Source organism: Petaurus breviceps, unplaced genomic scaffold (genome assembly GCF_028583685.1).
Source record: "Petaurus breviceps papuanus isolate PSGF00001 unplaced genomic scaffold, PetGlider_PUasm1.0 90644, whole genome shotgun sequence".
Taxonomy (NCBI): Eukaryota; Metazoa; Chordata; class Mammalia; order Diprotodontia; family Petauridae; genus Petaurus; species Petaurus breviceps.
The window spans coordinates 9,257,339-9,533,874 of record NW_027187298.1 but is presented as its reverse complement, the minus strand read 5'-3'; the positions used below and the strand labels follow the sequence as shown (position 1 = coordinate 9,533,874).

Here is a 276,536-nt window from a genome sequence, read left to right as displayed (position 1 = left end):
CCCCCCCCTTCCATCCAGTCCCTCCTTCCTAGGTGCTCGGGCGGTGGGTGTGGCCGAGGTGGGCGGTGCTTCAGTTACCGGCCGGAGAAGGGGGCTGGGATAGCGTTGGGAGACAAAAGGCGGCGGGAGCAGCCCCAGGTTGGGTGCCCGAGGTGCTGGGCGGGGTGGAGGACGTATTGTGTGACGCGCCCGCCGTCTTCTCTTCCCTCACCTCCCGCTCCCCCTTTTCCTTGCCTCTCTTCTATCTCCCCCCTCCCCTCCGGCCCCCTCCACATTTTAGGCTTTCGAGGACTCTTCCTGATCTGGGTTGATTCTCTCCTGCCCCTACCCTCGGTGCTGCTTCTCCCTTTCCCCGGAGCCCTGTTGCTTCCGCCGCCGCCGAAGCCCCCACTCCCACCCGAAACCTGTCCACTATGGAGAAGACCGAGATGATCCAGAAGGCCAAGCTGGCCGAGCAGGCCGAGCGCTATGACGACATGGCCACCTGCATGAAGGCGGTGACCGAGCAGGGGGCTGAGCTCTCCAACGAAGAGCGCAACCTGCTCTCGGTGGCCTACAAGAATGTAGTCGGGGGACGAAGGTCAGCCTGGAGGGTCATTTCCAGCATTGAGCAGAAAACTGACACCACTGACAAGAAGATGCAGCTGGTCAAGGACTACCGGGAGAAAGTGGAGTGTGAACTAAGGTCCATTTGCACCACCGTCCTGGTGAGTCCTGGCTCCACTACTTAAAGGGGATTGTGGAAATACGGGAGAAAAGGGATGGTTAGAAGCCAGGGCTGACCCCTCGAGGGTCTCTACTACTTTGCTAGAAGCCGGGTCTGATCGTCTTGCTTGATTTCCCATTCCTGAAATGAGAGATACTGGTTCCACCTTCTGAAGGGAAGGTGGAAACCTGCATTATTTGACCCTGAACAAAGTTCTCTAGCTGGTAGATTTGGAATTTTTGCTAGGTGGCTCATTTCTGGTTCCCTAATATATTTCAGTACTTAAGACTCATTGTTTTTTGACGAGCAAATCTTTATTTTAAAACTGTCAAGAATTCTTTTTTACATGTCTAAATGAAACCCTCACTGGTTTGGTAGACTCTAAACCAAATACATACACATTTAAAAAGACAAGCAGGATTTGTTATTTTTGAAATAACAGAAATAAATATAAAAGCCCACCGCGAAGGCCTACTATTTACCAGTTTATTAATTTAAAAATCTCTTAAGTGGGGCTTGAAGAATTTGCTCTGAAATAGAGACCTTTCAGATATAGAAGTTTCACAGTTCTAGGCTGTTATATATCTGCTTTGAGGGGAAGGAATAACTTTGGCACAATTTGCAAATTCTGAAATACATTTCAGCATAATTTGCAAATGTAGAATACAAATGCTGGCTTTTTTCATAGGGGAGAAGTTGACTGTTTACAGCACAAAAAAATACAAATTGTGGTGTAGAATTTTCTAATTAATGCTAACAAAACTTGAATTTTCAAACTGGACACTATTAAAGGAATCTAAAGTTTTTCTACTGCATTTTAAGAATATATATTTAAAATATATAAAACTTAATTTTAAGGCTCAACAAACATGGAAAAAGCACATTCAGTGGCATGGAAGCAAAGCAACTAATCATTTTATTTTGGGCAGTATCAGTTCTAGGAGTTTACTAACATTTTCCTGCATTTGCCTTAGTTTAACTGTGATCTGCTAAAATGGAATCATTTCTGGCAAGCAGTAGGTAAGGGAAGTTTTCCAAGTTTTTAAACTGTTCTGCCTTAGTAAGGATGGATATGTTGGGTGGAGTGGGTGACTACTGTGATTCAGCCTTGTTACTGACAGATAACATTTTTAGCTTTGTCATTGCATGTACAGAATTTTACTCTTGACCAGTAACGTGTGTTTTTAAGTTAATATAATATTACAAATTATAAAGTTCTTAACCATTAGCCTAGGTCATCTGTTGTACTAGTGCTCTTAAAGATTTTGTGCATGGCAAATTTTTTTACATTTTGAAAAAGTGTTTTTCCCCTAAGATGTCTACTAATTTGTGAGGCTAAATCTATAAGCTATTTACTTTTATTTTTTACACATTTGATTTCATGTTTAATGCTTTTGTTTATGTTTTTCATTACCTTAACTAATATTTAATACATTTGCTTTTTTGAAGCGAAGATATGGGGGTGGACATCAAGTGCATCCACTAATGCTTGCTAAAAGTAGGTGTGGGCATCAGCAGAGTACTTTTAAGAACTTTGTGTGCTCTGATGTGTGACAGTAGCACTGGTTTTGGACTTAGAAGATTGGGGTTGTTTTGGGGCGTGGGTAGGGGAAAAACAGGGAGAAAGAATTTGTAACTCAAAATCTGGTGGAAATGAATGATGTAAATCAGAAGTTAATAAAGCATTTGAAAAAAAATCCACAGACAATATAAAAATATATTTTAACATGCATGAAAGAACAAAAAAGAAGATTGGGGTTCACATCTTAGCTTTTCCATTTGCTAAGCTATGTGAACTTCATCAAATCGCTTCATGGAGCTGGGCCTCCAGTTCCTAATCTATAAAATGAAAGTGTTGAACTAAATGATTAATCCCTACCATTTAGGCATTGAAAATAATTGTTGATTGAGGTTTCTTCTACCTCTAATAACCTACAGAGACTATTTTTGAGGTTATAGCACATTTCTACCACTTTTTTATAATGATCTTGCTTAATCAGAATGTTGAGACAATAGGTGTGCTCTTAAGGAAATTTTCTGAGATCGGCCTATGTCTCTTTGTGTAGCTCTTGAAATTTTGATACTTAAGAGTTGGGGAGAAGTGGCTGAACCAAAGAGAAAGTGGTACAGTGGATAGAACACTGGATTTGGAATCAGAAGCCTTGGGTTTGATTGGCACCTGAGAGAGTTAATAATGCTAACTTTAGATAAATTGTTTTGCCTTTGTAGGCCTCAGTTTCTTTATCTGTAAATTGAGGGTATTATTTGCATGACCTGTCTCACAGGGTTGTTTTAAGGAAAAACTCTGAATCTGATAAGGAGATATATATATTAATTTTTTTGAGGAGTGGCGATCAAGAGTAATTAATTAATTAGAATGGGGTTGTGCATATATTCCTCATTTGTTCTTGTTGATGGATTAGTATGATTTGAGGTGACCTTTGAAAGAGAGACAAGGGTCTTAAATTAATTAGCTTTGTAGTGTAATAGTTTTATGTGCCCAGTCCTAAGAGTTTTATGTGCCCAGTCCAAAGCAGAAGGCCTGAAGTTGAAAGAGAGAATTAGAGGAAGTCTAGAGAATTTGACACCAAGAGACCAAAAAAGTATATAATGAGTTATAGTAGCTGGGCTTGTTGGGATATTAGTGACTTAATTGTGAACTGGTTAAGATGTTTATGGGGGACGTGGATATGTTTCGTGCAGTAGTTTAGAAGTAACTTTATTAAATGTAGCATATATGAGCTGATTGATGAGAAGTAGCCCAGTAAAGTAATCAAGATGTTAGTTTGACTTAGGATTTACATCAAAGATGTGGGAGAAGTGACATTAAGCAGGGTCTGAGATTCTGTGCATGAGAAAGGTGAACTGGAGGATTCTTTCATATGATCTAGAAGTTGGTCATAGTATTTATTATAGTGTGAGGGAAGTCTTCAGTGTCTATAAAATGATAGAACTGAATTAGATCATAGGGTTTAGAACTGGAAGGACCTTAAAGAACAGTTTCCTCATCTGAAAAATGAGGGGCTGTACTAGTTAATCTAAATCTTTGGATCCTCTGCAAGGTTCTTTTTGGTTCTGATAGTAGTTCAAGTATTATGACTGCCCTCAAAAAATGTTCCTATTCAAGCAAACATAGGGCAGGTTAAGGAGGAATAGAAGTAAGCAGAATGAGGTTAGTGAAGTGTCTTCTAGAATTAGTGGGAGGTCATTGAAAGACTTGGTGAAATCAGCTGGTAAAATGGTATATATAATTTCAGGAATTAAAGAAGTCCATTTGGAGTGAAGTGATTAGAAGGCCTTGGGTTTGTTCATTTGCTGCTGGAATAAATCACAACCGACCTATGTTTAACTTCAATAGGTCTTGCACCTTAGCCCTTCCCTAATGTCATTTTATCCCACTTTCCCAAATCTGGCCATTCCAAAGCTTCTCTCAAACCTCCCATACTATCTTCTCCCTTCTCAACAGAAGGCTTCTGAAACTCATATTTTACTGAGAAAGTAAGTTATTTCCTTTCAGCTCTTTTATCTTGTTCTGCAACTCAAAACTCCTTGACATTACCCACATGCTCTCCTTTATTCCAGTCTTTGAAAAGATATCTTTTCTCAGCAAGGCCAACCCTCTACTCTTACCCCACTCCCAATCCTTCCCTTAGCAGATATACCCTTAAAAATTCTCTTTTATATGCAAAATTAGCTGAATTCTTACTTTGCACTGGCCATCCTGTACCTGGAATGTACTCCTTTCTCACTTTTACCCCTTAGAATACCTAGCTTCCTCAAGTTACATCTACTACCACATTCTTTATCCTCCCCCCCTTTCCAAGTCCCCAGTTTCTTAGTGCCTCTCACCCAAAAATTATTTTGTCTCTATTTTGTATATATCCTGTATGTACCTCTATGTGTACTTGTTTTCTTACCTAGCTATAAGCTCCTCTAAGGCAATGACTTAGACTTTTGTTTGTATCTTAGCACCTGGCATTAGTGCCATGATGCTTAATATAAATGCTCGTTGGTTACCTACCAGCATGTACAGGTCTCCCCCTTTCTTAAATCTTCATAACATCTTAAGCTGTAATCCTGTATCTTATTTCTCTTTGACAAGTCAAACTCCTAGAGAAAGCTTTCTATTCTCATTGCCCCTACTTCCTTTCTTCTCCCTTTTCAACTCCTTGCTTTATAGCTTCCAACTTCCACCACCTAAATGAAATTACTTCTTCAAGGCAATCAGTGATTCCTTAATTGACAAATCTAACCCTTCTTGACTTTTCTTGACCCTAGTAACTACCCTCTTTCCTCTTAGATACTCTATCTGGGACACTTCTCAGTCTTCTTTGTTGGATGAGCATTATCTTGGCCCCTGGCTGTGGGTAGACCTTGAGGCTCTGTCCTAGATCCCCCTATATCATCTCCTTAGTTCCCCTGGGTTAATTATCTCTATTGAGATGGCCCCCACATCAGTGCTTCTAACTCTTAGTCTCCTAAACTCCCTTCCTACATTTGTTCTTCTGTTGTTTCAGTGGTATTCGACTTCACATAACCCATTTTGTGGTTTTCTTGGCAAAGATACTGGTGTGGTTTGTCATTTCCAGCTCATTTTACAGATGAGGAACTGAGGCAAACAGGGTTAGGTAACCACAGAGTCGCTTAGTAAAGTGTCTGAAGCTGGATTTGAACTCATGAAGATGAATCTTACTGATTCCAAGCCCAGTGCTCCAGTGCCACTTAGCTGCCCTCTTTCCTACGTTACCCATTAGAGCTTTGCTATTTCCCTTCAAGGTGCCACCATTCTTTTACCAGTCACCCCAGGTTTACAACCTCAAAGTAAGCTTCAACTTTTCACTCTTCTTCACTTCACATATAAAATCAGTTACCAAGTCTCATTTGATTACCAAGTCCAGCATCTCTCATATCTGTTCACTTATCTCAAGTCCTGTGTCTGTCACCCTAGTTTGAACCCTTATCATCTCACTTAAAGTATTGCAGTAACCATCCAGTTTTTCTTTTTTCCATTACATCTTCCATGTGTGCCAAAGTTATATATTCTTAAAACACACCTCACCCTGTCACTCCCCTGGTCAGAAAGCTCTGGTGACTCTCCCACTGCCTCTAGAGTAAAATACAAATTCCTCTGGCATTTAAAACCCTTCATACTCTGATTGCTGCCTACCTTTCTAGGCTTATATCACTCTTCTCTAAATACTCTGTGGTCCAGCCATACTGACCTGTTTGCTATTATTCACAGATGATATTCCATCTTTTCACCTCTATTTTTTAGAAGGAAGCTTCTTTCAAAGCTCTGCTCAAGTGCCACCTCCTACCTGAGTCCTTTACTGATCCTCCTCCAATTACTCTGTATGTTTTTTGTGTTTTCTTATATGTGAACATGTTGTTTTTCCCATTGAATGTAGACTTTAAAGGGTATAGTTGACAGGTAATAGACAAGTACTTTTTAATTTAAGGTCTTAGTCTTGAGATGACCCATCCAGCATTTTTTTTTGTTTGATTGGATAAGCTATATTGGCAAAATGGCAAATAAAATGTCCAGAATTAAATTAAAAGGAGTCAGTTTGAGGGGTGTGGTAAAGCGATAGGAGGATCTTGAGTTTATTCAATAAGGACAAATGAGAAACATGAAAAGTTTTGGGGACAAGATTACTGCCCACATTTTGGAAATGCAGTATCCTGCATTTGGGTGCACCTTTTAAGTCAGTGACTTAGAACCAGAATACCTAGAATAGAGCCTTTGTCTTCTAAAATATGTTGCCTGTGCTGTTTTGAGAAGCCTTCTCGTTCTGAATAGATTTAATTCATTGTGATTGGAATTCATTCTGATATTAAGTACATTATGATGTAATGACAAATCAGTAAGTAGGATAAACTTTTAATATGGTTCGTGTTGCCCAAGTTTAACAAGCAATTCATATAGACAAACATTAAAATACAACCATATAAAACAGTTTAAAGGGTATGTTTAACTTGATAATTCACAAACCTCTGATTTTTAAAATCTGTTTTTGTTGATTTAAAATAACATCTGTTTAATATGATACTTGAAGAAGGTTAATTTGGTTCAATTAGAATCCCAAATCAATTTTAATCTTGAAATAGAACCATTCTGTCATTCTTGCAGATTGGTGGATTTCAGTATGATCTGTCAGTTTTGTATCTTAAAAGTATATTTTGTTAAGGTTAATGCACTGAAATCATTAATGAAGAACCTTACCTCCAGAATTTTGGAGGAAAAGGATATTGACTAGTGGGGTTGACTATAATATTCTAATGCTATAGTTCCCATTGTGTACAAAGCACAACAGTAGTAAATAAAAGCCATTTGAATATTTGTTTTTTAGAATCTTTTTAAGCTCTTTGGAGCTAGACTTCCTTCTTTGTCCTCCTAAGATAGTTTGGTATTACCCTTTACCAGTATGCAAAGTGTCATTTGGTTGGTATAATCAAAGTGGACAGCATTCAGTTATACTGAATTGTCTTTATTGTTGTGCACTAGATCTTTGCTCTCAGTTTAGCCTTTTGTATCATTTTTAATAGAACTTCTTTAATCACTATTGTTTGTGTTCTATCATTTATCACTGCCTTACAAAATTTTTAAAGTGTATGTAATTCCGCATAGGTGCAAACGTCCTTTGTCTTGTTTGTTTTGTTTGTTTTTTAAACAGAAAGTCACAGGTTGACCAAAAGCGCAACTGATGGACTAGGTGTCTGTAGGACCACATGTCTGTCTAAGAATTCATTTGGAGTTTAAATTTGTAGAGTATCTGGAAGGTCATGAAGATGCAAAAGAACACAAATAATCAGAGTAGTGAAAAATGTAGCTATGCTGAAACCAGTTCCATTGTCTAGAAATCTTTGTACATCTGTCTTGGACCCCTAAATAAAGAAGTTTAACTACAGTGAGAATTAGAAATACTTCACTGTAGTGTGATTTCATCTAGATGACACTAGAACTAGAGCATGGATCCCCTCCTGTGAAGGTATTATAGTGGATATACTGTGTGCTTGTGACTGACATGACTTACATTTCTGTTGAGAGAATTATTTAGTCAGGATGTGTACTTGGTCACATTAATTCTTTAAAATTACTATAAAAATCAATGGGACATAGTGAATTGGGGGCTGGATCTTAGGAGTCAGGAAAAACTGAATTCAGGTCCTGTCTCTGATACTGTTTCGGTCAATTTCATCCTGCCAAAATCTCTGAACCAGACAGTGGGTTATGGAGGAGTTGCAGACTTTTATCAGGTCCACTCCTTTTCCAACTGGTCCAATCCCATATCCCTCCACCCCTCCCCCCAAAAAATAGTATGATGGCAAACATCTGCACCCAAGGCTAATTTCTCAAAGAGCCAAATTCTTTAGGCAAAAAAAAAAGGTGGTAAAGTCTGAGTCTGTGGTTCTACAACATTCCTTTTTTGGCTGTGGATCTTAAGGGGGTTAGATTTGAGAACAAAATGAAGTTTCTCCAGTTGTTTTATTCATAATTTCTATTGTTAAGTTCAATACTGGCAATCTTTAGTGACATGGGATTTATTTAAGTCATTTATTAAAATCATTTAGGACATGGGATGTAATGTTTCTTGGCAAGCCTCCTTTACTATCTGAAAATGACCCTGGATTTTAAAAGGCTCTATCTTTAGGACTCAAGCTCTAGCAGGTCCTACCAGACATCTGTTAGAGGGTCATCCTAACTAAGTTTTAAAGGGCCTTATCACCAAAAAATTAGCAACCTATTGCCATGTCACCATTCTGCCTGTACTCTAGCATCTACTTTCACCTAGGAACTCAATTTCCACTCCTGGGACCATGGGCTTTGATTGATGAGCATTAAACTTATTTTGACCAGACCCAGACTTACCACTTCCCCTTCTGAAACGCTCCTCCCTTGCTCCCACTTTTTCTATTAGAATTTAGGGGGAGGACAATGTTCCTTGAGGACAAAGATTCTCTTGCTTATGTTTCCCCCTATCCCCAGCATTTGGTACAGTGTCTGTCATAGTGCCTGTGACTTTTTATTAATTCATTCTGGTGGTGGTGCTGGTGTGTGCTTTTTTTTTTGTTTGCTTATTTTGAATCACTATAAGGCCATCCTGATCTTTACTGTTAAGAGAGTACCACTGCTGAATGTCATGGATCTGTCAATATCTTTTGAAATCTATGTTGTAACATTCATCAGATTTGTAAATGGCTGTGAATTAAAACACCAGTTGGTATGGAGGTATCTTTTGAGAGGGTACACATTTTATACTGCTGCAATAGATGCCTTGAACTGCTGTAAATACTATGGAGAAAATGTAGTGAAACTAATGATTGTCTAAGCTTTAAGTCATTATATGAAAACTTGATGGTACCAAGAACTGAAGAATCACCACCTAATTGAAGGCATAGACAAAAGTCTACATCTTATAGCACTCATTCTCTTCCAGTGATGTCAGTGTGGATCCATTGTGTTAGGTCCCTTCTGTCAATAGTCACATGCTCTAGAGATTCCTGTCTTGTGGCACACATTGCTACTTTCCTAACAAGTTACTATGGTAATGGGTAAGCACAAAGCAGTTTCCTTCCTGTCCAGATGCTTTTCCATATTAAAGAAGATATTTCCTTTTGTTTCTTATTAATCTAGGAGTATAGGGTAGGGAGATTATGATGATATGATATGGCTAGGGAGGGGAAAAGGTTAATCAAAGGGGATGGGTGAATGAGAGTCCCCCTTAGTCCCTATTTTTTCAGAGAACTGGTAAGGAAAAAAATATTTTTGTTTTCTTATTTTGTATAGGATTTTCCCAGTTTCCTTCCTACACCTAAATCTTAAATACAGTGAAGTAGAATCATCACTTTAATTGATAATATGGATGAAAAGTATATGTGTATGATCTTTTGATGGCCAAATTATTGTGCAAGATAGTAGTGTTAAACTCAAACAGGAATAAATCCTCGTAGGATGATTAACTTAGAATACCACAAATCAACATAGTCTATGTTGTATTGTATTTTTATTTTGTTAAACATTTTCCAATTATATTTGTATCTGGGCCCCCCAGAATTTGACACCTGGTGTAAGGGGCTTTTTTTTTTCTGGTTATGTTTACAGATGACATACCTCTCTCAGTTTAGTTATATTCATTTCTAGGTTTTTTCCACATAAGTAGATTTCCATGTTCCCTTAGTCACTTTTGGACCTTTCCTATAGTTGGATTTATTCAGGATATGTGGTTCGATCCAGAAATATTTCTTAATTGACCACTATGTTCAAGGTAATTGTACTAAGAGTAGTACAAAAACAATAGCCCTTACCCTCAAGAAGCTTATATTTTCTTGGGGGAAGGGTGCTTATATTGGTTAATATATAATTTCTAGGATTTTACTTGTTAGTTGATTTTCACTTCAACAGCAATAGATGGTTTCTGTTTTTCTCGATAGCTTTCCAAATAACCTTCCATTAGCTTTTCTATAGATCTCAATTAGCACCTAAAAATAGGGAAATAATACTGTAAACAATAGAACCATGTCATTGAGGATTTTGTGTAGTTTGATGTAGTATTAAATATTTTATTCTATTCTAAAGTTTTAGCATACTTTTAAATAAGAGTCTAATTTCTTTAATCTGGAAAACTATTCCACCTCAATCCCTTACCTAGAAATGGTGACCTGATTCACTTTCTATTTCTACTATTCTCAAGTAGATTTGTAGGTGGAGGAGTTTTTTGTTTGTATGTTTTTTATTTTGCCCAAAGCAGCTTATGAAGATTATCTGCTTGGGCATGTATGTGCTTGGGCCTGCATCAATGAAGAAAATGCCCACAATGATGAAGTCACAGATCCTTAAAGAACTTGAAATATGTTACTCACCACAGTTGGTGGCCTGTGAAAACTCCTAAGTTTGTAGATATAGATAGAGCTAGAAGAAATTTCTAGAAGTTACCTGGTCAAGCCTCTGCTTTATAGAAAGGGAAACTGAGGACCAGCAAGGTTAAGTGATTTGTCCAAGGTCACACAGTTAACAAAACTCGGGTTTGGTCCCATGTTGCCTGACCATGAATCCAGTGTTCTTTCCACTGTATATCACAGCCTCCTGTCCTAGTCACTGCCAATTATAACTAGTTTACCAGATGTACTGAACTATTAGCATAGTACTACTTCCACATTCTTCTGTGGGAACAAACTTTCCAGATACTTTCTTATGTAGCGTCTCTCTTAATTTTGGCTGGCTAGTGTTGGAAAAGTTCTGCTAATTATCTCTAACCTGCATCTCTTGACTATTTGAAGTCAGGTTGCTTGGTGCTTAGTCATGATTAATAAATAACTTTAATATGGACCTGTCAATAATGCCAAGAAAATTTACTTTAGTGGTTGTTAGAAGAGTTCTGGAGATAGACCTTCACAGGGACAATTTTTAAATGGATTATAGAACAAATATAAAAGTCTCGAAGGATTAGAAAGAGAAAAATAGGGCTTTTAGTAGTTTTATAAAAATGTCTTCTAGAGTATGGTCTGACATTTGGGGGGAGGGGTAAGGAGGTGAACACAGTTAGCAGTGTCTAATTTTTTAATAACTGTTGACCATTGGAATGGCGGTGTGGCTATTTGAGGCCAAAGCAAAATATTTTTAGAGCTTCACTGCCCTGTGTACACAGAACAGATTCAAAGTGAGGGAACTGGTGTGAAAGGTAGATGATAAAGATGTTCAGTAGTGGTGGTGCCATAATAATTTATCAATGATGTATCTCTGAAAGGAAATTGATTGCAATAAGCCATTTTATTTTGCATCTGGTAGAATGCTTTCATTTTTGATTCTCTGATTAAGACTTAATTCTTGATGTTGACTTAACTATCACAATCTAATCCAGTTTCTGCATTATAAAAAATGGTGGTCTTTTGAAAGTTTGACATGGTAGTAAAGAGTAAATAAGGCCTTTACTTTTTACAGTACCTGAATTTCTCTGACTAAAAGTTGAAAGAAGTGGAATGAATATTCTTAATACAAATAAATACTTAAAGACATCCATTGCCTTATTCATTTTTCTGGGAAGTAGGTAGCTTATCAAAATGTGTGTAAGGACTTACCTGAAAGAAAAACTTTATTTCAGTTATCAGAGCTGCTTCCTCCTGCTCTATCAGTAGATCTTAAGCGTCTTATTTAAACCACAGGTTTAAGAATATTATGTAATATTTCAGCACCTATTAAGTTTTTTAAGTGTATGTGACCAATTGAATATTTGTCCATAGAGTAGTATTCTTTCCTGGTCTGTTACAAACCAAGAATTTCACCTCTCTATACTTCCCTACATGTACTCTGTTGCTTTAGCCAAACCAGACTATTTGGAATTCCTTGCCCTTCCCCAGTCTCTACCTATGAAATCCTGCTTGCCCTTTAAGGTTTGGATCAAATGACAACTTAGTTACAAAAACTTGTCCATTTTTTTCTCCTAACACCTGTATCCAACCACATAATTCCTGATAATCTGCCTTGTAATGTTTCATATTCTTCTTTGTATTAACTTTGTTTTATACCCCTACTAGATTCATTCATCAGGGATTTGATGCAAGGAACATCATTAATAATTAGGTGGTGGTGATGTTACATATTAGGAAGGCCTTCTCTAGCTTTTCTATCCGTAAGCAAGCCACTTCACCTATTCACTCCTATAAGTTACAAATATAAGCATACCGTACTGTTGATCATTGTTGGTATTACCCTGCAAGACACTTTTTTAGGTATTATTAGAGTCACTTCTAATAAGACCTGAGTTACAATAAATGTTGTGGCGTTTTTGATAAAGAACTTAAAGGATGTACACAATTAACATGAAATGTGAAATTGCAAAAAAGTCCAGGGTGCTGTGTGAGTTCAGAGGAAGGAGAGATTTTCTCCTTTGGTAGATTGTGAACTCCTTAAGTACAGAGACTGTCTTACTCACCTCTGCTTCCTTTCTAGTGCTTTGAACATGATGGACATACATGTTTGTTAAATCGTGAGATGGTATAGCACTTGTAAGAAGATACAAGAAGATCTATAGTTAATGGACCAGAACTATGTCCATGCATAAAAAACCTCTAAGCATAATGGAGAGTACTTTCCCACCCACTAATGAGTAGTAACTAAAGTTAAACTAGAAACTATTTGTGCCTTTGGTATATTTTAATAAAGCAGCCTTATTAACTTAAGTTTGCTTAGGCTTATTTTTTTGTCTTTTAGGATTAATGTATCAGACTCTTGCAGTGATTAAAGAAATAAACTGAAGAGCAATTTGAGAGAAACACTTTTTACAGAAAAATATAACAGAACTTAAAAATTTTTTAATTTTTTTTTCTTCAGTCTTATAGGGCTACCACTTTTGGAAGATATCTTTTTAAAGCATATTCTTTTAGTCAATTATACACAGTTAGTAATTCCTGTTTAGTTAATAAATACCTTAAGGATCTGTGATTTCATTGTTTAGGCATTCCTTCACTAATGCAGATTGAAATACTTTTGTAACTTAGTATAAGGTCTTCAGAAGTTTCAAGGACCTAAATATTCCATTGCCCTCCCAGTAATCTACTGATAAGACCTGTTGGGTTTGGGCAAGCTGATTCTATGACAGAAAACATGTAGCTTATCCCAGGGCCAGTATACAAAGCTTTTCAAACTTGGCAGCACCTGCCAGAACCTGTATTTGAATGGCATCATTTTTGTGAGCCATGGTCCCCTTCCACATCATGATGATGCATCAGTGAAGGATTTTATTTCATCCTTTAAACTCATTTTTATGAACCTGGTTATAGAATCCTGAATTGGAAGGAGTCTCAGGAGTTACTTAATACAGCCCATAAATTCCTTCCCTAATTATATGTGAATATTCCACTCTTGATTTACACACACATTTTTTTTTTTAAACTAGACCTGTGATTTCCACTGGTCATTTTGTAAATTAGGATCCTTCTGAATTTCCTTGAGTGCTCAGAGGTTAAGTGAGTTGCCCAGGCTCACAATCAGAATATATCAGAGGTAGAATTTGTACCAGTGCCTTGCTGACCTGGAGACCAGTCTCTGTCAGTGAGGCCACATTGCTTCTACTGTTGGGACTGCCATAGTTGAATAGAACTAGAGGAAATCCTGGTAGTCAGTTTCTGAAAAATATACTAGCTGTGTGACCCTGGCGAGTTACTTACACACCTCTGACACCCCAGGGAGCTCTCTTTAGACTACAGGTTGCAGAACAGCCTGGTTTCCTTGCTAGGGATTCCCTATATCAATCACATATGTAGACCAATAAAAGAAACAAAAACACCCAACTAAAACCTATGTCAGCTACTGACACACATATTTAGTTTGACTGTCAATACCACTGATAATACCATTTAATAGATGTCCTCAATGATTGAGGGAAATAGGGCCATGAATTTAATCTAAAAGAAGTTTGAACTCTAGAGGAAATAAGGGGGGGGAGGAATCTGTTAACCAGTCTTTCCATAAGGATTGACCTCTTTTCTGAGAACTACCAACAAATTGGGTGAGTCCTCAAATGCTCTATAGCTGTTTTTGATTCAGTCTTTATAATAATAGTATTTTTGTTTTTCTTATATTCTTAGTCATCTGGATGAAACAAATATAGGTTCTTAAACTCGTAGTTTTGTTGCAGATACAGTGGGAATTCTTTCTTAAATAATTATCTGGAAAATCAGCCCCCTGGTAATTAGATGTTAATGGTCTTTTCTATAATTGCATTGCTTTTTTAGACTTAAAAAAAGGTAATCTTGTTACACACTTTAGGAGACATTTCTTTCCATGTAGGCACAGGACCATTATCTTTCCACAGTTCACATCTTAGAGTCCTTAGCCTAAGTGCCACCTTCTCCTGAAAGGCTTTCCTCATTCTCTCTTCCCACAATTATTTTGTATTTGCCTTCATTAGATATATATTCACTTGTGTTCACATTATTTCCTCAACAGGCTATAAGCAACTTGAGGTCGAGAATGGTTTCATTTTTGTCTATTTTTCCAGTGTCAGGCATGTGATAGTTGCTCAGTAAGTACGTCTAGATTATTCTGTCGTTTTGGGGGGGTAGATCAAAACTTGATCCACATATACTAGGGCTAGCAAAGCAATGTGACCTATTTTTAATTCTTATAACATCCTTACTATGACTTCAGGATGTCTGTCCAATTTAAGATTACTCATGACTAAACCAAGATTGTGACTTCCTGTGCAGCTTTTTTTTTCCTTTTAAGGAAAATGAACATTTTTATTTCCTTGCCACTCTTTCTCTTTTGCTTTGCAGTAAGTAGGTACTCATTTCAGAATTCTTGAATGACTAAAATAGCTTTTGGATGCTAATGTATCAATGATAAACTACTTCATTATTTGGCCATCACATTTATTCTTTGGAACTAACTTATTTTTAATGCTGGCAGACAAAATTTTGGAGTTTCAAGATTGTTTTTGATGTGCACCAATAAATTTTGAAAGATAATATTAGAAACACCAATAGATGTTTATATTTAGCTGTCCTCTGGCTCCTGAATGCTGACTGCCATCTTATCTTCACAGAAATGCTGCAGAGATGATATGGATATAATAAGAGCTAGAACCTGTTTTCTAGGACCTCATTCATTATAAAGTAGAGAGGAGGCTCTTCCAAGAAAAGGATTGTGAGCTGGTAACCAGGTTAAGGGGCCAAGTGCCATAACTATCAATGGGAGCTTCACATTCATTCCCTAACAGCTTTGTGTAAGATGGGACAGCAGCTCTACCCCTTGGATAATATTGTAGACTGCCCCTTCTTTCTCCTTCCCAACCAACAACAGCAGCAGCAAGTACACACTTTGTGGTGGGAAGCCATCTTATGATATGACTTGTAGATGAAGTGGCAAGAAATGTGAAATACTTTGTCAGAAAATGTTTTCTGTTGAAAAATTGAGATAGAGGGAGCCCACCATGGCCTAGGTGAGGCCACCCCATTTTACACAAAGAAACCAGACACCATAGCAATTGCTCCTGCCCCAGGATGTAGTGTTTTCCAGGGAACTGTTGCTTAGTGATGATATTATTAGAATTATTGGAATAGTTAAGTTTTCTTCATATATATTTGCTTCATTTTAGCCATTTTTTATCAAAAGCTTTACAAAATGTATCACAGGTATTCTTGCCTTCTTAAGCAAAGAATGCTCCCTAGAAGTAAAACATTTCCTTAATGGCTTTGGGGTCCATGAAGGAGCCGAGCCATGGACCTTGCTAATTGTGGTTAGCTTCCTTCCTGAGAATTCCAGCTTTTCTCAGTGTGCTTTGTCTTTGGGCACAGGAATTTCTCTCACTACTGTTCTAAATTTAACTGATTGAAACACTATAATAAGCCTACTAACTTTTTTGCTCCCTGAACCTTTTTGGTTTGCTTCCAGAGACAACTCTGGTCTAATCCCTAAATTATATTTCTCCACTAATGTTAGTACTACTAGACAGTTGATTACTTCATTCTGACATCTACTCCACTTTTTTCTACCCACCTAAAAATGTATTTTCTAATACTTACTCACAAATTCATTCTGCAAATTCAGAAATGGTTATAGTAAGAGATCAATATGCCCACTGCCACACTGTGACTTTTAAGTTTTCTCATCTAATATTTAAAAGTCCCCCAATTTAGCTATGCCATATGATTCTCTCAAGGCTAAGAATCCACTCAGTGGTAGCTCCCTAAAAAAGGGGTTCTTCTGTACTTCAGTACTGACTTGGGATCCTCCCATCTATGTGTTCTGAACCTAATTTGCCTGTCCTGTGATCTCATGCACACATTCAAACATTCTCTAGATTAACAAACTGTGCTCCATCTACATTATTGCATCGCAAAATTTCACATGCAATCAGTTGTATCAGGGGTTCTTAATCTTTTTTGGTTTGTACTTAAATGACTAGGTGAAGCCCTATGGACCTCTTCTCATGATGTTTTTAATGCATAAAATACATAAGATTACAAAGAAATCTAATTATATTGAAATACACTTGTCAAAAAGGACTCTAGATCATCTTGCCCAGCCGTCCCATTTTACAGTTGAGGAACTTGAGGCCCAGAGAGAGGAAGTAACCTGCCTAGGGTTACATAGACAGGAAATTGTATCATCTCAAAAATATCAGACCATCACCATACTTAAAAAAAATAAGTCGAAAATGTTGTAGGATCATCACTGTTAATATAATTTCTACTGCTGTGCCCTTTGGAACAGAAATGCCTGAGGAGCATGGGGTGTATCAAAATTTAGAGCTGCAAGGGGGCAGCTAGGTGGCGCAGTGAATAGAGCACCAGCCCTGGATTCAGGAGGACCTGCGTTCAAATGTGACCTCAGACACTTAACACAAAAACTAGCTGTGTGACCTTGGGCAAGTCACTTAACCCCAGGTGCCCTCCAAAAAGCCAAAAAAAAAAAAAGAAGAAAAAATTTAGAGCTGCTGACTATAGCCCCTCAGTGCTATGCTTTTTTCATTACTTCATCTGCTTTTTGTAGTTCTCTTTCTTGTTATCAGTGATTGAAACTTCTTGTTCCTTACTATTAATATACCTATAAGTACCAAGACTTTTCTGATCTTATGATTTTGGAAGTAAGATCACCAAGTTTGTAAGAATTGGGTTTTATATCAATTTAATTTAATACCCAATTAAATATTCCTGAGGCAGGGCTCTTTTGAGCAAAATAGATAAGCTTTTATTAATACATGGATTTACTTGTATGGTATCTCTGCTGCTAAGACCTCTTTTCATTTAAATGAGATTTCTGGGATATCTGGATCCCATTCAAAATGTTACTAAGTTATATATAAGTTATACATAGTCAAGGTATCTTCCATAGTTTTGTTTTTTTATGACTTTTTTCTAGCATCTCTGGCATTTTTAAATCTTTTCTATTAGTGATTGTGATGAGGAAATACTTTTTTTTTTTACTTCCTATTCTACCAGGATTTTCCTCCTATCCTTAGAGCTCTGTTCCATGTAGGCTTATGGTCTCTTTGGCTGCAGAACTCTCACTTTCAGCCCACTTTCCCATTTCCTAAAGAGCATGATTTTTAACAGAACTTGATAGGTTCAGCTGATCTCTTTTAAGATCTTTTTACATGTGTACTTCTTTAATGCAAACATCATGACAGAATCCTAATAGTAAAAAGGAGTGTTCAAGTTTTACTTACTGACTCTAATCCTTGGCAGATTTCTTCGGAGCCAGTTTTCTCATCTACATTTTATTTTTTTTTGGCGGGGGGTGGGGTGAGAAGGCTGGGCAGTTGGGGTTAAGTGACTTGCCAAGGTCACATGGCTAGTCAGTGTTAAGTGTCTGAGGCCAGCTTTGAACTCAGGTCCTCCTGACTCCAGGGCTGGTGCTCCATTCACTGTGCCGTCTAGATGCACCTCATCTACATTTTCAATTTAAGTATTAAGGAAAAATTTTTTGTAAACCTTTAAATCATCAGAGTAGCTTTTAATAATATAAATATGTGACTGAATGACCTTTTGTTCTAAGTAGCTGTCATTCCTGTGTTAGCCAGTGCCAGTGATTAAGATGCCACATTCAGGGTTAGCTAACTGATAATCTGAGTTTTAAGTAAGATCTTATGGTTTAGGTTAGTTTTATTTGAGTTCTTCAAAACAAGTCTTATACGGATGAAGAAATTGAGGCTAGGAAGGGTAATTTGCCCAAGGTCATACAACAATAACAAGCTGGCTTTATTTAAGGCTTTGTAAGGTTTGCAAAAACAATTTCTGTATATTATCTCGTTTGTTCTCATAAGAACCTTTCTAGGTGTAGGTGCTTTTATTATTCCCATTTTAGAGATGAACAAACCGAAGCAGAGAGAAGTTAAGTGATTTGCTCAGGGTTGCAGAGCTAGTAAGTTTCAAAGGAAGAATTCAAACACCCAGATATTCATGATTACACATCCAGACAGCACTATCCAATAGTAATAATAATAATGATAGCTAGCATTTATAAAGTGCTTTAGAAATATTTCATCCTCAAGGGAGGGGTAGGTGCTTTTTATTCCCATTTTACATATAAGTAAACTGGCACAGATTGTTTAAATGACTTGTCCCAGGGTCACAGTAAATGTCTTGAGCTCAGGGCTTCCTGAGTCCAACGCTTTATTCACTAATGCCTTTACAACTTCTGTCTTTAATTATTGATTGTTTTGTACCCTCTGTGCTCTGTTCTCATTCCCCAGAGTCACCTTAAGTTTAAAGTTTTAACTTTCCCAAATTTCTTTTGCTGTCTAATCTTAAACTAAGAGGCTTATAAAACTACAGCATTTTTAAGCATCAATTCAATATAATTAGTTACGGTTATGTTTTGGTTGGGATGGCATGTTAATACTGCTGTGTTGTAGATATATTAAATATATTCTGTGAATAATAAATAGTTTACATTTCTTCTGAATACTATTAATGACCTTCTAAAGAAGTTTCCAAAATTCAGACTTGGAAAACTTTAGAGGTATTCATCTCATGGCTATTATATTGGCAAAGATGTTACAAGATGGGAAAATGTTAGTAAGACTAGGGAAGCAGCCATGCTAATTAAATTCACTGTTGGAGGATCTGTGAATTGGTCTAACCATTTTTGAAGACAGTTTAGGTAGAGTGAAACAAACAGAACCAGGACATCATTCCTAATGACTCTTAACAGTGTATTTGAAAAGGAAGGTAAAGTCTGAAAATATGAAAAACCAATGGTAGTCCCATAAAACAGATAATGAAACCTCATTCCCTCTTCACTCCTGAGTGGTAAAGTATCTATGAGATCATAATTTTGTGTACATCATCAAATGTGGTCACTGGTGTTCTTGCTTAATTGTTTTCCTTTGTTACAAGGAAGGATTCAATCTGGAGGAGAGAAATTTTGCCCCTGCAAGAACAGCTATGGTGTCATTACAAAAGGCCTCAATAAAACATCTTTTAAAGTTGGAATTTTGCAACAAAAATTATAAAAATCATTTATATTCTTTGATCTGGCAGTCCTACTACTGAGTCTGTACAACCCAAGGAAATTGTTGAAAAGAAGAAAAGACAACAATATTTTTATTTTTAAGAAAAAAAACATAGCATTTATAGCAAAAGGCTAAAGTAAGTTGTATCTAATGATTGGGGAATGACTGAACAAATCGGGAGATGTAAATGCAATGTTGTGCTATAAGGACAATAACAAATATAATAGGAAGAAGTCGACAAAATGTCTGAAAATGTATTAAAACAGTGATGCAGAGTTAAGAGAAGTGCTTTTCCCTCTGAGATTATTTTCCATCTGCTCTACCTAGTAGAGTGTAGTTAGTTATTTCTCTGTTGTCACCCCTATTAGAATATGAGCCCCTCCAGATTTGGGACAGCTTTTTGTCTATTTGTATTCCACCATATTTCTACCACTTAACATAGCGCTTAACACATCCTAAGCACATAATAAATTCCTGTTAACTGACAAGAGAACACAATATACACAGTGTACACAATATCTATCTTTAGATAAACAAAGACAAGCCCATATTTAATGTATTTTTAATAATTGAAGAAACTGATGGATGTTGAAAATAGTTTATCACTTGAAGACTCTTAAGAACAAAAATACAATGGCAAAGTGGCAAGATCACTTGTTTTGAAGTAAAAAGATTTGGGTTGAACTGTTAGGTGTTATTGACTTATTGACTCTAACTTTAGGCAAGTTACTTCATTGTGCTGGACCTGGGTTTCCTTATCTATAAAATCAGATAGTTTGATTAATCAAATTATTTTCATGGGCCCTTCCTGCCCCAGCTTTATGATTCTATAACTTAAAATGACAGATCATAATAAGCTCTAACTTACTCAAATTAAAACTCTCCCAAAAAATTGTTATAAATTATACCAGTTATCCAATTATGACAAAAAAAGTCAGTCCTATTACATTCCCCTCAAGACTTATATTTTCAGGTATTTCTCTTCTGTGGATGCCTAATTAACTAAACAGTTTAAATTCCTTCCTAATTTAAATATACAAAATACTGTGTTGATTTATTAGGCTCAGATGTTGAAATTGGACCTTTTTTTATTATTAGGTTGTAGGATAATCTTTAGTATCACCCACTGAGAAGGGGGGTGGGCTTCTGGGCTTAGAATCCATTTAAACCGTTTTGCCTCTTCACTGGTTCTTGAATAAGGGTGGGGTCATTGTAATGCAGTGGAGAACAGGTTTAGTCTGTGGAGTCAACCTGGGTTCTGCTCTTAGCTTTTGTCATTAACTGGCTTTTTAATTTCAAGGTCATATAAACTCTCTGAGTCTTAGGTTTCCCAGTTATAAAATAAGAGGTTTAAATTAAATTATCTCTAAGCTTCCAACTTTGATTTATGGTTTGGGGGTAGACGACTTTATAAATAATCTGGGGTGTTTTTGATGCTCCTACCCCAAAGTTTAACTGGGTATGCTGCCACAGATCTTCTAATTTTTTGTCAGTTATTTTGCAGGGAAAATAGAGAGTAGGACCACCAAGGGCATCACAAGATATTTGACTTGAAAGAAATATTTGTCTTCTTTAACTAGAGTGGTCCCACCTCTTGACTGCTTAACAATTTTTTCAGGAAATTCAGCCTGGGATTCCCTAGTTTTAGTCTCCTACGTCACCTGTATCTAAGAGGTTTGGAGCTTAGAAAATTCCTTATGCCATACAAGCTCTATGATCCACTAAAAATGGTCCAGAGACTTCAAGTAAAGTAAGCTTTAAGTGCCAAATGAAATACCATGAATTTGTATGAGCCCATAGCTGAGTACCAGGAATTAGAACGTTTATTCCATATAGACAATTTCATTTCTCAGTTCTCCAGAACTCTACTTTGAAAAAATGAAAATCTTTTATTGAGAACCTTTTTTTTTTTTAAGCAATTGGGGTTAAGTAACTTGCTCAAGGTTACACAGCCAGTTATTTCTGGGTGTGGTTCTAAGTATCTGAGCCCGGATTTGATCCTCCAGGTCTTCCCGACACTGGGGCTGGTGCTCTTACTCGCTGAAGCCACCTGGCCACCCCTATTGAGAACTTCTTAATGTTGCCTTCATGGAGTTAGTGTAGGAAAGGATATAATCAAAACAGTGTTCACTCTCTAGAATCACCATTACTCTGAAACAGATAAACAATTCCTCATAACAGATGACCTTCTGACCAGCCTCCAATCCCAGTTTAATGTTTTTACAAAATGTAGTGTACAGCAGACATTTGCTTTTTAAAAATATTTTACCAGTCAGTAAATAGCATATCCCTTCTGTATGTTGTAAAATAAGCTTTCACTTAATAAGATTTAGGTTAATAGAATAACAATTTTGGTATCCTTATGAATATTTTTTTTGCTTTTTTTGTTTTTGGAGGGCAGTTGGTGTTAAGTGACTTGCCCAAGGTCACACCTCTAGTTTTGTGTGTGTGTGTGTGCGCTGTGTCTGAATCTGGCTTTGAACTCAGGTTCTCCTGATTCCAGGGCTGGTGCCCTATTCACTGCGCCACCTAGCCACCCCCTCAATGAATATTTTTAATGGAAATCTATATACAAGAGTGAGAACAGATTTTTTTTTCCATATTTCAATAGAAGGGAAGAGAACTTTTTTTTTCAAAATTGAGTACCACTGACAACAGAAACAAATTAAGCATTTAAAATGAAAAGTAAGTTTTCATTTTAAAGAGCATTATACAAGATGTTGCATTTATTGTGATAACTAAAATAACTTTTGCATTGTTAACCTTGCAGGTTAACATGCAGGAACTAAAGCTGTTGATATTCAAGTGGTTTTCTAAAATCATATTTCTTCATATGGCATAGACATGAGTATTTGCAAGAGATAACTTCATTTTTATTGGCTCTTTGACCCCTATCTAGAGAGGTATATCCCTTATAACAAAGAATAATTTTTATAAGAGGGAGGGAAAAAGTTTTTTTTAGCAAATTAAATCAACACATAAATGTATCACTGCCATGTAGGCAAAAGAGGAAGGGAAAGTGTCCTTACATTTGGGACCCAGCCTGGTCTTTACAATTTTGCTACACTTAAGTTTCCATTATTTTGTGATAGCTGTTCTTTCTTTTACATTGTTATAGTTGTTTTGTATGTAGTTTCCATGACTCTCCTTATTTCACCAATAAGTATTTATTAAACACCACTGCCTTTGTGTAAATTGATGGATACGGTGGCAAAAGGCAGGATTGATATCTGGACTTAACTATTTTAAACTAAATGTTCTTTTCACTATACTGGACTCTGTTCCCTAGTCTCTTCCATAACCCATTCCCTGATCCCCATGGGAAAAATCTAAATGTAACTTTTATGAAATGGGGAATGGATTTTGCCCTCAGAACAGGGAGCCACATAGGAGATACAGCTTGTAAGCAAAAACTGGATGGTTGAGCCTTAATTGAAGACTTGGCAGGATGTTTCTCAGAAGCTAAAGTGTCCTTTTGACACTTAAATTAGTGTAAGGAATTTGTCAGTAAAAAAAAAACAATTAGTTCTTTAGATTGAATTAATATTGGGGGGGGGTTGCTCTCTGGTATGCAAAGATCATATTTATTATAGGTGTCCTAGGGGAGCTATTAAAATTACACTGCTGCCTTTGTTTTGAAAGGAAATTCTTGATTTAGAATAAAATGTGTATTATACATATATATAGTCTTAGCATTGTACATGTTTATGAATTTGAAAATTTGTCATTACATGTATTACCACTTCAGTATATTGAGAAATTTTGTGATTTAAAAAAAAATTAACCTAGTTCTTGTATTATCAATGTAATTTGCCTTTATTTCCTTTCTAAAAGAACTCTGAAAAGGTAAAATGTTCCTAGTAGAGTTTTAACAGTGACTTTGAAGCCTTATGAAGGAAAGTTCTCCCCCTTTGCCTTTCTCCTCACATATCTGTCCGAATCAGCACCTTATGTAACCTAAAGAAATTCCTCTTGAGGAAAAGGTTGGGGAACCCTTCATTAATCATCTGAGCCTTAAAACACTAGTGAAATGTATTAGGTAAGGAAGTTTTCAAGGAGGAACTACTGTATAATTTATAAGAATGTACTATATTTGACATTTGGAGAACATGGAACCACATACCAGATTTATAACTTAAGTCTAGGAAAGGCTTATGGCAAATAAAAATGCCAAATCAGATACTCTCTGTACAGACTTTCAATTAGTTTTTTTATCTGGAAGGTTTTTCTTAATCAAGGAGGCACTTGCCCGTTTTATATATGACATGTTTTTCATAATTTTTAAAAGCTTAATTCTGAGATTATAGATCTCTGCTACCAGACTTTGATCACATTGATGAGCCATTAAGTAGAACCCATAATTGTTTTTGTGGTTTTTTTAATTGGGCTAATATGTAAATCTCTGCTATTGATAGCATTTAGAGAGACAGAAGAATTATTCTGTACCTGTTGTTTCCTTCACAGAGAGCTAGTGGCATCTGACAAAGAACCATGATACCTGGCTGAAACTCCAGGATGGAAGTAATGCACAAGTCACTTTATAAAAGCCCAACACTGTAAATCGTACGTAACAGCTATATGCAAACTAGTAGTGAAAGTTAATATTTTTAGAAAGAAAATCTTTATCTGGCACTTTGTGGCCTAGTAGTTACTAATGAAGTAGCTATTTCACATATCATTAGAATCTACAGAAGGCAGAGGAATAAGCAGTAGCACAGATCCCACAGAAGTGTAAAATGATTGGTGGGGGAGGGGAGAAACAACATTTACAAATATTATATCTCCTTTTTCTATGCCAGTCTAAGATTATTTCTCATCTTTTAATCCCCATAGTCACCACTTCCCTCCTCCTAACAGTGGTACCCTAAAAGTAAAAAACCATAAAAAAATTCCTAATCAAAAGCTGTTTAAAAATATACATGTGTATGTGCGCGCGTGTGCATTTAGTGGTGAGCATTTTTCCAGGGAAGTCTACTTAATAAAATCTTCTGGCTGTCATTCATGTTGGCTAATAAGGATATGAAAGAAAAGTTCTGAAATATAAAACTGGAAAAAATTATATTGTTAATCTCTAACTCTGGGCTAATTGTCATCATTGATTAGTGAAAGTAAACTATAGGAGAGAGGAATTAAAAATTTAATTTGTGAAATTAATTTGGATTATGGGAAAGATTATTTTCCCAGTAACTAAGACTATGTTGATAATATACAGTGGTAGAAATTATTCCTTACTTTTGTCCAGCAGACATTGTTAATTTTATAATGAAACAAACTCATGCATCATAAGGTAACAGTTCTAGTGCTATATTTACTATATGATAACCACCAAATGAGAACTCTGAAGTTGCTGCCATTTCCCCCTTGTGGCTGGGTTTGGCTTTTCATGGTCCCTGATGTCATCTAACTGTGCCCACCCAGTTAACTTCTGGTAATTTCAGCTTAATCTTTTTATCTAGGTTTCAGCTGGGCAGAAACTTTTAGAGGGACATTCCTATTTCAGCATATATATCTGCTGATGCTTTATTGAGTTCTTTTATTTAAATATTCTAAAAACTAAGCGTTAAGTATGTATATTTCTTCTTTTGTTTTTTGTTTTTGTTTTTTGGAGGGCAATTGGGGTTAAGCAACTTGCCCAAAGTCACACGGCTAGTTTTTGTGTTAAGTGTCTGAGGCTGGATTTGAACTCAGGTCCTCCTAACTCCAGGGCCCGGTCTGTGCCACCTAGCCGCCCAAGTATGTATATTTCTAATAATTCTCTTCCAATTGATTTAAATTTTATCCTTTTTTGAAGAAACAAAGGACAATGGTATAAACTATATGATAAAAAGGGAAAAAAACACACTTTAAAAGTTTTTAACTTTTAACACCGAATTTCTTTGTTTTGATAATTTAACAATTTGACTAATAGTGAATCCGGAGTGCTTAATTTATATCATATCTGGCATAATTTTAATGGTATATTTTTCCAGATCACATGAAGAAACTCATGATCAGGCCATATACATTTTAAGCAGTATTTAAACATATTGCCTGCTAGCTATTAATATTTTTAAGGCAGTAATGCAAAAAACAATTTATAATTTTATTTTGATTTTTTAATTATTTACACAAAAATGGTACCTTGATAGTTGTCGAGTCTTGTAAGAACTGGTATTTAATTAAATTATTCTCAAGATGTAATGTAGATTAAGGCATACATCTCAAAACCCACCTTTAGATTTACATATTTGATGGTTGCTCTCACCTTTAATCTTCACTTAAATGAAAAGAATATACTTTTATGTTACCATCTGGATTGAAACATTGCTCAGAGTTTGGCCTTATAGCCAGGAATTTCAGGTGGTTATGCTATGTTGGTCTACTACTTCATGTGTGCTAGCTAATTTAGGTGTGTTTAAAACTTGTTTTGCTAGAAAATATCAGAATATACAGGTTTCTTTAGCTAAATGGTTTTGTAATAAATACATTTGACTTCAGATTATCACAAGACCTTAGCCTAAAAGGGCCAAGGTCTTCCATTGCATCCTGGGCCCTCTCCAGCTGTCCTGATGAATATCTGGCCACTGGACCCAGATGGTTCTGGAGGAAAAAGTGAGGCTGGTGACCTTGCACAGCCCTCCCTCACTCAAAGTCAACTGCAAGTCATGTCATCTTCCTGATGGCATGGTCCTCTTTGAGAACGAAGGACAAAATATAGCAATTGCATGCTTAGTGCCTATCAGGTTCTGCATTGTAATTCCTGGTTTTAAAAGGGCAACACAAGTTTCTGCTTTAGTGATAAATAAATAAATAAACAGATTACTAAAGTTACATTGTGAGAATACTCAAAGCTTTATCACTAATTGGTATGTTGGTGAAAGTATCTCTAGTGAACCAGGGTAACTTGAGATTTATAAAACCTTTGATAGGTGCCAAAGGTACTGATGGTATCACAGTAAATTTTTCATAGTTTTCAGTTAGTACTGCAATAATAAAGTGTCACTAATTCAGATTATGAATAGAAGTAATGTCAGTTTCTTAAATAATTACAGGTTTGTCATTTTGAAGTATTTTATCTTGTTAAAGATTACCAATTAGAACCTGGTCCTGGTTTTTCAGTGAGCTTGCTGCCAGACCTTTTGGTGAATCATTTAACCCCTTACTTAGCCTCAGTTTCCTCATAAAAGAAATTCATTGTATTGACTACCTTAGCACATTGGATGTTCAGAGATGGAATTTCCCTCTACCAATTTAAATTACTCTTGTTTTTGATTTAGTGAATTTGTTCTCAAGTTATATAGGACCTCTTTCAGGGCATGAATGAGATCAAAACAATTTTCATAATAATAGTAAGATGTTTTTTAAATTTCTAATATGGTAGATTTCAATAGACAATTCACATAAGCAAAGCTCATATGTAAAGAGATCCTGAGACCAAAAAGTATTACCACAGCAGACTTAGTAGGTAAATCTGAGTTGCCTGAGGCACAGAAAAGTGAAGTGATGTACCCAAACACAAAGCTAATAAGACTAAGGTACAATTTGAACCCAGGTCTTTTTGATTCAGAAGAAGGTATTCTATCTGCTTTTTTAAGTTGCCGCTTTTTTTAATTAGACTTAAATATCATTTATATAGCTTATTCTTTTAGCTATTACAAATTTATGGTGTTAACTTTATGACATAGAAGTTGTAAGAAGGATTACTTATAATTAGCATGTGATTTCTCTAATTCTTGAATGTCTGAGCTATTTTTAAGTAATTAAAGTACTTCCTTTTCTCTTCACAAACCTCTCCTACCTATATATCTTTATGTGTATAAGCCCTTTTATAAATGAATTCCAAATTAATGGAAGTGGAATAATGAGTTTTTACTGTGTTCTTAACCTGAGTTGTACTTCACAAATGCCTACTACATATGACTACTGTAGGTCAAATTCTGTCACAGTCCCAAGGAGCTAACTATTTTATTTTGTTTTTCTCCTAAAAGTTGATAATCATTTGGGCTTTGAAATTTTATGAAGAAACATTATTTTTATAAAGCTTTACTATTTCTAGAATTTGCAACTTGGTGGATGAGTTACAATAGCATATTTCTAGAACTCATTAAACAAGCTTTGTTTCTGCTTGATTGTATATTAGCTACTCTCTTTGTCTAAATATTGAAGAGATAGAAGAGGAGTAGAAATCTTCAAGTGTGTAGATCCACTTTTTAAAATTCTACTATTAGGGCAGAGAGTAGTAGTTAAATATGAAATTGCCATAATCTTAAACAATAATAGCCAGTAGTGCTTGAATTTGAATGCCATCTGTATTTTCATGTGAAACACCTACCCTGCCTAGAAATCTTGTCAGCCTGGATCAAGATAAAAACTAGAATCTTAATTTCTAGTTTAAGCCCAGAGGAGTAGCTTTGTCCCTCCAAAGTTTAATTCAGCTTTATTTTTCTCATCTGAATTCATGATAAGAGTATAAAACAACTCACTTGAATAGCAACTTTGCATCAGTTTTGGTCTGGTTATCCTGTGCAGACCCCAGCCCTGATAACATCATTTTTATTATCTCTTTTGCCTAGAACATTGCTCAACTTCAAGTGCTTTTGACTGTAAAGATGATTAATTTTTTTTTAAGGCTTTATCTGAAGACTTTGGAGTTGTATTTGTATGTGTTTTTTAATTAATCAACCCTGCCCCCCCCCCAAAAAAAAACAAACCCCCAAATCAGGCATCTCTTGCAACTTCCTAATTTGTTAAGATGTAGGAAGTGTTATTTTTCTGTTATTTTCTGCCTATTTTCCTCTGTTCTGGATCCATCAGCAGGGTGTTTTGAACTAAATTATAATTCTAACTTCGAAATAGTGTAATATGTTACGATGTTGGCTTTGGAACCAGAAGATGTTTGCCACAGGCAAATTAGTACAAAGATTGCCAGGAGAATAAAATAATAGCAAAAGCAAATTGATCCCTGCCTTCTAAAAATTTGCTATATAGTGATGGGCTTAGTATCACTGTTTAGTTATTAAGTAAAAATAAATATACGGCACACAGAAACATGTATTGTTATAAATTGTTGCATTCAGGTCAATAACTTGTAGTGACATCTAGCTGTATTGGTATGATATTTTTCTTTCAGGAATTGTTGGATAAATTTTTAATAGCCAATGCGACTAATCCAGAGAGCAAGGTCTTCTATCTGAAAATGAAGGGAGACTACTTCCGGTACCTTGCAGAAGTAGCGTGTGGCGATGACCGAAAACGTAAGCGTGCTTGGTTTGAGATGTTACTGATACTCTTAAAACAACTTGCAATTTAGCTAGAATTTGGGACTGTAAGGAATATTCAGGCAAAGATCTAGACTCTGCAGTGCCCCAAATAATAGGGAAGGATTGGGTGAAAAAGGCACAAAATTTATGGTGATAGATTATGGAGTCTGTGAGGAAAATATAATGACCTTTCTCTTCCTTCTCCATTCTCCTCCTTCTGAACATTGCAAGTCCAAGGATCATAGGTTGTGGGTATTCCTTGCACCATACAGATTACAAGGTTTGTTTCAGAGAATGACTGTATGTGGAAGAATTCGTTCCCTGTAGCCAGCCTTGTGATGAACCTTTTAATGGCCCTTTCTAAAACTGAAGAGCTATACGACCCAAGAGGATCCACTATAATTTAAATCTTAATTTTTTTCCCTACCTTTCATTAAACTAAACCAAACACAGGACCAAGATGATCTTTATATATAATAAATGCTAATTGGATTAATTTTAATTTCTACTGTATTATTGAATAAAGATTATATTTTAAAATTAAAACTAGAATAGTATTATCTCCTAAGAGAAAGGTTCCTCCCACCAAAATGTGAGCACGTGTGTCAGAAGATGCAACATAACCTGGGTAAGAATTTTCAATCTTTTATTTTTTTCTCTCCCTTTACAGAAACAATAGATAATTCCCAAGGAGCTTATCAAGAAGCATTTGACATCAGCAAGAAAGAGATGCAACCTACACATCCAATTCGCCTGGGGCTAGCTCTTAACTTTTCTGTATTTTACTATGAGATCCTTAATAACCCAGAGCTTGCCTGCACATTGGCTAAAACGGTAAGGTTGTTTGTTCAGAAATTGTAGACCTTTTGAAATGTTCATAAAGTTAATTTCAGATGTTTTGTAGAAATACTTCAAAGGCTTTCAGTTCCTTCCATTTTTTCTTCCCTGCATCTCCCCTAAACATACACACATTTCCCCCTAAAATCCCACATACACAAAACCATTGATTTTTTTTTTTAACTGTTTATTTTCTATTCCCATACCTTTTGATTATAAGCATCAGGATATTTCTGAAGGCTAATTAAAACAGTTAGTTCCTAATTAAGCCTTCAGAAGCTCTGAAGGAAATAGTTTTTCTATAGTTTGATTTTAAAATCTTGGAAGTAATTTCTCATATCTTCTGTAATGCCTGTATTTTATTAGTAAGATGCTTCCTGAGTAAGAGGAAGTAGACTGTTAGTGACTAAATTAGTTCACATTGGTCCAAAATGGGCTAATAAGGTGATATAATATGGTATAACCTCTAGAAGTAATAAGAAATACTTGTTTCCGAACTGTAGAAGAAACAGTATAGTTATATTAGAACTATAAGTCAAACTCAATTGGTTCAGTACTAACCATAGTCTCTGAATAATCTTAACTTTCATGTACATTGGCAGTTTTAAAATAAAAATATCTGAAATTTACAGCTTAAAGGATCTTTATAAGTACAAATATTTACTGTTTTCTTATTAGGCTTTTGATGAGGCTATTGCAGAACTTGATACACTGAATGAAGACTCCTACAAAGACAGTACTCTTATCATGCAGTTGCTTAGAGACAACCTAACAGTAAGTTTTTTTGTTGTTGTTGCTTACCATTCCCTATTCAGAATAAAAGTATTAAGGAAAACTTGATCCTTTTCCTAGTTTTTGGAGGCATTATACTGATTTAGGTAGGTGGGTTAGCTTTGGGAAAAAATGGTAGAACTCTAGTAAGCAACTACCTGGGGGGAAAAGTGAATTGAATATTGAGTATTGCATATTTTACTTTAATGTAAATAGCAGTAAAGTTGTCTTTTAACAGTATTAGGATAAAGTAGTCATTTATAGATTTTCATCTTCCATCCTACAAGAATTTATTCTGCAGTAAGATTATTAAAATTCTTTCCTCGGTCATATCTTTGGATTGGTGTTAAAACTACCTCTAAACTTGATAAATAATAGCTAGTTACTTATTTTAAGATCTTCTCTGTAACATTGCTATAGGGGTCTATATTTTCTCATGGTAGTGAGCACTTGCAGTGTGGTACATAGAGATTTCGGACCTTGTTTCATCAGTTCTGCCTTTGGGACATATTGATTGTGTGACTCGGGGCAAGTTGATCACTTTTCAGTACCCTGTACAACTCGAAAGACTATATCTAAGTTGCAGAGACGATGCTGGCTTGTATCAGGAGAGGGAGTTCCTTCATCTGAGAGTTATTTATACCAGTGAAATCATAGATCTGATCCTTATCCCCCATATAATTTTATCTATGTTCTTCTAGGCTGACTTTGAAACATAAAGAGAATGGGAACTTGTTAGTAAGACAGAAAATTATTCAGTTATTTGGGGGTTGTAAGAGGTAAAGTGTAAATTGAGAACTTAAGGGGATTTTACAGTTAAGAGTGCAGTTTTATACATCAGTGTTCTGGGTCAAAGCAGAAATAACAAAGGGTATTGATGTGATTTTGAGAGAGGACAATCTAATAAAATTAAGGTAGATCTTCCAGCCTTAATGAAATTGATTGTACAGTTATGTTTTGATTAAGTAAGAACATACAATTGGGGTGTAAACTAATGTTGCTATTAAACCAAAACCTCCTTTTGTCTCTCTGTGTGTCACTTTTTAAATCTGTCCTTTGCTTATTAGAGACAAAATATGAAGATGATAATTGGAGATGAAAGTTGTCTTGAGTCGTATAAATCCTGTTGTAAATGATATGCTTAAAAACATTTGACATACCACCTCAAGCTTTATTTAGCTTAATTAACTTCAGTAGAAGATTCTTTTACTGGCATCTTATAACTTTAAAGTTTGTTTTTTGTGTGTTAAAAACCTAGTTAAAAAAAAAAAAACCTAGTTAAAGTTTGTGTGTTAAAAACCTAGAGAATAACTTAGAAGTAAAGGATAGAATCAGTTTGTTTTGTATGACCCAAAGCCTAAGACTGGAGAAATTTTTTCAGGCTCTAAGTAATCATACATGATTTTCAATACATTAGGTAACGGTATTTGAGTAAAATGCCCTTTGTTATACTTCATCAGTAAGCCTGTTCATTTTGATAAAGTGGGGAGGATAAGCAGGGAAATTGGATATGTAGTTGACTGTTCTCCGTCAGATATGAGGTATCTATAATTATTTAGGAAGGGAGTGCCAGAGGATGCTGTTATAAGATAAAAATGAAGTTAATAACGATTATCATTCCTGCCAACATAACTGCTATGTCCTTAATGTGCCCTGGGTCTGAATATGAGTCTTTTTTTGTTTGTTTTGTCAAGTTAAAGCGCCAACAAACATTTTTATAAACGGAAAGTAAAGAGAATTGTATGAAAAACTGATTGTTAGTTTAAAGTATAAGTTTAATATGTTCACATCAAATTGCCCTGGTTGTCCCTTTTTAAATTTCTTTCTGCTTTCTTCTGATTCTTTAAAAACGCCTTTCATCAGTATTCTTTTCTTCTTTATGTTTGTTTCACTATCATTTATCTCACTAGTCCCATTCCCTATTCCCCCTAGCACCCCTTCCCACCAAATAAGCCCCCCCTTGTAACAAGTAAGTATTATCAAGCAGAACACATCCACACTTGACTGTGTCTGAAAATGCATGTCTCATTCTGTACCTCTAATCCATCACTTCTCTGCCAAGAGGTGGGATTTTTCAACATTGCCCTCCTTGAACTAAATGCTTCCGATCTCTTTGCCTACAAAAAAAAGAAAGTAACTTTCTTGTGGCTGTAGTGTGTGTTGTGTGCATGGACATTGCACGCATGCACACACAGTGCTTTATACATAGATCTTCATAAATATTAATTGAATGTTTATAGTCTTGTTTGATAACAGTTAATTAATAAACTGATTAACTCTTTAAGTGTTTGGCCTAATGCTAGGTGTTGTGGGGAATACAGAGGTAAGTATAAGGCTTGGTTGTTCCCTTCAGAGGGCTAATTAATTAGTCTGTTTGAGGAGACAATCGTATGAAACAGTGATGTTACATAAAAAATAAATAATTAAATGTTAAATTATACTGCAAGTTGTGAAGAGAAAACACCCCAGGACTGAGCTTTGGAAAATTTCTATGGTTACAGGAACAAGAGGAAGAAGGGAAACTGTTGCAGGAAATAGACCCTACTTGTGTATGTTTTGAAGGTAGAAGGGTAGAAGCCCTCAGAGTTGGGAAAAGTTTGCTTTACAGAAAATTACTTTGTAATTAATGCTTCTATTTCTGCCATACTGGTCTGGCGTAAACATGTGCCCAAGATACCTCCAAAGCTTACAAGAGATATTTAGGTAAATTGCACAGGAAAGTTAAATAAGTTCTCACTATTTCTCAACAATTAATAAAAGCTTAAGTTATTATTATTATTTTTAATATATTGAATGTTAGTTAGAAACGTCTTACAGATGATCTCATTCATTTTCCTGGCACTCCCATGTAAGGATCTGTTCTATATAATCATCTTTGATATAAATTATGATTAAGTTATTTTTCACTTGGTCATGTCAGGAGGCAGAGAGCTCACTGCTTATAAGATGGAGCAGTTCTTATATAAAAGAAACATTTTTTTTTGCTCTGTGCCCCCAACTTCTACTGCTGATTTTAGCTCTCTGACACTGCACGAAACAAGGCTATATCCTCTTCTGTATAACACAGGAGCCCTTCAACTATTTGAGCACAGTGGTAACACTAGTGGCTAGTTTTTAAAATGTTCTGTTTAGCCTAATTAAATTTTTTTCACATTTGTTTTTAAAGCAAAAGGATCAAGTTGGTTAACTGGATGAGAATATTAAGTTTCAGATGATACCATATTCAGTGATGGCATGCTTTATAGTTGAGCATAACTTTTAAGCCAAAAGATTGATACTTTTGAGATGTTCATGTATAGTACGGTACAAGTAGGTTTATAAAAATTAATTTAAGAACCTATTTAGTAAGATAACTTATCACCAGATCTATAATATTTACTATGTTAAGAGATTTGGCATGATAATTTAATGTATCTAGAAATAACCTAATGTGATTTTTTTCTTTCTAGTTATGGACATCAGACAGTGCAGGAGAAGAATGTGATGCTGCAGAAGGTGCAGAAAATTAAAAGTCATACAGGGTGTCATCTTCCTTTCTCTCAAGAAACCTTTTTACACGTCTCCATTCCTTATAGCTCCACTTGGATTTCCTATAGCAAAGAGAACCCATCCATGTGTATGGAAATCAATTGTTTATAGTCTTTTCACACTGCAGCTTTGGGAAAACTCCATTCCTTGATTTGTGTTTGTCCTGACCTTCCTGGTGTGCGGTTACTGCTGTAGAAAAGTATTAATAGCTTCATTTCATATAAACATAAGTAACTTCCAAACACTTATGTAGAGGACTAAAGTGTATCTGGTATTTAAAAATCTGAACCAGTTCTGCAAGTGACTGTGTTTTGTATTACAGTGAAGATATGAAAATGTAGTTAAATACAACTCAAGTGTTTTACATAACTTCCCCCCCATCCTCCCATATTCCCACCTTATTTTTCAGGGTTTTCCTTTAACCAAACAACTTTCACATGCTCTTATATGTTCCTTTTAAGGAGGAATCCAGAAGTATTAGGTCAAATGGAATCAAGTTTGGCATTTTAGAGTTAGGGATCACAACTGAAATATGCCTACTGTAAAATAAGTCCTGTAACAGCACGAAGTTTTCTTACTCTTCAGTTGCTGCTGTTTCATTTGACAATTTCCCTGTCTCAATAAAAGTTCACTCACACCTCCTGCCTTTGTAGTTCTGGTGTCCACTTTACTATGTAATAGAAGTAGCATGTAACTACCAGAATACAAATGTTGCTTTTTGGCAAATTAAAGTGCATGTCATTTCTTAATACACTAGAATGGGGGAAACCATTGGAAATACACGAGTCCAGGCCTAACATTTTTAGTACTTTTCCATGCAGATTTGTGCACATGTAAGAGGGTGTCACGTTTGTCCAGTGATCGTTACTTAGAAAGTTTGGACCACTATTGTGTGTTGCTAATCATTGATTGTAGTCCCAAAAAAGCCTTGTGAAAATGTTATGCCCTATGTAACAGCAAAGTAACATAAAATAAAATTACATTTTATAAACCATTTATTCTTGCCTTGTAAGAATTGCATACCATTCTTTCAAAGACCAAATGAATTATCTCACAGACTACTTTCATCTTTAAAGCTCTTTGACCCCAAAATAATGCTTTGTATACACAAACTGCCCCCACATACCTACATTTGATGACACTTGCCAAGTGGAGGACTATTTGTCTTTGTGAAATTGACAAAAATTACTGCTTTAGAATTCTATAACATGAAATGTTAAAGTATATGGGGTTTTCTTCCTCCTTACTGTTCCCAGTACCTGGAACATAAGTTGGTTCTTAATAAGTGCTTTTTTACTTTTTCTGGAAAACATGGTTAAATGCAAATTATATCTGTTTCAATTGATCTTCTTGGCATGATTCTGAGGCCTTACACCAACCTTGTTATGGTGCCCGGAACTGAAGAAAATACTCTAAATATGGTCTAAATTTTTTTTTCCTTTTTTCGAGGGGGGAAAGTAGGGCAATTGGGATTTTTATGTGTGTGTTAAGTGTCTGAGGCCAGATTTCAACTCAGGTCCTCCTGACTGCAGGGCGGTGCTCTATTCACTACACCACCTAGCTGCCCCTGAAATTTTTTTTTCTTTTTAGGAACCTCTGTTCTTAGTACCTAGTTATGGGGGGAAAATGTGGATATTCAGCATTAAGTCTAGCACAGAGAATTGTAGTTGATTCTAGGGGAGATAGGGTTAAGTTCTAATTTATTTCTTTTTTCCACTGATTTCAAATTAATTTTTCAAAACAGATTAGGTTAGTCCCACAGCTAGTTTGTCATCATTTGTTTTACCTTAGTTTTGGGTCTCAGAACTAATAGTTTGTAGTAAACAGCAATTTTGGGATCACTGGATACTGCCAGAAGTAGAAATGGGACTTTTAACATTTTATCAGTTATCTTTGTTGTAGCATCCATTTCATCATTCTAAATATTCTAGATTTTTATGTCATCAAATTATTGTTAAGGATCAGTTATAAACCTGTTGTCTGTCTCCTCTACAATTTGCTTAAGAGCAGGTTAGTACTTGGTTAAGGGAAAACCAGTACTGGACTTAATTCTCAGTGACATTAATTATGTTTCAAAAGTCTCATTTTTCTGAACTAAATGGCATCTATAAAGGCCCTTCCAGTTCTGAGATTCTGTCAGTCTACTACCTCCTAAAGCAGAACATTAAATTTTGGGGCAGTTGTTAGGAAGTTCTCCCTCCCACTACCTTACACCAAGCTGAAATCTGCCCTAAGACTTGAATTCACCATTCCCGGCATTCTTGAGTCCAAGCCAAATGAGTTTAATCCCTTTCCATTCCCTTGCCATTATTTATGTATGGTTTTGTCATAAAGATGATCTTTCTGGTAGCAAAGCATTCCCTGGTTAGATTTGAGATTTGGACCAGTATGGAACTTAATTTGATTATTTTTAAGTACCTGTAAGGGTTATGGGATTTAAAGATCTTCCATGCCCCATTGGACTTGCTGAAGTGGCAGGAAGGGGTGGGGCAAGAGGAAACAAAGGCCAAGCTAGAGTTCCTGCAGTGATGGGCAGTGGCGCCGTCAGCGGTAGCAGCAGCAACAGCCGTAGCGGCAGTGGCTGAGGTGGAGGTGGAGGTGGAGGCACAAACCCCTTTTTGAGCCAGCCAGAATTTCTGCTAAGGATTGCTGCTGAGGACTGCCAGGGGTCGGAGCGGCTAGGAGCACACTTCCTGGACGCTGAGTAGTTGCTGTGAGTGGGGAGAGGAGGACCTTTGCCTGGGGTAGCCTGTTCAGTTTTAAAGGCATGAGAATGTGAGTGCTTTCTACTTTATCTACCTGTGCCAATTTCATAACTACTCTGATGGCTTTGACTTTCTGGTTTTGGGACTCAGTCATTTGGTATTTTAATAAATGTTCTAGCTTTATCTCCCATATGGAGAACCTGGTATATTTTGTGATTAATAACCACATCAGTATATTTATAATTGCCATAGGTATTGTGAATATTGCATTGCTGATATAGTCCCTAATATATTTTCATTTTAAATTTGCAAAGCATTTTTAGGGTATTATAGAAGAGAGATTGCTTTGGGAGTATAGGTTGGATGAGGCCCTTAACTTTTTGTGTCGTGTGCACCTTCAGAAAAAATGTTAAGTGCATAAAATACATAAAATTAACAAAGAAAACCAAGTATCTTAACATAAGATGTGTTTTTTCCCCAACAAGTTTATGTACCTCTGAACCCCTGGACAAGATGGTCATAGAAGTTCTGTCCAATTCCGAAACACTGGGGTGTTTCAATACAGTTTTCTGTTAAGTACTGAATTTCAATGTAATCTATATTGAATAGCCTCAGATTTTATTTATGTGTGGAATATTATTTCCCACATACAGTATTTACAGTGAATTTCATTTAGCCAAACTGATTATGACATCAAATCTGGAGTTGAAGGGAACTTTAAATCTAGTTCATTACTCTAATTTTATAGATTTAGCGGGCATAAACAAATAGTCTTCAGTTCAGAATCTTGAAGACCTGCGTCTAATTATTATTATTATTTTAGTAAATTTGATCTATGAAGTTTGGATTCAGTTAAAAGGCTACACTTGAAGATTAAAGGGCCGTGTGTGGCCTTGATGCTGCAGGTTTCCCACCCCTGATAGTCCAAACTTCTCATTGTATAAATGAGGAAAGAGGTCTAGAGACCTTGTAATTTCACCTAGATAAAGATAGGTAGCAGTGCTAGAGTTGTAACCAAAATCTTTAAACTTTATAAACTATAAATAACTTTAAATCCAATGCCTTTCCCCCTGCACATTCACAGGAATGTGATGGTGTATGTATTTTGATGGATGTGTAATAGTGTAGGGTGGATTTTGTATCCAGTATGACTCCTTTCTATTTCCTGTAAAGTCCACCCAACATTTTCAAGGTCAGCCTTCATGGGTCTTGACACTACCAGGAAATGTGGGCCAGTCATGTCGTGAGAGTTCCAAATGTTCTGCACATTTGGAACTCTCATGACATGACTGGCCCACATTTACTGGTAGCACACCTCTATATCCTTTATGTTATTGGTAAAATGTGCCTACTTGTGTCTGCCATGTCCTCACTATTGTTTGCATAACAGCACTTTAGTTCTTAGGATACTGTGGCATGAAAAGATACGGACCTTAGATGTGGAGGGAAATTTGAGGTTATTAAAAGCACTATTAACTACCCAAAAACAATCTAGCCTACTCTAATCCAGGTTCCTTCCATTTCAGTTAGAGTTATGTAATGATGAATTTAAATGGCTTTTAAGTTGTCCAAAAGACTCCTTGTAGTCAGGACAATAGATAGATATTCTTCATCCACTTGGTTTTTTCTGTGTGCATAAACAGTATGAGCTCTTTAAGTGAATATAGATCTCACTGAAGAGATTGCCATGTTCAAAAGCCTTATGCAGTCAGCACAGTGTCATCTGCAGCAAATAACACCTGGAATATTTCACTGTAGGGCATCCCTTTTACATTTGGACTTGCCTGTTAACCTCTATGATAGTAGAAAATGGCCTTAGTCAACGTTTCTCCCAATTTTATGCCTTTCTTGGTAAGGCTTGTTAAAAGATGTAAAGTTTATTCCATCTGAAGACTGAATGTCTTTCAAGTTTGGTTGGATGCATAAATTTTGTTTAGCTGAAGTGGAGCATTGCTCTTCAGGAAATGAAGGAGTTTAGAATTTAATCAATCTATCAGGCTGAATTATAGCCAGCTGACTGGTTGCAAGGGTAGGGGATCTGCAGCCTCAAGACCACATGTGGCCATCTAGGTCCTTGGGAGCGGCCTTTTGACTGAGTCCAAGTTTTATAGAACAAATCCTTTTATTAAGGGCCATATTTGAGGATCTGCATTCCCCAGTTTGGTAGTGGTTTATAATACAGATTTGCTGATGTTCATTAATTAATAAGTTCATAATAAAAATATTAACTAAAACATAGTTTCTTTTCCTGTGGCAGCATGAACTCACAGGAAACACATGAATGTAACTGTCAAAAAACAAATTTTCAAAAAATTAAAAAGCTAGAAAAGGGCTAGTTGAAATTCAGCTCAGTTTACAGCAATAGACATACTGCTTCTCCCCCCCAAGAATCATAGGTGACCAAATCTAGCTACTTGAGATACTCAAAGCAAGCTTTATACTGCCCAAATCAGAGACGAGCAATCCCTGCCCTTCTCCACTTGGAGGTTGGCTCCCTGTCTCCCTGCTGGTTGGAGGCCATTACGGGTCTAGCAAGCTCTTAAACCTGCCAGTTAGAAGAAGACAGCTTTGGGGTTGTGGCTCTGGAATTGGAAATCTGGGTTCCCTTTCCCAGCTCTGCTTCTTGATACCATTGTAGCTTTTTGAACAAGTTACTTCCCATCTGCAAAATGGGGATAGCACCTTCATCATAGGGTTGAGGATTAAGTGAGATAATTGCAAAGTATTTAGCACACAGTATCTGTCATACAAATAAGTCTTAGCTATTATTAGTCTCTTCGTTCTCTTGAACCAGCTTGGAAATAAATAGAAAGGGAAAACTTAAGGCAAGATGACATTGATTATTGACCTAGCTCAGAGGAGCTTTTTCCCATGATTTGGCCAGGGATCTCATCCCTTCTAGCCCAGCCATTCTTTTTAATAACTAACTTGTATATAATATTTTAAGTTTTCAGTGCTTTACGTTTCTTGTCATCTTTGATCCACACTATAATCATGTGAGGTAAATTATTTGTTTCCATTTTACAGATCAGGAAACTGAAGTAGAATTAAGTAACCTTTTTTTTTTTTCACCAGGCCCACACAGTTAAGTATCAGAGGCAGGATTCAAATTCATATCCTCCTGTCTCTGAGGCTAGCATTCTGTCCATTACACCACCTTACTGCTGTGTTTTGTACCCAACCCCTAGATTTGGAAATATTTAGTAGATTAATGAGCCTATTTCTTTTAGATTCCACCAGACATACTGTTTTGGCTTTAGAACCACATATTCTGCATTCAGATTGAGCATTTCATCTAGAAACCCAACTCTTTTCTAGGAGAGAGATACAATGACATCCAAAGGATTACAGTACAAGGTGCCCTCTGATGCGAAAAACTTCGAATTAGGACTTGTATTTCTAGTATTTCATAATAGGCAGCTGCACTACAATTAGGTAGGGCCCATCCATGTCTGGAAGACATGACAATTTCAATGTTTAGAGAAGGTTTTGGGGACCTCTCATGTTGATGCAATCAATAACTGCTTCAAGGAAGGTAAGAAATAAAGAGTGGTATTGGGTTCAGTGGCCTTTATGGTAATGGCCATTCTGTACCTGTTCTGACCCTGCTCCTTCCAACACTTGACCATGGGAGGATCTGGAAAGGCAGAGTTTGCATAAGTGGTGATAAACATGATTGCCACCAATAGAAATGTCTTGGTAAAATGAGATAGGCCACAAAGTATCTCAGAATGGAATTCCAGGACATTAGCAAGTAGAATATCAGAATTACAGGAACTGGAGAAAAAGAGACTTGGGGGTGGGGTGTAGGAGTGGCATGATAGATCTATCGCCTTCAAATACTTGTGGAATCACATGGGAAAGGGATTAAATTCATTTGGCCTGGGCTCAGAGTGCCGGGAATGGTGAATTCACGTCTGAGGCAGATTTCATCTTGATGTAAGGGAGTGGGAGGGAGGGAACTTCCTAAGACTGCCCCAAAGTTTAATGGTCTGCTTTAGGAGGTAGTAAATTGACAGAATCTCAGAATTGGAAGGGGCTTTAGATGCCATTTAGTTCAAATTGTGCGTAAGAATCCCCTTTATGCTATACCCAGTGTGATCATCCAGCCTTTGCTTCCCAAGAGGGAATATAGTTTCCAAAGAAGTTCATCCCCCTTTTGAGTAGCTCTAGTTGTTTGGAAGTTTTTCTTTACTTCCTGTCAAGACTAAACTTAGTTCTCTTAATCATCTACCCACTCATTTGCTCCAAGGTCTGTCAAGTGACACTTAGCAAAATAATGTTAATTTTCTCCCATGACAGCCCTTTAAATCCTCTATATTCCCAGTCATTAAAATTCTTTTTTTCAATTTTCAAGCATTTATCTCATCCCATTAAAACAACTCTGATAACTTATGCATAGTAAAGCAAAAGAAATTCCCACAGTAGCCATGTCCAAAAAGTAAGCCTCATTTTGTAACTTCAGTCAGCCAGTGGATGGCATGCTTCCTCATTGGTCCATAAATCTTGGTTGATCATCAATCACATTGATCAGAGTTCTCAAGTCTTTCAAAATTGTTTTTCTTTTTAAAGTTATGTAAATTGTTTTGGTTCTGCTCACTTCATTCTGCCTCGGTTCATACAATAAGTAATTGTTGATAATAAAGGGAACTCAACTGAAAGATGCTAATGCAGACAAATATCAAGTCTTAGGAGTCAAACTAGTACATTTTGAAAAAGTTACCTCAGAGATGTCTTTTCCTTTCTAAGAATGACAAGAGCAGGGTCAGCTCTGTTCAAAGCCAGAAATGGGTGTTTTAAGAGCTTATGAAAAGCAACCAGAAATGTAGGGTTTCTACCCTGACCCTTTTCTGAGCAGCTGTTCCTATATTCTGCCAAGGAGGAAACATCTGAAGGGCTGTGCCTCCTTTCAGGGGGCTGGATTTCAGACAGCATTCAGGACATCAAAGCAAAATGTAGCCAGATTTCGAAAGGCTTGTCTGGCTTGCGGGACTGCCTCATTTGAGAGAAGTATTGCAAAATCCATTCATGCATTTTCAAGGAATAAACAAATAAATTAGTCCTTGTGAGGTTTATTATGACAGAGAATCTTCTTGATTGGGTGATGGATAGAGTTAGTTTTTGAAAAGTATTGAAATATTAAAAATAAATGCAAAACCTTTCTTCCTTCTTTCCAGAGCTGAAGAGACTATCAGTGTGAAATATTACATTTATTGTCACATTCTGTTGATTTGTTGGCTAATTTTGGTGAACTGCTTCGTTTTCTTTTTCATTGATGACTTCAAACTTTCAGAGATGACTTAATTGGGTAGGGAAGGGGAAGTGGTAACTTGGAACAAAAGTGATATAAAACCAAAAACTGCCAATAAAAACTTTTAAAATCAGAAACATATTTATCCCATATATCAGAAATACCCATGATATCAAAAACATCACTTCATGGGGTGCCACACTCCTGTTGGCTCGAGCTGCCAACCACCACTATACCTTGGACAACCCAATAGACCAACTAACTTCTTTTGAAAGCACAATTCCCACAAAGTATAAGAAAAAATTTTTTTCCATAATTCATGGATCTCTGATTCATTTGAAAGTTTGGTGTATAGGAGAAAGATTATTAGACATTACCTGCTGGATCACAGAGGGAAGAACTATGAGCAGTAGCAGGAAGGTACAAAGAGACAAATTTCTGCTACCCCGTGTTTCCCTGATAATAAGACACTGTCTTATTATTATTTTTTGGAAAGAAAAACACCAGAGGGCTTATTTTCAGGGGAGGACTTATGTTGTCCTGCCTCAGCTCTCCGCGGCACTGCTCTCAATGGCGCCAGCAAGCAAATCACTGGGAAGAACAGGATGACGCACTCACTGCTGTAGCTCTGATTGGATGCAGCTCGGAGCGCGGCGTGCGTTTCACCGGGGGGGAGGGCGGTGCATACAGAGGGTACCGTAATGTAGCGGGTAGTGCAGGGGATCACCTTCACTACAGTAGCAATCTCAATAGGGCCTATTTTTGGGGGAGGGCTTATTTTAGAGGAATCTTACACAGTAAGGGGAGGGCTTATTTTCGGGATAGGTCTTATTATCGGGGAAACACGGGTAGGTGTAATGAGCACCTTCCCAAGAATTAGTGCTATCCTATAGTAGAATGGATTGTCCTGGGAAGTAGCATGTACCCCCAAACTGGAGGCATGTAAGCAAAAATCAGATGATGACCTTTCAGATAGAGAGAGGATTTTTTTCAGGTATAAGTAAAGCTAGAAAGACTTTGAGGTCCTGTCCAATTCTTTGAATCTGTCATCTCCTCTCAGCCAATCAAGATACTCACTACTGCTCTTCCCCAACCTCTGGTACCCTCGAGGTCAGGATCTTACTCTGATGTATACAATGGCCAAGTCTTCCAGCAGAAGTTAAAGTTCCAGCTGTTCCAGATCAGGAATTCCTTGTCTCTATTTGAAGCTCAGTTACCTCTGTTTATAGAAGTGCCACCAGAAACAGGACCATTGTGTGTCTCTTCAAGTAGTCTTTTCTCCTTTGTTTGGAAATTTCTGCCCCAGCATCTGGTCTAGTCAGTAGCTTGGCCTACATTTGAAAATAGGATGAGGAATAAAACCCAAGCAGGTGCACTTCTTACATCTCAACGTCAGGAGTGGGTGGTCTTTTCCCCAAGGGATTAATCCCGCCTTGTTTAGGGGTTATCATTACTCCTCCACTGTCCCCCTATTTACTGTCAGCCATATGGTAGTATTTCAAATCACTTAGAGCACCCAATATAAGTGCCAGTCCTACCCCTATTCCAGGTGAAATTGTGTTAATAATTGTCACAGCTTATATTTACACAGCACTTTACATACATGCTGCTTTCTTTACAATTCTATGAGGTAGATAGAGATAATATTATTCTACAGATGAAAAAACTGAGACTCAAATGGTAGAAATAATAGAAAGAACATTGGTTTTGGAATCAGGAGACCTGTGCTTGAAATTTGGCTCTGTTACTTACTACCTATATGATCTTGGGATTCTTTTTTTTTTTTTTTACCTTTCTAGGCCTCAAGTTTGTTCATCTGTAAAATTAGAGACTTGGACTAAATAATCTCTAAAATCTCTTCCAGTTGCAAAATGTTATGCAAAATGATCCTATGTTGAAACAACGAGAAAATGGAAGGGATTTTAATTTTGTAAATTTACTTAAGTTCATAACTTAAAAAAAAATCCAACACAAGACATTGCCCAAAGTGCTCAGACTTCAGTAAAGATGAAAAACATTATAACTAGGGGTGAGTTATTCTGATTAGTAGGTTAGTGTGTCAGTGAGCTCAGCTAGCCCACTACATATGGGCCCTCAGAACCCAAATCAGACCTGTAATGGGAATGTAAATTTTAAAGATCTTCCCTGCCTCTAGGCCATTTGATGGGCTAAAGGGCACCTGGAGCCTGGGGCGGGAGGCTTGTTTTTCAGTAGATGCTTTTTGATTGGCCAGTGGGTCCAGAAGGTTGTTACATTCTCTGAGCCAGGAGAAGGCTATATAAACCCTGATTTGAGGCTTTGTTTTGGGGGCTCACTCTGAGAAGTGTTCTGTGATTTGATCAGATGAAACTCTGCAAAGCCGTTGTTGAGAGTCCCCCGGCTTTGAAAACCCAGATGTTGATTTGGTATGAATGTAATGGTTGGACAGTTTGGAAACTGTCTACTTGATCTGTTTCTCTGTCTTGATAATTCTGTCTGTATATTCTGAAGTTCGGGGTGCTAACCTTTTTCCCCTGAACTAGGTAAATGATACATATGTTTGACTGATTAAAGTAAGCTTGTTAACCCATTTTGAGTTGCTTTCCTTTATCAAAGCAGATCCAAGAACCTGTATTGGCAGCCACCCTGAGGACGCTTGGGGTGCTTGCTGCTACAAGACCATACTTCACATGTTGTCTAGCTGCACACCACTCTGGCTATCTTACCATCTAGGACATAATTGTATAATCTCTTTCTATTTCATTCTGGACTCCAATACTGGCAAATTACCATTGTCACTGGCAAGGGAGTATCATTTGATAGTCCTATGGATCAACTCACTTTCCCTCTGATTCATTAGACATGCCCATATATATTCTTCCTCTCCTTAGGAGAATGTAATTTCCTTGTATACAATGTCAGAATATTTCGATGTGTTGACTACATTATTACCCTTCCATTTCCCTTTTCAGATTCACCTTATATTTACTTTGTCAGCACTCTCTTCAGCAGTTTGCCAGTGCTGTGTAAACAAGTTATGCAGTTGTTCCAGAAATAGATAAAGCTCACTGTTTTTCACATCAAGAGGCATTGAAATACAAAGTGTATTCAGAGTACTGACTATGAAGTTGGAGGAGCAGGGTGTGGATCTCAGCTCTTACAGTTACTACCTTTGTAACCCTCTGGGTCCAAATTTCTTATGAGGAGTTGAACTAGTTAGCCTCAAAACACACCCCCCCACCCCCCAGCTCTAAATCTATCATTTTATCATATAATCCTAAGTGAGAAACATTCTTGCATGCTCCAAGGGCTCCCAGGAAGAAGCAGAAGCTTTTTATTTTCTCTAAAGTTGGCCCTTTAAAGGGGTGGCTAGGTGATGCAGTGAATAGAGCACGGGCCCTGGAGTCAGGAGGACCTGAGTTCAAATCTGGGTGCAGACACTTAACACTTACTAGCCATGTGACCTCGGACAGGTCGCTTACCCCCAATTGCCCTTCAAAAAGCAAAAAAAAAAAAAAGTTGGCCCTTTAAGGGGTGAAATTCCAGAGCAAGAGGTTCAAGACTGATTCAAATTAAGCATCCCTCTCTTTCACTTCTTAGGAAACAGTATATGTGTTCTTCAGCTCTCTGGTAGGCATGAGAGCACTTCATGTATTGACCTTTGCTAAAATACATATTTCAGTAATTTAGATACATGGTCTAGAATCAACTTAATTGTCCTATAACTGAGGCAACCTGGTACAGTGGAAAGAACACTGCCTTGAGAGCCAGAGGATGGGAAAAGGATAGGATATCAAAACTCACCCCCTCTATATCCCACCTGTCACCTGAGACCTTGGGCAAGTCATTTAATCTCCTCTGCCTCGGTTCTCTCTTCAGAAAATGAAGTAGTTGAACTAGATTGCCTCTGACATCCTTTGTAGCACTAAATCTATGACCCTATTAAATTAGTTGATGTTTGCATTTCAGCTGTTCTTTTCCATTTTCTCTCACTCAGTAAAAGCCCCTAGCAGGACCTTGAGAGAATTAGCTGGAAGCATCTGTTGCTGCTAAACACAGGGTCTTATTTGTGTCTATCAACTGACAGCCCCTCAGAAGTGGATCTTATACTGCCATCTTTTGTCTCCAAGTTTTAGGTATGTGAATCTCTGCCTCTAATGGGAATGCTCATGGTCTACAGGAGATAAACCAGGAGAGTTTATCTGTAATGACAACCAGACAACTTCAGCCTCTAATTCAATTCCACAGATATTTCTCAAGTACCTACCATGTCTAAAGCATTGTGTGGGGCACTGGGGTTACAAAGACAAGAAGTAACCAATCCCTCTCATCAAGAAAGCCTACATCTAGTCCAGTGCATGAAGAGGGGCAAGGTAGTACAATATGTGTTTCCTCATCTGCAAAACAAAGGGGTTGAACTCTGAGGTCTTTTTCAGTTCTATATTCATGCTCCTAGGTGTACTCATAGGTAGGGAATGAAGGGAGAGAGGAAAAATCAGAGAAAAGCGATCTAGGAAATTTTGAGGAATCAGAAAGCACTAGAATCTCAAAGGATGAAGAAAGACTTCAAGGAAGGTCCCTCAGCTTACAGAAGGATTCTGAAAGGCAGAAATGATGAGGGAGAATATTCCAGGCTTGGGAGACAGATTGTGCAAATGTAAAGAGGTGAGACATGGAATGTCAAATATGTAGAACAGCTGGTAGTAAGTAGTCTAGTTTGGCTGCAGTGTAGAGTGTATGAAGGGGAAGAATGTGAAACAAGGCTAGAAAGATAGCTTGAAGTCAGATTATTGAAGGCCTTGAGTGACAATCTGAAGGGTTTATATTTTATTCTAGAGGCAATACAAAATTGCTGGCAATTTTTGAGTAAAGGAAGGACATGAGTGAGACCCATATATTTGCAATATTATATTTGTATCATTATTCCTCCCCTCCCCCAAATTTCCCCTCCTCCAAATTTCCCAATTTCTATTAAGGCACCACTATTCTACCAGTCACACAAGTTCACAACCTAAGAGCCACCTTTGACTCTTTTTTCTCCTTCACACCTGTTGTGAGGAAGAGAGAAGAGTCAACTCCAAAATGCTGTGCCTGGGTAACTGGAAAGAGGGTAATAACCTTAACAGAAACAGAGAAGTTTGGAAGAATGGTAAGTGGGTGAAATATCGAGTTCAGTTTTGTACCTGTTGTTCTTAAGGTATCAAACATCCAACACTGGCAAAGCAAGGTTCTCTAGCTTGAACCAATTGATTATTTAGGGGCCTGGTTATCCAAATCTTTGCTCTTCCTTTTCAGTCTCCTGCTGTTTATCTATACATATACCCATCCCTAAATAGACTGAAAATAGGATATGAAAAAGAGTTCTCCTGTGCCCAAAGGGCTATAAAAATGTACATACCTTTTGACCCAGAAATACCATTTCTAGAGCTGTATCCCAAAGAAATCATACAAATGGGAAAAGGACCCACACGTACAAAAATAGCACCTCTTTTTGTGATGGCAAAGAATTGGAAACTGAAACGATGCCCATCAATTGGGGAATGGCTGAATAAGTTGTGGTATATGAACGTAATGGAAAACTATTGTGTTTTAAGAAATGATGAACAGGCAGACTTCAGAAAGACCTGGAAAGACTTATATCAACTGATGCTGAGTGAGAGGAGCAGAACCAGGAGAACACTGTACACAGTTACAGCCACATTGTGCAATGACTAACTTTAATAGACTTGGCTCTTCTCGGCAATGTAAGGTTCTAAGACAGCTCCAAAAGGCTGATGATGGAAAATGCTATCCACATCCAGAGAAAGAATTATGGAGTCTGAATGAAGATTGAAGCATACTATTTGCTCTTTCTCTTTTTTGTTTTGTTTTTTCTTCCTTATAGTTCATTACATCATTGGTTATAGTTCTTTCTTACAACATGACTAATGTGAAAATATGTTTAATATCAATGTATATGTAGAGGCTATATCAGATTGCATGTCATCTTGGGAAAGGAGTAAGGGAGGGAGGGGGAGAAAATTTAAAACTCAAAAGCTTGTGAAACTGAATGTTGTAAACTAAAAATAAATAATTATTTTTAAAAGAGTTCTCAAAAGAAGAATTTCAAAGTATTTACAATCATATGAAAAAAATGCCCCAGATCGCTAATAATAAGAGAAATGCAGATCAGAACAATCTCGAGGTTTTACCTCATATTTTATAAATTGGCAAGGATGACCAAAAATGGCACTAATCAATCTTGGATAGGTTATGGGATGATAGGTATACTGGTTGTTGTTCTTCATTCTCACTAATACAGCAATACATTGTTGGTGAAGCTGTGAAATGGTACAACCATTTTGGACAACAATTGGAATCAGGAATTATACAAATAAAGTGACTAATATATCCATACTAAAATGTCCATACCAGAGACTCCATTACTGGATTTATACTCCAAAGGAGCCATCAACAAGAAAAAAGTCTCCCTCAAAATATTTGTAGCAGCACTTTTTATGATAGCAAAGAACTGGAAATAAAGTAGATGCCTATCAATTAGTAAATGGCTAAAAAAATTTGTGGTACATGAATGTAATGGAATATAACTGTGCTACAAGGAATGTTGTATATAATGAATACAGACAAATATAGAAAGATCACATGAACTGATACAGAATGAAGCAGAGCCAAGAAAATAATATACACAATAACTACAACAATGTAAATGGAAAGAACAACCACACAAAAAAAATCAAAAGTGAATGCTGAAAGATTACAAAGCTCAAACATGACTCAAATGAAGAGAATGAAAGGATACCCCAACACACCCCTTCGTGGAGGTGGGAGGTCCACAGGTGTTACACATTGCACATGTTTTTGGATTTTTTCAATGTATCAATCAGTTGTGCTGATTTTTTTTCTTTTTTCCTTGTTTTTAAAAAATGGATGGTTCTTTGGAAAGAGGAGAGGAAGAGACACTAAGGATAACTATAATGATGTAAAAAACAAGATTTCAATAGAAACATTTTTTTAAAAACTTGAATTCTGATCCCACTTCTAATGCTTATCTTCTATGTGACTGTGGACAAGTCACTTACAAAATAGCTTATAAAGCTACAGGTTGAATTTATTATAAACTTGAAAAGCAAGTTGTACATAACAGAGACCTATAGTTTCATGAATAAAATTGTATATTCTTATCTCCTATGTATGTGGTTGCTGCAAGGTGATATAGTGGATAGAGTGCCAGACCTGGAGTTAGGAAGACTCATCTTTGTGAGTTCAAATCTGGTCTCGATACTTACTAGCTGTGTAACCCTAAGCAAGTCACTTAACCCTATTTACCTCAGTTTCCTTATCTGTAAAATGAGCAGAAGAAGGAAATAGAAAACCTAGTATCTTTGCCAAGAAAACCCTAAATGGGGTCATGAAGAGTCAGATACAACTGAAAAACAACAAAATCCTCACTCTGTATGTGGAAATGACCATTTTATTTAGAGTTTGTTCTGAATAAAAATACTTTTTTTTTCCAAAAGAAGCTAAGTCACTTAAACACTCTGAATCTTGTTTCCTTATCTGTAAATGGGGGTTAACACCTATCTTATAGGGCTATTGTGATGATCAAATGTGATAGTGTATCAAGAGTTCTATAAAAATATCAGCTACAGCTACTAGTGCCAAGTTAAGGTACTTTTGATTCATTCAGCACCTGGTCCGGGGCACTTTTTTTTTTGGACCATGTTCAATTATTAACTTGAATTATAACAACAATATATATGAAGTAGATGTAAGAATGAGGATAAGAGGGATACCAAAGGGAAAGCCTGAGATATGATCGCCAACAGATAGAATCAGCAGACCACTATATAGACCCTTTTTGAAAATTAAAATTTTTTTAACCAACAAAAATCCTCCTTTTTTCCATTCCTTCCCAAGCAAGCAAGAAAGAACAAAATCCCTGAAACAAACAAGCAAAACAAATTTTCACATTGGCCATATAAAAAAAATTTTTGTTTTACACCGAATTTCTCACCTCTCTATTTGGAGGAGATTAATATGTTTCATCATAAGCTCTCTGGAATCATGGTTACTCATTACTCTGATTAAAGTTCCTAAGTCTTTTAAATCTTTACATATTTTAAGTCTTAAGGCTTTACATATTGTTGGCTTTGTATACATTTTTCTCTTGTTTCTGCTCCCTTCACTTTGTATCAGTTCATATAAATCTTCTCAGGCTTCTTTGAAACCACCCCTTTCCTCAGTTCTTATAGCACAATAGTATTCCATCACATTTATATACCATAACATATTCAACCATTCTCCAGTTAATGGACACCCTCTCACTTCTTTGCCACTGCAAAAAGAGCTACAGAAATGTTTCTTACATCCTTAGAGTTTGTTTTGATTAGGATTAATGCATCCCTTAAGCTACTCTCCCTCAAATTCCCTCTTTTCCCTTCTTTCCTTTCCCTCCTATTTCTATGAGTGAAATATATATCTGTTGCCCAACTATGTGTGTATGTATTCTTTCAGTGTATATTCTCTTACTAGTAAGTTCCATTTGAATAATTCTGCACATTTTTGGATTTGCTGAATATTTGTTTTTGTCTTTTACTATAAATAAACTTTGTAAAAGTATTAAAATTGAGTTATCTAGGTGACACTGTGACTAGAGCACTGGGCCAATGTTCAGGAAGACTTGAGTTCAAATAAGGCCTGTGTGATCCTGGGCAAGTCACTTAATCTCTGCTTCAATATCTTCATCTATAAAATGGGAATAACAATAGTACCTACCGTGTTTCCCCGATAATAAGACCTATCCCAAAAATAAGCCCTCCCCCGAAAATAAGCCCTATTGAGATTTCTACTGTAGTGAAGGTGATTCCCTGCGCTACACCTACATTACGGTACCCTCTGTATTCACCGTCCCCCCTCCCCCGGGTGAAATGCACACCGCGCTCCGAGCTGCATCCAATCAGAGCTGCAGCAGTGAGCGTGTCATCCTGTTCTTCCCCAGTGATTTGCTTATTGAATAAAGGTACATTTTTTTGTTCACATTTACCTGTTTATTAAAATTGCTGTCAATGTTCATTAAAATAAGCCCTCCCCTGAAAATAAGCCCTCTGGTGTTTTTCTGTCCAAAAAATTAATAAGACAGTGTCTTATTAACGGGGAAACACGGTATCTCCCTTCAGTCCATACAACTTCTGTATGTGGACCCCTCTCCACACAGGGGGCTCATCATTACTACTACTCTCTTCACTAGACCTTAAAGCTCTACAAAAATGCTAGCTATTTTCTGGAAATCATGGTGTAAGGAAAGTGCATTGGAGAGATTGGGGCATGTATAGACATTCTGTAACTGGCTCCAGTTACGTGATTGGGAGGAGACTTTTTTAGCTGGCTAGGTAGTTGGAAAGGTTTCAACAAAGCCTGAGTCAGCTTCCCCCTTCTCTCTTTGATTCATTCAGTAACTGCTCCTGCTGTCTGGTGAGAGAACTTGCTACATAAGGGGAGAGATCTTGGGGCTTTTTCCCCATGGAAGCCATGCAGCCCTAAGAAATAGACTTAGGTTCTTGGTCTCTGCATTTGTCTTCTATTTTAGGTGAAGGAGATTTTAACCTTCAAATCTGCGAGTTCAAAAGGTTAGGAGGGCACTCTGGCCTACTGGTATTTCAGAGTCTAGGTTCTAGAATCAGTGTAGTATGTATGTCTAGGAGCAAAGAATGACCAAGAAAGGAAGGGGAGGGAGGAGGGAGAAAACAAGCATGTGTTAAATGCTTACTATGTGCTAGGCACCAAGAGCTTCTACAAATATGATTTTATTTGATCCTCACAACAACTCTGGGAAACATTGCCATCCCCATTTTTGTTGTTGTTCAGTCGTGTCTGACTCTTTGTGACCCTGTGGACCTTACTGTACATGGGGTTTTCTTAGTAAAGACACTGGAGTGGTTTGTCATTTCCTTCTCCAGCAGATTAAGGCAAACAGAGATTAAATTATTTGCCCAGGGTCACACAGCTAGTAATTGGGGTCAGATCTGAACTCAGGTCTGCCTGACTGCAGGCTCCACACTCTGTCCACTGAGCCACCTAGCTGCCTCAACTGAGGCAGGCAGGAGTTAGGTGACTTGCCTGATACTGAGGTACTGATCAAAACGTTTGTACATTTGTTCTTGCTATGTCTTTGAAGCAAATGTACTTTGTAAAAATTCCCTGATGTTAAGTAGTTAAATGGAATTGGGGTGCTAGTCCCTGGCACCTTGACAATGGGGAGGACATCAGAGTGTATTCACCACCTAATAAAAGGATTTGTTCTGTTAAACTTGGACTCAGTCAAAAGGCCACACTTGAGGACCTAGAAGGCCACATGTAGCCTCAAAGTCACAGGTTCCCCACCCCTGAAAGGGCTTTGTTTTCATCTGGGAGCTGAGGGGAGGAGGAAGAAAAAATAAATTTTTTGTTATACTGGAAATAAGATCTTTCAGGGTCAAGTACTTTTCTGTGGTTGTCTACATCTTGGCACTTAGCATGCTGATGGCACTTCATAGATTTCAAACAATCCAGTAACAACTCCACCATAACTATAACGTTCAACTTTTCTGAAAAGCACTGAGAAGGCAGGTTATTCAATCAAGACCTCTAATAATTATGTGACTTGAGGAGAATTGCTGATATTTTCTGCCATCACAAAAATATTGACTTGGGAAATTCAAACTTAAGTTCATTTTAGAACTTCATAAGCTTTCCTTTGAACCATTTGTTCAGTCAGTCTCAAGAAAGAAATGGGTCTAACAAGAAAACAACTCAGTTCCATGCTGCACATTAAATAGGATACCCTATGTATTAATCTGAAACTTAGGAGGATAAACAATACAGAACAGAAATAAATACCTCCCAGTACCATTCTCAGAGATGGGGTAAAAGAGAAGGAACATGCAAAGGAAAGCCCTTCCCCTTTCACCAATTCAATTCATGGTGTCCATCCTGTGGATGAATTGGGATCTTTACCCTCTGGATTCAATAGATAAAAGTGACTGAAAAAGATGCAGAAAAGAGAGAACAGTTTAGTCTTGTCAGTTTTAAAGACAAAGGCAGCCAATCAAGGAAGGCTGCCCATGTAGTAGGAGTTGAAGAGGTCTCCATGGTAGCAATCTGGACATACCTCAAAACCCCTCAAGAGTGCCTGCCTCCATGTCACCCTAACTGGACATGCCCAGTCAAGCCTTGGTTAAACTGAAATATGATATACCAAAAATTCATGGCAAAATTGGCTTTCCAGAAGAACTAAGCAAACTTTTTAAGGCAAAAGGTAGTCATTTAAAACTCCACATGAAACTGAGAAATTTGTGGCAGGAAGGGGCCAACTTCAAGGCAGCTTCAAAACAGTAAGAGCACAGAGCCAAAGTTATATCATCAAGCAAAATATTGAAATTAGTGGATTCTCTACAATTGATAGTCATTTCAAAGTAGGCAGTATATAGGAAAGTTTAAAATGACAGAAGTACCATTTTTGTTAACAACTGAATAACACAAAAGGGGCTCAAGGGGGAAAAGGAGAGTAAAGGACAGTAAAAAAGTTAAACTAGGGAGTCACAAATAAAGAACAAGGAGGCAGGGAAGAGGTTCTGACTAGACAGCCAGGAAGGGGGAAGGAGTAAAGCCAAGCCCCTCTCCCACCCCAGCCAGCTGTTCTAAGAAACATCTCAGCTGAGTGCCAGATGGAGTAATGATCAAAAATCCAAGAAAAACAACAGCAAATCATCTTTAAGGCATAAGAATATTGGTTCAATTCACTAGCAAGTAACCATTACAGGAACTGTGGAAGAGGGGTCGGCAGAATCAGACTCTAGGAGTCATAGAATACCACATCACTGTCACTCTAAACCAGGAGAAGAGGAGAATTGTAGAGTCAGACCTTGTTATCAAAAGAAAGCCACAGAGCCAATCATTAAAACAGAAATGGTCTTGGAGAACCAAACAGGGCAGTGATGCTGTGGCTCTAAGTCAGGAGAGAGGATCTCAGAGCTATACCCTGGGAAGAGACGAGAGCTAAATTCAATCAAATCAAATGTGTCAGGCACTGTGCTAAGTGCTAGGGATACAAAAAGAGGCAAAAGACAGCCCTTACCCTCCCTTGGTTTCCCCTTGGTTTACAATCTACAAGGTTAGCATTCTATACCAGGAGAAGGGATCTTGGACCTCGACCCCCGAGAACTGAAGAAAACAGGGCTGAGGCTGTAAACCAGGAAAGGGGATCTTGGAGTCAGACACTACAAAAAAAAAGGCCATGATCCCAGCAACATAACAGACCAATATTGTATGAGGCCACTACAATCCTGCCAGAAGTGTAAATCCTAGCCCTAATAAAAAGCCCCAATATAGGATATAATTCTGGAAAAAATGAATAAACAAAAAAAGATAAAGAGCTATTTTGATGTTAGAGATGTCCAATATAGGAACCTAGAAGAGAAAAATAACTCCAAAACACTAACCAGCAAAACTTCAAAGAAAAACACAGCTTGGCTACAAGATCAATTAGAATTCCTAGAAGAAATAAAGAGTTTAAAAACATTTTTAATGATTATAAGAGAAATGAGAATGCTAGAAGAGATACTTAGAAAAGAAATGAGAGCTGTGATGGAAAGGATTAGAAAGACAATTAACAGCTTAGTACAAGATACAGAAAACCTTATTCAAGTAACAGACTCTGAAAATTAGAATGACCCAAATAGATAAGTTTGTCACCATAAGACAACAGTTGATGTTAAAACAAAGTCAAAAGTTTGAAAAAATAGAAGAAAATGTAAGTCTCTCATATAAGAATAATTGACCTAAAAACAGATCAGGGAGAAATAATTTTAAGAAACATTAGGTTTCTGTGGGCACCTCAATGTAGGAAGTGTGAAATTTAGAATTCTAAAGAGGCCAGCTCGGGAGTGACCACGACAAAGTAGAGAGCTGAAAAGAAGACATGGGCCAGGTGGGAGACTCACAGCAGTGAAGTCCATTTATTCATCTCATGGTCAGATTTCATATACTTTTTGCAGAGTAAGCTAGTTCCTGTATCACAGGATAGACTATATACTCCCTTGTACTTAGTTACCTTTGCATCACTACTATCAGGTTGAGCAAGAATTTATAGTTCTCTGTTCTTTGCACATCATGAAGAGTGGTGAGCCAGCATCTGGTTGGCCTGGGAGCAGCTACAAGAAGCTGGCCACTTCTACCTTCTTAACTTAGAATTGGCCCTCAACATCTCCCCCTTTCTTTGCAAGTAACTTAACACCATAAATTTCAGCAACAAAGGTGCTAAAGTTTCTGGATACAAGACGCAAAATACATGGGAAGCAAGTACAAAGGATTAACAATATAATAAGAATAGGTACAAAGTGTAGTAACATGATATAATATTCTGGAAAGGACTGACCTTATCAAAAATATGGAGAATCTTATTAGCTAAATCAGAGGGATCAATTCCCACATTGTGGCTATATTTAATTTGTTCTATAATATTCCCCAGGGCATACATGTCCTAGGTGATATTGGAATCATGCCAAGCTCCCAATAAGCAGGCTTTAATTTTATCCCATGTGATGTTGGCCTGGGAAGAATTATATAAGCTGGGGGTGACACAAATATACATATATCTGTAATCACATATATGGGGTATCCATAATTACACTGAAGAAGGAGTCTGGTCTGAAGTGTTTCTAACCAGTCTGGAGATACATGACTGATTATTCCAACAAATTGATTTTATAAATTATGTCTTATCTATAGATTCTTGGGTTTTTTAAGACAAGCTAACATTCTTTGTCAATTCATTCACAAATTGAGCAGTTTGTATTTCACTTAGTAAAGAAATAGAAGACATGATTGTTTATATTAAGAGAGAGGGTATGGCAATTAGTCCTGTGATTAAAAGTCCAGAAATCACTTTTTTTCTAGCTAGAGAATCAGATATCATTTGAAGTACATGTTCTCCTGAACTCTGAAACCAATTATGAGAAAGATTAGTGGAAAAAAACAGCAAAAGAGGGTGGTTCTACAAGCAGTACAATGACATAATAACCACTAATACATTGTTCAAGGGTATAATTTAAACAAGTAATGTTCCATTAGAGGGTAATATTATCTTTTGAAATGGTGAGACATAAGCCACTTCTTCTTGGGTTGTCTTTGTGCAAGGGATCTCCTGATCCTTTTTCTCTGAATTCTCAGTTTCTGCATCTAGGCAGTGAGTTGTGGAATACTCTCAGACATTCTGGAACACTCACTGGTCATTCAGCAGCTTCCAGAAAAACATAAACATAGTCTCCCCCACATTAGTAAAGGGTCAGGCACTTCCCATTTCTTTCCTTGAGGGTCTCTCCACATTACTTCAATTTGGAGAGTGTGCACTTTTTCAAAATGCTTTTCTGCTGGTATATACTCATTATTAGTGGTGTTTAAAAAAATTAGGGTGCATGAAGCAGTAGCTAGGTGCCTTTGTGTCATATCAGTCCATGTTCACCCCTTTTATTTTTGTCAATAGGTTTTAATATCTTTATTCAATCTCTCAAGTATAGCTTGACCAGTGGGATTATAAGGGATGCCTGTAATTAATTTTATTTGAAAATGATAATAGGAAGATTGAAATAATTTGCTAGTGTAGGTGGGGGCATTATCAGTTTTCAATTGTTTTGGAACACCCATTCAAGCAAAAGATTGTAACATATGGTTAATTACATTTTTTTTTACTGCTTCCCGTATCTTAAAGGAAGCAAAAGTAAAAGAAGAAAAAGTATGCATTGTGACATGTATATATAATAACTTTAGTAAAGGGAGGATAATGAGTCACATTCATCTGCCAAATATAGTTAGATTTAATTCCCTGTGGGTTAATGGCAGTTACTGGGGAGTAGTATATATAATGCATTGAGGGTAGTTTTTAATGATCTGTTTAGTTTGTTCCCAAGTAACATGGAATTGTTTACATAGAGTATGTGCATTTTGATGAAAATAGAGTAAGATAATGTAACTCTATGAATATTTGGGGGAAAAAGAATTGGAAAAACTTGAACTTTTTTATCAATAGTCACGTTATTTTGGGAAAGTGGTCCAGGAAGTGAAGAATGAGCTCTAATATAGGTTGTGGCCTCTATCTTATGAGGGTTTGTAATTTCTGAAAAAGGTTAAAAAGATCTGCATTTTGTGTGTGTTTAAGTTTAGCAGTATCAATATGTTGGCACATGTACACTAAATATTTGCTATCTGACACAATATTAAGGGGAGAAGAAGAAAAATCATTTAACAATAATATGATAGCTGAAAGCTTTGAATTTTTAGCAGAAGCAAAGTGAGTATTAATAATGTTATATTTATTGTAATCAATGTAGTAGGCTATATTTTTAGTTTTAAGATTTAAATGATCACCAAACTTTTATGAAAAAAAATTAGTTGAAAACTTATAACATGATAGCTCTGTTTTTTACCTTAAAACAAAAACAAACTTTAAATTGAGATTTATTAAAAACTAAGTTGGTGTAAAATGTCCTTAAGTAACATAAACTCTCAAAGTATTATTAAAAAACTAAATTTCTAATTAATTGTAGAATTCTTATACATCACAAAGTTTTTTAGTCAAAAAAGGTATAGTAATTGAATCTGATCATACTACTTTTAAAAGCTATTAGTTTTAGAATCCCTCTAAACAATGGGAATATCTTAAGGTGAGCCTTAAGTAATTAGTATAAATTTCTGTACATGTTCTAATTCTTGGTGAAAAATAATATTAGATTTCACAGTAAGCTAACACAAAAGAGTTCATGTCCTTTACTGATTACTTGCTCTGATCATAGAAATTTGTTATAGGAAGGAAAAAAAGTAGGAATGTGTGAATTAAATATACTCTTAAGTGCTTTTTATCTTAAACAGCAATTTTTACCAATCACAGCTTGGAGCCAAATACAGTTAATTTTATTTTCATGGAGCTGTAATAAACAATAAAGATATACTAGGTCTCTTATGCATAAAGGATTTTTTCCTAAAATTTTTCTTTACTCAACATTTTTCTTTCTTAAATTTAAACTTGTCCTGGTATAAAAGCCAATTGTTAGAAATTACTTCTACTTATTGTACATAGACTTATGACTTCTCAGCAAGCTAAGTTCATTGTTTAAAAACTATATAACTAAAACAAGTTCCTTTCCCAGGTTGATGATCTTGCCTATAGAGATGGTTTCCAGGGGCCTTGGCAGTGTTACAAAATAAGGAGAATAGACCCTAGGGAGTGGCTGATGGTGATGCCCCTGCTTTGCCAAATCTCATACATGCAGGAGGAATGTTCTGAATGGGCAGAATTATCTGGATAAAGTTTTCACCCAGTCTCCTCCTTTCCACATACAGTAATCAATTAACAATTTTAGGTTTTAGCATTAAAACAGTAACTTAATTAATTTTACAAGTTTCATAAATGAGAGCCAATTTGTTTTAGCTGTAACCTCCTTTTTAACTATAGGTAAAGGTGTAAATATCTGTTTTTCTATATGGTAGATATAAACATTATAAGACAGGGATTAGTAGAACTGATAAACTGACAGAACCCATACAATGACACAGAGAAACTAACCTCCCACTGAGGACAGGCCGGTAGCAAGTGGCAGCATTCTGGGAGCCAACCCCAGCCCTGCTGGAGCAGGAGGTCTAAGCCCCAGGGTGGCCTGACCAGCCGCTGGCTGGAAGGACTTCAGATCACCAGCAGCTGTGGTGGTTTCCAGAATTGTCAACACATAGGTGCCAAGGACAAAGTGAGAGGTCAGTGCAGTGTGGATTTTGGGACCTGGGAATTCGGAATGCAATGCAACCTTTGCCCCCGGGGCGAGAAGCAGCTGAGGCACTGTGGTGCAGCCATGCAGTTGCCGCCACTTGGCTGCTTCAGCTTCTGGCCTGCAGAGAATAAGGGGACAAAACAACCAGTCTGAAGGGAAATCAGTTTTGCTTTAACCTGCTTGGATCTGGATTGCTGTCTAGGGTGGAGGTCCTGGGGTGCATGACCAGCTTGCCAGAGTGGGTGGAGGCTTCAGAGAGGGCACTCAACTAATACCTTTGGCAGCTGCAAAAACCCCAGCATTTGGGATAAAGCTCCCGTTTCTGGTAGCAGAGTTCTACTGAGGCAAAAAGCCCAAAAGTAAAGCAATCAAGAGGTAACATGAGCAGGCAAAGGAAGCAAAGCACACAGAGCAACTCAACTTTACACTCATATTTTGGGGACAAAAAGGATCAAAGCATGGAACAGAAGGAAGACAGCAAAGTCAGAACTCCTGCACCAAAAACTTCCAACAAAGAATAAGCTGCTTACAGGCCATAGAGGAGCTTAAGAAGGATTTTAAAAATCAAATAAGAGAAGTGGAGGAAAAGTTGGGAAGAGAAATGAGAATGATGCAAGAAAATTGTGAAATGAGAGTCAACAGTCTGACTGAAGAAAATAACACCTTAAAAAATAGACTAACTCAGATGGCAAAAGAGGCTCAAAAAAGCAATGAGGAGAAGAATGCCTTAAAAAGCCAAATTTGCCAGATGGAAAAAGAATCTCAAAAGCTCACTGAAGAGAATCATTCCTTCAGAATTAGATTGGAGCAAATGGAAGCTAGTGACTTTATGAGAAATCAAGATACTATTAAACAGGTCCAAACAAATGAAAAAATAGAAGGCAACATGAAATATCTCATTGGAAAAACCATTAACCTGGAAAATAGATACAGGAGAGAGAATTTCAAAATTGTTGGACTACCTGAAAGCCATGATCAAAAAAAAGAACCTAGAAATCATTCTTCAAGAAATTCTCAAGGAAAACTGCCCTGATATCTCAGAACCAGAGGGCAAAATAAAGGTTGAAAAAAATCCACCGATCACCTCTTTAAAAAGATCCCAAAATAAAAACTCCTAGGAATATTATAGCCAGGTTCCAGAGTTCCCAAATCAAGGAGAAAATATTACAAGCAGCCAGGAAGAAACAATTTCAATATTGTGGAAACACAATCAGGATAACTCAGGACCTGGCAGCTTCCACACTGAGGGATCAAAGGGCTTGGAATATGATATTCCGGAGGTCAAAGGAGCTGAGATTAAAACCAAGAATCACCTACCCAGCAAAACTGAGTATAATGTTCTGGGGAAAATATGGTCATTCAGTGGAGTAGAGGACTTTCAAGTATTCTTGATGAAGAAACCAGAGTTGAATAGAAAATTTGACATTCAGATACAAGAAACAAGAGAAGCTTGAGAAGCTAAACAGGGAAAAGAAATCATAAGGAACTTATCAAAGCTGAACTACTTATATTCCTACATGGAAAAATTATAATTGTAACTTATGAAACTTTCCTCAGTATGAGAATAGCTGAAGGGAATAGAAATGTATATACGTATGTATGTATGTGTGTGTATGTGTATACATATATATGTCTATATAGGAGGGTATGTGGGTGTATGAATACATATGTGAGTGTGTGTATACATGTGTACAGGTATACATAGACAGAGGGCACAAGACCAATTGAAAAAGAAGGGATGATACTTAAAAGGTGAAAATAAGAGGTGAGAGAGGAATATAATGAGAGGAGATGAGGAGACACAGAATGGGGTAAATTATCTCATATAGAAGAGGCAAGGGAAAATTGTTACAATGGAGGGGAAGAACAGGAAGGCAAAAGGGAATGAATCAACCTTATTGTCATTGAATTTGGCTTAGGGAGGGAATGACATACACACTAAATAGGGTATCTACAGTAGAATAGAGGGGAAGGGGAAGAGAGGTGGGATAATAGAAGGGAGGGCAGGCTGGGGGATAGGAAGTTGGAAGCACCCACTTTTGAAAAAGGAAAGGATCAAAGTAGAGAATAGAACAAGTGGGGGGTGGGATAGGATAGAGGGAAATATAGTCAGTCTTCCACAATATATCCACTATGGAAATGTTTTGCATAGCTACTCATGTACAACCTATATTGAATTGCTTATGTTTCCAGTGAAGGTGGGTGACAAGAGAGGAAGGGAAAGAATCTGGAATCCAAAGTTTTAAAATCAAATGTTTAAAAATATATATACATATCATTATTAATATGTTACATGTAACTGGGAAATGAGATATACAGGCATTGGGACATAGAGATCCACTGTGCCCTACAGGAAAGTTAAAGGGGGAATGGGAGAAGATATGGGAGAGAACAGATTGGGGGAGGGGATATTCAGTGGGAACACTGTTTTGGGGTGGTGGGTAGGAAAATTGGGGAGAAAATTTGTAACTCAAAATTTTGTAGAAATGAATGATGTAAACTAAAAAATAAAAAAAGAGAGAGAAAAAATAAGCTTAATAAAAAAATAAATTGGGGCAGCCAGGTGGCTCAGCGAGTAAGAGCACCGGCTCCAGTGTCAGGATGACCTGGGGATCAAATCCAGGCTCAGAAACTTAGCACCACACCCAGAAATAACTGGCCATGTAACCTTGAGCAAGTTACTTAATGATGATTGCTTTAAAAACATAAATAAATAAATAGATTGATAAATAAATAAATAGATAGATAGATAAATAAAAGTAAATGCATTGGTCAAGAAAAAAATAAAGTGACATAACTGTTTTTAAATAATTTTTTCCTCTATTTTTTAATTTCAACAAAATTCAGATTAAAAATTTGCTTTACTTAACACTATTTCTGGCCAACAATGATCACTCAATTTTTACAATATAATAGAATTTTACTATAGTTTAGGAAGACCATAATAACACAACGACCTTATGACATTAATTGTATTTCCAAATCATCACATACAAAAATTGATAAAAATTGGGCTTATCAAGTGCAGAGTTTTTTCTCCTCTCTCCACAGTTGCAGAGCCTGATTGTGGATTCTGGAGTTTGAAAGGAGAGGTTCATCTGCTTGCCTAAAGGCGTGGGCTTCAGGGTGCCCAGGGCTGTTACCAGTGGGGTCCTTGATATAATTAGTATGCTTCCTCCCTTTTGCCAAATTGGTCAGGGTAACTGAAATTCCCTATCATTTTTCAGCACTCTCTTTTTTAATCTGATCTGGGATGAGAGGCTTTAATAAATTTTTGTAAAATGTTTTCAGCTGTTTTAACTTTTACTTCAGTAAACTTCATTTCTATGTTTATTTCTTAAAAATTTCTTTGAAAGTGAGATCTTTTAACTTCCCAGTCACAGTGTGTGGGGACTCTGGAAAAAGATCCAGTGGCACCCTGTCCCCTCTCCTCTGTACTGGAGAGCCCAAAGCTTTACCTTTGAGGCGTTTTCCCCCCCCCCCCCCCAGATCTTTGTATTTTTTCAATTTGCCTTAGTGCCAAACAGTATAATAAATTCTGACTTATCTTCACAATCAAGTTAGGAGTGACTCTTTTCACTTTTCACTTTTCACAATTCCAAAAATTACCAGAATGAATTCAATTAACTTTCAGTTGCATCCTGATACACAAAAATTTTCTCTTTTAGGTGAGGCAAGAAATGGTTAAATGCTCATTGGTCTGTCTCTTTGATCTGAGGGGAAAATTTCCCTTTTTATTTCTTTATTTTTGTTTTCTCCACACTCACACTTGGCCAGAGTTGGAATGGAGAGGAAGAGATTTTCGAACTCTTTACTCTCAAAACCTTTGTTCGGACTGTGCACATAATTTATACCTTCTTAAGCTTCCTACCCATGCTCCTCTCTGCCACATGCTTACACTCCCTTGTGTTTCTTTCTATCTACTTATAGGTTGTACATACCTTATTTCTTTCTAATTCTGACCTGACACTTCTACACTTTTCAACTTGCCGTTGCCATCATATAACCTAACAAGAACATATTCTTCTTTCTCTTTCTCTCTTCTCTAAGGGAGAGGGAGAGAGAGAAAGAGATAACGGCATTCCAAGGAAAGCCAAGCAGTACAACTGCGTATTAAACTTTATGGAGTGTCAGATTACTCACACTCATTCATACAAAGACACATAAACAAAGCAGATAGATACAGAAAATGACAGAAAGAGTGCACTCACAGAAAATTTTTAGAGATCTTCTGCAGCAGTCAGATATTTGCTTGGCCCTACAAATGGTAACAGAGGCCAGGTAAGACTTACTTTGAAATTTTCTTCTTATTTTTTTCCTTAGTTTCAGACTGTAGAGACCACTGCATCACACTTAATTGTTTGAGCCACCCTTGGCACTTTAATTTCTAATGTTAAACATATATTTAATATATTCCATGGAAAAAAGGCAGAAATGGGGAAATGCTGGGGTTCCCTCCTCTATTAGTCTCTCACTCATCTGTCTCCCTACTGTCTCCCATTTTACTAAATCCACTGTACCACACTTTGAAAACCAGGGGCAACAATATTCCACACACACTAAAAACTCCTTTTACTGTTCCTTCATAATAGCAAGCCCCCTTTCTTTCACTACTTTCTTTAGTAGCTTCAAGTATCCCTCTTGGTCCCTGTATTCAGAGTGAACCTGTCCCATGGTTTACACCTAGTTCTTAATTCCTGCATGTGCCTGGTGCAGCGAACCTAAAGTGAAAGTAACTACTGAGATCCTCTGTCAACAAGCGGTGCTTGGCTTTTTTGCCTTTGCTCTTACCTTCTGTTTTGCAGAGCTCCTTCCTCATAAGAGCTGTTCTCTGGACCTTCTTTTCAGGTCCCTGTCTCAGGTGCCACTTGAGGCCAGCTCAATAGTGGCCACAACAAAGTGGAGAACATGGAAAGAAGACGTGGGCCCGGTGGGTGACTCACAGCAGTGAAGTCTGTTTATTCATCTGAGGGTCAGGGTTTATATACCTTTTACAGAGTAAGCTAGTCTCTGTATCACATGGGACAGGCTGTACACTCCTTTGTACTTAGTTCCCTTTGCATCACTCCTATCAGGTTGAGTAATAATTCAGGGTGCTCTGTTCTTTGCACATCATGGAGAGTGGTGAGCCAGCATCTGGTTGGCCTGGGAGCAGCTGCAAGGAGCTGGCCACTTCTACCTGCCTAACTTAGAGTTGGCCCTCAATATTCTAAGATAAAAGGGAGCATGTTAACAATGAAGTAGAAGTTCCATAAGGCAAAATAGAATGGGAGGGCAGAGTAAAATAGAGACTGTGGATGGATAAAGATAAGTGTGTGAGTGAGAGGTAGCAGGAAAAAAGATTTTCAACTTGGCAGATGACTAAATTATAGGGATATGTGGAGGATAGGTGGGAACTTTCCAGATGTAGGATGGGGAAGAACCTCCTTGATCAAGGATGATGAGAGAAAAGATTTAGAGCTGAAAAGAACATTTGAGGTCATCTAGGCCAACCCCTTCATTTTACATATGAGAAAATGGAGGCCCAGCAAGGTTAAATGATTTTGTCCAAGGTCACAGAAGTGATCTGGCAGAATCAGCACTCAAGTCCTCAGACACCAATGACAGTGTGCTTTCCATTGTACTATACTGCCTCTCTTGTCCCCTACTTTATATGAAACTGTAATGACTGAATTTCATTCACTGGCCACTGAGTTCTCTTTTCTCCTTGTCCTCTTTTTCCTTCTTTTCTTCTTTTTTATTCCTTCTCTTTCTCTTCCTCCTCCTCCTTCCCCTTCTTCTCTTTTCTCAATGCTTTTCTATCTCTATGCATCCTCGGCTCCCTATATTATTCTTGAGTTTAACCTGATCCAGTATTATTGCCACTAGTCTTTCTCTTTTTTAAGGACTATGAATTCACCATAACTCACATAGTTGGCTTCATCTTCTTAAAAACAACTGCTTTATTATAATTATGCAAAAGGTGCATATTATCTGTTTCCAATTAATTTCTCTATATGGATATTTGTTTGAGCATAAATTTTTGGTTTTTATCAAGGAGACCTAGAATTTGAAGATGGTTCTTTTAAATATTGATATACAAAGTCTAGGTGTTATAAGAAGTTATTCCTCTCCAGAAATGTCAAAGACTGGCCTCTTGATTCTTCATTTAATTCCCCACTCCTTATTTTCTTCCCAGAAATATCTTTTCCACTATAATCTCTATTGCACATACAACTTTTCATTATTCTTACCAACTCCTATGTAGCTTAATGAAGAGAATGGCATTAAAGCAAATAATTCCTTCCTCAAAATTTTGCTTTCTGGGCAGAGTTTAGACAATTTCTTTTGGAAAGGAAAAGTTAGAGTTGGGATCACAGAACTGCTTTTTACTTTCTGTCATCTTCCAGAAATAGCAACCATTAGCTCAACTGATACACCATATGTATTATAACACTGGATTTGGCTAAAAGAAAAAATGCTGAGCTTATTGGTTGAATTCAGTACTAAAGGGCACAAACAATTTATATTACTTTGTTTCTTATTAAAGTAGAATATCCCTACAATAAAATTTATTTCAAAGATGTTAACAGGGCACTATTCCAGTCAATTGCATCTGCTTTTGGGAATCAGAAGCTTTCACAGAAGAATCAGAGCAGTCAGTGATGCTTAAAGTAATAAGCATTTTTTACACATATATTTCACTTCATATGAGAGAAGGAAGAAAGGACAAAATGAGATAACTCAGGGAAACAGAAGAGGGGCAAGGGAAGAGAGTCCCAGGTAAAGGATCTTTATAACTAGAAAGAAAAGGGTAAAAGAACATTTCAGTTGGCAAAGGGACATTGACAGGCCTCAGATGCAATGATTGTCAGGACAAAGAAGGATAAGGAAGGTTGATGATTCTGTGATGATTCTGGTCCTGACACCCAGGTTATATACCAAGCTCTGGTTACTCTCCTTGTTCTGAATGTGAATATTCAGGTCTTTTGTTCTCTATATAATCAGAACATTTCAACAATAGTGTCATAGACCAAGGTTTTACAGGGAGGGCTGATGTTACTATAAATCACATCTTAATTGGTTTCCTGTCTCTAACATCAGAGGCAGGGAGATATCAAGGATTGGTTTGGAGACCTGATTGGGTAGAGCATGGGACTAGTAGTTGTCTGGACAGCCTCAAAGAATCCAGAACAAGGAAGTAATGTTGTATAAGAAGAAGGGACATATCTAGAGCAGAGGTGTGATAGTAATGGCAATTAAAGATTCCCCTGTATTGGCTTGGTTTTCAAATTGATTGTGTTAAAACCCAGAGTTTGTTAATCCCACCTGTGGGATGGGCTTGTTGATGTGAAAAGAAAGTCCTGAATTGGGAGGAGCTGGTGACGTAGATTTGGAGATACAAGAGAGAGGCGGAAGATCTTTTTTGGTAGCTGCACCTCATGGAGAGAGAGAGACTAAGAGAATTGCTGGTGGCCGCTTTGAATTGCTCTGGACTTTTGAGACCTGCCCCCTGAGCTGCCAAGGACTGAGGAGACATGGCTGTTTTGCTGGTACTTTGTCTGTCTGTTTTAATGTTATTTTGCCAGATTTGTCCGCTGGTGAAAGACTGTCCTTTTGTTGAAGAAGTCCTGGAACCTGGCTGTTCGCTAAGAAGGTCTGAGACTGTCCTGCAGACAGAGAGTGAATACTGTCCACTGGTGAGGGACAGTACTGTTGTTGCAGGGGTCTTGAGACTGTCCTGCAGACAGAATGAATACTGTCCACTGGTGAGGGACAGTACTGTTGTTGCAGGGGTCTGGGAGCCTTTCTGTTGGTTCAGAAGCCCTGAAGAAGGATTTTCTTGTTGTATGTTTACAGAAATCCTGGGAGAGGGCTTTGCTAATGTGTTCAGGGGTTCTAGGGCTGTTCTACAGACAGAGGATAAATTCATGAAGGGACTGGCAATGTATCTTATGGCCTTGCTAAGCCTTGTCTCTCCAGGAACTAAGATTGCTGAGAACTTGCCTCCTGTCAAGATGAAGAAAAGACCTCCATTTGGGTATTAAGTGCTGTGTTTAAACTTGATGTAACTCTGGGGTAGATTCAATTGTGATCCAGGAGGTGGGGAACTTTTGACCTTATTGTGCTCTGTGATTGACAAATGAAGGTACTTTACCTATGTTTGGAAACTAATCTCCATTTGAGAAGAGGGGTTTTGTGGTGGACTTAATTAAGGTATAGCCTAGGGGTGGAGAAGTATTTAGAACAGAGACTTTGTAATTGATTGAATGATTGGAAGATCCTGGGGTGGGGTAGTACTTGGAGATTATTTAATCACGCTTAGTAAATGCTGTATTTCGAATGATGTCATGTTTTGATCTTCTCTGTTCTTGGTTTGTCACTGAATAAAATAGAGAGCACCTATGCTGGTATTTTGAACCTGGGAAGTTGCCTTTGCTTGATATTACATTACAAGAGGTCACCTACTGCAAGAAAGTCTAGGATCAGAAAACCTCTCTGTACTATACTGGGAGTCAGAAGATATGGGTTCTGTTCCTAGTTCTACTGCTATATAGCTGTGTGGCCTAGGTAAATCATTTCACTTCTGTAAGACTGGCAAGGATGACTGGAGCTAAGCCTAATAAAATTAAAGTTTGAAAACTGATTTTGCTACCAAACCTTTACTTCAACCTTTTACCATTGTTAACATTTAGTCAGTGGAACTAAACTAAACTAATGAACATCTCTGGGCTTTTGTAAAAGTGGAAGAATGGATTAGATATAGAAGTCCACTTCCTGCTCCAGTATTCTATGATTTTATATAGTGTCTGGCACAATGTCTTGCACGTAGCTGATATTCAATCATACCTAAAAGCTAAAAATTCAGTGGATTCAAGTTAATGTTCTAGCTATTTGGACAAAGATGAAAACAGCAAGTGATAATGACATTCATTGATTAAGGTGTTTAGAGGTTCTATATTGTGATGAGAGACAACAAATTTGAATATAAATATATTAATAGGAATGATTTAAACATAAAAATGATACCATGTTGTACATCAGAATCTAATTTAAATTACCAAATGAGATATCCTAAGGCAAAAGTCACTTTGAGTTGAACTCAAGATCAGAGAATATCATTTGAACTGATGGAGAGGTGGACAGAAGAATGAGAGATAGAATAATACTGGACAGGTGATTTCCTTTCTCTGGACATAGTTTGCTTACCCTAAAGACAAGGAGATTAAATTTTAAATTCTATAATTATATAAAATTAATTTCAATTCCATTTAACAAACATTTATTAGGTGTCTACGTGTTAGATTTTAGGGATGCAAAAGATAACAAGACAATCCTTTTCCTCAAGGAGTTTATGTTCTATTGTGGGGATCCAATACTACACAAATAAGTAAAATACAAGGTAATTTAAGGAGAGAAAGAACATTAATACTTGGATGGTTCAAGACAGGCTCCAAGAAGGTTAGAGATGAGTCTGAAAGGAAGGTCAGGATTCTGAGAAGAGATGAAGAGGAAGTACATTCCAGGCATGAGGGAAGGCTTATACAAATGCATAGTGGAGGATGAAATGTCCAATTCTGGGAACAGCTCGTAGTTTGGTTTGGCTAGAACAAAGAGTGCATGAAAGGAAAGAATATGACATAAGGCCAGAAAGGTAGGTGGAGGGCTTTAAATGGCATTTGGGGATTTTGTGCTTTATCCAAAAGACAAAAGGAAGCCACTTAACATTTTTGATTAGGGGAGTGATATGGTCGACCTTCAATAAGATAATTTTTTAAGCTGAATTGAAAATGGTTTGGAGAGGGGAAAGACTAAAGGTCGACCAATTTTTTTGCAAGAGTTGGAGAGGAGGGGGAATGAAGGTAACAGAGTGGATGGATTGAAATGGAGATGGAGGCAAGAGATGTGTCATCAATAATAGGCAATTGTTTATATGTTGGGAGTGGGGAGAGGAAATAGTTAAGGATGACTTTGTAATTATGAGTCTGAGTGCCTAGGAGGTTGGCATCGACCTCCACAGAAATAAGGAAATTTGGAGAAGGGAAGTGTTTAAGAGGGAAGACAATGAGTTCCTCTTGGAACATGTTGATTTTAAGATGGTTATGGGACATCAAGGTGGAGCTAGCTAATAGGGAGACTGAAGTTTTGGAGAAAGATTAGCATTCTGGGAAGCAAAGAAATACCTCAAGGATAAATACAAGTATGGGGTATAAAACAAAGTAAGACAATTATTTTATAAACATTAAAGAGAATAGGGGACTAGAACTGTGATTTTGTTGGTACAGGAACCCCAGGATGGAACTTCTTCTGTCTATGCAGATGGGGACCTTCTCTGCAGTTTTAGGTGTTGGAGAGTTGCCTAGAGCAGTGGAGTCCAACTCAAATAGAAAGAGTGTGATTCAAAAAGAATGAGTTGCCACATGAAAACAGTAACTTTTTTAAAGTACCAAACATAAATGTCATTTATTATAATTGTGGAAAGCAAATGAGAAATAAGTGATTGATAGAAGATTCTTCACTTATACATCCATAAGATGAGCTAATTTTGAGCAGAAAACATGAGGGAAAGCTATTCTCTTCTTGTTTCCAACAACTCATTCATCCCTGTTAGGTTGAAATATAAAAGTAGTTTCTCTAACTTAAGGACAATACGGTATTTGATTAGCCTTTGGATCATGTTCCTCTGGCTCTGTCTCCCCCTTGTGGCACTTAAGAATCTCAAGATTCGGGCAATAAGTAAGGTAACCAGTTATGTTCTGGGGAAATGCTTTTTGGATTATTTGTCCATAAATTCATCAAATATGATGAGGCAACTATATGTAAGACTCTATATTATGCCATTAGTAATAAAATGAAGTATATTTCTCCTTCCTTCAGTATGATATAATATAGAAGGAAATGTTTCTCTTGGGAACTACATCCTCTACAAACCTGAGCAGAGTATGGCAGGAGATGGCATTACCCTGGTGCAGAACCACGAATCTGGTCCACAGTGTTATCTAAATGGGGCTAACATGACATGTCTTTTTTATGCCTTGGGAAGTAACAGTTGTGGTTTCTGTCCTGAGGAACCATAATTTCAACACTTCAATGTTTTGAAGATGCTGAGATGAGATGCTTTTCAGGCCCTGAGGATCCTGGGTTTAATCATTAGGACAAGTTATTAACATTGTTTACTCACCCTTCAGTTGGTCGCTGTGGTGTGCTGTTAGAGGAGCTCCAGAAGTGCTGAGATCATAAACCAGTTTGAAGTTTTGCTTGTTTATGGGCGCTGATAAACACAGCCAGTAAATGGAGCAAAGAGGGTTTACAACCTCCATTTCCTGAAAGTTTGGGAGGCTGTGCTCAGAAAGGAGTAATGAAAGTGTTCATTTCTTGATTCTTGTGTCTTTTTCCAAATCCTGAATTCTATTTCGTGAAAATGTTCTTTGACATTACAATGAGGGAACATGACTAAATCTGATTGGGGGAGGTTCAGAAGAAAAAATAGGGGGGTTTTGAGGAGCAGGTGAATAGATAATCAATGTATTTAAGGAAGGGAATAAGCTTTTAAATAATCCCTATTGTATGGGAGGCACTGTATTAAGTGCTTTGTTTGTTTTTATAAATACTGATTCTCACAACAACCCCAGGAGGGAGGCACTATTACTACCCCTGTTCTACAGTTGAAGAAACTGAAGCAAACAGAGGTTGACTTGCACACAGGGTCACACAGCTTTGTTGTTCAGTTCTTTTCCAGTTCATGTCCCCCTTTGGATTTTCTTGGCAAAGATAAAACTAGTAATAATCTGAAGATCTGAGCTCAGGGAGATGAGTCTTTCTGACCCCAGGCCCAGTACCCTATTCACTGTGCCACCCAGCTACCACATCCTACAGCTAGTATATGCTAACTAGATCCACTATACATTTATGTTACCTAATCTCAACTGGACCTTCACTTTGGCAAGGCAATACTTTTATACCTCCATAATTGAATCATTATTTCATTCACTATGGAGGTTTTTCTAAAGCTTTTCATCCCTCCTGAGACCTCCCACATGTCATTTCCCCCCACCTTCTCAGCTGAGAACCTTGACTCATAGTTCATTGAAAAAATTAAAGTCATTCACCAAGACTTCCCTCTTTTTTCCTATCTCACATTTCTCAGATGCCTTACTCTATTTCCTCCTTCACCCTTGTCTTACATGAAGATATAACCCTTCCCTATGCAAACTCCTCTCTTTGCAAAAATGGGCCCATCCTATGCTATCCTCTCCAGTTTGTTGATAGGACTACCATCGCTACTCCCTTATTGATCATTGGTCTCTCCTTGTACACTGGCTGCTTCCCTATCACTCACCAACATGCCCATGTCTCTCCTACCAAAATATTCTCATTTGATTCATATATTCTTGCTGGTTATCATTCTGTGGCTACGCTCCCTTAATACAAATACTCTACTTCTATTATCTCCAATTCGTCCAGCACGGAACTTGTTTGTTCATAGTTTGTTATTTATATGTTGTTTGTCTTCCATCATAGACCGAGCTCCTCGACTTCAAGGGCTGTCTTTCACTTTTCATTGTATCTTCTCTGCTTTGCATAGTGCCTACCACATAGTAGGTATCTTTGCATAGTGCCTACCACATAGTAGGTGTTTAATAAATGCTTCTTGACTGACTGATAAAAGGCTTCTTTAACAACCAACTTTCTCTTTTACTGAGAAAGTACAGAGTCTAAATGCCTTTCTAAGGTAATTCTAAGCAATTATCTTAGAGTAAGAGGTTTGCATTAAAATAACAAATCAAAGACAGAGCATCCAAAAGAAAGGGAAAATAAGGCAAGATGATATTTGTAAGGGTAAATCATGAAAAATCAGTAACATGTAGCTTCCAAGGACTACAGGATTTTTTAAAAGTGTTGTAAATCATGGATATCCCAAACAATAGTGTGTGAACTAGTCTAATAATTTCTAGTCATAAAAGATTGTTAGTATCCGCTCATATTTTATAGTATATATGCTTCCCTGCCCCTAGGCTAAAGTGCACCGGGAGCCTGGGGTGGGAGGCTTGTTTTTCAGTAGATACTTCTTGATAGGCCAGTGGGTCAATAAGGTTGTTACATTCTCTGAGCCAGGAGAAGGCTATTAAGCCCTGATGTGTAGCTTTGTTTTGGGGGCTCACTTTGAGAAGTGCTCTGTGATTTGATCAGATGAGACTCTGGGAAGCCGGTGCTGCTACAGAGCCACACCCCCTCCCCCCCCCCCCTTGGCTTTGAAAAACCCAGATGTTGATTTGATATGGATGTAATGGTTGGACAGTTTGGAAATCTGTCTACTTGATCTGTTTCTGTCTTGATAATTCTGTCTGTATATTCTGAAGTTCGGGGTGCTGACCTTTTTCCCCTGAACTAGGTAAATGATACATATCTGATTGATTAAAGTAAGCTTGTTAACCCATTTTGAGTTGCTTTCCTTTATCAAAGCAGATCCAAGAACTTGTGTTGGCAGACACCCTGGGGACACTGGGGTGCTTGCTGCAAGTCTTCTAATTAAGTGAGACTCTAGAATGAATGAAAGAGCATTTATTAAGTGTCTACTATGTGCCAAGTACTGTTCTAAGTACTGGTGATATAAATACAAAAGATATTCTCTTCCCTCCTGAAATTTTCATGCTAAAAGGGAGATGTAACACACTCAGAGGAGTAGTGACCCAGGAGGGGTGTTTTGGTTTTGAAAGTCTCAGGAATATGTGAATGGTGAAATCTGAAATAATTGAGGAAACAAAATTTTGAGCTTCTGAGCATATCCATTTACTAAGCAATGCATGACAACTGCGTAACCACTTGGGACCAGGCCTCCTTGGCTTGGCACTGGACTACAGTTACAGGAGACAAATTTTTTTTTGCATTAAAATATCTAACAGGATATAAACCAGGATACAGGATTAGGTAATCTGATTTCTAAATGGACGAAAAATTAGGGGCTTTCCAAGTTAAGAGATCAAACAGGTGCAATTCCCTGAAAGCAGAAAAAGAGGTGTCCCATTCCCTGGAAACATATTCAATCAAAGAAAAACAATAATTCACCAGTCTAGGGCCAATTTTCATATACAACATATGAGTTGCTTGAGATGTATTATTGTGAGAAAATTCCTTGCATTAGTTTTCAGATCTGACTGCATTTCTGGTCAGCATAACCTAGGTTCTAAGCTAAGCACTGGAAGTGGTCCAGCTTCCCAGCCAGGCAGGGCTAGGTTCAAAGAAAGCAATAAAGTTTTCTCATAATTCCTGTAATTGAATAAAATCTTCTCACAAGACAGAAACTGGGCTAGACTCATAATTGTGAATAGAAGGGGAACTGAGCTAGTTTCAGAATTGAGTCACAAGATGGAGGCAGTGTGGTTCACTCAGTTCTCACAAATGTGGAGTAGAATCACTGGAACTAGAGTGACCAAGCTTTTTCAGTAGTAGTATCAATTTTATTATGGTTCCAGAGCTAGAAAGTGGGAGGTATACAGGAAGGAGAGGAACAAGATGTCTGGAGTGTAAAAGTGAAGCATGGTTGGTGCTAGCTAGGTAGAGTGAGTCATGTGTGTGTCACTTAACCCCAATTTCCCAGCTTTCTCCCCTCCAAAAGAAAAAAAGTATATTGCCATTAGACGGATACCAATGAAGCATGCAAGATGTCCATCTGTTATCACTTGATCTCATAACATGAATGACTGATTAAAAGAATAATTGAAAAAAAAGGAAGGGGACCAGGCAAGTTGTGAGACTAAGAGAATATTATTTAATCCAAATGCTGAACTGGTTCTCATGGATGTTAAAATCTAGAGGAAGGCCTCTAGCATGTTAAGTAGATACTTCACAGACAATTAATGAAAAGACATGCATAAGAATGGCTCAGAATGAGAAAACATAGATGGCTTGTGCTCTATACCATTAAAGGAAGTTCTTATGTTTATGAGATCACAGATTCATTGACTGAAGTTATCTATATACTTCAGTTGAGAGTTTCCCAACTGAAACTACTCTCTCCAAGATTACAAATGGTTTCTTGATTCTCAGGTCTGACGGCCATTTCTCTGTGTTCCTTAATGACCTCTTTGCATTTCACACTATTAACTACCAACCACTCCCACTTCCCAGATCTTCTCTCCTTCATAGGTTTTTGCTATTTCCTGCTTCTCCTTAGCAATCTGGCTGCTTCTTCTCAGTTTCCTTTCATGGATCATCCATGTTCTGCCCTGTATGTGAACCCCAGGACTCTGTCCTAGATTCTTTTCTCTCTATACATGCATTCTCTGTCTCTGTGATCTCACTAGATTCCATAGGTTCAATATCATCTCTAGGCAGACAACAAACTACATATCTTACTCTCTCTCCTCATGGACATAACTAGTCTCTCTCTTCAACTACAGTCTCATATCCTTTGGATTTCTCCAAATGAATGTTTCATAATCATCTCAAACTTAATATTCCAAAACAGAACTCATTATGGTTCTTCCTAAACCCACACCCCTTTTTTTTTTAAACTTTCCTATTTCTGTTGAGGACACCCCTACCTTTCCAGTCACCTCTGTTTGTAACTTATGAGTCACTTTCAACTCTTCCCTGTCTTCACTGCTTAGATCTAATCAGTTGCTGAGTCTTGTCAATTCTACTTCCTGAATATCTTTTTCATCTGTTCTCTTCTTCCCACTCACATGGCCACCACCCTAGATCAGTCACTCATCACCTCTTGCCTAGACTATTACACTAGCTTCATAAATAGTCTCCCTGCATCTAGTCTTTCCCCTCTCCCACCCACTTCCTCTGACCATGTTGCTTGCACACTCAAGAAATCCCACTAGACATCCCTTGCCTAATTTAGGACAAAACACAAACTTCAGCTTTACATTGAAGGTCCTTCCTAATCTGGTTCTAGACTTGCCTTTTTAAGCTTTTTTGAACATTACCCATTTTTAAATATCACATTATGGTCAAAGTGGCCTACTTGCTATTCTACATCTCATCTGGACTTTTGTTCAAGCTGTTCTCCTAGCCTGGAATGTTCTCCCTCCTTACTTATCACCTTTTCCTCATAGAATCCTGAACTTCCTTAAATATCTAGAGCTCAACTTAAATGCCTCCTCCTACAGGAAGCCTATCCTGATTCCCCATTGGCTAGTGCCTTCTTTCCCTGAAATTATTTTGTATACATTAATTTTTCTGTGTACAGTGTATTCTCTCCCCTCCCCCCAAAAAGAGTGTAAGCTCTTTGAGAGCAGAAAGTGCTTCAGGTTTTTACCATGGTATCCCTAGCACTTAGAACAGGTTTGTTGAATGAACAAATGAATACCTAAGTAAGACACCTTTAGAGTAGGGATTGTTTGATTCTTTGTGTTTGTGTCCTCAATGCCTAACAGTGCCTGGGCCACAGAAGGCACTTAAGTCAATACTTGTTAGCTGACACTTTTCTATTTACTTCATGGGGTCTGTTTCCTCACCTGGAAAATGAAGGGGTTGGATGAGATGGCTGGCTCAGGAGGTCTCTTCCAGTTCTAGATCTAGGATCCTTCAAGGATTTTTTAAATGAATAGAGTTTGCATTCTAATAGATGGTGTCAGGTTGTGTACCTTGCTTGTACAGAGTAAAAAGAAAATTCCAATCTCTTTGAATGTTATCCTTTTTGTAGACGTTAATCATAGATTTTTTTGAACTGGAAACATACTTAAGTGTTCATTTTTACAGATGTAGAAACTTACAACTAAATAGCAAGTCACTCACTATTTGCTCAAAATTATATGGGTAGTAAGTTGCAGAGCTCAATTTCAAATCCAGCTTCCGTCTTCAAATCCAGTTCTCTTTCCATGACAGCCACTTCTTATTCCTCTTATAACATATCGGAAAATGTTGAAGCTGGAGTGAGGAATTCAAATCCTGACTCTGACCTTTTACCAGCTGTGTGACCTAGGGCGAATCTCTAAACCTCATTTGTAAAATGGAAATCATAATATTTATACTTCCTACCTCTTAAAATTCTTAGTGACATATGAGTGTTATTATTGTTAATTCTCTGTATATTGCCTGTATAAAGTGAACAAATTTTATACCCACTTCCAGATAAATGAATAGATGAACAAATATAATTTGGTTGCTCTTAAGGCAAGGGCCATTATGGTTTCAATGGTTTTCGACCATTAACGATTTCAATCATTAGTGGGAAATAAGAACTGCTGGAAAAAGAGGCTGAGGTTTTACTGAGGCATACACCAAAATGAACATCAATTTAAACTATATCATGAAGAATTTATTGGAGCAAGTGTCAAACAATGCACTATATAGTTGTGATATTAACGTTTTATTTATTACATAATACTATAATGGAGGAAAATTTACCAAACCTACAAGTTAAGGATTGTCTCTTTCATACTGTATTACTTTTATAATGTTTAATTTAGTGACATAAACAGGAACTGAGTGAACTATATCACTATGAAATTGCAGTAAGTATTAGAAAATAAAAATTTCCAACCTAGGCTAAGTCAACCAAACACTGAGCAGTTTTGTCAATTAGGACAAAACTTTTTCCATTTTGATATATGGATAAACAGTTTAGCCCTAGGATTCCAGTTTGTCAAAAATGGCTGTGATAATTCTACCTTTCAGGAAGGTGGATGGGGGTGGGGCATGGGCAACAGGAGAATGGTTATCAAACTACTTTGTCTTTATTTATAAACCATCCTCCTCCACAAAAACTGCCATAGTTTAAGATGATAGATTTAGAGTCAAAAGGGCCCTTAGAGGAGGAGTATTGTGCACTGTATAGTAATTTAAAAACCACAACACTACAAAAATGCATGCTAAATGACCAATTTTAGTAAGAGCAGTAGGGTCAAAGTCAAATAGAAAGGAGCCCTGCTGGTTGCATACTGACTTAGAAAAACACAAATTGACAATATCTATGTTGTACTGTATTTTTATTTATTTTGTTCAACATTTCCCAACTGCATTTTTATCTGATTTGGCCACACCAGAGAGTTCTGAAGGACACATGCTGCCTGAGGGGGATGAGTTTGACATCCCTGAGTAGAAGTATCTAACATTGTCAGAATACATCAGTAACTGTAAGCCAAAAGAACAAGAGACTGAGGAGGGTATTTTGGGATTATTTCCTTGAAGTCACCTACCTACATTCCTCTACCTGTTGGGCAAGTACATATGAAAATTTATTGACATTTTTACAATAGGGCTAACTGGTACTTGACAGGCCTGCCCAACATTTTACTACTAAAGCTACATGTTTTCCATTGTTAATGATAATAACTCACATTTATATAGTACTTCCTTTGTTGTAGACCACTTTCCTAATAATCTTATGAGGTTCAAATATTACATTATTATCATCTCCATTTTATAGAAGAGAAACTTAAATCTCTAAAAGGTTAAGTGACTTGCCAATAGTCACAACTATTAAATGTCTGATGGGTGATCCATTCCCAGGTCTCCTAATTCCAAATCCAGCAATATGTCACAGAGGGTTATCCATTCACGAATTAGAACTGAAAAGGCCTGAAGTCATCTAGTCCCAGCACCTTCAATTTACAGAGGAAGAGGGAAGTCACATGACTTCTCCAAGGTAACACAGCTACTATGGTGATAGACAGGATTAAGAGCCAAGGTTCTCTGACCATCTTGCATTCTTTCTACTCTACCATTATGGTCCCTTATTTTTCAGGCAAAGTTTTAATTTCGGCAACTTTTTGAATTATTATGAGATATTTGGGTTTCCTTTTATTGTTGTTAAGGCTCAAGACCATTCCTTCTGCAACTTTTGGTTAACTGAAAGCCTGTCTTCTGTTAATATTAACCTCATCTGACCAAAACTTGACTTGTGGAATAATGGTGGTAAGGGAAGACTTTGATATTTCTTAGATAGAAGCCAAAGTCAAAGCAAAATGTTATTTGAAAAAGAATCCCAACTATTCCCCTTTCCTTGGTTCTCTTGGACACATTAAATCCCTTCTCCTTCAATCAATCCATTGTGAACACACTAAATGTAGTTTAATCTGTAGCCTGACTTAGTTTACCTAAGAATCTATTTAACTATGTTTGTTTCCTCAGCATATGTCTAACTTTTATGACACTGAAGGAAGCATGGGATTATGACTGTCTTATTTAACTTTTATAGCCTAAAAGAATGTATGATACTGCAATATGTAAAAGAATGATTTTTCTGCCACACTGACATAATTTTGTTTATGAAAAGTCGATTTGGAATCCTAATTTTTGTTCAGGTTTATTTTTTCCCTCTGAGGCCTGAACCTGGTTTTTACTTCGTTAATTTATGCATTGTGGTAAATCTATTTCTGCAGCAGACACCTACCACATGAAACTCAAAAAGGAGATGTTTCTTCCAAAACATAAGCTCAGGAAGAGCAATACTATGGAATCCCAGGCTTTGATAAGAACTCTGGATCCTTGGTTTTCAGGGGATAAATAATTCCCATTAACGGTAACATAACCCCTTTCTTTATAGCTGCGGTCTTAGGTTCCTAAGTTGTTTGAGCTAGTCCAACTCCCATCTGACAAGAGGATACTGAGACTCACTCCAAACAGTCAGATTGTGGGCGCCTTTGAACGCAGGGACTCCCCCACTCTTTTTGGCCTTTTTAATTATCTCCATCATTTAGCACTATACTTGGGAACACTGTAAACGCTTAATAAATGCTAGCCGACTTGACTTGTTGGAGATGGAACTTGAATTCGGGTCTTTGGATTCTTTCCCTTACACCTTTACCTCTCAGAGCCTCAGTATTCTCCTCTGTAAAGTGGGGCTAACGACCCTGCAGACCTCCCGGGCTTTTAAGGATCTAAACAAACAAAAGATTCCTAGTAAATGAGGAGCTTCAAGGACCCAGCGGGTATCATTACGTATTGTTGGGGTGGCTTCTCGACGATTCCCGGCAACGAAGAGCTGTCACCTCAGAAGGCGCTCAGGTACCAGCAGAGCCAGGAAGACTGAGCCTGAGCCCTGAGCAGAGTCGGGGTCGCGTCAGGGCACCTGGCCCCGCCCCCAAGGAGGCGGCAACATCCCTTACGTCACAAGATGGCGACAGCGGCGGTTGGGCGCCCAGCGCGGTGGGCGGAATCTCGCCCGTCCTTCCCGGCATGCCGCACCCCAGGCCGGAGTTCCGGGTGTGGGCGGCCGCGAGCCGCGGGACAGAGCTAGGGGAGCGGAGCGCGCGGGCCTCGCGGGAAGTCGTCTTTCACCTCTGACTTCCGGGGACCGGCAAGTGAGCGGCCTGAGGGGGTGGCAGTGAGGCGGGAGAGGAGCTTGGGGCCGGGTCTCGGGTACGAGCCGAGCCCCAGGCCCCAGGCCAGAGAGAGGGAGGAGCTTTCGGGGCCGCCAACATGAAGTTATGCATCCTCGTTCTCTCGGTCTGGTTCCCCCTGCTGCTGGCGTGGAGACCCCCGGACGAGCCCGGTTATGACTCTCCTCCTCCGAACGGTGAGATCCGGGCTCCGCCGGCCTCTGTCAGCGTGGGCTGTGGGAAGCTTGCGGACCAGGGTGGCAGCCGGGCTGGGGGTGGGGGTGGGGAGGAAGCGTCTGGCTGCAGGGTGCCGGGTATGTTTGTGTTTGTGTGTTGGCGTGTGTGCCGGTAGGGTGGTGGTCTCTTACCGTGTGTGTATACAAAGGGATCGGCCCCTGTGTGAATGAGGGAGGTCTGTCAGTATGTGTATGAGAGGTGCCTCTCGCTGTGTGTAAGGGCGGTTCTGTCACCGTATGAAGGTGTGTAGGGCGTGTCCAAAATAAGGGGGTGTTGTGTGTATAACGTGGGTCTGAGAAAGCTCAATTACTGAGGGGATGTCTTTGTGTAACAACGGTCTGTCAGTGTGTATAAAGGGGTGTCACGTGGAGGGACCCGATCACTGAGTGTGTAAGAGGGTGGGTTTTAAGGGGATCTGTAACTGTTAGAAGGGGAGTCTTGGTGGGTAAGTGTGTGGGGGGAGCCACTAAGCTCTTTAAGTCTGTGATGCGGCAGGGGATTCCATCCCACTGGGTGTTTGTTTAACTTTCTTTGGAAATTAGATTGAAGGTGAAGTTTCTTTTTCCTTCTGGGGAATGTATGAATGGGATTCCTTTCTGAAGAGGGATGTCATAGTATGCGTTCCCCCTGTTTTTGGGGTGAAGGAGCTGTGCGTTTTCTATGTCTATTTGGAGAAGTGAGGGTGGGGTGGCTTTCTGTCTCTGCTGAAGAATGGAGCAGATTGTCTGTTTCCCTCACTGGGGAAGTGGGTGGCCAGATATCTATTTCAGCCTGGGAGTGCCAAAGAGAGAAGAAAAATTTGGACCTACCTGGCTTTTTTGAATGCTTATCTTGTAAGCAAACAAGGAGGAATGCATGGGGGTGGGGTGGTTTTGTTTTTTTTTTTTGGCCTTTTTAAAGAAGCAAATAGAGGGTAGCATTATGAGTTTAGAGTTGGAAGAGTTGGAAGAAGTGAATTTCTATTTAGAGTTTCTATAGGAGGTATGTTTTGAAGGTGGAAGTTCACAAAGTGAATCACAAAGTACTTTTTGGTAGTTGGAAGTTTAGTATGAATTACCTGCAATGTATTAGATAATATGAAGAAACACTTTTATGACTGGTTACTTTATGACAGGTGTCCTTTCAGGACATTTAGCCATTTGCCTTCTGTAGTTAGTAAAAAGCTCTTATGTCTTTCCATTTGTGTTATGAAACTATAGCCTGTGAGATATATGTATATGTTGTGGTGTTCTTATAAGTCTTTTTATGTCTTTGGTTTAAATTTTTTTATTCTGTCCTTTTTCTTATTCAGAATGTAGTAGGATCATTCCTTATTTAGGTACGAACGATGAGTCCACAAGCATGAAAATGATGAGAGCCCTAGCCCAAAACACTTAATCCCATAAAAATTCTAGCATAAGGAAACTAATTTTTTTGTGGGATATTTGGAGAAAGGAACACTTGGATTGCTCAATTTTTATTTTTCGTACAATTCTCCCCCCCCACCCCTGCCCCCCAGCTCAGGTAAATTTATATTCAATTTTATTGTTAGGTATGGGTATTCAAACATATAAACAAGAGCATAGGAAAAATAATCAAAATGAAAAAGGCTTGTAAATAGTTCATATATAGTGATAAACTTTGTTAACCATGAAAAAAATGTATAGGTTTTTTTTTAACATGGAGTAACCAAATTATCCTGTTTGTTTCTGTGATGCTTTTTAAACTTTTCTGTGTGTTTTATAGAGCTGTTGCTGTTCTTATTGTCTTTAATTAAATAGTTGTAGTTGGAGTGTATATTTGGATTCTGTTTCATTCAGCATTTTTTTGTTTTGTATGTTTCCCCCTATTTCTCTGACTTTTTGTTATTGTACAGTAAAAGTAATATTAATATGGCAGACCAAGACATTGAATTCAACATATGTTGAATAACTCAGCACTACTGACCTAAATGCCTGCCATAATCTAGAAAGTTATTTTTCATCTACTTAATTTTTGCTGTGGGTTCTTAACCTGAATTTGAGCAGTTTTTTATGACAACCTGTAATATTCTGGGGCTTATTCACAGACATATTCACAGGATTCACAGGATATCTGGAGTGCCTCTCTTTCCAAGCTTTTTGGTTATTACACCCCTTCCTGCAATCTGTGATCCAGCCAAACAGACCTTCTTTTCTCCCAATAATATTATACTTCCCATCTCAGGTATTCCCAAGACCTGGAATGTATTCCTTTCTTACCTCCACATTCATAGAGTCCCTCTCTTCTTTTACATCTTCTTTTAAGATGTAACTCAAGCACCATCTTCTGCTTGAAATCTTTCCTGATCAGTCTACCTTGTATTTTGCCATTTTTATACATTTGCATTTATTTACTTTGTATGTATTTTACATGTGCTTGTCTCAATTAGAACCTAAATTCATGGGGGTAGGCATTCTGTTCTTTGTACTTAAATACTCTTAACACGCATCGTGGCGTATTTTTGTTCAGTTGTGTCTGATTCTTCATGACCCCTTTTGGGGTTTTCTTGGCAGGAGTGGTGTGCCATTTCCTTCTCCAGATCATTTTACAGATGAGGAAATTGAGGTAAACCAGGTGAAGTGATTTGCCCAGTGTCACACGGATAGTTAGTATCTGCAATTGTATTTAAACTCAGGAAGATGAGTCTTCCTGACTACAGGCCTACTCTCTATCCATCCAGCCTGGCATAAATTAAGTACTTCATAAGTACTTGTTGATTGCTTAATAGAATTAGTACAGTCTCTGTCTTTATGTATACACAAACACACAGAACACTTAATAAACATAGTTTCTAAAAATATCTTTATTCATTTTTCAGTGGTTTAAATTTCCCTGCTCTTTTTCTCTTCCAGCTTCAAACCTTTTCTTCATTAGGATACAACACTATTTGTGATGCCTACAAAGTATCTGCTTCCCCTTTATCTTTGTTATTTTGTATTTTTGTTCTTAAATATGTACAAACATGTTTTCTAGTTTTTTAGATATAGTTATATCAAACATATGTTAATGTTCTCTAACAGGATTGGCCTTGGGGGGAATTTATTTCGTCCCTCTTAACCTTTGAGCCAATCCTACCTGAGCTCTTTAGTGGATATTTGATAAAACTTAATTGCCTCTTCAGGGCAGGTAGTGGTGAAGTGAATAGAGTGTCAGACCTGGAGTCAGGAAGACTCATCTTCCTGAGTTTAAATCTAGCCTCAGAGACTTCCTAGGAGTGTGACACTGGGTAAGTCACTTCACCCTGTTTTCTCATATGTAAAATGAGCTGGAAAAGGAAGTGGCACACCACTCCAGTGTCTTTGCCAAGAAAACCCCAAATGGGGTCAGGAAGAGTCAGACCTGACTGAAAACAAAACAAAAAAACTTTAGCCAAACAAAAATTGCCTCCTTGTTCTCTCACTGGGGGTTGGTGTTGCTGTGCTGAGGCATTTGCCTTGAGGTATTTTCCCTTTGCTGATTCTCATAGAGGGCTTATTTGAGCCTATCTACACTTCTGGCTTTCAGTTTTGTTCCCTCCCAAATCTTGTCTCCCACCCCTCCCCTTTTTAGTCTGCTTTATCTCTGTAACTTGAAAAGCCTAAATCACTGGACTTAGCTATAGCTATTTAGGCCCCTGTGGGGATGTTCATGGGAGGCTTCTCTGGTTCCTTCTGACATCTCAGCTGTAACTTCCCTGTACCTAAGGCCTGGTTCTTTCCAGAGAAAGCGACTTAAGAACAGGTAGCAAGTCTGTTCAGTTCTATTCAAGGGACCTTTATTAAGCATTTATTATTTGGAAGACACTATCCTAGGTACTGGGTAGCTAGGTGGTACAGTGGATAGAGTGCTGGGTCTGGAGTTAGGAAGACTCATTTTCCTGAGTTCAAATACAGCTTCAGACACTGACTAGCTGTGTGACACTGGGCAAATCACTTCACCTGGTTTGTCTCAGTTTCCTCTTCTGTAAAATGAGCTAAAGAAGGAAATGGCAAACCACTCCTTCATCTCTGCCAAGAAAACCCAAATGAGGTCATGGAGAGTTGGGCATGACTGAAAAATGACTGAGCAACAACAAAAATCCTAGGTATCGTAGATACAAAGATAAAAGTGCTTGCTATCAAGAAACTTTTATTTTATTCACAAATATAGCACATACACGAATAAGGTTGGTATGATCCTGGAAGTGCATTAAATACCTTAGGTTGTTTTGTTTTCATGATGTGTTGTGGTGCAACTGTCTCAAAGAATTCAGTCAGACCACCTCTAATACAAATATAGGCATTTATTGAAATTGACACCTCTCATGAAGCGGGCTAAGTTCCAAGAGGTACCAGCAACTTCAGAGAAAAAGCAAGATGGGTTTTTATAGGGTAAAGATGAAATTACATAACAGAAATTATAAATGTTAAAAAGGCTGCAGGGATTTGTTAAGGGATTAGGTAATAGGGGAAGGGTCCCAGCCACAGTGGAATTGTGTATGGGATTACCCACAGTGCATACAGAAAAACCTATTTTGGGGGGTATATATGTATGATAATGATATTATAATAAGCCTCTATGTCATAAGTTTCACCTAAAGGATAGCTTTTGCTATTACTGCCCAGGTGCCTACTTAGGAAAAGTCATTTCTGTTGTTTTGGGGTCCACATCCTGCTTGGACATCCTTTTGATGCTGCTTTGTGATTGACTGAGTATTGTGGTCTTGTCTGAGACTAGATGGATGTGGTTGTGGTTTAGGGCTATTTCTGTGGGAAATAATGAGGAATGAGTCTGGGGGCAGTGGCTGGCTAGAGGCAGTGATTGGAATCCCATCATGTGGACGTGACTACTGTTTCTGACAGAAATTTGAGTTCATGGGCACACCTGTTGTTCTTGTAAGCAGTGAGGCATATATGAAGAAGTTAGGATATTGAAATGTGGGGTGGGAGTGAGTGGCTAGGTAGGGGCAGTGGGCTTGCTGTTCAGTGGGGCCTGTAAGGAAGTTAGAATATTGTGATTGGAAGCAGCTTTATTAGGATTCCATCAAGGTGTTAGGAATCCATGCCATCTGCTAACATGTTGTCTCTTCTTTTCTTTTTCAGCTATGTACTGAGGTCTTTATTTTTCTGCTTTAAAATTTTTTTCTTTTTTTTTTAAATTAAATTTTATATTTATTTTTAGTTTACATCATTCATTTCCACATGATTTTGAGTTACAAATTTTCTTCTCATTTTTCCCCTACACACCACCCCAAAACAGCAGTCCCACTGAATAATCTGCTCTCTCATATATCCTCCCTCATTCCCCCTCCAACTTTCCAGTAGGGCAGGATGGATCTCTATGCCTCAGTGCCTGTATATCTTATTTCCCAGTTGCATGAAAAATAATAATTATATATATGTATATATATATTTTTTAAGCATTTGATTTTAAAACTTTGAAATCCAGATTCTTTCCTTCCTCCCTCATCACCCACTCTTACTGGGAACATAGGCAATTCAATATAGATTGTACATGGGTAGCTACGCAAAACCTTTCCATAGTGGATATATTGTGAAAGACTGACTATATTTCCCTCCATCCAACCCTCCTGCCCCCCTTGTTCTAGTCTCTACTTTGACCCTGTCACTTTTCAAAAGTGTGTGCTTCCAACTTCCCTCTCCCCCAACCTGCCCTCCCCTCCATCATCCCCCCTCTCATTCCCATCCCCCCTCTCATTCCCTTCCCCCCTACTCTCCTGTAGGGTGCGAAACCCTATTTAGTTTGTATGTCATTCCCTCCCTAAGCCAAATTCACTGAGAGTAAGGTTCCCTTTTGCCTTTGGCCTTCCTGTTCTTCCCCTCCATTTTAACAGTTTTACCTCTTCTATATGAGGTAATTTACCCCATTCTGTCTCTCCTCATCTCCTCTCATTATATTCCTCTCTCACCTCTCAAATTCACCATTTAAGTATCACTTCCTATTCAGCTGATCCTGTGCCCTTTGTCTGTGTATACCTGTACACATAAATACACACACTCATATATATATTCATACACCCATATATCCTCCTGTATAGACACACACACACACACATTTCTATTCCCTTCAACTATTCTAATACTGAGAAAAGCTTCACAAGTTACAATTATCATTTTTCCATGAAGGAATGTAAATAGTTCGATGTTGATAAGTTCCTTATGATTTCTTTTCCATGTTTACCTTCTCATGCTTCTCTTGCTTCTTGTATCCGAGTGTCAAATTTTCTATTCAACTCTGGTTTTTTTTCATCAAAAATGCTTGAAGGTCCTCTGTTCCATTGAATGATAATATTTTCCCCTGAAACATGATGCTCAGTTTTGCTGGGTAGGTGATTCTTGGTTTTAATCCCAGCTCCTTTGACCTTCAGAATATCATATTCCAAGCCCTTCGATTCCTCAGGGTAGAAGCTGCCAGATCCTGTGTTATCCTGATTGTGTTTCCACAATATTCAAATTGTTTCTTCCTGGCTGCTTGTAATATTCTCTCCTTAATCTGGGAATTCCGGAACCTGGCTATAATATTTCTAGGAGTTTTCTTTTTGGGATCTTTTTCAGGAGGTGATTGGTGGATTCAACCTCTATTTTGCCTTCTGGTTCTGAAACATCAGGGCAGTTTTCCTTGAGAATTTCTTGAAGGATGATTTCTAGGTTCTTTTTTTGATCATGGCTTTCAGGTAGTCCAATAATTTTTAATTTATTTCTCCTGAATCTGTTTTCCAGGTCAGTGGTTTTCCCAATGAGATATTTTACATTGCCTTCTATTCTTTCATTTGTTTAGATCTGTTTAATAATATCTGTTATGTTTTACTTAGGCCATATTAAAATTAATTGACATTTCCTGAACAGAAATCACAGTCCTCTATTCCACTGAATGACCATATTTTTCCCAGAACATTATACTCATTTTTGCTGGGTAGGTGATTCTTGGTTTTAATCCCAGCTCCTTTGACCTCCGGAATATCATATTCCAAGCCCTTTGATCCCTCAGTGTGGAAGCTGCCAGGTCCTGAGTTATCCTGATTGTGTTTCTACAATATTGAAATTGTTTCTTCCTGGCTGCTTGTAATATTTTCTCCTTGATTTGGGAACTCCGGAACCTGGCTATAATATTCCTAGGAGTTTTCATTTTGGGATCTTTTTTAGGAGGTGATCGGTGGATTCTTTCAACTTCTATTTTGCCTTCTGGTTCTAAAACATCAGGGCAGTTTTCCTTGAGAATTTCTTGAAGGATGATTTCTAGGTTCTTTTTTTGATCATGGCTTTCAGGTGGTCCAATAATTTTGAAATTATCTCTCCTGTATCTATTTTCCAGGTCAATGGTTTTTCCAATGAGATATTTCACATTGCCTTCTATTTTTTCATTTGTTTGGACCTGTTTAATAGTATCTTGATTTCTCATAAAGTCACTAGCTTCCATTTGCTCCAATCTAATTCTGAAGGAATGATTCTCTTCAGTGAGCTTTTGAGATTCTTTTTCCGTCAGACAAATTTGGTTTTTTAAGGCATTCTTCTCCTCATTGGCTTTTTGAGCCTCTTTTGCCATTTTAGTTAGTCTATTTTTTTTTTTTTTGCTTTTTGGAGGACAATTGGGGTTAAGTAACTTGCCCAACGTTACACGACTAGTTTGTGTGTGTGTGTGTGTGTGTTAAGTGTCTGAGGCTGGAACCAAACTCAGGCCCTCCTGACTCTGGGGCCAGCGCTTTACTCACTGCACCACCTAGTCGCCTCCGTTAGTCTATTTTTTAAAGTGTTATTTTCTTCAGTCAGGTTGTTGACTCTCTTTTCATGATTTTCTTGCATCATTCTCATTTCTCTTCCCAATTTTTCCTCCATTTCTCTTATTTGGTTTTCAAAATCCTTCTTAAGCTCCCTTATGGCCTGTAACTGGTTCATATTTTTCTTGGAAGCTTTTGGTGCAGGAGTTCTGACTTTGTTGCCTTCCTCCTGTTCCAGGCTTTGATCCTTTTCGTCCCCAAAATAGGAATCTAAAGTCAGATTGCTGTGCTCATTTTGCTTCCTTTGCTTGCTCATGTTGCCACTCAATTACTTGACTTTTGAGCTTTTTGCCATAGTAAAACTCTGCTTCCAGAGAGGAGAGCTTTGTCTTAAATCGCTGGGGTTTTCTCAGCTGCTAGAACTATTAGTTGGGTGCCCTTCAGAAGCCTGACTCTGGCACACTGGTCACCCACCCCAGGACCTCCACCCTAGACAGCAATCCAGATCTAAGCAGGTTAAAGCAAAAGTGATTACCCCTCAGAATGGTTTCTTGGTCCCCCTTACAATCTGCAGGCCAGGGGCTCTGAAGCAGCCACGGCCTCAGAGCCTCAGCCGCTTCTCCCTCTGGGGGCAGAGGCCAGACCGTACTCCCGGATCCCCTGTTCCCACATAGTCCACACTGAACTCTCACTTTGTCTTTGGCATTTATGGGTTGATATTTCTGGAAACTGCCAGAGCTGCTGGTGATCTACTCTCTCCCCATGTCCCTCTAGCAAGCGCTGGTCAGGCTACCCTGAGGCTAAAACTGGGCTCACTGGGGGCTGGGCTCAGCTCCCAGCATACTACAATGGACCCTTCCAGCTGATCTGGACTGTCTTCAGCAGGAGGTTTGTTTCTCTCCGTCACTTTGTAGGTTCAGTAGGCCTAAAGTTTGTTGAGAGTAATTTTTTATAGGTATTTGAGGTGATTATGGGGGGGGCGCAGGGAATTTTCCTGCTTCTATGCTGCCATCTGGGCTCCTCCTCCCCTTCTCCTTTTCTCACCCTTTCTTATTTTCCTTTTTTTTTTTCTCCTTGAAAGCTGAAGTTTTAGATTGGTACTTCAATTCTCAGACTGGCTCCTATATCAGATACCAGTATATTAAACTCTAGGTGTCCAGACTTCATAGGAAAGAATCATAGTGGAATAATATGTAAATACTCAAGAACAATTTATAAAATGTTGAGTGAGTGGCAGTGTTTATTTTTTTCATGATCTGGACATATTATCAACGTACTATCAGATTGTACACTAAGAATGTATATCCTATGGGTATTTTTTTTTTAAAGAATTACTTGTTCTTTTGGTTAACTCAGTATACAGTGTGTTAACTATTCTAACCAGAGTAACACAGATTTAAGGTGTTTCAGGACCCACTATTTTCAGTATCTAAAGAGCTTCATTATCATATTTGTGTATTTTTGTCCATTTGTGTAGTATGTACCAACTTATGCAAAGTAGTGCATATTGATTAATCATTACAGACTTGACAGTAGCTTTCATGATAGAAAAACTCATAAATAGAGCCAGATGGATCTCCATTCAAGCTTAATTCAACTGAATTGTAATGAATTGCATAATTTAGGAAAATTGTGAGTCATTCAAGCTTAGTCATATAATATCTTGTTAAAGGTGTAGCTGATGTATGTTACCTGCTCTTAGTGATTTCGTATTGTTTTTCCCTTGTTGCTTTGGAAAAAAATGAGAGGAAAAAAGTATAATTCACGAATTAAGGATGAAAATTTGTGCATTGGAAATGTGTATTTTGAAATTTTACTTGACCATATTTCATTTATCAGCTGGTAGATCCCCACATGTTAATTCTTGCTTTTAAGTTATTCATAACATCTATTTTTACTCCATACTTCTTTTATTGATAGTTCAGATATTTTTATCAATCATAAAATATTTATTAATCACTTACTATGTGCCAGACACTGTGCTAAATGCTGGAGATTAAAAAAAACTCCTTCCCTTAAGGAACTTATGTTCTAAATAGGGAGCCTGTGTGTGTCTATGTGTACATATATGTAGATATAAAATATGTTTGTGCATATAATATAGATAAAAAGTAGATACAGAATTGTTTAAAAGGGAAGTCCCTAGCAGTTAAGGGAACAGGGAAAGACCTCCTATATAAAGTGGTACTTGAGCTGGATCTTGAAGGAAGCCGGGGGTTTTAAGAAGTAGTGGTGAAGAGGGAAAATAGTTCAGGCTTGAGGTACAACCAATACAAAGGCACAGAAAAGGAAATGGAGGGTTTGTAGGCAAGTACCCATGGATGGCAGAGTTTGAAGAGGGTAGTTGAATGTAAGAAAACTAGAAAGCTAGGAAGGCCAAGGTGTAGTACTAAACAAAGGAGTTTATATTTGATCTTGGCAGTAATAGGGGGGCATTGGAATTTACTGGGTGGGGTCAGCCTACAATTTAGGAAAATATTTTGGCAGTTGTATGGTAACTAGATTGAAATGGGAAGAAATTTGAGGCGAACAGTTGCAGTAATCCAGGTGAGAAGTGATGGACCTAGACCTAACTGTGTGTTTGGAGAGAGGGGGACATATGAGAGATGTTGTGGAAAAAGAATTTAGAAGTTTTGGCAACTGATTGAATAAGTGGGGTGAACTTTCATTGATGGAACTAGAACTGTGAATAAATTTATGTCAGTAACACTGATTATAATTTTGAAACTGAGGTCTTGTACTGACTTGTACCAGGGCAGCTCAGGAGCCAAACATTCATGTCAGCAACACAAGACTGAAAACTCATCTAGACATGCATTTGGGAGACAGTGTATTGTAGTGGAAAGATTATTGACCCTGAGTTCTCCAGTGATGCCACTTATCATCAATCTCATTTATAAAATTGGGTTGTAACACATATGTTAGGGCTGCTAGGTGGTTTAGTGGATAGAATACGGGGCCTGAAGGCAGAAATACACATCTTCCTGAGTTAAAATCCAGCCTCAGATGCTTACTAGCAGTGTGACACTGGGCAAGTCACTTCACCCTGTTTGCCTCAGTTCCTCATCTATAAAGAAGAGCTGGAGAAGGAAATGGCAAACCACTCCAGTATCTTTGTCAAGAAAGTCCCAAATGGGATCACAGAAGAGTCAGACGTGACTGAACCAAATAAACAACAACACATGTTATTTCTCTCACAGAGTACCTGCCTCACAAGTCTAGTGTGAGGGCCAAATAAGATAACACATGTATAGTGCATTTTAACTTATGAGCTGTGTTAATATGGGTTATTTTTTGTTGTCCTGCTGAAAGATCAAAACAGTCTTCTTATGTTGGGATATAGGAAAGTATCTGAAATATATTTGGAGAAAATCAGTTTTGAACGAATCAACAAATCACTTAGCTTCTTAGGAAGTTTCATAGTCTCTAAGTTGTAAATAGATTATTGAAATTGGAAAGTAAATGAGTGAGAGAGAGTATAGACTGAAAGAATGGCATTAACATAGTAGAATACATATTAGTGAGAAGAATGAATAGCATTCTTATAGTTTATGTAGGATAAGATTTATACTAAAAATACTAGGTACTGTGTTGCTAGGTGCCAGGATATACTGACATTTTCCTCTGCCCTAGCCACACTTATTGTCAAACCCTTTTATCCTACATCTTTTTTTGATGATTCCTCTCCTGCTCTAAACCTGAGTCAAATTCCAGACTCAGGTCAATAAATTATTCTCTTTAGTTTCTTTGTGATGCCTATGAGACTTGAACTAAATTGTTATCCTGCCATCACCCCTACTATCTTGCTCCTCCCTCCCCCCCAAACCAGGACTTTACTCTTTCATGCCCAGAAGTCACATCCTGGGACTTCCCTGTGCTTATTGATGATTGCCTGGGAAACTTCACTTACTAGCTGCCCAGACTAGACTCCTTGAATGTAATTACCCCTATTTCCCCTTCTCACTTCCCCCTCCTGGAACTATATATAATCAAGTCTACTCTCAGGAAACTCCCCTATATGTGTAGTTGGTTCTTATTAGAATGTAAATTTCTTTTAGGTGGGGCTTCTGTTTTGAATGCTGGCACATAGTAAATGCTAAAGAAATGGTTTTCATTTTTATTATTCATGGAACTAAGGAATATTAAATATACAAGCAGAATCACCCACAGGATCCTGTCCATAGCCTCAGAAGATAGCTTTGTGCTGTCAGAAGTAGATGCTGCACATGTTCTGATGCTGTAGAACATGCACAGAGAAATGGATGACACCTGACTTATAGGGTATATCTAGATCCCATGTGCCAGGCACTGGGCTAAGCACTTTACAAAATATTAGCTCTTTTGATCCTCACAACAACCCTGTGAGGTAGGTGCTGTTATTATCAATCACCATTTTATAGTTGAGGAAATTGAGACAAATAGAGTGACTTGCCCAGGGTCTATTGAAAAAAAAAAGTTCAGTGTGAATTGGATGTAATTGTACTTGGGCAGTTATATATGGCCAGTCCTGTGTTAAAAAAAATTTCCCTTTGGTATCACTCCTCTATTTTTTAGATCTGTTTTTGCCTCTTATTATCTTCTGTCTGCCTTAGACTCCCATTTTAAGGAGTCTCTCATACATCTGACTTTTACCCTTATCTCTTACCCTTCTTTCCTCTAAATAAGAAATACCTTGTCCTGTGACCTGTTCCACATCACATTGAAAAGTCTCCATCATGACTATTATTACATCATATTATTATTCAATCACATATTGTTATCATAACTGTTGACCAAAGGAATTGGGGATATTTCTAAAACCTTTTCATGTTTTTTTAAAAGAACACTTAGGGCCTAAATGTTTGAAGGACTGTCATGTGGAAGAGCCTTTTGGTTTGTACTCTTTGATATCTGAGGGTAGGTAGTCGATTGGAGGAATTAGAAAAGAAAAAACAATTATTACATTTAGTTTAGAGTAAGGAAAAACTTCTTAATTATAACTATCTCAGAGTGGAATGATCTGCCTTAGAAAGTACATAGTGAGTTCTCCCGTATTGGAGATTTTTAAACAGAGGATAGATGACCATTTGAAGGTGCTGTAGAAGGGATTCTTGGTAGATATAGGTTAGATTAGCAGGCCTCTGATGTCCTTTCTAGCTCTTAGATTTTGTCTCTCAGGACCCCATTTCTGCTTTTTCAGCATAACAGCTAGGTAGTTTGATAAAGTAATCTGTTAAAATTTTTAATAGAAGAAGTCTTAACCTATGACTAATTTCCTTCTACTCTCCACAGGTCATATGTACATTTTATTTGTAGCCCTCTTGAGTAAGGTAAATTGCTCTTTTTATGTATTTTCATGTCCACATGTAATGTAATACCAAGCAAAGGCAACTTCCCAGGTTCAAAATACCAGCATAGGTGCTCTCTATTTTATTCAGTAACAAACCCAGAACAGAGAAGATCAAAACATGACATCATTCAAAATACAGCATTTACTAAGTGTGATTAAATCATCTCCAAGGCCTACCCCACCCCAGGACTTTCCAATCATTCAATCAATTACAAAGTCCCTGTTCTAAATACTACTCCACCCCTAGGCTATACCTTCTTTTGGTCCACCACAAAACCCCTCTTCTCAGATGGAGATTAGTTTCCAAACATAAGTAAAATACATTCATTTGCTCAACCATAGAACACAAAAAGGTCAAAAGTTCCCCACCCCTGGATCACAATTGAATCTACCCCAGAGTTACATCAAGTTTAAACACAGCACTTAATACCCAAATGGAGGTCTTTTCTTCATCTTGACACGAGGCAAGTTCTCAGCAATCTTAGTTACTGGGGAGACAAGGCTTAGCAAGGCCATAAGATACATTGCCAGTCCCTTCATGAATTTATCCTCTGTCTGTAGAACAGTCCTAGAACCCCTGAACACATTAGCAAAGCCCTCTCCCAGGATTTCTGTAAACATACAACAAGAAAATCCTTCTTCAGGGCTTCTGAACCAACAGAAAGGCTCCCAGACCCCTGCAACAACAGCACTGTCCTTCACCAGTGGACAGTATTCATTCTGTCTGCCGGACAGTCTCCAGACCCCTGCAACAACAGTACTGTCCCTCACCAGTGGACAGTATTCACTCTCAGTACTGTCCCTCACCAGTGGACAGTATTCACTCTCTGTCTGCAGGACAGTCTCAGGCCTTCTTAACCAAATACCAGGTTCCAGGACTTCTTCAACAGGACAGTCTTTCACCAGTGGACAAATCTGGCAAAATAACATCAAAACAGACAGACAAAGTACCAGCAAAACAGCCATGTCTCCTCAGTCCTTGGCAGCTCAGGGGGCAGGTCTCAAAAGTCCAGGGCAATTCAAAGCGGCCACCAGCAATCTCTTAATCTCTCCCTCTCCACCAGGTGCTGCTTCCAAAAAGAACTTCCGCCTCTCTCTTGTCTCTCCAAATCTACATCACCAGCTCCTCCCAGTCAGGACTTTCTTTTCACATCAAAAAGTCCATCCCACAGGTGGGATTAACAAGCTCTGGGTTTTAATACAATCAATTTGAAAACCAAGCCAATACAGGGGAATCTTTAATTGCCATTACTATCACACCACATTAAACTCATCTGTTGATAAGCTGGATATTCTGAAAAAATGTGTGATTTTTTTTTTTTTAAGCAATTGGGGTTAAGTAACTTGCTCAAGGTTACATGGCCAGTTATTTCTGGGTGTGGTGCTAAGTATCTGAGCCCGGATTTGATCCCCCAGGTCATCCCAACACTGGGGCTGGTGCTCTTACTTGCTGAGCCACCTGGCTGCCCCCAAAATGTGTGATTCTTAAAAAAGAATCAATCATCAAATTTATTAAGTGCCTACTATGTCCCAGGCCCTCTGTTAAGAACTGGAGATACAAAAAAAGGCAGAAGACAGTCCCTGCTTTCAAGGAGTTTACAGTCTAATGAGGGAGATAGCAGATAAATAAATATATACAAACCAGCTACATACAGGATAAATAGGAAATAATTAACAGAGAGAAGACACTGAAATTAAGAGAGGGTGGCAGAAGCTTCATATAGAAGTTGAGATTTTGGTTGGAACTTAAAAGAAGCCAATAGGCAGACATGAAGAGAGAAGACATTTCAGGTATAGGGGACAGCCAAAGAAAATGCCCAGAGCCAAGACAGAGAGAGTTGTTGGTAGAACAGCAAAGAGGCCAGTGTTGCTGGATTGAAGAGTACTTGTCAAGGGAGTAAGGTGTCTAAGAAAATTGGCGAGGTAGAAGGGGACAAAGTTATGAAAGGCTTTTAATCCTGAGTAGTTTGCATTATGTGATCATGTGATGCTTTGGGAATGGATTTATTTGTTCTGTTATGTTTTACTTAGGCCATATTAAAATTAATTGAAATTTCCTGAACAGAAATCACAGTCTTAGAATTTTTTTTTGGAGGGGGGAAGGCAAGGCAATTGGGGTTAAGTGACTTGCCCAAGGTCACACAGTATGTCAGGTGTCTGAGACCAGATTTCAACTCAGGTCCTTCTGACTCCAGGGCTGGTGCTCTATTCGCTGTGCCCTAGCTGCCCCCAGTGTCTTAGAATTTTAATCTTTGAAGTTATCTTAGAAATCATCTGGTCTTCCTTTACACACGTGGAGTGTCTGTCTCTGTTTCTGTCTTTGTCTCTCTCTTGTCTCCCTCTTTCTCTATATCTCTCTTACACACACACACAGAGTTCATTGCAGTTAGGGCTTAACTTGAGTTGTCTTGACTACTATGAGCTTAGAAGGATAATAGTTGGAAAAAGTTCTTCTGGATAAACTCTACATGGAGTGTTGATTGCATATAAACCTATACTTCTATTTTCTGTAATTTCAGTTGTTGTCATTATTCAGTCCACTGATGCAGATCACCACCACTTTATTACTTAGTAGATGATTTTCTAGAGTTGCTATAGCCAAAAAATTCAACCTTTGGCCCATCCATGTGTTAAAGCTCTCCAAATTTAGCTAGGTTAATCTTTGGATAGTAGATATACTCATTAGATACTAGATATACTCATTAATTTAATCCTTTGCGGTTTGGTAGGACCTGCCAGTGCTTGGCATCCTATCTGCATTCGCTTAGAGAACCAAGGGTCACCTTCATATCATGATGAGGCAAAAGAGCAGTACCTTAGTGAAGGAAATTTGCTCTTAGTATTAAAAAATTCTTATCTTTGTTAGAAACTTCCACTGAAAAATATGATGTTGAAATGAACTGTTTAAAACTATCTTTTCTGAGATCATTGGCCTTCAAATTCAGCACTTCTAAGATGACATGATTAGGCTCCAGTTCTTTTACTCTACAAACATTTATGGAAGGCATTGTATTAGGTGGTACAGGGAGGGGAGGCAGTGATACAATGATGAGTAAAACTTGGTCTCTGCTGTTGGACCACCTATATTGTAGTTGACAAAAGAAAACACTTATAAGGTAGTTGGTAAATGACATAAGAGAGGTATAGGCTGCTTTTTGGGAGTTCAGAGGAGGAAGGTAATCTGTAGTAAATTTATGACTATTGTAGCTTCCTCCTACTCATTATTTTTATGTCCCATAAAAGATCATCTTCCATTTTGTCCACTACTTCCTCAGTAGTGAACAGGATTTCTTCTGATTTCCTGCCAGGGTTTCTGTCAGTTTGTAACCCCTGATGGAGATACCACCTTAGAACAGGCCCTTCTTACAGAATTTACTGCAACAGCTTCCTAACTCATCTCCCTTGTCTTCATTCTCTTCCTTCTGTCTCTTACACTGTTTCTGTTCTTGATGTCTAGATCTTTTAACACACTTCTCAGAACCTTTCATCCTTTATTATTATTATTATTATTATTGTTTTTTAAAGCAATTGGGGTTAAGTAACTTGCTCAAGGTTACACGGCCAGCTATTTCTGGGTGTGGTGCCGAGTATCTGAGCCCGGGATTCGATCTCCAGGTCATCCTGATTCTGGAGCCAGTGCTCCCACTTGCTTAGCCACCTGGGCACCCTTCCTTTCATCCTTTAAATCCCTATTGTGGGTGGTATGGTATACTAAGAAAACTACATTTGAACAAGGTATTAATATGATTTTATTTATATATATCTTTGTGTAGAAGAGATTAGAGAGGAGAGTAAGTGGGATTGGAAAACTCTATTAGCAGACTCTTCCTACAACCTGGGTGCTTGTGTGGTGGCCAAAGAGTATGAATGCAAGAAATATGAAGGCAGAACCAATAGCAGAGTATAGTAGAAAGAGCTATGGATTTGGAGTTAAAAGACCTGGGCCAGAATCTTGGCTTACTATTTACTACCTGTTAACATTGAATAAGTCACTTAGCTTCTCTCAGCTTCAGTTACTTCATTAAAATGAGGAGTTTAGATTAGTTTAGATGATCTTTTATATTGTAGTATCATAGTATTTTGAACTGGAAGGGGAAAAAAAACATTTGGATAATTTTTCAAATGAGGAAACAGTGACTCAAAAATTGAACTGATTTATCCAGGACCTGACAGCTAGAAAGTGACAAAACTGAGAATCTAATACTTTTTCCATGATATTGTGTTTTTCTTTAATATGTAGTACATAATGTGTGATTGCTAAATAAATCTTGCAACTTAATAATTGAGTAATTATAAAAACTTATATCTAGTGTAGTGTGAAATTAAAGGAAAGGAAGGGGAAATGCTTAGGTGCCATAGCAACCTGGTTTCTGGGATTTATTAGTCGTACTCTGCTTGCTGCTCAGACTGTGAACTTTTTCATCCCTGTTCTCTTCTCCTTTTTTCTGTTTCATTCAATATTCTGATTGTTATAGTATTTTGAAATTTGGAGAATTACTTTAATATGACTGCTTTATTTTATTTTAAAAATCTTTATTGATAGTTGTTTTTTAGTCACTGCTCAGTGATTCCCCCACTAATATCTTTTCCTTTGTTTAAGTAATTTTTGTTTTCTGTTTTATCAAACACTGGCTTATTGAGTCACATTGTTTGTGATTCACTAGTCTAGTCTGTTCCATTGGTCTACCTTTATTTTTTAATCAATAAGAGATGTTATGATTGCCGCTTTATTATATAGTTTGAGGTCTGGAAGTGCTTTTCTCCCTTCATCTCTACCTCTTTTCATAATTTTCCTTGATATTTTAGATCTTTCATTTTTCCAAATGAATTTTGTTATGATTTTATCAAGTTCTATAAAGAATCCCTTTGATAATTTGATTGCCATAGTACTAAAACTTTGGTAGAATTGTTATTTAAAAAACATATTGGCACAGGCCAACCATGAACCCTGAATATTCCTCCAGCTATTTAAGGTGCTCTTTATTTCTTTAAGGAGCACTTTGTAACTGAATGTATGCAAGACTTTTTTTTGCTTTGGTAGATTGATTCCAAGGTACTTTATGCACTGTAATTCTGAAGTCTTCCTTTTATTGTTTGTTTTTCCTTTACATTTTATTGTAGTCATCATGAAGATTGTACTTTTGGCTCTGTTTACCTCAGTCTTCAGTCAGTTCATATAAGTCTTCCAAAGTTTTTCTGAATTCTAGCACAATAATATTCTATTACATTCACATATTCATAATTTATTCAGACATTCTTTAATGGTTGGGTAGTCATTTTTCTTGAAAATTTTATATCAAAAACTGCTTTTTATATATGGGTATGTTTTTTCTGTTTTTTACTTTCTTGATGTATGTACATAGTTTTAATATTACTTGGTTAAATAGTTATATAATAGCTTTAACATTTCTTACTGGGTTAAGGGAGCACAACACAATTAAAATGGAAAATCTAGACTCAGGCTGCCATAGTTTTGCTGAAGGTAAACAAGTATACAGAATGATGAAGATACTTCTTTTGGTAGGGGCATTTACATGAACTATAATGTTATAATTGGGAAAGAATGGAGCTAGGTGCCTGGTATCACAGAGTGTTGAGTTCAGATTCATCCTCAGACATTTAATTACTTGGACAAATCATTTTACCTTTATTTGCCTCAGTTTCCTCATCTATAAAATGGGAATAATAGCACCTACATTCCAAGGGTTGTTAGGAGGATAAAATGAGATATTTGTAAAGCAACTTGCAAACCTGAACTTTTAAGATTAATATCACAACATTGTGTGGGACAGATTGAATGAGGGAGAAATCAGTTAGTTAATTCAGTAGTTCAGATGAATGTTGATGGAGGCCTGAAGAGACACAGATGGTGGAAATAGAAAAAAAGGGAACAAACAGATTTGGGGGAGAATTGTTGAAAATTGGCAGCTAATGGCTTTGGGGAGTAAGTGAAAGAAATTTTGTAAAATACTCTAGTGACTGCAAGATTGAGGATGCCAATAATGGTAATAGTTGGAAGGAAGGAGCAGGTTTGATGAGGTGGTGTTGGTGTAAGATGACTTTGGCAGGTTACTACTTTAAAAGTGGCAAATTATTTTTCCTCCATTTTTTTAGTTTGCATCATATTTTTTATCATGTTTTTTTGATTGTGCAGTGGGCAGAAATTGGTCCATAACTTTTCTGTAACATTGCCTTTTCATCACTCTTAAGGGATACATTTAATTTAGAATTCATTCCATGCAGTAAAATTGGCTCTTTGTATATTGGAAACTGCTGTGAAAATTACTTTTAAGTGACACAAAGTGTTGAAGGGTAGCTAACAAGTGTCAGGATCCTAAAGGATCTTAACAAACTGGAGCATTGTGCAAATACTGGTAAGATGAAATTCAATAGGTTTAAGTGTAAAATTCTTGAATTTGAGTGTAGCCATCGTTCTGAGTAAGATCTTGGAGTTTTTAGTGACCTTCAGGCTCAATATGCGTCAGTATGTGATGAAATAGCAGCCCAAAAAAGCTAATGTAGTCTTGGTCAGCATTAAGAAGACATAGCTTTTAGGCACAGGGAGGTAATGGTCTCGTATTTTGCCTTGGTCAAACTTCATCTGGAATATTGTGCTCAGTTCTGGGTGCTACGGTTTAAGAGAACATTGATAAACTGAAGAGGATTCAGAGGAGGGCACCAAGATGGTGAAAGGCCTTGAGTTAATAATGCCATAACAAAATAAAAAGGTTGAAGGAACTGAGTATATTTAGCCTAGAGAAAAGAAGACTCGGGGGGACATGATAGCTGTCTTTCAGGTATTTGAAGGATTGTCAAGGATTAGACTTGTTCTATTTGGTTCCAGAGGGCCTAATCTGGAGCACTGGGTTGAAGGTAAAGAGGTAAATTTAGGCTTTGTATCAGGAAAAAACTTATTAGCAACTAGAGCTATTCAGAAGTGGAATGAACTACCTAGAGAAGTGATGGATTTTGCTTTTTTGGCAGCCTTCAAGTAGAGGGACAGTCACTTGCTAGGTATGTTAGAGGGGGGATTCCTTCTGCGGATGTGTTATGCTAGAGGGCAGCAGAGCTCATCTAAACTCCTTTGATTTGGTGAAATGAATAGAGAAGATCTGAACAATATGAGAAAATCTGCTTATCACACAAATCTAAGTGTTCTGTCTTTATCTTGTCAGATTTTTAAAAAATGTTCTTTTTGAAAAATCTATTAAATTTTTTTTATTTCAGAGAAGCTTGATTCCATGCTATCAGACTATGATATCCTTTCTCTGTCAAACATCCAACAACACTCCTTGAGGAAAAGGGATCTACAGACATCATCACATTTAGAAAGATTATTGACTTTTTCAGCCTTACATAGGTAATTAGAATTATTCATATTGAAATAATTTATTTGGTCCTTGTGCTTTATTTGCTTTGGTTAAGATAAAAAATCGTCATATTGAATCTTTTGAAGCCTTTTTTTTTTAAGGGAATAGTAAAGATAATTGTAATTTGCACAAAATGACTTCCATAGTAGCTCATTCATTCTAATAAATTTTTGCTTAATTGAATTCAGTCTTAGGTTCAGAGGAAGCTAGAAATTCCTAAGGTTAATACTGTAATATGGTATACTTTCCATTTCAGCCTTTATAAATTTTTGGTAAAATTATATCTCCTTCAGAGTATTGCATTTGAAGAGTTAACACTGTTCCCTTATCTTACAAATTTGGGAGATTTCCTTTTTTAAATTCCTGAAGCTATAGCCTATAAGAAACCAAACATCATGGCACACAAATAATTTGTCAGATGTGGAATTGCCTTTCCTATTTTTCATTGTTCTGAAAACTCTTTGTCAGGTGCATGCACTTCTGATACATTTTTAAATTATTACTAAAGACTTGTAAGGATCATTAAAGGGCAAGAATTTGGACATACTTATTCAGAGAAGTACAGTGCTCCATGAAGTTCTTTCTGGTGCAAAACTTTGAGAAGACTGAAGATTGTAGGGGCAGCCAGGTGGCTCAGCGAGTAAGAGCACTGGCTCCAGTGTCGGGATGACCTGGGGATCAAATCCGGGCACTGATACTTAGCACCACACCCAGAAATAACTGGCCGTGTAACCTTGAGCAAGTTACTTAACCCTGATTGCTTTAAAAAAAAAAAAAAGAACTTCGAGAAGACTGAAGATTGAATAACAGTTTATTATCAACATTTTGTTTTCCTGGCCATCTCTGCTATTAGGGATACACAAGAAAATGAAACCTTTAGGAAAACAAGTCACAAAGACCATGTACTGTTCTTACAGAAGAGAGTTCTCCTCAGAGCCTATTTGCTTCTATCTGACACTCCCTTCATTATATGTCTCCAGTAAATATTTATTCATAATTGCTCCATGACATTGTACATATGAAAAAATGATGCAAGAACTCTAAAGTACATCATTCTGGATCCATTAAAACTTATGGGTCTGTTAGCTTTATATAAGTGAATAGCCCCAGAGGGGATAAAAACTACATATTATAGTATAATAATTGATGTTAGTAGAGGCTTTATGGTATATTGAAATGTAGTCATGGACTTGGGATTAAGACATGGTTTCGTATTTCTTGCGCTTATTATCTCTGTGATCCTCTGTGTGCCATAGATCTAAGTCGGATACAGGTTGTGATCTATTCCCTCATCAGGAGTTCCCTGTTCAGATGAAATCACAGACCCATTGCATAATTGATGTTTGTGATAATAAACCTGAATTGTTGAGAAAATGCTGTATTTTTTTATTGTTTAAGAAGGCATAGCATTATTTGGTCTGTTTTACATGTTTTTCATCCAAAATATTTACAATTAAAAAAACCCATTTTGACACATGAAGCATATAATTATACTTTAGTTATGTGAATAATGTGACACTTTTGACTCTACTATTGATGTCAGATACATAAGATACTAGAGAGTAAATTAATCTAGACCAAGAAAGAGAGGAACATAAATGTAGAACTATGGAAAAAATACTTCTTTTCCTTTTTAATGATTCTTTTTTATACTTACCCAAGAATTTATGATCATAAGTATGAGAATAAATTTTTATTGAATGAGAATAAATATATTTAAATATAAAACACCAAGAGGATTGCACATTTAAAAAATAACTGCAAAAAAGCCCTAAAATTTTAATGAGTTTTTTAAACTTAATTGATATTAGGTTATTTTCTTCCATTTTTAAAGCCCATGGTTGCTTTGTTTCTAAGGTAGTAACAGTGATAAACACTGCACTGATAAATTTTATTTTTTTATTACTTTGATTTTGAGATCATATTAGGTAATGAGTGAAACATTTTGCAAATTGCAAGTCTGTATTGTAAATGTTAGTTATTAATATCATATATAAACTAAAAAAACTAATTCTGAGAGAGCAGAATAATTATTGACCCTTCTCCCCCAAAAATCTTGAAATAAACTGTATTAAATATTTGAAAGGAGACAGAAAAAGTTCAGGAAATAGAACTAAGAAAAAACAAGATAGGGAAAAAAAACTCATTAAAAGTAGATAATAAGGCTGATAAGCCAACTCTGTGCTATTAAAATTCATTAAAACTTCACATCAGGAAAAAGCAAGAGAATGGTAGAGCAACTGTGTATAGAACTAGCACACTTTAGAAAATATTTAAAATATAATTAATATAAATTATTATCTCTTAATGATACATGATCCAGCCAGAAGGTATGACTCAGGCTAAGTTTGGAAACTCAGAAAGTATGATTTCTAATTGTCTACCAATTTCTTCATAACTTTGAGACAAGACTTTTAGCTACCAAAAGTACAGATCTTCATCTAGAAAAGATGAATTAAGAAATAGTGAATTAAAATGACACTAAAACAATTTTAAAGGTCTGTGAAAATGTTAAGTAACCTATTTCAAATAATGCTTTTTTTCTTTCTTTTTCATTGTATCATTTATCATAGTTAAAGAAAAAAAAGCATAATTATGAATTGTAAGAAGATAGGCTTAGAAGAGCAGGGAGAAAAATGTTCACAAATTTTATAAAATAATTTTCTATTGTTTGACTTTCCCTCTGACCACAAACACACTTCTAAAAGGACAACTAAAATAACTTGTTATGCTTCAAAAATTAAAAATATTTATTTCCATGGTAGCATTCCCAATCCATTCTTTTCCTGGCAATTATGTAAGCAAACATGGAAGCAATATATTACCACTATCACAACTAGCAAAATTTTTTCCTTCCGAGACAGGAAATGAAGGGACTTTTTATTGTTTCTAGTTTTATCCTCCTTTTAATGGAGTTCTTCTGCAAATGATAACCTTTGAAAATTTGACAGCTATGTCCCCATATACTTACCCCTTCTTGAGAGGACTAGAATTGTTAGGGGGCAGTTGGAAAGCCTACTGTACCATAGACATGACTATTTTAGCATTTACACTGAGTATCTTGCATATGTTTATTTACTCAGTGATAGATCTGGACTGCCATGTTTCAAAATGCAGTAGTTGGTATGTGTATTTAATGTTTATGGCCACCCTAATAACTTATTAGATTTGAACCTAAACTATTCCAAGACCTTTGGTGTTACTTACTCTTTTGATAATTCGGGGAAGGTGAATATACAAGACTTTTTGGTGAAATTTTCCATTGTCTATGGCTCATGGCCTATAAATACTTGATTTCCAAGCCCAGTGACTCTTGTAATTTTGCCCTCTTCTCCTTATTAGATGAGTATTACACTTCATGCTTAAGTGATTCTGACAGGCTGCATAGATGTTTTTCTGTCTTACTGGGGAAAGTTCATAGATTTATATTCTGATGTTTGCTTAGAATTAAACAAACCCATTATTTTTCAGGCATTTTAAGGTATATCTAACATCAAGTGCTGAACGCTTTTCACAAAATTTCAAAGTGTTGGTTGTGGATGGGAAAGAAGAACAAGAATATCCTGTAAAATGGCAAGATTTTTTCACGGGGCATGTAGTGGGTGAGTGTGAACAAAGCTGCCACACAAGCTGTGGGCCTTTGCTCAAGATGACTAAATCGAGGTTTATTTCCCTTTTCAAGGGAAGAAATGGCATTTCTTCCTTCTATTTTTTCTTTAAATAGAAATTTTTTTTTTATACATTTAACAAATCAGAACATGTGGTGGAGAAAAATGGGTATAGAGTTATCTTTTTCATCCTACAAGAGTGTTCATTAAAATGAATTTCTTCTTTTGAAGTAAAGATAATTCTAATTCTATACATCCAGCTAGTGCATTTTAAGCTTGCTTTGCGAGATTATAGATAGAAGGTGGGATAATATGACCATTTCATTTGTGTCCTTTGTTCTAATTTTCCATTGGAAACATATCTGCATTTGGATAAAGAAAGTGCAATGAAATCTCCAGGTCATACCTAGTTCCTTAGCATAGATGTAGTATTGGTGAAACCACATTTCTCTTTCCTGCCTCCCTCATAAAGCAGGTAAATACCAGGACTTGCCCTTCCTCAGAGATGATCATCTCACTTGACTTGAAAGAATGGGGTTGAGGGGCGGCCAGGTAGCACAGTGAGTAAGAGCACTGGCCCCAGTGTCGGGATGACCTGGGGATTGAATCCCGTCTCAGATACTTAGCACCACACCCAGAAATAACTGACCGTGTAACCTCGAGCAAGTTACTTAACCCCAATTGCTTAAAAAAACAAAAAGAAAGAATGGGGTTGTGTTTAAGTGACTGAATTTCAGGCTATTGATTGGGTGATGGGAATCAACCTGGCTCTTTCTGAGACATCTCTCTGCTGCACATTTTTTACATACTTTCCAGGCAAATCCCAATGAAGTAGTGGTTGTCAGTTGGGCCCTTTGACACTAATTTCTTTTTTTTTTTTTAACTGAAATTTGATGGAATAAAGTTTAGTTTGGTATGTTTTCTAATAATAATTAGTCTTGTTCTTTTTCTTGGCTTTAAGGTGAACACAATTCCAGGGTTCTGGCCCATATAGGTGATGATGACTTTACAGTAAGAATCAATACAGATGGGGCAGAATATAACATAGAGGTAATTTTTTATAGTCTTATTTTTGATATTATATACTTAAGGCCTTTTAAGAATGATGCTTTCCATCCAATTGTTTAGTAATGTAGAAGTAAATGTCACTTTTACCTGTGCTATTTTTTTCTTTGTGTAGTTAACCAAAGTTAACATATTAATCTTTTTTTCTTTCCAGAAAGATAGGAAGCAGAATAAGTTGGAGGGTGTTTTAATTTTGTTTTTTATACATGAAATAATGTCAGTAGGATGTATCCTGTTTTTTCCTCAGTACTTTGAGAAATCACATGTAGAACATGTCACAAGAGAGACTTTCCGCTTTTATTTCTCTTTTCTGGTTCATTCCCTGTTCCCCTTTGTAATGATCTAGATATCCTCATTGAAAGAGTGTGTCATTTTCTTGAGGTCAAAAAAGAATTAATTCCCATCTAACCTGCAGTCATCCTTCTGGAGACATTATGAATAGTTGGTGACCAGAGCAGCTGGAGTAAGAACTATAAGAACTTCATTGTTTTGATAGTTTGTTTGCTGTTGAAGTATGGCTAGTGAAAGCCAAGACAGAACTACTTAATTACATTTAAGACATATAAGATATAGATGGTTCATTTATTAGCCAAGAATACCAAATATTTGTTTGCTCTAATTTGCACATTGATGTACTATTCTAGAAATGCAGAAGTGCCCTGTATGAATGCTGATATCATCTCCAAAAACCATGCAGTGGGAAAACTGAAATGAAGACCAGTCAAAATAAAATCAACAAATACTCAGCAATGCCTTTTTTGGGCAAGTCATTGTAAATTTCATGGGTTTCTAGGCCACCAGTTTATTATTTTTGTGGCCACTGTACTTGAATATGGTTTACTTTCTACCCTTGTAGTTCACCTGTCTCCAGTTTTGTTATCATTCTAGTGAGGTTTTTTTTGTCTTTTATTTTTATGAAGGGGGGAAGGCAAGGCAGTTGGGGTTAAATGTTAAGACTTGCCCAAGGTCACACAGCTAGTAAGTGTCAGGTGTCTGAGGCCAGATTTGAACTCAGGTCCTCCTGACTTGAGCACTGGTGCTCTATTCACTGTGCCACCTAGCTGCCCTATTCTCGTGGTTTTTTTTTTTTTTTAAGATGTTAGAACTGAAATATAAAGCTACCCTGAGGTTAATCTTGAATATTTATATTCTAGAGGATTAATTTCTGAACAATGTTTTTTCTTTTTTAAAGTTTGCCTTTGAATTAGGAAAGAACATATAAATGGTACTTGTTTATATAAAAGTTATATTTTATGTTTGTATGTGGTGTTACTTAATAATAATCTCTATAGCTAAAGGAAATTAATTGTAGATGCCTAATCTGGAATTTATGACAATGTTTTTTTTTCTTTTTTTTTTTACGTTTTTCCTTTTTTTTTTTTTTAATTAATATTTTTAGACTAGCCATTAAAGCAGTAGAATTAGAGATTGTATTTTCCAGAAGCGGCTGTAGTCAACATTCATTGTGTGGTAGCTGGCACATCTTTTGAAATGCTTACTTAATAAAGCAAATTTAAATTGTGTATTGAGTCACTTGTGAGTGATAAGACTTTTTAGACCTTCCCAGTGTAAAATCATGTTTTTTTCTTCTGAAAATGGTAGGTTTTTTTTTTCTATATTTCATCATATTATTTTCTCTAATAATGATTTTGATATCAATCAAGTATTAATTGTGGAAAAAAATACAACTCCATAACTGTGTGAATAAGCATGTTTTTAGGTTCAAATTTAGTAATATCTATATATCTAATATGTAAGTATGATTCATCAGTAGCCATTAAAAATTTTGGCTGCTTTTACCTTTTAAATCTACATCCGTAAATTTTTTTTGTATATATAGAGGAAGAAACTTGTTTTTTTAATGGAACAAAAACCTTCTAGCTTTATTAATGTTATTGATAAGACTCCAGAAATGTTTGATTCGAAAAGAAGGTAAAGCTCACACCAGGAGTCTGGTAATTCAAATTCTGGTCTTTGCTTTGCCTCTAACCTGCTAGCTAGCCTTAGAGTAATTTTGCCTGTTTGGGTCTTCCATTTTTCATTTTTAAAGCTGATTTTGTCAGCATCAGAAATCTCTCCCAAATAAAATTAAGTATCTTAGATAGATTTCCATCATAAAATGATTCATTAAAATATTTAATTTAAAAAGTCAGATCTAGGGGCGACTATGTGGCACAATGAATAGAGCACCAGCCCTGGAGTCAGGAGGACCTGAGTTAAAATCCAATCTCAAGACACTTAACACAAAAAACTAGCCGTATGACCGTGGGCAAGTCACTTAACCCCAATTGCCCTACCTTCCCCCCTCCAAAAAGCAAAAAACAACCAAACAAAAAAGTCAGATTGAGGTACGTGAGAAAAGAAATACCCCAAATGTAGGCATTTTGTGTTTGCTAAAGATTCTAGTCTACGTAATAGTTTATATTTATATTGTGTCTCTGATATTCACATTTTATATTATTCTAGCCACTCTGGAGATTTATTAATGATACCCAAGACAAGAGAATGTTGGTTTATAAATCTGAAGATATTAAGAATGTTTCACGTTTCCAGTCTCCAAAAGTATGTGGTTATTTGAAGATTGAAAAGGAAGAACTTCTCCCCAAAGGACTGGAAGACAGAGAACAACAAACAGGTGGGAATTAAAGCATATTTCACATAAGGACTAAAATCTAGTCTAGTGCTAGACTATCGTTTAGCATCTAGTGTTGGAAATTGAATAATAGCTAATAATAAAATATAATTGCCAAGGTAACTTTAATATCTTAGACCTGGTGGTTTATAAACAGATTTCTGACACAGGAATTATGCGTAGTGTTGAAAGCACTAGGTGAAGGCAAAAACACTATAAATTACAGTCTTAGTGTTGGACGGGTCCTTTTATAGACCATCTAGACTTAACTCTTTGGTCAAGTCACTTACCTAGCTCATAGTAAAGTCAGAACTAGAAGCCATGTCTCTTGATTCTCTAGTTCACTGTTCTTTCCTGCATACCATTTAGTACAATTCACCAAGCATTTATTAGGCACATACTGTATGCCAAGCATTCTGGTGCTAACATGTTGCATCTATTTGGCAAGTAAAATTTCAGTATTGAAAAAAATAAAATTGAAATACCTGAGGAAAAATAATCTGACTTTGAGAACTAATTGTTAAAAATAAAATCTTGTAGTTTATAAGAAATTAATGGCTAAAATTAGTTGTGAAAACATTAAAAAGCCTAAATGATAGACTTTAAGGTTGCAGAAAAAGCTTTTAGGTCATCTAGGCCAACCTTTCATCCCATCCTATAATCACCTATGCAAGATTCCTAATGGATCTGATCTCTGGTTAAAGCAGTTTAGTTTTGGGAAAGCCTTTGATTCTTGAAGTAGACTATTTTATTTTTTATCAAATCTATTAAAAGTTATTCTATTCTACCTAAATCTTTGTTTCTAACTTCCACTCGGTAATTCAGTCCTCTGGGACAAAGTCTAATCCCTCTTCCTCATTTTCAGTCAATTAAGCATTTATTAAATGCATATTTTGTGCCAGGCACATTAAAATTTTGACTGCTTTTACCTTTCAAATATACATCCATAAATTTAAGAATTGTTTTCACATATTTGAAACAAAATTGCTATGGCTATGCTCTTCCTGAATTTTTTTCCTCTATATTAAAATATTGCTCATTCTTTTAATTGATGCTTGTGAAATATAGTTGCAAAACTATATTTAAAACTATATTTCTGGAGGAGAGATGCTTTAGTTTGTTGATGTTGCTTTTAGGATATGACACACAGAGCAGAATACAATGGTTTTAACAGCATAGAGTGCAGTGACAACGTTACCTCTCTTATTCCAGACACAAGATTGCCTAGATTGAGTCAGACAGATTGAGGTCTTTTAGGAAGTTCTGAGAAAACTTTGGGCTTTGTTTCATGCCCATCTTTTTTTTAGTCCAAAGGAAATATTTCCAAAGCAAATAAACACTAATGTTAGTGTACAAATTTAGCATTTCTCAAAATCTCTTGAAGATTTAGTAAGGTAAAATAACTATCAAATATTTTTAAAATTTTGTTTTGCATTATTTTTGTATGTACTTCTGTGAAGTTGCTTTGGACCATTTCAATTCCACAAACATTTACTTTATTATACACGTGTTCATTCATTTGTTTGTCTATATTTAATTGCTTGTTACTTATTTCTGTGCAATGCATTGTAATAGGCACTGGGAATACAAAGATATAAGACTTAATCTCAGCAGTTTAGGCAGGGTGAGGTTTAAGACACACACAGAATTAACTATAATGCAAGTTATAATTTAATTGCATAGGAGAGATCCAAATGGGAGTTTGAGATCTTGTTCACTGCCAGAGAGATAAGAACCTCATAGCTCTAAGAATGGGCTTGTGGTGGTCAAACTCTTTAGCATTTTATTCTTTATTTTTAAGGTTAAGAAAATGTTTTATTTTCCCTTGACTTAGAGTATCATTAGTTTTTAAACTTTATTTTACTTTCTAATTCCTTATCTTAAAAAAATTTGGTTTAGGATACTTTAAATGTTCAAATAATAGTACATTTATAATCTATACATTTTAAAAACATTGCTGTCACAGAATTCATATTTTGATACATTTAATAGTATGTAAAAAATTCATATTAGTGCATGTTCATCGGGAGAAGAGAGCTCCTCCAAATCCAATGAAGAATACATGCAAGTTACTGGTGGTAGCAGACCATCGTTTTTACAAGTACATGGGCAGAGGGGAAGAGAGCACAACTACAAATTACTTAGTAAGTATCTGATAGTAGATAAGATAATTGGCTGGGAGAAAGATTCATGCAGAGAAGCAGACTCCTTTTGGGAGATAGCTGCTGTAATTTGAAGCCTAACAAGATAAAAATCTGTTTAGATATTATATGATTTATTTTAACTTTCTGAGGGCCATTTACCCAAGAGATTCAAGATTATTTTAAGGCAGGCTTAGTTTCAGGTTTATGAAAATGTGTATTACATTGAAATGATAAATGGTATTTTAAATTAATTATTTCATTTTTCTACTTTTTAATTTAGAGAGTTTGTTTCTTTGTATAAACCAGACTGCCTATTGAAAATTGTAAAAGAAATTGTCCCAATAGATTGCATTGTTGAGTGCTCTCAGTATTACTACTACATATACAGATATGTGTGTTCAGAAAAAGAAAACATGTCTTTATGAGTATGGTTGTATGAGTGTGTGTGTATAAAGATATGTAAAGAGAGAATGTGACCTTGGAATTTCACATATTAGGACCATACAGAAATAGCTCTATGTTGGGATGTAGCTGTGTGTATCAGACTTGATTTTTTTAATGGTGATGTGAAGCAACAATTAAAATAACATTGAAGATGGAAATTAATTTTTAATTCCTGAGCTTTTGATTTTTATGATTGAATGGTATATTACATTGACATTTTTCATAGGATGATCTCATTCATCATTGAATTTTCCACAGTGCAAGGTATTCATTTATTGTTAGCCTGGCCCAATAAACACATAGTCCTCACAGCCTTGCCCTCACCCTTCTTTCCTACTTTGTTCTCCCAGCCCCCTAGCCAATGGCCAGTGAATGAATTTATTATGTAAGTAGTGGCACTTAACAAAAAAATTTTCTATCGCTATGCTAAATACCAAAGGAAGTAATATTTCAATATAATTCTTGTCTCTAGTGAGATTTTGTTCTTATTATTCATTTGCTGATAACTTTTGATATTTTAAATGTAATAAGATTAATTCTTCATTATTTCCATGGAACCATTGTCTCATTATTGTGTGTATTCCTATCAGTGATGCAGATCACAGCCCATTCTTCCTTCTCATCCTTCTTCCTCCCATAAATACTCCAATATAGAATGCACACAATTGCCTTCTTTGAGGCCTTCCTTTAAGTCTTTTCACATTTCGTGGGTATTAGTACAAAGCTTGTACTGTTCATCTGTTATCCTTACTTTTGCTGTATAGCTGACCTTTTCTTTTTTCCTAGTCATGTCTTTGATAATGTCTTATGCTGTTTTTCATGAGCAAGTCAGCATCAGTAATGGTAGGTTGCAGCCTACTTATATTTACCATGTATGGCTTGATTTTATTTTTAATGATTAGTAGAAACTTTTTTTTTTTTGGAATCTTCTCCAGAAGGAGTCTTTTAGTTTTGTATTGTATTACACAGATTTGTAAAGATCTGCATGATTTCCCTTCCTTTCATCCACAGATTGAGCTGATTGACAGAGTTGATGACATCTATCGGAATACATCCTGGGACAATGCAGGTTTTAAAGGTTATGGCATACAGATAGAACAGGTATTTATCAATGGATGTGGCTTGTTTACTGACTCAGAATTGTGCTTTTATTTAAACATTTGTTATCTGGTATACCCCACTCCTAGACTGATTTTTTTTTTTTTTTGCTTTTTGGAGGGCGGTTGGGGTTAAGTAACTTGCCCAAGGTTACACGGCTAGTTTTTTGTGTGGGTGTTAAGTGTCTGAGGCTGGAACCGAACTCGGGTCCTCCTGACTCCGGGGCTGGAACCGAACTCGGGTCCTCCTGACTCCAGGGCCGGTGCTTTACTCACTGCGCCACCTAGCTGCCCCTCCTAGACTGATTTTCATGAGGACAAGGGACTATATTATTTAATCTTTGTATTTCCTACAGGTCCTACTACAGTGCTTTTTAGAAATGGCTGCTTAATTTGTATTCAGATGTGAATTATGATCAGAATTTTTTTTAAAAACCTATTTTCATATGTAGTGAAAGCAATGAAGTAGGTTTATATTTGTGACTCTTCAGTTGAATTAGAGGGTGCTTCTCTTTTGTAGCAAAATGGAAAGTATTTCTAGACTTCTTCTTGTTGTATGGAGATGGTGAGTTCCATAAGAAAACTCCCTCTACTCATGCAGATGAGCAGTTGTTCTGCAGTTTTTAGACTTAGAGAGTTAACTAAGAGTTAAATTAAATGATTTTTCGCCCAGAATCACATAAGCATATGTCAAAGGCAGAACTTGACATCTGGTCTTCCTGTCTCTAAGACTGGCTCTCCATCCACTGCACCTCCTCATGCTGCCTCTTGGCTCCACGCTTACTTCAGTAGTCTCACCCATGAAGCTTTGTCACATCACTTTAGCTTATATTACTCCCTCTTTTCTCAGAGCTTATAGCACTTATCATCTTCTCTTATATTATTGTTTAACCCTTCCTGTGTATTTATACTGGTTCTCCCACCTTATTATAAGATCTTTGTAGCCAGGAACCAAGTTTTATACTCATTTTTTTCTCTTAAATGATGTAGCTCAGTGTTTTATAACAACATGTGCTCAGTAAATGCTTATTGATGTTTCAGGCATTAAATGAGATTTGTAAATGTATAAATTACTTTTATATATGTCAGAATATGTATATTTTGTTTTCCCAAACAGAAATTTGTGATGCTTTTTCTTGGAGAATAGTACCATGCACAAAAGTAAATTCAAAATCAGCAAACAGTTATTGAGTAATCAATCATCAACCTGCAGGCTCTGGATACAGTGAGTGTGTGTGTGTGTGTGTGTGTGTGTGTGTGTGTGTGTGTGTATAAAATGCTCCCATGTTTTCATCCCCCTCTCTCTTTCCCAGTAGATTGATCCTCTAATCATCCTCAGTTTTTATCTACCAGCTCCTTCTGTGCTGTCTTCAAATATACTCATGTTTCTCTATGTAGATGGTTCCCATTTCTCTCTATCTGACCTAGTCTCTTTCTTGAGTTTCAGGCCTATATTACAAAGTGCCTCTTGGATATTTCAAACTGGATGTCCTAAAGGCATCTCAAACTTAACATGTCCAAAATAGAGCTCATTACCTTTTCCCCAAAACTCTCCTCTCTTCTGAAATTCCATATTATCATTGAGAGTACCCTTATCCTCTCAGTTCACCCCATTCACAACTTTGGTGTCATCCTCAGCTCTTCACTCTCTCACCCCAGATATCCAGTCATTTGCCATATTTTCTGATTTCTTTCTCCACAACATCTCTTGCATATAACCCCTTTTCTCTACTCACATAGCCACCACCCTATTTCATTATACCTTGCCTAGATTATTATAATAGCCTACACTAGTAGTTTTCCCTACCTAAAATCTTGTCTCATTTCAACCTGTCTTCCACATAGCTGCTGAAATAATTTTTCCAAAGCTCAGATCTGACTATGGCATCACTCTGCTCAGCAAACTCCAGTGGCTTCCTGTTACCACGAGGATCAAATTCAAAGTCTTTTGTTTAATATTTAAAGCTCTCAGGTTCCTTTAGTCTTTCTGTTTTCTACTGTATTCCTTGTATTCTTCCACTCACCTATACTGGCCTGCTTGATGTTCCTGATATATGACATGCCACTCTCGTCTCTGTTCCTTTGCACTGGCTGTTCCCCAGACCTTTTAATGATCTCTGTACTCAACATCACCTTTTAAAACCCATGGCTTCCTTCACGATTCACATTAAATGCCACTTTCTGCTGGAGGACTTTACTAGCCCCTCCCAGCTGTTAGAGCCTTCCCTTCTAAAGTTCTCTTCTATTGATTTTTTTATGTTTCATACATTATATATGTACTTCTTCATATAAATGTTGTGTTCTTCAGTAGAAGATAAACTTCTTGAGGGCAGGGGCTTTTTACCCTTTCTTTGCATCCTCAGCTTTTCACACAGTGCCTGTAACATACCAAGTGCTTAACAAATGCTTATTGTTAGCTACTTGCAGAAAAAAAAGAACTACACAGTACTTTTAAGAGGGAAGATACCAGCTACTGGGGATATTAATTAGTGAGGGGCAGCTAGGTGGTGCAGGGGATAGAGCACTGGCCCTAGAGTCAGGAGGACCTGAGTTGAAATGCAACCTCAGACATTTGACACTGGCTTTGTGACCCTGGGCAAATCACTTAACCCCATTGCCTCCCCAGATAAACAACTAAGAAAGAAAGAAAGGATATTAATTAATGAACAAGAATTTATTAAGTGCTTACTATGTTCCAGGCCCCAGGGTATTGACCTTTTTTTTTTCAAATGCTTTATTAACTTCTGATTTACATCATTCATTTCTGCCAGATTTTGAGTTACAGATTTTCTCCCCGTTTTTCCCCTACCCACTGCCCCAAAATAGCAGTCTCACAGGATATCCCCTCCTCCAATCTGCTCTCTCCCATATTTTCTTCCATACCCCTTTCGACTTTTCCAGTGGGTCTCTATGCCCCAGTGCCTGTATATCTTATTTCCCAATTATATGTAAAATAGTATTAATAATAGTATATATGTGTGTGTGTGTGTGTGTATATATATATATATATATATATTAGAATATTTGATTTTAAAACTTTGAATTCCAGATTCATTCCCTTCCTTCCTTGTCACCCACCCTTACTGGGAAGATAAGCAGTTCAGTATAGGTTGTACATGTGTGGCTAATGCAAAACAATGACATAGTAGATATATTGTAAATGACTGACTATATTTCCCTCCCTCCTATCCCACCTCCCACTTGTTCTATTCTCTGCCTCTCTCACCTCTTAATTTCACCTTTTAAGTATTATCCCTTCCTGTTAAATTGGTCCTGTGCCCTCTATCTATGTATATCTGTAAACATATATACACACATTCACATATGTATTCATATGCCCATATACCCTCATATATAGACATATATATATATTTCTATTCCCTTCAACTACTAAGAAAAGTTTCATAAATTACAATGTATATTGTTTTTCCATGTAGGAATGTTAATAGTTCAACTTTGACAAGTTCCTTATGATTTCTTTTCCCTGTTTACCTTCTCATGCTTCTCTTGCTTCTTGTATCTGAATGTCAAATTTTCTATTCAACTCTGGTTTCTTCATCAAGAATACTTGAAAGTCCTCTATTCCACTGAATGACCATATTTTTCCCAGAACATTATACTCAGTTTTGCTGGGTAGGTGATTCTTGGTTTTAATCCCAGCTCCTTTGACCTCCGGAATATCATATTCCAAGCCCTTTGATCCCTCAGTGTGGAAGCTGCCAGGTCCTGAGTTATCCTGATTGTGTTTCTACAATATTGAAATTGTTTCTTCCTGGCTGCTTGTAATATTTTCTCCTTGATTTGGGAACTTTGGAACCTGGCTATGATATTCCTAGGAGTTTTCATTTTGGGATCTTTTTTAAGAGGTGATCCGTGGATTTTTTCAACCTTTATTTTGCCCTCTGGTTCTAAAACATCAGGGCAGTTTTCCTTGAGAACTTCTTGAAGGATGATTTCTAGGTTGTTTTTTTTGATCATGGCTTTCAGGTGGTCCAATAATTTTGAAATTATCTCTCCTGTATCTATTTTCCAGGTCAATGGTTTTTCCAATGAGATATTTCACATTGCCTTCTATTTTTTTCATTTGTTTGGACCTGTTTAATAGTATCTTGATTCCTCATAAAGTCACTAGCTTCTATTTGCTCCAATCTAATTCTGAAGGAATGATTCTCTTCAGTGAGCTTTTGAGATTCTTTTTCCATCTGGCAAATTTGGCTTCTTAAGGCATTCTTCTTCTCATTGCCTTTTTGAGCCTCTTTTCTATTTTTTAAGGTGTTGTTTTCTTCAGTCAGGCTGTTGACTCTCATTTCATAATTTTCTTGCATCGTTCTCATTTCTCTTCCCAATTTTTTCTCCACTTCTCTTATTTGATTTTTATTAAGGGGATTTGTTCTATGAAGTTTGGATTCAGTCAGAGGGCCACACTTGAGGACCTAGAGGTTCACATGTGACCTTGAGGCTGCAGGTTCCCCACACCTGCCCCAGGGTCAATTGTTTGGAGGAGAATGTGATGGTCAGTACTGCAATTTGGGAAATGGCTTTGGCAGCTTTTGGAGAATGAATTGGAGTCATAGGTCTTGAGGCAAGAAGAACAATTAGGAGACTGTATAGAGCACTATGGAAGGTACTTGACAAAAAAATAACAGAATCTAAGGAATTTTCATTCTTCTTAGGATCTAAACAAATGAGTGTAGTGGAAGGTAGTTTGAAGAGGAAGAAAGCATTAACAACAGAGGGAGGGTATGAGGGAAGGCTTTCGGTAAATTTTTGGTGAATTTTATGAAATACTGTATTAGCTCAGCATGTTCCTATGTCACAGTAATCATGGCCTATTGCTAGTGTCTTGTCATTTTAATAAAAGTATTTGAAAAGATCACTCAAACTTGATAGTACTCCCAATAAACTGACATATTTTAGTATAGAAATTGTTGGCTTTTGTATTTCTTTCCAGATTCTTCTCCTAAATTTAAGGGGAGGGTGGTGGTGGTGGTGTCAGTGTTGTTATTGTCATCATCTTTGTTGTCTTGGCTAAAAAGAGCCTTTTAAAAGAAAATGGTAGTTTATTATATAATACCATATATATATATATAATATATACCATATATATAATATACCATATATAATATATAATACCAGTACCGTTTTCTTAAAGTTTGGAGGTTTGTGGCTTGCGTAATTTTTTTTCTCCTCTTGTAAGACATAAATTTGATCTTTGTTAAATCTTTTAAATTATTAAATTTGCTGTAAAGGAAGCATATTTATATGAACTATTTAGAAGGATCGTTCTCTGTAATCTTTTTTGTTTAGTTTCAAGAAATACCAGATATTATGTAATGCAATGTCTTAATTTTATGGTCCATAGTGAAACCTCTGTTTTGAAAGACATTATTACCTGTATTTTTATATTTCTGGATATTAAGTTATAATTAATGATATTCCAACTTCATATCTTCTGAGTTTTGATTTCTGAAATTTCTACTACATAAAAAAATTAAGTTTATCAGTAGCTGTACATTTTTTATTATAGTGGACTTTGTTCTCTAACTGTGCTTTCCTGTTTTTTAAATTACTTAATTTTAGATTTTTAAGATTTATAGGGTTTAATTAAAAAACATTTTTCCTATTCTAGCAAAGTGTTTTTTGGTATTTATAAGATTGTTAGAGTTTTGCTGTTTACTTTCTATGGCTTTACTCTAATTATACCCTCTTTTGAAGTATAGATTCGTATCCTCAAGACACCTCAAGAGGTAAAACCTGGTGAAAAGCACTTTAACATGGCAAAAAGTTACCCCCATGAAGAGAAGGATGCTTGGGATGTGAAGATGTTACTAGAGGTAGGTCACAGTTTAAGATGCAGTGACTCATTTAAGGATTCTTTATATGAATATAACTCAGTTATACATATTGATGAAATAGAGCATCAGGAAAGATAATTGAAAACTAGAAATTTAGCCTTTTCAAACAATAAAGCTGTATTGTGTGGCAGGAAAAGCAGCTTTGGGAAATATTACAGATCCTTATGGCTTTTTCACTGAAAAGTGTGAACAGAATGCTTTCAGGAAATACCATCTTTCTGCTGTACCATTTTTGGGGGGATGTGGTATTGGTATACATCAGTAGAGAGAGCCTCATTATCTGTATAAACCCCAGAATACAACTATAGCACTGACATATTATCTCTCCCTGCTAACTCCTTGAGGGCAAGAGTGGGCAGCTTTATCCCTAGCACAGTGCCTCACACATAGGTACTTTTAAAAATTCTTGTTTATTGATGGATTGATCTAGTTGGAGGATAGGGATCTCCTTATGATATCTTCTTCCTTTCTCCCTCAATTCTACTTTGGTTCTTGTGTGGAGTGATGGAAAAGCATTGGATGAATTTGAAATCAGAAAGCTTGAGTCCTAGACCTAGCTCTCCCATTACTAGCCATATCATGCATGTAAGCTATTTGAGCTTCAGTTTTCTCATCTTTGAAATGGAGATTTTAATACCTGTCTAGCCTTTGTTACAGGGTTGTTGTATAAATCAAAGATATAATCCATCTACATATAGCTGCTTGTTCATCCCAGAGTTATTGATTGAAAAAGCCCTTTGTAAACTGTAAATATAACTATTAGATGTTAGAGATAAAGAAGAGCTATCTCTGTCTTGCTTTTAAAGACTTTTATCTGGTCATTTTTAGGTGAGTCTGCCATCAAGAAAAGGCCTTTCTAAAGGATGAATTAACATTTATGTAGAATTTTCTTTAGAGCACTTGAATTTATAGCCAGTCTAAATTTCACAACTTATTTGTAAAGGAAGTAGGGGGAATTGAAGGTCAGATTTCTCTTTGCGTGGATTTTTAAAAAGTGAGGGACAGTGCAAGTTAATAACATTCATGGAAGTATACTGTGAGTTTGGAATCCTAATCCCTTGACAGAAAGCACATGTTTTAAAAATATTTTAATACTAGGAAATTTATCAGTCTTATTTTTTGTCCCCTGTGGATTGTCACTCTTGGTGTACTAGTATTATGTATCTTCTAGCTAGCCTGGAGGTGATAAAGTAGTATTATAAGATTTTTTTTCAAGGAACCTTTTTTTCAAAGGTTCCCTGGGACAGCTTTAAAAGACACCCTAGGGATGGCTAGATGGCGCAGTGAGTAGAGCACCGGCCCTGGAGTCAGGAGCACCTGAGTTCGCATTTGGCCTCAGAAACCTAACACACACACAAAAACTAGCCGTGTGACCTTGGGCAAGTTACTTAACCCCAACTGCCCTCCAAAAAGAAAAAAAAAAGACACTCTAAAATACATAATTACAGTATCTTCTAGGTCTTGGTTCCTTGTCATCAGACCTTATGGCTTCAGCACTGAATATCCATAAAAAATTGCTGAACTGTTTTACTCTGATTGTCTCTTCCTGTCAGGCATCATGCTGAACACTTTGTCTCACACATTTGTATGGCTGGTTGAAGCTCAGACAGGTAGATGAGGCATCTGGCTAAAAAGCACTGGGGCAGTTGGTGGGTTGTGATGCTGAATTGTAAAGAGCTGCTTGGGGATGCTTAGTAACAGTACCTTTAGTCTGACATTATTCTGCATCTAATTTTTAAAAGCAATTCAGCTTTGATATAGCTGAGGATGCATCAAAAGTTTGCCTTGCACATCTTTTCACATACCAAGATTTTGATATGGGAACCCTTGGATTAGCATATGTTGGATCTCCAAGAGCAAACAGTCATGGAGGTGTTTGTCCAAAAGGTAAGATTTTTTTTCCCCCAGTTTTCCGGTGAATGGGATTTTGGTGTTGCTAGCCAGGGTGACTGGAGCATAAGTGAAGGAAGGAGTGGGGTAGTAAAAAGGAAGGGAGAGAGAGGAAAGGTGTTTGGAGATGTACTTCATAAGCAATTTGTCTTCTCTTCCTACCCCCCACCCCCTTTTTCTCTAGCTTATTATAGCTCAGTTGGGAGAAAGAACATCTTTCTGAACAGTGGTTTAACCAGCACAAAAAATTATGGTAAAACCATACTTACAAAGGTATGTTTCTTGATGGTTCTTTTAAAATACTTTAGTCTGTGATAAATGCTATACTTTCTTTATAGGTCACAGATAGTCATAAACCCAACACTTGTGTTTTTCAAAGGGCTCCAGCCTGATTTGTGTTCCAGATTCACTTCGGTCTTCAAGTGATGTGCTCTAGGTAGTGCATTTTGACATCCCACTAAGTCTTTGGTACAAAATTTGATTGGAATCCTGTATTGTCTTATATTATTCTGTCACCATTCTAATTTTGAATGTGCATGTACATAGTAGAAAGAACATTGGACTTAGAATCTGCAGAGTCATGTCCTAGTTCTGCTGCATACTGTCCATGTGATCCTGAGCAAATAGTATGGTAACTTCTCTTAGCTCTCAGGTTCCTTATCTGTAGAATGAGGATTATAATTTCTGTTTCAACTTCATTTCAAGGAGCTATGAGGATTAAAAAAAAAGATAGTGCTGATAAAGTGCTTAATAAATTGCACTACATCACAAGCAATGAAAAATAACATGATTTGTCTTTAAGTTTCATAATATACCTTCTCTGAAATTTATACTTTTAATTGTCATTAGTAAATAGAAAATATTTTAAGTAAAAAAGTTGTGTTGGGGCGACTAGGTGGTGCAATGAATAGAGCAGCCTTGGAATCAGGAGGACCTCAGTTCAAATCCAGGTTCAGACACTTAACACTTACTAGCCGTGTGACCATGGGCAAGTCACTTAACCCCAATTGCCCTGCTTGCCCCCCTCCAAAAAGCAAAACAAAACAAAAAAACCACTGTGTTGATACTAAACCCTGTATTTAAAAATTATTCACATTTGTTCTTGTAAATTCAGTTTGGGGTTCTATTTTAGTATTCTGATTGTTAACCCTGCTAGTTTTTGAAAAGGGAATTATATATTTGGGGAAAAAGTGCTGACTAAATCTTAGCAGAGTTATTTGAAATCTGAATGATCCTCAGAATTTAAGATTACATTATATATACCCGTGTTTCCCCGATAATAAGACCTATCCCGAAAATAAGCCCTCCCCTTACTGTGTAAGGTTCCTCTAAAATAAGCCCTCCCCCGAAAATAAGCCCTATTGAGAGTGCTACTGTAGTGAAGGTGATCCCCTGCGCTACATGCTACATTACAGTACCCTCTGTATGCACTGTTCCCCCCCGGGGTGAAACGCACGCCGCGCTCCGAGCTGCATCCAATCAGAGCTGCAGCAGTGAGCGTGTCATCCTGTTCTTCCCCAGTGATTTGCTTGCTGGCGCCATTGAGAGCAGTGCCGTGGAGGAGAGCTGAGGCAGGACAACATAAGCCCTCCCCTGAAAATAAGCCCTCTGGTGTTTTTCTTTCCAAAAAAATTAATAAGACAGTGTCTTATTATCGGGGAAACATGGTATATATGTAGTGATTTAAATTTTAGGAAGGACTTCAAAGGGAGGTTTGCCAGTATCACATTCTTTGATTTAGTGATTAATGAAGGGAATTTATTTGCAAATTTTTTGGGCATTTTAGTTTTTCCTTAGGGGGACTTAAGGTTATGAAAATACTCTGAAAAGTTGAGATTTCTAGGCAGTAGGATTTAGAGTAAGAATAGTCCTAATTCTTCCTAGTCATATGCACTGTCACTTTTTCTGTTTTTTTTTTTTAGTGGCATAAAGGAATGTTATTAAATTGATATTCTATTCATATCATTTCTGTTAGAATGACTGGGGGCCACTCTTTATAAAACCATTTTTTTCTGACTTTAGTATGAAATGAGGTTATATAAATATCTGTCTTTTTAGTGATTCATCAGATCATACAATTTAGAGAACACTGCAATGTCCCAACATGGATGTATCAGATTAATTGAATGGCATATTAATAGATTATACCCCTAAAATGAAATCTCTTTGAAAGCATATAAGTAATTATACTCTTTAGTATACTGTACTAAAGTTATAATACCTTATAATTATACTAAGAATCTTGAGACACCCTCTATTCTGAAAACTAAAATCTGAAAAAAATGACATTGGTCACAAGTTATATTTAATTTTAGCTTATATTCAGATCAGTGTGTTACTTAATTCACCCTTTTTCATATTCAGCATAATCAGCAATGGTATAGTAATTATTTAAGGACAAATATAAGAGTAACCTTCAATCTACTCTTGTTTGTCATAGAAAAAGTAATTCTTTGTTGTTATCTTCCTGTGATTTTGTGCTATGAAAGAAATCTGGAAAAAATTATGTTATTTTGATTTTTAAATGTGTTTGACAATTACAGCAATTAAGGCAGACTTTTCTATTAAGTAAACATATTCCTTTACCCAAGGTATGTAAATAGACATTTCCTGTTTTAAAATTCCTTAATCACTTGAAATCTTTACATATAAAATTCTTTTATTTGAATTTGCATATGTAGTGATAGGGTACACAGCTAGGTGGTGTGGTAGCTGGAGTCAGGAAGACGTCTTCCTGAGTTCAAATCTGGCCTCAAACACTAGCTGTGTGACTCTGGAAGGCCCTCTTAATCCTATTTGTCTTAGTTTTCTCATCTGTAAAATAAGATGGAAAAGGAAATGGCAAATCACTCCAGTATTTTTGCAAAGAAAATCCCTGTCAGACATAACTGAAAAATGATTGAACAACAACAACGTAATGATGTTTTCTCAGTTTTTATTATTTTCCCTTATAAAATCTATATGAACTTTAATAATAATAGGCAACATGTAGTACCTTAAGGATAGTGAAAATGTTTTCCATATATTGTTTCACATGACCTTAAGAAGAACCTTGTGAGGTCTGCAGGTTTTATTATTCTCAGTTTACAGATAAAGAAACTTTGACACAGAAAGCTGAAGAGATGGTCACATGACTTAGAAGTGTTAGAGGGGGCTGGGAGGTTGAAACCCAGATCTTCATGAATGCTATTCAGTTCTCTTTCCACAGGCCCTTTCTGCCTCTTAACAGTCTTATAATTCTATGACCTCTTTAGATTAGGAATGTTTTCTTTGTCAAGAAACTTTTAGTTATTTTTAAGAATTGGAGAGCAAATGACATATCCCTGTTCCACAATTGTTATTTTGAGGTTTTTTTGGTGTTGATTTTCAAAATCATAGGATTATAGCCTATATAAATAAAAGTGAACTTAGAAGTAATCTCATCCTTGTTTTATAGAGGAGAAACGTAAAACCTAGAGAAGGGGAAATGACTTTCCCAAGGTCACATAAGTATTAAGTAGCAGAGCCAGGATTTGAGCACAAATCTTCTGATTCTAAATCTACTTTCTATTTTAATGTTATATCACTTTTTAAAGTCCTTATGTTGTATAGTAGAACCTTTTGATATATTTATGTTACTTGTGGGAAAGTGAGCTGAAATTTTACTATTGTTATTTTTCCAGTTATTCCTAGAATAATCGTGACTTCATAGATCATGACATAGGCCATAGTAATAATCATATATTAGCTTCTGAATTGATAAATACATGATAAATCCCCAGGATCTTAAGAAGCCTACCTGAAGCTTAATCTTCTTGAGTTTCTGTATTTGTTCCAACTCAGCTGCAGTCATAGTTTTATTCATCTTTTTTGCTTAAGTTTTTACAATTCCAGTAAATGAGTCAGCTATATTAATTAGAAACACTGTAGTACTAGCATTGTCTAATAATAGAATAGAGTAACTGATAATGACCAACATTTGCACTCTGTTAAGATTCTGTCCCAGTGCATTTATGACATAAATCTGACTTTATCAATGAATCTTGGCCCTTATTGCCAAAATACAATCTGTTGTTGGAAAATTATAGCACGTTTTTTTCACTGTCCTTAAGGAAGCTGATTTGGTTACAACTCATGAACTGGGACACAACTTTGGAGCAGAACATGATCCTGACGGCTTAGCAGAGTGTGCCCCAAATGAAGATCAAGGAGGAAAATATGTTATGTATCCAATAGCTGTGAGCGGAGACCATGAGAATAATAAGGTGTGTAGTCCTTTATTTTTTCATATTGCTAATGAGGGTAGAGAGCTTGCTTTATTATTAGGAAAGAATCCAAAAATTGTATTCCATGCCTAAGGATGGAAAAGGGAGGGACTCAACTTTTCAACTTCCCTCCCCCTCTTTAAAAAACCATAGTGCATCTTGTGATCACATGTGGTTATCTAGTTAAAGGTGTCATTTTAACCATTTGACTAACCAAAAGTAAGGTTTCTTGGACTCTTCCTCCTCTGTTTTTGTTTTTATATTTAAGCTCTATAGAAAAACAGTTGTAGAAGTGGTCTTTAATCCATTCCCTATACAAAATAATTTTATTAATGAATAGATCTGATGATGTCATTGCCCTTTTTAGAAATCTTCAATGGGCTCCTCTTGCCTCTAGAATAAACTATAGACTTCTTAGCTTTAAGGAGTTCCTGTAAAAGACTGAATAACCAGTTGTTTTGTGGTGTATAGAAAAGATTCTTATAAATTTTATACTAGCTAGCCACTGAGATCCCTGTTCTCTCTGGAATTCTTTGATTCACATTTTCACCCCAGACATGTCTTATTTAAAAATTCACAATGTATAAATTTTAATAAACAGCTGTCGATAAAGCTCTTGATTGCTGTTCACTGTTCCTTATACAAAGCACGTGTCATACTTTCTGTTGAAAAATTTCAGAGACAATGTTGAAACAGATTTGAATGACCATGCCTTAAATTATAGAAATGACAAACTCTTGGTCAAAGATGAAATGCACTTGAAATGTATTTGCCTATATTCTTGAAAATCTGATAAAAGGATCTTTTAAATTGTAAAAGTAGGGGAAGAGGGACAGCTAGATGATACAGTGGGCTTGGAATCAGGAAGAATCATCTCCATGAATTCAAATCCGACCCCAGACACTTACTGGCTACTGCATATACCTACTGACCCTAGACAGGTCACTTAACCCTGTTTGCCTTAGTTTCCTCAGCTGATGAGGAATGAGATGGAGAAAGAAATGACAAACCAGTATCTTTGCCAAGAAAACCCAAATGGGGTCATGGAGAGTCAGACACGACGGAATGACTGAACAGCAAATAAGGGAAGAGAGAAAACTACCTAAGTTTTATCCATTGAACTAGACACTGAAAAGATTAGCTATAGTAGACAGGAAAAAGAATAGCGGTAGAGATGACTAGAAATTTACAGGAGGCAATACTGAAAGTACCCCATGGCCTTAAATGTTTATACAAAGTATAGTAAGGTGAACCAGAAATCCTATCAAGGAGAGAGGAGTTAGTTTGTAGTGGGAGGTGTTTTTTTTTTTTAGCTCTTTGGAGGGAGAAAGTAAGGCATTTGGGGTTAAGTGATTTGCCCAGTAAACCTAGAGAAGGGGAATCACATGGCTAGTAAGTGTTAAGTGTCCGAGACCAGATTTGAACGCAGGTCCTCCTGACTCCAGGGCCGGTGCACCATTCACTGTGCCACCTAGCCACCTGAGAATTCTTTTTGTTACGGGAATGAGGAGTAGGGGGAAGAATCGTATTTGATGACTGAGTCCCATAATTTTGCAAGATACAGAGATGAAAAGAATACTGGATTGAAAAATCAGTAAACCTGTTTGAGCCACAGTTTTCTTATTTTTGAAAATGGTGTCTATTACATATATCACCTCCTCTTTTGGCTTGCTGTTAAGCTCACAATAATGGTTGCTTCCTATGGTTTAATATGTAGTTAGAGAATCTTTGTTCATATCTTAACTTTATCATTTACTATCTCTGTGACCTTGGACAAGTCATTTAACTTCTCTGGGCCCCAGTTTCCTTTTGTGCCAAATGAAATGGTTAAATTAAATGGCCTCTGAGCCATTGTAGAAGGGTTCCTTCTAGTTCTAAATGCTTTTATATTCCTTCTAACTCTGAAACCTCATAGATTTTACTAATACCTGTGGAGATGGACTGTATGACATGTTCTAACCAGGCAGAGTACAGAGGGGCTGTCACATCCCTTCTTTTTCTCTCTCTCTTTCTCTCTCTCTGTATGATATGTCTCTCTCTGTCTTCTTTTTCTTTCCTATAAATAAATTGAAACTCTTTTAAATATAAGGACAACATTTCTGTGAGACAGTTATGATTGGAGTTGTGAGCTCCAATTTTTGCCTGTAAGTTCTCTAATAATATGATCAGTATTTTTAAAAAAATTTTTATTTTCTCCTGGATTACATGGAAAAACAATTTTTAACATTTTTTAAGTTTTGAGTTCCAAATGCTATCTCTCTATCTATCCTCTCCTCCCTGAGATAGTAAGTAATTTGATGTAGGTTATGCATGTGCAGTCATGTAAAACATTTCCATATGAGTCATTTTGTGCAAGGAGACTTGAACAAAAAAAAAAGAAAGGAAAAAAGTGAAAAATAGTATGCTTCAGTCTGTGTTCAGACAATATCAGTTCTTTCTTTGGAGGTAAATAGCATTTTTTATCATGAGACCTTTGGGATTTTCTTGGATCATTATATTGCTGAGAATAGCCAAATCATTCACAGTTCTTCGTGGTATAGTATTGATGTTACTATATACATTGTTCTCCTGGTTCTGTTCACATCACTTTGTATGAGTTCATATAAATTTTTCCAGGTTTTTCTGAAATCATCTTGCTTTTCATTTCTTATAGCACAGTAATGTTTCATTACAACCATATACCACAGCTTGTTCAGCCATTTCACAGTTGATGGGCATCTCCTCAGTTTCCAATATATAATCAGCATTTTGTAGTGTCCATGGAAAGCAAAATCTTCCCTTTTTCCTAATTTCTTCAGCTCTTGTTCAAAGTGAAGATGATGCCAACTCTGCAGCCTGGAGTGACTAATATTTCAGTAAGGTTTCCGAAGTCCTGTTACCTTCTCTTTTGAAAGTCAGGATTCAATTAACATTTCTCCTAGATTCTTTTTTTTTTTTTAAGCAATCGGGGTTAAGTAACTTGCTCAAGGTTACACGGCCAATTATTTCTGGGTGTGGTGCTAAGTATCTGAGCTCGGATTTGATCCCCAGGTCATCCCGACACTGGAGCTGGTGCTCTTACTCGCTGAGCCACCTGGCCGCCCCTCTCCTACATTCTTGACAATGTCCCAGCATTAAAAGGAGTCATACTTCAAATAACATGTATTCTTCAAGTCTACCAGTCTTCTCTCTGAATTTGGAAAACCTTGGGTAGAATCTTAGAACAGTCTTAAGAAATGTGATTGGGAAGAACCAAGATGGCCAGGTATCAAGAAGTAAACCCAAACTCTTATTCACACTCCTTCAGAAAACAGGCCAGATTGAGTCCTGGCTAGGAAATCAAAGAAAATTTGTAGTGAGTCATTTTTCCAGCCTAATTTGGCATAAAGAGACAATGTATAGTACACTGAGGACGGGGTCTAGTTAGGAACAGCTGTGCACAGCATTTCAGTACATGGACTAAAAGAGGGCTGAGGCTGTGTGTCAGGGCAAAAAGAAATCCCAGTCCAACATAGGGACCTGACTTTACCTATGTAGGGTAAAGGAACAGATGCCAACTGGCAGCAGTTTTACCCAGAGGAGTCAAGAGAAACAAAAAGGTAAATACGAGCAAGCAATCCTAAGAGACTTAAAAAAAAAAAAAAGAAAAACTGTATACATTTTAATATTGGGAGGTGATACTTTATCCTCTCAAAACCCTATCATCATCAGGTGTCATGAAGGGAGTCTAATGAGACAGAGTCTAAGACAAAGGAGTGGTTTTATTATGTTTTGATGATCTCAAAAAGAAGAATGGAAAGAGGAGAAAAAGAAGAGACTAAGAAGAAAAAGAGGAAAGGTGGGGAAAATTCTCACATAATCAGAGGGTACTCTCATAAAACACTATGTAAACAGGGAGCAGAATGGGGAGGTGGGTAGTTGATTTTAAATCTCACTTGCTTGTCTGAACTGGTTAGAGGAGGAGAGAAAGGGCAGCTAGGTGGTGCAGTGAGCACTGGCCCTGGAGTCAGGAGGACCTGAGGTCAAATCTGGCCTCAGACACTTGACACACTAGCTGTGTGACCTTGGGCAAGTCACTTAACCGCAATAGTCTTGCCTTCCCCCTGCAAAAAAAAAAGTAGAGGAGGAGAGACAATTCATGCATGCAGTTGGTACAGGATTTTATTTCACTCAACAGAGAAAATGGAGGAAAAGAAGAGAAGGGAGAGTAAAATAAGACGGAAGGGTAGATTAAGGGATTATTTCTATAAAAAATTCTTAAGGAGGGTGACTGTCAAAGAGAGGTTTAAGCTTTTTCCTCCATCTTGGAACTGGGAAGGCCTACTAGAAACAGGACTTCTAGAATAGCAAAATGTCTGGAAGACTGTGGTCCAAGGCCATTTTTGCTGGCTACAAGCGAGGCCTGCAGAACCAGAGGGAACATACAGCTCTTCTGAAAATTGAAGGCATCAATGCACAAGATGAAACTGAATTCTATTTGGGAAAGAGATGTACTTATATATACAAAGCAAAAAAACAACACAGTGACTCCTGGTGCGAAGCCAAACAGAGCAGTAGTTATCTGGGGAAAGTTACTTGAGCCCATGGAAATAGTGGGATGGTTCGAGCTAAGTTCAGGAGCAGTCTTCCTGCCAAGGCCATTGGACATAGGATCCAAGTGATGCTTTATCCCTCAAGGATCTAGAATATGAAAACTGATTAAATAAAATTACATACTTTTTGCAAATGTAAAAAAAAAAGGTTTAAAAGAAAAGACAGGATAAGAACCTGTGAATTGGATTTTACAGTGAGAGAAAGAGAAGAGAGGGGAACAGAAGCAAAGAAGGAACAGCTTAAGAGAACAGGATAGAGGAAAATATACACTTTGCCCCTATAACTATGAATGTGAAAAGTATCAACTTGCCCATAAAAGATAAGAGGATCTCAGAATGAATTAGAAAGCGGAATCCAACAGGATGATGATGTGTTTATAAAAAACGTGAAGTCAAGATTCCTGCCGTTAAAATAAAGGATCTGATCAAAATCTATGAGGTTTGAGCTGAAGTAAAGATTTAAGAATTATGATCGACCCACTGACCAACAGTAGTTCCACAGGCCCTACCATGAAGCCCTCTGCCCCCCTCCTGACAGAGGTGGCTTCCTGGAGGCAGCGTGATCGTTTGTTTTGCCCGACTGTGCACGTGTGTGTGTGTTAAAGGGCTTTGTTTTTCTTTTTATTCATTGGGAAGGAGGAGGGAAGAAAGAAGAGGAAATTAATGCTTTTTATTTGACAAACATAAAAGTTTAAAAGGAAGGAAGGAAAAAGGTGAAGAAAAGAAAGAAAATATTTGGACTGGTTTTCCTTAGCAAAAGGAGGAAGTTCATATCTTATTGAGCTACTGAAGAATTCAGTACTTTGAGATTAGTCTTTATACAGCTTGTGATACCTTTACAAACTAAAGCACTTTAATGTTTCAAGATGGAATGTTTCAGTGCTGTAATGGAAACAATGAAAAGAAAAGAAATAAGATGGAAAAATGGCAGCATCATGGAGTAACTTTGGTTAGTATTGTGTTGCTTGTTGCCAGTAATCAACTGCAATAGCACATTCCAAAGACTTTTGCAGGTGATGATGTTTTTCATATAATATACTGGTGTGGATATGGAGTCAGAGGCTGAGGTTTCATATCACAGCATTTTTACCCACTATTTGTGATTTTCACTAAGTCACTTAACTTCTCTAGGTTTCCTCAACTGTAATTCAACTCTTTAATTTTAGATGATTTCCAGGGTCTTTGATTATGTGATGATAAAGGCCTTTCTACTGATCCTGAGGGCAGACTCATAGTTCTGTCTACATAGGATCACAGAATCACAGACCAGCTAGTCCATGGTTGTGTGTGTGTGTGTGTGTGTGTTATGGAATCCTTAGGTATTCTGGTAAAGCCTGTGGACCCTTTCTCTGAATAATGTTTTTAAATATATAAAATAAAAATAAATAGGATTACAAAAGGAACAAATCATATTAAAATATAAAACTATATTAATGTTATAAATATGTGTATATACATATATAATATATACATACTGTGTGTGTATGTATGTATAAATACAAGTTCATGAATGCCAGGTTTAGATACCCTGATCTAGTTCCACCTATATTTGAACTATGTACTTCCTCCCCTTGGTATTTTGCCAGCAGGAGCAAGACATACTTACTTTTCATAATGATTGTTTGCCTTCCTCTGAAGCTCTTGAAGAAGTACTTACCATATCCTACCTAACCTTTCAACATCTTCATTGGGGACAAGGAAGGGGTTGGGATTCCAAACAGATGGCACTTAGAAGTCTAACTTTAGTATCATCTTGGTACTTCTGGGACAGTATCTTATTACAAGTTTCACAATAAAGACTATTTTTTGTCATGAGTAAAAGAAGCAGATATATTTTAAGATGGGAATGAACTTTTATGATATGATTTTGGCCTATGTGGCATTTTTTTGTGTGTTCTTTAAGATGTTTTCAAACTGCAGTAAACAATCCATCTTCAAGACTATTGAAAGTAAGGCTCGAGAATGTTTTCAAGAACGCAACAACAATGTGTGTGGGAATTCCAGGGTGGATGAAGGAGAAGAATGTGATCCTGGCATTATGTATCTGAACAATGACACCTGTTGCAATACAAACTGTACCTTGAAAAAAGGAGTTCAGTGTAGGTGAGCATTGTTAAACCATATAGTTTGTTTACAAATTCTGTAGCTCACTATAAATGAATGAGACTGAAAATTGAAAATGGTGGTGGCCTTATGGTAATGTGAAAGGTAGCCACTTTGCCTCTCAGTTTTCTCATCTTTAAAATGTGGTTCCTAGTAATGACTTAATTGTGTAATATACTTCTATTGGATAGAGTAATGATTCTAAATCTTTAAGATTTTGCAAAGATAGTTTACTTTATTCTATTGTAAAGGTAAAGGGGTGTAAGTTATCTAAAACAATGGCTCAATTTGGAAATATGGTCAAGGACATCCAATCTATCCTTTATCCATTCACAGTCCAGCCAACTAGTCCAGCCACTTAATACCTGACCAAATATAAGGGGGGGGAAATCTTGAAATACTCAAAAAACAAAAACCTGTGGATAATTTATGGCTAATCATATATAAAGCCATCTAAATAAACCATTGTGATGAAAACTTATCAGCCTTATACATTGGGTAATTAGCAGCTTACAGATGAATTTCCTAAGGTTTGGTCTTTTAATCATTTTGTTAAGCCAGTAAAAATTAAGAATGCTGAACTATATGGAAAGATATGTCCTATGTTCCATATGCTTTTGCTGTTGTATGATGTCTTTGATGCTGATGGATATTTTTCAAATGGACATATGATTTCATATAGTGAGGAAATTTTTATTATTGATCCAGATTAGTGCCTTCTCTGCAACTTATATTCTTAAAGATTTGCCTGGGCACAAATAAAAGTCACAAGTGACTTTTATCGGGTCACACTGCCAAGATGTAGAGGAGTATTTGAGCCTAAGTCTTGTTGATCCTACCTTAAGCTATCTACTTTATAGCTATCACACTGCCTCTCTGCTCCATTCTTCATTAGCAGAGAAGTGTAGAGAGTGATGTCACCACAGTTAAGCCAAATCTCTAGACAGTAGATGAATTGAAACATTGCAGAAATGATTGTGCAGTAATGGAATGCAGGGATTTGGGGAATTGGTCTGTAAAGGATAGAGCACCTTGGTTGCAGAAGGTTCAGGTAGTAAAGAAATGTTTTAATATTGAAAATGTACTGTTATTCATGTGTTAACTTTCTCATTGAATCCTCTTCTCCCAGTGATAGAAATAGTCCTTGCTGTAAAAATTGTCAATTTGAGACAGCTGAGAAGAAGTGCCAGGAGGCCATTAATGCTACCTGCAAAGGTGTATCCTACTGTACAGGTATTTCATCACAATGGTTGTCTTTCTGTTTGATTACCAAACAATGTGTGCCAAGACTTCTTAGGTCAGTTGCTCATTCTTCATCTAAAAAATGGCATATATATCACTGTGTCAGTATTCTAGCAAGGATTCCAGAACTACTTCTAAGATAGTTTTCTAACTAAATGAGCCTTTTTCATCTTTTGAAATAGCCACTTAGTGTCACTTTGTTATAAAAGACATTTTACTTTGCAAATCATATAGTCTCTCCCTCCCTCTGCCCCCATCCAGTTTTATAAAAGAATTTATGGGTACAAATGCATGCAACAATTCTTTCTCCTTAGTACTTTGATGAACTTCATATATACAATTCAACTTTACAGCAAAACAACAAATAGGAAAATTTTATTTTTGGACTGTATGATTCTTTGCCTACCTCATTTAGAGTAAAATGGAATTCTTTATCCAGGGCCCTTGCAGCCATAGGTCTTTTGTACCCTGTCTTCAATGTCTAGTCTGTGCATAAATGTTTCCACCACATTCAGAGAGTACACTTAGGAAGGAGGAGGGAATTGTCACTTGGCCAGCTTTTGAACTTTTTAAAAAAATGTATTTATTTTTAGTTTTCACTATTCACTTCCATGAGATTTTGAGTTCCAAATTTTCTCCCCATCCCTCCCCTCTCCCCACCCCAAGACTACATGCAGTGTAATACAGATTCTAAATATATGGAAAGAAGAATTAGAACTAATAGGAGAAACCATAAGAAAGAAGAAACAAAAGAGAGAGAGAGTAAATAGTCTGCTTTGATCTGCATTTTAGACTCCATAGTTCTTTTTCTGAATGTGGACAGCATTTTCCATCATGAGTCATTTGGAGTTGTTTTATATCCTTGCATTGCTAAGCAGAGAGAAGTCTATCAAAGTTAATCATTGCACAGTGTGTATAATGTTCTCCTGGTTCTGCTCACTTCATTCAGCATTGGTTCATATAAGTCTTTCCAGGATTTTCTGAAATTCATCTGTTCATCATTTCTTATAGCACAATAATATTCCATTACATTCATATGCCACAACTTCTTCAGCCATTACCCTGTTGATGGGCATTCCCTCGGTTTCCATTTTTGGTAAATTGTGAATAGCTTTTGAGTCTGGTTAGGATTCATAATTTTATATGGTTGTGGATTTTTTCTTTTGTTAACGAAAATAATTTTTGGAAAAGGTATATATCAATCAGTCAGTAAAACATTAAGCACCAACTACATGCAAGGCACTGTGCTAAGTGCTGGCAGTATTTATAGATGTGAACTGAGGAGTACATTGTTTTTCATATGAGCTGGAAGAGGTTCATGATTATGACTTTGAGAGATGTCAGTCTGTTCTAGGAATCCGTAATGACAAGGAACTTCCTCTTTAAAAGGGAATCTATAGATGAAAAACATTACGTCCTAAACTAAACATCTGTAACAATCGTATTTGGTTAATTTAGGCACTTTAATTTCCATCTTGTATGTAAGAAAGCCACATGGCATTGTGGAAGGAGCATTTGATTTTGAGTCAGGAAACTTGGTTCTAGTTCTATCTCTACCACTTTTCTTTTGTGCAATGTTAGTTCAACTGCTGACCCTCTTAGAGTCCTTGGGGTCCCTGTTACATGTCTATGAAATAACGTTTCTCCATCCACCACCGTGCAGGACTGCTTTGAGAAAGGGTTTTGTCAAGGATACTTGACAAAAGTGGGGGGTGAGTTCTTATTGTTGTCGCTCTAGGTAGTATAGCACAGCCTAGACTAAAGTGATTCTTGTCATCTTCTTCATTCTCAGTTGTTTGAATCCCCTTGTATCTGCCTGATTCTGTGGTCTTGGCCCCATTTGATTTTATCTCATTTGTTTTTCATTATTAACAACAAGAAACTTATATCTCATACCTGCCATATATAAGGCCCTGTGCTTAGGGCACTGGGGATACAAAACAGACATGACAGAGCTTCAACCCTCAAGAAGCATTATATAAGTCTAGTAGATGAAACAGACCACTTATGGAAAAAGATAGTATATACAGCTTTGTATTGTAAAATGCCAAATGAATGGAACACATAGTTCAGAAAGGAGGAGAAATCACCATGAGCATTCAGAATTTTAAAATGAACCTCAGAGTGTCTTCTTTGAAACAGGGTCCAGTTCATTAAAGTCTGGTATCTTTCCACAGAGCATTGTCAGAAAATATTCCTGACTGGTTTTACTGTTATATTATTGAAAATGTGGTGGGTCGGGGCAGCTAGGTGGTGCAGTGAATAGAGTACCGGCCCTGGAGTCAGGAGGACCTGGGTTCGGATCCAGCCTCAGACACTTAACACAAAAAAATAGTCATGTGACCTTGGGCAAGTCACTTAACCCCAGTTGCCCTCCAAAAAGCTAAAAAAAAAAAATGTGGCACAACCAAGCCCTGGGAATAGCACAATTGATCACAGTTAACTACTATTTGTGTGGTATGATCCACAAATAGATCATACTGAATTATAAGAAGCTCACTTTTATATGCTGCTGTTCTGCAAAATTTATGGATCAGTTTTTTGGAATAATAACAGCTCCCATTTTTGTAGCACTTCAAGGTTTGCAAAGTACTTTCCCCCCAATAAGGCAGAGAAAATGCAGATACCTTTATTTTTATACAAATGAGGAAATCAAGTAAGTATTAGAGCATTTGATAAGCCAAATCATGCCTTTTGTAGGATTTTACTTCTCATGAGAGAAAATATATCATGTACCTATAGATCATGGACTTATAGGAGGAAAGAAATATTTTATTCCACTATAATCTGTTCTCTAATTCTTGTTTCTAGGTAACAGCAGTGAATGTCCACCTCCTGGAAATGCTGCAGATGATACTGTTTGCTTGGATTTAGGAAAGTGTAAAGATGGAGAATGTATTCCCTTCTGTGAGAGAGAGAAGAATCTCCAGTCTTGTGCATGTAATGGTGAGCAAAACAACCGATTGTTCTTGCCATCAAAAATAGCATAAAAGTGATTCTGACTCAGCAGACCCTTTCTTCAGAGGCAGTGAGGAAGGAGAAACCAAGGATATAAATTGTCAAGATCATCAGAGCCAAAGCCTGTTAATTATGTCTCTTATGAGATGAGCAGGAGACTTTGAGAAAATTAGCTGATAGGTGAAATGGGTATTAACTATTCCTCTCCTTTCCCTTAGTTTTTTTTAAAGACATAGTAACTCACCTTTCTGAGAGTGTTGTGTGGTTAGTAAGGGAAAGGGAAGGAGGAAGAAATCGCTACTCTTTGGAAGCTCCAGTTGATGACATGCACTGTCTTCTTTTTTAGAAACTGACCACTCTTGCAAAGTGTGCTGTAGGGATGAGTCTGGCCGATGTGTTCCATACCTTGATGCTGACAATAACTTCTTATTTTTGAGGAAAGGAAAGCCCTGTACTGTGGGATTTTGTGACATGAATGTAAGTATGGATGTCCTGCACATGTCCTTAAACAATCTGGTGGCTCCAAGTAGCCTGAAAATTTTCATTTCTTAAAAATGTAGTCTAATTTATTATGCTTAGGTAATAAGCATGTACTGCACTGGTGTGCTAATTGGCTTATTCTGCATACACAGTAATGTATCATATAATATGATAGAGCTTGTTTTCTATTTTCTGTTATTCATCATATATGTCATATTTTAGATGTTATAGAAAATTAAGTGACATATAACAATAGTGTGGGAAATGACGTATTAAGCTTATCATAATGTCATTCATTCTGATGAAGCAATGGCAGCTAGGTAATGCAGTGAAGAAAGTGCTGGGCCTGGAGTCAGAAATATTCATCTTTCTGAATTCAAATCTGGACTTAGACACTTATTAGCTGTGTGATCCTGGGCAGATCACTTCACCCTGTTTGCCTCAGTGTCCTCATATATAAAATGGGCTGGAGGAGGAAATGGCAAACCACTCCAGTATCTTTGCCAAGAACACCTCAAATGAGATCACAAAGAGTCAGACACAACTGAAAATGACTGAACGACAACGTGACAGAGTGATGTCACTTACCATACTGGCTTAACACATGCCATATGATAACTGTGTTGCTCTACTGTGCTATGATATACTTCATTATGTCATGCCATACTGTGTATGTGATATTACCTCATGCTTTACCACATATTGTTCTATACCATATGGTATATACTAGATTATGCTTTGCTATATACCATGTTTCATTATGTTATGTGTACCATATACTATATATTTTATATAATATAGCATAACATAAAATGGCTTATTTTAAGTGAAGCAGAAGTGGATTGGTGGCCTAATTTTCTTTTTCCTTTTTCGTTAGTACAGTGTCCATGAACTTAGTTTTTGTTTTTATAGATCTAATTTTTTTTCATTTAACAAAAATCTATTTTCTCTTTCCCACCTCTCTTGCCCCCATTGAAAAAGAAAGAAAAGCAAAACTCGTATAGCACATCTGCATAGATAAAGAAAACAAATTTCCTGCCTTTGCTGCGGCCACAGTATGTCCCATTCTGCCCACAGAGTCTACCATCTTGTTGTCAGAAATGGGGCAGCATGCTTCATCATTGGTCCTCTGGAATCCAGATTCTGCTTACTTCAGCCAGGGAAAAAACCTTCATTTTCCACAGATACTTTTGTATGTGAATACACACACACACACACACACATTCTCTCATATATATATGAATGTGTATACATACATATTTATACATATAATGGAAGCAAATTTTAAAATGCATAGAGATTGATTGGGAAGTATTTCCACAGTAGTAGCAGGATGACTCTTTCTAAGGCAGCAGCTAAATTTCCCAAACAATACTTTTTCTTTGGTTAAAAGATTCCTTCCAGCTCTTGATCCTGTCTATACGTCCGTGAATCATTATTGTCACTGAACACATTTCTCCTTCCATGGTGCTAAATTTAGGTGGTTTATAAAGTTAGATTTTTTTAACTTTAAAATTATTATCTCATTTGATCCTCAGATCAACCCTGAGGAGTAGGTGCTATTATTAGCCCCATTTTACAGATGAACAAACAGACAAAAAGTGACTTCCTCAGAGTCACACAGCTAGTGTCTGAAGTCGAATTTGAACTCAAGTTTTCTTGACTCCAGGCGCAGCACTCATGGTATCCACTGTGCTGCCTAGCTGGACTTTGAAGAGACTTTGAGATTCTGTTTTTCAGTGTTTATGGAATCAGTTACTCATATTAACATTTTCCTTTAAAGGGTAAATGTGAGAAACGAGTGCAGGATGTGATAGAGCGATTTTGGGATTTCATTGATCAACTGAGCATCAATACTTTTGGTAGGTTCTTTCTTGGACTCTTTTCATATAGAACATTGGAGAACATAGACTATTCTTGGAAGACTAGTTATGGGGAGAGGGTTAAAAATTGTTTTTTTAAATCTAATATACTAACAAAGAATTATTCAGTAAGCTATATTTTGGATATATCTTTGTGGACAATCAAGAATTCATTGTATATATGTAGAATAATTCAGAAGAAGTGGGGTTTTTTTTCATACTTGTTAAAACATTGTTTTCCTTTCTAAAAGAATATATCCCTACAAACATAATATAATCCTATTGGTTCCAGGACAGTGTGAAAACTGATCTAGAGTGACTTTGTTGACACTTGTCATTAGTTGACATTTAGTCAACTAATTTTTCAGGAACCAAGGCAAAATATTGGCCTCTGGGACTTTATATTAACCTGTAACCCTACCGAATAGCACAGTCCATATTCTATAAGGATTGGCTTCTTGAGTAGTTGGTACCAGTAAGAATCTGATTTAGCACCAGCCCTTTAATGCTGCATATGCTGTTTTCAGCTGGTACCTCAAAGAACTTTAAAAATACTTACTTGCAGTGAGATTTTCAATTCATCACATTCTTTACATGTATCTTCTCAATGAAATATTTCTATAGCAGAGAATTATAGTTCTGATACTACTATTGATAAGGAAAAAAGATTTAGGTTTGTCAAATACTAACATAGGACATTTACAGTTTTTCAAATTATTCACAGGGAAGTTTTTAGCAGACAACATTGTTGGTTCAGTCCTTGTCTTTTCCTTGATTTTGTGGATTCCCCTCAGCATTCTTGTGCATTGTGTGGTAAGTCACAAGTCTTTAAGTGATTATGAATTTAGTTCTGAATACAGTGCCTACTATACTTTATGAAGGATATAGGTGGAATTTGATCTTGGCAAAATATTGTGCCAGACTTTTCCCCAACGAACCTTGAATGTTACTGGGACATTGCTTCTCATTGCTCTGACCTTATTTTAATCAAAATATAGATTTCTTTTAAGAGTAAATCTTAGTAAGAATCCAGTTAGACTACTCCTATTTTGCAGAAGAGTACTGTATTAACAGTAGATGATTTAAATCTTTGTTTAGTTCTAAAATACAGCCCTTAAGCATTGGGGGACCCTGATAAGAGGGTCCAAAGAAACATTTTAAAGGCCACTTAAGTATAATCAGAGATATTTAAAACAGCCCTCTCCAAGTTGTTATCCATGTAGTTCTGGATGCAGTAAATCATTCTAGTAATAAGTACATATTTGTACCCATTGCAGTAAAACTTTGAGGAACTCAAAATGCTTTTCAGATTGCCTTCTGTGTGATTACCTAGCAGGAAGCAAGGCAGTATTTTCTCCATTTTAGAGAGACTCAGATCTCCTGACTTGGGCCCACCCTGAAACTCCTACAGTTCTTTTGTTTACCCTTCATATAGTAGTTTTCAATATGATCATCACTTTTTTTTTTAAAGCAATTGGGGTTAAGTAACTTGCTCAAGATTACACGGCCAGTTATTTCTGGGTGTGGTGCTAAGTATCTGAGCCCGAATTCGATCCCAGGTTATCCCGACTCTGGGGCTGGTGCTCTTACTCACTGCGCCACCTGGCCGCCCCTAAGCAATTGGGGTTAAGTAACTTGCTCAAGCTTACACAGCCAGGTGTTTCTGGGTGAGTGCTAAGTGTCTCAGCCCGGATTCGATCCCAGGTCATCCCAACTTTGGGGCTGGTGCTCTTACTCACTGTGCTACCTGGCTGCCCCTGTGATCATCACTTTTTAAGTGGGGCAGATTCCATAAAGCAGAATCCTACCAACCACCAGTAAGAGCATGGATCCTGATTCTTATTTCTATAAAAATACAGCATAGTTCAGGAAAGGCTTTTTGTATCTGATGCCCACATGAGCTTTGTGTTTTGGAAAGACTTACTTTGGGCATTTGCACTGATCCTAGCCCAGTTCTTCTGTGTGGTTCACTCAATACAGGGCTGGCTGCTCATTGAAAAGGCTATGGGGGAAGCTAGAAGCAGGAAGGTGTGTAGGGACAGGAATGGGAGGGAAGTGGTAGAGGGCAAGGGTATGCAGGTATAGCTACAGTCTTGTGCTCTTAATACACTTAACTAATCCCACTGAGAAAACACTTAAGGAATTGCCTTGAATTCTCTTTTCCACATCTCCCTGTTAATTTCTCCATTCCAGTACTGCCTTGCATAATTACCATGTTGCTGTACTAGAGAACAAGACATCAGTAGAGCCTTTAGAGGCCTTTGTCATTTTCTTGTCTGGAGAGTAAAAAGGTGAATTGAAATACTGCCATGAAATCTTACCTGTGGTCACACTTGATCCTGCCAAGATAATGGTACAAAAGGTTTTTTGTTGAAATACTTCGCATTTGTTGGTGGCAATTGATTTAAATCTTTCTCTGGAGAGCCATTCACCTGCTGGTGGTTTTATAGTCCTAAGCATTCTTTTAGTGTCATGGAAGTGGCCTAATTTGGGGGTGGGCAGAGAGATTGCATATGTTGCTTAATTTTGTTTGAAGAAATTTTTCTTAGCTTAAATTTATTTTCTAGGACAAGAAATTGGATAAACAGTATGAGTCTTTGTCTTTGTTTCACCCCAGTGTAAGTATGCCATGTACATGGAAGGATAATATATCTTTGGTGCCCTCTTATCTTTCTCTCATATTACTTATGTTGGAGTCAGTCAGTGTTTGTGTATCTCTGTGCCTTTGTTTACAGTACTGCATGATTTACATTCCATCCCCTCCCCTTCCCCGATCTCTACCTGTTGAAATTCTGCTAAATCTTGCTTAAGTGTAAGTGAAGACATCAGATACTATCATATAGAAGCATAGTATTGTGGGAAAAGTACCAGATTTGGATTCAGAGGACTGTAACTACTTATGTGATCTTATGCAGTCTTATAATACTTAGGCAAGTCACTTAAATGTCTCTGAGTCTCAGTTTCCTTATCTGTGAAATGAAGAGGGTTTGACTAAATAGACTGGGTCCCTAACACTTTGAAATCTATAATTCTGAGAATTTTCCTGTGACTTGAGTGACAAAAGGCAGCTTCAGATCCATTGTAGTGCACAAGCCAGGATATGATCATCCAGAAGATAATCAATAGGGATTCCCCACAATGACTTTATTCTTTTTTTTTCTCTCATGTTAAAATGGTGAATGGAAGTTTAAAGAGGAAAATTTTTCTGAAGAGAGTCTATGCTCTTCTTAGGTTGAATGAGAGTAAGGAAGTTTTAAAAATAAAATCTTTTTAAACCTGTCTTTTCAGAATGTGGAAATGCTGAGTAGCATGGACTCGGCATCTGTTCGCATCATCAAACCATTTCCTGTGCCTCAACCCCCTGGTAGACTTCAGCCACTCCAGTCTGCTCCAGTGATACCCTCAGTGGCTCCAAAGCTGGACCACCAAAGGATGGACACCATTCAGGAAGACCCGAGCACTGATTCAATCCTTGATGAAGGATCCTTTGAGAAGGATCCTTTCCCAAATAGCAGTTCAGCTGCAAAGTCTTTTGAGGATCTTACAGACCATCCTGTCACAAGGAGTGAAAAGGCATCCTCTTTTAAATTACAACGCCAAAGTCGTGTGGACAGCAAAGAAACAGAGTGCTAGTTAGGGTTTTTGTCTCCAGCTTTTTTGACTAGCCGGTTCAAAATAATTTTTTATGGGTTTAATCTAAAATCGTTACATTATTTCAAGGGGCTAGGTAGGAAATGGGACAAATAAGGAAGTGACTTAACAGCAGATGCTGGACATGTGTTTGACCTTCCTTTATTGAAATAATCCTCCTGTCTTAGCCCTTTTTCCTTTCAAGGAGGTAAGCTTGTTTTGAAGCTTTTTGGTTTGATTTAATTTTTTTGAATCTTTAAAATGTACTTTAACCTGTGGTGCACAAAAAGCAGAAAATCTAGCCGAATTAGACTGTGTATGTTTGCTTTTTGTAATTTAACTTTTTATTCACAACAGCACTGATTAGAGAGGTGAGAATTTTTTTTAAATAAAATAAGAGGACTATATGGTCCTTTGTATATTGGGAGACATGTAGAAGTTGTTTGTCATGAAAACTACAAAACCATCATTTGTTTGTTTTCTAATGAAGATTGAGCTGAACCAAAATCTTATTTTAAGTGATCTAAATGTGGGTCTTAGGTGCTACTGGGAGCAGATGGGGGGGAGGGATTCTAAAATTTCTAAAATCTTGGAAATAATCTTGGTGGCATATACACCCTTAAATGGGGCAGGAGATAAGATAGATTTACAGTTGCGGGAGAAGTAATATGTTTTTTTAAAACACCCTATTTTTGGAGTCTCCAGATGCTTAGACCTCATCTGCTGGTCATTATCTTTGTGTTCTGTGAGTCTTTGTGAATTCCTGTTGCCAAGAACTTTATTAAAAAGGAGTCTATACCATTGGACAGGAATCCCGACACAAAAAGCAATACAAATACAAATTATGAAGAAGTAACTTAAAAATGTGGTTTTAGATCAGTCAACTTATCAAGCTGATAAATAGCAGGCTTTCTTTTTGAGCTTTCTAAACTGTCACAGTTTTCACTGTAAAGTTTTTCTGGATAGATTGGCAAATAGATGCTTGCATTACTTGCTGCTTTTGGAAGTGTCCCAGGATCCTGAAAAACCGCCAATTGCTACATGAAGGATAAATCATGTACAATTAATTTTGACTTATACAGAATTATGGAATTAAAAGAATTTCTAAGTACTGAGAGTGCTTATCAGCCAAGATATTTTGATTCAGCTTGTATTTATAAAATTGATGGGAATTAACCAAACCTGTGACAAAATGTGTTTTTTGAAGAATATATTTGTTACATGGATTCTTGTTACACTAATACTTGAAACTTGTGCCTTATGGTATTGTTATTGTTAACTATTCTTCATGTTATATTTTTAGTTATACTTTTGGAATTTGAACACTGGGGTGCGTGTGTGTGTATGAAAGTGTGAGAGATCCATATAATTTCCAGAAAAATATAATATAACCCTTTTTTATAAAATTTTATGACTTTTTTAAAAACAAAATTGTCTTTGCCTTTCTCCCATGTATAGAATTAACAAGATGTTCAGCATGGAATTTGTAGCTATGGAACTGGTACTACTTGCCTTAAATTGTTAATAAATATTTAATAATATCAAAACAGTGTTCCTAATTCCCTATATCTTTTAATTTACATAAGAAAATGGTAATGGTAATAAATTCATCCAAGATCATAATAACCAAGCACTAGAATTCTAGAATGTCACTGGCACTTTAATGCTCATATTTTATGTGATTAATTAATGGTCACCATCCCCTAGAAGAACTTGTTCAAGAAGACTCTGATCAGGTTTCAGTTCACCTATATCCCGCCAGTAAGGAAGGATGAAAGGCAGTGAGGCTACTTTCTTCTCTAGCAAAGGCCAAAGATGTGATGATACAAATTCATTTCCTTTTGGTGATAAATGCAGCCCATCTGATAAATATGAAGAAAAGTCCTGTAATGAAGAGAAGGGGGGAAATAAAAAGTTTACAGTTGTCTGAAATTGAGCTATATAACATTTTGCCAATGCTAATATTTTAAAAGCTACTGTTTACAATAGTGATCTCTGATCTACAAAGACTAATTCTGACAGGCAGAGATATATTTTGTTCTAGAAAGAAACGACTTGTTCCTATTATGGCCTTTATACTACATTGTATAGAAAACACTTAAAAGTATTAGTTATTTGTTAGTTTTAGCATGCAGCTGTGGGGACAGGGCAAAATGTGTCCAGTTTTCCTAACTATGTAAGCCTCTTTGTTCCTCTCCCATCTTTTCCCAAATGCCACTCAATCATACTCCACTGGACCTGTGACCTTTTCAGTGTAGGTATTAGATTTTCCAGTAAGTTTGCTACAAGGGATTTACCTAATGTACTGGGGGCTTTGTTCTCTATATTGACTGGATCACACTGATTATATCAGTTATTGAGCTCTCTCGCTGTAAATGTCTTTTTCACTCATACATTTCTGGGTTTGGTTTTTTTTGAGGGGGAAGGCAGGGCAGTTGGGGTTAAGTGACTTGCCCAAGGTCACACAGGCTAGTTAGTTAAATGTTAAGTGTCTGAGGCTGGATTTGAACTCGGGTCCTCCTGACTCAAGGGCCACTGTGCCACCTAGCCACCCCTAGATGGTATATTTTAAACTCTAAAAACCCTAATTTGCATGGCAAATTATGTTGTTGTGTTGCATTGCTCTTTGTGTGGTCTTCAACTTCATTTCTTTGAAGACTGTCTAGCTGCCCTCTGTGAATTTCAGCCATATAACATCCCAGGAATAATATTGTTTTAAAAGATGGGCCTTGGTTTTAGGAAAAAACTCCTTTTCTCATTAAATTCTGGACTCACTTCACTGTCAATTTTCAATGTCCAATATAAATATTAAAATTATGATTTCTGTAAATTATCATATCCTACCAAATAATATCTTTCAAATCTCTTAAAGTACATGAAGACAGACAGCTATTGCCCTCCCAATGTCCTCCAAGCTAAACATGGTGTCATGTTCTGGGCAACCTTCCAACAGTTCTCATATGGCAGTCACTAGTACCCTTTCACTATTCTGGTTTCATTCTTCTGAAAGTTCTGTGTGCTATCAGTGTCCTTCCTAAAATGTGGCACCCCAAACTTAAGAGGGTACTGCAGATGTGGTCTACCTAAGATAGAGTACAGAGCATCATTTTGCCACCCCTGGAAACTGTACCTCCCTAATGCATACCTTCTCACTGGCTAATTGGTTGTAATTAACTAACTGTTAATTTGTGTTGAGCTTAAAGACCTGCAAAGAACTCCAGTATTTTTCAGTTATATTGCTATGTAAACATACTTTCCTCCCTGTTATACTTGTGAAATAGATTTTTAAATTTTTTTCCCCTTCTCTTCAGATTTATCCCTGTTAAATTTAAAATTTTCTCCACTCTGGCTGTCATCCCCATCTTACTAAAACACCAGATTTTGTAAGTGAACTTTAACCTCATTTTGCCCGGAGCCATTTCCCTTCGTGCCATTTCCCAGCCATCTCCATACCACGTTGCCTACATTCCAGCCTTCATCCCACTCTCCTCTTCAGTGTGATTTTGAACTCTTCACCCGGGACACTAGGCTTTAATCGTCAAGCTTTCTTCTTGCCCAGAACCAGGCTTCCAACACTGGCCATTTCTGGCCATTTCCATACCATGCTGCTGCTGCTGTACTTACCCCACTCTCCAGCTTGCTTTAATGTGTTGCCCTATTAAAATGTTAAGTATCTTGAGGGTAGGAACTGACTTGCTTGTACAGTGCCGAATATGTAATAAGCACTTAATAAATGCTTTATCTTTTTTTTTTTTTAAGCAATTGGGGTTGAGTAACTTGCTCAAGGTTACACGGGCTGGTGTTTCTGGGTGGGTGCTAAGTGTCTGAGCCCGGATTTGATCCCCAGGTCATCCTGACAACTGGAGCCAGTGCTCTTACTCGCTGTGCTACCTGGCTGCCCCAATAAATGCTTTATCTTAAATTTGCTTCTGTATTCTGTCCACAATACTTTTTTTCCAAGATGCTAATCCCTTCAGTTTGCATCAGCTACACAGTTGATAAGGATGCTGTATCTTTATCCAGGTTACTGATATATGTTAAACTACAAAGGGTCAAACACTGTCTACCACTCTAAATCCAGCCATTCAATGAGGTCCAGATTCATCTAACTACAAACGTGTAGCCCACATCTTTCCACAGGAAGAGCAAAAGATGTAGATCTTCGACATTGTCTCACACAGTTTACTAATTCTTTTTGATCTGGCATGACAGTATGATGAAGCTATACTAGTTCTGTGTTATCACTTATTTACTTTTTTCCCCACTCTATTAAATTTTATTTTCAGATCTGTATTCTCTCCCTTTTACCTCCATGCACCTTCTCTTCCCCATTAAGAAATCAAGAAACCCCTATTATAGTTAAGCAAAACAAATTGTTTTACTGGCTATGTGTAAAAAAAAAAATCTGCTCTACTGAGTCCATCACCTTTTCAGCGGGTGGGTAGCATCTTGAATACCTGGAATTTGCTTGGTCATTGTGTTGCTTGAGGTTCCTGAGTCTTTTGAAGCTATTTGTCTTTATGACATTGCTATTATTGTATAAAGTGTTCCCCTTTATATTATTCACTTTTTATTAGTTCATTACAAATTTTCCCATGTTTCTTTGAAACCATATGAGTTATTTCTTACAGCACAATAGCATTCCATTACATACATATCAAAACTTGTTCACCAGTTTCCCAAATGATAAATACCCTCTTAGTTTCCATTTCTTTGCTGCTATAAAATTTTTTGTCCATATGAATCTTTTCTTTAATCTCTTTAAGGCATAGAGCTAGTGAAGGCATCATTGGTTTAAAGTATGAACAGTTAAGTAACTTTGGGGGTATTTCCTAATTGACTTCTAGAATGCTTAGTTCACAGTTCTAAGAGCTGCACATTAATGTGCCTGTTCCCACAGCATTTCTCATTTTCTGTTTTTGTTCATTTTGTTAGTCTGAGTGTAAGATGGAACCTCAGGGTTGTTTTAATTTACATTTCTCAAATTATCAGTGATTTAGAACATTTTTTATTTAGTCATTTTTTTCTTGTGGTTTTTCATATGGCTTGAATTTCTTCCTCTAAAACCTTATTCATACCCTTTGACCATTTTTAGTTGGGGAATGGAACTTGTTCTTATAAATTTAAGTCAATTACTTATAGATCTTAAAAATGAAACTTAACAGAGGAGCCTACCAAGACTTCTCTTATCAGCTTCTCTCCTAATTTTAGTGAATTGGTTTGAAGTTTGATGTAATCAAAATGGTCCATTTTGCCTTTTTTTGATCCCCTCTCTCCCATCTTGTTTTATCATTTTCTGTCCATAGATCTGACAAGTAATTTCTTCCTTGTTCCTCTAATTAGTTTATGATATTACCCTTTATGTAAGTCACATACCCATTTGGAGCTTGTTTTGGAATACTTGGTCTCTTTGGAATACTTTGGAATGTTGGTCTCTACTTTGTTTCTGCCATACTACTTTCCAGTTTAACTTTTCTGCTGAATAGTGAAATTTTTGTCTCAATAACTGGAATCTTTGTATGTTATCTAGACTGTTATGTGCATTTATTGCTATATATTTGTATACCTCATCTGTTCTACTGGTCAGTTACTTTTTGCTTAACCAGTATCAAAGTGTATTGATGTTTAATACTTTATAATAAGGAATTTATTGTGCCAATATGATAAATGACATCATGGCAACATAAGAAGTGATTTATTATGCCAGCTTTACATGTAACCTATCACACCATTGTTATATATCATGTATCACGAGCATTATAAATGCCATATTATAATGTAAGATATACACAGTATAGTATAATATGTAAAATGTAACATTACAATGCAATCCCATGCTATGCTATGGTATACTATATACTATGCCATGGTATAGCATTCTACACTATACTGTGTACTATGCTGTACTATAAAATATATAATACTTTAATATGCTGTACTATGTAATATGACATATAGTGTAGCATGATATAATGGCATGGGATAGTACCCTGGAATAGACAGTATAGCATAGAATAGGACAGTACATTGTAATGTAGCATGAGCATATTAAATGTCATAAAACTCACATGTGTTTCTCAATATGACATGATGCCAGTTTCATGTCATTTTATTGTAATACATCACTTTTGTAGTAAATGCTATAAGATAATATACTATAATATGCTCTGCTATTCTAGCTTATCCCTTCTCAGTCCATGCTTTGCTATACTGTACTACATTTTATTATTGCTGCTGTTTTATACTGTACTATATACTTTACGTTATTGTATGTTACAGGAACATATAGCATAGTTTAGCTGGTACTTTAGCATATACTTTATAAACTATATGTTGTTGAGTTATTTTAGTTGTATCTCACTCATCGTGGCCCCATTTGGGCTTTTCTTGGCAAAGATATTGGATCAGTTTACCATTTCTTTCTCCATCTCATTTGACAGATGAGGAAACAGGCAAACAGGGTTAAATGACTTGTCCAGGGTCACACGGCTGATAACTGTCTGAGGCCACATTTGAATTCAGGTCTTTCAGACTCCAGGCTCTATTCATTGCACCACTTAGCTGCCCCATATTGTATGTTAGAATACCTAACAACCTGTACTAGATATGCTGTATCCAGTATAACAAAGCATATAGTATGAAAAAAAAAAACACTCCAGCACTAGATGCTGCAGAATAGTGGGATAGAGCTGAGCATCATGCTGTGTATCACAGTATAGCACAGTGAGTAGAATAGTCTAACAGCAGAACCAAGTCTTGTTGTCTGGGACGTTCTCACATGCTCTGTTAGGCTATACAAGGTGACGTTGTGCTCTACACAATGTCACGCTGTGACACAAGGCCACATTGTCCTGTATGCCACAGCGGCTGCTTGCTTTCCCTGACACGGTGCCCCACAACGCTAACCTACACTGTGTGTATCCTGCATTACTCTACACCTTCTGTCACTAAACTGCACTGTACTGCATTACGCGACACTCTGTCCCATCCTGTCCGAGAGAGACTGTGATGTAGCAGGAATGTGATGTTACGGTCTTTAAGGCTGTCCTATACTTTATTTTGCTGTACTATTCCTGTGTCACATATTGGACTCTACCATATGTTATTCTCAGTGATAAACTGCTGTTATGCTATGCTTTATTATGTTATAAAATGCTGTGCTTTATTAGGCTGGCATTATGTTACATCACCCTGGCTTAAATGCCATATGATAATGTGCCATGCTATGCTATGGTATATTAAATAGGATATATTGTATATAATATGAATAACTGTAATGTTAAGGGAATTTGAAGATCTTTCCTGCCCCTTAATAGGCCTATGTGATCACATGGAGCCCATGGTGGGAACAGCTTGCAGGAAGGATGAAGCAGGGAAGTAGGAGTGAGACAGAGTTGGGAGAGAGGAAGCAGGCAGAGCAGAGCAGCTAGTGTGAAGGGGAGAGGGAGGATTTTTGCCTGGGGAAACTTGTTTGTGTAAGCTTGGGGATGTCTTGCCCCCTGCATTGACAAAGTGTATAGACTTCTTTGTTACTATGATGGATTTGGCTTTCTGGTGTTTGAATAAATGTTCTGTTTTCATCTTCAAGAAAGACAGTCCGTTATATCTTGAGATTCAAACCTGGGAATATGCCTGCATATTCATAGCAGCTGCTGTGGGTATTGCATTGGCAAAATAATAACATATAACAATATATAATAGAATATAAGATACATAGCATAGTCTACTATAACATAGTATGGAATGGTATATAGTATAGCATAAGATAACATCACATAGTATGGGTACCAAGTATAGGAAGCCTGTGCCCAAAATCATCTGCAGCACAAACATCAGAGCAAGATGGAGGAAGGCTCAAAGCAGAGTCATTAAAATAACATTTACTGTGTATGTGTGTAAGTATATATACTTATAAATATATTGGTATGATTAGTATATAAGCACCTATTTATATGTGTGTGTGTATATACACACACGTATACACATAGTTACACACTTTCATATAGAAACGAAGGGAAACAAATATAAAAAATACAGGTATATGATATGAAGGCACCATGGTCACTGTCATTAGTTTGTCTGCCCACATTTACCTTGAAGTAAGCCTTCTGGGCCTGGTGGAAATCTAGTTAATCCTCCTTTGCTGTCTCAGCCTATTGTTGGGACATAGGCATGTTGTAAGTCAAATCGGTCCTGCCTCACACCCAAGGATGAGTGACCAGTGTACTTCTAGGTGGACAGGGATCAGCTGGGGTTCCTTGATGAAGACACATACTCCACAGTACTTATCCCAAATCTTCTGGTGAAAATACCTGTTTTATTTCATTTCTAAATCACAAATGTTTCTTAATAGATTATGGAGAACATGTTTTGAATTTATGTCAATCCAGGTAAGTGTAAACAAGTTATCCTACCTTGTTATCCTTTTGCATTAGTGTCCACAGGTCAAGGACATCTGTCGCACAGTTTTGGCCCACTTGTATACAGGCTTTGGCATATTCACCAACAACCAGATTCATTCGATTTAATTTGCTGCCTGAGGTAGGAAAATGCAGATACCAAATTCAAACCACCCATTAAATAACAGCTATGTTCAAGACTAACTTCACTTTTGTCTAAGAGAATAGTCTTTACTAGCATATGACTAACCAATATGGCCTATAAGGTGCTATTTTTCTGCAGAAATTCAAATGGGAGTCAGAGCATACCCATTGATTGACTCATATAGTCATAAGAGTTAACTCTCAATTACGTGGACACTGATCCCAGTTTGTGAATGACCCAGGCTTTGATAATATTTCAAAATTTTTGTAATAGTCTTAGAATATAATTTTGTGAAGAATCACATAGTACATATTACTTGTAGTACAGAGGCATCCCTGACTTATTAAATGCTATGTCAGCTGGCCAGCTGCTCAGGGACCTGCCAAGCTAGAAAAACTTTCAGAATGGGCTCCGTGACAGATTGCATCTGTTAACAAAGTTCAAGATTCAGCATCCTGGTTACATGGTGATGAATTTTTCAGGGACAATTTCTGAAGACTATCTTTTTTTTTTCTTTTGGAGGGGGGAAGGCAAGGCAATTGGGGTTAAGTGACTTGCCCACGGTCACACAGCTAGTGTGTCAGGTGTCTGAGACCAGATTTGAACTCAGGTCCTCCTGGCTCCAGGGCTGGTGATCTATTTACTACACCACCTAGCTGCCTCTTGAAGACTATCTTAGAAGTTATAGAGGTGTTTCATCCTGTGAGAGTAGAAAAGGCACCCACAATGATGAAATTACCAATCCTTCATTTACTGATAATGTATAAAAAATGTATAAAATTTTTCAACTGGTGCCAGATATTTTATATTAACCTCATCTGCAATGCTTTATACATTTTTATTTTTATATAAGTTAATCCAATACAATAGAAAGTTCAAATAATGTTTACTTTTCTGCAGAAGGTCATTATTATAAGAAGGGAAGGCCCTAAGGATGTCCAGTAGCTTTCCCCCTTAGTACAAAAAGTCTGTCAAATTAATTGATTGCTCTGTTGAAAGGCAAGGTGAGAACTGATACTGAGCAGTACCTGACAGCAATAAGGCTGAGGTGAGGGGGCAGTGACTAAGGAGAAGAGGCCCATGGGAGAGATCTCAGTGGGGTCTCTGCTTGAGAGGGAACGGGAGAGTTCTAGGCCGCAGCTCTACAAGACCTGAACACAACAAATTTTTTCCAAATCTGTATTTCATATTAATGAGTCAACAGAAAACTACAGATGTATTTATTTTGGCTGAAAGAACTCTGGGTACATATGTAAAAGATCCCTGGGATTCTAGGGTTTTGGCTTTTTTTTTGCCTCCATTGTTCATCTAGTAACCATGTTGCTGTTTTTAGCATGTGAAGTATGTTCCTGGACAGAGAGGTAGTGAAACCTGCATCCCTGAACTCGACTACTTTTTCTTTGCTGTCACCATAGTAGGTGTCTGTGGTCAGGGCTGGGTTTTTGTTTTTGTATTCTGGTTAATTTTCCAGTCTATTTCATGACTTTTAAGGTTGAGCTTTGCTCCTAGGACACAGGAGGCATTGTTCCTTGTGCCTGGTCACTGGCTTGGCAGTTTCCCTGCTGCACTGGGGCTGGAGGCCTCACAGTTGGCCCACTGAGCCTGGACCCCTGAGTCTCTTGGTTGTTGAAGTGTGCTGGGGCTAGGAGGCTCCCACTGGCTTGCCCGGATACTAGGTGCTGTGGGCTGTGCTCCCCTCTTACCCAAGTGAGACAGACCTTTCCTGCAGTCCTAAGTTCTCTTTGGCTGGAAAATTGTTTCACCCCATCTTTTTGTGGGGTCTGTCACTCTAGAATTTGTTTGGGGGCTTAATTTAAAGTTGTTCTAGGGATACTGGGGAGAGCTCTGGCAACTTCTTTCCATTCCTCTGCCATCTTGAACTCTGATACTTATTAATAAAGTGTCTCTGTCAAGGGAAGGGGAGGAGAAAGTTGAAAATTTTGAAGTAAACTCAACCACCTTTGGTTTTTTATGATCTATACTCTCATAGATAATTGAAAGTAGGCTGTATGTTTCGCTGGACCACCAGATTGTTAGAAATGAGGAGGTAGTGGTGATAAGCTGAAATGGTGCCTGCTCACCATGTTATATTTAGAGTGGCAAATGTGACTCATCTCCACCTTCGAAAGGCACATCGATTTAGGAAAAAAAAGAGCACTCTAATCTTAAGAGTTGGAAAACTTGGATTTAAACCCTTCCTAGCTATGATCTCTGGGCAATTCATTTATTCTTGCTGAGTCTGTTTCCTCATTTATATTAGCGTTGGAAGGGACCTTAGACATCTCGTACAAGAATCCTCATTTTATACATTAGCAAACTAAGGGCCAGAAAATAAATGATTTATTCATTGTCACACAGGTAATAAACTGCAGAGCCAACATGCAAACCTGATTTCAAATACACTCTCCTTTACTACCTGATAGCTTCCAAAGATGTGGTCCCTGACCCGGTGCCAGTGGAGAGCAAGAGGGAGGTTTTGAAGGTTTTTTGTTTGCTTTTTAGGAAAAAGTGTGGTCCCATGACCAAAGTGAGGCATCAAAGGCTGTCATGGAGAAGAGGGATCCCATTCTCTAGACAAAACTGGATTAAAACAGGCAACCAAAACCTCAACAGAAGAATCCAAATGTAGCTGGAGTCAACAAATGCACAGAGACCGAGGACCTTGATGTAAAAGGGCAAATCCCTTTGTCTTGCCACAAACAGATGTGCAAAAGAGTGATTCAGCAAAATTTCAGATGACTAAAAATCAACAGTAAGTGATGCTTATGTATCGCTTTATAATTACATAACAGTTTTGTGTATTTTACTCATACATTGTCAAACATTCAGCCTAGCCACAGTGTAACTTAAGGCTTGTCAAAAAAAAAAACCCAAATATATATATTTACTTTTTTACCTTTAGCAATACATTCCTTTTCCCAAGCTGATTCACAAAGAGGAGGTGGTGTTATAAGAATAATTCTACTTTCAGGAACATCTACAGACTTTAGATACTGTATCATGTTCTTTAAATTCTCAACATACTCATCCAGTGGAATGTGTTGCTCGGGATTCTCATCTGTTCAAGAGAAATGTTAAAATATTACTGATCAGGGGCAGCCAGGTGACGCAGTAAGAGTGCCGGCCCCAGTCGGGAGACCTGGGATCGAATCCGGGCTCAGATACTCACCACCACACCCAGAAATAATTGGCCGCGTAACCTTGAGCAAGTTACTTAACCCCAATTGCTCAAAAAAAAAATATATATATATATACATATATATATATATATATTACTGATCAAAGTCAAACTATTCATATCTTCATGCAGATAAGTCTAATTTACTGAGTCACTGAAAAGATCTATATACCACTCTTCCGAAATGAACACAAAACCATCCTCTCAACTTCCTCCCAAACTACTTTGTATATGTTTGTGATTATTTACTTCATATTTATTTATACTGTATATATTTGCATAAGTTTCTGTCTCCCCCATTAGGATATAAGTTCTTCGTGAACAGGAACTGTTTTCAGTCTTTGTGTAGCGCATTGTGTAGTTTAAGAAAAAGGGAATAAAAAGAAAACAGTAACTCACTTCATATATGAAACGTCAGAGAAACGGGGCTTACATTTTTCTGCAGTTCTGGGAATTCTTTCAATGTAAAAAGTACTTTCAGCAAGTCACCTAGGACTCCTTGTGTCCAACTTGCCAGCTGGCCTATCCTAAATACCTATACTATGTTGCACAGACAGTCAAGGAGGAAGACAGTGCAGTCAGAACTCCTGCACCAAAAGCTTCCAAGGAAAATACGAGCTGGTTACAGGCCATAGAGGACCTGAAGAAGCAGATAAGAGAAGTGGAGGAAAAATTGGGAAGAGAAATGAGAACAATGCAAGAAAATTATGAAATGAGAGTCAACAGCCTGACTGAGGAAAATACTACCTTAAAAAATAGACTAACTCAAATGGCAAAAGAGGCTCAAAAAGCCAATGAGGAGAAGAATGCCTTAAAAAGCCAAAAATCGCCAGATGGAAAAAGAATCTCAAAAGCTCACTGAGGAGAATCATTCCTTCAGATTTAGAATGGAGCAAAGGGAAGCTAGTGACTTTAAGAGAAATCAAGATGCTGTTAAGCAGATCCAAACAAATGAAAGAATAGAAGGCAATGTGAAATATCTCATGGGAAAAACCACTGACCTGGAAAATAGATCCAGGAGAGATAATTTAAAAATTATTGGACTACCTGAAAGCCATGATTAAAAAAAGAACCTAGAAATCATTCTCCAAGAAATTCTCAAGGAAAACTGCCCTGATGTTTTAGAACCAGAAGGCAAAATTGAAGTTGAAAGAATCCACCGATCACCTCCTGAAAAAGATCCCAAAAAGAAAACCACTAGGAATATTATAGCCAGGTTCCAGAATTCCCAGATCAAGAAGACAATATTACAAGCATCCAGGAAGAAACAATTTGAATATTGTGGAAACACAATCAGGATAACACAGGATCTGGCAGCTTCTACACTGAGGGATCGAAGGGCTTGGAATATGACATTCCGGAGGTTAAAGGAGCTGGGATTAAAACCAAGAGTCACCTACCCAGCAAAACTGAGTATCATGTTTCAGGGGAAAATATGGAATAGAGGACTTTCAAGTATTCTTGAAGAAAAAACCAGAGCTGAATAGAAAATTTGACATTTAGATACAAGAAGCAAGAGAAGCATGAGAAGGTAAACAGGGAAAAGAAATCATAAGGAACTTATCAAAGTTTAACTATTTACATTCCTACATGGAAAAATGATAATTGTAACTGATGAAACTTTTCTTAGTATGAAAATAGTTGAAGGGAATAGAAATATATATATATACATATATATATATAGTCTTTATTGGAGGTTATATAGGTATAAGAATACGTATGTGAATGTGTATATATATATGTTTACAGGTATACATATATAGAGGGCACAGGACCAACTTAATAGGAAGGGATGATACTTAAAAGGTGAAATTAAGAGGTGAAAGAGGAATATAATGAGAGGAGATGGGGAGAGATAGAGTGGGGCAAACTATCTCATATAGAAGAGGCAAGGGAAAATGGGTACAATGGAGGGGAAGAACAGGAAGGCATAAGGGAATGGGTCAACCTTATACTCATTGAATTTGGCTCAGGAGGGAATGACATACACACTAAATAGGGTATCTCACCCTACAGGAGAGTAGGGGGGAAGGGGATGAGAGGGGGGATGATGGAAAGGAGGGAAGGCTGGGGGGGAGGGAATTTGGAAGCACACACTTTTGAAAAGGGACAGGACCAAAGCAGAGAATAGATCAAGTGGGAGATGGGATTGGAGGGAGAGAAATATAATCAATCTTCTACAATATATCTACTATGTTAATGTTTTGCATTAAAACCAAATGTTTAAAATATATATATATATATATATATATATATATATATATATATATACTATTATTAATACTATTTTACATTGGGAAACAAATGGAGGGGATATCCTGGGGGACTGCTATTTTGGGGAGGTGGGTTGGGGAAAAACAGGGAGAAAATTTGTAACCCAAATCTGGTGGAAATGAATGAAGTAAACCAGAAGTTAATAAAGCATTTGAAAAAAAACTAATTTAAATAAATAACATAAAATGATGTGTTAAAAAAAAAAAAAAGATCAAGTATCCATTTGGAGCTTATCTGAGTGTATGGTGTAAGGTCTTGTTCTAACCCTAATATCCAGACTGTTGTCTATTTCTCTTAGCAGTATTTTGTCAAATAGTGAGTCTTTCCCCAGTAAGTGAGTTCTTTGGGTTTAATAAAATATGCTACTATGTTTGTTTCTGCACATTATGTACTTAATCTATATTATTTTGATTAATTTTTAGTTAACTCTCTTAAGATTCTCTAAACACCCAATCATACCATCTGCAAAAAGTGATTATTTTGTCCCCTCCTTGCCCTTGTTTAGTCTTTCTATTTCTTGTTCTTGTCTTACTGTTATAGGTAGAATTTCTACCATTGTTAAATAATAGGGGTGATAATGGACATCCTTGCTTTATACCTGATCTTGTTATAAAGATCTCTAATGTTTTTCTATTACATATCATGTTTGCTTTTGGATTTAGATATTTAGTATATTTACTGTTTACTATATTGAAGAGCCACTTATTTCAATTGTTTTTTACTTTTCTTTTTTTAGTATAATTTTTTCTCTTTTTTTATTTTTTAGTTTACATCATTCATTTCCACAAGATTCTGAGTTACAAATTTTCTCCCCAATTTTCCCTCCCCACCACCCCAAAACAGTGTTCCCACTGAATATCCCCTCCCCCAATCTGCTCTCTTCCATATCTTCCCCCATTTCCCCTTCAACTTTCCAGTAGGGCACATTGGATCTCTATGCCCCAGTGCCTGTATATCTCATTTCCCAGTTACATGTAAAATATTAATAATAATATGTATATATATTTTTAAACATTCGATTTTAAAACTTTGGATTCCATATTCTTTCCCTTCCTCCCTTGTCACCCACCTTCACTGGGAAGATAAGCAATTCAATATAGGTTGTACGCGAGTAGCTACGCAAAACATTTCCATAGTTTTTTTTTTACTTTTCAATAGAAATGAGTATTAGATTTTGTCAAAAGCCTTTTCAGCATTGATTAATATTATATAATTTTTATTATAGCGCAAATATGGCTTATTATCTTTCTTATATTGAACCCCCTCTGCACTCCTGGTATAAACCAGGCATTCCTACTCATGGTGTACAATCTTTCTAATATGTTGTTTTAGTTTACTTGCTAATATTTTATTAGAAATTTTTGTAACAGGTATCAAGACCATATGTAAATTGCAGAAAGTGATTTTGAAGGGTACTTTATTTACTTCTTGTTGAAAACAATTTACATAGTAATTAATTGTTCTTTAAATGATAGAATTCATTTGTAAATCTATCTGGTCCAGAACTTTTTTTTAAATTTGGGAGTTCACTTATCATTTGTTCAATTTCTTTTCCTGATAAATGGGTTATTTTAATAGTTTATATGGATTCTTTTGTTAATGTGGATATTTTATATTTTACAAACATTCTTCCAAGTTACCAGTTTTATTAGCACATAATTAGGAAAAAGTTTCTGATAATTTCCCCTATTTTCTCTTCAAATGTTGTAAGTTCTTTTTAAATTTTTTGATATTAACAATTTGGTTTTTGTCTCATGTTTTTAAATCAGCTTAGCAAATTGGTTATTATTTTAGAAAAAACAGATCCTAGTTTTATTTATGAATTCAATGGTCTTTTTGCTTTCTGTTTATAAATATTTTCTTTGATGAAATTTCCGTTTGTTTTTACAATTTGTTCTTTGATCCACTAGTTCTATAGAATTAGGCTAAGTCTACAATTCCTTTTAAATTCTCTCTTTAACAGACTTTTATTGAACATAATTTTATAACACTGTTAGTGTTAAATGTTCTGCTTTTTATATTTTTGTGAGGTTTTTATGTCCAAATGCATGTTTCACAGTTTACATTTTGTAGGGAGACAACATATACAAAGAGTATAAATATAACAGGATATACACAAAATATAAACGGGGGTGGGGGGGAGTGGGGAGGGAGAGGAAAGTAGTACCAGTAGGAGAGATCAGGACAGGCCTCCTGTGAGAGACTGTATTTGATTTCAGCTTTGAAGGAGACTAAGGATTTTAAGAGGCAGAGGTGGAGGAAGAGAGTACATTCCAGGTAGGGGAGTGTAGGTATGGATGGGGATGAGAAATGAGTGTCACTTGTGAAGGCCAGTGAGAAGACCAGTGTGTCAGGGTTGCGAGTGAATGAAAAATACACACACACACACACACACACACACACACACACACACACACATATTAATAACAAGAATAGAGCCAAGTTACAAAAGGTTTTAAATGCCAAAAAAGAATCAGTTGCAGGCAGCTAGGTGGCGCAGTGAATAGATTCCTGGAGTCAGGAAGGCCTGAGTTCAAATATGACACTTACTAGCTGTGTGACCCTGGGCAAGTCACTTAATCCCAATTGCCTTGCTTCCCAAAATAAAACAAAACAAACCCCACACACACCAAAAAAAAAAAAAAGAATCGGTTGCATTTTATACTAGAGACAAGTGGGACACGTGACTTTTATGAGCAGTAGTGTGGTGCTGTCAGACATCACTTTGGCAGTTGAGTGGAGGACACACTGGAGAGGGGAGAGACTTGAGTCAGGGAAATATCAGTTCTGCCAACAAACAGGGTAGGCAGAAATGTACTGGAAATAATTCACACTAAAGCCAAAAGAGAAGCACAAAATATTGGGAAACTCAAGATAATTTACATACAAATTTATTTACTAACATGCTAAGCAACCACTTCCTTCTCCTCCTCCTTCTCCCTGCCCTGAAAAAAATGTTAACAGATACTTTCACTGTGAGATAAAAATGGATAGAAAAGAACCTAGAAAGAAAAGAGAAAAAAAAGTCATTACCTTTTAAAGCACTGTCATTGGCTCCAAAGAAAATTGTAACTGCAACAATGTTTTCAGCATTACTGCTTTTCCTGATTAATCTTGGAAGAATGATTTTACCCCATCTGGTATTGTAACCTGAAAATCCACGATTTAGAACATCACATTTTCTGAAATAAAGTTAATTAAAAAGAAAAGAAAAAAAAATTGAAGAAAATTACTGATCCATTTAGCAAATTTTCAATATGCTATTACTGATATCCTGTTATCTGGCTAGATATGGCTCCGTATGAGCAGAGAAATAAAATGAATAAATGGCATTTAAAGAAGTAGTGTAAAGGCTAGGGCAAATACAGTAGATTCCCACTAGAATATACTAGGAGACAAAAATATCTTTTTTTTTTTACAAGTTGTACTACAGTGAGATACATAATAGTGATTTAGTGGAAAGAGCATATTTTTTTTATAAGTTGATAACTTGGGCTTGAATCTTGGCCCTGTCACTTGCTAGGATAGGTCTCAGTTTATATATTTGAGAGAGGAATTCCAATCCTGGCTCTGATACTTAGTAGCAATACAATCATGGACATGTCACTTAAGTTTACTTGCATAACTCACCTGAAAAGACTGTTATGAGGAAAATACTTTGTAAACCTTAAAATGCTATATAAACATAATAATATCTAGTCTATTAACTACTAAGGACAATTACAACTATCTCTGAATTGTTGAGAATATTTATTAGGATTATTTTAAATAACAACAGCGGATTTCTGATTTTTTAAAATGGTAATATTGAAACTTAGGTGACTAATCAAACTCTAACAAACAGTAATTCAAAAAAGATCAATCCTCAGATCCAGTTTCTTGGCTTCTTTAGGCAGACAATCCTCAAACTCCCCTTTTAACCAGAACTGCATCTTTTGTTGTCTTATACAATCTTAAAACTTATTCTTCACAACTTTTTAGTTTTGTCTTTACACAAAGTAACAAGAAAAACCTTTTGCTAAACTGAATTGTCTGCCCTTTATCCACTCAATCCTTTCCAGTTTTAATAAGCAAAGATACAGTACCATAAACTGAGAACCAAAAAGGTCCTGAGGAGTCATTTTGTCCAAGCTCTACATTCCCCAGAAGAAAGTGAGCCCCAGAGTGATCAAGTGATCTGCCCAGGGTTTTATTTTTTGTAATTTTATGGGTGAAAGGAACTCCTTGGTTAGAAAGCTCCCTCCATCAAAGCACATCTTCCATTGTTCTGCAACTTCCAGTATCAATGTGAGCTGCCTGACTCGTGGAGAGGTTAAATGAGTAGGTCCCCAAGGCAGTCTGTGTGTCAAAGGTGGGGCTTGAATATGAGTTGTGATGCTTCTTTGCCTCTTACACAGGTATTAACAGAGCCAGGATTTGAACCCAGGACTACACAAAAACTCCAAAACAAGCACATTTTTCACTATACCGTGTACACAGTGCCTTACTAAAAAGGCTATGTATGTCTTTACAGCTTTCACTAAGTCGTAATCATATTTTAAACTAATAAACACCAAGATATAATTATAGAAATTATAGAAATACTCTCACCTGGCTAGCTTGTCAGCCAGTGATGCTCCCCATCCACCCTGCTGGAAAGAAAACTGAAGAACAAGTTATTACTTTAACCATTTGTCAGTTATTTATATATTTAGTTTAAAATTTTAGCGAGGGGAATTTTGATTGGCAATTCATAAGATTCCTTTGAACTTCATTTAAAAGTCATTTTTGTTTGCCATAGTAACACCTTAGCATTAATCTCAGTTATGATGTGATTTTCCTTCCTGTGATAAGAGATTTCAGCTTGTCTACATTTTATGAGGGCAAATAAAAGTGTTCCTTATCTTGAAAAGCAACTTTAAAATCTATATCCTCTCTCCATAGAGACTGCCTATAAGTTTGGTGGGAAAGCAGACAACTCCAAAGACTATGTTGATGTAACATTATAATTGAAAGCATTAGTAGCAAAGAGAACCTACATTAAAGTTGATTCTACACCTTTAATTTACAAGCTTTTGTTTCTCTCTTCACTGCCCATGCTTGAGATTTAATTTACTGACCACTGGCCATAACAGCATTGATTTAGGGTTGTCAGTCTATGAACTCATCCATATGAATGGCCCCTCCAATGATAGAGATTGCAACCTATCCATTTCTGTCCTTCCTCATTCAGGTGATAAACATTTCATAAGCCCTTTATGATATGCTAGGCACTGTGCCAAGTGCTGGGGAAACAAAAAGAGGCAAAAAAACCCCCGCCTTCAAAGAGCTTAAAGACTAATGGGGGAGACGACAAACACACACATATGAACAAACAAGCTATAAACAGGCTAAATGGAAGAGTATTGAGAGGGATCGAGAAATGCTTCTGGTAGCCACATTCTCTCCTGAGCTGGGGGGGAGGTTGCAGGAAGCTTAACAAATGTGATGGCGGTCTAACTTGTTTTCCCTTGTCAGTCTGAGGATACCAGTAAATGTTTAATATATAAATAGGAAAAAAGAACTTGTAATTTTCTTTTTTAAAAAAGCATTTATTTATTTATTTACTTTTAGTTTACAACATTCAGTTCCACAATCCCTTGAGTTCCAAATTCCTCCCCCCCCCACAAGTGGCATGCAATGCAATATAGGTTCTACAAATACCTTCACATTAAACATTAGTAAGTTGTAAAGAAGAATTATAAACAATGGAATAAGCAACGAGAAAGAAGGAACGAAACAAAGCAAAAAAGAGAGAGCAAGTAGTTTGCTTCCATCTGCATTCGGGCTCTGTAGTTCTTTCTCTGGATGTGGCTAGCCCTTTCCAATATGAGTCTTTTGGAGTTGTCTCATAACCTTGAATTGCTGAGAGGAGCCCAGTCTATCAAAGTTAGTCATCACTGATAGATGTCCGCAATTGTGTACATTGTTCTCCTGTTCTCTCCTCACTCTGCATCAGTTTATGTAAGTCTCTCTAGTTTATTATGAAGTCTGTCTGCTCCTCATTTCTTATAGTATTCCATTACATTTATATACACTTGTTTAGCCATTCCCCAAATGATGGGGATACCCTTGATTTCCAATTCTTTGCTACGACAAAAAAGATCTGCTATAAATATTTTTGTACATACAGGTCCCTTTCCTACTTGTGTGATCTCTTTGGGATACAGCCCTAGAAGTGGTATTGCTGAGTCAAAGGGTATGTACATTTTTATAGCCCTTTGGGCACAGTTCCAAATTGCTCTCCACAATGGTCAAATCAATTCAGAACTCCACCAACAATGCATTAATGTTCCAATTTTCCCACATATTCTCCAGCATTTATCATTTTCCTGTTTTGTCATCTTAGCCCATCTGAACAGTGAGATGTGGTACCTCAGAGTTGTTATTGATTTGCATTTCTCTAATCAATAGTGATTTTGGGCATTTTTCTCATATGCTTATAGATATCTTTAATTTCTTCCTCTGAAAATTGCTTGTTCATATCCTTTGACCATTTTCAATTGGGGAATGATTTGTATTTTTATAGATTTGACTCAATTCTCTGTATATTTTAGAAATGAGGTCTTTATCAGGGACACTGGTTGTAAAAATTCTTTCTCAATTTTCCACTTCCCTCCTAATCTTGGTTACATTGGCTTTGTTTGTACAAAAACAGTTTCATGTAATCAAAATTATCCATTTTGCATTTCATAATCCTCTCTGTATCTTGTTTGATCATAAATTCTTCCCTTCTACATAAATCTTGACAGGTAAACTATTCCTTGCTCTCCTAGACTGCTTACAGTATCAGCCTTTATAGCTGGATCGTGAAGCCATTTAGATTCTATTTTGGTATGCTGTTTTTGTTAGTTTTTGTCAAATAGTTTGTTCTTATCCCAGAAGTTGGAGTCTTTGGGGTTATCAAACAATAGATTACTATAGTCATTGACTGCTGTGTCTCGTGTACCCAATCTATTCCATTGATCCACTGCTCTATTCCTCAGCCAGTACCAAGTAGTTCTGAAGACTGCTGCTTTATAATACAGTTTAAAATCTGGTATGGCTAGGCCACCTTTTCTAGCATACTTTTCATTAATTCTCTTGATATTCTGGACCTTTTGTTCTTCCAGATGAATTTCAAGAACTTGCAATTTTCACCTTTCCTAAATTTTAGTTAAAAAAAAATTAACAGACACTGAATTGACAGTCTCAAAGGAAAATGTATATTTCCTCCTGGGCCATTTTATTTTAAAGTCAGGAAGTGTAACAAGCACAACAGGCTATAATAATTAAACAATAATGGCTATAATAACAGCTAATACTTATATAGCACTATCAGGCACTGTGTTTAGGCACTTTAAAACTATTACTTCATTTGATATTCACAACAACCCTGGGAGGTAGGTGCTATTATTATCCCCATTTTTCAGATGAGGAAACTGAGACAATGAGAGATTAAGTGATTTACCCAGTCATATAGCTTGTCTGAGGCTAAATTTGCATTCAGGTCTTCCTGACTCAGGAAGGCCCAGTACTCTTTAATATCAGTGAATGCCCAAAGCTAAAAAGGTACAAAACCTTTCCTAATGTAAGAGGAATACACTGTACAGAAAATTATATTGCAAGAAATAATTCAAATGGCCTTCAATTATCTGTGTTCCATAATTCTTCACTATCCTCTGAAGCACACTTATAAATGGTCTTGTTAAGTATTATGTGTGGGGGACTAAAACCTGTTCCAGACAAATTAATTCTACCCATGACAGAAGACACCAAAAATGTAATCAACATACTGTGGATAACTTTGAAAGGGTATATATAGTTACTATTTTATCAAAAAATAAAGTCTTCAGGAGGTGCAGATGCTAAATGCCCAGACAACCCAGGACTCCTAGGAGTACACTTGCTAACAGTAAACAAATTGGGTATGTGTGTGTGTGTGTTGGGGCAGCGCACAAGATATTTCTAGGTTAGGAGCTTGTAGCCTTTAAGAGAAATTTAAGAAGCTACTCTGCTTCTACAGATGCTTAAAGTGAGAAAGTCCAGATCCAAGAGAGGAAGAGTGGCCTGACAATAAAGGAAGAAAAGTGCATAGGAAGTGAGACTATAGCAGAATGTTATAATAAGGGGAAATAATTCAGGCTTACCCACAAGGTTACAAACAGAAAAAAGAGGGAACAGATTTGCTGATAAACTGTAGGATTGTCTATGTAGGAGACCTCTGGATGGTTTTGAAAACAGAATGCATTAAAGATAAGAAAGAGTAGCTGTGTCAATTACTAGGTCAACTGGGGAGCAATGTTTGGTTAAGAGAAGAAGCCAGAGTTATTTGATCAAAGATATAAAAATTGAGGCAATTTAGGGGGAATTTTGTGGTCTCTTGTGCGTTATCTGCATGCATATAAATGGCCTAAATGTATGCATCCTGGCTCCTGGCATGTGACAATCAATAAACTTCTTGATTTGAGATAATTTCTGTCTTCTGATTTTTATGACCCAGCTCAGAAATACAATCCTACTTTAGGCAAAGATGTTAAAGAACATAGGAATTGGGGTGGCCAGGTAGCACAGTGAGTAAGAGCACCAGCCCCAGAGTTGGGACGACCTGGCATCGAATCTGGGCTCTGATACTTAGCACCACACCCAGAAATAACTGGCCGTGTAGCCTTGAGCAAGTTACTTAACCCCAATTGCTTAAAAAAAAAAAAAAGAACATAGGAATTATTGCTGGGGCAGAAAGTTCAAGAGTCAGATGGGGACACTGGTAGAGAAGGGCTAAAGTAGGAATGGGGTGGTGCAAAAAAGAGAACACTGTCAGCGTAAGTATGGGGGAATTATTTGGTTCTGTGGAATGAGATTATGGGTCCTTGTGGGTGAGGATATAAGAAGGGGGTAACTATGGGATCCTGTGGGGTGTGGGAGAAAAATGAAGATACACAACGGAGACTGTGGGTTCGCAGGTACAACGGAAAAAAAATTGGAATCAGAAGAATTGGAGTCCCAGCTCTGCTAATTGCTACCTTTGTATCTTTTGACTTCATTGTTGTATGACTATGAATCCTGGACAGTATACCTGTGCCAATGCAGGAAACTGAACTGTTTCCATCTGAATTGTCTTAGGAAGATTCTGAAGATCATCTGGCAGGGTAAGATACCAGACACTGAGGTCCTTTCTCAAACTAAACCACCATGCATTCAAACTCTACTGCAGAGAGCACTACTCTGATGGGCCGGCCATGTTGTTCAAATGCAGGATGTATGCTTGCCAAAAAGACTATTTTGTGGAGAATTCATATAGGGCAAAGTGTTCACATGATGGTCAGAAGACATACAAGGGCATTCTTAACTTTGGAATTGATTCTGTGACATGGGAGACACTGGCACAGGACCACTCAGCATGGCGTGCCCCCATCAGAGAAGGTGCTGTGCTCTATAAGCAAAGCAGAATTAAAGTAGCTCATAAAGAAAAATGAGATGCACAGGTTTAGAGAATCTCCCCCAAATGTTCACATGAACTATTTGTGCCTGATCCTTGACAGAACATTCTGAGCTCATATTGGTCTGATCAGCCACAGTCGGACACACTGAAACTTGACTAGCATAGAGATGTCATTTAGTCCTCTTGGAGAATGAAGGACAACAACCAACTATCTTCTGACAAGTTTCTTAATATTTATCTACAAAAATGGGGTGAGGGTGGGAATGGGGGACTGGAAATGAGTAGTGTGGAGTGTGCTGGATTTGCACTCAGGGAAGATCTGGCTTCACAGCCTGCCTAGGACGCTACTTTGTGACTATAAGCAAGTCTGCAAACTATGTCTGTCTGCTCATCTGTAAAACAAAGATAAGAATGTCTGTAGGATCTACCCTGGTCCAAACCCAGTTGTTGTGAGGATGAAATGTATTTGAAGAGCCTTCTTAACCTGCTGGGCTACACAAATGTCAACCATTATTATTTTTTGGGGGGGGTGAGGACAATTGGGGTTAGGTGACTTGCCCAAGGTCACACGGCTAGTAAGTGTGTCAAGTGCCTGAGTCCGGACTTGAACTCAGATCCTCCTGACTCCAAGGCCATTCAGTGCACCACCCACGGTCAACCATTCGACTATTTCTAAGGTTCCTTCCGGCTGTAAATCTGATCTTACGGGCAAAATAAGATGTTAAGGGAAGCCTATGGATCAAACTGGGGAGAACAAAGAGCCATAGGGAAGAGAATGGGGGTCAAGGATGAATCCGAGAATTATGAGTGAGTAAAATGTGAACATGAGATCCAAGAAGAGTTAAGAGAGGTGGTCCGATGAAGGTAACGGGGATTAAGGGAAGAGATTATAGAGGTCAAGAGAGGAGAGCAGAATGACGCAACCAAAACTTTAATGGCCCAAGAGAAGATACTGGAGGCACATGGACAGCGAGGTGTCTAGGGCATGGATTACTAGGTCTGGAGTCAGAAGACCCGAGTTACAATTCGGCCTCAGACACTTACTAGCTGTGTGACCCTGCGCAAGTCACTTAACCCTGTTTGTCCCATATCCTCATCAGTAAAAGCTGGAGAAGAAAATGGCAAACCACTCCAGTATCTTTGCCAGGAAAACTCCGACTGGGGTCACGAAGACTCGGACACGGCTGAATAACAAGTGGACAACAAAAGGGCCACGGGTGTGGGGCACTACATTTAACATCAGACTTTTTTGACAGGTCGGCTTGGCTTTTTTAAATTCTTGGAAGGGGGCAGCTCTGGGGAGAGAGTGGGGGGAGGGAAACCGCGGGAAATGGAGGGGATCTAAGAACAAAGGAAAGAAATGGCTCAGGAGGGCGGGATCCTGGAAAAGAGGCGCTGTCCTGGGAGGTACCTGGGTGATGGAGTCCCCGAAAAGCAGCACCTGGGGCCAGCGCAGAGCACTCCCGACAGCCTGCATCCCAGAGCCCGAGGCCGACGTGTTTCTCATCTACCGTACCTGAATCCGGATATGCGTCAAGTGTAGCTGGAGCCCCGCCCAGTCTGAGCCTGAGTCCCGCCCCTTCTCTCTATGAGCCCCGCCCCCGCCCAGTCTGAGGCTTTCAGTCCCGCCCCCTCCTTCTCCGAGACCTGCCCCCTCCCGATCTGAAGCCTGAACGCTGTTCTCGTAGCCTCGACCTCTGCCTGATACTAGCCCCGGTCCCAGCCTGCTCTGGGCCTCACAGCCCACGACACCCCTGAGCCCCTTGCAGGCCCCACTCGAGCCTCCGCCCTTCCCCACCGGGATCCCCTAGTTCTCCGTCTCAGAAGGCGTAGGTTTACGTTTCTCCTCTGTCTCTGGGCAAGTCCTTTGACCTTTCTGGGTCTCGTTTTCTCCTGGTTCAGATGCTCCTATCACATGAAACAGGGAGTTCGGTCAGCCGGTAGCAGAGCCAGGGTTGGAGCCCCAGACCTCGGACTCCCACGCCACAGCCGCGCCCTCATCTCAGGACCTCCCGTTCCTGTCATAACTTTGCGGGGCGGGGGTCGCGTCAGGGGCCACCCATCCACTCTGAATTCGCAGTAGGCGAAGTCTCAGGGGCACGCAGCCTGGGGGGCGGGCCCTCTGCCAGGGCAGAAAGTGTAATGGGAATGTAAATTTTTAAGATCTTCCCTGCTCCTAGGCTAAAGTGCACCTGGAGCCTGGGGTGGGAGGCTTGTTTTTCAGTAGATACTTTTTGATTGGCCAGTGGGTCCAGAAGGTTGTTACATTCTCTGAGCCAGGAGAAGGCTATATAAGCCCTGATGTGTAGCTTTGTTTTGGGGCTCACTTTGAGAAGTGTTCTGTGATTTGATATGGATTCTGGGAAGCCGTTGTCCAGAGCTCCCTGGCTTTGAAAAACCCAGATGTTGATTGGGTATGGATGTAATGGTTGGACAGTTTGGAAATCTGTCTACTTGATCTATTTCTGTCTTGATAATTCTGTCTGTATATTCTGAAGTTCGGGTGCTGACCTCTTTCCCCTGAACTAGGTAAATGATAGATGTTTGACTGATTAAAGTAAGCTTGTTAACCCATTTTGAGTTGCTTTCCTTTATCAAAGCAGATCCAAGAACCTGTATTGGCAGCCACCCTGAGGACGCTTGGGGTGCTTGCTGCTACAGATGTTCATCCAGACCACATCTCCTATTGGGCATCTTTAATTGTGAATAGGCTCATTTAAAAAGAGTGAAGGGATGGCTCCCTTAGGGAGGGGGAAGAGGGAAAAAGAGAGGGATCTAGACAGTAAACCCCAAGTTAACTGGGCAGCTATTGGCCATCAAGACTATCAAGATTTACCTTCCTTTGGAGAGAGGGAGTCAAGCTGAGTTACCCAACTGGCTAGATCCCCATTCAGGCAGTGACAAACTAATTGTTCTTTCCACTGTACTATATACCAAACTGAATTACAGGATTGGTATGAAGAAAACCTGTGCTATTAAACATATAAATTGTATCAAAATACATGTTCTTGCATAGACCACATAGCCTTGGGCGAAAAGGGTGTTTTTAGTTTCTACAAGTGTTACAGAAATGAACTTTTCATGCTATATTGTCAGTGCCTAGCATACCAATACTGAATAGTAATAATCCAGTATTGAACAGTAGGCACCTAAGGCTGATTATATAGCCAATAATCGTTAGTTTGGGAAACTTGATTGCTTCTTTTCTTTCTCCTGTCCTACCTAAGGCAGCAAGCTACTATCAGGCAGGATCTGAACTCAGGTCTACCTGACTCTAAGACGTGCACTCTTTACTTCCTCTACCGAATAAAACAAAATAGAAATGTTAAGTTCAAATGAGTTATTTTTTGTTACTTCTTTAAAACCACATTAAAAGTCAGTTGGGGCGGCTAGGTGGCGCAGTGAAGAGCACCAGCCCTGGAGTCAGGAGGACCTGGGTTCAAATGTGGCTTCAGACAATTAACACAAAAACTAGCTGTGTGACCTTGGGCAAGTCACTTCACCCCAATTGCCTTCCAAAATGCAAAAAAAAAAAAAAGCCAGTAGAGCCCTGAAATAACTTTCATAAAAGGTGTTGGACCTAGAAATGTTATTGTAGCCCAACTTTGTACTTTGCAGAAAGATGAAATGACCTTCCCAAGGTCATGAGGCTGTCAAGTGGAGGTGCCAAAACCCGAACCCAGGCTTCCTAAATCCACTGTTCACAATACCATACCACATGGGAGACAAAATTTTGCCAAGTCCGTTTGAGAGATGAACACTGTTGAGGGTGATTTTTATAGGCCTTTCTCCATCTCTTCCAAAATCCTGTTCTATAGACCACTCTGAGCAAGGTCTTTGATTTCAAATGTCAAAGGAAAGCACCTTGATACAGAATATAAAACAAACACTTAGAAAACTTAAGAATTTACTATGTGTGAGGAACTTTGCTAAACTCTTTATAAGTGTCATCTGATCCTGACAACAACCCTGGGAGGTCAGTGCTATTATCCTCATTTTTCAGTTGAGAAAACTAATGCAGATGTTAAGTGACTTGTCCAGGGTTACAAAGCTAGGAGGCTGGATATGAACTCAGGTTTTTATGTGTAGAACACTGTTATTTGGAAATTGAAGTACCATTCAGATACATTTGTCGTCTTCCAATTAAGAAGCAGGGCTTGCATTAGAGCCTGCTTGTTTGGCCCAAAAAGATTTATTTACTGCACACCTTCACTCTTAAGTACTTAATGTAGTTGTGCTAAAAATAGCCAAAACACAAACGACAAACCAGCTTGCTACCTCACATACAAAAAAGCACCTTAAAAATACAAAGGTGACAACAAATATTTTTATTTTTCTTGAGTTTTTCCCCGGTTTTACATGTCACACATCCATCATAGCCACAAAACTGACCAGTCCAAAGGATCAAGGTAATTATATTAAACTCCACAGAAGTATTTGTACTTTATTCCTCTTTTATCCTTCTTCAGTGAGCTAAACAAATGTTACTTTTTATAACATCCCTTGGAGATATTCCAACAGAGCCATCTTGTATGCCATCAAAAGGAACATACGATTCATCATTATTATAGCACTTATCCGTGTAGTGCTCATTGTATACCAGTCACTGTGCTAAGTGCTTTACGATCATTATCTCCTTTTATCCTCAAACAACCCTGGCAGGTTGACGCTATTACTATCCCCATTTTCATAGTTGAGGAAGCTGAAGCAAATAAGTGATTTGCCCAAAGTCACAAAGCTTGTGTCTAAAACAGGATTTGAACTCAGGTTTTCCTGACTCTAGGCTCAGTGCTTTGTTCACTGTACCATCTAGTTGCCTCAGATTTGCCTAGAGCAACGTTTCTTAATATTTTTTGTTTCATGGACCCCTTTGATAGTCTAGTGAAGCCTATGGACCCCTTCTCAAAATGATGTTTTAAAAAACATAAATATATAAAGCTCAACAGAGAAAACTAATTATAATGAAATAGTCATCAAAATATTTTTTTTATAAAAAGTTCACAATTAAGAATCTTTGCAGAGTAACAAGGAGAGGTGAGGGAATGAACAAAATAAACAATTATTTACAGTTAACTACTAGAACAAATTAAGTTTTGCATGCTCATATAAAAAACCATATATCATATTTCCCTTCCTCGAGATGTCACAGAGTAAGATAAACTTTTTAGTCATTTGGATCTAGTCAGATTCTAATAACTTTAGTAGAAGCTACTTGGTTGGAAGAAGAACTTGTATTTGTCTAAAATAATGCACCATCTAAAGGTTGGCCACAAAGTGAGGAATCTGTTTTTGGCAAAACAAACTCAGGATGACCACATAAGGTAGAGAGGCTGCAATTTGCACTGATACCACAAAACTTTGAAGTATAACATATTAGTGATACTCAAAGAGTAGGCATGAAATTTTCCTATCAGAAAGTATGTGTGCTACTCAAGGGAAACGAAAGTACTTTATTTCTTTAAAGCAATGGAAACAGAATTCAAGGATTACAAATATTTTTATGTACATGGAAATATAATTTTCAGTGAACTGGTGTGAGGGCCTCAAAGAGTCTTTGTGCAGCAAGTTCTACCATTTCTCGAAGGGACTCGTCCTCTTCACTTCCTTCTTCACATTCGACTGTCTGAAAAACAATGGACACAACAATCTAGGTTAGATTCTGCAGCTGATGAGAGGAAAAATCAATATCAGCTTAAGTAGCAAACATTTTCTGTATGGGTGAAGATAATCTTAAGACCAATTATCAACAGAAAGACTTCAGCTGCATTGTAAACTTTTGGGCATTCTGTTTGCAGAGGTTCAGTAAGAGATTTATTAAAATCCTGCTAAGAAATAATGAATGTGTCAAAAGAGATCAATTTTGAAAAAGCTAAATAATAAATCTAAAGTCCCATGAGAACTACTACTTTTTCTAAGTTCTGAAGCAAATGGCACCCTAGAAATTTATTTTAGTTTGTACCCTCACAAGGATGATAATATATTATTTTAGTGAGAAATGGATGTGATAATACAATCAGTACCTGTTTATACTAATCTGATTTCAAATCAATACCCATGTAGATGCTTCTGAAGAAAAACATTACACTTTTTTTTGTTAGCAAAGTAATTTAAATCTCACTGCTCAGATAAAGCAATGGATATCCTCCCCTCAAATATACATTCAAATCATCAGCACTGCTCTTATATGCATAGATTAAAATCTGTTGTCAATTTGCAGAGATCATGAGAACCTACATGTCCAAATGATCTTATTTGTGCTTAAGAAACCATCTGAATATCACTTGCAGGAGACTGGCTGCTTTCAACAAATATACATACTCGTGTTTCCAAAGATATATTGGCAGTCTTTCCATCCACTGTGACACTTAGAATGGATCCTTCTTTAACACTTACACAATCTTCCCCAAATATGTCCCTTCAAACAAAAAATATTAAAATTACAATTGAGAATTTATTTATTGGCCATAAGAAAAGCACAGAACTTTAGGTAAACTAAAACCACATCTCACAAAATCTAAAAAAGTTATAAAATTAATGCTAGACTACATTTCCAAAGCAGAATTTAAGCAAATATTTAAATTTATCCCATCAATTGGGAGTAACTTCTAAATTAAACTTAGTGGATCTTATTAGCTTTATTAAGATAGTTTGGTTATAATAGCCACAAAGTTAAAGTTATCACTAGTTTTTGCTAATTAGTCTATATTAAAATGACAAAAATACAAATATTAATATGTGGATATAATCTCATGCCTTCACGTAAGTGCTCTTCCCATTCCTGACAAGAAGGTGATTTGTAGTTCTATCTAAGCAGAGAATGATGATGTGTCAGTAAGGCACCAGTTCATACAGGTCGGCTAAGTGGTTAGAGTAGTGGAGTCAGGAAAACCTTAATCCAGCCTCAGAAACCAGCTATGAGACCCCAGGCAAGTAATTTAAACTCTGATTGCCTCAGTTTCCTCATCTATAAAATGGGGATAATAACACCAACAATTGCTCTGAGAGTCAAATAAAACAATAATTCAAAAACACTGGAACATAGTAAGCACTACATAAATGTCAACTACTACTAGTACTACTACTACTACAACCACTACAAACACTCACCACTACCACCACTAATATTATTTCAACCTGGAAAAGCCTAGATCTCACTTTTGACAACATAGGTCTTCAATGAATGAATTTTCTATCTAATAGGTAAATATACAGAGTATTTTAAGCACAAAGATATTCTGACCATTTTGCAGAGAAATATTTTTAAAATGTCACTAGAAAAATATACTTCTGTAAACAAAATTTATAAAACACAATTAAATTTTTCAGTTACCTGGTGCCCCATTATTGTGAATCTAAAAGTCTTTGCATTCAAATACAAATATTTCTAGAATAAGTAGCTTCCTTCCATGCTCTTACTCATAAATTTACTAGAGTAAAAAGAATAAGTATAATGCTGCTTTAATATTATACTACTTGTCCCTTGGAGACAGCTTGTAATTTCATGTAAAATTGATTCCACTCTCAAAAAGTCTGATAATCAAGTATTATAGCATAACTAATCAATCAAAAAACACTTAATGAGAGCCAACTATGCACCAGGCACTGTGCTAGGCACTGGGATACAAAAAGAGGCAACAGACAGTCCCTTTCCTCAAGGAGCTTACAATCTAACAGCGGAGAAACCATAAAAAGAAACATATACAAAGCAAGCTATATACAGGATAAATAGGAAATGATTAACAGAGGGAAGCACTAGAATTAAGAGAAGTTGGGGAAGGCTTCCAGGAAAAGATAGGATTTTAGTTGGGATATAAAGGAAGCCAGAAGACAGTTAAGTGGAGGGAGAGCATTTCAGGCATGGGAGGAGGCCAGAGAAAATGTCCAGAGTGTCTCGTTCAAAGAACAGCCAGGAGACCAGGGTCACTAGGCAGAAGAGTATGAATTGGGGAGTGAAATGCAAGGAGCCTGGAAAGGTAGGAAGGGGCTAAATCACAAGGGGCTTAGAATGTTTGCTTTACACTTGTATTCTCTCAGTGAGAGCTTAAGCTCCTAGAGAGTAGAGATTATTTGTATTTGTATTCTCTGTTCCACACATCTAGGAAATATTTAATAAGTGCTTGCTGATAGAATGAGTTGAGGCTGGTGAGGAATGTTAAGGACAATAAAGCTATGTCCGAAGCTATGTTATAGTCAAAAAGAGGATCAAAGAAGGGTCATGTCCCTGGTTGAGAGTGGATAGGACATTTATAACTGAAAAGAGAGAAGACAGCCATTCAAATCCTATACTGCCTGTTTTTGTCCAATAATGAAAGTAACTTTAAATGCCAAACGACTGGTTGGACTAGAAAGGACAGAACAAAAATGTTTAATAAGGACTTTATACCCCAAGAGATAAGGAAGCAACTAGCTGCCTTGGATGAATTCAAGTCACCTGATTCAGACAAACTACTTCCTTCGGTACTGAAAGCTAGCAAATATGACTGCTGAAACACTGTCAGTAATATCTGAAAGATCATAAATAGGAGGTACTACAGGACAAAAGTCCCTTCATAAAAAGGGAGAAGACTATGGGCTGCAAAATAAGGCTAAGTACCCTTGACTGGAGTCCTGACACAGAATGAAGTACTAAAGAAATGTTTGGGAAGCACCTAGAAAAGGAACTCAGAAGACTCAGGTTGGTTTTATCAAGACCATCTCAAGCTCAAGTAACTATTTTTTGACCCAATTACCAAAATAGTGGATCCGAGGAATATTAAAGATATAGGTTACTTGGATTTTGCCTTACATTACTCTTGTGGAAAAGATACAGACAGGGGCAGCTAGGTGGCCCAGTGAATAGAGTACCAGCCCTGGAGTCAGGAGGACCTGAGTTCAAATCTCGCCTCAGACACTTCACACACTTACTACCATGTGACTTTGGGCAGGTCACTTAACCCTAACTGACCTCCAAAAAGCAAAAAAAAAAAAAAAAAAAAAAAAAAAAAAAGGTGGAAATGTTAAGTTTGATGATGGTATATTTATATGGATTAGGAACTGGTTGAATGGCCACTGGCAAGGAGTTGTTTTGATATCACCTTAGAATGAGGTTTCAACTGGGTGGATATTGGCCCTATGGTTGGACATGTGCTATTTAACATTTCTATTAATGATCAGGTAAAGGTATAAATTGCATGTTTATCAAATTTGCAGACAACACAAACTTGTAATGGATAGCTAACAAAATAGGTGACAATCGGGACTTTGAAAACATCTTGACAAGCTACAACACTGGGTTGAATCTAGGAAGATGTAATATAATAGGGTACAATCCGAGTTTAAAAGTACAACCTTAGTTTAAAAAATGTACACCAGAAGTAAAAAGAGGCATGGTTAGACTGAAGTTTTTTCAGAAAAAAGAACATCATTTTTGTGGACAAGCTGGAGTCCCTTTTGTGACATAGGAACCAAAAACTAATAAGATCCTGAGCTACATCATGAGGCATAGCTTGCATGAATAGTAAATTAGCTAACATTCCATCTGTACCTTGTTCTCCTTTTCACACATACAATATTTTGTTCTATTCTGAGTACCACATTTTTGTGTCCCTTCAAGCTGACAAGCATCCATAGGAGGGCAACCACGGTAGTGAAAGACCTTGAGTCTCCATCATATGAGTATCAGTCTCATGGGGATCATGACAGCTGTTCAAATATCTGAAAAGCTGTCATAATGTTGGGGGAACTGGACTTACTCTGCTTAACCCCAGAAAGTAGTATGAGGACCAGTGGGTGAAAACAGCGAAGAAGCAAATTTAGGCTTGACTGAAGCTGTCCAAAGTGAAATGTGCTTCCTTGGTATTCCTGCTCCTCATTGGAATAGAAACAGATATCACTTTTTAAGTGTGCTGTGGTAGTGCTCCATTTTTAGATATAAATTGGACTGGATGTCTGCTGAAATGCCTTCCAACTCTAGAATTCTTTTATTCTATAAATGTACATTCATGAAACTAGGCAGAAAACCTCTAAGCTCTGAATTAGGCCTTCCCTTTACAGTCTTGGTGATCTCATCAAGTACCCATTGGTGAAATGAGAAAAAGAAAAATCTTGTACATGATTCTCAAATCTATATGTTTAGTCCCACTGCTTTCATAAGTTCAAATCCTACAATACCAACTGTATTGTCCATATCCACCTGGATATCCCATAATCATGTCTAAAATGCAATTCAATATCTTCCCTCTGAAACCTACTTCTTTGCCAAACTTTCCCATTTTTGTTAAAACCACATAACAACCATTCTTCCCATCTTCAACTCTTCCCTTTTTCTCCCGTCTCCCCAATAAGTTGCAGTCTGCAGATCCTACCTTCATAACATCTCTCACATCTATAGCTTTCTCTCCATTCACATGGTTCCTACCCTAGTTCAGACCCATATCAACTCCCATTTGGATTATTTTAATATTATCCTTAACTAGTCTTCCTGTTTCCAAATATTCTGTTCCATCTTCCATAAAGCTGCTAAACTGATATTCCATACAGTACATATCATGTCCTTTTTCAAGAAGGTTAAATGGCTCTGTATTACCCTTAGGATAAATATAAAATCCTGTTTGTCATTTAGTGTTCTCCAGGTAGAATCTGGCTCCAACCTCTCTTGCTAGATTTCACATTATCCCCTCCCTCATACTCCCTCTACATTCCACCTAAATTAGCCCATTTGTTGGTTCCCCTTCCAGCCATTCCATCTTCTGGCTGTGCTCTTTGCCTAGAATACTCTGAATTCTCAGCTCCCTTTAAGGTTCAGTTCATTTGCCACATTCTATAAAAAGTCTTACCATGGGGCTTTTCTCATTCCCTTGAGACATTTATATTTAATATTTACATATTTGTGTATGTTGTTTCCCCTCCCAGCAGAAGTTACCGCTTTAGAGGGCAGGGATTGATTAGATAAGTACTTGAGTCTGTATCCTCAGTGTCTATCACTGTCAGGCACATAGTAAGCACTTAACATTTACTGAATATAAAAATGCTGTGATTGTGGCAGATATTAATACATTGATTTCATGAGCAGAGATTCATCTAACCCTTCCCCTCATTATGAGGAAACTGAGGCTCAGAGTGTGATCTGCCCAAGGTCACGAAGGGAGATGATAGCAGAACTATGATTAAAGCCCAGGTCCTCTAACTCCAAACCTAGGGCTTTTTCTGCTATTCCGTGGCCTATCAAACCCACAAAACTAGTTGATGATAGAATTGGAACTAGACCCCAGGTCTACTAAATGCCAATATGTCAACTATTCAATTTCAACAATACTGAGTGATGTAAATGTCTTACTGAAGCATAATCTCCAATCTCTTGCTGTAAATGTGCATTTCTATTTTTTTTGATACCTTAGGTACTGCACCTAGAGGGGGAAAAGCAAAAAATAAGATTTAGTTCCTTTACAAGAATAAGACTAATTAAAAAATATTTTTTTTTGGATAACTGATATAAATCTGATCTGGTCAGTGTATTATCCTGATGATATACTGCTGTAATCTCTGCTAATATTTTTTTTAAAACCTCTGCATTAATATTCATTAGGGAAATTGATCTGGAATTTTCTTTCTCCATTTTGGTTCTTCCTGCTATAGGTATCAGCACCATATTTGTGTCATAAAAGGAATTTGGGAGAACTCCTTCTTCACCTTTTTTCCCCAAATAGTTTATACAGTATTAGAATTAATTGTTTTCATTTGGCAGAATTCACCTGTAAATTCATTTGGCCCTGGAGATTTTTTCTTAGGGAGTTCATAGACAGCTTGCTCAATTTCTTTTTCTAAAATGGGGTCATTTAAAAATTTTATTTCCTCTTCTGTTAAAATAGCAATTTATATTTTTGCAATTATTCATCCATTTTACTTAGGTTGTCAGATTGCTGACACACGGTTGAGCAAAATATCTCTTTATTATTGCTTTAATTTCCTCTTCATTGTTAACGAATTCATCTTTTTCATTTTGGATACTGGTGATTAGGTTTTCTTTCTTTTTTTTTAATCAAATTAACAAAAGTTTTGTCTATTTTATTTTTTTTCATAAAACTGGCTCTTAGTTTCATTTATTAGTTCAACAGTATTCTTACTTCAAATTTTACTAATCTCTCCTTTGATTTTCAGAATTTCTAATTTGTTATTTAATAGGGGATTTTAAATTTGTTCTTTTTCAAGCTTTTTAAGTTGCATGTCCAATGCATCGATCTGCTCTTCCTCTATTTTATTCTTATAAGCATTTAGAGATATAAAGTTTTCCCTAAGTACTGCCTTGGTTGCATTCCCATAAATTTTGGTATCTTGTCTCACTTTTGTCATTTTCTTTGATGAAAGTATTGTTTCTATGATTTGTTGTCTGACCCACTCATTCTTTAGAATTAGATTATTTAGTTACCAACTAGCCTATCATTTTTAGCCTATCATTCCATGGACCTTTATTACACGTTAATTTTTATTACATCATGATCTGAAAAGAATGCATTTAATATTTCTGCTTTGATTGTGAGGTTTTTATGCTGTAATACACAATTTTTGTGTAGGTAAGATATACCACTAATAAAAAGGTGTATTCCTTTCTATCTCCATTCAATTTTCTCCAGAGATCTATCACATCAAACGTTTCTAAAATTCTATTCATCTCTTTACTTTCAAGAATTAGATTTATCTAGTTCTGAGTAGGGGAGGCTGAGGTCCCCCAATTGTATATTTTGCTATTTCTTCTTATAACTCAATTTACTTGGATGCTATGCCACTTGGTGCATATGTTTAGTACTGCTATTACTTCATTGTCTATGTCACCTTTCAGCAATATGTAGTTTCCTTCCTTGTTTTTTAATTACATCTATTTTTGCTTTTGCTTTGTCTGAGATCAAGACTGTTATTCCTGCTTTTTTTTTTTTACTTCAGCTAAAGTGTAATATATTCTCCTCCAGACTTTTACCTATACTCTGTGTGTGTGTCTTGGATTCAAATGTGTTTCTTGTAAACAACATTGTAGGATTCTGGTTTTTAATCTACTTTGCTACTCCCTTTCATTTTATGGGAGAGTTCATCCCATTCACATTCAGTTATGATTATTGTGTATTTCCCTTCATCTTATTTTCCCCCTTTTTATACTTTTCTCTTCCCTTTTATCCTGCCCCCTTCACCACTGTTTTGCTTCTGACCACCACCTCCTCTGATCTGCCCTACCTCCCTTTTCTTTCCCTTTTCCCCTCCTACTTCTGCCTTCTCTTTTATCAGTCCAGCCTCACTTTTCTTTCCCCTTTCCTTTCCTACTTCCCTATAGGGTAAGATAGATTTCTATACCCAACTGAGTGTATATATGATTCCCTCTTTGAGCCAAATTCAACAAGTAAGGTTCAAACAATGCTCAACCCATCATTCTTTCTCTCTACTGTAACAGGTCTTGCATGCCTCTTCATGTCATATAATTTACCCTAGTCTGCCTCTCCCTTTCCCTCAGTACAATCCTTTTTATTCAATCCTTAATTAACTTTTAAAATCATCATATCAGTCAACTTATACCCACACCCTCTAAGTATACTAAGTTGTTTGGAGGGGAATTTGGGAGAACTTTGACTAGTCTCTGCCTTTTCTCTGCCATCTTGGCTCTACTCCACTAACAGACCATCTATTGATGAGATTATACTTTAAGCCTTTTAAGCTTTGTATATCACCACACATCTATGAACTATGTTAATTCCATCCCAGAATGATGGGTTTCCTCATTTGCAAAGTGAGGAACCACAACCTCTATCTCTAAAGATACATCTAGTCCTAAATATATGATCGTATTATTGTACTATGCCTTGTGAGTTATAAATAGCGGCTAACATACTGGTATATTATAATATATTGCATTTCTCATAAGTGATGCAATTTAAAAATTTGATAAAATTTTGTAAAAATATATTTATATTTGTACCTTTCTGTATTTTGGGGTTTGACTGAACTTCAAGGATCACTGTTGTTACTGTATCTGCATACATATCATTGGAAGGATTTGCTAACCACTGCAAAACAAATAGTAGAATTAACAAAGAAGGTCTATAATTATCAGAACTACCACAACACATATTATGGACTTTTGGTTCTAATGTTTTTACTGAGTTGATTAATCCACATGGTAATGCAACTGGTTTGCACTCCCCCATCCCAGCCTCACAAGGGAATTGATTATTTTATGGAAGAATACTTGGGTATCATGTAGTAATCCTCAGTCCTTTGGATTCTTCTAATTTTCAAAAATGTTTAATACATTTTGGGACTGACAGGACTTGTGATTATATTTGTACAGGGACAGAATACTTCCTCCCTGTGCAGACTGCAACTTTCTCTGCAAGTGATATATAGATCAGTTGTCCAGGACACTGAAAGTGAAGTGACTTCTCAGGGTCACAAAGACAGCATGGGTCCAGGTTGTCCTGACTCTGAGGCTAGCCTTCTATCTAAAATCCCATACTCACTCTCATTTAATACTTTTACTATTAATTTTTGTTCTCATAGGGATGCTGAAAAACCTAAAAAACTCTTCTTTGAAATTCAGTGCTACATGAAATTTCTGATGCTTGCTATTTCAAATCTAGGTCAACATGATGTGTTTTGATGTCACTCAATCTACTCTCTAATTATCTAAAGGATACTGACCCCAAATGATTTGAGGCACTCTGATGTTCCAATTACTGGTTTCCTTTATAATCCTAAGTATCTCATGCATTTAAAAACGTTATTCTGGGAGGAAGTCCATAGGTTTCACCAGACTTCCATAAGAGAAAAAAAAGGTTATGAATTCCTGCTATAGCAGATTTGTGATTTCAGCAAAAGAACAAATATGAGAGAATACATATACAATAACAAAAAAAAAAAAAGCAAAATAACAAAAAGCAGTTATCTATTTCAAAGTAGAGTAACAGAAATAGAGAAAAATACATTTATAAAAACTTCTAAAATAGCCAAGTTCTTCCTCCCTTTTTGGACATTAATCCTCTCTATTTGAATCACCATTATCTCCACTTTGCTGTCTCTTCTTATTTGTTTATCTTAAATGCATCAAAAAGCTTCAGTAAAAACGATTCTTTTATCTCATTAACTATCCCCCTTCAAACACAGCTATTTTATGTTTATGTATATATACACGCATACACACATACATATATAGACACATAGATATACCTATATTTATCTATGTATGTATATCATACTTTATGGTGCTTTATGTTCAAGTATTCAAAAGCACCATGTTATGGATAGTACTTCTTTCACCTCTTCCAAACGCCATTCTGACTTTATGGTCTGGTCTATCTATAAATGAATTTTTGTTCCCTTCTACAAAGAAACCTATATATTTAGACAACAGAATGTTCACAACCATTTTGGTAATCAATTTTGTTAAAAGAACTACTCATAGGGCCACATTTTTCATAATGTTCCTTTTACTTATCTAACCAAGGAAGAGGAATTTTGCCGACTTCCACTCTCATCAGAACTGACATGTATACGCATGAGAAAATGTGAATGAAATCACGAGATGATCATTCTAGAATCCTTAGTTCTGGGGTTTACTTTCAACACAAAATTCTAAATGAATAAAAAGTAAAAGCATCTTGAAAACTGGAAGCAAATGATCTAACTTCATAAATGTTACCTTCCCTTCTATTTGAGTTCCTACTATCCTGTTGCAGTAAGTTGAAATTCCATTACTAGGAATGTATATCAAATCAAAAGATTACTATCTTTTTTGGAGTTCTGGCACTGTTTCATTCTACAACACCACACCATGAGAACTGTATGAAATCCTTTCTAGAACTGGAGAATTTCAATATAGACTGAGATAACTGGAGACACAATGAAGTGGCATGAAAGCAGAACCGAAATTGTGAGTATAAATGTGCGAATGACTATATGAGTGTAATTGTGTGAACAAAACAAATTGCACGTAACAGTCATTCCTATTATAGTTATTATTACAAACACTCAGATTTAAAGTACTCAGGGATCAAAAGCTGACATTGTTTAGCATGTTTAATTTTTCCTAATTTCTGGAATTGCATCATTTCTGGAACTATATAATTTTCTTCCTAATTTTAAGGTGAATCTTTTTAACTGTGCTTACCTCTAATACTACCATGCCTGGTTCCTGTATTACAGTAATATTTTTGAACACTTTCAAAGCTGGTTTTTGCTGAATGTCAATTTCTTCTACATCACCTGAAAAAAAAGGAACTTGGTTATAATGTACATATAAATTTTGTTAACCATTTTCCTGATGTTTAGCTTATATGCCTATCCTTTAGAATTTGTTATCTTGATTTTATGTCACCTCCCCTGTATCACTTCCCTCTCCACCTCTCAGAGCCATTCCATGTAACAAAGAATATTTAAAAAAATAAAAGAAACAGAAGAGGCAAAAAATCAGCAAATGGGTTAGTATATAAAAAAATCTGAAAACATACGCAATGTTTGACATCTACAGACTTCTCAGCTCTGTAAAAGAGTGGGGAGGGAGGGAGAAAGCATCTTCTCATATTGTTTCTTTGGGACCATGCATGTTCATTGTATACATATTTATCATTTCTACAACATAGTAATACTATAACATTCACGTACCAGATTGGTTGGCCATTCCTCAACTGATGGGCAACATACTTTGTTTCCAGTTCTTTGGTATCACAAAAAATTCTACTCTAAGTATTTTGGTGTACACAGGGCCCATCTTTTTTGTTATCCAACTTCTTGGGTCATATGCCTCATAGTGGAATCTCTGGATCAGAGTATATGGGCATTTTACTCATTATATTTACACAAATTCAAATAATTTCTGAAATGACTATGCTATCATAGTTCCACCAACAATGAACCAGGTGTGCTCGAACTTTGATTATTTCCACTGTTTTGTCATCTTTGCCAATTTGCTCGGTGAGAAGTGAAACTTCAGAGATGTTTTGGTTTGCTTTTCTCTTATCATTAGTGATTTGACATAGTCTTCCATATATTAATAGCTTAATTCTCTTGAGAAAATTTTCATATAATTATATGACATTTTATATTCTGCAAATGTTTCTAGTCCTTGTTTGGTTAAGAACACATCTTCTACCCATATGGACATACCAAAATTATCTATAAGGATAATGTATTATTTCAAAATGAGTTCCTTTAGGCATGGCCCCTTCCTATCTTTCCAGTTTTCTTCCACCTTATTTCCTCCCACGTAGCCTTCAATCCATTGACACTGGCCTACTTGCTGTTTCTGGAAAAAAAGTCCTCTCACAACTGGTCATTTTCAACGGCTATCCCCTATACTTTCTTTCCTTTCTCTTCTCTGTCTCTTGGCTTCCCTGAAGTCTCAGCTAAAATCTTAAGCCTCTCCTAGTCTTCCATAATCTTAATACTTTATTTCTGAGATTATTTTCAATTTTTTTGTAGCTTATTTGAAAATACTTACAAATTGTCTCCCCCATTAGACTATGGGCTCCTTGACAGAAGGGACTATTTTTCTGCCTTTCTTTGTATCTCCTGTTCTCAGCATAATACCTGGCACACAGTAGGCACTTAATGCTTGCCAAATTGCTGTAAATGATCTCCTAAATCAGAGTTCAAGACAGATATATTACACTAAGTTTTATATCACAGGGGGTGATTTTCCACTAATCATACAGGATAGCTTTCCTTTTGACCCATATACCCAATTATTTTGAATTTCTATTGATTAATCAGCAGGCACTTAATAAGCATACATATACTACATATGCATAATATACACAATAAGCATACACATACTAGGCTCTGTGTTAATTTCTGAATAAACTAAGAAAAACCCATAGCTTACACTGAATAGAGAAGATAAAATAGATGAAATTAGCACACACAAGATAAATAGAACAGATGGAAGGTGATCTTAGTGAAGATGGTCTAGCAGTTGAGGGGATCAGGAAAGGCCTCTTGAAGGAGATGGTGCTTGAAACCAAATTATAAAAGCCAAAGGACTTTATATTTGATCCTGGAAATAACAAAAAATCACTTGCATTATACTGAATAAAAGGTTGATGTGGTCGGACTTGTGCTTTAGAGAAATTATCATAGCTAATGAGAACAGGTGATGACAGGGCACGATTTGAGGCCTAGACTATGAAAAAGGGTGATGGCTGTGTGAGTGGAAAGTAGACATGTGAGAAATGTGGATAAAGAAACTCTACAATTTGGCAGACTGAATGACACGTGAGAGAGAGGAGTCAAAGATGATACCAAGGTTTTGAATCTATGTGATGTGAAGTAATGGCAATAGGGGAGTTCAGAAAACAGAAAGGAAAAGGGAAGAGGGAGTTATATGAATGCTGTTTTGGATATGCTGAGTTTAAGATGCTCATGGGACATCTGGTTGAAAAAGTCCAATAGAAAGCTGGTTATGGATAAATAGTTCTGGGAATTATTTTCATGGGGATGACAACTTAACCCACAGGAACTGATGAGATTACCAAATAAGAGAATATAAAGAGAAAAGAAAAGACCCAGAGAGGTCAGAAAAGAACTGAGAGAAGAGTTATGAAAATACAGTGTCGACTGATGCAAAAGTCAAAGATGACAGTTGAGAAGAGGCCATTAGATTTGACACTGGTAACTCTGGTAATAAGCAGGTTCAGTTGTAGAATGAGGTTAAAAGCTCAACCACAAAGAGTTGAAAAGAAAGTGAGAAGAAGAAATGGAAGCACCATTCTAGGTGGTTTTTTCAAGATTAGCAGTAAAGGAGAAAAGCAAAGACCCCTTCAAACAAAGAAAAAAAGAGGGAGAAAGTAAGTCAGCAAAAGTAACCAACACATAAACACAATCTGACAGTCAGTGTAGTGTACAAAGAAGGGAAGAATGTTGTTGACTTTCGTATTTTGCAGCAAAGCTTTGTCATTAAAAATACACAGCATTCAGTGTTATGGGGTTTTTGGGTCCAACGACATTGTTGCATACATCATGTATGGCACTTTACTGATTCTGCTTATTTCATTCTCAATCAATTCTCATGCTAAATTCTTCATATGCATCATTTCTTACAGTTTAAAAATATTTTAATAATTCATTTATCACAATCTGTTTAGATAATCCCCAACTGATGCTTACAATTTTTTGATTACCACAGGAAGGGTTGGTTGCTAGGATCTTTCTATCTTTTGCTTTTTTGGGGTATAATGACTAGCAGAGTGATATCTGGGTCAGTGTTTGACAATGTTAGATAACTTTTAAAAAATAGCATGTTTCCAAATTTCTTTCTAGAATGTTTAGATGAATCCACAGCCCTACCAATAACCTATTAGTTTGCCTGCCTGTATTATTTTTGTCAGTTTGGTAAGGGTGAGGCAAAAACCTCCAAGTTGTTCTGATTATTTCTTTTATCAACACCTATTGTATAACCTATCATAAGATGAGCAATTTGTCGTTTTTCTAAAAATTGTTCAAATTCTTTCACCACATTCATTGGGGAATAGCTCTTGGTCTTATATATTCGTATTGGTTCCCTAAAATACCTTGGACATTAGAGATAATTGATCTAAATATTTTCCCCCAATTTAGTTTCTTGTTATCCTAGTTATATAGATTTTGTTCATGCAACAGCCTTACAATTTCATGTAATTCAAACTATCCATACTATCTTTTTGACCTTCTTATCTTTTGTTTCATTAAAAACTCTCCAGCTCTACCTGTGAATCTTGTTCTGTAATTATTTTTTATGCTGTGACTTTTCTTATTTAGATGCTTACCACTTAAATAGTGGCATATAGTGTAAGGTGTTAGTTTAAACCTTAATTTACAAAACTGCTTTCAAATGTGTGTCATATAAGACTAGTTTTAAGTAATATGAATGAGGATTCCCTGAGAAAAGTTTAATGCTATTGCAATTATAAAGTTTAGTATATCATAAACTGTAATTTCCATGATGTGAACATTTCCTCTATCGATACAGACCTTTAATATAGCCCCTTTAAGACTTACTAGACAGTATTCATGAACAGCTGTAGCTGGAAAAAAATGCATCACTTGTAGGTCAATTTTCTACCAAGGAGCCTCTCCAAATGTTGCTAAACTGGTCCTTAAGATGACAGAAACAGTTTATTGCTAAGCCCATATTAAAAGCTTTCCCAGCTTTGTACTATCTGCCATGAACTTTGAGAACCTAAGGATCACCTCCATGTCATTAACAGGAATTGAGTAGGGCTTCAGTTAAAGGCAGAATTTTAAAATTATCTCTCCTGGAGCTATTTTCCAGGTCAGTGGTTTTTCCCATGAGATATTTCACATTGCCTTCTATTCTTTCATTTGTTTAGATCTGTTTAACATCATCTTGATTTCTCATAAAGTCATTAGCTTCCCTTTGCTCCACTCTAAATCTGAAGGAATGACTCTCCTCAGTGAGCTTTTGAGATTCTTTTTCCATCTGGCGAATTCAGCTTTTTAAGATATTCCTCTCCGCATTGCCTTTTTAAGCCTCTTTTGACATTTGAGTTAGTCTGTTTTTTAAGTTATGATTTTCCTCAGTCAGGCTGTTGACTCTCATTTCATAATTTTCTTACATTGCTCTCATGTCTCTTCCCAATTTTTCCTCCATTTCTCTTATCTGATTCAAGGTCCTCTATGGCCTGTAACCAGCTCATATTTTCTTTTTAAGCTTTTGGTGCAGGAGTTCTGACTTCACTGTCTTCTTCCTGTTCCATGCTTTGCTCCTTTTTGTCCCCAAAATAGGTTAAAGCAAGAGCAATTACCCCTCAGACTGGTCACTTGGTCCCCCTACACTCTGCAGACCAGGAGCTGAAGCTGCCACGTGGTGCTGGCTGGCTGTGCTGGTGTCTCAGCAACTTTTGCCACCAGTACTCCCTCTTACTGGGTCCCAAAGTCCAGACTGCACTGACCTCTCACTTTGTCCATCGTATCTGTGTGTTGATAATTCTGGAAATGGCCACAGCTGGTGCTGATCTGGAGTCCCTCCTGCTGGCAGCTGGTCAGATGCACCCTGGGGCTAAAACCTGGGCTGGTGAGTGACTGGGCTCGGCTCCCAGAGAGCTGAGCTGGCTGATTCCTGCCAGCCTGTCCTAAGTGGGAGGTTAGCTTCTCTGTTATTTTGTGGGTTCTGCAGCTCCAAAGTTTGTCCAGAGTCCCCTTTTTATATTGATTGGGGAAAGTGGAAGCCGGGGCTAGGAGGTCGTGCTTCTACTCCACCATCTTGACTCCACCCCAGTACTATTACCTTTTGCATGTATGTATGTATAGTTATCCAAACTGACTTATGATATTTTATTTGGAAAAAAATCATTTCGCACAGAACAAAAAGCAAAATATATTAACTTTCAGTTATAGCCAATTAAGTTTGCATTTTAAAAACTAACCAAAGGGGAAACTAGAGAAGTTCATCAAATTTAAATGATATAACATGCTAGTTATCTCCTAACAGAGATGATGGACTCACAAAGCAGAATGAGACCTACTTTTTAGACATAACTAATGAAGAAATTTGTTTTGCTTTACAATATATATTTGCAATAAGGGTTTTATTTTCTTTTACAGTGAGGGTGGAGAGAGGTGAATGGGTGAAACAACAGAGTTTTGTTAACTGAAAAAAATTAATTAAAAAAAATTTAATATAGTCAAAAACCAGGGGGTAACATGGTATTTTTTTGGTTACCTATTTATTTTCAAAGTATTCACCTAAAAGAAAATAATTTAGTTACTTGACCAGGTCAGTTCAAACAAACCAAGTTATGAACTTTTCCTACAACCCCAAACCACCAAAAAAATTTTACTCAGTATTCATTTTTTTATATACTTATTTGTGTATATGTTGCTTCTCTCAGTAGAGTGTAATCTCCTTGAAGATGAGAATTGGTCTGTTGTTTGGACATGCTCAATACCTAGCAAAGCACATGGCATCTAGAAAGGCACTCACTCAGTAAATGCTTGCCCTATTGAAGTGACAATGAAATCCACACCATTGAAGACTAAAACATGCTTTCCTATAATTCCAGTTATTTCACATCTATGGTAATTAGAACAAATTTCCATATTCACCTGTCAGTTTCTGTAGCTGATAAAACAGCAAACTAAAAGGACCAGTGTAGGGAATGGCTTGAATCTGTTTTACAGTGCTCATTGCTAAATCTGTATAATCTGAAACAGAAAAAGAGCATGTTAAAGAAACTCAACATGACTCCCACAGAATAAAGTTTACAATTAGATAGATCAGAGAGACACTAACACGAAAAAGTATGTATGAATGTCTTTAGTAACAGACCAGTTCTAGTTTATGTACACCCTACACAAACACATTCTCTTATCTATGATGCCCAGCTAACGGGCACAGGAATATAATTAAACAAATTTCCTTTGTCTCTTCCACATTGGACGGGCAATCAGCCTGACTGGCAGCCTTGTTTGACCTGTATACATCTTTGTAGTCTGACTTTACATTTAATTTCAAATGTACTCTATGTTCCATCTTGGTTTTTAATACAAACTGTCCCCTGAACTTGGAATGAACTTCTAGCACCTGGCACAGGTATCTGGTAATAAATGTTTGTTGAATAAATGCCTGAGGTCATAAAACTGTTAAGTAGAAAAAAAATTTCTGTTGTATCTTTTGAAACCATCGCAACCCCAACTCCCCTCACACCCTCTCAATGTTCTTTCTACCATACCATATAGCATATGTCCATAGGTCTCCCTCTCACCAGTTACTCCAGCCTTATCTTTCATTTTCTAATTGTTCAAATCTGTTTAGAACCTGAGGACACAAGCTTATATGTAACTAAAGATAAAGAAAATAAAACTACTTTTCTCGGAAATTCAAATTACTTTGGAGAACCCACCAGAGTTCCACTGTCAGAGAAAAGAACGGGAAGCAAAAGTCAGCAGTTAGTCATTCTTCAAAACATATTTACAATTATATCAGGGAACTGTAAAGATACAATTTAGAAATTGGCCTTATTATTGGCAGGGCTATAGTCAAATCACTTAACCCCTTTGGGCAGCAGGTTTCTTCATTTATTAAAAAAAAAAATGACTAGAACTACAAAGTTTTCCTTTTCAGCTCCAAATCCTCTGATACTACAACTTCATACTGATTTTATATCTTTCAATTTACAATTTAAATTTAAGGTTAAGGTCAAATTACATTTAAAATAGAATTGTTACATTTTAATATATAACAATACAGAAATTGTATATATTACATATATATAATTAATTAGTATATATATATAATCATATATACTAATTTATATACTAATAAAGTATATAATTAATATATAATAATTATATAGGTTAGATTACATATAAAATAAAACAGACCATTTAATAAGTACTTACTGGATAGGTCACAGGGAGAGAGAATATGATAATTAAAGTTTCTTTTAACCAGGATTCCTGAGACACGCTGTCCTTGTTCAGGTTTCTTGTCTGCTAAGAAGCCCATAACCTATTTTTAGATGAGAAAATAGTAATTAGAAAGGAAACCTGAAAAGGACAAACAATCCTCAAATATTCAAACTGAAAATCTTGATCTCAAGGTATTTTTACCATCAAAATAAACAATCTCAAGAATACAAAAATACATTATAATGTTATGAGAGCACAATGCTTACTAAGACACTAAAAAGTACCAGAAAGAAGACATCCAGAATGCTTAGGAAAGGTATAGACTTAATAGTTGTATAGCTGGATCAAAGTGTACATGATTTAAGTGTACACATAGTTTAGTGACTTTTTTTGGCCACATCTCCAAATTTTTTTTTTTAGGATGACTGGACCAATTCATAGATCTCACCAACATCACATCAAGGTGCCTATTTTTCTAGAGCCTCTCCAAATACTGCCATTTTTGCCAATCTAATGAGTGTGAAGTTCAACTTCGTAATTTATTTAATTTGCATTTCTCTAATTATTAGTAATTTGGAATATTTTTCACATGCTGCTGATAGTTCAAATTTCTATCTTTGAGAACTACCTGTTCATACCCTTTTACCATCACTTGGGGGATGTTTTCTGAGGTATACATTTTCAAGTATAACCAATACAACAAGAATTTGTTTTCTCTGATAAATTGATAATTTGTTATAAAATAGTGTTTTTATTAGGTGAAGGGGGAAGCTAAAGAAAGAGGTAATGATAGTATGGGGGAGGAAAAGTGACAATGAAAATCAAAAAAATATACAGGAGAAATCAAAAGGATGTTAAGAAGGGGACTCAGGAAAGCAGAGTAACTTAATATTTATTTTCAATTTAAAACGTATTTAAAAACAAGTTATATGAAATAGATTCATGGTTTCAGCTATAATCCTTTTTATAGCCTTTCTATATTGCAATGTTCATCTATACTGATGATTTTCTAGTTAACAACAATTTTTTTAAGATAAAGTGATTTAGAATCACAATACCATAGTTAATAGCTGAAAGGGTCCTTAGAAGCTACTGAGTCCAACTTCATAATTTTAAAGTTAAAAAACTAAGGTACAGAGAATTTAAGTGATTTTGCCCGGTGTTATATAGTTAGTGTTCTTGGAAATAAGCAATTTTTGCCACAAGGGTTTCAAATTAAAAAACAGGGAAGAGAAATTTTACTACCCACATATAAGTTAGATACAATAGAAAGGGGCTACAGTGTAGAAGTCAAAATAAAACCACTGATTCCAGTGTTACCACATATAATTCACAAAGTATGGCTAATAAGCAAGGTGAATTGGATATACTAACACAAGGTGGCAAAGTGGGTATACTGAAAAGAGGATTGTCTTTTAAGTAGGAGATAGGACTACAGATACTAAGGCCCTTCGAACTCTGAAATTCTGTGATGTGTTACTGCCAAAATTTGCATTCAGTTCTTCTGATTCCAAGGCTTGTGCCATTTTCACCATGCTGCTTATTATATAGCTATAATGAATATAAACATGCCTATTATACCTTAGTGAAGTCCTTACTGGTTAAATGAATCCATTAGACTAACTTAAAAGCGTAGCCAAAAACAGGACAAAACCTCTCAGTGGGAAGAGCATTGGACCTGGAGTTATGGGACCTGGAGTTATGGGACCTGAGGCTTGTAAACAAAGGGAACCCAAGATCTTTTCTGCCTTTTACAACTAGAATTTCCTAAAAGAGTGAAAGTTTGCTTTTCTTTTTATTTAATTCTTAAAAAAAAGATTAGAAATTAAATGTTTAGCATAAATTTGCTGAGTTTTGTATTTAGAATAAATACACAGGCTCAATTAATCAATTCATTAGACGAGTCAAAACAACAGGATTTAAAAAGCAGTTGATCTTTTAGTAGTTGGCTTGTAATCACAGAAATAGCATTGTACACAGGACACACACACACTTTTCATAGTATAATATACATAGTATAATGCATTGTTCACAATTTGCAGTATTTGAAGGCTATAAAAACAGGACATTACCAAATTAGATGTTTGAAGCATTTTACAAGTTTTCCTAAAATACTCATTTTAAATTACAGAAAAGAACACTTATAAAATCAGATCAGATTTAACGGATATTTTTCAAGCAAAAAAAGTCTGCTATTAATTCAATTTGCCACTTCCCCCCACTCCCAAAGACTATGAAATAAAGTTACAAAGAGTAAGGCCTATTTAAAAAAAAAACTGACTGAATTTATTCTTTAAAAGACCATCTTCTATTAAAGTTTTCAAAGAAGTATACTGAAGCTTCAAATAAACCATTGGATCTGTACTAACAGCTTGCCTTCTTTAGTACAAGCCTTCATTGGTGTCAATCATGCTGCTTCTGCAAAAGCCCACTAATGACAGAGTTTTCAGGGTTGAAAGATGGGTTTATGATTGTAATGGAAATGCAAATTTAAAGATCTTCCCTGCCCCTAGGCCCTTTGATAGGCTTCAGAGACTCTGAGAAAATTCCTTGATTTGAAAATATACTCTGCCCCCTAATAGGCTGAATGTGGTCATATGGAGTCTGTGGCAGGAGGCTTGGTTTTCAGGAATGCCCACACCTTGATGCTGTGTGATTGGGCAGTGGGTCAAAAGGGTGGTTACATTCTCTGACCCAGAAGGCTATATAATCCCTGATGTGAGGCTTTGCTTTGGGGCTCACTTTGAGAAGTGTTGTGTGATTTGACCAGATGAGACTCTGGGCAGGCATTGAGAGCCCCCCGGCTTTGAAAACCCAGATGTTGATGCTTCCCTCTCTGGTAACTGTGATTTGGTATGAATGTAATGGTTGGACAGTTTCAAAGCCTGTCTGCTTGATCTGTTTCTCTGTCTGTATACTCTGAAGTTTGGGGTGCTGACCTTTTTCCCCTGAACTAGGTAAACAATGTATGTTTGATTGAGTAAAGTAAGCTTGTTAACCCATTTTGAGTTGCTTTCCTTTAGAAAAGCAGATCTAAGAACCTGTGTTGGCAGCCACCCTGAGGATGCTGGGATGCTTACTGCTACAATGATTAATGATGTGAGACTGAATCTATATTATAGATACTGAGCTTCATTTCACTGTCAAAATCTGAACAAGCTGCTACACAGAAGAAAGATGACCAGTTTCTAGCTTTGATCATACTGGTACATGATTTAAAGTTATTTCAAATGTACCTGTTGTAATGGTAATGGTAATTTGAAGATCTTCCCTGCCTTTTAATAAGCCTAAAGGAATTTGAAAACCTTCCCTCCTTTGAAAATAAACTCTGCCCCCTAATAGGCTGAATTTAATCACATGGAGCCTGTGGTGGGAGGAGTTTGCTGAAGGGTGGAACAGAGACTGCAGGAAGCTGGGAGTCAGAGCAAGCTAGACTGGAGGGGGGAGAGCATGCACTAGAGGGAGAAAGTTGGACTTGTGAGTAAATATTGGTGTTTGTCACCTGCTATGACAGCTAGGCTTGTGGGACAGCTAAAGGATGCTGCAGCTCTCTGTGTTGTTGTGGCTTGTTAACTTCTTTGATACAATGATGGAATCAACTTACTGGTTTTGGAATTTGGTTTTCTGGTGTCTGAATGTTTTTTCTTCTGTCCTCTATATGGAGAGTCTGTTATATTTTGTGATTGACCACCATGCAGATTTATTTATAGTGGTCGTAGGCACTGTGAATATTGCATTGGTGCTACACGTGTTTACACATGAGATCTTGATGACGTTACTTAGGAAGAAAACCATCATACAAGCATAGATTTTATTTTGACTCTACCACCAGAAGCTTGGAGCTGGCATGACAAAGAAAGCAAAAGGTTTCTTATCAACAGTTATTAAGCCTATTAATGCCAGTCTGAATAATGTTAGGAAAGATACTACATGTTTATATATTAACTGACAAAGATAATTCTTTCCTATGCAGATGTCTGGGTACTGTTAACTAATAATGCACATGAACTCAAAAATTTGCCTCCATCCTCAGGGAACACATCTGAAAACTGAACAGCCGCCTGTGGCATACATAATACATCTGGAGGTCTCATCCCACCCTGCCAACACCATCAGCAAGAGCCTCACTGTCATTGTGTCATGCTGGGCTGGGCAGAGACAGGATGTAAGCAGATACACAAGCCAAGCTGACACAAGCTGGTGAATGTCTATCCAAGCCTAAGCCCAAGGGGGAGGGATGGTTCTCTAAGAGGACGAGGAGAAGCAGAGAGAACAAAAGTTAGGTTGTTTTAAAAGATATCACTAGAAATTTAATTAAAAAGATCTGTTAAGAGCATTTCTGTTTGGGGAAGTAAATATTTTCATAAATACAAATAAAGGTAATTATAAAAAACAAACTAAAGAAATCACAAAACTGCCTTGAATGCTTTGAAATGTTCCAGGAACTCTGAGGTTGAATATATTCTTAATCTAGATATCTAGGTTTCTTTGTTTTGTTTTTTTGCTTTCTGGAGGGCAATTGGGGTTAAGTGACTTGCCCAAAGTCACACGGTTAGTAAGTATGGCAAGTGTCTGAGGCCATGAACTCAGGTCCTCTTGACTCCAGGGCTGGTGTTCTATTTACTGCGCCACCTAGCCACCCCAATATCTAGGTTTCTTGAACTAAACTTTAAAGGAGACTTTTAAGAAGGAGACTTTAAGAATGAAGGAGAGTGGAGGCAGAGCCAAGATGGCAGAGCAGTAGGAAGCAATTCAGCAAGCTGCCTCCCTTCAATACTTCCAAACGGATCTAGAAAATGCACCAGATTGAATTCTCATGGAGAAACTCAAGAAGCTCCAATGAATCATTTTTCCAGAACACATCATTGCAGGGAAACAGAGCTCTGCAGCTATGCAGAGCATTCCAACACATTTATGGAGCTTGTGCACTAAGGCATGAATGGGTCCCAGAGCCAGCACAAAGCAACTAAACCTGTGTAGGATTCAGGAACAGGTGGCAACTGACATTTCCGCTGCTCATTACCCAGCTCCAGGCCAGAGATCCAAGGGTGATTGTGAGAAGGGCACCTGGCCAAGGGGTGGTATTTTGGGGTAAAAGAAGTGGTTGCAAAAAAAAAAAAAAGTGGTGGTAGGCCCTAGGCTCTGAACTTAGAAAAGTACACTCTAAATGTTGGAAGCAAATACAGGAAATATTCACTCAATACTTGCACTACTTATGAATCAATCTTTTGATGTTCTAAGGCACTGGTGAAAAGAAAGGACATTTATTAAAATATTCGTTAACTGGTTCCTCCTTGCCTGATTCATTATATATGAAAAGAATGATGTCAAGCTAAAATCAATACAAACAAAGATGATTGCTATTTATAATGTCAAACAAATCCTTAACAGCCTTATTCCTCAGATAGCCTGAAAAGATTTTTATAGGAGAGATGCTGACTGAAGCTAGATTTCCTGTGGCCCTTAAGGCCAAGGCTTGTAAATATTTTACTTTTTTTTAATCTTCAAAGCATTTATCTCGTTAAAAATTATGAACTCACATGAATAATTCTTCAAAAATGTCTCCACATTCACAAAAAACATCCATAAGAAATTAATGTTGTTTTATAGCTCAAAATTCATTAGTATACCTCACCTCCCTTAAAAAGTAAAAAAGAAAGAAAGAAAAGAAATACATGATAGGCAATTATCTGAAGCTCTGCTACCATAGCACTTGGTTTTAAGTGGTACTGAGTTTACCCATACATGTGAAGCCTTTATCTTTGGATTTTCAGAAATGAAGAGGTGGTTATGGCTTGGGAAGGGTTAATGAAACTGGAAATAAAACTAACAGTTTATTTTAAAGAGTAATGCAATAAACTGAGTTAAACACTGACTAATAGCTCTAGGAATCATTTAAGAGCCATTAAGTGCCACACTTAAAATTTAAACCATGTGGAATGAGAACAAGTATTTGTATATATGAGAATGACTAATCAGCAGCAAACTTAAGATCATAAATTTAGAACTAAAAGAGCTCTAATCCAAATTCTTTTATTTTACAGATGAGGAAACTGGAGCACAAAAAGGTTATTACTTTGCCTAGGGTCACACAAGGTAGCAGTACTTTAAAATACAATTCTAATATCAGATATAATTTATGGTCCTTGAGGGCAGGGATTTTTGTCTATTCAAAGCACCTAGCTCATTTTATACACTTAAAAACTGCTTACCAATTATAATGTATTTAGTTCATCCTACAAAAGACAACAAGTAGAATGGCTCAAAATAATCTCAAATGGATTAAAAGTTTACTTCTTCTTTGAGGAAATAACCCTAATGAAGAAAACCATCAATTTTCATTAAGAATGCTAACCTCCTACCTTTGCTAGCTTTTCTCCTCGGAAATTTAATGTCACTGCTTCAGTATTCCGAGGATTGTGAACTTCTATGTGAACCTCATCATTGTCTTCATATTCTCTTATCAATGCTGCTTTCAATCTTGCCATTTCATTCTGCTCCCCATGCACTAGTATCTAGATGGAAAAAATATTACACATTAAAAAAATCTTCATTTATTCAGCTTATATCTGAACAACATCTTTCTTCAATTAATGAGCTAGTATCAATCAGGGAAATACTTAAAACACTGATTTAAAAAAATGGTTTTACTTGAGTATAGATACACACTAAATTGCACTAGGAGATGGAAGTATGTTTTTTTTTGTTTTGCTTTTTAAATGTTTCTAAAATTAATAAATGGCAAATGAAATAGGCATTTCCATAGACAGATTAGAAAAACAAACTACAAATGTCTATTATGCACAGATTGCTTTTCTTTAAAAATATGTAATAAATTTAACATGTAACTTACAAATACTTGTTTGTGATTCCTTATGGCCTTCCCCTTCCTTCTGTTGTGTACATTTTAATTTATTTTTTCTTCAAGGTATGAAAAAAAAAACACCTTAAAATTTTCTTTTTCTCAGGGCGGCTAGGTGGCGCAGTGAATAGAGCACCAGCCCTGGAATCAGGAGGACCTGAGTTCAAATTTGGCCTCAGACACTTAACACAAAAACTAGCTGTGTGACCTTGGGCAAGTCACTTAACCCCAACTGCCCTCCAAAAAAAATTTTTCTTTTTCTCAAACAATGAAAGTCTTTCTTTCCCTTCTACCTCTTTTGCCATCTCCCTCCCTCTCCCCTGAACTGAAAAAGAATCACAAAATCTCAGTCAAACCCATGTATGGGCAATGTTGAAAAAAATTGTTTCAGTCTACACTCAAGTTCATCACCTCTCTATCAGAAGATGGGTAGCATGTTTCACCATGAACCACCCTCTTGAACTGTGCTTGGTCACTGAATTGATATGAGTTCTTAAGTCTTTCAAAGTTGTCTTTACAATATTTTTACTGCATAAATTGTTCTGGTTCTGCTAACTTTATTCAGCATCAGTTCAGATAAGTCTTCTTGGTTTCTCTGAAACCATCCCCTGCATCATAACAGTATAAATATAGAAAGAGGAATAAGGAAGGTAGGTTAAGGAAGAGAGAGGTCCTAAGTAAAACAAACTCTAACAAAGGATGTACAAAAAGTACTTTTTGTGCTATCAAACTGGAAACTGAGGTGAAGGGATAGCTTCTTATGATCACTTTTATAAAAGATCTCCTTTTTTTGTTATTTTATCCTCATACTCCCTTCTTCCAACCCAAAGCTGGGGATGGTGGTAGTGTACAGAACAAATCCTTTAAAATAAATATGCACAGCCAAACAAAACAAATGCCCACACTGGCCATGTCAGGAAAAGACACCTTGATTGGCTCATCAACCGGTAGGTAGCACGCTTTGTGATCGGCCCTCTAGAATGGTGGCTGATCATTGTATTGATCAGAATTCTTAAAGTCTTTCAAAGTTATTTTCCCTTGTAATACTGTTTTACATACATGTAGTCTATTTGGTCTTGTACAATTTTTCTCTGCCATGACAGGGTAACAGTTCACCAGTCTAATTGTCACATCTTTCCTTGTCCTTTTTTTTTTTTTGGTTTTTGGAGGGCAACTGGGATTAAGTGACTTGTCCAAGGTCACATGGCTAGTTTTTGTGGTAAGTGTCTGAGGCTGGATTTGAACTCAGGTCCTCCTGACTCCAGGACTGGTGCTCTATTCACTGCAACACCTAGCCACCTTCCCCCTTGTCCTCTTTTTTTAATAGCAAGACTTTTTATATTTAGCTTATTCGTTTTGAATAAATTGTGCCCATGGTATAAATGGTGTTTCAAAATTATTTTTTTTGCCTGATTACTATCTAATTTTCCCTACAATTCCTGTTGAGCAGTCCTCCCCTGTTATTTTAATGTATATTCTCATGCCACGTAACCAATAAAATGTCAAATCTCACCATTTTTATCTCCACAATACCTCTGTATCTGACCTTTTTCTTTACTTACATAATCACCTCAATTCAGACCCACAGTACTTTTAGCCCAGACTACTGGAAAGGCCTCTTAGGTTTGTCTCCCTACCTCAAGTGTCTCCCCACTCTAATCATCACTCACAAATTGCCAATGTGATTTTCTAATATGATCTGACCATTTCACTCTGTTACTCAATAAACAACAGCAACTTCTTATTGCCTCTAAGATAAATATAAAATCCCTGGTTTAGCTTTTTAACAGCCTTTGCAACTTGTTCCCAAGCTATTTTTCAATCCTCATTATATATTACTCTTCTCCCCACATTTACGGCCTAGGCCAACTGCACTTCTATCTGTTCCTCAAACAAGTCATTTCAAATCCCATCTCCATGTTTTTGCCCTTGCCCTCTCTTCTATCTATAATGCACTGCCCTCCAACTCTGGCCTCATAGAAATGTCTGCAATTCTTCAAAAGTTCAAACATCACTTCCCTCCCCACCAATGTCACGTATTTAACTAACCAATATCTATTTTGTATTTATTACGCATGTACTTATGTACATATGTCTCCCCAAAGAAAATATAAATTCCTTGGGAGCAGTGAATCATTTCACCTTTTGTCTTTGTATCCTAAGTGCCTATCACAGTAAGTGGCACAGTATTGGTGTTCAATAAATTCTTGTTGATTGACTTACTGATGTACCACTATTTTTAGATAATGCCAAATAAACCAAGTTTAATGAAGAATGTTATTTACACTATTTTGCAGGGACCTAAATCTTAGACCTTTTAAACACTATTCTATAATCTATCTTTCTCTCACCCTAAATGCCTTATCATATTATCCTACAGGCTTATATTTCTAAACAATTAGTGAATTTAAAAAGAAACAAAACAACTTGGGCACAAGTGAAATGGTCACTAACCACATGGGGAGGCTTCAGAGCTCGAATAAATTCACTGGTTTGTTGGTAATCTGTGTGAGCTGAAAAAGAAATATAATCCACAGACATCTTCAGGGGCAGCTTCTGTCCAGACATGGTAGTGATCTCTTCAGGTTCAGACATTATATGCTATTAGACAGAAAAACAGAAGATATACATATTGTTTTTGGAAAATATAGTGTAACATTATTTCCCTTTTTATAAACTTCTGTGCCAGCATCAGGATTTTCTAGCAATGGAAATATTATATTTTCATTAACTGAATAAATGCTGAAGTTACTTTTCTCAGATAGGCAGGCATTTGGCCCCTAACTTACAAATAATAAACAGTTTGTATTCTACTCCCAAGACTCTCACTGCTGCTGTCATGGGAGCTAAAGAAATATAAGAGTTCAGAAATAAAGGAAGGTACAAAGCATGGAGAGCAGCAATATTTTAAGGAAGTTGATAGGTCAGACTTAGCGACTTCCCTGATTTAAAATAATCTTCCTTTACACTGCCTGATTTCTTAACAAATAGAGTAATTTGTATTAAAGTATTACTTTCAAAATACAGATGTCAAGAAGAGATTACTGGTCATTTACACAAAACTAGGAATTAGTTCAGGTGGCTTTCCTTTGAGCTGACATCATCAATACTTATGGAATAGAAATTTTAATGTAGTGGGTAAATTAGGTAAATTCTGAAATACACAAAGTTTTGGAAGGTGCAGCAGGCCTGGGTAAGGTCACAGTTGGGAGTAATGGCAGTTTGATGAGACTGGACACATAGGGAGAGGCGTATTAGTAGGAGGGAGTGGGAAAGATACATATATCAGAGTGGAATGATGCTAAAGACAATCTTTGCCAGTTAATTTTTTTATACCCCTGAGGTAATGCTTATGGCCCAAGAAAAGGAGAGCAAATTACCTTTCTCCTCTTATACTTATCAACCCTCAGTTTCTGGGGCCCAGGACTAAAGCCACTACCATACCTAAGGTATAGTATGGAATAAAGAAGCTTTTTTTTTTAGTGTGACCTAGGAATTTAACCGTCCTTTATAAGGTTAGTTCTGAAAAAGAAACTATTTCTATCTTAAAAAACAACTCAAGCACATTTCATAAATTTAAAATGTCCCCCCCCCTTTTTGGAGGGCAGGGCAATTGGGGTTAAGTGACTTGCCCAAGGTCACATGGCTAGTAAGTGTTATGTTAAGTGTCTGAGGTCATATTTGAATTTAGGTACTCCTGACTCCAGGGCCGGTGCTCTATTCACTGTGCCATCTAGCAGCCCCTAAAACGTTTTTAACTTCAGAATTTTTGATATAACAGACTGCTGGTGAAGTTAGGAATTCAGGAAAAGTTTTCATTTACATAAGCTAACTGTATTTTGTGGAGGTGACAAAATTGAAAGACAATGATTCTGGTCATGATTAGAATGATGAAATATATTTTTCATGACTGTCCCCACAATGCACGGCTGATTACTTCATAGAAACTAAAATCTGCACACTAGGTAAGTATCTTTACAATGGAAATGCAAATAAATGAGTTGAGATTACACTAGGCTTAATTTAATCTAGTGGGAAAAATTATGTGTGTATTATAAATACATATTATGATTAAAAATGCAAAGCTTAAACATAATAGACCTTTGCAAGTGTTCCCTCGACGCAATATCCTGCTATAATTACACCATTTCTTTTATCAGTACACCAACTTTCAAATAATTCTCTGGATAAGCCACTCTGCATCATCCCTGGTGAAGCCATCACAACACTTGGGCCAATGTCATCAAAATGATCCATGCTCTGAGAGAAAAGAAATATAAAAGGTATGCTGATCATTAGTGTTTGCTAAAGGAAGCTCTGGTTTTTCAGAGTGTATCATATAGCACATTGGATGAAATGAATTACCACTAAAAGATACATAATTAGCTTGACTGACCAGTAAAGTAACAACAAATTTGAGTTCTTAAGCTTCTGAACAATTTAGAGCAAGAATGGTAGGAACAGCCCAGAGAATGGGGTTTACTTATTCTTTGCATCATGGACCCCCTTTGCCAATCAGTGAAGTCAATGTTTTCCTCCAAATTATGTTTTTAAATGAATAAAATAAGTTTGTGGAAGTGTTAAATTTCAGTTAGAGGTTAATAAAAATAAAGATGCAATATTTTTCTTATTCAAATTCAGAGACCCCTGAAATTTATCCTCAGACCTTTGTATCTCTACAGATCTCAAGTTAAGAACTTCTGGCCTATAAAGTACAAATTAAGTTATTTCTTTAGGTCCACAATAAAAATGTCACAATGACCAATATACTGGTTTTGGTTTTTCACAGGTGGAAAGGAAGCCCTGGAAATTATGAGAAGGAAATATAGAAGGAACAACAAGAATAGGAAAAAATAATAGTAGTAATAACCAATGGCTTGAAAAGAATTCAAAACAGTGATTAGAATTAGATTTCAGAATAATGACTAGACTTTTAAGATGAATTTTTTCAGACTTTTTTTCTCTTACAGACACATTATATTTTGAGCAGATGTTATCTCAAAAGAATAGTGACTTGGGGCGGCCAGGTAGCACAGCGAGTAAGAGCACCAGCCCCAGAGTCGGGATGACCTGGAGATCGAACCCCGGGCTCAGACACTTAGCACCCACCCAGAAACACCTGGCTGTGTAACCTTGAGCAAGTTACTTAACCCCAATTGCTTAGGGGCGGCCAGGTGGCTCAGCGAGTAAGAGCACCGGCTCCAGTGTCGGGATGACCTGGATCAAATCCGGGCTCAGATACTCAGCACCACACCCAGAAATAACTGGCCGTGTAACCTTGAGCAAGTTACTTAACCCCTATTGCTTAAAAAAAAAAAAAAAAAAGAATAGTGACTTGTTAATTTGAGCAGGACTACAAAAATGGTTCAGAAACAACACTTATATTGTTGCTCTGTGTCCTCTCCCTTCTCCTCATTGGAAAGGGTTAAACAATAAAGTTATAGTGGCAAATTTCTTCCCTGAAAAATCAAACTGTGATATCACCTAAATAAGAAATAATTTAAATGCTTTTGAGCTGTCTTATTACTAAAAACTTAAAAGGTTTTTTTTTTTTAAGTCAAGAAAAATCACAATTTATTAAAGGTGCTCAAAGTGTGATATAGTTGAAAGAACAATGGATTTTCTTCATTTGCCACTCTAACTGGTTTCAACCCCATTATCATTTGCATCATGTCCTACCCAGGCTACATTCACCACTAGAGGGACTGCTTCAGCTTCTCCACTCACACCTCAATTACTTCTGCCTTCCTTTACCAGTTAAAATTTTTAACTGAGTAAAAACTTCTCCCATAGCCTCCCTTTACAGAAGGTTCATAATGCCAGTCATTTCTTCATTTGCCACCAATAGCTTTGCTTGGTCTTGACTTTACCATCATCTTGTCATTCTTCCACACCCCTTTGATCTCTAGGCTTTTTAGTTTCCTTTTGGGTACTGTCTTTCCCTATCAGATTAGAAACTTGTTGAGGGCAAGGATTTTCCTTTTTAAAATATTTTGTATCCCCAGGACCTAGTGCCTAGGAAGCAGTAGTAAATATTTACTGTATGATACAGTAAATAATGCTGTAAATGCAGTAAAAAATGGATTTGAGGTAAGAAGACTTGTATTCAAATCATGGCTTTGCTACTTATCTCTGATCTCGGGCAAGTCAGTAAATCTTTTTGGGCCTCAGCTACATCATCCATAAGGTGAGAGTGTATTAGCTGACTTCTAATTGTTCCTTCTGACTATAAACATCATGATCATATCAGTTAAATATTATGCTGTTAAGATGAATTCTGGCAAGAATTGAATAATAAAATGAACTACAAATACCTTTCAAATAATAATGACAAAAGACAAAGCAAAATGGAGGTGATTTTTATGCCCTATTAATATTTCTTTTTTTCCAGATATACTGACCTTGAGATTACTAATGTGCTTGAAGACAAAAGGATTGTTTATATTGATTTGTTTGCGGATTTTGTCATTCATGGCATTCACATAGGTCTGGTATACTGCCATACACTTCTTAGCCAAAGACGAAGCATAGTATATGGGAATGTCATGGAGTTCTGGGTGATTCTGCCAATATTCATCTAGAAAAAAATTTTACAAGATAAAAATTCTACTCCACTAAAATGAAGGTATGAAAATTTAAAATCAATGTTTCATTTGACCATAAGCTTAGATTTTTATCCTTGTAAGAAATTTTAAAAGCTCAAAGCAACACTATGAATAAAGAAAAACAAAACTCCATAACTTAAAATAGCTTAGGAAACATTAACCTAGTACTTCTTCACTAGGACCACCCTCCAATTTAGGCCTAAAAAAACCTCACTTACAGGGTGCAGATAGGTGGCACAGTGAAAAGAGTACCAGCCCTGGAGTCAGGAGGACCTGAGTTTAAATCCCACCTCAGACACTTAACCCTTACTAGCTGTGTGACCTTGGGTAAGTCACTTAATTCCAACTACCCTGCCTTCCCCCCTCCAAAAAAATACTAACCCACTTATAGCTCAAAATAATTATTTAACCACAGCACCAAAAACACACAGGATAAAGGTTATTCCACATCTTTAAAAGGAATAATAAACATTGGCCAGCAAGTAGTCTAAATTTTGAACATATTTAAAACAAAAAGTGTATTATTAAGTGATTCTACTGTAGTGACTGTGGGATCCTGGAAAACTTACTTCACATGTCAGTATCCTAGCCAATGTCCAAAGATTCCTGAACTGGCAGAGGGAATTCCTTCCTTGCCATTGCAAGGAAATACCCTCCCCACCCCCCAACCCCCGCCGCCAAATCTAGGAGTACCCTGTATTTATTGTTAAATTTAACATTCTTTAAAAACTGTTAACTAGGAAAAATGATAACTCTGATAATTATTAAGTGTCATGAAAAACAGAAATGACCAAGGAAAAAACCCTCTTGAAAATTAAAATCTTTTCCTCATTTCTCATCTGGCTATATTACTTTGAGACTTCTCTGACTTTTTTCATCATGCCCTTGTGTTGGGTACCTTGTCCCATCTCCCTCAACCTTTTTACCTTTAGTTTTGTGGGTTATCTTCCTCTCTTACATTGTAAACTTCTTGAGGACAGAGACTGTATTTTTTGGCATATGTGTCCTTAGTACTTAGCACAGTGCTTAGCCTAGAGTAGGTACTTAATAAATGTTTATTAACTGACTGATTAGGGGCTATGTGGAATAGTTGGAGTGGCAAAAGACTGAGAGTTAAGTGACTTTCTATTTATGATCAGCTATGACATTTACTAGTGAGCTGCTCTAGGATGACTTTCCTGTTTGAATTTACTTATCTGTAAAATGTGGACAATAATACAGTGTCCCAAAAGTCTCAGTTAAGTTTTAAACTATTAAAACTTAAACCAGTAGTAAGACCTTTGGGAAACCCTGCATTTGAACAGCCTACTCTTAATGAAATGAGAAAAACTGCTTTGAAACTATGCTTTAATATTTAAAGATAATAAGGAGAGAAGTTCTGAAGCTGTGATTTCATCAGCGCGGGAACTCCCAATATGGAAACTCTTTTCCACCTAAATATCAACTTTTGGCAATCACTTTGCAGCTTATGGTCTTATGGGGCTGTGTGGGGAAAATGAGAGGTTGAAGAACCCAAATGTATCACAGAACTATTATAAGCCAGGGGCAGGATTTGAAAACAGATTTCTGACTGGAAAGTCAGCCACTAATGCTATATACCACTGACCCTCAACTATAGCAGTACTTACTTGCCAAATTTCTCAGTTTATGCGATTATTAATTTTGTAATTTTGAAAACAAAAGCACATAAAATCAAAATCAAGAAAAATAAACCTGACAGAACCCACAATGTAACACAGAGAAACAAATGTCCCACTGAAGGCAGCCTGGCAGGCCGACAGGAAGGGTCCAACACACTGAGCTGGGAGGCAAGCACAGTCCCGCATGAGCTGTGTAGTCTGAGACCCGGATCAGCCCCAACCAGCAGCACAGACTTCAGGAGAGTAAACCACCAGCAGCTGTGGACATTTCCAGACTTCTCAACCCACAAATGCCAGAGAGAGTAAAAGGTCAGTGGGGAACTCTGTTGGAACTGGGTGACTCAAGAGCATAGTCCAGCCCCTGGCCCAGAGAGGTGGCAGAGGCGTGGTGGCTGCAGTTGCTAACACATGGCTGCCCCTGGAGCTCCTGGCCTGCAGATTGTAGGGGGACCAAGAGACCATTCAGAGGGTAATCACTCTTGCTTTGACCTGCTTGGTTCTGGATTGCGGGCTTGGGTGGTGGTCCTTGGGTATGTGGCCAGTGTGCCAGAGCATGGGGTGTCTATAGAGAGGGTGCCCTCCTCATAGCTTTGACAACATTTTGAAAAACCCAGCAATTTGGCACAGAGCTCTCTGCACTCTGGAAGCAGAGTTCTACTGTGGCAAAAAGCTCAAAAGTGAAGTAATTGGCTGGCAAGATGAGCAAGCAGAGTACAATCAGACCACAGAATCCATCCTTTTTTGGGGGCAAAAAGGATCAAAACATGGAACCAGAAGAAGTCAACAAAGTTAAAAACTACTGTATCTACTGTATCAAAAACTTCCAAGAAAAATATGAACTAGTCACAAGCCATGGAGGAGCTCTAGAAGGATTTTGAAAATCAAGTAAGAGAAGTGGAGGAAAAATTGGGAAGAGAAATGAGAATGATGTAAGAAAATCATGAAAAGCAAGTCAACAGCCTGCTAAAGGAGACCCAAAAAAATACTGAAGAAAATAACACCCTAAAAAATAAACTAACTCAAATGGCAAAAGAGGCCCAAAAAGACAATGAGGAGAAGAATACCTTAAAAAGCTGAATTTGCCAGATAAAAAAAGTATTTCAAAAGAAATCACTGAAAAGAATCATTCCTTCAGAATTAGATTGGAGCAAATGGAAGCTAATGACTTTATGGGAAATCAAGATACTATTAAACAGATCCAAACAAATGAAAAAATAGAAGGCAATGTGAAATAACTCACTGGAAAAACCACTGACCTGGAAAATAGATCCAGGAGAGATAATTTAAAAATTGTTGGATTACCTGAAAGCCATGATCAAAAAAAGAACCTAGAAATCATCCTCCAAGAAATTCTCAAGGAAAATTGCCCTGATGTTTCAGAACCAGAGGGCAAAATAGAGGTTGAAAGAATCCACTGATCACCTCCTGAAAAAGATCCCTAAAAGAAAACTCCTAGGAATATCATAGCCAAATTCCAGAGTTCCTAGGTCGAGGAGAAAATATTACAAGCTGTCAGGAAGAAACAATTTGAGTACTGTGGAAACACAATCAGGATAACACAAAATCTAGCAGCTTCTACACTAAGGAATCGCAGGGCTTAGAATATGATATTCCAGAGGTCAAAGGAGCTGGGATTAAAACTAAGAATCACCTACCCAGCAAACTGAGTATAATGCTTTAAGGGAAAATATGGTCATTCAACGAAATAGAGGACTTTCAAGTATTCTTGATGAAAAAACCAGAGTGGAATAGAAAATTTTACTTTCAAATACAAGAAGCAAGAAAAGCATGAGAAGGTAAACAGGATAAATAAATCATAAGGAACTTATTAAAGTTGAACTATTTACATTCCTGCATGGAAAAATAATAATTGTAACTCAGACTTTTCTCAGTATGAGTACAACTGAAGGGAATATGTGTGTGTGTGTGTAATATATATATCTATACACACACGTATACATATACACACACATATATTTATGTATAGGAGGGTATATATGTGTATAAATACGTATGTGAGTGTGTGTATCTGTGTGTACACATATACATAGACAGAGGGTAGGATCAGTTGAATAGGAAGGGATGATAGCTAAAAAATAAAATTAAGAGGTGAGAGAGGAATATAATGAGAGAAGGAGAAAGGGAGAAATAGAATAGGGTAAATTATCTCATATAAAACAGGCAAGAGAAAACTGTTACAATGGAGGGGAAGAGCAGGAAGTTGAAAGGGAATGGGTCAACCTTACTCTCATTGAATTTGGCTTAAGGAGGGAATAACATACACACTCATTTAGGTATCTTACCCTACAGGAAAGTAGGGGGAAGGGAATAAGAGGGGGGATGATAGAAGGGAGAGCAGATTGAGGGAGAGGGTAGTTAGAAGCACACATTCTGAAAAAGGACAGGGTCAAAGTAGAAAATAGAGTAAGTGGGGGTGGCCAGGTAGCACAGGGAGTAAGAGCACCGGCCCCAGTGTCGGGATGACCTGGGGATCGAATCCGGGCTCAGAAACTTAGCACCACACCCAGAAATAACTGGCCTGTAACCTTGAGCAAGTTACTTAACCCCAATTGCTTTAAAAAAAAAGAAAGAAAGAAAATAGAGTGAGGGATGGGATAGGATGGAGGGAAATACACTTAGTCTTTCACAATATAAATACTATGGAAATGTTTTGCATAACTACACATGTACAACCTATATTGAATTGCTTATCTTCCCAGTGGGGCTGGATGAGGAGGGAAGAAGGGAAAGAATCTGGAAATCAAAGTTTTAAAAACAAATGTTAAAAAAAAAATTGTTTTTTACATGCAACTGGGAAATAAAATATATAGGCACTGAGGTATAGAAATCCATCTTGCCTTTTAGAAAGTTAAAGGGGGTATAGAGGAGGATATAAGAGAAAGCAGACTGGGGTAAAGGGGTGTTCAGTACATTTTCTATCTTGGGGTAGAGGTAGCAGAAAGATACGGAGAAAATTTGTAACTCAAAATCTTGTGGAAATGAATGTTGAAAACTAAAAATAAATAAAAAAAAAGAAACCTTCTAAAACCTGGCACACATAGCCATTCTTTTATGAGTTGAACTGAATTTATTGCTTAATTAAGCATGCAGAGGGGCAACCATTTATAGCACTAAATACTTCAGATAGTTTAAGACTGTTTCTATGGCTTGTTTATCATCTCATAGAAAAGTTAACATATTTGATTCTGATTATGCTTTGGAAAAAAACTATTCAGTGCATCTTATACAAAGATGCAAAAATAACTAATTAAAAGCAAATGTAAAAGGTGAATTTTCAACCATGCATTAACTGAATTTTTGTTTTTTTCCCCTTTGTTACACATTCAATCATCAGTTTTTCCACTAGAGGGCAGAAAATAAAAAAGAAAAAATCTAAAAAAAATCACCAAAATTACTACTTACCAAAAGTTTTAGTACAGTTTGAATAGGAGGAAGAGGTTGAAATGAATGACGACACTTTATATTATATGTTGGTCACTGCAATGATAGTCTTGCCCTTTAACATTATGGGTATCTGAGAAAGGTTTTTAATTTTCCAAATGCATAGGAAAGAAGTAGAAAGCTATTATATAGGCTCATATCTCTTATCTGAAATGCTGGTGACTATTAGCTTTTAGGCTTTTACAATACATAATCATAGAACTTGGAATTAAAAAAATTCAAAAGTAATTGAAAACATCAGTATGCCAAAAGGAATCACAGACAACAAACTCATAACAAGAATAAACTTATACACTCCAAATGCCTTAGCATTCAAATTCATAAAGACAATGGCTGAGCTACAAAAAGATAAGGAGAATAACAAGACAATGACAGGAAGACTTCAATATCTCTCTCAAGTTTTGTATAAATCTAACGGAAAGATATACAAATGGGACAAAATGCCAGAGAAACTAGAGTTAAGACATATTGCATCTCCTAACTGGGACAGGAAAAGAATGTATATTTCTCTCATACAAGTGTGAGTGCACGCACACAAACACACACATATATAAAAGATGTGTGATAAATACAGAAAAGAATGGAAAGATCAATTATGAACTGATGCAGAATGAAATAAGCAGAGCCAAGAAAACAATATAAAGTACAGTACTACAAGAATGTAAATGGAAATACATGCCAAAAAAAATTAAAAGGAAATATGATAAAATTATAAAGATCAAACAGGATTCAAATGAAGAGACATGAGAAGATATTCTCCAACCTACTCTTTTGTAGAGGTGGGAAATTCAGAGATGTTATATACTGAATATGTTCTTTTCAATATATCAATCATTTGTGGGGAGTTTTATTATCTTCTCTAAAAAATACTATTTGTCATTTGGAATGGCTCTCTGGGAGAGAGAAAAGGAGCAGGAAAAATAATTTGGATAATTATGGTGAAGTAAGAAATAGAAAATATCAAGAAAAACTTTTTTTTAAAAAACGAAAGGTGTTAGCAGCAACAAAAATGAGCTGTTTAATACAACATATCTTTACTTGTCAAACTATCATTGAGAATGTAGTGCTTTAAAAAAAGGTGGAATAGGGTGTATTTCAGTGTAATTAGAAAGATAAATGTCTTGAAGCAGAGAATACCTGTGTCAGAAAGTTGGAAGGAAGAAGAATTTCCAACAAAAGGTAATGAAAAAGGGCTATATTCTCTTAGGAACGAAGAAGACAAGTACTGTAAGGTGAGAGATCATCTAGCAAGTTTCAAGGAAGAAGACATATATACTGATGATTGGTGACTCATGGTTAAAGAGCCTACTGGATATTAACAATAAAAAGGTCTTCTGTGTTCCCAGAGAATGGTAGAGAAGCCAACAAGAACTGTCAAACCTGACAACTACTACAGTTTTGGTGACTCAAGTAAGCAAAAATCAACACTACCAGAATCTAAAAAGTACTGCTACACATTATAAAGTCTGGGGCAAGAAAATGAAGACTTTTTTGAAAGGCACAATGAACATTTTCATCAGCACTACTGATAAAGTGGAAGGGCTTCAGAAGAGAAAGACATAAGAATTTAATAACAGTTGAGATAGTGTCTGAGAATGCATTTGGGATTTCTGGATGAGAGCTTAAAATATAGGAATATGTGTTGTTCTTTATTTTTAATCAGGGATAAAACACAGTTAACAAGGACTAATAAAAATAATTTGGTATTATAAATCTAATTTTTTTTTAAAAAAGGCTTTAAGTTGAAAAAGGAAAGGAATGAGAAAAAACTGCCTAGGTATATCACCAATGCTAGATAATTCTAATGCAGTTACAATGTGGGAAGAACAGTAACAGAGTTGGGCAGAAACTCATAGGAAAGTAAATCCAAGAGCCAGCAATAATACCCAAGGTCTCATATTTATATAGAAATATACAAAGCATGGGTAACAAGAAAAGTGAATTAGAAAGCTTAACTTAAAAAGAAAAATGAGAGTATAAGTATCACTGGAACACATGACTGAAATATGCATCAGGAAGCATCTAACCTTATTCAAAAGAAGGTAAGGGGTGGGAGGCAGAGGTAAAGCATTATATATAATGAAGACAAATTCATGTATGGAGACCCAGCCATGCTGAGGCGAAAAATATTGAAGAGAACATTCTGGTAAAGACAATGCTGTTAGAAATGTTACTGATATCAAAATGCACATTATACCACTGGTGTCAAATTCAAATAGAAATGGGGGCCACTAATCTATACATAAGGATCCCTGAAAGTCAAATGCTGACTTAATTTTAAAATTAATTTTTAAAAAATTAAAAAAACATTTTATTTTTATTTAGTTAAATATTTCCTAGTTACAGTTTAAGTGTGATTATGGCCACACTTGGGAGTATAGCAGGTATGCAGGCTGCAAGTCTGATACCTCTGCCTTAATATAATCTGGACAGAAAGAGGGAACAGATGAAGAATTAGAAAAACAGATTATAACCGTGGCACAAAGGCAGAATATAATAGTGAAAGGGAACTTCAATAATCTGGACATTCTAATAAAGATATACAGCTATTAATTTCTTGATGTCCCTTAAAGATAATTTCACCTGTAAAGACGAAAAACTAATGAGAGAAAATGCCATTCTGGCTCTCATCACCATGTAAGCAGTTGCTAAAATAGGGATGATGGAAGCCTTGGGGACATGTGTGTGTGTGTGTGTCTGTCTGTCTGTCTGTGTCTGTCCTGGAATTTGTAAGAGACAAGAAGATATCGTGATATACAGCCTAGATTTTGGGAAGTAGACTTTAAATAAGTCCAGGAAGAATAAGAAACCTCAAAGAATGAGATTCTGAAGACATAAAGAGAAACAATTACAGTGCAGGGGAAAAAGATGTGCAGTCAAAAGAGATGAGTGTAAACACACTGAAAACTTCCCAACTACCTTAGATTTTTGAGACATGCATTGAGGTATGTATTAAGAGGATATTAAATTAAGAGGAAGCACAAAAGTACAGCAGGAATTAGAAGAATTGCAGGAATTTCAAGACTCAAGAGTAACCCAAAGCTGGTAAGATATGCTAAGAATAAAAAAATGCATTTTTGTAAAAAGCTGTATTAGGAAAAAAGAAAAGGACTTCTGCTCAGGGCAGGTGAAATGATGAAAACTGCTGACAGAGAGAAAGCGGAAATACAAACATTTATTTATCTGGCTTCTACTTCTATAGAACAATATTTAGACTGGAAAGAAAAGATCAAATGGCTACTAGGAAGATGATACCTAAGATAACTGGAAAAATATAATATAGCACCTAGCTATTCTTGATGAGTGAATCAAAAAAGCAATTATTAAGCATCCACTATATACTAGGCTCTGTGCTAAGCACTACCAGGCGTATAAAAACAAAAAGTAAAACAGGGCCTGCCTTCAGTGACCTATAAGGTGAAACAATGTGCATATAGTACATGGTACTTACAAAATACTTAATTTTGGGGTGAATACACTAGCAGCTTGGGAAGGGAGTAAAGAATCAAGAAAGGATTCAAGCAGAAGATGGCACTTCAGATGAATCTTACAGGAGGCTTGAGACTCTAAGAAGAAGAGGTGAGGCTGGGCTCAGAACATTGGAAATGAAAGAACAAGGAAATAGACTTTTAAAGCATTATCAGTGACTCCTAAAAGATTATGGAAAATAGGAAAGGTACTACAGGAGCTGAGGACAAATACTGTCCCATATTTTTAAAAATGGCAAAGAATGGAGTCCTCAAACCATGGGCCAGTGAGATCCTGGGAAAGTTATATAAGGTATTATAAGAGGAACAGTTAGAGAATATCTATAAAAGGAAATAGTGGTTACCAAAATGGTGTAATTAAGAGTAGGTTCTTTCCCTTTTTTGTACAGGTTAATATATTGGCAGATAAGGAAAAGCTAGCCAGCTAGAATTTACTTTGATTCCAGAAAAGCATTTCACAAAGTCATGTTATACTTATAGAAAAGGAAAAATGTAGTATAGTTGAATCTACATTTGGATAGATTTGAGACTGGTTGAATGGCCAGACTCAAAGATTAATCATTAATGACACAACATCAATTCTGAAGGAGGTAGCCAATGGAGTGTTTCAGGTATCTGTGTTTGGCCTAGTGTTATGACATGGATAAAGGTATAAGGCAATCTTATTAAATGTGAAGGTGACACAAACATGGGAGGGATAGCTAAACACACTGGGTGATAGCCAAGATACAAAAAGACATTGACAGGCTAGAATACTGGCCTGAGTCTGCAGAGATGGTGGAAAAATCATTCATCCTAGAGTTGCAGGACCTGCCACTTATTACCTGTGTGGTAATACAGATATAAATTTATATATTGTTTTAGGCTAGTTCCTTAGCCTCTTGGGGTCTCAGTTTCCTCATTAATAAAATGAAACGGTTGGACCAGATGATCTTTGCTCTTCTTCTAGATTTAAACTTATAATCCATCATCTAAAGTCTTAAATTTGGGCCCAAAAATTGATTCTCCAAGTGCAAAATGGGAATCACTAGGTTAGACAATACAAGCGATTCTGCAGAAGATACAAGGGTTTTAGTAGAATGTAGATTAGAATTAGAATTGAATTAGAATTTGGCTGATAAGGCAGCCAAAAAGGACAATATGATTTTGGGATACATTAGAAGAGGCATGGTGGTTAGGATGAGAGAGGTAAAAATCCTGTTGCAACCTAGGAGATATTAGGTGGCTTAGGAAGAAAAATATGAAGAACCATTGTGGGGAGAGTTGATCAGAGAAAAGCAAAAAGGAATGAAAGCCAAAATGGTATTAGATAACAAATTTGTAGTGGCCTCTATCAGCATGGTTTTGTAATTCCGTCCAGCATTTAGCAGCACTCAAACAATAACACAAGGTAGAATGTGGAAATAATCCAAAACAGAGGTCTAGAGAGGGGTGAATGGCAACAGAGAAAGTGGAATTGGGGGTAGGAGGGAAGGATTAAAGAGTTGAAGGATCAAACATCAATAAGACTAGTATTAGAAAATCTGGCTTCAAGCTGTATTTTAGTTGCTTATTTAATTTGGTAAATCACTTAATCTCTTTGGTTGTAAATTTCCTGATTGGATAAAATGAGGATAACAATACAAGTCACTGTGAAATAATACATGTTAATGCACTTTGTAAACTGTAAAACAGTAAGATGTTGCTGTCTTCATAGATATCATAAGAGAATAAACTAAGGATGCTGTATAGATACAATGTATCCTCAAAATAGTTATTCCATGATGCTTTCTGTAAATACCTTTTAGTTTATTATTGTTATGTCAAAAGGGGGAAACATACCTAAAATTAGAAGAAGTTCTTGAGCTCGTCCCAGAGCAAAGACAGGAATAAGACCTCTGCCACCTCTATTTACGATATCATGTACAGTATTACAGAATCTTGCCTCTCTCTCTTCTCGTTTTTCATGAATGTGAGTCCCATATGTAGATTCCTAAATAACATAGTTCATAAACAGATATCAGAACAATGAAGACATATATCTAACCTTAACTGTCTTAAAAAATAAGAATGACACTAATAAATTTATCTATCCCTCTACCACAATATAATTTGTTTGCACACATTTAAGATTAACACTAAGTAAAATTAATAATGACAGCTAGCATTTCTATAATGCTTTAAACTCTGTAAAGTGCAGTTCTACATGTTATCTCATTTGATTCTCACAACAACCCTGGAATGTAAGTGTTCTTATTATCCCCACTTTACACGTGAAGCAGATAGTGGTTAAAGACACTTTGCCAGGCTCACACAGTAAATATCTGAGGTTGGATTTAAACTCAGACTTAAGAGTCTGATCCCAGACTACAAATTTGGTGCTCTTACCTACCATGCCACATAGTGAACAAGAATTGATAAAAATAATTCAGGAAGATTTTCAGAAATCTTTTCTGAAATTGAGGTCATTTATCTGCTTTAATGATGAGAAGCGGCTGAATCTTCTTTACTAATCTCAATGCTTGACATTTATCAGTATAGCCATCAAAAGGTAAATGAAAATTGAAAAGACTGCCACTGTTCCTAGAACAATGAGGTAGAGAATTGAAACTACTCGAGGCCAGGTAAGGATACAAAGAGACAGACATTAGTGGGGAAAGACCACCAACAACTAGTGCTCATAAAGGTTTTGAAACACATAATCAGTCTATTACTGAATATCCCTAAACCTACATTTTATGATAATCAACAAGTATATGCTTCAAAAGGATCTGTGATTTCACAGACATTCCCCTTACCACGTGAATCACAACTGTTGCCAACTAAGTATTAGTCTCCTAAAACTTAGCTATCCTAGTTTTGAAATGACAAACAGCAGGTTAATGGGTGATTATTAAAAGATTTTCCAGCTTGACAAGACCTGGCACAGCTTACATTTCATTTCCTCTGCCTTTAGGAATCCGTGGTAACCTCCATGATATAATGAGGTGCCAGAGTAGGAGGACAGAACTTTAGAGACTGGTTGAATCAGCCCTTATTATGCAGCAGGACACTGTACTGGAATAAGCCTGGAATACAAAGGAGGGTCTGATGTCTTCTCTGCCCTCAAAGAACTAATGAACCAGGTAGGGAGATATATCATGTACACACAAAAATAAATAAAAATTCAAGGCAGCGCAACGATAAGTGCCAAGAGACAAAACAGAGATTCTTGTCTCCTTTCCACACATGACTCTCAGGTTTCATGTAATAATTTTTCTCTTCTTCTCTTGCTGTAAATGTTCACTTTAAAATAATTTCACCCTGACTAAGGATAAAGTGCCAGGTAGCGCAAACATTACTTGCCCCATCTAGATCCATTACCCTCTTTCAGGACAAGTTTTCCTATGGACTACCATTTTTAAAAGCTAAAACACGAAGTTTGATTTTTACAATAAGCCTAGATCAACACCTTACTTCTTTGGTTCAAAAGTTCACGTTAACCCATAAAAACTGAGTACTTTCCCCACATCTAGGAAGAAAACACTTCTCCGTTTAAAAAAAATATATACAATTCAACTTCTACATAATTCACATCACCTTTTATATTAGTTCAACAAACACGACAAAAATTCTTTGTCATAAGGATTGTCTCTTTGTAAGAGGTAAGGAGAAGGGTATAAAGGGAAATCTAGGGGATATAAAAACAAAAGAATAAAAAAAAATTTTTAAATCAAGAAACCATTAGTACTTACAATAATAAGAATATCTGGTTTAATATTAGGAATTTCAGCTGCCATTAAGTGCCTATCTTCTTGTCTTGAGAAATCACCTGTGTATAAAAGCTATGAAAGGCAAAAAAACTTAGTTGGGAAAGGAATTAGGATTTTGGAAAGGCATTTTATAATTAAGCCAGTAAAATCTAGGCATTATTGTGGACATGTGTATTCAAAATAAAAAAAAAATCAAGTTAAAAGCTACAGTTAGGTTTTATTTTTATTTTTGCTTTTTGGAGGGAAGAAGGCAGGGCAAATGGGGTTAAGTGACTTGCCCAAGGTCACACAGCTAGTAAGTGTTACATGGCTGAGGCCAGATTTGACCTCAGGTCCTCCTGACTCCAAGGCCAGTGCTCTATTCACTGCACCACCAACCGCCCCATACAGGTTTTAAGTAAGATAGATTTGATGGGAAATAAATATGGCCTATACTGAAATCAAAACCTTGTAACTAAAATTTTCAATATTTAGCCTAATTGTTTTCTATCCAATTTTATTAGAGATTGATGCAAATAGAATACATATCCTTGCTAGCCCATCTTTTCTCCCTTTTTCCTTCCTTCTGGCGGCACAATCTGGTGATATGGCTGTCAAATTATCTCAATGTAAAATGAATACAATACCGGAGGTTGTTCTGTATCAAGTTACCTGGGCAATTTTCTATACATCATAGGCAAGTGGATGAAGACCATACTATTTCAGATTATTTTTTAACTTTTGAAATTTTATTTTATTCTTTTGAACTAAAAATATTCATTATAAGAACTGATATATCCAGCTGGATCAAAGCAGCAAATTCAATTAAAAAAAATATTCAAAGCAAATAAAAACAGGAAGATCAACACTGTTATGGATTTCTTCTGAAAAATTCTTCACAAGTTTACGATGTAGGTAATAAAAAACAAAAAACTTCTCACTTTATAGAGAAAAAAACTGAGGCTCCAAAAGGTTTAATAACTTGCTTAAGGTCACACATATATTAAGCATTAGATCCAGGATTTGAACATATTATCTCTCAACTCTTGTATTTCTTTCCATTAATACTATAATTTATCTTTGTAAGAAGATACACAGTACCTTTACACCGGCAATCTCAATCATAAACATGGCTGCTCCCAGAACATGGCCTGCATGATAACACCAAAATTTGATTCCTGCAACTTCCTTTACTTCATGAAAGTTAATAGTTTCAATTTTGTCCATACTCTCTTCTAAATCTGTCTCTGTATACAACATGTCATCCGCTGATATATTACTAAAATAAAAAAACAGAACATGAAGAACATTAAACATTTTTTCAGATTTATTTTAAAGAAATCTGTTCTTTAATGACACACTTAAAGCTATTCCATTTATTTATTGAGAATATAAGGAAGCAGATTATGTTACAATTACTTCAAATACTCATGCTAAAATATTCTACTGCCTCATCATATGGGAGGTGTTACTGGCCTCTGCAAGAATATCATCATGGAAGGGGCGGCTAGGTGGCGCAGTGAGTAGAGCACTGGCCCCAGAGTCAGGAGGACCCAAGTTCAGATCCAGCCTCAGACACTTAACACAAAAAAACTAGCTGTGCAACCTTGGGCTAGTTACTTAACCCCAGTTGCTCTCCAAAGCCAAAAAAAAAAAAGTATAGTTCTATCTCCATGTAAAATTTTGGGGCAGCTAGATGTCGCAGTGAATAGAGCACTGGCCCTGGAGTCAGGAGGACCTGAGTTCAAATCTGGCCTCAGACACTTAACACTAAAACTAGCCATGTGGCCTTGGGCAAGTCACTTAACCCCAATTGCCCTCCAAAAAGCAGAAAAAAAAAAGAATATCATCATGGAAAGCAAGACAGCCTTTTCTAGGCTTAAATGGTTTCAAGTGGCAATAGAATTTAAGCATCTTGAGTTCAGAGTCTTTCACTATTGTCTTTTTATCCCCAGTATTTATACAGAGGAGGTGTTTAATGTCTGCTGAAGTAAACTGAAAAAGGGCCTGGGAAAAGACTACCATTAAAGAACCAGCTTATCCAAATTCAGATAGGCTTATTATTACACTAAGAGGCAGGGCAACAGGTGATAAAATGTTTTTGGCCTAAATAATTCATGAAACAATTTCCTAAGGTAGGGAGCAGTTGAAATCTGTACAGATGGAGGGAGGGTTCATATGGATAAAATTATGGGTCTCTGAAGACTGGTGAGTACTCTGAAGAACAGGCAGTGTGTGGCACAATGGAAAAAGCACTAGCTCCAGAGTAAGAGAACTTGGGTTGAAACCCTCACGCAGAAGGTCCCTACTTATGTGGTCCTATACAAGTCATGTTAATCTCCCATGGCTCCAGTTTTCTCATCCATAAAACCTATGGGCTGAAAATCTAAACAGCCCTGAGATTACTTCCAGCTCTAGATCTTGGATCCTAGGAAAATGGCTTGAGAGTTAGTGGCTAATCAGCAGAATAGATAGGAAGTATAAGACATAATAGGTAACTAAGCACAGCAGCCTACTGTTTGATAAATCCTAAGATCCCAGCTATTGGGGCAAGAACTCCTTATTTGACAAAACCTGATAGGAAAACTGGAAAGCAGTATGGCAGAAAGTAGGCAGTGTCCAACATCTCACATCATATACCAAGACAAATTCAAAATGGGTATATGAGTTATAAATAGTGTGACATCATAAGCTAATTAAGGGATTGCAGGAGAAATTACCTGTCAGATATCTGAATAGGTCATGATTGAACAGAACAGAGAGAATCACACTAGTTAAAATGGACAATTTTGAGTACATAAAATTTTAAAGTTTCAGTGTAGACAAAATTATAAGAAAAGCAGGAAACTGGGGGAAAATATTTATAGCAAATTTCTCCAATAAAGGCCTCATTTCTAAAATATATAGAGAACTGAGACAAATATATAAAAATAGGAGCCACTGACCAATTGGTAATGATGAAATAATATGAAAAGGCAGTTTTCAGAGGAAGAAATCAAAGCTATTGATAGTCACATGAAAAAATGCTCTAAATTACCAATAATTAAAGAAATGCAAATTAAAACAACTCTGAAATACTACCTCATACCCATCAGATTGGCTAAGACAACAGAAAAGGAAAATGACAAATACTTAAGAGGATGTGGGAAATTAGGTTCACTAAGATACTACTGATGGAGTTTTTGAACTGGTCCAATTATTCTGGAGAACTATTTGGAATTATGCCCAAAGGTCTATAAGACTGTGTATACCCTTCGACCGAGCAATACTGCTACTAGGTCTATACCCCAAAAACATCAAAGAAAAGGAAAAAGAACCTGGATGACAAAAATATTTATAGCAATTTTTTTTTGTGGTGGCAAAAATGGGAAACTGCAATTTTCAGAATGGCTAAACAGGTTAAGGCACACGAATGGGATGGAATACTATTATGCTATAAGAAATAATGAAGGCTTCAGAAAAATTTAGGGAGATTAATATGAACTGATACAAAGTGAAGTGAGCAGAACCAGAGAACAATCTACACAGTAACAATATTGTAATAATAATTAACTGTGAAAGACTTACTAACTTTGATCAATTCAAAGATCTACTACAACTCCAAAGGATTTATATTATTAAATTACATCCACCTCCAAATAGAGAACTGATAGACTCAGAGTACAGATTTTTTTTTCCTTCTTTATTTTTCCCACTTTTTTGTTTCAGAACATGGCTGATGTGGAAATGTTTTTCATAACTTCATATGTATAATGGGTATCAGATTCTTACCTTCTCAATGGGTAGGAGAGGGGCTAGAGGGGGGTGGAAAGAATTTGGAACTGAAAATAAAAATTTTTAAAAAAGAAAAAAGACAATGGCTTATACCCAAATATTCAAATATACTGAAAGGCCACAAAGTTCTACTTCATATATTATCTCATTTGATTTTCTGAGAGTCCTGGTAAAGATACTGTATTATTCAAATTGGATTACATTGCAGGATTCTTCTAAGGATCAAATTAGATCCGACAACAAAAATATTCTGTAACCATAAAGTACTATATAGGAATGAGCTACTGTTATTTAAGGGGCAACTAGGTGGCACAGTAGATAGAGTACCCTGTATGGAGTCAGGAAGACTCATCTCCTTGAGTTCAAATCTAGCTTCAGACACTTACTAGCTGTGTGACCCTGGGCAGCTCACTTCACTCTGCTTCAATTTCCTCATTTATAAAATGAGCTGAAGAAGAAAACTGCAAAACACTTTGCCAAGAAAACTCCAAATGTGTCACAAAGAGTTGGACACAACTGAAATGATTCAATGATAACAACAAACTGTCATTCAAGGCATTTACTTTAGTAATTATTATTATTAGAGAAGCAAGGTCATTTTCCAGTGTTTAAAACTGATAGGAATGATAGCACACTGACTGCCCAAGACACGAACTCAGGACTTCTGATGTCAAACGGAATGGTTTTCCATTATACCATGGAATTTCCTTAACATTCTGTATATAATTCTTACTAAGATTTTATAATAATGTTCTGCTACTTTAAAACTTAAATTGTATAACTTCATGAAATATGATCAATTAAGCATGGATTAACACTTTAAAAAAAATTTTCATTGATTTCTGAAAGGTCATACAGATGTTTTTATTGCAGTTGCTTCTCCCACACCCTAAAATCTGTTAATGTAATCTGATCTAATAACAGGGGAATGGGTGGATTCTGTATTGGATATCCAGTTAATTGCGCAATTCCTAAGAAGTAAACTTACTCTAGGAAATAAAATTATTTTTCAATAAAAAAGAAATTGTTTTTTATGAATTTAAAGTACAGCTGGGGATAATCAAAATAGCTACATGATTAGGTGTAGCTAGAGAATGAACAAAGTGAGTGAACAAAAGCAAATGCCAAAGAACTTGTTTTGTAATTTTAAAAACTCTTTAAGAATTTCAAAATGCACTTTGTCTGAAAATTATGCATATACATGTTTCAACATAACCCATATCTTTATATAAAGAAGTATATGTCATGGGGGAAAGATAATTATCTAAAACAAATAAATAAACAATAAAAGGTCAATATTTCAAAGAGTATATCCTTTCAGAATGTACCATTTCTGATAATTATGTGAACACATTTTTGAGAATAATATAGTACATGTTGTGGGGGAAAGGTGTTTTCCTAAAAGAAAATAAAAAAATTAAACATTAGAATACAATTATCCATCCTTGAATGTTTTGGTTTAGACATGTGATTTCACTGGTGGGGGGAACTATCTTATTCATCAAGATACACCAGCAACTTATCTGTATCTTATCATCTTAGAGGGCCACTGGGCCCCCATACATCTAAAGAGTGTGGCAGAGGTTAGACTTGGACCCAGATCTCCCAGACAGAATGGTCAGTCCTCTTTCCACTACACCATGCTGGGTTTTTTATGGGTACACATTAACACAAATTCTAAGTCATGACCATCTTAATCTTTTAACATAGAACTTAGGCTACAAGTACCATAAAAACAATTTGTAGTCTTTCTAGTAAAGAGGAATGAATTTTTTTCTGACAAATCATCTGTACTTCAATTATAATTAAGTAACAATTGCTGACATTTATATCACACTTGAAAATTTATAAAAAGCTCTTTATATGCATACCTGATGTGACCCCTGTGAGATAGATACTACAGGCATTTTTACTTCTACTTTAGAAATGAGGAACCTGAGGTTCTGAAGTTACTGACTTGTTCAAGGTTACAAAGGTCATGTCAGAGGTGAGATTTGAATCCATATCTTCCTGATCTCAAGCCCAATATTTTTTCCCCTGCTATGTAAGATTGTCTTAGAAGTATGATAAGGATGTAAATATTTGATTCCCTCCTCCAAAAGGAACAATGTCTCAGTAAACACTGACCTATTATTCTGATTATAATTTACACTCTGGTATCGTACAAAGCCATATTTAGAGGGGTAAACATGGCCAGCATGGGAACCAATACTGTGAATACAACATGAAAACTCAAAAAACTTCTGGCAATGTATAAGAAAAGTCATTTATACATAGTTTTGTAGCAACTCACCTAACTTTGACATAATCAGAAAGAAGCCATCTGTAAATAGCTTTTGTAGCATGAGTCATAAATGTTCTTCCTTTGAAACTTGTCTTCTGTAGAAACCAAGGTAAGGCACCACAGTGATCTAAATGGAAACTTAAGAAAAAAGGAATGTAGTTGACATGTTTGCAGTATTACTCAGTATAGTTAATTTAAAATATCACAATTAAGACAAAATAAAGTTTCCGTAACAAGATCAAAACATCTGGCAATTTGGTATACTAAACAGGCATTATTTATGTACTGCAGTAGTTCTCAAACTTCTTTTTTTTGTGGCACGGTACTCTTTGCTATGAAGAATGATGGAATACTAAAGCTGGAGACAACACAGAAAGTCAGGAGATGCTCAGATTGCATGCTCAGATTGTCTTTAATAAGATCAGCCTTTTTTGTTGAATTCTTTGTGACTTCAAAGTCTGATACACTTCAAAGTTAGTACATTGTTATAATAGGCAAATTTTGTTTACTGAGTGAAAATTGTACTTGTCATGCTGTACTCTTCTGGGTTACTGAAATCTGTATTAAACAAAATTATTCATAACTTTTCTTTTTATGTGCAGTAACATAAAAAACAAAATTTAACTATCTAGTGAAATTGGTGGCATACCCTTTGAAAACCACTAATCTATGGGTATTGTTGAGAAAAGAAGAAACAGTAGAAGCAAAAGAAAAAAAATGCACCTAAGTTTGGCAAACAGTAGGAATTTTTAAATACTTCTAAATGGATAGTCTGGCAATAACTAGAGAAAGAAGAGATTTATTATAGCTAGAGTTAAAATAATCATATAATTTGGTTATCAGCTCCAAAAGTTTCAATTATCGTCTCTACACAGATGATTCTCATATCTATTTGTCCAGTCTTTATTTCTCCTGAACTCTAACCTTTTACCAACAACTGGCTACTGGACATTTTAAGCTAATGTCCTATGGATATCATAAACTCAACATGTCTAAGACAGAATTCATTATCTCAAACCCCACCAAATTCGCCTGATTTTCTGCTAAGGATACCACTATTCTTTTTGTCTTCCAGGTTTGCAACCTGAGTGACATCTGATTCCTCACATTGATTCATTTGACATATCCCATTGGCTGACAAATCTCTCTCCATAATGTCTGAGAGATGCACCTCCGTCTCCTGATTCACATAGCTATCACCCTAGTTCAGGTACTTGTCATCTCTCAACTGATTCTTACTTGCTCTCTCTGCCTCAAATCTCTTCTCATATTAACCCGTTTTCTACATAGCCAAATTCACTCAATGAATTTCTTATAAAGTCCAAGTCTGATCATGTCACCTCCCTACTTATCCCTCCAGTGGTTCTATTTTACTTTCAAAAACAAATATAAACTCCTATTTAGCATTTAAGGATCTTCACAATCTAGTCTTCCTAATTTTCCAGGTTTCTTACACAATTACCTTCATGCAATCTATGGTTCTACCCATATCGGCCCTTGCTGCTATTCCTCATGTGATAATCCAACCTTAGAAGGTCTCATTACATTGGCAATGACTGTCTCTATAAGCCTGCAATGTTATTCCTCTTTCCCTCAACCTCTTGGAATCCCTGGTTTCCTTCAAAACTCAGCTTAAGTGGGCGCATCTAGGTGGCGCAGTGAATAGAGCACCAGTCCTACGGTCAGGAGGACCTGAGTTCAAATCCGGCCTCAAATACTTAACACAAAAACCTAGCCATGTGACCTCGGGCCAAGTCACTTAACTACAGCTGCCCTCCAAAAAGCAAAAAAAAAAAAACAAAAAAAACCCAACCAACTTCAGCTTAAGCACTCCCTTCTGCAGGAGATGAACTAAGACGTTAGTGCCCTCCCCTTAGAAGCTACCTTCTACCACTTTTGTGTATACCAAATTATATGTATGTTATCTCACTTGGTTAAATATAAGTTCCTTGAGGTCGAGGACTATTTTGCTTTTATATCTCCAGTGTTTAGCACAGTGTGTAGTATATAGCAGACACTTAACAAATTCTTTAAATTATTTTTTTTCACTTGAAAAATGGAAATAAATGTTGAAACGAGTCAAGACTTTTTGAAGAAAATAGATTTTACCAAAAAGACTTCTGCATAGTGTCTGTGGTAATAGCATGATGATTCTATAATGCCTCACAATAATATAATGTAATTAAGTTACCATAGAGAAAATCAGTTAAATTTCATACCTTTGCCAAAGTTTATTTGCTAAAATTGTATACATAAATCATTTATAGCAATCTATACCTAAGGAAGTCATGACACTACAATTTTATAGAATTTCAAAGTCCCATTAGAGAATTTTTGGTTTTAAAGCCCTTATGTCTGTGCATAGTTTGCTCAGAGAAACTAAGTACAAAAATTCTTGTATCAATACAAAAATCTCCAAGTAAAAAAATAAACTTAGAATTTTACAAATAAATGCAAATTTTAAACAATGAAATGCCAGGGACTATTTCTCTTTGCAAGATGACAAAGAATTACAAACCATCTACATCAAGGAATAGTTAGGACATTTAGTAACGTACAACAAAGCCATGAAATAGGAATCAGGTACTAATTAATGTGATTTTTTTATACAAACAACCCTTTCATGATGATTTTTATTCTACAAAAAATTCACCGTACAACAGCAATATGGAGGTAAAATTAGAAAGACAATCAAATGGGGGGCGGGGGAAGGAGTCAAGATGACAGAGTAGAAACAGGACCTCTGCAGGGCTCCAGCTCTTACCACCCCCAATCCATGTAAAAGGGGACTCTGAACAAACTTTAGAGCTACAGAACCCACAAAATGACACAGAGAAGCTAACCTCCTGCTAAGGACAGCCTGGCAGGCCGGCAGGAATCGGCCAGTGCAGGGCTCTGGGAGCCGAATCCAACTCCAAGCCAAGGTTTTAGCCCTAGGGCAGGCCTGACCAGCCGCCAGCTAGAGGGACTCCAGATCACCAGCAGCTGTGGCAATCCAGAATTATCAACACATAGATGCTAAGGACAAAGTGAGAGGTCAGTGCAGTCTGGACTTTGGGACCCAGTAGTTGGGAGTGCATCAGCTTTTGCCCCCGGGGCGAGAAGTCGCAGAGGGCTGCAGCCCAGATGCCGCCACCTGGCAGCTTCAGCTCCTGGCCTGCAGAGTGTAGGGGGACCAGTCTGAAGAATAATCGCTCTTGCTTTAACCTACTTGGATCTGGATTGCAGTCTAGGGTGGAGGTCCTGGGGTGTGTGGACCAGCTTGCCAGAGTGTGTGGAGGCTTCAGAGAGGGAACACAACTAATACCGCTGGCAGCTGAGAAAACCCCAGCGTTTGGTATGAAACTCCCCTGTCTGGTAGCAGAGTCCTATTGTGGCAAAAAGCCCCAAAGTAAAGTAATTGAGTGGCAACATGACCAGGCAAAGGAAGCAAAACAAACAGAAGAATCCAATATTAGACTCCTATTTTGGGGACAAAAAGGATCAAAGCATGGAAGGGGGAAGCAGGAGGAAGACAATGAAGTCAGTATGAAAACAGTTGAAGGAAATAAAAATATATATATATATGTCTATATCGGAGGGTATACAGGCGTATGAATACATATGTGAATGTGTGTGTATATGTTTACAGGTATATTTAGAAGGCACAAGACCAATTTCATAGGAAGGGATGATACTTAAAAGGTGAAATTAAAAGGTGAGAGAGGAATATGAGAGGAAATGGGGAAAGACAGAATGGGGTAAACTATCTCATATAGAAGAGACAAAGGAAAATGGTTACAATGGAGGGGAAGAATAAGGTTACAAAAGGGAATGGGGCAACCTTATACTCACTGAATTTGGCTCGGAGAGGGAATGAAATACACACTAAATAGGGAATGTCACCCTAAAGGAGAGTAGGGGGGAAGGGGATGAGAGCGGGAATGATGGAAGGGAGGGCAGGCTGGGGGGCAGAGAAGCTGGAAGCACCCACTTTTGAAAAGGGACAGGATCAAAGTAGAGAATAGAACAAGTGGGAAGTGGGATAGAAGAGAGGGAAATATAGTCAGTCTTTTTCAATATATCTACTATGTTAATGTTTTGCATTAGCTACACATGTACAAGCTGTACTGAACTGCTTATCTTTCCAGTAAGGGTAAGTGACAAGGGAGGAAGGGAATGAATCTAGAATTCAAAGTTTTAAAATCAAATGTTTAAAAAAAATACATATATACTATTATTAATACTATTTTACATGTAATTGGGAAACAATATGTAAAGACACTGGGGCATAGAGCTCCACAGTTCCCTACTGGAAAAGTCGAAGGGGGTATGGGAAAAGATATGGGAGAGAGCAGATTGGAGGAGGGGATATGCTATGAGACTGCTATTTTGGGGCGGTGGTAGGGGAAAAGCGGGGAGAAAATCTGTAACTCAAAATCTGGCAGAAATGAATGGTATGAATCAGAAGTTAATAAAGCATTTGAAAAATGAAAAAAAAAGACAAATGCATAAATAAAACAGAAGTTTAAGAAAATTTTACAGTACTAGAGTCACAAGTAAAAAAGAGAAATGAATAAACAAAGCATTTATAAAAGTTTTATCATGTGCAGAGCACTTTACTAAACAAAAAGGATACAAACACAAAAGACAGTCCCTCTTTTCAAGGAGCTCACATTCATTCTAATGAAGTAAACAACATATATGGAAGGTTTCAGCTGCAAGTCAGATGGTCCTTAAGACACAGAGGCAAAGCAGTAAATAATGCCTCTTCTTTAATATTATTTTGTGTCACTATTCCTAGAGCTCTTGGGGGATATTATTTCAGGGTCTTAGGCTAATCTCATCAGGATCTGATGGTGGCCAAGGTGGTAATTTGACTTGCCTAGCACCTGCTGCCTCCTGCCTCTCCCAAGGTGTTTGCTGAGCTAGCCTAGTAAGTATGGCAGTTGGTGGAAATGCTAGGCCCTTTCTCCAAAAGGAGCTGGTTCCCAAATGATGGCTGTGAGAGCTGGGTTGGAAGCAGAAATAATGGTGTGTAGGGGTGTGATGTGGGGGCAGGGGGAAATTTTGCTGGTGGTGATGAGGAAAGTGGGTTCCCTCTTAACAATTTCTCCCCTCAATGAGGCTGTGGGAGCTGGGTGGAAGTAGGCCTGGAAAGGGACATTCCTATTTCTGAAGCACTTGGCTTCAGGTTCCTGGACTCTAAAAGGAGATGGTGGTCAAGGTAGTGGTGGCAGTTTGACTTGCCTGGCACCTGCTCCCTCCTGTCTCTTTCTCAGGGTGCCTTGCTGCTTCAGCTAGCTTCCTAGAGATGACAACTATTTCAGTGAACAGTTCAATCCAACAAACATTTACTCAGCAACTGCTATGTGCATGGTACTGTGAATACCAAGCTGAAAACAAAATCATCCCTGTTCTCAAGGAGCTTGTCTTCTATTAGTGATACTACCTAAAAATAGATAAATAAATATAAGAATAGAGAAAGTTCTATCAACTGGGAAAATCAGAAAAGGCTTCAGATAAAAGGTTGCTAATGATAAAGATTATAAGAGGAAGGAGTACACTCCAGGCAGAGGGTATAGTCTATGTGTACTGACTAGGATGGAATGATGAGCTCAGGTTATAGCTAGTAGTCTAGTTTGGCTCAAATGCTGCCTTGGTGAAGTAATATGAAATAGTATAGAGAAAGGTAGGCTAAAGTCAGATTTTAGAAAGGCTGAAATATCAGACCAAGGAGTGTAGCGTATATTTTATCCTAGAGACAATAGACAAGAAGATTTTTTTTGCAGTTTTTTTGGAGGGGGAAGACACGACAATTGGGGTTAAGTGCCTTGCTCAAGGTCACATGGCTAGTAAGTGTTAAGTGTCTGAGGATGGATTTGAGCTGAGGTCCTCCTGAGTCCAGGGCTGGTGCTTTATTCACTGTGCTACCTAGCCGCCCCATACATTGAAGATTTTTGAGCAGGAAAGTGAAAAAGCCAGAAGGTAGCAACAGTGTTGGTTGACATGAACTCTTTGGTAACCCAATAATTATGTAACCAAATGATCAAATTTTCCCATTTAGGTTGGAAAAGTAAATCTGATGAAAGGTAAAATAAAATAGAACATTTCTGTAAGACAGTAAAAAGTATTGTATTATGCATATATGTATTATATGTAAAAGTATTAAAAAGTCCCAAAGTGATATCCCAGCTCCCGCTTAGTATATTAATGTACTTCCTACTGGAATTAACATTCCACTAGTGCAATAAAAATTATTTTTAAAAATATGAATAATAATTATAAAAAACACATGTGAAAAATTATCTTCATTCAAAATAAGACTTACTGACTAATTAAGAGGAGATCAATCTCAGCAGGATCTATCAAATCGATGTAAGGAAGAGCATCCATTCCTTCTAAGCCAGGATGAATCCCACAATCCAACTGTAAAAGAATTGGAAAAAATTCATAAAAATATCTTTTAGAATGTATAGTACAAATATACCTACTAAAAAAATCTATTAAAGTTGACCTCGTTAGTCTATCATGTTTGACATGGATAAAATATAATGGTGACTAATTCTACTTACCTATTTAATAACACTGACTTCTCAAAATAAATAGAAATCTATCTGTCTGCAAGACATTTATTATAACAGAGTACAAAGGAGTTAAGTATACAAGTAAGCACTAAGAAGTTAAGTGACTCGTCTGTGGTGACACAGGATGTGTCAAAGGCGGCCCTTGAACCTACTCTTTTCAACTGCCTCATTAATAGGACAACAAATGAACTCTTCCAAAGAGTCTGAGAATAATGTGGTAAAAAACTTTCTTCATGGACAGTCATGAATTACTGATCTTATATGAATGAGGATTTACCTTTAAGCCATTAAAAACAAAAGTTTACCATGTTTCTCTCTAAGGTGAGGCAGAATAAAGGAGCTAAGGCTTTGTTTCATGCATTCACTATCTTTGTATAATCTACCATTTTCCCCTGGTTGGAGAGGAAGGTTGGCTGAATCACAATGTCTGTCTTTAAATGTATTTTTTTTAAATCAAATGTCTAGAATCCTGGTTGGAACCTTTGCACATAATTCTAACCCAAAGCAGCAGATTTGAAAACCTCTTTAGAATTTATTCTAGGGGCAGCTAGGTGGTGCAGTGAATAGAGCACCAACCCTGAAGTCAGGAGGACCTGAGTTCAAATCCAGCCTCATACACTTGACACACATACTAGCCTTGTGACTTTGGGCAAGTCACTTAACCCCAAATGCCCTCCAAAAAAAAAATTTTATTCTAAAAAGACAACTGGTTGGCAGATCTAGGTAAACATAATTTATTGCATTTATGAGTAGCATATTCCTAAAAGTATATTATGTTAATGCTTTTACCAAAAACAAAGATGATTGTTTTAGATAGTAACAGATTCGTACTACGTAAGTGTATATGTGTGTGCATATATATTTATGATGATTACCATTATTTTTCTTCCTTTGAACTCCAGAATAATACATGATCTTCCTACTTCTTGTCCAGCCCCACTGTAAAAAATAACAACAAAAGAAACAAACATAAATATCTGTGCAAACATATTAAGGCAAAACTTTAATAAAAGCACAAAACTATGCTAATAAACCATTCTATGCTTTCCCCTCTTTTAAAAGCAAAATATATATTCTCAGTAGTTCTTCATGAGAATTTCTCCTTAAGAATCTTTAAGAGAAAAATAATTATAAAATTACCAGAAAAGGGGACAATCAAGTGAGTGTGTGTGAATTTGAATGAATGTATTTAAATTTCTGAAGAGCTTGTTATAGAGCTAGAGGCCAAAAGTTAAATTTAGGTTTCTGAATGAAAAACCTGACAGAGTAATTTTAAGTGTCCAAGTCACAGAGATCATTTGTTTTTTTAAGTTAAACAGATTGTGATATGTATAGATCTAGGAATATTTCAGCATTTTACAAGGAATAAAATTTATAAACTTCAGCAACTAGAATTTGTCATATCAGGTTCTATAGTCTATTCAGCTCTGGAACTCCCACTGTACAACTCATTCTACACTCATTGGTTCAATGCAGACTTACATGGCCCACTATATCTAGTCCCAGACTTGCTTCACATTTTACCCTGGCCATATTTTTGCCAACCACTGGTGTCAATCAACTCCTCTCATAAACTCAAATGAATTCTCAAACCTAAAGACATCTTCCTGGCCACCAAAGTCACTTCCCCACATTGTGCTGTTTGTCCTTATTAGATCACAGTCAGGAACTGACTCTGCCTCCAACCCCTTTTTTAAAAATCCTGAACACTTAGAGCTCAGTTTTTTCATTCATTCTTTTGTATTTCACTTGGCAGGTAGCTAGTTCACAGTAAATAACAGACAAATACATTTATACAAAGTAGATGATTAACTATAAGAAGCTGATAATCTACTTTGAGGATTTCCAAATTTTCATATCCACTACTAAGCTACTTTTCCAATCCATTATTTCTAGGGTCATCTGATATCCCTTTATTGCAACACAGTACAGTTATAGATTTGGAATCAACAGAGTTGGACTTGAATTCCAGTTGTGTGATTTATGTATGGGACTTTGAGCATGTCCCTCAATCTCTCTGGGTTTCAGTTTCTTCATCTGCAAAATGAGGGGGGCAGGAATAGGAGACCCCTTTGGTCATTTCCAACTTCAAATCTGTGTTTCTATGAATGTGACTTCACTTCTATAAATTTCAACTCCTTTTCTCCAGTCTCAAAATAAAATGAAGAAACCTTCCTTTATTCCAAGATTAATCCCTCTTTTTATGTTCTTTAGCCCATTAGTTCTAGCCTTCTTACAACCTAACACTTCCTCTACACTTAGTAATAGACATAGTCTGATCCAGTAACACTGGACTACTTTCTGTTACTTGAACAAAACATATTCTCTCCAGACTTGGAATTTTCACTGGCTGTCCTTCATGCATGGAAATGCTTTCCCTTTTTATTTCCCCTCCCTTCAAGTACCAACTAAAATCTCACCTTCTACAGAAAGCCTTTTTATCCTACCTTTTCCCTTCTTTATGTTTTCCTTCCACACCGAAATTGGCTGCCATCAAAACCTCCCTGCTTAAATCTCTCCCTTTCTTCAAAGAATACTATCTGGCATTTATATAGGCCTATAGAGTTTGCAAAGCACTTTACAAATATTATCTCATCTTATACTTATAACACTGTGAGGTAGGTGGTGCTATTATGATCCACTTTCTAGAGATAAGGAAACTGAGGCAGAAAGAAATAAACTGAAATGCCCAGGTTCATACAGCTATTACCTGAGTGATGCTGTATTTTAACTCAGGTCTTCCTGACTCTAGCTCTACCCCTGCCTCACTTTCCTCCTTCCAAGTGATTGGGATTTCACCCTCCTTCTGTTTCTTCTGGTACTGTCTGGATATTTCCTTCCTACATGCCATATTTTACCTAGCATTGGAGTTATGTATAGATAACAGTTTATCTTTAGTTACACTGCAACTTCCCTATGGGCAGAGACAAAGTCTAGCACTAGGGCTTACATATAATGGTAGTCTGTCCAAGTCTCTGTCCAAGTTACGGTCCCCCAATATAATGTAATTACGCCCACCAGAAACTTAATGACGTTTGTTAGGTGATAACTGCTTGGATGTTGACAAAAATTTTTTCCATATAAATTCTTTCTCTGGATTCCCAAAAAGAAAAGAGTCCAAACCCACCCTGTGAGCTAATCAGAGTTGGAATAGGTCCACTTTATGGAGAAGGAAACTAAAGGTCAGCAAACCTCGGCCAACACTTCTTTTATTTGCTAGTTCATTCACAGATCAAACACGTATTAAGCATCTCCTGTCTAGGGGGAGGCAGGTTAGACAAGCCCTCTGAGGGCTCGCTCAGTCTAGGGAGGGAACTGAGGTCCCAGTGATCTTGGTGCCCCAGGGCCATGCAAATAGTGTCAAGTGAAATCTGAGTGAAAAGGTCATTGCGACAGAAGAAGGGGGTCAGGGAAGGTTTCCCGAAGAAAGTGGCTTCTTAGTTGGATTTGGAGAAAGTGGTAAAGAACAACAGGTGAGTGGGGGAGGGGCGGCATTGAAAAGAAAGCATGGCCTGTTAACAGCCCGAGCCCACAGACGCGGGCAGAACGAGACCGGGTAAATCTCGCAACCAGTGGAGCGCTGGGGAAGCCCTCCCCACTCGAGGACGCCCCCTCGCTATATTCCCACCGGGGCTCCGCTGCGCGCAGCTTCTCTCACCCCCCTTCCCCCCAGGCTCCTTACAGCGGTCGGATCAATAGCTGGTCGCTCTCCTCGGCCGGGATCGCCGACATCTCCGGGGTCAGGGGAAGGGATGAGGAGGAAAGAGATGCCCCGACCAGCCGCCACCACTACCACCACAAAACACAGACAGCGCAGAGACGCCCCCCACCCCTCCTCTCAGAGCAAGACCAGCACCACTTCCGGCGTCGGCGGTCCTGGCGCGGAGGCGCTCACGACCTTACTTCCGGTGCGGGCCAGACCCACGAGGTTTCACGGCTTCCTTTCAAGCCGGGGAACGCGCGGGGCGGGGCTGGGAGAGGCGTTCTGCGCCTGCGGGGTGGGGATGGTGACAGAATCCGGGCGGTGCAGTGAGAGGAAGGAAGGAAGGGAAAGAAAAAAAAAGCGGAGTGGGAGTGGCTGCCTCCGGCTCCTTTGCTGATACCGAAAACTGTTACTGTCTAGAGCCTGCACTTTTCCCCGTGAAAGTGAGGTGAGGACCCTCTCCCCATTCCTCCTCGTTCCGCTTTTCTTTCTCTGTTTCTCTATTGCTGTTCAGTGCGAGCCTTCGGTTTCCCGCGCCCAGCTCCGCAGCCACGTGCCAGCCTCCGAGGGCTTGGAGTCGTGACTGGGCGGCTTGTCTCCAGGTGGGGGAAGGATAGGCCTCCGGTTACTATAGCGACTGGAAGCAAAGATGGGCCGTGATGGAGGGGTGAGGAGAGTGGAGATGAATGAGAATTGGTACCGCCCTTTTCTGTGGTTACGGGCGGTGGTCGCCTGACTCAGAGCTAGGAAAGACCTCCGGAGAGCCAGCCCAACCCTCTGGTTTTTGCTGATAAGGAAACTGAGGCTCTTGGGGAGAAAGCCGCCTCTCCCTGGGCTAAGTAGCCAAGCTGGGGTTGGAACCCAGGATCTGCGTGTTCTCCTCAAGCCCCAGTGCATCTGTTACGTGGGGCATGAGTCAGGGTCTAGGAAGGAGCTGCTTAGGGTGAAGAGAGGGTGCTCGAGGGGAAGTATCTATGTTCTGCAGAAGTATAGGGGGCAGGAGTATTAAAACATCCAGGAAACACATTAATTCTCATTTTAAAGTCCTTATCTGGGATGTGAGTCCGTATTTAAAGACTGGCTTTGGGGGTAAGAGTTGTGGAACCGAGTGCATTACACACTCTGGTCTGCATCGTTGGGGCACCTGCACCGAGAACTTCATTTCACTCTCCTCCTCAGCCAGTGTGGGAGCCAGCAATCCTTCACTGCCACCAACGTGGCCTCCAGGGCCCCCTTGTCCCCTTCCCACCATCTCAAGGAGGCAATGCTGACCAAGGGCTGATTTACATCTACCCTAAAGATTCTTGTGGTATTCAGGGGTCTAATCATTTCCTTCCCATTGGATTATGTATCTCTTTTAAATCCTATATGTTGAAAGGTAACTTTGGTATTGTTTAACAGAGACAGCTTTTTCTATGCTGATTGTCGGTGTAAGTTGCTGTTCACTTGGTACTTATGCTTTCCTTTGGAATGAAGGCTCACTCCACTGGCTGAAAGGCAAATAAGGCTGAAGGGAAGAGGATTCTGGGAAGATGGTAGAATAAGGCAGAAAGTTACCTGACTCTCAGATTTGCCCATGATTTAAAGTAAGGCCTTAAAATGAACTTTGAGAGAGACAGAAATAATTAAAAGTTGGGGTAAAGCAGTTGTCCACCTAAAACATTAGGAGAGACCTTACCTCTGCATTATTGGTCTGGTCTGAGTGAAGTGCAGGTACCTCCAAACCTACAAACAACAAGCCCCAAGGTCAACTCTGTAGGGCTGGAGCTTCAGCTTAAGAAACTTTTGCCTCATGGAGGACTGTGGGCTGTTTGGGGAAGATTGCTGACTTTGGACACAGGGCCGGGATGCACTGACCAGGCAACATCCTGTTCTATGGCAGTGGGTAAGAGGTGAGCACATGCTGGTGAGGGCAGTAAGAGAGTGGCCAGGACCCTGCTGCTGTTGGCCACCAGAGAGTAGAGTTCCTAATTTTGGTTCCAGGGCAGAATGGTGAGTTGAAGCTTATAGTCGTCCCTCATGGACAGCAGGGAGTGTTTGAGGTGACAGCATTGCTGGGGGGCCCTGGTTGTGACTTGAGGGCTGAGAGGGGTACCTGAGGTCAGGTCCCTAGATAGAGCTCAAAAAAACAACAGCATGAAAAACCTGAAGCTTGAAACATTATCTCACATACCTGGGGATTAGATCCAAACTTCCAACACAAAGTTAACAACCAAGAAATAAGCCGCTTGAAAAAAAAATGAGGAAGCAAAAGCAGAACTCTACCGTTGAGAGCTGCTGTGGTCATAGAGAAGATCTGGGTTCAAACTCAGAAGATAGTACAGTTAAAACAACTACTTCTACTTCAAAGAAAAAAGTAAAATGGTCACATGCCCAAAAAGAGTTCTTAGAAGAGCTTAAGAGGACTTTAAGAATCAAATAATAGAGGCTGAGTAATAATTAGGTTCAAAAAGGTAATGCAAGAAAATTTTGAAGAGAAAGTCAAGCAATTGGAAAAACAGCCAAAAAACTTAAGGAAGAAATTGGTCAAGGGGATACCAATGACTTCATAAGACACCAAGAAATAATAAAACAAAAGACTGAAAAAATAGAAGAGAATGTGAAATATCACATGAGAAAAACAACTGACCAGGAGAACAGATTGAGGTGAGTCAATATAAGAATTATTGGAAGGGGTGGCTAGGTGGCACAGTGAAGAGAGCACCGGTCCTGGAGTCAGGAGGACCTGAGTTCAAACCTGGCCTCAGACACTTAACATTTACTAGCCATGTGACCTTGGGCAAGTCACTTAACCCCAACTGCCCTACCTTCCCCCCTCCAAAACACATACACACACACACAAAAGAATTACTGGGGGTGGCCAGGTGGCTCAGCGAGTAAGAGCACCGGCTCCAGTGTCAGGATGACCTGGATCAAATCCGGGCTCAGATACTCAGCACCACACCCAGAAATAACTGGCCGTGTAACCTTGAGCAAGTTACTTAACCCCGATTGCTTTAAAAAAAAAAAAAGAATTACTGGACTACCTGAAAGTTACGATTAAAAAAAAACTCTAGACATTATACTTCAAGAAATTACTAAGGAAAATTTCCCTGACATTTTATAACTAGAGGATAAACGTGAAAGAGAACCCAAGATGAAAACTTACAGGAACATTATAGCTAAATTTAGAAGCTCCCAGGTTGAGGATAAAATATTACAAGCAACTAGAAAACAAACAAATACTGTAGAGCTACAGTCAGGACGTGTAAGATTTAGCAGCTTTTACATAAAAAAAAAAAAAAAAACAAAGGGCATGGAACATTATATTCCAAAGAACAAAGGAGCTGGATTTGCAACCAAGAGTAACTTACCCATCAAAGCTGAGTGTAATCCTAAATAGGGGGGGAAATGATATTTAATGAATTAAAGGACTTTTTGTGAGGAAAAGACCAGAACCCAATGGAAAATTGTCCTACAAGAGTCAGGTGAAACATAAGGTAAAGATTAGAGACCAATTATAAAGGATTTAATAAGGTAAAACTGTTTATCTGTAACTTAAGACAGTTTGAAAGGCTTGGAGTTGAGTAAAGTATGATGAAGTTCCTAACAGGATTTTACTGAGCCAGTCTCTAACCTGGAAATGACTAAACAGCAGGCCAGAGACAAAATTTTGCCATAATCAAGTAGTTTATTTAGTTTCATTATGAGGAAAAGATTTGCAAATTGGGAATTCTCCTGATCAGAATTCCACCTTGCTGTAGGGAAGGCAGAGTTTATATATACATAAATCACAAATAGGAATGGGGGGAGGAATAGGAGACAGGAAGGGGTGGGAGTGGGAGGGTGGATTATAAATAATGATTTCCCAGGGCCTTAATGGTTTCGCACGACAAGTCCACAATACAGGTGTTCTGAAGTCTTCTGGGACAGTATTGTTCAAGTCCTTGGGGTCAAGTTACTCTCATCAGAAAAAGATGAGAACAGGTTCCACAATCTTTGATTCAGTTCATTTAAGGTACACTTAAGGCACAAGAATGAAGGGATTGTGGGAGCATTGTCAAGGGTTTTATTGATAATTTCAAGCTGCATTGTAAGTTTCTGACTCACAAACCAGAAGAGGCAGTTCTGAAAAATCTAATCTGTTAGTATATTCATTTTACACATATCTTATTGATTAATATGAAAATCATAATTCCCTTCATAGGATGATCCTAAAAAATAAAATTGGGTAGAGAGAGGTAAAATAAAGTAATTATCTCATACAAATGAGATTTGAATGGAAGAACTGCTACAATGGAGACAGGAGGGGGGTGGAGAGTTGCTAGTGCTAGATAGAACCTTATTCTCAGAACTGGGCACATTTAGATGGGTATAAAAGTCTTCTTAACTTACAAAGAAATAGGAGGGAGAGAGGATAAGAGAAGGGAAGAATCTTAGAAAGGAATACAGATCAAGAAATAGGGTAAAGGCAGACAAAAAGGGAGGGCCTCTTAGAAGGCTGGGTAGATTAAGAAATAGGAGGATAAGGGAGGAATTCTTAGAAGAGATTTGGATCAAGGAGGTAGTGGTTAGAAGTAAATTTGAGGAAAGATAGAAGAATAAAACAAAGTAAGAAAGATAGGATGGAGGGAAATGCACAACTCATAATTATAACTTTGAATGTGAATGGGATGAATTCACCCATAAAATGGAAATGTATAGTAGAAGGGATTAAAAAGCAGAAGCCTACAATATGTTGTTTGCAAAAAATACATTTGAAAATGAGATACACAGAGTAAAAATAAAGGACTAGAGTAAAATTTATCATGCTTCAGCTGATAGAAAAAACATGCAAGAGTAGCAATCATGATCTTAGACAGTTAAAACTAAAATAAATTTCATTAAAAGATAAACAGGGGAACTGTATTATAATAAAAGGTACTATAGATAATTTAGTAAATCAATACTAATTGCACCAAATGCTATAGCATCCAGTTTTTTAAAAGGAAAAGCTAAATTAATTACAGATGGAAATAGCAAAACATAAATAGTGGGAGACATCAATCTTCCCTTCTCAGAACTAGATAAATCTCACCAAAAAATGAATAAGAAAGAAGGCAAGGAGATGAATAGAATTGTAGATAAGCTAAATTTGAGAACTACCTGGAGGGAAGTGAATGGGAATAAAAAGGAATGTACCTTTTTCTCAGTGGCATATGGTACTTTTATAAAAATTACCATGTATTAGGCCATAAAAACTTTATAGTTAAATGCAGAAAAACAAATTTTAAATATATCCTTTTTCAGATCATAATAAAAATAAATTATATTTAACAAGGGACCATGGAAGTAGATTAAAAATTATTTGGAAAATAAATAACCTAATATTAAAGAACAAGTGATAGAAATAATTTTATTAAAGACAGAATAATGAAACAACATACCTAAATCTATGGGATGCAGCCAAAGCAGTAATCAGAGCAAATTTCTGTCTCTAAATGCATATAACAGTAAAATAAAGAAAGAACAGACCGATGAATTGAATATATAATTTAAAAAACTAGAAAAAGAACAAATTAAAAATTTCCAATTAAACACCAAATTGAAAATCCTAAAAAGATAAATGAGATTAATAAAATTTAATGTAAGGAACCCATTAATTTAGGAAATAAAAGTTGGAGTTGGTTTTATTAAAAAAACAACAATAAAATAGATAAATCATTAGTTAATATAATCAAAAAAAGAAGAAAACCAAATCACTAGTCTCAAAAATGAAGAGGGTGAATATATCACTAATGAATATGAAATCAAAGCATTCATTAGGAGTTATTTTCCCCAATTATATGCAAATAAATTTAACAATGCATTAAGAATGATTTTTACAAAAATATAAACTGCCTATATTAATAGAAGAGGAAATAGAATATCTAAACAAAACTATTTTAGAAAAAAGAAATTGAACAGGCCATAAATGAGCTTTGTAAGAATAAAATGTCATGAATAGATGGATTTACAAATGAATTCTACCAAACATTTAAATCAGATAATTCCAAAATTAAATAAGTTATTTAGAGTAACAGAGGAGTGCTAGCAAACTCCTTTTATGAAACAAATATGGTGCTAATATCTAAACCAGGAAGAGCCAAAACAGAAAAAGAAAATTATAGACCAATTTCTTTAATGAATATGAATGTAAAAATTCTTAATAAAATGTTAGACAGGAGATTACAACAATATATCACAAAGATTATACATGGTGCCAACTTGTGAGAGAAATAAAAACATAGACCTACCCTAATCATTTGTCTCTTTCTTAGAACAAACTCTGGTTTGGGGGGTCAATGGGAAGAAGGGGCTGGGGAAGGCTCTGAATCTCCAAGATAATGATTATTAAAAAATCATTTATCGCAGGAGTATGGGAAGAGATTTTGTTTTCAAATGCATCCTATAACTGTGTCTATGAAGATACTATCTTGTAGCCTCACTGGATAGCTTTGTTTCTTTGCAGAGACTTTCTGTTTACTCTGTTATCTTTCTTCATAGTCTGCTCTTGAAATCCCACAAGGTGGATTCTTCAGATTGATTTCAGTGTCTCAAGAGTCACTGCCTCCTAGTGATAGGGAACTGGAAGGGGAGGATTATGTGAGTAGACAAGAGCCTAGAGCACACCCTTACTAGCCTTCTATTAGCTTCTTATTTAATTTAATTTCCCTGCTTTATTTTTAATTGTGAGGTAAAAGTCAGCACTAGCACCACCTCACTGTGAAGGCATTCTTCCTAATTCTTGCCCCAAACTGGTTTGTTGTAATGGCCAGTGGTGTCTAGCTAGGTACACACCAGCTCTAATCTCATTCCATACCAGTTGTGTTACTTTGAGACAAATCATTTAATTTCTTTTGGCCTTAATTTCTTCCTTTGTAAAATGAGAGGACTGAACTAGACAATTTCTAAGATACTTCCATTTCTATTTTTTTTTAATTTCTTTCCTTTTCCTTTTTCTCCCCAATGGGGTAGACCCATGGTAAAAAGAAAAGTAGATTTATAAAATGTTAGTTTAAAAAAAAGGGGTTGGGGGATGATTCAGAAGTGAAATGAAAAGTCCTTACAATAGAAGTCTAAAAAAAAAAAAATTAAACAAGGTGACCAAGTTGGATTTATACTGGGAATGCAGGGATGGTTTAACATAAGGAAAACTATTAACATAATTGATTATGTCAATGACAATAGTAAAAACAAAAAAAGCATATAATTATATCAATATTTGTAGAAAAAGCTTTTGACAAAATACCACTCTCATTCCTATTGAAAACACTTGAAAGCATAGGTATAAATGGATTTTTCCTTAAAAATTAAGAATCATCTACTTAAAACCATTAGTAAGGGTGGCCAGGTGGCTCAGCGAGTAAGAGCACCGGCCCCAGTGTTGGGATGACCTGGGGATCAAATCCAGGCTCAGATACTTAGCACCACACCCAGAAATAACTGGCTGTATAACCTTGAGCAAGTTACTTAACCCCAATTGCTTTAAAAAAAAAAAAAAAGAGGAGTAAAGGAAGTTGAAGGAATCAGAATGAGCAATGAAATAAAACTCTCTCTACAGATGATGATACACTTTGAAAATCCTAGAGAATCAAATAAAAAGTTAGTTGAAACAATTATTAATTTTAGCACAGTAGCAAGATATAAGATAAACCCACATAAATCATCAGAATTTCCATATATTTCCACCAACAAAAAACCCTGCAAGAAGAGATAGTAAGAGATACCCCACTTAAAATGATTGCAGACAGTATTTCATACTGGAATATACCTGCTGAGACAAATCAAGAAACTACATGATTGTAATGTAATGCCAAGGAAAGGCAACTTCCCAAGGTTCAAAATACCAGCATAGGTGCTCTCCATTTTATTCAGTGACAAACCAAGAACAGAGAGGATCAAAACATGACATCATTCAAAACACAGCATTTACTAAGTGTGATTAAATAATCTCCAAGGACTACCCCACCCCAGGACCTTCCATTCATTCAATCAATTACAAAGTCCCTGGTCTAAATACTTCTCCACCCCTAGGCTATACCTTCATTTAGTCTACCACAAAGCCCCTCTTCTCAAATGGAGATTACTTTCCAAACATAAGTAAAGTACCTTCATTTGTTCAATCACAGAGCACAGAAAGGTCAAAAGTTCCCCACCCCTGGATCACAATTGAATCTACCCCAGAGTTACATCAAGTTTAAGCACAGCACTTAATACTCAAATGGAGGTCTTTTCTTCATCTTGACAGGAGGCAAGTTCTCAGCAATCTTAGTTCCTGGGGAGACAAGGCTTAGCAAGGCCACAAGATACATTGCCAGTCCCTCCATTAATTCATCCTCTGTCTGTAGAACAGTCCTAGAACCCCTGAAAACATTAGCAAAACCCTCTTCCAGGATTTCTGTAAACATACAACAAGAAAATCCTTCTTCAGGGCTTCTGAACCAACAGAAAGGTTCCCAGACCCCTGCAACAACAGCACTGTCCTTCACCAGTGGACAGTATTCACTCTCTGTCTGCAGGACAGTCTCAGGGCTTCTTAGCCAAAAGCCAGGTTCCAGGACTTCTTCAACAACAGGACTGTCTTTCACCAGTGGACAAATCTGGCAAAACAACATCAAAACAGACAGACAAAGTACCAGCAAAACAGCCATGTCTCCTCAGTCCTTGGCAGCTCAGGGGGCAGGTCTCAAAAGTCCAGGGCAATTCAAAGCGGCCACCAGCAATTCTCTTAGTCTCTCTCTCTGCCTCCATGTGGGTGCTACTTCCAAAAAGGTCTTCCATCTCTCTCTTGTCTCCGTCACCAGCTCCTCCCAGTTCAGGACTTTCTTTTCACATCAACAAGTCCATCCCACAGGTGGGATTAACAAGCTCTGGGTTTTAACACAATCATTTTGAAAACCAAGCCAATACAGGGGAATCTTTAATTGCCATTACTATCACAAACATAAGTATAAAAAACTTGTTAGACAAATAGAGTCAGATTTAAATAATTGGAGAAATAATAAATCCTCATGGGTAGACAGAGCCAATATAATAAAAGTGACAATTCTACCTAAATCTACTTATTCAGTGCCATTCCAGTTACCAGAAAATTATTTTATTGAGCTATGAAAGATGATAAAATGCATTGGGAAAAAAATTCAAGAATATCAAAGGAATTAATGAAAGAAAAACATAAAGGAATTTTAATGGTATCTGATATTAAACTATATAATAATGCAATAATTATAAAAAACTATCTTGTACTAAGAAAGGTGGATGAGTGGAACCAAGGTAGACATGCAGTGATGTAAATGATAGTAACCTTGTGTTTGACAAATATAAAGATTTAAAGTTTTGGAATAAGAATTCTCTGTTGGTAAAAAAAAAATTGTTGGGAAAACTGGAAAGCAGTCTCAAAAATTGGGTACAGATGAATATCTCATAATACTTATCAAAATAAGGTCTCAGGGCGGCTAGGTGGCACAGTGAATAGAGCACCAGCCCTGGAGTCAGAAGGACCTGAGTTCAAATATGGACTCAGACACTTGACACACTAGCCGTATAACCTTGGGCAAGTCACTTAAACCCCAATTGCCCTGCCTTCCCCCCTGCAAAAAGGCAAAAAAAAAAAAGGTCTCAAATGGATACATGACCTAAATATAAATGGGAATTTCATAAGAAAAGAACAAAGAAACAATACCTATTAGATTTATGGAAAAGAAAAGAATTTATGAACGAACCAGAGACAGAAATGTGCCAGGAACTTTGTAAGCCCTGAGGCTATAAACACAAAATAGTCCTTGTTCTCCAGTCATGGACAGTTTAATGGAGGAGACAACATGCAAACAACTATGTATAAACAAAATGTATTCTGGATAAATCGAGGGTAATCAAAAAGGAAGCACATTAAAATTAAGATTAAGGAGGATAGGGGCGGCCAGGTGGCGTAGTGAGTAAGAGTGCCAGCCCTGGCGTCAGGAGACCCTGGGATCGGTTCCGGCCTGAGATACTTGGCACCCACACAAAAAATAACTGGCCATGTAACCTTGAGCAAGTTACTTAACCCCAATTGCTTTAAAAAAAAAAAAAAAAGACTTAGAAATTTAGTTAGAATCAGGAACCAAATACAGTCCCAAATAGCAGTATGCCTTTTGCACCATTTGGAATGAAAATTGCTAACATTTATTTTAATTAAATATTTTATTTCTGTACAGTTTCAGCCACAGTGAGTGAGTGTAAGAATGTGGATTTTTCCTGATTAGTTAGAGCTTCATGAAATGAGATCAGCTTTAGCTACAAGATAACTCGTATGTCTCACATCCCATTTTCTCATGAGGAAAAGTGTTTCTCTGCTACAGGTGAGTAATAAAAGTTTAGATTACCCAGGTAATCTTCATTTTGATTATTTCTAAGGGTACATGGGCGGGTCTTGAAGAATGTATTATTAGTGTGTGCTCTGTGCCTACTTAATGCCATTTTTAGAAGGAGATCACAAACATTTCATGAATATCATTTCTTTCATCCTGATGCCATTTTGCTGAGGTAGGGGGAGAGACTAGTTATTGTTGACCAGTATTTTATGCTGTAGCAGCAAGCACCCTAGCATACCCAGGGTGGCTGCCAACACAGGTTCTTAGATCTGCTTTTCCAAAGAAAAGCAATTGAAATTGGATTAACAATCTTGCTTTAATCAAACATATGTCATTTACCTAGTTCAGGGGAAAAAGGTCAGCACCCTGAACTTTAGAGAATACAGATAGAGGTTACAAGCAGACAACAAACAGAGACAGAGAAAGGGATCAGCAGACAGGCCTCCAGCTGTCTGACCATTACATCCATACCTAGTCATTTAACAGAAAGGGAAGCACCAACATTTGAGTTTTCAAAGCTGGGGGACTAAATGGCTGCCCAGAGTCTCATCTAGTCAGACCACACAACTCTACTCAAAGTGAGCCCCAAAGCAAAACCTCACATCAGGGTATATATAGCCTTCTCCTGGGTCAGAGAATGTCACAGCCCTCTTGACCCACTGCCCAATCACAAAGCAACAGGGTGTGGGCATTCCTGAAAAACAGGCCTCCCGCCACAGGCTCCATGTGTACATTCAGTATTAGGGGGCAGAGTATATTTTCAAATCAAGGAAGGGTTCTCAGAATCACTTAAGCCTTTGATAAAGGGCCTAAGGACAGGGAAGATCTTCAGATTCACATTCATATAACATATGCCTGGAGAAACATAAAGGCAGAACAGCTTGTGAAAGACCATATAGTAAAATAAATAGGATCTTAAAGTTGCTAAGGCTCTTTCAGTTCACTGACCATAGGGATTTTTTTTTAATTTAAAGCAATTGGGGTTAAGTAACTTGCTCAAGGTTACACGGCCAGGTGTTTCCAGGTGGGTGCTAAGTGTCTGAGCCCGGATTCTATCCCAGGTGATCCCAACTCTGGGGCCAGTGCTCTTACTCCCTGTGCTACCTGGCTGCCCTGACTATAGGGATTTTTAAAAGGAGACAAATGTTAAGATTTGTTTCTAAAACTAATTTTATGATTAGATTTTACTCTTCAACTAAATATCAGTAAAGGGAATTTTTTTTCATTTGAGTGAAACTCTTCTGAATCTCCTTTTGATCCCTGAAGAACTTTATGATCTATCTTCCAGTAAATAGATTACACAGGATTGGGATCTTTGAGACCACTTAGGAGAAAAATTTTTGTTGTCATAGTGGAATGGAATCCTTTATCTACCTCTACCCCTACAAAAACAATAGGGATTCTGACTTTTTTTTATACTTTTGGGGTGGCAGTTAAGGTCTTGATACCTGACTAGAAAGTGAGTATAGAGTAAACATTGTCCTTTGACTGTAAGAGATTAGTTAAAATGAGGTTTCCTGCTGACCACCTCTTATTTAGTCCCTTACCCTGTATCCCTTATCAAAAGTCATTTCTTCAGGGGCAGCCAGGTAGCACAGTGAGTAAGAGCACCGGCTCCAGTGTTGAGAAGACCTGGAGATCGAATCCCGGGCTCAGACACTTAGCACCCACCCAGAAACACCTGGCCATGTAACCTTGACCAAGTTACTTAACCCCAATTGCTTAGGGGCGGCCAGGTGGCTCAGCGAGTAAGAACACCGGTTCCAGTGTCAGGATGACCTGGATCAAATCCAGGCTCAGATACTCAGCACCACACCCAGAAATAACTGGCCGTGTTTAACCTTGAGCAAGTTACTTAACCCCAATTGCTTTAAAAAAAAAAAGTCATTTCTTCAAAGTAACTTATTACATGCTCAGGCAATCGGAAATCCTCCAAGTGAAGCAAGGGAACCATAGATTAGATGTGTGTAAAATTACATTTTGTTCCATGATTCTATAGCAAGTAGATTGACTTGCCCCCTTTTTTTTATTAATTCAAATATAAATGCATGTTGGTACCATTAGCTCCTTTTAGCTAGAAAAAGTAATATATAATTGACTTAGATTGAATTTCTTTATTTTAGAAAAATAAGACCCTTTGACTCAGGAACTTGAGTCAAGTTAGGCATTGTTAGTTAGCTTTCCTTTAAAAAGTAGAATAGCTTTCAAGTTCTCTGGTAAAGGGTTTAGGTCAGGGGTAGGGAACCTGTAGTCTCAAGGCCACATGTGGCATTCTAGGTGGTTTGGCCTTTTGACTGAGTCCAAGTCCTTTTATTAAGGGGATTTGTTCTGTGAAGTTTGGATTCAGTCAAAGGGCTTCACTTGAGGGCCTAGAGGGCCACATGTGGCCTCAGGGCTGCAGGTTCCCCACTCCTGGTTTAGGTGTTTGAATTCCAAGTGAAAAGAATTAGAGCCACAGATACCAGAAAAACTTGTTTTATTTTCTTTCCCATGCATACACATATGTTTGATTTAAGTTCATGAATAAACATTTTTGGAAAAGTGGTTTAAATAAGCCACTTTTTCATTGATTTGGTTGTAACCAATTTTTGTTCTTCCAGGGGAGGTTATGGATCCAACTATGGTGAAAAATGTTTCGAAAAGGCAAAAAGCGACACAGTAGTAGCAGTTCCCAAAGTAGTGAAATCAGTACTAAGAGCAAGGTAAGGGGGGTGGAGTTTAGAATTGAGTCACCAGGCAGTCAGTTAATTTTTTTGTATTTATAACAAATAATCCACATAGAATATTTGTTGTAGGCTCATTGCATGATATTTGTTAAGTGGTGTGAACATTTAATTTTATAATGTTAAGTATTAGATCTAATTCCACTTTGGATGATGTTCAGTTTTGAATTTTCTGAAGTCATTGAAGTCATTAAAATAAATCAGCTACAGTGTACAAGTGGGTCCTTTGCAACGAGAGCTGAAAATTTCCAGATTCTTCCTCTTAGGGTCACTTCACCTCTCAGGGCACCTGGCACCTTTCTCAGATGCTAAGTTTTGGAACAGTTGTCATTCTGCATCTGTGATGAGAGTTTCCAAATACTACCTATATAGCAGGGGGAGCTCCCCTCAGTGGTGAACTTAGAGGTTTAAATGCCCCCCAAAGAAGGGGAATTTTACACACAATGTTCTAGAAGTTGTAGACTTTTAAATAATTCTGTTTACTCGAGTGGGAGATTAATAAAAAGTTCAGCATGCAGGACATAGGCTAGAAGGATAGGTCATTTAGAGCTAGAAGGGCTTTTAGAAGGCATTTAGTTCAACCCCTTCGTTCTATATGTGAGGAAACTGAAACCTAGGAAGGTTAAGGGAGTTGTATATAGGTCATATAGGTGACAGAGCTAGATATTTGTCAGTGTGCAGCCAAAGTTCAGATATACAGATATATTATCTCTCATCTTCACAGATGACATAGGAAGGTAAATGAATAATTCTGATAGGCAGAATGGTGAGGTGGAGGAAGAATTGCTGGATTTGGAGCTAAAGGACCTGTCTACAAGTCTTGACTTTGCCACTGGCTGTAAGTGTGACCTTGGGCAAGCCCTTTCCCTTCTAGGGGCCTCCGATTTCCTTATCTGTAAAATGAGGTTCCTGAATTAGGTGACTTCTGTGGCCCTTTCCAGTTTTAGACCTATGATACAAGATCTGATTGATGCAGATGAGAACCTCTAATCCTGAACAAAGCATTTCATTTTCTTATTCACAGTTTATGGAGACTGATTTAACAATTTAGCAAACTTTTATGACCTTGCACTGAATTTAAAAGAGATACATAAAGGTGAATCGGCATGGATTCTGTTCTCATGGACCTTACAGTTTAAGTAGGCATATAAAACCTATCAGACTTTTGAGTAACAGGATCTTTAAAGTAAAATTATGAGGATGATAGTAAATTATGTTCATTGTAGGGATTCTTGGTTTCTGGAAGGCATTACATGATATGTGCACTTTGTGGTAGAGAAATTTCCATCATTTTTGTCTATGGATGTTCTGTCTGCCCTTCAAAGCTCAACTCAAATTCCATTTCCTCCATGAAACCTTTCTTGATTCCCTCTCTTGCCCTTACCCTCCTCCTGTCCTTCCAGCCAGAATTATTTGACTTCTGGATTCTAACATATAAAAATCCTCTTCATGAAAGCACAGAAAAATCTGGACTAGAATATACCTTACATTCTAGTCACCATATTGCAAAGTTGCTGTTTGTCCTTCCTTCTTTAAGAAGACCATGACATCAGGGAGGTGATGCCATAACATGCAAGAGAATTGGATTTAAGTGAGGGCAGGCTGTTCAGGGTTACCAGCCTCACTTTCTCCTATAGAACCATCTGGGTCCAATGTCCCAGATGCAGATCAGGACAACGGGATAGCCCAGAATGCAGTCAGGTCAGTTCAAATCAACAGATATCTATTGGACACCTATTAAATACTCTTCACTATACTTGGTGCTTTAGGAAATGCAGAAGTTGATGCCCTTGGTCTCTTCCTAGAAGTAGCTAATAGTAAAGCTGGGCAGAAAAAATATGAAATAGTGAACAGTATACAAAGTATGCAGATGAAACATACTGATTCCTCATCACAAAGGAGCAAGGGAATGGGGCAGAATGTTGTATACATTTTCAGATGGTTACTTCTTTGTCTTTGTAGCAAGACGTGGCATTAGTGTTTTTAATTGGTTCCACGTTAGCACCACATTGGTACCACGCTCTTATGAATGCTGTGCAACCTAGAAAAGGGAGAGATTTACTAGTCAGGAAGGTTTTAAGACAGATGATAGTATATTGTGAATATATGGAAAAAGATGTAGCCATAGTTATGTAAAATATATAGATTAGGAGATTATAATGAGGTGACAGGACATAGAGAGTACAGATTATCCTCAGAACTTGTTCTTGGCCCTGCCTGCCCTCTTACTCTCTCTGCTAGGACTTAGAACTAAGTACTGCCTGGCATTTATATCTACAGTGAAATCCTGTGAACATGAGGATGTTTTGTGTGTTGTTTTTCCCCATTCGAATATTAGCTTCTTGAGAGCAGGGACTATCTCATTTTAAAATTTGTATTCCTAGCATTTAGCACAGTCCTTGGTGCATAATAACTACCATTAATACTTTGCCATTCCAAGAAAGAAATGGGGCTTATTAGGTTTTGAAGGATTTTCCGGATTTAAGTAGATTAAGGAGAAAAAGGGTAGGTATGTCCAGGTCTGGAGTTCACCAACCAGTTAAATAAAAGTCATTTATTAAGTGCTTCCAATATCCCAGGCATTGTGCTAACACTCAAGAATGGTATTTTGGTGGAGAAATAAGAAGACCATTCTAACTAGAACCAAAGAATTGTGGGATGGATTAACATTAACATCAGCATTAGCTAATGGTAACTTCAGAGGTCATCTTGTGTTTTCCCCTTTTATAAAGGAGAAAACTAAATTCAGGGAGAGGAAGTAAGGAAGTGATATGAGAATAGCTCTGCATTTGAGAGCCTAGGTCAGAAGAGGTAAACTCAACTCCTGGTTCTGCCACTGAACACCTTTGTGACCTTCAGCAAAGTTACGTTGCTTATGGGCTTCAGTTTCCACATCTATAAAATGAGGGGGTTGGACTAATGTGACCTCTAAGATCTCTTCCATTTGTAACAATCTACAATTCTTTGCTTCTTATCAGGGTGGCCTTATTTTTTGACATTGAGTATTCTTCTGACTGGCATAGAGTTAGGAAGCTAATTTATAGCAGAACAGATAACTAGATCACAAGTCACCTAATTCCTAACTTAGTATTTTTATAGCCTCTCCTACTTTGAGCATGAGTAAATTGCTAGAGAAGAAACAGAACTGTCTACCTGTGTTAAACTGGAGAGCTTAGTAGAATTTCCTGCTATTATCAATCCCTTTCACTTTGTTTTCATTTAAAATTGAATGTTAAATCAAGACAATAAAGTTTTGAGAATGGTCTATGATGGTTGCTAGCATTTCCTTTAGTATCTTGTACATAGTCAGTTTTACATAGCAAGAAAACTGCCCTGTATTGTACACATTTTTCATCTACTATAGTAGTTTGATCAGGTAACTATTTGGTATAAACATAAGCCCTCAGAATTTAGGATGCCTGCTTTCTAAGTTTTCAAGACTCTGATCAGAGCAACTCAGCAGTTTTTGGTAAGCATCTCTCAAGTACAAAATCCTGTGCTAGAGTTGTGTTGGAGTTGTGTAGGTGTCTGCGCTGAGAGATAAAACATGTCTACAAATAACTATAATTCAGGGAAGAAAAAAGGAGTGTTAAGTATGAAGATTCTACCCTAGGCTTCTCTGCACTTTCCTCATGGGTTCCTAAATGTTAGCAGCTAAAATCAGTTTCAAGAGCACCAGCTTTTATCACACCATTGAAAATTGGATGTTGTACTCTCTTTGCTTTGCTATGACAATAGTTCAGGAATAACAGAAAAGGGAGGAGCCTTTCAGGCCTCTTTTCTCCTGAACAGAGAAGGAATAGAAGGTTTCCTTGTTTCTGGTACTCTTTCTGGAGATAGCAACAGGGCTGTTTTCCCCCCTGGACAATGGGAATTGAGACCTGAGTCCAACTCTATTGATAGTAATTGAATTCACCCAGAAGGCAGCTTGAGATTTACAGTAGCCAGCTGTGGCCCATGAAGGTATAGTTTGAGGCTAGATAGATTGAGAATTCAGGATTTACAGTATTGGAGTATGCCTGAAGAAATAGCTACCAAAGTACACCCTCAAATTTGGATTCCTCAGAATAGATGGATTTTTAAAATGCAATATTACCCCAGTTAAATATTTTCATATATTTTACCAATGTGGAAAGTAGGCTAGTTTATATGTTGGTAGTGATCTGTGTTTATGTATTGATAATTGATTTGTGTGTTTTGAAATATTTGAATATGTAGAAGATTGTGGCTGGCATCATTTTGATTAAAATAACCTAATTTGGAAGGTTCTTTATCATTTAGATTAGTAAAAGCAAAGAAACACTTCTCTGTGAGTGTTAATAGACTTACTGAATGAGCAGATGTTCAGTATGTAAGTATTTGGATTCTTTGGAATATTTTTAATTTTGTTACATAGTTCATCCTTGTTGACCTGATTTTTTAAAAAAAAATATTACCTGAAACCAATGAAATGTATTTAGCTGCAATAACTAAAAGAAAATGTTTATTATTACATTTAACTAATTTTTTTTTTGTTTTCTCCAACTTCATCTCTGCTCCTCCCCTCCCCCTCTAAATCCCCTCATTTCCCCAGTCTGTAGACTCTAGCCTTGGTGGACTTTCAAGATCAAGTACTGTAGCCAGCCTAGACACAGACTCTACCAAAAGCTCAGGTATGTAAACAGTGTGCATTCCTTTACCACTCTTGGCCTGTTTCTTCATTGGTTAAAATGGGGGTTGAGAGGAGGTTGGACTAGATGGCTTATGAAGTGTTTCCTTTTCTAGATCTGTGATCCTACTCAGTCTTTTTAAATTTCATTTAAAAAAAAAATCCTATTAGTGTAATAGTAGATCCCAGTAGAACTTTTTGTTGCATTGTGATAAATCCTGGATTTTCTCTCGTGTGTTTGCTCAGTGTTGACTGGGGACAGATATGAGGGAAGAAACTCTGTATATATACATACAATATGGTAGAATATTGATTGTCAGAGGACTGGAATAAATGTTGAGAACCCCACTCTGTCATGGATAAATGAGATTTGGAAATATTGGTGGGGTCGGTACCATAAAAATATGCCAAGAAATGTTAGAAAAGGAATTATACTGTTAATCAGCTAGTATTTATTAAGTTCCTCCTTTGTGCCAGGCACCATGCCAGCTGTTGAGGATACAAGTGCAAAGAATGAAATAATTCCTTACCTCCTATTGGAGACAAGTACAATAAAAATATTTACCCATAATATAAAGGAAACAAATACAAATATATACAAAGCAGGTAAGTATAGCATAGTTTGGGAATTAGGTCAGTGGTTGTTGGCAGGATCAGTAAAGATCTTTTGCAAAAGAAGGGTTTGAGCTGCATCTTAAAGGAAAAGAGATTCTCTGGGGTGGAGGTGAAGAGAGAGGGTATTTGAAGTATGTAGTATGACTGCTCCTACTTTTCAAGTCTCCTTATATCTTACTCCCTTCCTTCCCACCCTACCCCCTGACTCTGCAGTCCAGTGACTGACGTTGACCTCCTTGCTGTTCTTTGAACATAATGCTCCACTTTTCAATTCCGGCATTTTCTTATGACTGCCCCCCCCACCCCCCATCTCTGGAATTCTCTCCTCATCTCTGTCTCCTGCTCTCCCTGACTTCCTTCACGTCCCAGCAAAAATCCTACCTTGTACTGGAAGCTTTTCCTGAACCCTGTTAATCCTAGTGCCTTCCCTCTGTTGATTATTTCCTATTTATGCTGTATGTAGCTTCTTTCTACTTTGTTTGTCATTGTCTCCCCCTTTAGATTGTGAGCTCCCCAAGGGCAGGGACTGGCTTCTATATTTGTTTTTATCCCCAGTGAATAGCATACTTCCTGGCACACAGTAGGTGCTTAATAAGTGTTGTTGACTGATAGATGCAGAGGCCTGGAAACCAGAGATGAAGTATCATTCATGGCAAAGAGAAAAGAACAGAGTGGCTAGATCACAGAGTGCAGGATGGGAAAAAAATGTTTGATGAGGCTGAGAAGTCATTATGTAGGTCTTTGAAAGCTAAACAGAGAAATCTATCTGAAAGGCAATAGGAAGCCACTAGTCAGATTTGTGTTCTGGGACAATTACTTTGGCAAAAGAATGTAGGGTACACAAGGGAGGTGAGAAGTTTTGGCAGAGGTACCGGCCTGGAGTCTTTTGCAGTAGTCTAGGCCAGAAATGATAAGGGCCTGTACTTAGGTGATAGCTGTGTACATGGAGAGAAAGGGACAGAGGTGAGGGATATTGTAAAGGTAGAAATTACAAGATTTATCAATTTAGTGGATGGGTGATGTGAGGCAGAGGGAGGAGTCCAAGAAAGTGCTGAGTTGTATGAACCTCAAAGATAGAAATGGGGAAGTTTGGAAGAAGAGATGGTTAGGGGGAAAGATAATGAGCTCAATTTTGGACATGTTAAGCTGAAGCTGACTTTGGGACATCAGGTTTGAAATGTCTAATAGGCATTTGTGATGTTTAAGAAGGTTCAAGAGACATAGTTTCAAGGTAACTTAATCATTTTATTAAAAGGTCAGCTGGTTATTAATAAAAGGATGGTCATTTGTCTCTCTCAGACCAAAAACAATCATGGCAGGGCACTCACAGTTTATATACCCTTCAAAACAGTGGTCCATCGAAGAGCAATCAAATCTAATTGGTTAATGTGATTGGAGGTTGACTGATTATCTTTATACCAGACCACTCATAGCTTTAGGCTGTAAATTCAAAGAATGTTTACTCCATCCATGCCTGAGCTGAACCCCGTGGTCTTCCCCTAGATTAAATTCCTTGCTATTTTGGGTGAGGTCTAAGATTGAGGAGAATCAATGTAATCACATTATCAGTTGTGTCCTTCAGTAATTGGTGACGCAGGACTGAAGTTAGGAAAGAGATGGGCTTGATACAGAGCTCTCTGAGTGATCTGCATAGAGGTGATAGATAAATCTCTAGGAGCTAAAGGAGTTACAGAGAGAGAGAGAAGAGAAGAGGGTCTAGGATAAAAATTTTATGTAATAACCACAAGGAATAACCTGAAACAGGGCCTGATATATAAATGATAACTGAGGAAAGGAGACTGAAGAAAGGTCAGACACCTTTCCTCAGAATTAGGAGCTTTAATTAGGATGGAGTAGTGTTGCAAAGACCCAGAGAAAAGAGTATGCAGGAGGAAAAGATGGTCAGGAGTGTCAAATGCAACAGCTAGATTTGAGAAGGATTAGGACTGAATAAAGATTATTAAATTAAGATGTGATTGATTGAGAGCAGTTTCAGCTGAGTGATAAGGTTAGAAGCAGATTACAAGTGGTATAGGAGAAGTGAAATTTTGAATGTAGACATTTTGGGGGGTGGGAGGCAAGGCAGTTGGGGTTAAGTGACTCGCCCAAGGTCACACAGCTAGTGTGTCAAGTGTCTGAGGCTGATTTGAACTTGGATCCTCCTGACTCTATAGCAGGTGCTCTATTCACTGCACCATCTAGCGGCCCTCTGTAGACAGCTTTTTCCAAGGAGTTTTGCTTAGAAAGGAAGGTGACATACAGTCAAATAAACATTTATTAAGCACCTACCATATCCTAGGCATTGTACTTATTGCTGAGGATACAAAGAAAGTCAAAAGACAACATGCAAACAACTATATACAGGTAATATGCAACAGAGGGAAAGCACTAGAATTAAGAGAGATTGGGAAAGTCTTCCCACAGAATATGGGATTTTAGCTGGGACTTGAAGAAGCCAGGGAAGCCAAAAAGAAGATATGAAGAGGACACGTGTTGGATATGAGGATGTGAGAGACAGCTGTAGAAAAATCCTAGAGTCAAGAGATGGAGTGTCTTGTTTAGGGAACAATAAGAAGGCCAGTGCCATTGGATTGTATAGTACGTAGGTGGTTTAAGGTATAAGAAGACCAGAATGGCAGGGGTCAGGGAAGATTATGAAGGGCTTTGAAAGCCCTTCAGAGTGTTCAACAGTGGATTTTATATTTGCTCCTGGAGGAACAGAACCATTGGAGTCTGTTAAGTTGGGGTGGGGAATGCATAACATGGTCATACCTGTGTTTAGGAAGATCATTTTGATGGATAAATGGAGGATCGACTTGTCACAGGCAGGCCAACAAACAGGTTGTTCAAATAGTGTAGGCATGAATCAGTCAAGTAATCATTTATTAAACTCCTACTATGTGTTGGGAGCTGCTCAGAGTCAAGCTCAGGCTCAGTGCTTTTTTGGGGTTTGGACTGGGGCCTGCCAGATATAGTTATTCTTACTCCTCCAAGGTGGCTGATCAGGGGAGTAGGGACATGGTGAAGACAAGGATAGGGACTGCTGGTTCCTGGCACAGAGTTAGCCTCTTTAATTTTTTTAAAAATTTTTTTTGTTCTAACATGCCAGCCAAGTAGCCTTCATTTTGCTCCACCCTTTCAGAAAAATATATCATAGACATGAGAAAAAACAAAGTGGTAATTACTAAAGTCTCTTAGAATCTGTGGCAAGTTGGGTCAAAGGGCTGATTTTCCTTTTTCTTTTCAAATTTAATTTTATCTAGTTTTTTTGTTACATTTTAAATTGCAAGCTTCCTTTCCTTCCTTCCCTCCCTTCCCACCCTGAACTAGAGAAGGCCACCATTTGACACAGATATATCTATATCTATCTATACATATATACATCTACACACATATAAAAACATACTATACATCTATTTATCAGTTCTTTCTATGGAGGTGGATAGCATCTTCCTTCATAGGTCCTTTGTAGTTGATTTGAATATTTATAATACTCAAAATAGCTTAGCCATTCAAAGTTATTCTTCAGACAACATTGCTATTACTATATCCAACATTCTCTTGGTTCTGCTCATTTCACTCTTCATTATTTCATGCATGTCTTTCCACGTTTTTCTAAAATCAACCTGCTCCTCACTTCTTACTCACAGTATTCCATCATGATCATTTATCACAACTTATTTAGCCATTCCCCAATTGATGGACATCCCTTCAATTCTCAGTTATTTGCCCTACCACGTGGAGAGCTGCTATAAATATTTTAGGTTCTTTTCCTTTTTCCCTAATCACCTTGGGAAAGACACCTAATAGTGGTATTGCTGGGTCAAAGGGTATACACAGTTTTATAACTCTTTGGGCTTAATTCCAGATTGGTCTCCAAAATGGTTGGGACCAGTTCACAGTTTCTACTAATGCTATATTAATATTCCAGTATTTCACATCCCCTCCAACATTTGTCATTTTCTCCTTAAATAATTTTAGCTAGTCTGATAGATGTGAAATAATAGCTCATAGTTGTTTTAATTTGCATTTCTCTATAATCAGTAATGATTAGAGCATTTTTTTCTCATATGACTATTGAATAGTTTTGATTTCATCGCAAAACTGCCTGTTCATATCCTTTGGCCATTTATCAGTTAGAGAATGAGACTGATCAAAAGGTTGATTTTCTTTTCTTTTTCCCCTGCCTCACAGTCTCTTAAATAAATCCCAAGTGAGTGCTTAAGAAAAGCTCTCTCCAAAACATATTCATCTTTCCTAGGGCTGAAGTCCACCTTTTCCTCATTGACTATGGAATCTACCAAAGGGCTGGCCCTCAGAGGAAAAACTATTTGATAGGATATTATTCAGCTTAAGTTCCATTCTGTTTCCCTGTCAGCTTGGTTGTCTTTACAGTGTTGTTTTTATGTGTGTGTGTGTATACCTTTTTTATGTAAGTATAATGCAAAAGTTTTAGATTTTAGTGTTCACACAGTGAATCAAAATGGATGCTAAATAGACAGTTAATAGAAACTGTAGCTACTTATCTGTATGTATATAGCTATTACAGGTTTAGATATGGAACACTAGTTCAGCTCTTACACAGGAGGAAACTGAGGCACAGAAAGATTTGGATGGCGTGATCCAGGTTATTTTATTCTGCCTTTACTATCCCTTTCTTATGGAATTTCACTTGTTAGTATATCAGAAAAATGTCCTTTTTTGGTACAGTGGTTCCTCAATACAGGAAAGAAAATTTTAAATTAATTTAACAAAGAAAGTGTGGGAAGATGAGCAATATTTCAGTTTGGTACTATTTTAAAAGTTCGTTAGTTTTTTTCCCCTTCTCTTTTTTTATTTTGAAATTTAAAGCTTTAGTTAATTTACCTACCCATGATCTTTTTTTTCTTTTTTAAAGCAATAAGGGTTAAGTAACTTGCTCAAGGTTACACGGCCAGTTATTTCTGGGTGTGGTGCTGAGTATCTGAGCCCGGATTTGATCCAAGTCATCCCGACACTGGAGCTGGTGCTCTTACTCGCTGAGCCACCTGGCCGCCCCCTACCCATGATCTTTAGGGTAACAGAAGAGTCACTGAAAAAAAAAAATTGGTTCAGTGGTTTTTAAAACTACTCTTTATAAAAAAATCTGCTCCTATGTCATTTAAAGAAAGTTCTTGGGCGGCCAGGTGACGTAATGAGTAAGAGCGCCAGCCCCAGAGTAGGGAGACCTGGGATCAGTTCTGGCCTCAGATGCTTAACACCCACACAAAATAACTGACCGTGTAACCTTGAACAAGTTACTTAACCCCAATTGCTTAAAAAAAAAAAAGTTCTTTTTCTGATTACCAATGAAGTTATGATGATAATTTGGTTTTTTTGGGGAGGGGGGTAAGGGAAGAGTGAAAGGAAACCGAGAAAACCCATTTCTATTGAATAAACATTCATGAAGTGCCTACTGAGGGTGAGGCACTGAATGAATTTATTCATTCAACAGCTATTTATTAAGGGCCTGTGAAACTCAGGTTGTACACTGACATGAACTGGTGATACAGCAACAAAGTCAAATCAGTCTCTGTCCTTAAGGAGTTTGTGTGTTTTGGGAGAGGGGGGGAATATGACATGTAAATAAATGAATATATACAATATAATTTTAGGAGAGGAGAGGGCATTAGCAATTGGGCAGTCATGTAAGATCTTCCATAAGAGGTGGCACCTGAGCTGAGCCTAGAATGTAGACAAAGATCGAGAAGTGGTGCTAAAAGAGGGCTTGTCAGACCACTTGTTCTCTGTAAGGCTCAGGGACCAATCATCTAGTTTGGTTGGAATATAACATGCATTAAGGAGACTAATACAGAGTAAGTATGGAAAGAGAGATTGGAGCTCAGTTAAAGAGGAATGGAAATACCAGGCAGAGGAGCGTGTATTTTATCTGAGGCAATAGGAGCCACTGAAGATTTTTGAGCAGCTGAGTAACATAGTTAAAGCCCTCTGATTGTTTTCTCTGCTTTGTGGAAGATGAATTGGAGAAGCCTAGATAGAGACTGGAAGCAGAGAGAGCAGCTATGATAATAGAAATAGTGCAGGTGGGAAGTGAAGAGAATCATGTAAATCCTGCACAACATACAGCCTTTGGACTGCAAAGGATTTCTGGCAACCCTCAGAAAAATGTGGGTTGCTACTGCATCCCCTCTCCTGTTTTTCAAGTGACCCACAGCAGCCAACCATTGTCTGTGTCTTTAGTCTAACCTATCTGCAGCCAGAAGTTGTTTAGGCTATTTTAATTTTGATCCCTACCTACTGTCAAGTTGTGCAGGTCTGATGTAAATGGATAGGATAGAAGAAAGAGATCTGAAGAGATATCCTGTAGGCAAAACTGACAAAATTTGTCAACTAATTTGAGATGGGGAAAGAATAATTATGACCCTGAATTTGTAACCTTGGTAATTGAAAAGGCTACTATTACCCTCAATAAAAACAAGAAAGTTTGGAAATGAGGCACATTTGAGGGGAAGATAATGAGTTCTATTTTGGACATGGTTGAATTTGAAATGATTACAAGATAATCAGGTGGAAATGTCTTAGCAAGCAGTTGGTGATATGGAACTGGAAATTGAGGAAAATTTAGAGCAAGAATTCCTACTGAAATATTACTGTAAATATGCATTTTTAAACATTAACTGATCGTTATTTTTAATTAATAGGGCAAAGCAACAGTAATTCTGATACCTGTGCCGAATTTCGAATAAAATATGTTGGTGCCATTGAGAAACTGAAACTCAGTGATGGGAAAAGTCTTGAAGGTCCACTGGATCTAATAAATTACATTGATGTGGCGCAGGTAAAAAAAATGTTTCTGTAAGAGACAGAAGTTGTAGTAAATATGGTCTTGACATTTCAACTTTTTGCTGTCATCTAATCTTGGGTGATGAATGTACTCTTGAAAAGCCAGTAACATTTCAGCCCACCAGATGGCACTGCTTCCATGGGTTAACTCTTGAACTATAGTTCCAGCAGGTTTAAAAAAAATTATTAGTAATTAATATTTATTGAGCATTGCCTGCTTGGCAGTGTTTAAAACATGTTGGGGACTTAATAACTTACAAGATAGTGAAAAAACTTTGTACCAGACCTTAAATTTAGTTGTTTTATTTTTTTCTTAAGGTTTCCTGAGTTCTATTAGAATAATTTTGGTAATCTGATTTTTTCCAGTAAAATTATAAATCTTGACCATGGCCAGTATAGGAATTTTTTTTTTCTTGACAATGCATATTTGTTACAATGGTTTTGTTTTTCTTTTTCCTTTTTCAGTTTGCTAGAGAGGAGAGAAGAGAAAATAAATGCATTTTAATTTAAAACTTAATTAAAATAAAATTTCTCATCTTAATAATTAATCACAATTTCCATTTCTTGAAAACTTAGCCATGATTCTATTGACATATCAGATGGTAGAAGTGAGTAGGAAAGAAAAAAGATTAGTATATGTAAATGGTAAAGTAAATGTGTTGCTTAGCAAATCTATGAAATTGAGTCAATTTGTTATTTTAATAGGAAAAGATACTCCTGATAATCATTTCTTTAGCCATTTATTTCCATATTGACCTGCTAATTTATATAAAATAGGTTCTCCATTAATTTTAATTATGGGTAATGGGCCAATATTTTTGTATATTAATATTTTTCTATTTTTTAGTTATATAATTAGTATTTTACACCATTACAAAATTAGTGTTAAGTTGTGATAATAGAGTTCATTCTGTGGCATTAAAATTAGTTCAATCAAGTATGGTAGTAGAAGTGTCATTTAGTCTGAGCTAAGACAGTCCTAAACTAAATTTAGAACACTAATAATGCTGCTACAGCAATAACTGTAAGAAATGGTTCATGTTTATATAATAGTATGCCAAAGCTGGATAGTTAAGGCCCTATCTTGAGAGTATTGCCTACACAATATAACAGGATTTTTCATTATTTTAAAAACTAAAAGCACACACTTTTTTACTGTAACAATATTTTATATTTTCTTAGTTACATATAAAAATGATTTTTATATTCATTTTGAGTTCCAAATATTCTTCCTCCTTTCCATTTTTCACTCCTCCCTGAGAAGTTAAGCAGTTTGATATAGGCTATACACATGCAATCATATCAAATATATTTCCACATTAGTCATATTGTGAAAGAAGACAGACAAAAACCACAAATAAGGTGAAAATGCTTTGATCTGTAGTCAGAATCCATTAGTTCTTTCTTCAGGATGCGGATAGCATTTTTCATCATGAGTCCTATGCAACTGTCTTGTGTCACAATGTTGCTGAGAATTAGCAAAGTCATTCACAGTTGATCATAATACAGTATTGCTGTTACCAAGGATAATGTTCATCTGGTTCTTCTCTCTTTACTTTGCATCAGTTCTTTTTTAAGTATTCCTAAATTTTTCTGAAATCATCCAGCTCATCATTTCTTACACAAGTAGTATTCCATTACAATCACATAACACAACTTGTTCAGCCATTCCCCAACTAATGGACATCCCCTTTCCAATTCTTTGCCACTACAAAAAGAGCTGCTATAAATATTTTTGTACAAATAGGTCCTTTCCCCCTTTTTAAAAATCTCTTTGGGATACAGACCTAGTACTGGTATTACTGGATCAAATGGTATAAACAGGTGTTATAGCCCTTTGGGCTAATTCCAAATTGTCTCTAGAATGGTTGGATCTGTTCTACCAAAAATGCATTTAGTGTCCCCATTTTCCCACATTCCTTCTAGCATTTATCACGTTCCTTTTCTGCTATATTAGCCAATCTGATAGGGATGAGGTAGTATCTCAGAGTTTTAATTTGCATTTCATTAATCAGTAGTGATTTAGAACATTTTTTCATATGACTGTAGTTTTGATTTCTTTTTCTGAAAGCTACCTGTTCATGTCCTTTACAACATGTATCAATTGGGGAGTGACTTAATTTCTTATACATTTCACTTCATCCCATATATATTTAAGAAATGAGGCTTTTATCAGAGATACTTGCTGTAAGTTTTTTTTCCCCAGAGTTTCTGTGAAGCAAATATTCTAAACTAGAACTTTAAAACAAATATTTTCTTCTAGTTTGCTTTTTAAAAAAATTTTTTTAACTTTTTTTTTTTTTTTTTTTTTTGGCTTTTTTGGAGGGAGAAGGTAGGGCAATGGGGGTTAAGTGACTTGCCCAAGGTCACATGGCTAGTTTTTTGTGGTAAGTGTCTGAGGCCGGATTTGAACTCAGGTCCTCCTGATGCCAGGGCCACTGCTCTATTCACTGCGCCACCTAGCCATCCCCTCTAGTCTGCTTTTTAAAAGTTGCTTTATTACATAAAAGCACAAAATAATTTTAGTGGCTAAGAAGTCAGACATCTGCTGTGATCAAATTTCCTTTTGTGAGAATACTAGTAACATCCTGGGGACATCTAGGTTCTATGAAACTCTGAAACCAAGAAGTGAAGTCTGTGTATGTGACTTAGCTAATTTTTCTGTAATGTTGGTTGCTAAGCAGTCCAGCCCTAGTTTATGGAAATAATGATTGTATTTAACACATAGCTGTGTTAAATCTGTGTTAAAACCATCAATCATTATAGAAATTGCCTCAGAGAATTATGCTCAATTGCTATAGAAAAGAGAACTAAACATTGACTCAATTTAACAGATAAGTCTGGAGAAAAGATGATCAAGCTAAAATAAAAATATAGTATCTTATTTCTGATGAATTAAAACAAAGATCTGGTGAATATTTGTTTGGAAAGTAAGTTGGAAAAAAAATAACTTTATTCAGAAGTACAGTCTACCAACCCACCTGAAGAGCTGGGTAACTTTGCTATATCTGAATAAATCTGATGTGGAGGATATAACTTAAAGAATTTTATATAACCTTGCTGAGGACATGAGGCAGAATTTTACCATACTTATTTCATTTGCTAATCATAGGGTTTGAGAATTATTTTTAGAAATGTTTTTTATCCACCAGACCAAAAAAGTAATTTAACCATAAAATTCATCACATTTGAGGATAAAATCATTTAGATAACTAAAATGTTTCACATAAAGAAACAGCAGCAGATAAAATCACACATACAATGTTTGTGAGAATATGGACTTTTTTTTCCAATCATCTCCACATAATAGTGTAACAAAAATATTTAGTTGTTAAATGACTAAGATTTTTGCTTCACAACAAACTACTAAGTCTACAGTATATCCTGTATTCTCTGGGATTTGGATGTTAGACTGTTAAATGTTTTCATGAAAGCACTGGACAGGAGAGAAGATTTGTGGCTCTGACGGGACTTTTCATATGGAACTTTGATGGTGACTTTTTCTTTCTTATTTTTCCTTTCGACTTCACAGCAAGATGGTAAACTTTGATGGTAACTATTTTCTTTTTTGTTTTTCCTTTGGACTTCATAGCAAGATGGAAAGTTACCATTTGTTCCTCTGGAGGAAGAGTTTATTATGGGAGTTTCTAAATATGGCATTAAAGTATCAACATCTGATCAATATGTAAGTTTATCATGTCTTTTCAATATAATTTGAAAGGAAAAAAAATCATTGGTGATTTAATGTTCTCAAATTACCAAAGACCTCATTATGTTTAGATGATCCATTGTTCATTCAACAAACATTTGGCAAACACCTACACTGGGTAGTACTCTGCCTGACAGTAGGAACATATTTCTCTGGATCAGTGTGCCGCATAGTGTGGGTCACGTACCCCTTTAAGGGCAATGCAATCATTACAAGGGATCTCTGTGTCCACATGCAGAACAGCCATTGGATCTAACTCCTCAGCACATACCTTCTGAAGGTCTCACAAATGTTTCTGTATAGTATTACTGTTTTTTTTAAAGATGCTATTATCATGAATAAAATAAACATTAACAAATTCGTGGTAGGTTGTTGTGACGTTTCTGGATTGCTAGGAACTAATAAATAGCACAATTAAAAGTATGTTAAGGACCATGAAATTTGGTTTTAGTGAAAAGAATGCTCTCCTCCTGAAAAATATTTTTATCAGTTTAGAGAATACACAGCCCCTGCCCCTTTGGTGCTTACATTCTAGGGAAAGGGACAAAATATGTAAACGTCACATTGCTGTGTTAGAAGCACATTAAAGAGGTACAAAGGAAAGGTAGGTCTAAGGGGAGATGATGTTTGTTAAAACTAAGCAAGCACTTCAGGGAAAGCTTTATCTTGTGTGATCCCTTTGAAGGAGTTAGTAGTAGAGGCCCATTCTGCAGGTGGAGGTGACTGGTTTATAGCAGCCGCTGCACTCACAGGAATCCTTGAAGCTGTTTTACCAAGATAAGAGATAAGGCTGCCTGCCCTTTTAATGGGGAAGGAACCTTTTAGGATGCTATTTTATTGTTATTATCAATATACATTGGGAAGTAAAGGTGATTGACTTCCTTTCACAGAACCCAAGTTAGGGATGTGATATATTACAAAGCTCTGTTGAAAGTGGACCCCAAAGACTGACTAGCAGAGGACACAATTTTAGGGCTTTCAAAAGCATCAGGTCATTACATGACCATCTTTGGCCAAACTGGTGTACACGATATTGAGAGACTCCTGTGAGAAACTTAGTTGTACTACCATACATGTCTCCTTAGAACCAGAACCAGCCTTTATAACAGCCATGATGATTCTGGATTTCCCCCTCATTTCTGTAGGATGTTTTACACAGACATGCTCTGTATTTAATCATCCGGATGGTGTGTTACGATGACGGTCTAGGAGCAGGAAAAAGCTTACTGGCGCTAAAGACCACAGATGCGAGCTATGAAGAGTACAGCCTATGGGTGTATCAGTGTAACAGTCTGGTAAGGTTTTGGCTTACTTCTTCTCTCCCCATCCTCCACCCTGCCCCCAGTTTTTAACTAGCTAATCCAAACCAAGAAGCAAAACTAGGAAATAATTTGGTTAGGTTTTCAAGGCCTGGGGGATGACATAATTCTGGAGGCTGGGTTAGCTACCCACGTCTGAGACCCTTCGGGAAAATTATGTATTAGTTCATAATCCACAGTAAATATTTTTAAAACCAATGAGTGCACAGGGGTGGCTAGGTGGTTCAGTGAATAGAGAGCATCAACCCTGAAGCCAGGAGGTCAGACACTTTACACTTTACCAGCCTTGTGACCTTGGGCAAGTCACTTAACCACAATTGCCCTACCTTCCCTCCTCCAAAAACAAACAAACAAAAAAAACAAAAACCAATGAGTGCTGCTTTCAGTAATGATAGTTTTGTCCATTTACTATTTTACATGATACAGGAACAAGCACAAGCTATTTGCAAAGTTTTAGCCACAGCTTTTGACTCTGTATTAACATCTGAGAAATCCTGAGTTCCTGCTAGAGTGGAAGATAAAAGAACTTCATCTGAAAGAAGCCAACATTTAGGATGAAACAGGAGATGAACTTTTATCTCCACTAAAGAATAAAGAACCTCATTCCAGTTTCATAAAGAAGAAAATGTATTTGAAAAATACCAATCGTTTCAAACCTGCAAATGCAAAATTTTCTAAGCTCTCCAAAGCATTTCTAAAACCCAGTTAAGTGTTATGATTGTCAATGAAGTGAATTTTCTGCTTGGATGATAAAAAGCCTGCATGCCAAATTTGACCCCTCTTAGTTACCCAGCTTACCACCAGAAAGTGTTGTGTGTAAAAACATTTTAATGTATAATAAACATTGCAAAATAATTTACTTTGTGGAAGTGGAATGTATTCTAGAGCCATCTGCTATTGAGGGGATATGATGAAGGTGGGGGCATAGACTATTAGTTTAATCAAAAGACTTGGGTTTTCCTGCTTTAGCCTTTTGACCCATGAGTGGCTTGAGGAAGGCAAAATCTCGATGTTGGATCCCTCCTGGATTCTTGGCTTTGCTCACATTGCCACAGGGGGTGGGTGGGCAGGCCTTATGTCTCTGGAAGTGAGGGCTCCTCTCAAGACTTTTAATTTCACCTAGTTTAGGCCCCTTACCAAAGGTTCCTGTTGATAGCACTGCAAAATACTAAGCTATCTTTTCAACATATCTAATAATAAAGGTTACACACAGGAGCACATTTAAGAAAAATGAGTCAGTTTAAAAGTATTTTATTTTTTCTCTAGCCAAATGACTGGTTAACAAGAGTAAACTTCTGAAACATGCTCTAATTATAAATCACTGCATTCGGGACATTGAAAATAAGAGTTGATTTAGGTTATACAATATATACAGTTGCTCTGCAACTATACCAAAATAATCAAATGAATGAATTGAATATTATACATCCCAAATAGCATTCTATGCTGCAGATTCAATGTCATTCACTCCTTTTGAAACAGTTAACATAGCATAAAATTTCAGAATCATCATCCCTTGAAGTTTGCTTTGATGAAGAATGGCAAATGCAAAATGCCAGAATCTTGCAGCTGAAATTTATGAAAAGTAAACTTTAAATACAAATAGTTATCTACAATGCATTCAGATTTATCTCTGCCTGCCTTTTTTTGCTGCAAAAAGGAGCAAATATCTCAAAGGATGATAATGGGTAAAGAATTTAAAATGTATTTCTGCTCTGGCAAGAAGAATAATATTAGTTACCTGCACAATAGCACCACCAAATTACATCTTTAAAAAAATGTCAAGATGTATCCCCTAGACCTATACCACTGAACCTGACTGAGTAGCATCTAGGACCAGAATCCAAAGGCTTTAAATTTGACAACTTCACAGCTGACACCAAATCATCTAAACTCTGAATGCAAGTTTCATATGCTAGGAAAATTCATTAAAAAAAAAATAGAGAAGTGAACAGTGCAAAATAGGGGCTGCTTACTTTCTTGCATCTTACCACAGAATTAAAATGTTTCCAAAACCAAAAATGGAAATAAACACAATTGTTAATAATTGTTAATAAACACAACTGTAGTGCTAAATTAAGTCTAGAATTATAGATTTAAACTTTTTTTATTGGGAATTTTGGAAAGTACAAAGGAATCTACTTCAAAACTCAACAAAAACATTGTAATCCATCCCAGATTTTCTTTTTCACTTTCTCAGTGGCCTCACAAATGAGTTAATACATCAAGAAGCTATACAATGCAAGCTTTTCACATATTTAAGACACGCTACCACAATCAAGTGTACCATTTAAAAAAAAATAAAATCATTAACAACTTTGTCCTAGTATTGATTAGTTTGAAGCTTCTCCAGTCTGTAAAATATGGTGGGCACTGTCTTACATATTTTAACTTAAAGCTTCAAAATTCTTATCAGTTATTTGTGTTATGGAACTCATACATACCACTAGCAGATAGTCAAGTTCATGTAACCAAGTTTTAATTAGGCTTTTTTCAACATATGCTAGTCTTCATTACCTGGTTTTTTTGTAGCATAAGTTCAAGAAAGATACAATGGACTCAGTATTCAAATGGATGTGAGAATTGCCATGTTATGTAGTGTTACACCCATCCACTGGGATCTATGGATATTTGCTAGATATTTGTTCACACACAAATGAACAGAATCATTTTAAAGAACTGTTTAACTACTGTTCACACTGGTATATTATATAAATACACATACACTTATAGCTGAGTTAGGAAACAAGCACACTGTTGTGTTTAGAAGGAAAGGCAATGGTACACTTAACAGGAAACGGCAATTAAAATGTACTAGTGAGTTTTTCAATAAATGCCCTTGTGACTCAGGATATGGGTGATTAAATAAGTTCAAGAATGCAAATTATGAAACATCTAAAGCATATAACTGGCTTTAAGAACTGCTTTGCAATCCATCATCCTTAGTTTAAAAGCAGAAAATGCGGTTTTTATAACCTCACAGAACTGAATTAACTGATAATATTGTCATGGATTTGAAGTAACCAGCTACTGTTTTGTGAATACAATTGTTCAGGATCAACATTACATGATGGACTTCCAAAACAGGTTATATACACATGCAGCATCTAATAATGATACACAGATTCTCAACCTCACAAATTAGAAAGTAAAAATAAATAATAGAGTAATTTCCAAGTTGGTTTAAATGTGTGCATATGGTAGATGTCAAAGGAATAAATATCCTTTAAAGGTGAACTCAGGACCTTCCATCTGGAATGACCTTAGCTTAGAAGGAAGCAATAGTAAATGCAATTGTTGGATTCCATAAAACAACTGAGAGCTACTCTGAGATTCTCTAACTTTAATATAAATATGTGAAAAGTTACAACTCCCAAATCAAACCATGACAAGTCAAGGGGGATTAATTTACAAACCCTTTTATATAAATGTTTTAAATATGCTATATAAATTATAATAAATATAATTTATAAAAATGTAAAATTATATCTCTGAGAAAGTGTATTAATGAAAAACTTTCTTTCAAATAATTTACATATAAAAATTGTGTCCAAGGTTTGAAACCACAGTAATGGCGTTAGAGAACGTTTACTAAGTACAAGTACAACTTAAGAAACTGGTTTTCTGATTCTGAAGAAATTATTTTCTTCAGTGAGCTTTTGGACTTCCTTTTCCATTTGGCCACTTTGCTTTTTAAATCATTCTTCTCCTCATTGGCTTTTTGGACCACTTTTGCCATTTGAGTTAGTCTATTTTTTAAGGTGTTATTTTTTTTCAGTCAGGCTGCTGACTTCTTTTTCATGATTTTCTTGCATCATTCTCATTTCTCTTCCCAATTTTTCCTCTACTTCTATTACTTGATTTTGAAAATCTTTCTTGAGCTCTTCCATGGCAACCAATTCATATTTTTCTTGGAGGCTTTTGAAGCAGGATCTTTGACTTTGTTGTCTTTTTCTGATTCTATGTTTTGATCTTCTTTGTCACCCAATTCTATAGTCTGAATTCTCTTCCTTTGTTTGCTCATCTTGCCAGCCAATTACTTGACTTTTGAGCTCTTTGCCACAGTAGGACTCTGCTTCCGGAGAGGAGAATGATGTGTCGCAAATTTCTGGGGTTTTTTGCAGGTATTGTCAGAGCTTCTTCTAGGTACCTGCCTCAAAACTGTGAGGAGAATGCCCTCTCCACAGCCACCACAAGCTCTGTCACACCAGTGCTCCTCACCCCAGGATTGCCACCAAAGACTGCGACCCAGATCCAAGCAGGGCAAAGCAAGAGCTTCAGTGCCAGCAAAGAGACGCCTACAATTGCTCTCTTGTCAGTCGCTTGGTCCCCCCACCATCTGTGGGCCTGGAGGTCTGGAAGTAGCCACCCTGCTCCTGCCTCTGCTGCCCTGGGAGCAGGGGCCAGACCACCCTCTTCTTTCTCTCATATCCAGCAGTTTCCCCACTGACCTTTTACTTTTTTTTTGCTTTTTGGAGGGTAATTGGGGTTAAGTGACTCGCCCAAGGTCACATGGCTAGTTTGTGTGTGTGTGTGTGTGTGTGTGTGTGTTAAGTGTCTGAGGCCAGATTTGAACTCAGGTCCTCCTAACTCCAGGGCCGGTGCTGTATTCACTTTGCCACCTAGCCACCCCCAACCTTTTACTTTCTCTTTGGCATTTATGGGTTGAGATGTCTGGAAACTGCCACAGCTGCCAGTGATTCAGTCCCCTGAGGTCTGTGCTGGTGTAGCCCATGTGGGACTGCACTCAGCTCCCAGCCTGCTGAGATAGACCCTTCCTTTAGATTTTCCAGGCTGCCTTAAGCAGGAGATTTGTTTCACTGACATTTTGTGGGTTCTGTAGCTCTAAAATTTGTTTAGAGTAATTTTTTATAGGTATTGGAGGTGGTTGGGGCACAAACTCAAGCAAGTTCTTCCTTTTACTCCCCCATCTTGGCTCTGCCCCTGAAACTGGTTTTCTGGCAAAGAATTTTGGAACCAGTAGTGAAACTGGGACATAAATTGTTGACTTGTGTAAGATGAAATGAGAAATTGCTTACAATTTTTTGTTCACTAGCAAGTCAGTCAGCAATAAAGTGAAGGAACAATACAAAAAAAGCTCCTTTGCAACTAGGATCTCCATCAATGTGGCTAATCTGAAATGGAAATTCAAAACAATTCCATGTTAGGAGGGCACCAAAGTAACTAAGCAAACATTTGCTCTCACATCCATTACCAGAAAGGAGAACCTGGTAAAGATCACTAATCCATCATGCAGCTCATATATTCATAATATGTGGAAGAGAATTTGTATTCACACAGAAGACCCCACCCACTTTTTTCCTCTCTGGAAAATGGGAGATAAATATAGGGACAAATCTCAGACCTTTCAGTACTTTTCACTACCACCAACTTAGGGTTAGAGTCAAGACCTAAGTGATTTTCTATGGAAATAAAAGTGAGACAGGTTTACATGGATTTACCAGGAAGAGGCCTTCTGGATATTATATATAAACTTTGGCTTTGGATGACAACTAAAGTATCTTTACCAAATTTCTCATCTCATTCCCATCTGTAATAAGTCACTCACCAATAAAACATATAAACCATTAGTTAATATGATCCCAAAAAAAGAGAAGAAAAACAAATCACTAGTACAAAACATGAAAATGTAAATATATCACTAATGAAGATGAAATCAAAGCAATTATTAGGAATTATTTTGTCCAATTATATGCCAATAAATTTAACAATTTAAATGAAATGTAAGAATACTTACAAAAATATAAACTGCCTAAATTAAGAGAAGAAGAAATAAAATATCTAAATAAACCTATTTTAGAAAAAGAAATTAAACAGGCCATAAATGAGCTTCCTAAAAATAAAGCATCATGAGCAGATGGATTTACAAATGAAGTATGCCAAACATTTAAAGATTAACTAATTATAATATTAAATACATCATTCTGAATAACAGGCAGAGAAAGAGTCCTATAGCAAACCCCTTTTATGAAACAAATATGGTGCTGATACCTAAACCAGGAAGAACAAAAACAAAGAAAATTATACATAGTACATGCCATATTACAATGTACTATGTATAAACTTTGCTACAGTATATTATTCTACCCTATACTGTATACTAAACTGTGCTATATAACATACAATACTTTAATATGTTATACTATAATACAGTATAATGGCATGGTATAGTGTAGTGGATAATATAGCATAGTATAGCAAAATATAATGTGGCATTTATTATGAGCCTATTAAATGTCATATAAAACTGATAACAAATTTTTGCCAATGATGATAACCTATCAGGCTAACATCATAAATTACATTATACCACCTTAAAATGTCATTTGTTTCATTGTGATATATCACCTTTCACTCTTGTATTATAAATACCATAAAATAATGTACAACTATGTTCTGCTATTTTATCCTCTTATTTTATCCTTTTTTAGTCTATGCTATGCTATGCTATACCATACTACACAATACCTCTCTATTTATCCTATGCTATACTATACTATTATTTTTTTCAACAATGGGGAGATTCTTTATGGAGTTTTTACAGGACATGAATAAGAATCACACAGGGGGAATGTTTATACCAATGACATGATAATGGACTCATCAAAGTAAGTTTGTTAATTACATCTGTCACCCTGTTTGAACTCTTTCAAGTTTCTCCATAGTCCTTTTGGAAATAACCTAGAAAGACTACTCTAAGGGTCTGATTAGCCCAGAATGTACAGGGAGGATGATAGACCTCCTGTCTTTATCTGCCATGAGTACATTTTCTTTATTCTTGAACAAGGATACCCTTTTCTAATTTGCAGAACTATTATAAGAAAAACTAGATAGTGAGAAATAACTTTGGATTCTTCTTTAGGTTGGAATACAGAACCTTAAGGTCAATCTAGAGCTTGGGTCCAAAGACAACCAAGGCATCAGTATCAGAGGCAAGTTGTCTATCCAAAAGAACAATAAGAGGCCCTTTACTAATTTTCTGCTTATGCCAGGTGTCATTTCCTTCTTTTATTTCATCACTTCTGCCCAACCCTTTAAACTCTCCTTTCTTTTTTAAAAACATTTATTTAGTATTCCAGGATATAAAATAAACCCACATAAAGCATCAGCATTTCTACATATTACTAACAAAACTCAAAAGCAAGAGAAAGAAAAATTCCATTTAAATAACTAGACAATATAAAATATTTGGGAGTCTACCTGCCAAGACAAACCCAGATATAGGAACACAATTACAAAACATTTTCACACAAAAAACCCCAGATGTAAATAACTGAAAAACTATCACTTGCTCATGGGTAGGCAAAGCTAATAAAAATGAAAATTCTACCTAAATTAATTTACTTATTCAGTACCATACCAGTCAAGCTACCAAAAATTATTTTATAGAGCTAGAAAAAAATTTAAAAATTCATCCAGAAGAACAAAAGGTCCAGAATATCAAGGAAATTAATGAAAAGAAATACAAGGGAAGGTAGTCTAGCTGTACCAGATCTAAAACTGCATTCTAAAGCAGCACTCATCAAAACTACTTGGTACTGGCTAAGAAATAGAGTGGTGGATCAGTGGAATAGGTTAGGTATAGAAGACACGGTAGTCAAAGATGATAGTAACCTATTGTTTGATAAACCCAAAGACTCCAGTTTCTGGGATAAGAGCTCACTATTTAACAAAAACTGCTGGGAAAACTAGAAAACAATCTTGCAGAAATGAGGCACAGACCAACAACTTACACTGTATACCAAGATAAAGTAAAAAACGGGTGCATGATTTAGATATAAAGGCTGATACTATAGGCAAATTAGGAGAGCAAGAAATAGTTTGCCTGTCAGATCTATTGAGAACAGAAGAATTTATGACCAAACAAAAGATAGAGAATATTATGAAATGCAAAAAAGGATAATTTTTATTACATTAAATTAAAAAGTTTTTGCACAAAGAAAGCCAATGTGACCAAGATTAGAAGGGAAATAGAAAGCTGGGAAACAATTTTTACAGCTAATGTCTCTAATAGAGGCCTCATTTTTAAAATATACACAAAACTGAGTCAAATTCAGAAGAATACAAGTCATTCTCCAATTGATAAATGGTCAGAGGATATGAACAAGTATTTTCAGATGAAGAAATTAAAGCTATCTTCAGTCAGATGAAAAAGTGCTCTAAATCACTATTGATTAGAGAAATGAAAATAAAAACAACTCTGAGGTACCACATCACACCTATCAGACTGGCTAACATGACAAAACTGGAAAATGACAAATTTTGTAGAAGATTGAGGGAAAACTGGAACACTAATGCATTGCTGGAGGAGCTGTGAATGGATCCAACCATTCTGGAGAGCAATTTGGAACTATGTTTGGAGCTGTGAATGGATCCAACCATCCTGGAGAGCAATTTGGAACTATGTTCAAAACTAAGTGCATAAAACTGCATACCCTTTGATCCAGCAATACCACTTCTAGGCCTGTACCCCAAAGAGATCATAAAAATAGGGAAAGGACCCACATGTACAAAAATATTTATAGCAGATCTTTTTGTGGTGGCCAAGAATTGGAAGTTGAGGGAATACTCATCATTTGGGGAATGGCTGAGCAAGTTGTCGTATATGAATAGAATGGAATACTACTGTTCCATAAGAATTGATGCACAGGCAGACTTAAGAAAAACCTGGAAAGACTTACATGAAATGATGCTGACTGAAGGGAGCAGAACCAGAAGGACACTGTACACAGTAACAGCAACAATGTATGATCAACTATCCTAGACTTAGCTCTTCTCAGCAATACAATGATCTAAGACAACTCTAAAAGTCTCATGATGGAAAATGCTATCCACATCCAGAGTCACTTAAACCCAACTGCCCTGCCTTCCCCCCCTCCAAAAAACAAACAAAAAAACCCAAACAACAAAAGAAAACAAAACAAACAATAAACACAGTAGAATGTTGTGTGTGCTATATCTTTTAGAGATAAGTGTGTGACTGGAAAGACTTGATCTACCTCAGAAAATAATTTGTGAAAATCTGGCTTTCTGTCTCCTTAGATATTCATCAAAAAATGTTCTCAATAAAATGCATAAAACATTCTCTTAAAGATTTTATAGACAACAAAAAGAAAGCATATTAGTAGTGGCTTATATCTTTCCCTGGCAATACTACAGTTATTTTTTTCTATTCTTTCCACTTTGAAATATTTTTGTAGAAAAAGTCCTGCAATGGAGCCAGGAGGGACTCTGAAAATTACTCCTGTCATTAGTTTGTTGTTCATCCAAGGACAAGTCATATAACCTCATTAAACCTCAATTTCCCTATCACTAAAGGGGGAGTAATAACAACTCTTTCCTGTCTCATTGGGTTGTTAGGAAGATCAAGTGAAATAATGTATGTAATGCTTTTTGTAAATCTTAAAGTGTTATATAAATGGCAATTATTATTTCAAAATTTTGTCACCTCCAGCACAGACTTCTGTTCACGGCCAGTCACTCTTACTGACTTCATCTTCTTATGTGTTATTTCAGCTTCTTCCTATATATCACACTGGGTGTTCAGTCATTTTTCAGTTGTGTCCAACTCTCTGTGATCCCATTTGGGTCACAAAGATACTAGAGTGATTTGCCATTTCCTTCTCCAGATCATTTTATAGTGAGGAAACTGTGACTTGCCTAGGGTCACACAGTTAGTACACGTCTGAGGTCAGATTTCAACTTGAGAAGATGAGTCTTACTAACTCCAAGCCTGGCACTCTATCTACTATGCAATCTAGCTGTAAGGTGAATCCACTGTCACTTATAATGAGAACAGACTGCTACACATAAGCAAGCATGCAGGTGACTTTCCTTCAAGTCCTCTTCCAAGTTCTCCTTGTGGCACAGAGATGATCCCGATTCTAACAGACTATGCCAATGAGTACAAGTTCTGGAGGGTCAAGAAGCTGAAAGCCTTTCAGTGCCAAATCAGAAACTGTCTGAGGTTCAAGGACCAGCTTACCTGTCCACCAGGTGATGAAATTTTTTGTATGAAGCAATTCATAAAAAGCATCTGCTAAGGATATACATTGGTGTAGTAATCACACTGATGAAATCATGTATTCTTGAAATATAAAGAAGTATACAGTAACTAGATAATAGAATGGTTATACTATGGTGCAGAAATTAGTATTGATTATCTAACACTCATAGTGTCATGATTATACTTACAGTTTTACAATACTATTTATTTTTAACATGAAAAAAATTATACACACTGATCTGACATGAAAATAACATTCTATACTGTGCATATAATTAGGGGAAGAAACACCCAAGAAAACAATTTCAAGTGAAATCTGTGATAATGGCACATCACTAAAATACCATGGATCATTCGCATCGAAGAACATCCTAAAACATGCTGAATAATTTATCTAAAACCATCAATTATTATTTAGCAACAAAATTTATCTATGTGATACTGAATAACAAAACAGGTTCCTGCTTTCAATAAATTTGAATGCTATTACAAAACACACTGACACAGCCTGCCAGATCACATATGAAATGCAAAATAATCATATACAAAAAGTGTAAATGAATGTAAAAGCAACTATTTAGAAAATATATGTTTTCTATGGTCAATGAAAGATCAGGGAAAATAAAACTTGAGGCTAAAGATATTCACATGAACAGTGGATTTAGTAATTGGCCTATGACAATGGCACTCTATCAAAGTAGGAACATTTTGTTTTGTTAAGGAAAAGTAGGTAAAGATATTTGAAAAGAGAAAGAAATAGGGTCCAGAAAAAGAGGAACTTAGAAACATTAAGTATGGTATGGATTAAGTTAGTGAAATGAGAGAAGGCTAAAGAGAAGTATACATTACATATTGTATACAATTTTGGCTTTATTCTGTAGGCAGTGTTGAGCTGCCAATTTTATCAGATGTCAACTTTTTAAAACACTGGTTTGAAATATAATTACTAAGCCTGTAATTTATTATCTGTTTCTGTCGGGCAGGATAATAACGGACAGATATAAATTTTTATTTTGGCATAGTCGTTAGAATACCAAAAATGAAGGCACTCCAATGATAAACTCATGCCATTTCATGTATTCTTTCCTGGCACAGTGGGTTCTCAAAAATATTTTTGAATTAATAAATTAAGTAAATATTGGTTTGTGCAGAACACATAAATAAGATTATTATACATAGAAGTGCTTTAAACAGGAGCAGCCAGGTGGCGCAGTGAATGAGTACCGGGCCTGGAGTTGAGAGACCCGGGATCGGTTCCAGCCTCAGATACTTAACACCCACACAAAATAACTGGCCGTGTAACCTTGAGCAAGTTACTTAACCCCAATTGCTTTAAAGAAAAAAAGTGCTTTAACCTAAACAGGAATAGAAAAAAATCAAAAGAATATGTTTAGCTCTTTAGGATAAAGAAATTACCACTCACCACCAAGTTTAGCTTATACCATGGAAGTTAAATATTAAAAGCAGAAGTGATTTACAAGTAACTGACTGTCTATAGAGCCTTTTAAAAATAAGAGAATACTCAACACCCAAGATTTCATTGGTATGGGTCTTCTCTCCTCCCTCCTTCAGTGCAGATCATTATCTCTTCTTTACTTAGAAGTCCAACTATTGCTGTACTTGAAATTATTTATTATCTAGGATCCAACCCTCTGGTAATGAGCCTCTCTAAACTTTGTTTGGGTGAGAGATGTGAAATATGTCACTCAGCTAGTAATTAAAACCTTTCCAGCTTGCAGAACCTGGATTTTTACTCCAACAGCATAGGTTTCAAGAACCCAACATTTTTCTCTACCATGATTAGTCAGCGTATGATGTTCACAGAAAATAATATATAACAGATATAACAAGATTAAAAAAAAAAACTTGATTGGGAAGGTACCTTGCAGGTCATTCAGCCCATGCACCTTTCCCTTAACATCTCCCATTATATAGATCAATAAACATAAGTTTGCTGATATGCCCGCAAGTCAAAAAACTAGTTAAACGGCCAAGGCAGGACTCAAACCCAAATCTACTTAGATGGATTTGTGATTTCATTGAGGTAGGTACTTTTTCTCATGGTGCAGATCACTTTCTTACTAGATGATTCTTATCCTTGCCTTCTGTGAGATCCTTTGCTGAGGATCAATCTAATACATTTGAGGCCTTCCAAGAGGTCTTTGAAAGTTCCACAGGTTCTCCTCCAACAATCTGGCTGGAGATCTTTAATTTTTTCTTTCTCATTGCATCTGTTTCCTGGATAGTACTTCTTATGCATAAGTCACTGGTGACAATATGCTAAGTCTATAAACAAACAACACACATGACTGCATTGCCCTTTTCAGTCTTCTATACTTTATTCAGTGAGTATGATGTTCTATAATTCAGAACCACAGAGCTCAACAAGAATACTAATGTTAAAAAAGATAGAAGTTCACGACCACTGAAAAGTGCTTTACAATCTCCCAAATGCAATTTAGCCTGCTTTCATCTTTCTATCCAATTATACATTCAACTCACTATCCTTCTGCAATACCTGTGCAAGATAAGTGTTCCATTGGACTATCTCAATAAACTGTCCAGTTGATTATGGGTAAAAGTATGGAAAAGGCATTTTTATCTACTTAATTCTTCATACGTGGATTATTAGATCAAATTCCTTTGAGTGGTTATGAATGTCATTAAGGAAACATCCGCAACCAATACAACACAACATACAATGCAATCTACCAACAAGAGTAAAGAATGATACCACTTCTTTTCTATCTGGATCTTACTTGGAAATGGCAAATAACTAACAAGTATAGCTCTCCCTATGTTATTATGCCTTGCTTGATACTAATAATCACAGGATCACTGAAGAAAAGTTCTTTTTGTGGTTGTATCTATCAAAGGATCTTTTAGATGATTCCCACAAGGATTTTATAAATGTGAGCAAGCAGACACATGGATAGCCATGTGCACTTGATCCCTGGGGAATGATGTCTGTGATCTTTTTTCCCAATTATTTAATATCTTCTCATATTTTAAAGCTATCTTGAAAATTGATTTCTTAATGTTTTCAAAACTGTATTATCTAGTAGAGTTCATATAAGGTATACTTACCTGTATACATAGTCTAGTCTAATTACTCTTCCCCTTTTGGTCTTGGTAGTATGATTTCAACTTTCTTGTATGACAAACACATCAGGGTATGGTAGTTCCTCTGTCATGGGTGGTGATAAGTTTATTATAGAAACATTGAAGAAGCAACTCTTATTTTTTATCTCTCTGTTGTCTTTCCAGTTTCTCTTCTTAATGCTTTTAGAATGATCTGGCAAAGGTGAGTCTTGCATCTTGATTTTTGTCTTGCCACTGGACTTAAGATGACTCTGGAAGAGTGTGGCTGATGACTGCAATCCTGACTCACTTAAACCCAATTCACATGCAAGTCATCACCTGTGATATCATGAGGTAATTTCTTAGAAAATGAATCATGAACAGAAACATTAGAAATGTTCACAATCTTTCACTATCCTTCTCCATAAGGTTTTTGCAAATGAATTTAAATTTACAATGTAAATAAGTTTCCCTTGGATGCTAGGTTTCTCCACTTAGCTCAGCAAGGAGATTAAATATTCACCAGCTGAGGGAGATTTCTGGGCTCTTTTGTCCTCTTCACTTTATACGGGTGAAGTTTCTGTAGGAAATGGGGCTAGTCTACATTGATGTCTCCTCCTTTGGCCATTTCCCATTATTTTTGTTGTCAGTAGCTTATTTACATAGGTCATGAATAAGCGGCTTCATCTATACCTGGCCATCTCTTCTCACCTTTATCCTTATAACAATGCTGACTTGGACTTTTGCTGTAACTAGTTAATGTTCTAATAGAACAAAGCCGTCAAGATATAATCAAATTCATTTTGTGATATTGTTTGGGGTTTGCCAAATTTAGTACACTCAAACTTTCTTCTGATAAAATAATCATGATAACAGAGGAAAAAAGCTTCCAAGTAACGTACAAGTTTTTGGTTTCACTTGTTTCTTAATCCTGAATCATATTTTCCACTGCCATCCTCCATGGATTTTTCATGGATGCAACTGTGTATTAATTCAGTTTGAAGGACTTAGTTTTTCAGAAAATCTCTACCTGTTCCATCCTTTGCAAAAGATGGTGTGTATGATGCAATTTTCACGTTTTTTTTTCCTCCTTACGTTTATATAATTAAAGTACATTACAAGAGTAGAAGAGTAATTTTTTAAAAATTGATAATTGTATTTCAATAATTAGATTCCTTTATAATCCTATATATTTTATACATCTAAAAAATTATTCTGAGGAGTCTACAGGATTACCAGATTGTTGTAGGGGTCCATGAGTAATTAAAGACAAAATAAGCAAGTGTTACATAAAATGTCTCTTGTTGCTTTTAGACAAAAAATAAAATAAACTGCTTTTATTTGCCTCTCTAGGGAGAACACGTAAATCATTTTTACCACAACTTATATCTTCTGGTATATAGTAAGGATGTCAGTGTTGATCCCCATCTGGATCACTGCCTTGTCCTGGCAGGGGGTTTGTGTAACTCAACAAAACTATGAACTATTCTGTGCAGGGTTAACCAAGATGGACAGGTCATAGTGGAGAAAAGATGATGCACTGGAGAAGGAAACGACAAACCACTCCAGTGTCTTTGCCAAGAAAACATCACCAGATGGTCAATATAGAAATCATACTGATTACATACTTTACAGTCAAATGTGGAGAAGCTCTATTCAGTCAGTTAAAACAAGACAGAGCTGACTGTGGCTCAGATCCTGAGGTTCTTAATGCAAAATTCAGATTTAAATTGGAAAAACTTGGGGAAACCATCAGATCATACAGGTATGACCTAAATAACATCTCTTATGAATATATGGTAGAGGTAATAGATTTAAGGGATTAGATCTGGTATGTAAAGTGCCTGAAAAACTAGACAGAAGCTCACAATAATCCTTCCTTTATTCTAAGGTTAACCCCTCCATTTATGCTCTTTGGACCATCAGTTCTAGCTTTCTTACACCTAACACTCTTCCCACCCCCACCCCCCCCCCATTACACTTTAATTCAGTGACAACGGACTTCTTTCTGTTCCTAGACCTGGGCACGCTATGTCCAGACTAAAATTTTTCATTTCCTCATGCATGGAAATGTTCTCCCTCTTCATCTTTGCTTCCTTCAAGTACCAACTAAAATCTCACCTCCTCCAGGAAGCCTTTCTTACTCCCTCTTAATTTTACTGCCTTGTTTCTGTTATTTTCAATTTACCCGGAATACCTTGTTTGTATGTTGTCTTCCCCATTAGTCTGTGAGCTCTTTGAGCACAGGGACTGTCTTTTGCCTTTATTTCTATCCCCAGTGCTTAGTAGAGTGCCTGACAGCTAAATAAATGTTTATTAACTGATTAGATTACCTCTTTCAGTTTGAATTTTCAATGGCTACCTATATACAACCCTGTCAGTTTATCTTTTTATGCCCTCTGCAAATTGGTTTCAGCTTCCATCTCTAGCACATCAGTCTCCTTTACATTCCAGCCAAACTAGACTAGCCATTTCTCAAATTTAACATGTTATTTCCCACCTTCACAGTGTCGTACAAACTGTCTCTGATGCCTAGAATATATTCTCTTCCTATTTCTATTTATTAAGCTCTTTCTTCACAAGTTTACATCCATGTCGATCTGCAAGTCTGGCCTGATTAACCCAAATGAAAGCATACTATCCTTCCACAAATTTTCCTAAAGTATTTTGATTTTCTTCCTGGCCAATATCAACTCCTAACTTTTTATCTAATTATATAAATCCTATCGTTCCTCTCCCTGCAACTTGCCATGATGTAAGCTGCTTAAAGACAGAATGTCCTTTTTTAATACAAGAAACTCAGTATTTAATAGACTCTTAATAAATGTCTGCTGAATTCATCTGATATCCTCTTCTCCCCTGGCTTCCAGGACACTGCACTTTGATAGCTCTCCTCTAACTACTTTTTTCTAGTCTTTCTGAATCCTCCTCCTCCTCTCATTCTTTGGAAGGTCAGAAGTTCCTCCTATGGTTCTGTCCTTGGTTCTCATGTTTCTACAGGGATTACTCATGTGGGGTTTGTGAAGCTGGTTTTTAAGATATTTTGATGACTATATTTCAATATGATTGCTTTTCTTCGTAATCTTTTTTTTTAAATGTGTATTTAAGAACATTATTCTGAGGAATCCCTAGGCTTCCCCAGATTGTCCAGGGGATCTATATCTCTGCTCTACACTCTCTCTAGAGCAACTCTACTCCCATTCCTTCCATAATTACCTCTAGGCAGCTGGCACATAATAGATGCTTAATAAATACTTGTTGATTTCTTGCTTTCCCAAATCCCTATGTCCACCCCTTTCTGAGAGCTTCACTTTCATATTTCAGTTTACTAGATAACCCCTCATGGCAATACTACACTGATACCCAACTTCAAATTTTAATCTTTCATTATTCCCTCTCAATCAGTTTGCACATTCAATCTGTTACCAAGACCTACTAAATCTCCTCCCACAACAGTTCCGATCAATTCTCTCTTATTCTAACATTGTTATTTTAAAATTCCTGCCTACAACTCATCTTCCACAGTGCTGCCTAGAGGTGAGCTTCCATGATTTACTGGGTAAAAGTATAATGCCCTCTTCCCCCCAAATACTGCTTCATATACTTTTCCATCTATATTTGGTCTTTTATTCCCTCCATACTTCCCTGTTCTCACCCTATCTTTCCCTTCTTCCTGTTTTGCTTGTCTGAAATGGACTCCCATAAAAACCTGCTTGCTGAAATCTCTCTCTTCAAGGCCAAGTTTAGGTGTCACCAACCTATAATAATGTCATCTATACAGGTCTATAGGGTTTGCAACACATTTTACAAATAGCTCATTTTTATAACAATGTGAAGTAGGTGGTGCTATTATTCACATTTTATAGATGAGGAAACTGAAGTAGAAAGAAACTAAGTGAAATGATACTACCTTATACTACTTTTGAACTTGGGAATTCCTGACCTGCCTTACTCTCCTTTCTGCATTTCTCCTTCCACCTGGATAGGATCTCACCTTCCTCCAATTTTTTCTAGTACTTTGAACATTTTCTTCCTACATGCCATATTTTACCTAGCATTAGAGTTTGGGGTTTTTGGTTGTGTGTGTATTTTATCTCTCCGAATTACACTGCAACTTCCCTATGGGTAGAGACAAAGTCTAGCACTACGGCTCACGTGTAGCGGTCAACAAATAATTTCCTTATGTTTACAAGTCTCTGTCCAAGTTACGTCCCCAATATAATGTAATTACGCCCACCAGAAACTTAATGACGTTTGTTAGGTGATAACTGCTTGGATGTTGACAAAAATTTTTTCCATATGAATTCTTTCTCTGGATTCCCAAAAAGAAAAGAGTCCAAACCCACCCTGTGAGCTAATCAGAGTTGGAATAGGTCCACTTTATGGAGAAGGAAACTAAAGGTCAGCAAACCTCGGCCAACACTTCTTTTATTTGCTAGTTCATTCACAGATCAAACACGTATTAAGCATCTCCTGTCTAGGGGGAGGCAGGTTAGACAAGCCCTCTGAGGGCTCGCTCAGTCTAGGGAGGGAACTGAGGTCCCAGTGATCTTGGTGCCCCAGGGCCATGCAAATAGTGTCAAGTGAAATCTGAGTGGAAAGGTCATTGCGACAGAAGAAGGGGGTCAGGGAAGGTTTCCCGAAGAAAGTGGCTTCTTAGTTGGATTTGGAGAAAGTGGTAAAGAACAACAGGTGAGTGGGGGAGGGGCGGCATTGAAAAGAAAGCATGGCCTGTTAACAGCCCGAGCCCACAGACGCGGGCAGAACGAGACCGGGTAAATCTCGCAACCAGTGGAGCGCTGGGGAAGCCCTCCCCACTCGAGGACGCCCCCTCGCTATATTCCCACCGGGGCTCCGCTGCGCGCAGCTTCTCTCACCC

General features: G+C 37.1%; 5 protein-coding genes and 1 pseudogene across 10 annotated transcripts; 4 read left to right on the top strand and 2 right to left on the bottom strand.

Annotated features, from left to right (window-relative positions):
• The first annotated feature begins 245 nt into the window (after positions 1–245).
• Positions 246–35,031, top strand: YWHAQ (tyrosine 3-monooxygenase/tryptophan 5-monooxygenase activation protein theta). The gene is made up of 5 exons (XM_069064818.1): positions 246–707; positions 28,772–28,895; positions 29,572–29,735; positions 30,417–30,512; positions 33,959–35,031. The coding sequence occupies exons 1-5, from the start codon at positions 414–416 to the stop codon at positions 34,016–34,018; spliced, it is 738 nt and encodes a 245-aa protein (XP_068920919.1). The 5' UTR covers positions 246–413; the 3' UTR covers positions 34,019–35,031.
• A 43,827-nt stretch (positions 35,032–78,858) lies between these two features.
• On the top strand, positions 78,859–141,021 carry ADAM17 (ADAM metallopeptidase domain 17). Of its 2 annotated transcripts, none has more exons than XM_069064815.1 (19): positions 78,859–79,217; positions 99,507–99,639; positions 103,121–103,251; positions 104,219–104,307; positions 106,789–106,957; positions 108,947–109,098; positions 110,554–110,643; positions 116,360–116,473; positions 118,237–118,381; positions 118,569–118,657; positions 122,476–122,628; positions 129,103–129,302; positions 130,432–130,535; positions 133,356–133,490; positions 133,849–133,979; positions 135,766–135,844; positions 136,569–136,657; positions 138,412–138,462; positions 139,133–141,021. In XM_069064815.1, the coding sequence occupies exons 1-19, from the start codon at positions 79,121–79,123 to the stop codon at positions 139,475–139,477; spliced, it is 2,496 nt and encodes an 831-aa protein (XP_068920916.1). In that variant the 5' UTR covers positions 78,859–79,120; the 3' UTR covers positions 139,478–141,021. The 2 variants fall into 2 exon arrangements, with proteins under 2 accessions (XP_068920916.1, XP_068920917.1); XM_069064816.1 differs by having other exon boundaries at positions 78,860–79,217; positions 108,968–109,098.
• Positions 122,637–129,096, top strand: LOC138143556 (large ribosomal subunit protein eL33 pseudogene; annotated as a pseudogene).
• A 92-nt stretch (positions 141,022–141,113) lies between the features above and the next one.
• Positions 141,114–164,474, bottom strand: IAH1 (isoamyl acetate hydrolyzing esterase 1 (putative)). Its single transcript, XM_069064817.1, has 6 exons — positions 164,321–164,474; positions 158,061–158,113; positions 156,504–156,652; positions 150,915–151,076; positions 147,889–148,010; positions 141,114–141,358 (listed from the first exon to the last, which is right to left on the bottom strand). The coding sequence occupies exons 1-6, from the start codon at positions 164,414–164,416 to the stop codon at positions 141,161–141,163; spliced, it is 780 nt and encodes a 259-aa protein (XP_068920918.1). The 5' UTR covers positions 164,417–164,474; the 3' UTR covers positions 141,114–141,160.
• Positions 164,475–168,339: 3,865 nt separating this feature from the next.
• On the bottom strand, positions 168,340–228,566 carry CPSF3 (cleavage and polyadenylation specific factor 3). Of its 3 annotated transcripts, XM_069064809.1 has the most exons (18): positions 228,341–228,566; positions 225,534–225,597; positions 224,403–224,500; positions 218,102–218,230; positions 213,136–213,313; positions 212,038–212,127; positions 210,146–210,296; positions 199,531–199,706; positions 197,231–197,389; positions 195,584–195,730; positions 192,630–192,782; positions 186,259–186,367; positions 184,963–185,061; positions 179,033–179,127; positions 176,846–176,933; positions 174,224–174,293; positions 169,228–169,324; positions 168,340–168,532 (listed from the first exon to the last, which is right to left on the bottom strand). In XM_069064809.1, exons 1-18 carry the CDS (start codon positions 228,388–228,390, stop codon positions 168,431–168,433), a joined length of 2,055 nt encoding a protein of 684 aa, XP_068920910.1. In that variant the 5' UTR covers positions 228,391–228,566; the 3' UTR covers positions 168,340–168,430. The 3 variants fall into 3 exon arrangements, with proteins under 3 accessions (XP_068920910.1, XP_068920911.1, XP_068920912.1); XM_069064810.1 differs by lacking the exon at positions 179,033–179,127 and having other exon boundaries at positions 176,846–176,930; positions 185,051–185,061; XM_069064811.1 differs by lacking the exons at positions 168,340–168,532; positions 169,228–169,324; positions 174,224–174,293; positions 176,846–176,933; positions 179,033–179,127 and adding an exon at positions 180,693–180,916.
• A 94-nt stretch (positions 228,567–228,660) lies between these two features.
• LOC138143552 (integrin beta-1-binding protein 1) lies at positions 228,661–259,404 on the top strand. Of its 3 annotated transcripts, none has more exons than XM_069064814.1 (7): positions 228,661–228,809; positions 238,558–238,701; positions 246,010–246,088; positions 253,380–253,516; positions 257,114–257,206; positions 258,376–258,525; positions 258,976–259,404. In XM_069064814.1, exons 2-7 carry the CDS (start codon positions 238,675–238,677, stop codon positions 259,045–259,047), a joined length of 558 nt encoding a protein of 185 aa, XP_068920915.1. In that variant the 5' UTR covers positions 228,661–228,809; positions 238,558–238,674; the 3' UTR covers positions 259,048–259,404. The 3 variants fall into 3 exon arrangements, with proteins under 3 accessions (XP_068920915.1, XP_068920913.1, XP_068920914.1); XM_069064812.1 differs by lacking the exon at positions 228,661–228,809 and adding an exon at positions 241,314–241,415 and having other exon boundaries at positions 238,560–238,701; XM_069064813.1 differs by lacking the exons at positions 228,661–228,809; positions 238,558–238,701; positions 246,010–246,088 and adding an exon at positions 246,552–246,690.
• Positions 259,405–276,536: the final 17,132 nt, after the last annotated feature.

Coding starts and splice junctions, on each gene's coding strand:
- IAH1 (XM_069064817.1), bottom strand. CDS start 164,416: ATGAGAAACACGTCGGCCTCGGGCTCTGGGATGCAGGCTGTCGGGAGT. Junction 158,114..164,320: donor TCGGGGACTCCATCACCCAG/GTACCTCCCAGG, acceptor CTTGTTCTTCAG/TTTTCTTTCCAGCAGGGTGG. Junction 148,011..150,914: donor AAAGGAATGTATTGCTAAAG/GTAAAAAAGTAA, acceptor TTCCTACCTCAG/GCAGCAAATTAAATCGAATG.
- YWHAQ (XM_069064818.1), top strand. CDS start 414: ATGGAGAAGACCGAGATGATCCAGAAGGCCAAGCTGGCCGAGCAGGCC. Junction 708..28,771: donor CCATTTGCACCACCGTCCTG/GTGAGTCCTGGC, acceptor TTTTTCTTTCAG/GAATTGTTGGATAAATTTTT. Junction 29,736..30,416: donor CCTGCACATTGGCTAAAACG/GTAAGGTTGTTT, acceptor TTTTCTTATTAG/GCTTTTGATGAGGCTATTGC.
- ADAM17 (XM_069064815.1), top strand. CDS start 79,121: ATGAAGTTATGCATCCTCGTTCTCTCGGTCTGGTTCCCCCTGCTGCTG. Junction 135,845..136,568: donor ACTGAGCATCAATACTTTTG/GTAGGTTCTTTC, acceptor AATTATTCACAG/GGAAGTTTTTAGCAGACAAC. Junction 138,463..139,132: donor TGTCTTTGTTTCACCCCAGT/GTAAGTATGCCA, acceptor CTGTCTTTTCAG/AATGTGGAAATGCTGAGTAG.
- CPSF3 (XM_069064809.1), bottom strand. CDS start 228,390: ATGTCGGCGATCCCGGCCGAGGAGAGCGACCAGCTATTGATCCGACCG. Junction 224,501..225,533: donor TCAAAGGAAGAAAAATAATG/GTAATCATCATA, acceptor ATTCTTTTACAG/TTGGATTGTGGGATTCATCC. Junction 212,128..213,135: donor TTGAGATTGCCGGTGTAAAG/GTACTGTGTATC, acceptor TGCCTTTCATAG/CTTTTATACACAGGTGATTT.
- LOC138143552 (XM_069064812.1), top strand. CDS start 241,344: ATGTTTCGAAAAGGCAAAAAGCGACACAGTAGTAGCAGTTCCCAAAGT. Junction 253,517..257,113: donor ATTACATTGATGTGGCGCAG/GTAAAAAAAATG, acceptor TGGACTTCATAG/CAAGATGGAAAGTTACCATT. Junction 257,207..258,375: donor TATCAACATCTGATCAATAT/GTAAGTTTATCA, acceptor TCATTTCTGTAG/GATGTTTTACACAGACATGC.